The sequence below is a fragment of the Vipera berus genome (genome assembly GCF_964194415.1).
Source record: "Vipera berus genome assembly, chromosome: 4".
Taxonomy (NCBI): Eukaryota; Metazoa; Chordata; class Lepidosauria; order Squamata; family Viperidae; genus Vipera; species Vipera berus.
Genome location: NC_138206.1, coordinates 23,803,141 through 24,058,996, shown reverse-complemented (window position 1 = coordinate 24,058,996; position 255,856 = coordinate 23,803,141). Strand labels below are relative to the sequence as shown.

Genomic DNA, 255,856 nt, shown 5'->3' with positions numbered 1-255,856 from the left:
GCGCAGACAAGCTGCTGCCGGGCTCCTCCTGGGTTTCCATAGGTCCCGGTTTCTGGCTGCCGCAGGGCTGTGGCGTGGGTAGAGGCAACTCCTGTTGGGTGCTGATTGCGCCAGTGCCACCACTTGCTGAAGGACGCCTCGAGGCTCATAGCGCCGGCGCGGCCGCTTGCTGCAGGATGCCGTGAGGCTCGGCCCGGAATCGGCATGATGAGCCTTGTGGCCTCCTGCGAGGGGTGGAACTGGCACAATCGATGGAACAATCCTCACAGTGTGACAGGTGAGCATGTGGCAGGCATGCACACAGACTCCACTCTTTTCGGTAGTCCTTACCGCTGGGGCTGCCACTTGCCTTCCTCCTTCGCCAACTTCTCACGTACGGGGAATCTGCAGCACCCACCTCCCCCCCCCATGTCTTTGCTAAATCGATCATCTGGTTAGAATTGAGGGGTAGCAGGCTGAGCACGCAGGGAGAGGCATGGGGGGAAGTGGGCAGTGCAGATTCCTGCTAGTGACCACGCCGGCTTCTTGGTAGGCTGCTGCTGTGGCACTTGCGGCTCAGCTTCTTGCTGACTGGCAGAGGCGCCCCGGCTCTAAGCCCTCTGCGTCAAGCAATATGCAGGCAAGCTACTGCCGGGCTCCTCCTGGGTTTCCATAGGTCCCGGATTCTGGCTGCCGCAGGGATGTGGCATGGGTGGAGGCGCCTCCTGTTGGGTGTGTCGCATCAGTGCCATCGCTTGTTGCAGGTTGCCTTGAGGCTTATTGCACCGGTGGCACTGCTTGCTGCAGGAGGACGCATGGCTCAGCATGTGATCGGCGCAATGAGCCTCGCAGCCTCTTGCGAGTGGTACAACCAGAACGATTGACGCGACAATCTTTGCAGCATGACGGGTGAGTGTGTAGCAGGCAGGCACACAGATTCCGCTGTTTTCAGCGGTGCTTCTGGGCCTGGCCGGACACCTCAGATCAGCTGTAGTGCGCCATGGAGAGCATGGTGGACGCGGGGCAAGTGCAAAGCAGATGCGCACATGGACGCCTCTTTTTTCAAGTGCCATTTTAGCAACCGGTTCGCCGAACTGAAGATACATTAGGTATCGGTTCTGCCGAACCAGTGCGAACCGGCTGAATCCCACCATGGAGTTATAATATTCTAAATAGCTACTGAAGTTTGCTGTGGTCTATTTGGATTCCCACCCACCCCCCGGCAAATATTCTAATGTGTCTGCTGTCCTGGTTCAAGCATATATTTTTTTAATTGAAAAGTTTTACAATACATTTTATCTTTAACAATCCCTCCCTTCCCCCCTCCCCCCACCCAACCCTTCCTAACCCTCCCTAACCCTCCCCCCTTCCCCCCTCCCCCCTCCCCGACTTCCCAGAGCTAAATACAAGGTATAAAAGTAGAAACAATCATAAACAACCATATGTTAACAACAATAAACTATTAAATCTATCGCACTCTAGCTCATATGAAATGACTACAAGCAATACTAATATCACATAAAAAAAACTTATACAAATGCTAAATGAAACTTTTTGGTCCCATATTTGTTCTGGATATAATCAATCCACTTTTTCCACTCCATAGTATAACGTTGTTGCGAATGGTCTTTCAAATAAGCCGAAATCTTTGCCATTTCCGCCAGGTCAGAAACTTTTAGAGTCCATTCTTCTATAGTCGGCAGTTCCTCCTTCTTACAATATTGACCTACTAAACGTCTTGCTGCCATAATTAAGTTCAGCATCAACTTGGTGTCCACAACAGTAGTATCTGTAATTATGCCCAATAAGAACAGTTGCGGACAAAACTTTATCCTTTGCTTAAATATCTTCTGCATATTCCACCAAATTTTAATCCAAAAAGCTTTGACCTTTTTACAGGTCCACCATATATGAAAATACGTTGCGTCTTCGCCACCACATCTCCAACATTTAGGTTGATAGTTTGGATACATACTTGCAAGCTTTTTAGGATCTAAATGCCACCTATAAAACATTTTGTAAAAGTTCTCTCTTAAGTTTTGAGCTTGTGTAAATTTTACGTTCCTCACCCAAATCTTTTCCCAAGTGTCCATTGTAATAACTTCTTGAATATTCTGAGCCCACTTTATCATACAATCTTTAACAAGTTCTGTTTCTGAGTCAATTTCTATCAATGCAAGATATATCCGTTTGATATGTGCTGGACCCTGATTTCTAATTTGCTTTACCAAATTTTCATCAATCATTGAGAAACCAATTTTCTGGTCTTCTTTCCACCTGGCCCGTAGTTGACCATATTGAAACCAAGTTTGAACAATCTTCTCATCTCGTAAAAAATTATACGGCTTCAAACACCATACGTTCCTCTCCAAACTTAAGATCTCCTTGTATGTAGTCACATCATGTTTGAAGCCAACATTTATGTTTTCTATTGCATGTTTCGGAATTGCCCATAAAGGTATCTTGTAGTTTAGCTTATGTCTATACTTTTTCCAAACTCTCAGCAATGCCTGTCTTAAGATATGCACTTTAAACACATTATCTACCTTCTTATCATACAATAAATATGCATGCCAGCCAAATAACAAGTCGTGGCCCTCCAGATTTAATAATCTCCCTTGTGTTAAATTAATCCAATCACTTATCGCTGACAACGCAGCAGCTTCATAATATAATTTAAAGTTGGGCATTTTAAGACCACCTCTTTCACGCGTATCCTGCATAATCTTAAATTTAACTCGTGGCCTTTTCCCTGCCCATACAAATTTATTGATACCCTTTTGCCATTCCTCCAAATTTGTCTTTTTTAAAAATAGGTATCATTTGAAATAAAAATAGAAATTTAGGTAAAACATTCATTTTCACTGCTGCAATTCTTCCCAGTAGAGACAACTGCAATTTTTCCCAGCTCTCCAATTCTTTTTGAATTTTTCCCCATAACTTTTCATAATTATTTTTATATAACTTTGCATTTGAGGGTGACAAATACACCCCCAAATATTTAACCCTTTTAACAATCTCAAATCCAGTTAACCCTTCTAGAAGGGCTTTTTGCGATACTGTCATATTTTTGGCTAATATTTTAGTTTTTTTGTATATTAACCTTAAATCCAGAAACCTTCCCATATTGCATTATTATCTCCATCAGGTCCACAACAGAATTTTTTGGCTGGGTCACCGTAACAACCAGATCGTCTGCAAATGCCCTCAGTCTATAATCCTGATCTCTAATTTGAATTCCCTTAATTTTTTCCGAGTTTCGTATTTTAATCAATAATATCTCCAATGTTAAAATAAATAATAAAGGTGACAACGGACACCCTTGTCTTGTGCCCTTTTCAATATTACATACTTTAGTCAAACTATTATTTACTATTATTCGGGCTGTTTGTTTTTGATATAATGCCCTAATTGGTTGTAAGAATTTATCCCCAAAATTCATTTTATCTAAAACTTTCATCAAAAATTGCCAATCCAATTGATCAAAAGCTTTTTCGGCGTCTAAAAAGATCAGCGCCGCAGGGATCTGGTTGTTCCTTTCCAAAAAATCCAACAAGTCTACTATATGCCTCACATTATTTTTCATTTGTCTACCATTGATAAACCCAGTTTGGTCCCCATGAATTATCTGTTGCAGAACCCTCATCAATCTGTTAGCTAAAACCTTAGCAAATATCTTGTAGTCCGTATTCAAAAGTGATATTGGTCTATAATTTCTTACTTGAGTGACGTCCTGATCTTCCTTCGGAATCAAAGAAATAAAGGCAGTTCTCCAAGACGGAGGCACCCTTCCTCCCCTTTGAATTGTCTGAAACAGTTCCCTTAGTGGCTTTATCATCTCCAATTGTAGGTTTTTGTAGTACACCGCAGTCAGTCCATCCGTGCCTGGCGCTTTATCCATCTTCAATTGTTTAATTGCTAAAAGGATTTCTTCTTCTGTTATCAGTTGATTAAGGTTCAAGCATATTAAAGTGTCTGAAATGCTGATTAGAACCACCTTTTGTCTTAATCTAAAAATGGTACAATTTACTTCAAAGATAAGAGAGATTGTGTCTTTTTGGTGCTGAAGAGAAATCTAGGCTTTTTGCATTGCAATTCATGGCAATTTTATGGCGTGTTTCTTTTCAATTAACTTAGCATGTCCTATCTCCTTTTCCCCCAGTTGGTTTATGTATGTTACTCGGCACGAAGAGAACTACATGCAAGTCATAAATGAAGAGGACTGTCCTGGCCAGAATGACCACAGCTCAATAGAGAATATACCTAGCAGTTAACTGCTCTCAAGTTCTATAATGACTGGACCTGTGGATGGAGTTGCCAGAGTTTCAGTGCTTTCAATGGTTCCATTTTGAGAGTTCCACAATAATTGATTGGGTCAAGTTTGCTTTTATCTTGGATTGCTGTAGGGTACCGGGCAAGGGATGCAAAGTAAATTTAAATGTGCTCTATATCCTTGGAATGTTGACTGTGAGACTGACTTTCCTGTCTTAGATTTTTTTTTTACTGCTGCCCTGTCCCAAATTGCCCTTTGATCCAAACTAGGTCAAGACACAGGTCAACTAAAAAAACTTTGTATTTGCTTTATCAGATCACAGATGATAAAATTATTAAGATGAATAAGCAAGCTTATGCTTAAAATATTAATTGGGTTATGTGTCCTGAATTCAAAATTCTCAAATTTATTTATTCAGGTCGGTAGGTTAATCCTTCACCGTCATCCTATCAAGTAAGTATCTCTTCTTCTGTTTCTCTGTCAGAATTTTCTAACCCTTATATTCATTACTTCCCCTTTTAACAAATGCATAGCTTAGACCAGGGGTAGGCAACCTCGGCTCTTTTATGACTCATGGACTTCAACTCCCAGAATTCCTGAGTCAGCTATGCTGACTCAGGAATTCTGGGAGTTGAAGTCCATGAGTCATAAAAGAGCCGAGGTTGTCTACCCCTGGCTTAGATACTATGATATAGTTAGTAAAGAGATTGGGCTGGAACTGAGGAGAACTAAGATAAAGTCTGCTCTCAGCCATAGAGCAGCTGGATTTAGGACAAAAATCAGCCAAAAGTATCTCACTGGTTGTTTTGGGGAAGAGAATGGAATGTAATAAGGGTAACGTTCACTGATGCATATTCCCTATAGAAATTGAAAAGCACAGAGAAGGGAGTGGTGAACCACCCTCAAAATCATAACCATTCTCCTAACATCTTTAGATTTGTAAAGGGTATTATGTAGAAAATACAGCAAAAATCGTAAATTTGCACTGTAGGTTGAAAAAAAAAGGGCAGCCAACAGGCGAATATAGCTTTCCAGTAGGATCCAAGAACCTGTAAACTAGAAATTTCCTTCAGAAAATAGGAAGTATATCTTAATGAGAAAGAGCAGTTACAGGTTCTGGCAGAAAAACTGTTAAGGATTTTAAGAATGAATGAATGAATGAATGAATGAATGAATGAATGAATGAATGAATGACCAACAGGCATGCCCTGATCCACCAGCCTTCTCTCATGCAGTTGAGAAGCTCTTGCTTGGATATTTGCCTCTACCTCAGATTTTTCTTAGCAATCATAATGAGCAGAAAATTGTAGCAATACTGTAACACAAAACCCCTCCCCCGCTTTGCACTGAAATCAAGTAAAAACTTGGAATTCAAAGGGCCTCGTTAGTAGTTTGTATCCTCTGTAGGGAATGAGGGGAGTTTTCCAGGCGTGTAGAATATCAACAAATTTATGTATTGTGATTCAATAAAGTGGCATCATTCTCTTTAATATGTGGAAGAGTAAACCCACCAAAAACCTCTCTTCTTATTCTATACCAGGGGTGTCAAACTCAATTTCATTGAGGGCCGCATCAGCTTTGCAGTTGCCCTCAGGGGGCCAGGTGGGTATGGCCTGGGTGGGTGTGGCCTACTGGGTGGGCGTGGCTAGAGTGCGTATGGCCTACTGGGTGGGCATGGCTAGCTCTACATAGTTCGCATCAAGGGTGCCTATGGGGGCCTGGGCAGGAGTGGGACAGATCTGAGGGTCTGTGGCAAAAGGAGGGTCTCTGGGCCAGGGCCAAGGCAGTGCGGATCTGGCCCCCGGACCTTGTGTTTGACATGTCTGCTATACGGTCTTTGAAAAGGTCTGCCTCTTGATTTTATAAATCAAAATAAATTCTTCTCAATAGAGCCAGTTTGGTCTCACGCCTAAGGCACCAATCTATAAACCAGGAGATTATGAGTCCTAGTCCCACACTAGGCATGAAAGCCAACTGGGTGACTGGGTCAGTCACTCTCTTTCAGCCCAGCCCACCTCACAGGGTTGTTGCTGTGGGGAAAATAAAGGAGGAATGGTAGGTATGTTCACCTTGTGCTATTTCTAAAAATAATTTTAAAGATATGTAAATAATATTAGAATATTAACAGAAAAATATGTTGCAACTATCTGATGTTTGCCACCTTCTGTGAAATCCTTTAATGCAGCCACTGCACTTCGTCACATGACCTACCAAATCACATGTGTCAAAAAGGCAACTAATCTGCAATATTTATGTGTTGTTTCTTTTGAAGTGCACTATATATTGACATAAGAATAAGGGGTTTTAAATGGTATTCTTATTTTGCTTGGGAGCTGGCAAGTAGCAGGGCCCTGCATCAGTGATCATTTTAGGAAAATTTTACTATAAATCAAAATGACATATACAGGGCTGCAGTGCTTGCACTGCAATACGTAACTGCCTGCAGAGCAGGTATTTATTGCCTTCAGCTGCCGTTGAAGACTATGCTTAAACCGAGGAGAAATGAGCAAGAAGGGGTAGCTTAAAGGCATTAGTAGCAGAGTGCACTTGGTAATGGCTCGATGGAACACTGTGTGGTTTCTGGGTAATTCCATATAGGATAGTACTTTATAATGAACTTTAGTGGTGTGGCTTTTGTATTTTTGTAAGTACACACCATTTTATTGTTGTTAATAAAAACTGTGATTGGAGAAGCAGTCTTGTGTTCTATTGCGTACCATTGCAGTTATGCATATTTTGTAATCTTTCGCGTTTTAATATAATTCTTATATACATTTTCCATCTGGTTCAGAAACCTTTTGCATTTTTATGCTTCTGTGATTAAACCAAAGATGTCTATCTAATTTGGTCTACAGTTACTGTTTTAAATTGCCATATAACTATAAAATTACGCTTCTCTTCCAAGATGTTGCAAGTGCAAAAGTCGTACTTGCTCGGCGCTACTGTGAGAAATGATCCTATTTCTATACTTATGCGTGAGTAATCTAATCTAAAAGGGCTAACTCGTCCAGATGCCATAGAGCATTCAAAGCATTGAGATAAAAGGAATTTCTAGCACTTTGGTCTGCAGTTCAAGGAATCCCATTCAGTGCCTATATGAAAAATATTGCTGATGGCTTAGTGAATTTCTTGTAATTTTAACTTCCTATTATTTTGTTGTCTCACATAACTTTGCAGTGTTCTGCTGCCACATCTTGGAATAGTTTGTCACATGATTAGCACCAAGATTTAAACTGCAGATGCCAGATACACGATCCATCTACAGATGGATTTTATGCATGGAACCAGAAGTGAGGATAACCTTTTCACTTCCTGCCTTCTGCTCAGAACATGGAGGCTCTTTTATTCCAAACATAGAACTAAATGCTGGGGGAGCAATCCAGCCTGGCAAACTGAATTCATCTTTTTGGTTTCTAGTAGATTCCTGAAGCTACCACTGAATTTCCAGTGTGTTCCTGCTTGTAACTGACTGCACTTCATGTAGCTGTTGGTGGCTTTAGGGAATGGGCAGCAAGTTCTGCATATCTCCCCATCATTTAAAATGATCTCACTATCCTTCCTTCCTAAGTAGCCCCAAAATACTTGTTAACCTGTTTGTTGAGAATCAGTGTGCTCCATGCCAGGCATGGAGATGCTCAAGCTGAAATCCAGCCTTAGTTATGGCAACTCACTGAATGATTTTAGACCAGTCTCTCTCTAACGTACAACTTGAAAGTATCAATCAAAAAGGGATTATAGGTTATAAGTAGATAGTGGAAAACAAGTGACAGGTAACTGCTGCCGGGAACGAATTCCCATCGCCCAGTACGCTCACACAGAGAAGGCCTCCTCAGGGTACCGTCGGCTAGACAATGTCAGCTGGCGACCCCCAGGGGGAGAGCCTTTTCTGTGGGAGCGGCAGCCCTATGGAACCAGCTCCCCCGAGCTTCGGATGGCCCCAGATCTTCAGTCCTTTCGCCGCGGCCTCAAAACTCTCCTTTTCCACCTGGCTGACCTGGACTGACAGGGATTTTAATTATGTTTTTAATTTTTTAACTCTTAATTTTTTAATTTATTTTAATTTTAATTTTAATTTATTGTACAGGGGCCTTTAATTTTAATTTTATCTTAACTTCTGTATTTATTGTATGTTATTGTTGTTAGCCGCCCTGAGTCCTTCGGGAGATAGGGCGGCATATAAGTCCCAATAATAAATAAATAAATAAATAAATAAATAATTATTCAAAGGAGGTGAAACTACACTGGGAAGTGGTTTTGAAATCCTGGCTTACTAACTAGCTCTTAACCTACTCCCTTATCAGGTCATGTATGTATGCATATATGTATAATTGAAATATATGCAGAAATAGTGGGGGGGGGGGGGAGTGGCAGTCTCACCTTGCATTGAACTTGGGAAAAGCTGTTGCTCCAAAATCTTGAATGGGACTGAGGCAAGTTTGATAAGTGGCGTCTTCCACCCACTTTCTTGCAATCTCAGAGCTCCAAGATTATGCCAGTGAACTTTAGTGATACAGTGGTAATTTTTAATATGCGATTAACTCTATTGAAGCTAAAAGTTTAAATGTTTTAAGACTCAACGTGAAGGTAAATGTAACGCTAATTTGGGAACAACAGGAAAAAAAGCGCCAATAGATATTATCCCTGGTGTCATAACCATGAATTGAAACAAGGAGAAAGATGTAGTTGTTGAAAATCATGATGCTGAACAGGCCATGAAGAGTTAAAAATCCTATTTAGGTTTTATCTACCCCCCCCCCCCCCCATGTAGCAAGTGCTGAGAAGTCTTGTCAGTAGCTCATTTTAACTGCCTAGCTAATTCAGTTATCAGATGGGAACCTGTATTCCCCATACCCCGGTGAAGAAGGGACATATGTCTAGCCCCGAGTCTTTGAAGTGGGTGAAGGCTGCCAAATAATTGAAGATTAATAACTGGCTAAGAGCCATTATGGCTACCAAACATCACAAGTGTCCTGACAACGAACCAACCTTGACTCCAAATTATCAAAAAGAGGTTATTCTGAAAGCAAGAGTGCCTGCCAAGAGAATGAGGGTCAATAGAGAGGTATTATTTCAGGCAGACAAAAGAATGTGTTAGAGGCTAGAACCTGCTCTTATGATTGCTATTACCAGACTCAGCTTCTGTCTTAAAATGGCATTAGTGACAAACAGGCTACCATTACATGTAACTCAATTGCCTCTTAACAAAAACAAGTCCTGTTCAGGGTGAACAATTTTGAAGATGCTATTAAACACTCAGAAAAAGTCCCAATGCTTATTGAAAATGTTATTTATTGTTTAAAAGACATCAACTATCAGGAGCAAAGAAAAATTAACCACGAATCTCTTGCTTTAAAATTGCAAAAAGTTCTTCTGCAAAGCTTTTCCAATCCTAACAGTTTCATAGTTTCCTATATCTGAAAATATTTTGATGTGTGGCCTTTTCTAACTATAAATATGAGCTACTATAATGCTGGATATAGTCCTATATCCTTTTTTTAAAAAACCAACTCATAAGACATTTGGCAGTAAACACAGAACAAGATGCTTATAACATTGTGCTTTTTTCACTGAGTTGGTGAGAAACTGGGTATCAAAACAAGCCTTGTTTCATTTTCATTTAATATAGTTTATTTCAACCCTCACGGACACAAGTAAGAATCTTATAATGAACAGAAAAAGCTATAATGTGTAAGTATTATAATAAACCAAGTTTATGTTCAACCATCAAATGAGGCTCTGCCATTAGTTCATTTTGTGCAGGATCTGGAAAAGAGATTTAGTACAATGTTAATTTAAGACAATTGAAGGCAAGTTTGGCAGAAAACATGTTACTTATGCAATATACTTCGTGTCTTAATCTATATTGAGCAAATTTAATTTATTCAGGTTAAGAGTGGCCTGAACAAAATCTAGTATTTGTTTTTTTATATAAGAGGTAATTTCTTAACAATGTTTACTCAGTTCTGGACATCCCACACATAAATATGTCTTCTCTTCCCTGCAGTTTCTACAAAATGTCTAAACGGACTGTTTCATATATGAAAAGTAATTCCACTGGACTGGACTGAAGACCTAATCCAGCATTTCCTCATAGTAAAAAACTACAGGTAGTTCTTGACTTACAACAGTTCATTTAGTGACCATTCAAAGTTACAGCAGCGCTGAAAAAAAGTGACTTATGACTGTTCTTCAGAGTTACAACCATTGCAGGATCCCCATGATCATGTGATCAAAATTCAGATGCTTGGCAATTGGTTCATATTTATGACCGTGCATATAAATATGGTTCATATTTACGTGACCCAGGGTCATGTGATCAACTTTTGCAACCTTCTGATAAGTAAAATCAATGGGGAAGCCAGATTTACTTAACAACCAGGTTACTAACTTACCAACTGCAGTGATTCACTTAACAACTGTGGCAAGAAAGGTCATAAAATGTAGCAAAACTGACATAACAAATGTCTCACTTAACAACAGGAATTTTGGGCTCAATTGTGGTCGTAAGTCAAGGACTTTCTGTAGATACTTATTAAAATTTTTAAGAAACACAAGGGCAGGGAATAATAAATATGTCCATAGGTTGCTTCTATTACTAGTCCTCAGGAATGTACGGCCATGCATATAACTGTGCCAACATGGTAATATGACCAAGTTCAGTCTTCTCTCCCTGTAACTTGTTCAAACTTCAGAAAGATCCTTACCGCCAAGAATATCTTCAAATCCAATGCAGTCGTCGTTGCCTTTTAAGATATCCAGGGCCAGATTAGAGCTGTGAAGGAAAGGCAGGCTCTGGATCTACAAAAGATTTTACAAGTTAGCCATCCATATTTATTAATACTGATATATATTAAAGGAAGAAGCAAAACAATATCAAGTTGCTCCCTCAGGCTGCACTTTTTATATTCCACCCATTTAATGTTTGAAGGATGTAAATGTAGCATGCAATGTACTGAAAAGATACATTTTAAAAATATGAACTTTACCATTACTTTTGCCACCACATAGAAATACTGCAGTTAAACAATATCTCACCTCTTCTTCTGAGATGTCAGCAAGAAGAAATAATTGTTCTTCAAAATAATCATAGTCTCAGTTTCATTTTTGTCTACATATTTAATATGACCCTTCCATTTGAAAAATAATTGGGGGGGAACAACTCTTGAGACAATAGATATATCAGTGTATTTTAATATCATAAAAATTCAAACGGCAAGTTCTGTGAAGGGATAGTTCCCCAACACATAATGCCTAGTAGGGCTCTCTGAAGAATTTGAAATAATGGCTTTGCAAAGAAGCTCACACAATTCTATGTGTACTTATTGAAAAGTAAGTCTCAGTGCAGACAGTGAGATTTATTCCAAATAAATCCAGAGCGCTAATTTATATTCAGTTAATAATCCTGACAAAACACATAAACGGCTACCCATTTCCTTTTGGATAAAGCAGTTAGGCAAAACTCAGAAAAGGACTAAGAAATAATAAATTAAAAAAATGTAGGAATGAGAAATGAAGTCCAACTAAATCTAATTTATGCTATGGATGCTCAAGTATAGAGTCCTACAATTATAAATTATCATCCTGGGCCATGCCAAACTTATAGGTCCTCGATGTACATAATAGAGCCAGAATTTCCATAGTAAATCACGATGGCACCCACATTACTGGGCCCGATTTGATTTCTTTTGTAGTGGTCGTTTAGAGAACAAAACAATCATTAAGCTAATCTATGTATTCCAATGGGTGTTTTTTTGCTAGAAATTGGCCGAAGAGGCACAAAAATAGCAAAAACCATTGTAAATTGCAGTCATGTAACTGTGGAACATTGCAATCAGCCACAAAATGAGTTGATTGCCAAGTACCCTAACTGGGGTCATATGGCTGTGGGGGAGGGTGTGCAGCTACCAAAACCCAGGTCATAAGTAATTTTCGGGGGAGGGTCTGTCATAACTTTGAATTGGTCACTAAGTGAATAATTGTTAAGTTGAGGACCACCTGTACCATGGAAGCCCTAAACTAGTGTTCTGAGGTTCCAGATAGAACAAAACAAGCTCAAATAAAATCCTACCAAAATAAACTTTTTTGCCCATGAACATTTGAACATTTTCGAACATGAACATTTTTGCCCATTATCTGGGGAATCCAAGAGTACCAGTTTGCGAGTTACTCTAGTTAAGTATAAGATGCCCTGTTAATAGCTACCTCAGGCATTACTGATTATATTGTTTTTTTTTTGCTTTATGCCTTTGCCCTACACTTTTAATTTTGTGTCATGCTGTTAACTGTCCAAGATTTTTTAAAACTGCAAATTTTAACTTTGGTTTTAGCTTCTTAAAAATAAACTAAAATCTGGAGAAAATTGTTGTTGAAAATAAGCATACCTGTTTCACTGCTTTGAATTCCATTTGCAACTTTAGTGGCGCATGTAGCCCTTGGATATTTCTCAGAGTTGAAAAATTCAATTTATCTTGAGTTAAGGAAAACTACCAAAAGAAATGTTAAGAACATTATTTTACAGTCCAGGCAATCAGATGTGAATTAACTTAGTAAAAACTATGCACACAGAGAATGCTATTATTCATTTTTTTCCTCACTGAACAGAAAATCTCCTGTCCAGAATAAGAATGCTCAAACATTCCTTTACATTAACATAGAGCTTTGCTATTTTACACGACCTGAATTCACGTGACCCCACGTAATGAACAGATGAATGATGCAAACTTCTCAGACTTAAATGTAAAAATTTTCTTGAAGGTCATACTCCAAAGGGTAAATTAGAAATCCAATAAATGTTTCTAAAAGTATTTAATATTTTTTTGCTAATGATAGCTTTCCTTAAAAGTATTGAATGTTTTAAGATACTATATAAAGTTATGTGTACTACTGAAATTAAAAAATCTTCTTAAATTAAAATTACATTAAAACTTACATTTTTCTAGGTTTAGTCTATATACATAATTAACCTACGTTTAAATTAGAGCAAACATTATATTAAATCACATATTAAATGCCAGCTTGCATATTAAATATGCTGCTCTTCTCCATTTCTATCTTCCAATCCTCGAATAGTAGCTGTAATCTTGCTGATTAACAATTACTCTATCTAGAGTTCCCACCTACGTGCATGTACAAATGAAAGGGGATTTCGGTTTTCATCGAATGCCTGCAGCCTCTCCCCTAGTGAGATTATTATATGCACAAAAATGAAAACATTTGGAAATGCCTACAAAGGAGGAATGGTGAAGATGACTGTTTGCAGAAATGGCAAAAGTGACTTATTTGATCAGTGAAAAGATAACAAGTACATTTACTAGTGAAGGAAACCCTTTGTGACTATTTGCTGAAAATGGAAAAAATTGAACTGGATTTGATGATTAGAAAGGGTAAAATATCAGAAGACGGTAACCATGATATAACTTTAAAGAGGGAGAAAAGATGATAAATTTGTAACTGCTGCAAAGAAGATTGAAAGCAGCACCTTTATTTTTCTTTTCGTTTATTTATTGATCGCTTTTCTTTATTCTTTACTCTTATTTGTATCATTTTTTACTATCAGACAGAATTCTTAAATAAGAAATAATAAAAAAAACCTTGTCTCGCAATATAACTGAATTAATTTTCTTTTCGAGAATTGAAAATTGAAGCAGTAAATCAATCCAAGAGATGAGCTATACAAAGCCAAGTTCTTCATATTTTCCTCCAGCCTACTTTATTTTCTTCCTTCCTCAATCAATCATGGGTCTCACTGGGCAAATATTTGCTCTTCTTCTTTCAATTTCTCTTCAAAATCCATCAACATAACCACTTCTGTGTCTTCCACGTGTTATCTCTTTAGTCTTCTCCAACGAGATATGATTGACAATAGGAATTCTATGTTCCAATGGAATTTTCCACCTTCCTGTTTCCTCATAAATAATCCCAAGGTATTCTGTACTGTGCTATCATTTTTGCAGCTTATATTAATTATTCAAAAGTGTCTATTCTGTAACTTATTGGTTGTTCGTAATCTCTCTGTTAATTCTGATTTCAGGTCAGGGATCTGAAAATATAAATTTTACTATGGACAGGTTTTTTTATATCTATATCTACATCTATCTGTAATATTCCTTTCTACTTACATTCTTCTCTGAAAGTTCCAAAGGATGAACAGGAAAAAGTTCACTCTTCACATGTGGAAAGCTACAAACACAAGTAAACAGATATCACATAAAACCTGACATTAAAATCTTGTCAATGAAGGCAAATATACGTGTCAAAGTCTAGTTCCAAATACAGACTTCGAATTCTAAAAGCCCGAAATTCTGACAGAAAGCACTTAAATATTTTTTCTTCATTTTTACCACTGTAATGTTCACTATATTACAGCCCTTAGCACATTTATATACTACTGAAAATGTTTTTTTTAAATTGTTTTTAATTGTATTCCAGAATTTACCAGTGCCCTTGATGTGAATCAACTGCAAGGTAAATAGTTGTATACAGATAATCCTTGACTTAAAACCATTTGTTTAGCGACTGTTCACAAGTTACAGCAGCACTGAAAAAAGTGACTTATGAGCAGTTCTCACACTTACAACCATCGCAGTATCCCTATGGCAGGGGTAGGCAACCTCGGCTCTTTTATGATTCATGGACAGCATAGCTGACTCAGGAATTCTGGGAGTTGAAGTCCATGAGTCATAAAAGAGCCGAGGTTGCCTACCCCTGCCCTATGGTCACATGAGCAAAATACAGGTGCTTGGCAACTGGCATCTATTTATGATGGTTGCAAAATGCCAGGGTCATGTAATTGCCATTTATAACCTTCTTAGCCAGATTTGGACAAAGTCAATGAAGGAGAGTGGACTTGCTTAACAACCATATCATTCAATTAACAACTTCAATGACTTGCTTAACAAGTGTGGCAAAAAAGAATGTAAAATCAGGCACAAGTCGCTTAACATCATTTAACAACAACAATGCTTAGCAACAGAAATTTTGGTCCCAATTGTAGTCATATGTCAAGCACTACTTGACATATTTTTCCCTTAACCAGCTAGTTTGGCGTTAAGGCATTAGGCTAGAAACCAGGAGACTGTCCTGTCTTAGGCAGAGACACATTTGGGTGATTTTGGGCTACTCACTTTGTCTCAGTCCTAGGAAGCCAGTTTCTGAAAACCTTGCCAAAAAATTGCTGGGAGATGATTGATGGGAAGGGAAAAAAAATCTCCCATGATTAATACCATTTAATATTTCAGCCTTGTTTTGCTTACTCTCAAGTGGCCCTCTATCTATCAGATACCAGGCTATTCTCAGTTAGCACTATACTTATGAGAGAAAAATGAGTCACAAGTATTTCCACAGTAAACAATTTGCCTGAAAACTAGGCTGATCAGTGTTCTCTGTAACACACAGCTGCAATACTATATGAATGCAGCCAATGTTATTTTATAACAAAATATATCTTAGCATGCTGTGTGACTCCAAATATTCAGTCGCCTAGTCATTTCACTTATTTTACTACTAAGTTGCTGTCAACCCTTTGCAACCACATATTTTCCAGTGATTTGTTTACTCATAGGTAAAAGAATTCCAAAGAGACAGTGTTACAGAACTAGTAAGACAAAATGAGCTCTATATTTGTAGAGTCATACAAAGATTTTTTTGTTACCAATCTGGTAACAAAAGGAGTCAGCTTCAAAATCTTCTTTCACAGGAGAAGTCTCACAAATTTCCAGCATATAGAACTATACACACTTGCACAGACCCTTTATTCCAGATGTCAAGCTGATGGGAAATGGTAGCTATCTGCTACTAATAGAAGGAACTTTATACCTAATTCAAGAGGATGAATTGGTTCCTTTATCTGAACAGGTCAGAAGCATTCTGGAACTTGGAAATAAACTATTTCCACACTACTTTTCACAAAAGTACACAAGGTCAGACAGAAGTGCTTTTATCATGACTTGATCTTCCAATTATACAGGAAATTCACCTTGATATTTCTATAAACCCCTGGTACTTACCCGCTGTGTATCACATCATGACTTTCAAATGTTCCACTAGCTGAAAAATCAGGAACTGAAATGCAGTCCTTCATCTGAGATCCAAGCCCTCTGGTATTCTTGAACAGAAGAAACATAATACTCCTTACAACAATACAATTTAAACCTTTGTTCCTGTAAGCTGAGTAAGCATACTTCTATCAAACTTTAAAAAACAAAGAGGGTTCACCAACAACTTGCCACTAACAAACAAAGGTAAAATGGCAACAATTCTTTCTAAGTTTAAAGTCTCTAAAAATTCTGACTTCCAGGAATGTAAAAGGAGCATAGGAACCATAAATTTCAATTAGCTACTAAAAAGTTTGAGAACTTGCTTCTGGCAGCTAAGTACTTTATATACCTGAAACAAACACACAAACACACTTGAAAACTCAGGGACATAGAAAATGTTTTATTTACGACCATTATCCATTATAAAACAAGCAAAGTACGTATATAAAGAGGAGAAACACCTACCATAAATTGCAGAAATAGGGTCAGTGAGTAAGATAAAGAACAAGATTCCCCACCGCTTTATCTAGTTAGTTACAGGGTTCCCCCCCCCCACCCCTAAAACATATTAAATAGTCCCATAATGTTGTACATAATTCTAAGCAGTTGTTCACTGAAAGCAGCAAAACAGTGAAATAAAATTACGGTAAGACTATATCACAGAGCCAGGGAACACAGAACAGACTAATTTATGAGCTGAGACGCAAAGTGATATAATACTGACTATGAAGCCAAGATTCCCACAAGCATTTGTAACACTTGTTTCCTTTCCCACCATCAGCTTTTCTTGTTTATTTTAACTGCACCTTATTTGCGTCTCTTACAACCAGTCTGCATGGGTTGTTGCACCACAGAACAGAATCCTGACATCAATCTCCAGGCACTTCCTTTGCCCAAACACACACCTCTATTTTACAAATATTTAGAATGTATCAATTTAAAATGAGCTGACTTATTAAAGCACAAGACCTGAAACTGGGTAGATTAAGTAAATAAATAGCTGAACTGCAGGAAATCCTTCCAACAATGACACTGAAACTAATGTGCTATTGCTTCCCCATTGGAAGTGAAATATTTGCAAAGTAAATCCTGCAAAAAAATTTCAACTCTGAGAAATATCCAAGGGCTACATGCGCCACTAAAGTTGCAAATGGAATTCAAAGCAGTGAAACAGGTATGCTTATTTTCAACAACAATTTTCTCCAGATTTTAGTTTATTTTTAAGAAGCTAAAACCAAAGTTAAAATTTGCAGTTTTAAAAAAAAAATCTTGGACAGTTAACAGCATGACACAAAATTAAAAGTGTAGGGCAAAGGCATAAAGCAAAAAAAACAATATAATCAGTAATGCCTGAGGTAGCTATTAACAGGGCATCTTATACTTAACTAGAGTAACTCGCAAACTGGTACTCTTGGTAGTTTTCCTTAACTCAAGATAAATTGAATTTTGCCAGCAAACAACAATCCAGCAAAAATAACCAAGACAGGTCTGGTCCCAAGGCAAAGTGAATGGTTATCATTGTTCAAAAACTGCATCTCCATGTAATATCAAAAGTGATGCTACTATATTCAAAAAAGTAAAGTGCCTTTTTACACACAACTGTTTGGAAATCAATCCTCAGCAATTTCTAGTCAATGCTATTTATGTGCTGGATCTTGTTACCATCGTGCTATTTCTTAATAGTGGTGTAATCATTTATTTGCAAATATGCGTTTTAGCAAAATTCATGTAAAATTCCAAATATCCGCATCAGTTCAATACATCCTGTCTAATTTTAACAATACTATTCATCAATATGTGATTTTGAATCTTCCTTATAAGCATTGCAAGTAATGGAACTTGCTTTGTTATATGTTCATCTATCAACAGAAAAAATGTATTTTTCTTCTAGAGTCTAGCCTGATTCAACTGGATTAACAAAGGTAGAAGAACCGATATTTGCATACAGATGTTATTTCCTAATTTATATCCAGCCTTTTCTCCAGTACCAAAGGTAGTATATATAACATTCCCTCTTCTAATTTTACCCCATAGCCATAATTCTGTGAGGTAAGATGGGCTGAAAGAGAGTGGCTGGCCTAAAGTCACCACATGAACTTCCAAAGCAGAGCGTCTGCTTGAAATTGGGCTTTCCCAATCTTAGTTTAATATCTTTAGTGATCAATTTTTCCTCACTGCTTTTTCAAGCCTGTATGCAATCATATTTCTGGGCTACAGGATGCATTTGAAACGGAAAGCAGTGTTAGATATAAATCTTGCAATCAAATCTACTGTCTTAATTCATAATAATTAGTATGGTGAAGTCCATGTAAACTTTTGTCAAACCCACGTTGACAAAAAAAACAGCCTTCCTTAAGTAGTATAGAAGAAAAGCAAACTGACAAGTAACACACTTTTTTTTTAAAGGAAGCATTCTGCTGCAGCTGAACAAGTATAGCAGCAAATAAGAAAATGAAACTGCCCTTATAAAACCTTTTAAACGTTAAGATGTAGTAATATCTTTGCAAGCCGCGCCTACGCCTGTATAAACTGCCGCAATAAATAAAAATATCAAATCACGATCCCTTACCCACTGATATCCTGCAGAACTCTGTAACTTCAGCTCCCGTTTTTGCCCAAGGAAACGTTTGCATTAGTTAAGAAAGTAGATGGCAGAAAGTGAAGAGGAACTGAAGAGTCTCTTGTTGCGAGTGAAGAAGGAGAGTGCAAAAGTTGGGTTGAAACTAAACATTAAGAAAACCAAGATCATGGCATCTGGCCCTCTCAATTCCTGGCAAATAGATGGGGAAGAAATGGAGGTAGTGACAGATTTTATTTTCCTGGGCTCCAAGATCACTGCAGATGGGGACTGTAGCCAAGAAATTAAAAGACGCTTGCTCCTCGGGAGGAAAGCCATGGCAAATCTAGACAGCACACTAAAAAGCAGAGACATCACCCTGTCAACAAAAGTGTGTATAGTCAAGGCTATGGTCTTCCCAGTTGCAATGTATGGCAGTGAAAGTTGGACCATAAGAAAGGCTGAGCGCCAAAGAATTGAGGCCTTTGAACTATGGTGCTGGAGAAGACTCCTGCGAGTCCCTTGGACTGCAAGGCGATCAAACCGGTCAGTCCTAGAGGAGATCAATCCTGACTGCTCTTGGGAACTCCCTTGAGAAGTTTATAAGCCATGCTGGGAAAGGAGAAAGGAAAGAGAAGAAGAAGATGATCAGCAGCAAGGTGGATGACTCAATTACAATGCTGATTGGTACAGTATTGGAAGACCTGAAGGGGCAGATGGGGAGAGATAATCCTGGAGAAGATTCATGTACTGTAGGTTAAGAGTCAGTACCAACTTGATGACAGATCATCCATCCATCCATCCATCCATCCATCCATCCCACGATAGCAGGTTTTATTAAGCTTCCTATATCTTCTTCTTGGGTCATAATTCATAGTTCAAAGCCTTTGAACTATGGTGCTGGAGAAGACTCCTGCGAGTCCCTTGGACTGCAAGGCGATCAAACCGGTCAGTCCTAGAGGAGATCAACCCTGACTGCTCTTTAGAAGGCCAGATCCTGAAGCTAAAACTCAAATACTTTGGCCATCTAATGAGAAGGAAGGACTCACTGGAGAAGAGCCTAATGCTGGGAAAGATTGAGGGCAAGAGAAGAAGGGGACGACAGAGAATGAGGGGGCTGGATGGAGTCACTGAAGCAGGAGGCGTGAGCTTAAATGGACTCCAGAAGATGGTAGAGGACAGGAAAGCCTGGAGGAACGTTGTCCTTAGGGTCGCGATGGGTCGGATACGACTTCGCAACTAACAACAACAACAAGAAAGTAGAGATGGAGAATTCCAGATTGGGGAAGACTCCGCGTGACAATGTAGCCGCCCATCTGGACCAGGGGTCTTCAAACTTGGCCTTTTTATGACTTGTGGACTTCAACTCCTAGAATTCCTCAGCCAGCTGAGGAATTCTAGGAGTTGAAGTCCACAAGTCATAAAAGGGCCAAGTTTGAAGACCCCTGATCTGGACCTTTGGAACAAAGATATGACCAGGCCTACTTCTGACAACGCAGAACCTCATCGGGGAAGCCAGGGATGGGCCAGCATTGAACATAAGGTACCTCTCCCACCCAGCCACCCACGCACACACACACACACACACACACACACTCGCCAAGACCCGGTTCTGTCTGGCCATCGCTCAACAGCACGCGAGTGCAAACGCTCCTCGGCTCGCCACGACGGATCTTCCCACACCTCCCCTTCTCGCGCCTCGTGTTCCGTCCTTCCGTTCTTTTGGCCACCCCGCGCGCGTTTTTTGCCTCCCTTCAATCCCGCAGCAACCCACTTACCATCTTTGCACCGTCACTAGCGGCTACTTCCTTCCCCGGGCTCTAAGTGACGAGAAAACGCAGTGACGTCAAATACACGCGCACTGACGTGTACGACATTCTCGCGCGACGGGAGAGAAAGTAGGGTTGAAGAACGAGCTCAGGGCGCGGGAGGGGGCGGGGCTTAGAATGCTCCACTATCCGCCAATAGGAGGCGGGCGCTTGCAGGCGGAAAATTGTTTCGACTGTACTGGGCTGCGTTTATTCTCCCTTTGTTTACGTGGTGGGACTTTAAGCGTTTCGACTTTAACAAATTTTTGCAGTTATTATTAGCTGGTTTCTATTTGTGATGCTCCTGCTGGGATATTTTCTCACAGTTGCTGCTTCTGGGAAGTCAAAATAAAACGGGAGGGGAAAAAATAGATTAAGGAATTGAACTATTTTTGTTGTTGTTGTTGTTAAGGCGTACAAAATATAGGCGACACAAGCACAATCAGTCAAGGTTTCTTGAACTCTTCTAAGGCAGGTATTAAGAGCTTGGTTTTATAATACCGGAAATTGTGAGAACTACTGGCCATCTATGATTTGTAGTCACCATCTGTTCCATTACTACAAAGTTCTTATTTCTGTGAAATGTTTCCTAACATCAAACCAAAATCATCTTCCTTATACCTTAAATCCACTGTTTCTTAATGTATCTTTTGTACAACTCTATAACCAACCTGTTTCATGTTCAACATTATGGTCCTTTGGATATTTGAAGACAACTATCACGTTTGCCTACAGTTTTCTGTTTCCCAGGCTAAACAACCAATATCTAACTGTTCCTCATATCTTTCTTCTTCCAGGCCCATCTTTTCCCGTATTGGTTGTTCTTTGAACATTCTCCAGACTTGTCACTGTCTTTCCAGCATCATTTCTTTTCTGAACTATGAAATATTTACATCCAATATACAAAATTAGCATGTGGATGGATGGTTTTATTGCTATTTAATATGGTGGCTCAGTGGGTTAGGACGCTGAGCTTGTCGATCGGAAGGTCGGCAGTTTGGCGGGTCGAATCCCGAGTGCCGCGTAACAGAGTGAGCGCCTGTTACTCGTCCCAGCTTCTGCCAACCTAGCAGTTCGAAAGCACGTCAAAATGCAAGTAGAAAAATAGGGACCACTACGGTGGGAAGGTAACAGCGTTCCGTGCGCCTTTGGCGTCTAGTCATGCCGGCCACATGACCACGGAGACATCCTCGGACAAGCGCTGGCTCTTCGGCTTTGAAACGGAGATGAGCACCGGCCCCTAGAGTCGGAAACGACTAGCACACATGTGCGGGGGAACCTTTACCTTTACCTTTACCTAATTGATATATAACATATATTATTGCTATCCTTCATGTGAGATATACTGATGAAGTCATCTTCAAAAAGGTATAAAAAATGAAATCTCATTACCTTGAGGTTTCGTTATCTAACTTAATCCAAAATGAGAAGTAGCAGAGGTAGAAGAGCATAGAAGGAGCTTGAAACCAATCTTGACTTCACTCATCCATGCTTTTTTTGAAGGGGGGGGGTAAAAATTATGAAAGAAAATACAATGGCCCGTTTATTATGGGGATATATTGCTAGAGCATAATAAAATAATGAGTGAATAATTTCTTGCCTTGACTTACAACCATTAGTTTAGTGGTAGTCCACAACTTACAACCATTTGTGTAGTGACCATTCAAAGTTGCAGTGGCACTAGAAAAAGTGACTTATGAGTGTTTTTCACACTTAACAACCGTTGCAGTAGCCCCATGGTCATATGATCAAAATTCGAATGCTTGGCAATTGATTCAAATTTATGATAATTCCAGAATCTTGGGGTCATGTGATCATTTTTGTTACCTGCTGACAAACAAAGTCAATGGGAAAGCCAGAATCACTTTAAAACTTTGTTACTAACTTAACAACTGCAGTGATTCACTTAACAATTGTGGCAAGAAAGGTTGTAAAAAGGGCAAAAACTAACTTAACAATTGTCATGCTTAGCAACAGAAATTATGGGCTCAATTGTGGTCATAAGTTGAGGACTACATGTAGATACATACTAACCAAATGACAAGGGTTTTTTGTTAGTAGAAATATTTATTTTTATTTATTTTTTTTATTTTAATTCCATTTATATCCCGCCCTTCTCCGAAGACTCAGGGCGGCTTACAAGCTTAGCAGTAGCCTTCATTCTATGTATATGCCTGCTTATTAGGGCTTTCACACACACCCCAAGCGGCATTATTACAAAGTCAGCTTAATTGCCCCCAACAATCTGGGTCCTCATTTTACCTACCTCGGAAGGATGGAAGGCTGAGTCAACCTTGAGCCTGGTGGGATGCGAACCTGCACTAATTGCAGGCAGCTGGTGTTACTTAAGGAGGCATTAGCCCACTGCTCCACCAAGGCAACAATATGAGACATTAACTTTTAACAATATATATTTTTAATGCATAATTTTTTCCTTGCTCAAATACAGCTTCTAATAACACAATTTGTTCTGTTGTTTTGCTTAGCATGATCTGCATGCCATCATACCTTAAAATGCTTAGTCATGTTATAATAAAGGTTGATCTTTGCCAAACACTATAGTGGAGCAACTTAATACCTGGTCTTGAATGTATTTTTTTCTGCATATATTTTTCAAAACAAATATTAGCTTAATATAAGGGATTTCTGATCAAAAAGTATGGAATGCTCTTAAGTTTCTGCTTAGCTAATTTCCTAGAAAAAAAGTAAATCTTTCGTGTTTCTCTCTCATATTTCTGTTTGTTGACCAGGATGTGAAACATTTACATTGCAAAGTTGTCCTTGTAGATGTAGGATATAGACACGACACTCTCATTACACGTACATAATTGACATATGTTTAGGCTATATAACAAAAGAATGTATTGTTCCAGTAATAATTTGGTTTCCCTTAAAAGCAGACTTCCATAAAAGGGTAACATGCTAAATATAAATAATGAGAAAGTTTAGCCAACAGGTTTGTTCCCCTCCCCCCGCCCCCGGGTTTGCCTTTCTTATCATTAATCTTTGAAGTTTATAAGGTAGGCGATAATCTTGTGCAAGTTAACAGAGTAAATCTAACTGAGCTCAAAGTTCTTCAGAATATGTTTATTTGTTTGTTTATTTGTTTATTCATTCATTCATTAGCTTTACCTCCTGCACTTCTTCCAGAAGCTAGTTTAACTAGTATATATAACCCTTCCATTAAAAAAACACAGAATGACATTAACCTTTACAGCTTTAACACAGAAAACTTAAAATAGTTTGGACCACCTACTTTTAGCAAACAAGTCTGAATGAATTTACATTAGTTCTGTAAACTTGTACTGAATCAGACCTGGTCCACTCCAACAGGTAGTTGTTTCGATTCGTTCTGTTTAAAAAACAAAACTCCTATTATATTCGATACATTGTGTTGGGAATGACTTGAATCATATACTAGTCTTCTGTAGCTGACATTTATCTATTCAATTTGTATGGCCACCCATCTAATCAAATTTGGGGAAGGGGAGCACATCTGCTTTACCCCTTGGCATCCCTGCAGGAAGCAGGCACCATTTTTGGAGTGGCCACAATTGTGTTGGTTCCAAAAATGGCACCCACTTCCAGAACAGAGCCATGTGGCCTTCAGGGATACCAAGGGGTGAAGTGGCCTTCGTTGAAGGAGAGCAGAAAGCTCCACCCTTTGGCATCCATAGGCTGAGGGGTTCCATCCAGGAAGCAGCACTATTTTTGGAGAGGTTGCAGTGAATTGTGGCCACTTCAAAAATGGTACCTACTTCTGGAATGGCCTGTAAGCGTGCCAAGGTTTGGAGTGACCTGCTCGCCTTCCCCAACATGAGTTTCAGAGCTTCAGAGATCTACAGAAGGTAAGTGTGTAATTGATGATAGGAGGTGGGGAGGAAGGTGAAGGACTCAGTGGAGTGGGAAGCAGATCCAAGACCTAAGCGACCCCAGGGGGAAGGGAGTGGAATGTGGAGTGCCTCGGGTACGGGGTTGCCTGCCCCAGATCTCCCACTTAATGACCACATTGGGAAAAACGGGTAAGGATTCTTAAATGAGGCAATCATGGGTGCCTAACTTAACGACCATCACAACTTGCAATTGTAATGGACAAGTTTGTAAGTCGAGGACTACTCATATGGATAAAGTCTGTATATTTTTGAAATTTTTATAATAGTTACCTGGTAGAAACTGGACAACAGATACACTCTGTGTCTTTTAACTTTTATTTACGTAAATACATATAGAATTGTAATCCCAAAGGTACTTTTTCACAAAGCAACTGGACTTTCCTTTTTCTCTTTGAAGACCTTTTGCTTCTCATCCAGATATATAGAGTTGTAACTCATAGTTGTTATAATAACAGAATAACAGTATAGCTGGAGGGACAAGCAGGAGCCTTTATACCATTCCACTGGCGATTTCTGAAAGCAAGCTGTTCCACTGGTTAATTGTTCTCACTGTTAGGAAATTTCTCCTTAGTTCTAAGTTGCTTTTCTTCTTGATTAGTTTCCATCCATTGTTTTTTTGTCCTGCCCTCTGGCGTTATGAAAAATAGGTTGACCTCCCCCCCCCCCGCCCATCTTTGTAGCAGCCCATAATGTATAAATATGTATAATATAATAGTATAACATATTTTATTTTATTTCTTTTTTATTTCTGTTGTTTTTATGCATTGTTTGGTCTAAGAATGTATGTATTTGCATCTTTATGTTTTATATCTTTATGTTTTGTTCTTTTTAAAAAAATAAGTGAAAGTCTTTATTAGCATTGATAAAAATAAAATAAACACTTGTTCTTTGATCCCTAACCAACTCTTTCTTGTTAATCTGTGCTAGACTTTTATGTTTCAGGGCTGATTGTACATGTAGTTATTTGAAAAGTGATTTTGTTTTAAATTATTTAGCTTTTTCTGCATATTAGATAAACACAGGCATGTTTTGCTAAAGATTAAAAATAATTTTCACACAACACTGCAAAACGTAGCAAAGATAATAATGTGTAGGCGTCAGTGTGTTCCAAAACAAAACTCCCTGGGGGCCTCTTTTAACACACAGCTACGTTAAAATCGTGTTCTGAATGCCTCAGGAAACCCCTACTTGAACCCACCCTTTCCTGAAACTGGTGAAAGTATTTTTAAAAATATTGCAATGAAAAAAGTTGCTGCTAACTTTGCCAGACCAGATTGCTTTGTTCAGTTGTTGTTACCAGTTATTTCAGTTCGTGTCCAGCATATTGATAATGCTACTGTTTTTTTTTTTAAAATAACTTTCAACGTAAAATAAAGCAATCTAGTGGGCGAGGAAGGCAGAAACTCTTGTTAAGACAACCCAGATGTTAAAGTAAAATAAAACTCTAAACTTTTCTAAGACTTTCCTAAGACAAGATGTTTAAAAAAGAAAGGAGGAAACCTGGCCATTATGGAATCAGTCCCCCAATTCAACTAACTTTAATTATTTACCGTTTGGTACCTCAGTTGTTAGATTACTAGAAACCTGATAATAAAGTAAAAAGTTTACATCTCTTGTATAATAGTCAAAAATTAAAAAAACACAACTATTTGCTTGCTTATCTCCGAATCCTACTATTTTTGCCTTTTTGAAGTACGGTGATATTGTGTATTTTACCTACTTCCATCTTGTTTTTGTTTGAGCAGAATATCCTTTCAATTCAATTATAGTGAAAAATTGTCAATATAATACAAGTAGAATTTTGTACGTAACACAAATTCACATAAATAGATCCCAGCACATCACAGAGAAGCAGAAATATATACAAAGTAATCAACCTATTCCAGGGGTGTCAAACTCAATTTCACTGAGGGCCGCATCAGCATTACGGTTGCCCTCAGGGGGCCGGGTGGGTATGGCCTGGGTGGGCGTGGCCTACTGGGTGGGCGTGGCTAGAGTACGTATGGCCTACTGGATGGGCGTGGCCAGCTCTACATCGTTCGCATCAAGGGTGCCTATGGGGGCCTGGGCAGGAGTGGGACAGATCTGAGGGTCTCTGGCAGAAGGAGGGTCTCTGGGCCAGGGCCAAGGCAGTGGGGGCAGTTCCCTCACTGTTTCCAGGATGGCTTCGTGGGCCACATGAAACCACTTTGCGGGCCAGATCCGGCCCCCGGGCCTTGTGTTTGACATGGCTGACCTATTCTATTGCAGTGAAAGCAAAACAATTGGGGTGTCATATTTGCAAACTATCACTAGAGGTTGCTCCATAGCTAAATACTCTAGTCTAAACCTTTGATTGTAAATGTCTGCCTGATAATATTAGCTGCTACCTCAGCATCATATACATAGAAGGTGTCCTGTTTCAGGTGCATTTGCCAGATGATAATAGCAATTTACTAAGCTGAGAAGATGAAAGACAGAAGAGGAATGGAATGCATATCAAAACAGTCTCTGGAATAAAAGCTGGGCGGTTTGTTTCCAACAGGAATGTACAGAAGCAAAGACAAAATCCAATCCAAAATTCAGCGAGCCAAGGTTCATTAGCCAATCCAAAGGTTGGAAGTTCAGGATTTTCCTGTATGAGCAGAATACACAGGAACAACACACCAGAACAGGCAGTCAGATTGCTGTTTCTAACAGAAACATGGATCAGGATGGCCACTTAAATCAGACTGCAGCCAGCTCTCTTTAATTAAGAGAGTTATTTCCTTGCTTGGCAAGGAGCCTCACTGAGGATCTTTGCCCTATTCTCTGCTCGGCTTGCTGACTCTTGAGGGCTTGGAAGCTGTATGTCATCAGCTGACTGTTCCAGTTATTTTCAGGGTACCTTTGTCAGGATTCCTGTCTTGGTGTCCCCCTGTGGCTCATGTTCCAATGGTTCAACCGCAGCAATTTCTTCCGAGTCAGTATCAGACTCTTGAGTCCTGGGCCATTAGAGAAGGTAGATATAAAGGATTTTGGTTTGTTTGGTTTTCTTTTATAAATGTTATTAATTTTCATTGTAAGATAAAAGTGCAGGGGGAAAAAAACCAAAAGTTATAAACTAAGAGAAAGAAAAACTGCAAAAGAGTAAAAGACTTTTTTCTGTTTTCAGTGCAGAAAACACAGAAACAAACCTTTTGCTTTACATTTCACAAAGTTATAAGCCATTTCTATAATAACAAAATCATTCCAATGATCAATACCTAAAATAAAGTTTAATTTTTTTTCCGTTTCAAGCAAAAAGTCCAGAAGCGGTTTCCAAGTAGAAACAAACTAGATATTCTCCAAATAGAAACAACTAGATATTCTCTTCAATTAAAACAGCAGTTTTGCTATTTCCACTAAGTCTGTCACATTTACCATCTACTTTTCCATTTTGAAAATCACTGTATCTTTCCATTTTGCTGTGTATAAGATTCTTGCTGCTGTCAACAAATGTAATAGCAAAGTTCCATTTTTTCTTTCATTTTTTTCTCCATCAAACCCAAAAGGAAAACTACTTTTAATGTTATAATTATTTTAACAGTCTTATGAATTAGATTAAAAATCAGTGCTCCGGGTGGGATCTGACTACAAAAAATAAATAAATAAAATGGAGCAATTATTTCCTGTGATTTAGAATTAAATTTCCATTTAATGTACCCTAAAATAACATTTGCCTTTTTTGCAACTGTATCAAAATACTTGCTCTTTGGTATGTAAATTATTATTCAGAGATCTTTTGCAAGTATTATTATCATGCCATGTATTTCTTATTTTATATTTGCACAACTAATATTTTATTCCTAAATGCATATATTTATCAAATTTCATTCTGTTACTTGCATCCCATTATTTGTTCTATCAAGATAGTTTTTATTTCCATCCAACAGAGTATTAGTCAATCCACCCAATCGTATATCATCTGTAAATTTTATAAGCATTCTATCTTTTCTTTCAAATCATTAACAAAAATACTAAAAAAGGTTTAGGACTGATCCTTGTAGCATTCTATACAAGATTTCAATTTAATTAGATGCACACTATGGAGCTTGTCTTTAAGAGCAGTAGGAACATAGATAAGTATTATTTTCAAGCCAAATGAAGTCAACACTCTATTAAGGAAGTTACATGATCAGAAAATTAGATAATCAAATCTTTTTTACGATCATAAACCACCATAAAAATGTGTTAAGATTAGCCTGACAAGTTTTGTTATTGGCAAATTCATGTTGACTTCCAATCATTACTGCAGTGTTTTCAGGAGTGATTTATAATCTCTTCTAGAATCTTCTATACAGGGCTTTTTTTGTCATAGAACTCTCAGAAGGGAGTTCCGGCACCTTTTTTTAGATGGAACCTTGTAGGGTAGGCAAGGCGGGTTGTATGACATGTGTGAGTTCTGGCACCTTTTTCTTTTACAAAAAAAGCACTGTTTCTATATATCATCAACATCATACTTTACTGGAACTACCTATTAATGATGATAACTTTATTGTCACTTTGAATGTACACCAATTGGCATACATCAAAATGAAATTTCGTTGCATACAGCTCTCAAAGGGTCACCACCTCCGACATATACTTCTTGTTCGTGGCCCGCTCAAATTTCACATTGTCCATTTTAGTCTCTAGGGAGTGAACGATGGCACACAGGACAGATGGAAATGGGGCTCCATGTGGATTAGCCCTCAAATTCGCTTGTATTCTGACAACCTCGCCTTCTTTCCTTTTTCTGATCCTGACTCTTCCACCTTTTCCTTTAAGAGGCCTTGCTTCTTTTCGCCCCTGGAGCACGCTGCTGTCGCTGCCACCAACTCCTCCAAAAGCCTCTCTCTCTTCCTCTGGGCCTGCCGACAGCCTCATCCAGTTCCTTCGCTCCATAAGCTCCAGGTCCTCTCCTCCTCTGCCTCCTCTGGAAACAGCCCTGATTTGCAATAGAATCCATCACTGGGCCAGCAGTCAGATCTTGCTGCTGGCAGAACAAATTCAAACAGCGCCAACGACTTTTAACGTTCTCACCAACAGTTCCAAAACAACCAGAAACTCGCCAGGCCAGCAAAGATTGTCGGTCGTATGTCGTATGTTACCTTAGTTCCACCATGTTGCTCAAACACATTAAAATCTTCCTGATCATTTGGCCTATAGCCCTTACTATCCCTCCCAAAACTATTCGCCTTCAAGAGCCAATGCAGCCGCAGCCATTCCAGGCGCCGCCATCTTCAAAAATAGAATAACATTTGCTTTCTACTATTCATATGTCATGTTACCATTTTTCTATGGTTTCTCAAAAATACCAGATAATTCCATCAGACCATCAGCTAGTTTCCTTAATAACCTAAGTGCCATTCATCTGATTCTCTAGATTTAGACTCATTCAAAGTAAAGATCCTCTGATCGTGTTTCTCTTGATCTCAAGTTTCAGTCCTTTCCATTCTCCTATCGGTCATCCTGGTGGAAAGTGAACCAAAACATCAGGAAAGGTGCTCAGTTTTCAACTGCCATTTTGTTTTCTTCATTAAGCAGCTGGTATACTGTTTCTTTACTCTTTTTTGCTCCTCTCCTCTCCTCTCCTCTCCTGATATTTCTGTTTTCTGTAGAACAGTGTACATTCCCATGCTATCTAGACCCTTTCATTTAACTTTTATTTGCTTTATATGAGGCTTTGGGAATATATTGCACAAGTGAATATATTTGGCAATATAGAAATAAAGTCTCTGACTTTAATTTTCTTATTCAAAAGGACTTGATTTTGACATCTGCTTAATATTGCTAAATTGTTTATACACCCAGGTTAATTGTTAGAAGTATTATCTGTTATAACAGCAGCCTCTTACCTGCTACTGGGGTTTTATTTTCAGGGATAATTTAATCTTTTAATTCTCTTTTAACTTTGTATTTTATATTGATGTGATTTTAAAATGCCCTGTAAACCGCCCTGAGTCCTTCGGGAAAGGGCGGTATATAAATCTAATAAAATCTAAATCTAAATCTAAATTATGATCTGACCCTTTCATTTTCTATAGAATTGTCTTTTGTTTCCAAATCTTTACTAAATAGTTCTATTTTCTTGTCCTCCTTTTTTCTCCTCACCTAGTTGTGGTTGTCCTTTTATTACCTCCTTCTATAAGAATTCCCACTCTTCTTCCACTCCAACTCATTAGCTTCTCCTGCCATGGCTTTCTGCTTATAGTTGCTTTGAGTTTGTTTAGACTTACTTTTATGAAATCTTGAATATAGGTTTTACTACACTTACTTTTATTTTTCCTTAAATTTACAAGCTTAGCTAGCATTACGTGGTAATTTTTCTTTACTGTTCTGCTCCTTGCACTTCCCTTTTGATTCATTACAGTTCACTTCGTCTTATTTGCTTTCTCCTAACAGAGATTTTGTGGTGCTGATTAGGATTATGTCCTTTCGGCAGAGAAGAGAAGAAATAGTTTTGCTTCCCCATTGCTAGTACTGCATCCTTATCCAACTAATCTTCCCTGCTTTCTTAAGTCTCTTTTCAGCAAAAACCAAGAAGTATCACATCTTGTTTTAACCTACAGAAGTAAGCATAAGACTGTAAACAATATCCGGAAGTGTATGTAAAGCAGTGAATAAAATATTAAATATGATGAAATAGCATTAAGAAGAAAATCTATGAGTTACAGCAATGTTTCTCAAATTTAGGAACTTTAAGATGTCTGCATTTCAATTCCCAGAATTACCCAGTCAAATAAAATTGCCAAGATTGAGAAACACTGAATTAGAACAATATTCCAAATAAGATTCATCAATATATTTTACCAGTGCTCCAAGATTTGTGTGTGATTTGTTTTTCTACAATGGAAATAAATTAGGTGTTCTTTCTGACAAGGATAGAATAGAATAGAATAGAATAGAATAGAATAGAATAGAATAGAATAGAATAGAATAGAATAGAATAGAATAGAATAGAATAGAATAGAATAGAATAGAGCTGGAAGGGACCTTGGAGGTCTTCTAGTCCAGCCCCCTGCTCAAGCAGGAGAACCTATACCATCTCAGACAGGTGACTGTCCAGTCTCCTTTTGAAAATCTCCAGTGATGGAGCGCCCATGATCTCTGGAGGCCAGCTGTTCTACTGGTTGATTGTCCTCACTGTCAGGAAGTTTCTCCTTAATTCCAGGTTGCTTCTCTCTTTCGTCAGTTTCCAGCCATTGTTTCTTTTCCTTCCTTCTGGTGCTTTGGTGAACAACCTGGCCACCTCTACCTTGTGGCAGCCCCTCAGATACTGGAACACTTCTATCATGTCTCCTCTTTTTCTTCTTTTCTTTAGACTAGCCCACGGGTTGGCAACCTTCTGCAGCCTTCTGCAGCTCCCAGTCGTCCTCCGCCATTTGCAGAGAGAGAGAGTGAGAGAGAGAGAGAGAGAGAGAGTGTGTGTGTGTGTGTGTGTGTGTGTGTGTAAAAAAGAGAGTGGTGTCATGCTGTTCTCTGACAAACTGACAAGCTTATTGGGTGGAGCTCCTGCCTTTGCTGCATCTCCGCAGGAAGCAGAAAGCAGCAGAAAGCAGAAGTTCTCTCTCTCTCTCTCTCTCTCTCTCTCTCTCTCTCTCTCTCTCTCTCTCTCTCTCTCTCTCTCTCTCTCTCTCTGTGTGTGTGTGTGTGTCTGTGTGTGTATCTCTTTCTCTCTCACACACACACTCACACTCACACTAAGTGGGAGAAGAGGATTGGCAGACCAAGGGTAGGAGAGCCAGCCCAATAAGAATGTGTGCCAGCTTGTCGGAGAACAGCGTGAAGCCAGCTTGCCAGGTGAGGAGAAGATCGGAAAGAGGTGGGGGGAGAGAGAGAGGGAGGGAGAGGGAGAAAGAGAGAGAGAGAATTCATGCACAGCAGCCTCTATTTCTTTTTAATTAAACTCTTCAATCAAACTCCCACCCACCCCTTGCATGCACATGCACACTCATGTTTTGCGGCTCCCAGTGTTTTCTTTTCTCTGGGAAACGGGTCCAAGTGGCTCTTTGTGTGTTTAAGGTTGCCGACCCCTGGACTAGCCAAACCCAACTCCCGTAGCTGTTCTTTGTATGGTTTAGTCTCCAGGCCTTTGATCATCTTAGTTGCTCTTCTCTGAATTTTTTCCAAACTTTCAACATCTTTTTTGTGATATGGTGACCAAAATTGGCTGCAGTATTCCAGGTGTGGTCTTACTAGGGTTTATAAAGTGGTACTAATACTATGCATGATCTTGATTCTATACCTCTGTCTATACAATCCAGGATTATATTAGCTTTAAGCTAAGAAATGTTTCCTTGCAGCTTACTTCCTCAGAAAAGGCTGTGCGTCCTGTTAGCATCGATTAAAAAGTCCCCACTTTGTACGTACACACTTCACATGACAGGTTTGGCTTCTAACCTCTAAAAGTGATGAGCACCATCAAGTCAATCACAACATGATAAACGTCTCAAAAAAAACACGACCTGCCCTCTCAGTGTCTCTACGCTTACAAAAAATGCAGGTCTGCCATTTTTCGAAAATACCCCGCGTCTTCAAAAGTAGCAAAATACAAAAAAAATGACAGATCGACTCCTTCCAGTATAAAAAAATAGGGTTGGGGTTTTTTTTGAAAATATGTGGCTCAGTACAAAATATCGGGGGAGGGGGGAATTGTGTAAAGAGGACATGCTTGCAAAAAGGCAGGGGAAGGTTTAGAAAAATACAAAATCGGTTTGCATAATTATTGTACTTTAGTGCAAATAATGGGGTATATATCTTAAAAGCCAGGTCCTCTCAAATGTTTGTGGAGGTGCGTAAAATCTGGAACCTCTTCAGGGTCATACGGATGGATCCCAATCTCGATTAATTCTTTCCAGGTGATCCTCCAGTGCTTCCTGATTCAGCCGGCCTAGTTTTTTTGGTTGCTGCTGCACATTGCTGGCTCATAGTCAAGCGATTGTCCACTAGGACTCCAAGGTCCCTCTCACAGTTACTGTTTTTAAGCCAGGTCTCACCCAGTCTGTATTTGCACCTTTGGTTTTTCCTGCCTAAATGTAAAACTTTGCTATTCTCCACATTGAAACTCATTTTGTTGGATAGGGCCCATTGTTCAAGTTTGTCAAGATCTTTTTGGATCCTGAGTTTCTCAGCTTGGTGTCATCTGCAAATTTGATGAATTCCCCTTCAATTCCCTCATCTAAGTCATTTATGAAGATATTGAAGAGTACTGGGTCTACGACGGAACCTTGTGGTACCCCACTGCTTACTTCTCTCCATGTGAATGTAGTGCCATTGAGGACTACTTGTTGAGTACGGTTTGTTAGCCAGCTACAGATCTAAAGATAAAAAGATAAAAAAGGAATATCTAGCAGAAATTAATTAACACTAATTTGGCTTCTGCTGCATCAGTTCTGTCTGATATCCATATAGTTTTCAGAAAATATAATTCATGGAAGCTGAATACACTGTGTATCTGGCAGTATTGTTCAAAATTTTACCACAGTGCTCTGAGATATAATGTATAAATTCTAAACATCTGATACTGTTCTAAATAGAATAAACGAAATACATTCTTACTGTGAATCTTTTCCATTTAACTTTGCCAGTGCTCCATAACCCAAATGCATTGCCAATATGGGCTGTCTTTGCTGGATCACCTTCAAAGCATGCTGACAGCTACATAATGGTTGTGTGATAGACCTCCATTGTTCATTGCAGACAAGTTATTCTTCATTAGTTGGAGACCACTATGTTATTTTTTTCTTCTTAATCTAAGCCAAAATCATTCTGTGCAAAATATAAAAGAGGAATACAGAATTTCTTATTGTCTTTACCTTTTCTTATATTTTATCTGGATATATTTGTTATTTAGTAAGATTATATATTTATTTTGTCTGTTTAATTTCACATTTTCAGTTTTTATTTATGTTATTTGCATATTAAAAATATAATTATGTTATGAAATTCCACTGTTTATTTTTCTTTTCAAATTTGTGCCTATCACAGTCAAACAACTAATATTTTTCTGAGTTTTCATCCAAGATGTCCAAAATTATCTTGGATAAGGAATTCACTATTTTACACTAAAATCGCTTTTAACCATGGTTTGCCAAATACACCAGAGTTGATTTTGCAGATGAATTGAATAAACATAGTTTGTATTGACAATTCCTGCTTTGTTTTCTACTAGTGCCTGGAAGCATTCAAAAAAGATCTGTCTTGCCTATTTTTTATGGGAATGTATCTTTTGTTTATTGTGTGGGGGTATGCTTTCCTGTATTTGTTGTTTCTTCATCCAGAATGCTTATTCCAGGTGTATATTTTAATAGGATGTGTGTTTTACAGGATCTGGGAAATGGAGTGTTTTCCTTGTTTTTGTTTTAGCAAGACATACAGTATAACATTGGGTTTATGTCTGTGTTTTTGCCTCCTTGCTCATAAATATCTTTGTTTGAGGGTGCTTGAAAGCATTGGTATTTTGATGTGATATTGCATGCCTGCATATGTATTTGCACGTAACTTTTATTTGAGTATGTTTATCATACATGAAAGATGATTGGGATTTTTGTTATACTTTTCTGATCAGCCTGTTTTCTTGTTACCAAAATGCATTTGGCTTGCACTGTGAAATAAATATATGGCTAGTGTTTGGATAGGGGCATCTACAGCATGTGATCAGAAGAGTCAAGATGGCAGCCACAATACTGCAAACAAAGTTCTTTTTTATGTATAATATGGTACAGTTGATTGTATTGTCGTGGCAGCCATCTTGACTTTTTTTAAACCATAACACTGTGGCCACCCCTGCTTTTGGAGGCTGGATCTTATTTCTGCCATACTCGAGACAGGGAAAAATTTTGATTTCGATCAGTGGCAAGTTCTCCTCTCATCCATCTCTTTTTTCCTTTTATTTTTTATTGAGGTCATGTTCCACCTTCATCTTCTAATGGACAAAATTGTAAAACCAGAGATTTGATTGGACAGCCATCTGTCTGAAATGGTATAGGATTTCCTGCTTCATCAGGGTTTGACTAGAAGACCTTCAATGGCCCTTCCAACTCTGTTATTCTGTTAAGAATAACATCTACTCTATGATTCTGGAGTAAAATATGTCAAAGCTATTTAGTGTAGATCAGGGTTCCGAGCTTTATAGACATTTCTAAAATTCGCGTTGTCATTATGGGGTACTGAGTGTAGATTAATGAAAAAAAAAAGAATTTCAACATTAGAACCAGGCTGCAGCATAACAAAATTGAGAAAAATGAAGGGGGTGGGTCTGAATACTTTCTGAATGCACAGTGGTGACACAAAAATTCACTCGCTTAGCCAAAAGGGAATTCATATACTTTATAAATATGCCACTGTTATTTAAATTTAGTAGCAGTGGGGCAGTGGAGTGAGCCAGAACACACAGTTGTGGTTAATTGGTTGTAGATTGCTGGCTTCTGGGTGATGCAATCTTTGCTGTGATTGGTTGCTGTGGGTATGGAGGAGTTTTCCTTCCCCCCCCCACCTTTTTTCCTGTGAGTCCTCTGTAATTTACCTCCTGATGTTCCTGCTGTGTTGATTTACCTGGTGATACTCCTGTTTGCCTGACTATCTTGTTTGATGTAAATATATTTATTCAGTGCTTTTTTTGTAAAAAAAAAAAAGTGCTGGAACTCACACACGTCATACAACCCGCCTTGCCTACCATACAAGGTTCCATCCAAAAACGGTGCCGGAACTCTGTTCTGGGCGTTCTATGACAAAAAAAGCCCTGTATTTATTTATATAAAGCTACAAGTTCAAGTCAGCATCTATGACTTCATTTGGACACCAGCTGTGCAATTCTATGACACTGGCAATGCTTTTAAAGAACACTGTTTGATCTTTAAGAGTAGTGCCATTTGTATCAGTATTTAAATACTTCAAAGTAGTGAAAGTAGTGCCCCATTTATTTTACAAAAGAAATTTGTTATCTTCCTCTCTAATACTATGCATACAGTATAAATTTTCAATGAAAGAATTGAATCCATTGCAACCCATCTGATATTTTACAATTATTTCCACTTTTTCTATTTTCTACGTAAAAGTGTACTGCTATATCTGTTCCATGTATAAGAAGAGCTATGGTGGACAACTCTTCATTGTTGTAGGTCCAACATGGTACCTGGTGGTGCCAGTCTGTTCTTCTAATACTTTCTTTGGTGTTGCCAGACAGGTGTCATTTAATGGGCAGCTGCTGCAACAAATTATCCAGACAAAGAAGAATAGTACAGAATGCTGATCTAAAAGGATTAGGAGGGGGCATGTTGCTAAATTAATGCAACTGCTAGTTTCATCATGGCAGCCATTTTGTAAGAGTATAGCACTACCGTGTTTCCCTGAAAATAAGAATCAGTCTTATATATGTATATGTATGTATGTATATGTGTGTGTGTATGTATGTATATACATATACATTCACACATACACACACACACACACACACACACACACACACACACACATATATATATATATATATATATATATATATGCGAGCACATGGGGTCAACAGTGTCCGGTAGCAGCTGCAGCCCGCTGGCCCCTTGGCACAGTGCAGGTAAGTCTGAGCAAAGTCACGGGGGAGGCAGGCAATCCTGACGTGCCACCCACTCCATTCCACCATCTCTCAGCTTGCCTGTGGCTGCATCAGAGCAGGTAATCCCAATGTGCTACATGGCCGCCTGCCCTGGCATGGCTGCGAGCAAGCTGAGAAATGGTAGGATGGAGTGGGTGGTGCATAAGGATAACCTGCCTCCCCCTGTGCCTCTGCTTTTGCTTGCTGCCAGGGCTGCCGCGCGAGCCTCCTGCGAGCCACCCGTGAGCAAGGCGACTGAACAGTGCATCCAGATTGCCTGCCTCCCCCCCACCTCTTCCTCCACACTCGTACTTACCTGAGCTTCATGGGCTGCGGCTGCTGGTGGACACCGTTGGCCCCCATGTGCTTGCTGCCTCCTGTGCTGGCCACACTCAGCTTATTTTTGGGGTAGGGCTTATATTAGGCACACCCTAAAAAAATCAGGCTACAGATTATTTCCTGGGTGAATCTTATTTTTGTAGAAACATGGTAGATGTGTCCTCCTGTCCCCCTGTATCTGGCATGATTCCATGTCAAGTAAATGCAGAACAATTTTCAATGTTTTGAACAAATGACACACAGACTGCAAATTGCCTAATATTATTTTATACCTTATTAAGGTAATAAAATCGGTAAACTGAATCTAATGAACAGAGATTGCTTGCTCTAGAATATAATTGGCTATAACAGTAAAAATTGCAAACTACAAAAGCTGGCTTAGAAAGAGACTATTTGCTAAGTCACCAAAAGAGAATTTTTCATTACAATCTTAGTGATTCACACCTAGCGCTTCTCTGCTTCTACAGAAGCTTATGTGGAATGCTCCATAGTCTAGAGTTGTTCCCAGAAGTTGGAGAAGATTGCTTTTATAATATCCATTTGCTTTGTTTTGATGGCCTCAATAATCCATCTCATATCTTTGCTTCATCTACCAAGACTGATCATTTGGAGTTCCTTAGTTTTTAAGCTCTTCTATCTTCTTTCAGGAAATACCAGGATGGGATCCCAAATTCCAATAGCCATTCCTTGTGGTTCATCTATGTGGGCAACATATGTGAGCACATCCTGGCTATAAGAATGTAAAGGTCAGAGCACAAATAATGGATATAGACTGCCTAGAAAGAGACATCCCATCTACCAACTGTAAAAAAACAGTTGAGAAACTGGAGCTCTATGTTGTGATACCACCTTTATAAGAGGGCTAGATACAGCCATCTTCTGCATCCTTTGGAAGAAGCAATGGCAAGCAAGAACTGGGATTCCACAACCTTAGAAACAGTCATCCTGGTACTGCAACTATATCCAGCCTGAAATGATACAAGTGACTTTTAGGCTGAAGAGTAAGGTATAAATGCTAAATTAAAAAAACAGTAATGGGATATGGATGTTATTTATATTCTCCATCTTTTTTAGAAGTCTCAGTATGCTAAATGGAAGGCTTGCAGAACCTTGATGTCTACCAATTACCCAAGCAGTACTTCAAGTGTCTGGGTTTTTTGAATATTTTTAGGTTATTCATCAATGTGATAATTGTTCAAAAATCCTCTAAGGGTGTTTTGAGTAATGGAATAATAACAGCTTGACACAGCTCTGCAATATTTGCATATATTTTGATTGAAGAACATGGATTCAAACAAGCAGAGTTCCAAGAAATTGGTAAGAAAGAGAAGAAGCTTTAGAAAGCTCAAACCAATAATTTGAATTGTTTAAAATAAATACATATTGAAATATGGGAGAGGGGTAAAAGAGGGACAGGAGCTAGTGCATGCTTATCTAATGGTGTCTTTTTTCAGTAATGGGAGGTCAAATACTAAAAGGCAAACTATTACCATTACATTTTTCTTACTATGCTGTTACTTTGTTTGCTTCCTCTAGTTTAAAGAATATGCACGCACATACATACACACATACACACAAATGAGTGAAACAATATTTCTCATCAACCATCTTTGTACTATCCTGTTTTAAACCTTACCAAATGAATGGACCAAGTTTTAAATGCAACTTTCAGAGCATGCAATAATTTCATGGTTGTTGTTGTTAGCTGCGAAGTCGTGTCCGACCCATCGCGACCCTATGGACAATGTTCCTCCAGGCCTTCCTGTCTTCTACCATCTTCTGGAGTCCATCTAAGCTCACGCCTACTGCTTCAGTGACTCCATCCAGCCACCTCATTCTCTGTCGTCCCCTTCTTCTCTTGCCCTCGATCTTTCCCAGCATTAGGCTCTTCTCCAGTGAGTCCTTCCTTCTCCAGTGAGTCCTTCCTTCTATAAGCTTGTAAGAATGTCATCTGCTTCATCTACTAATAGGAAGTGACATCTGCTTCAGGAAGAATAGCTTCATGGATCTGTCTATCACCTTACTCCTCTGTACAAGTAACATGCAGCTTCCTATTAAGTAAATTCCTATATTTATGAATGTCTCTTCTAACATGGAAAAAAGAAAACCTATTATTTTGCCCTGAGGATGGCTGTTCATCCCCCCAAAATTATCTGAAATAGTTCTACATTGAATTGCATCTTTTGAAGTACACTAATATTTTAGACGGGTTTACTCAATAGACATGACTTCTTTTAGTTCTTAATTTTGGTTTACATCTTTAAGTTTTCAGTGTTTTATTCTACTTTTCTAAAGTAGAGTTGGAGGCGTCTACCAGTTACCTTAGTTTCCGGCGTATAAGACTATTGGAGAAGAAGCTGCAGTCTGTGATTTTTTACAGGCTGGGGTCTGGGCGTCTTTTCTTCTAAAGTTGAAGAGCAGCTGTAGTATATCCCAACTTGAAAGGCAGGTGGGGAAGGCAGCAGCCAGAGCAGCGGCTTAGCTCTAAGGACACATTTGACTCAGGAACTGGGCGGGCTGGCTGGAAAACCTGGAGCGGATCTCCCATTTGGTCTTTTTTTTTTTAAATCCCATTTATATCCTGCCCTTCTCCGAAGACTCAGGGTGGCTTACAATTTAAAGCACAAATCAATGTGCTTAGCAATAGCCTTCATTCTGTGTATATGCCTGTTTATTAGGGCTTTCACCCCCCCCCCCAGCAGCATTATTACAAAGTCAGCTTATTGCCCCCAACAATCTGGGTCCTCATTTTACCTGCCTTGGAAGGATGGAAAGCTGAGTCAACCTTGAGCCTGGTGGGATGCGAACCTGCACTAATTGCAGGCAGCTGGTGTTACTTAAGGCTCTGCGCAGGGAAAGCTTTAGAGTGAATTAGGAAAAGTGAAAAAGTGAATTAGGAAAATAGGGAATGGTTGCTGGAATCAGGGGCTGCCACAAAGAAGAGGGAGTCAAGCTATTCTCCAAAGCACCTGAAAGCAGGACAAGAAGTAATGGATGGAAACTAATCAAGGAGAGAAGCAACCTAGAACTAAGGAGAAACTTCCTGACAGTTAGAACAATTAACCAGTGGAACAACCTGCCTCCAGAAGTGGTGAATGCTCCAACACTGAAAGTTTTTAAGAAGAGACTGGACAGCCATTTGTCTGAAATGGTATTGGGTTTCCTGCCTTAGCAGGGGGTTGGACTAGATGACCTCCAAGGTCCCCTCCAACATCATCATCATCTTCTTCTTCTTCTTCTTCTTCTTCTTCTTCTTCTTCTTCTTCTTCTTCTTATTATTATTATTATTATTATTATTATTATTATTATTATTATTATTATTATTAGTTTAATCCACTTGCACTGTTTTATGTTTACATGTTTGATGACAAACAGCCTTATGTTTATAAGTGACAGTTTTCCTACTAAGCATCTGCATGTCATAAGCATTTGAATTAAAATTACCATATTAAAATCAAATCTGATGTTTTTTAATTTTTATTTGGTGTGCGTTGGAAGAGGGGTAGTTTATACGGCGAGTATAGCCCAAACCCTATAATTTAACAGGAAATGTAGGGGGTCGTCTTATACGGTACTCTTTACATTTGAGTCAGATGGCTATAATGAATCTAGACATAAATTATCTCCAATTCACAGAACTTGAGTTCAGTGGTTTGAGCAAGAAACTGGGTGAGAGAGAACTGCAGCAAGCTGAAATTATTTCATGTCATATACATAGACAGACCAGATTCCCCTAATGGTGAGCCTAGGTGAGATGCTTTTTTACTGAAGTTACTCTAAATCTCAAACTCCAGAAATAGAAGAAATCTGGAATACAGAAAAAACCCCGATGAAACTTAGATATTTCCATATCTCTACTTCATAGTTAGTAAATTTTTGTAATTTTCACACATCATATTATTTATGAGTAACAAAATTTTTAGTTTAAAAAAGTTCTTAAATTTTGCCGCTCCTAATATACTTCTTTTTAAATTTAAATTTGCATTACTTATTGTTTGTTCATTTATGAGATAATGCACTTCCTTAAATATACAAGAATTTCTATTGACTTCCTAGAATTTGTAATTCTGCATCGATCTATAAAAGACCAGATAAAAAGAATTGTTTTCACTGCATATGTGAAAGCAAAGAGGATAAACTTATAAAATTATACCAAGAGATGGGAATGTGCCTTTAAGTACTTCTTGACATCTGTGATTTTCTTGGCAACACTTTTGGTAACATTTTTCTATTGTTTCTTCCTAAGGCTGAGGGTGAATGACTGGCACCACATTACCCATGATTCCTTCCATTCCTAAGAGGGGACTAAAATTCCTAGTCCAGTTAATGAACCATTACACAAAACTAGCTCTCTAGTTAATAAAACAGCAGTAATAAAAAAGGGTTGATTTGATTATATGCCATCAAGCTTGTGTTGACTCTTAGTGACTGCATAGATATATCTTATCCAGGATGAACTGTTTCCGCTCAGAGCCCTCAAGTTTTCCAATAGTTTCTTACATATTAATTTTTGTCTTGATATGTTACCTATTCAGTATTATTATTTCCCTTCTAATTATATACCTGGGTCTTTAAAAAGATCCTATTTTTACCTACAGTAATTTAATATTTATTAGTACCAGAGAACGTGCATTCTAGGAAAATCTTCACTTAAATGAAATAACAGTACATGCTAATATGTGCTATACATTTTTTTATTCCTTTTGTAATTAATTGTGACATCATAAGTCTAGCTGAATATTAGAATCAACATGGTAAGTTTAGAGTATGTGCTATCTGGATCTACCATGGAAAGACCAATTATCTCTATGGGTACTATATGTCCTGCACTTACATACTCATATTTTCCTATATTATCTGTGCAGTTTAAAAGAATGAGTGGAATTCCAGTGCATCTGTGAAGAAATATGGCCTGGATTGGTGATCACACCACAGGATGCATAACACTCTAACAGACACAAGCATTAGACATTTCTTAACAGGAAAAGATAAGTAACATCTGAAGAAGAGCCGTGGTGTTTCAAAAAGCAGTTTAGGAGACATTCTTTCTTCTCATGAATTCACCCTCTTCAATTTCTTTTCTCTTCTTAAATACTTCTCAGAGTCCTGAGTCTGAACCATAGTCCCTTCTTTTGAAGATGTAGTAAACCAACAAAGAAATACTTTTATGCAGAATTGACTGCTTGGGGGGCAGTTATGGTCCAATAATATAGGGTTTTTTAATATATTATTTATGTTATTATTTAAGGTTTCAGCTTTTATATGACCTGGGTTCACTCAGTGAAATAACTGCCTGAGTCAATTCTTTAAATAATATGATTAAAGCATTAGACAATCTGTTTAGGTATCTTTTGTGGATCTGCAAAAGATAATGTAGAATTTAATATACAATTGTAAAAGGTAGGACCATTTTGAAGTTTTTCCTTTCTATTTCCTGTTATCACAATAGATAAAGCAAACCTAGAGGAATAAACAAAATAGATAAAAGGTGGTGTGTCACCAATTAATTCATCAACTAAGAATCCAAAAAAGCCAAATGGGGATTTTAGGCGTCAAATAACTAGGACATGTTTTTCTACCTCTAACTTCGCAGAAACTCTCCAGAGCACAATATGTAATTTTATTTGAAATCTTTATTCTAATTTATATATTTATCCCAAGTCAACATTATATTGCAATGAGAGCATCTTGGAAGAATCTTGAAGAATATTTAAAGAACAAAAAATATTTTTATGCAGGTTTTTTTTTGAGACATACACTTAAAATTGTGTATATGGCAGAAGCAGGAAATCTGTTTAAATTCTGTTCATTTAACCAAGAAAATGATGTCAGCAGTGACTGTATGAGAAATCTTGGATTTTCTTATCTTTTATCTGTTCTTTTCTTTTACTGGAATATCAGATGAAATATGGGAAAATATTCCAAAATGTGAAATCAGGTGAAATTAGAAAGCATTTACCTGGAAGTGAACCCAATGAACGTAATAGTTTATTTCTGAATATTGTAGCTACATCACAGAGTTACGGTACATTGTTGATCATTCTTGTAATGCATTGAGCAAATAGTCACTGTTAGTCACTACTTGTTCTACAAATTGGATGGGTGTATCCTCCAGTTTTGTCTCCCAATGTGCATGCACTTTTATTCTCAAGATCAAAAGTTCCCTGTTGCAGTGGTCTATTTTCACAGGCATCCTTTCTTACCATGTCTTTGTTAAAAAAGACAATAGATCCTTGTGTCAGTCTTATTGGCACCAGTTTTGTATAATACAGGAAACACCATTTCCTTTTAGTACTGGAAAATTAACTTGGATCATGCTTTCCCCTTTTTATTGCTAATCAGGACACACCCCGGGGAAACCTGGCTTTGTGGTTCTGGAAAAAGGAAGGCAAGCAGCATCTGAATCCATTCTGAATTCTTGTCCCTGAAACTCTACCTTTTTTATCAGTGATGGAAGGTTACTTGGAAAAAAAAACTAAACCCAACACACTGGCCATATAGATATAGAGCAGGGGTCGGCAACCTCGGCTCTTTTATGACTCGTGGACTTCAACTCCCAGAATTCCTGAGCCAGCTATGCTGGCTCAGGAATTCTGGGAGTTGAAGTCCACGAGTCATAAAAGAGCCGAGGTTGCCGACCCCTGATATAGAGCATCTTTTCTCATTTATCATGGTTTTAGACACAAGGCATCTTTGTTTTAACATAGGCCAACATTGTAGAATTCGCCTATTCAAAGAAGGAATGACACAGAAGGATAAAATGGAAAGCTGCACCGTTCCTTCTTTTCCCCACTGAACTCTTTTTGATTGATTATGTGCCATCAGGTGATTTTTCATTCCTAACAACCACATAGATCAAGAAGAAGAAGAAAAAAAAGGTCTTATATTCTATAAGCCTAGAAAAAAATCACAAATATAATGACCCAGTGTAGATTCTGTACTGTGACAACGTTTTGTGACCTACTGAGACAGACAAGCAATCTTGTAAGACGATGGAATGTATTGGTGCTTCTGAGTAGGAGTAATTAGTAAATGTTCTAATTCCCTGGAACTGCAAAATAGATGTGTTAAACTGTCATCATCTTTGTTTTCCAGTCTGTTTTATAGAAACTTCAGATTGTGAAGAGCTCCTGGCATGTAATCTTAAAACAAAAAGTACACTCTGGAATTTGCAGTTGGCTCCATTGTGCTTTTTGGGGTCACCAATTAAGCCACACAGAAACACACAAATGGGGGAAATGGGATATTAAGCATAACACATATTCTGCAAGCCTTGCCGATTATAAGAACAGACAACTGATGTCCGTATTCTATCTGCAGGCACTTCATGCACATTCCAAACCCCGAAAATATCCAAAGCTGAAATTCTGGCCATGATGACTTTTGTTTAAGCAAGATGTACAATATATCCTGAAACCAACAGAAGTTGCACACACTCATCTTGAAGTATAATCTTTTGCTTAAGTTTGTTTCTTCATTATCAAAGTTGTGTGTGTGTGTGTGTTAATTATGTGTGTGTGTGTGCACACACACACACACCCATTATTTGGTGGATGACTTCTATTATACCAATGTGATGTAGTTTAGAGGAAGGATCTTAGAGCTGAAAAAAATGATCCTTGAGGCAGGGTGGGTGTGATCTTCTTGCTCATAACTTTGCTTATAATTATTAAAATCATCCTATTGCATTAAGAAAAACAAGATAGGAACTCCAACTTCAGCAACATCAGCCCAAAGAAGCAGTTGCAACATTTTCTTTTTTTCAATACTGTTTTAAGATTATGGATCTCTGCTTCTCTTCAACAGCCCACTGGGTGAGCAAAGTCAGTTTATAGGCACAATATTAAAATAAGTTTATAAATATATTCAGAGAGGAGGTGACAGATATTCTCTTCAACTATAAAAACATCTTGTAGAACAAAGGGTAAACAGGTTAGAACTGTAATCTGCCTCTTTCTGCCTTGACCCTTATTTCTTTGGGCTGTAGTTTTCTTAGGTTGAAACTTACAAAGGAACTTTCTGACTCAGTGGGAGGAAGTAACTTGATTGCATCAGTAGAGTAAAATTCCGTTTCCCACTTTGAATCAAGTTAACTTTTCCTGTCATCGTAATTTTCTGCTCTTATTTTTTTTTAATCAAAGGAAGTGAAATGTTAGGAAAGGAAAAGCAAGATTAGAATAATTACTTTAGTTTTAAATATAAAATCAAGTTAATGAATTACTTGGCTCTTTAACATAAAAGCATCCTTAAAGACAATATTTAGCAAACATCTTAAATGAGCCAGAGCTGCGATGAGTTTCTGTGTCTTTTTAAACCTACTTATTTAAATAGTTTACATAGCTGCCCATTGCACTGCTGGGATTCTGGGCAGCAAACAAAAAAAAACAACAAAAAACAATTCAATTAATGAAAAACAAAAATTACAACTACAATCAATCCATGACTCATGTCTGAAAGGGCATAGACCAGTCCATCTTACAATCAGTAAAAAAACACCCACAAATAACCAACAGGGCTCACTTCCAAATGCCTGGAAGAACTGGTTGAAAAATTGAAACCTTTCTTCAACATATACTTTTATTCAAGCAAGCATTGCAATGACATACAACCCAGTTCCTCTACGTACACCTATTAAAATCAAACTTTGAATTAGCTGGTATGTCTTTGTCCAGGGAGTCTTCTAGTCTACTTACTTACGGCTAATGTGAATTGTCATGAAGCATACATAATATAATCCATCCATCTGGGTTTGAATTGGTTTCTCATTTTCTCAGCATTAAGTTTGCTACAGTTAGTCACCACAGTTGATTTTGATTTTTAGAGGCACTTTCTTAATAAAGTGGGTGGAAAGTTTGTATCTCCCAAATAATGATTTTTTTTATCATGTTCTTGTAATTGTCTGCTGCTGAGGAGCATTGCTAGGGAGATTTAACATAGCGAAGAGGCTATCCTTTCAGGATAGTGTGTCCAGATGTGCGGACTCCCAGTAATGGCCATGACATTTGTGACTTTCTGGAAATTGAAGTCCTCACATCTAAAAGTTGCCAAAGTTGGGAACAGAGTTTAGGGAAATGAAATCATTTCCTACAGAATAAGAAAATGATTTTATATTATGTGATTGGAGTCAGTGAGTTTTCTAAGGCTAAAGAGGATGTGATTTAAAAAAAAATGTAATTTTCCCCATAAAACCTAGTTGTAAAATAATATGGTCCATTGCTCAGTCTTGTTCTATGAGAGCTGCTGCTTTTTAGCACACACACACACACACACACACAGGGCTTTTTTTGTAAAAGAAAAAGGTGCCAGAACTCCATTCTGAGTGTTCTATGACAAAAAAAGCCCTGTGTCTATGCGTGCATGCGTGTGTGTGTGTGTGTGTGTGTGTGTGTGTGTGTGTCCTGGCTCACATACAAGTTGGTTTTTGGACTCAAGAAATCTAGGTTGTGTTCTTGGCTCCTTCACTAGATTTTGGACTGATTGCTTAGTTTCTATTTCCATTTCCTTTTCTTCAAATTAAGGATCTTGATCTTTGCTTATCTACCAAATATAATGAATGGGAATTTACATTAATGAGCTTTTATTCATATGTTAATTAAGAGAATGTTAATTGCATTAAAATATTTTTAAAATATGCTTTTATGGATAAGCATTAGGCTAAGTATATTGTAATTAATAAATAAATAAATAATTCAAGACTTACAACCTTACAAGGGTATATCAAAAGGGTGGGGACTTTTTTGGAACACTTCAGTATTTGGACAATTACACAAAGTGGATGTTAGACATTTAGAGCAAAGTTATGTTTCCCTTCTTTCCATTGTTAGGGTGGTGCTGGAGACAATTCTTCAATTGGTATTCTTCATGGTATTCACCCTTTTGTAGAACTTTTATGTTTTTTTCACCATAAAAAAGGTAAAGGTAAAGGTTCCCCTGCACATGCGTGCTAGTCGTTTCCAACTCTAGGGGCCGGTGCTCATCTCCGTTTCAAAGCCGAAGAGCCAGCGCTTGTCCGAGGACGTCTCCGTGGTCATGTGGCCGGCATGACTAGACGCCAAAGGCGCACGGAACGCTGTTACCTTCCCACCGTAGTGGTCCCTATTTTTCTACTTGCATTTTTACGTGCTTTCGAACTGCTAGGCCTTGCACAAAATCATGCTATTGGTTTTTCTGGACAAAAGAGTTCCAGAGCCTTCTGTGGCTTGGCTTATTCAAACACCTCTGTATGGCGTAATTCCTGTAAGGCATGGGTGAAACATTAGATTTTCAAATTAGTGCCAGTTCGGCATCAACACTCAGTGAGGATGTGGATATTACGTGCCTCCCCAAAACACAGCCACATCACGGACACATCTTTCCACTATTTTGAAGATGGAAAATATTTGATATGCCTGAACGTCATTTCAATATTTGGTGTTGTAGGATGAATAGGTAGATAGTTTTGCCCATATGGACAGAAACTCCGGCCCTGGAATAAATATGGGTGTATCCTATCAGCAGAATTTTTGAAACTAATTAGTGATTATTATCCATGTCAATAGATTCTTCAGGCAAAGTTATAAACCTGACATTCTTGAAATGTCTTTAAAAGAATATGAGTTATTATATTTGTAGTTGAGTGCGTTTTTTAAAAATGATTTTTTGTTTTAATGTGCTGCTGATTTATTGACCTCATGCAGCCTCCAAAAGTGGAGAATCATTCATTTGTAGCTTTCTTTGATTTTTCTTGTATGATGGAATTGACTTATGAGCTCCTGTTGATGTGTAGTCCTCCTCAAGGAATGCAGAAGAATTTATAAAAGATTAGTTTTGTTTGTTTGTTTTACTGCATGGCAAACATTCAGTTGAACTAGAACATGCAGCACAGCAGAAAATCTCATGTGGAACACCATTTGAAATGAATGGGAGCTGTACAAAACCTTATGGAATATAATTCAAAATGAAATCTCTCTGGGTTTTTTTGTTTATTATTATATTTATAGCCTTCCTTTCTGCTTAGATTTTACCGTGATGGTGAAGATCATTTATACCAGGGGTCCACAACCCCCAGTCCATGGACTGGCACCGGTCCACAGTATGCCAGCAAGTGAGCCACACAAACAAGCAAAGCTCCATCCTTGGGATGCAGGCAGGATTCAAAATCACACTCCCTCCAGTCCTCAGAAAAATCTTTCTCCATGGCATTGGTCCCTGGTGCCCAAAAGGTTGGGGACCTCTGATTTATACTGTTGCATATCAAGGGCAAGTAAAAAAATTGATTCATCTAATTCCAAAGGCAACTTCATATGTTTCTGGCAATACTGCACTATTATTTCTGTTATAAATTATATTATGCAGTTTTTATGTCTAGCCTTGCAAATATATTTAGTTATTCCCCACCTCAGAAGTGCATTTCATTTAATTATACCTACCTGTGCAACATCAGTTAGAAATGTTCATGGATTTCTTCAGTAAAATAAAGTTCTAGGCATAGATGGAACTTTAATGAAGCTTCCAAAGCTGCAGTTAAATAATAAGCAAAGGATGGAACAAAAATAAGATTATTTTTAACCATGTCACTAATACAGTTTTGCCCTTTACCTTTACCTTTACCTATTGATGATGGATAGGACTGCACCAAATCATGTTTCCTGCAATTTGTTTCATTTTCAAGGTTCCTAAGAATGTGGTTTATTTTTATTATTATTATTTCTAGGTGCTGATTTTGAGCTTCCTGTATTGTTGCAAAGATCAATGTGTACACAATCGCGGTGGCTTTCCATTATTTCAAAATGTCTAGGGCAGCCACCATATCTCACCCTGAAAAAGCCCCAGAGGGAGAAATTGCTGTCTTCCCTTCAACTGAACCAAGTGTGAGAAGCCAGGGACTTCCACAAAAGAATGGCCTTCAAGTGAATGGAGGTAAATAGATGTATCCCAGGATAATGCTGCAGAATCCAATGTGAGTCGGTCACTGGGACCAAATGTTTATTCTTCCAAGCTTTTGGGCTCGTGCTGGAGCCCACCATCAGGGAACTTCTCTCCAGAATATGTGCACTGAGCTGTTCTATGAGTTATATTCAGGGCTTTTTTTTTTGTCATAGAACACTCAGAACGGAGTTCCGGCACCTTTTTTGGATAGAACCTTGTAGGGTAGGCAAGGCAGATTGTATGACATGTGTGAGTTCCGGCACCTTTTTCTTTTACAAAAAAAGCATTGACAATTTGCCCCTCTGGTATCTAAATAAGTATACCAGGAACAGATTTTAAACATTTCCGTTCAGCAAAGTACCAGAGAATTGATAGGGGCAGCAAGACAGGGCCTGACCTGGCTGGAAGAGTAATTTGCTAGTGCTTATGATTTACTACTCTTAATTGAGGGTAGTAAAACATCGGGGGGAATTTAGTATCACCTTCTCCGATTAGCAAATTGGATTAAAAGACACACGACATTTTCTGGCCTTTTAATAAAATGTGTTAATCGGAAATGGGGCTGCCAGATTCCTCTTGATTTTTTGGTTCCGGAATCAGCCACAGATCCGGCCGTTGGGCTCCGTTGGTGGACCCCCACGCCGAAGTCAGGGCAGATCTGGAGATTGCGCTATCAGCAGGGGGGGACGGGAGAAGAAAGAGAGTCGTGAGTTTCCATCTCAGAAGCGAGAAGGCTGAAAGTCCCGCCTCGAGAAAGAGCGAGCGAAAGCTCCGGGCTGGAGTAATATCCGCGGAGGGGAAATTTCCTCCGAGGGGGTGGGAGGAACATTCGGAGATAACCAGCGGGTGGTGCAATGTGAGCGTGTCACGGCGAGGTTTAGCTCTTGATAGATAGAAAGCGCCGGAGCTCCTGAGATAGGACCCTTCCCGCTTCCTTTCCTAAAATGTGTCACGCGTTTGGTGTCATGCTTGGCGAGGAGGTCTCAGCTCGCAAAGACAAGGCTCTACTCAGCCGGCATAGGCTATCCTTCTGCATTCCAGTCCCCGTCGATCTAGCAAACGTACTTTCCGGGAGTGTAACGTGTGGAACTTCCACGTTCAGCATCAATGTATCAGGAGTCAACCCTGCGTGAAGGCAGGGTCGCTTGGTTGCGAATGCACGTTGTGGCAAACAAGTGCAGGGCCTAAGAGAGGTCTTTGGTCTGAGGGAAAGGGACTTGGCCAGTGTCCCCCCCCCCGATCTGGTGGATAGAGGAGGGGAAGCCAGGGAGTCACTTGCCCACAGCCCCATACCTGGATTACATGAATCAGTCCTTTCTAATCAGGGGGTTAGAATGATCAAAGTTCCATCCCAAGGGCTATTTCGAAAATAACTTTAATGGATAAAAAGTTGCGAGAGGGCAGGCTATATATATAAGATGCAGGGAGAAAAAAAGAAGCTGCGAGGAAAGGGGCTGAAATGTTGGCCATTTCCCAAAAGTCCAGGGAAACCTTAAAATCCCCAAACTGGAAAAGCCTAATTTGAAGTCGTGGTCGTCAGCAAAACCAATTCCTTCGTCTGGGCAAGGCAAGTTACTAAACTAGCACATCAACTTCTGAGCATCTCGGTTGAGAAGGCTTGGAGTGGCCGTTTCCTCCCGTCATCCGGCAGGGAGAAGTTGGGACGTTTGCGTCAAAGGCAAAGGAAAACATTTTGTGCCCGAGACTGAACATCCCCAAGGTGCAAACTGCCCACATGTATTGATCTATGCATTTCACAGGAGCCACCTTCCATTGGCAAAGAGGCTTCCTAACGGCCAAGGCGGGCGGGGTGAGGTGGGGTGAGGGAGCAGCTCACCTACTTGGGAGCGAATGTCCTTAATAGCAAGCCTGGCAGTGCGGCGCTCCCACCCCCACCCCCACCCCCCCACCCCCAAACGAAGATCGCTTCGCTTCCCCCTCCCCAGCCTGATCCAAGACGGTCCAGAGCGTGCCAGAGAGGAAGAATCGTGCTCCCGGTTCCCAGATGGAAACGTGCCCGAAAGAGCATTCGCTTTCCTTGCCCCGCCAGGAAGCATCGCTGGAAATGGGGGGGAGGGGGAGGGGAGAAGTGGGGGGGGGGGAGAAACAGACCAAGTGACGTGTGGGGGGGGGGCGTGATGGAAAGGAGGATACGGGCTGGGAAGTTATAAAGGAGCTGAGCCCGGTGAGTTCAGCACCCTTCGGATACTACCGCGAGGTGTGGATCCCCAGCTGCCTGCGGAGCCCGGCACGAGTGAGGATCTCGCCGGCTAGAAGCCTTCCTGCGGCGCCGGGCGAGAGGACGCTTGGGCTCGCTAGCGAAGCAGGTCTCGGGCAGAGACGGGCGTTCTCTCTCTTCCCGGCGGCGCTCCGTGGGGCTCTGAGGGCGGCATGTTGAGCTGGGGGCTCCCTGGGACCGTGCTGGGCGGGCTGCTCGGATCCTGCCTTCTTCTAGCAGGTAAGCTCCAGCGCCGCGTCAGTCCTCGCTCTCCGCTTCCCCTGGACCCGATCCCGACGCTCTCCGACTCGGATCGGGACCAGAACGACTCCAGGGCGGGACGGGGAGGGGGTTTCGGCCGAGGGCACCGTCACCTCCGAGCCTCGTGCCGTCCGCGGCGCTGCTGTGTCTTGAGCTCGGACTGGCCCGGAAAGCGAGGGCGAGTCTTGTCTTGGTCCCAGCCGGAGGACCGAAACGTTCCGGCGGCGATGCGAGCACAGCTTTGGCTGACCGCTCGTGCACGGGCTGGCTCCAGAGTGTGGCGGGATGCGCGGGAGAATCTAATCCCGAAGGCTCCTCCCGGATCTTGCCCGCCCTCTGGCTTTTCCGCGAAGGCACCTGTGGACGAAGAAGGGCCACGAGATGGAGCGCGCCTTAGATTGAACGCTGCCCACAGCTGGAATTGCTGGCTCCGCAGCATAGCGCGGATGCAGACGGGCTGGTCCTTCCCTTTGCTATTTCGCTGAGCCGATCCTTGCTTTTCTCCCAGCTTAAAATGGGCGAAGGAGAAACCCCCGGGACAGGTTGGGCTCTGAATGAGCTCATGCCTCCGACGACCTGGACCGTCAGTTTTAGGAACGGGGACTTGGGATGCCCGGAATTTTCAAATGCGTAAACTTGGGACATGCGTATCGTTATTTCAGGATGCCCCTGGCGCTTTCGCTCTGACGGGTAAATGACAACAGGTCTATGAGAATTGTCTAAAAGAGAGCAGAACTGGCCGGGGGATTGGAAAATAGGATCCTAGGGAAAGTGTCCTGGTTTTCCTTATCTACCGCGACGGGTGATGAACGACGGACACCTTAGTTTGGTACAATAGAAAATCAGATAACTTTGTACGCCTGGCTTGGCAGGGTTCGTCTAACTTGAGCATAAAGCTTTGCTTGTCATGGTTTAAGTGTGATGCAAATGATGTGTGTGATGTGGCTTATTCAACAAACCAAGATGGGGTGGCCGGCTAACTCTAATCCTTGCGACTCCTCCTCCGTAAATCTGGCTCTGGGCTACGAAGCCAAACATCTCTGCAAAAAAAAGAAAGAAAGAAAGAAAAAAGAAATAAAAGTCTAGGGAAGAATCTGAGGCTTCATTTTCCTTTGGAAAGAAGGAGGACGCTGTGAGTTACCGGCTTTTTCTCCCGGCCTGGCCGCGCAAAAGAGACAGTCAGCCGCCGCCCTCCGGGAAAGGGTGTTGCTAAATGCTCCGGTCAAGCTGGATTTATTTTCATCCACACGGCAACCCGCTGCAGTGTTTTTCTTGGTGAGCTTCAAATACCTTGCAAGGGAGGGGCCGTGCGTGGGTGCCCCGGGGGACAAACGTTCAAGTCACCAGTGCGCTGAACTGCGGAGGAAGAAGGGACCAGCGCTGGAAAGATCAGAGGACTGAAGTTCACTAGCAGTTCTCCGGGCGAGGAGAAGACCGGGAGAGAGGAGACAGGAGACACCTGCTGGGACAACGCGCGAGGTGGGAGTGGGGGTGGAGGAGGAGAGAGACCTTCGGCCGTGACCGACCTGCAGTTGGGTTGGCTGCGCTCCTCGTATTGGACAAATGTGTTCCCTTGAGAGCCTTGGGGTGGGGTGGGGCGACATCAGCAGTGGGTCTGCCTTAGAACCCTCATTTACCCGTCCTGCAAGAGAAGTGAGCAGTGTGGATGAGAGATGATCCCCACAGTTGGTTTATTGGTTTATTAAATTTATATGCCGCCCTTCTCCCTGAGGACTCAGGGCGGCTCACAACAATAAAAAGTTAAAAGATATAAATACAAAAATTAAAAGAGGATTAAACAATATAAGAAATAGGAACAATTTAAACCAATAAAAAACCAAATTTAAAAACTAGAATCAGTCCAGGCCCGCTTGTTGGAATAACCAGTTCTTTAGGTCAAGGTGGAAGGACCGAAGGTCAGGGGCTGTCCGCAGCTCCGGGGGCAGTTCGTTCCAGAGGGTCGGTGCACCCACAGAGAAGGCTCTCCCCCTGGGGGTCGCCAGCCGGCATTGCCTGGCCGATGGAACCCTGAGGAGGCCAACTCTGTGGGAGCGAACTGGGCAATGGGAGGTTGACATTGGCAGCAGGTGGTCTCGCAAGTACCCGGGGCCTAAGCCATGCAGGGCTTTAAAGGTGATTATCAGCACCTTGAATTGCACCCGGAGGGCAACCGGAAGCCAATGCAGCTCGCGCAGGTGTGGTGTAACATGGGAATATCGAGATACTCCCATAAGCACCCGCGTGGCCACAGTGTCAAAATAAATCAAATACTGAGAGATTTAGAAGTGATTAGAGGAAGCACATCTTTATGTTTGTCAGGTTTAAGCTGTGAGTGCCAGCTTAAGAGAGATGCTTTGGAAAGGGGTGAAAGTGGCTAAGGACTTAAGCAATAGGGGTTTTCAGGCCTTAGGCGGCATATTAGTGCTTATGACCAGAGTAATTTCCCCCCCCCCAGTCCTCTGATCCATTCAGCTGAATTGTTCCTAGTTGTTCTATTGCATAAAATACCTTCAGTCCTGCCTTCTTGGCTGAAAAAAAATGCACTAGTAGTCAATGTACTAGTTCTTTGGGAACTAATTCACATCTCATGTTAGACATGGTTTGCTTAATTATCCAATCATTAATTGAATAAGCCACCAGCAGATGGGTTCACCTGACACACTAAACCAGAGGTGTCAAACTGCCAGCCCGCGGGCCGGTTGCATCATACAGAGGCCACGCCCACCCCAGCTCCGGCAATGCAAAAAAAGTTGCGATATGTCGCGACATGTCACTTGACGTGGCGAGTTTGACACTCGTGAATCAAAACCAAATTTTGCCTTAGTGCAATATGTGAATGGAACTATAGCGGTTTACTTCTGAAGAAATATCCCAAGATTGCACTAAGCATAATTCACTTTTAAAATTTCATAGTGTTTGTACAGTAAAAATAGGTTGGTAGAGAAACATTCTTTGACAGTGTTGTTTAAAGACATTCAAGTTATTTGTCTATTGGATAACACCTATTTTGGTCAGAATGGGATCTGAATGTAAAAATGTTCATTTCCAATTAGTACTGCGCATAAAAAAAATATACATCACTTCTCAGGGATATGTAATCCTTTAAAAAGTGTTACTGTTGGAGACACACAGGCTGAAGAAGCTCTACGGTCAGCCTACTGTTTTATATTTTAACACAAGACATTGGGAATGCTAGCAGCCCTTCAAGTTTCCTTTTAGAGAAATAACCAAATAAATAAAACTAATTTTGGGTCAGCTTTCTGCTAAGTGATTCCCCCCCCCCTAAAAGAAGTAGATCATAGTAATTTACTGTATACTTCACACACAAAGAAATGGCAGATTAGTGAAAATTGATAAAATCCATGGTAAAGTACAGAGTCATTAATTTAAGTTCATAAAAGCCAAACCGAAAATATATAATTGACACCAAACTGAGAACTCAGCTATTAAGTATAGCTATTAGATGGAAAGTGGGACGTGGTGGCTCAGTGGGTTAGGACGCAGAGCTTGTCGATCAGAAGGTCGCCAGTTTGGCAGGTCGAATCCCAAGTGCCGCGTAACAGAGTGAGCGCCTGTTACTCATCCCAGCTTCTGCCAACCTAGCAGTTCAAAAGCATGTAAAAATGCAAGTAGAAAAATAGGGACCACTACGGTGGGAAGGTAACAGCGTTCCGTGCGCCTTTGGCATCCAGTCATGCCGGCCACATGACCACGGAGACGTCCTCAGACAAGCGCTGGCTCTTCGGCTTTGAAACGGAGATGAGCACCGGCCCCTAGAGTCGGAAACGACTAGCACGCATGTGCAGGGGGGATCCTTTACCTTTACCTTTTATTAGATGGAAAAACAATATCTCTAGGGTTTTTCTTTTCTTTCTTCTTTTTTGAGATAAATAACATTTACTGCAGTTGGGGACATAGCCTATAGGGCCTAGGCAAACATACATATTTTAACATGGAGTGAAATGGGCAAGTTAGGCTTTACATGTTTACTTCCAAAATAATAAGATATAGTAGTAGCTGTCATTTTTATGGCAATTCCTGTGGCAAAGTCATAAAGAATGAACATGTCTGGGGAGCCTTAGTTATCCTATGCTTTTTCATACTAATATTCCTAAAGTTTATTTGCCATTCAGAGTTGTCACTGAAAGTTATCCTTAGAGAGTAATCTCATTGAGAGAAGTCTCATCAAATACATTGTTATTTACTTTTGAGTAAATCTGTATTACAGCTATTGTCCTGTTTTACTGATGAACTACTGTACATTCTGTGTTTTGTGGGCTGACTTCTAGATATTCTCTGAATGCAACAAATAGGTATAGCATATCCAACCTTCCAAATCAGAAGCTTTTCAGAAAGCGAGGCAGGTTATGATAGTTAAAGTCAAAACATAACATTTTAGCACCTTAAATGTTCAGGTAGGGCACCTGCTGCCCTTTAAGACATCTTTGTGCAAAATGTTTTTTTTACCACCTCTTCGCATTAATTTTATTTGCTAATTTTTTAAACTGGGCAAAAGGACAACGGTTAAGACTAGATGAGAAGTTTGGAATAAGCATGACTACCTTTAATACATAATATCTATCAATTAAAGTAACATCAGAAATGCAGTATTACAAAGAATAAATTATTTTACAAAATACAAGTAGTCTTCACTTGCTGGCCACAATTGGGAGCAACAACTCCATTGCTAAGCAGCATAGTTCTAAAGTGAAATGTCACATAAGTGTGACTGATTTACAACATCAGTTGGTTAGTTCCAGTTGTGTTCATTAAGCGAATCACCATGAATTGTTAAGTGCAATGTCACATGACCACAATTTGCGACTCCTGCTAGCTTCCCCACTGATTTGTCAGAAGCCAGATGTGAAGTTGCAAATGACCATCATGTGTGACCACAGGATGCTGCAACCATTATATAAGCACTCCAGTTGCCAGTTACCTGAAACATAGTCATGTGACTGTGATGGCTGCAACTTCAAGGCCTGGCCTACGTGTTGCAACTTTCAATGGTCAGTGAACAAATGGTCAATAAGGAAAGACTGTGTTTTATTCAAATAGTGAGCAATAGTAAATATATGATATACATCTATATAATTTCAAATTATAGAGAGCTATATTTGGTAAGTAATCCATTAAATACTGCAACATGATGCAGACCAGAAGATGTTGATGGTACTGATAGTTTTAGTTTGTGTGATACATAGTGTTTCAGAAGAAGTAAAATCTGACATAAGTGAGCACACACAGTTGGTGTTTGGAATGGAGAATTGATTTTTAAAACTTAATTTGCTCCTCCCACCGCCCCCCAATGATGCCTTTGTGTAGCCCACAACTTGCATAGCTGCTTGGGACAGGCCTGCGTTCAGAAAACTCTTGAATACTTTGTCATTGCTTTCTTGTATTCAGACTGCACAGAGATGTCTGAGCAGACTCCAAAGGGTTGCTTAACATTTGAGAACAATTGAATGAAATTATTATTGAGCATAGATATGTATGAAACTGTACGTATTTTCCAGTGATACAGAGAATCTGAAACCAATTCTAATAGATAACCTGGACTGAAATAGTTAGGTCTAAATGAAGTTTAAATTTTCTTTTTTGTCCATTAAAATACCGCACAGTATCATTGAATCTTTGCAGAAATCAAGACTTATTTAAGGATCTATATATGTTATCTTTTTTTTCCACTGCAAGACTCAAATGTCTGAGCATTTGTTTTAAGCAACAACCTAATCTTAGTGCATCACCACCAACTATGTGTTTCTGAAGCAAAAGAAACTGGGTAGAAATGAACCATAAGTATTTGCTTCCCAACAGATGGGAAAAATTGAATGTATCTCTCCACTAATACAAGAATGAACTGCTGGGGATCTCCTTAATGTATCTGAAATTATTTTTGTTTACATATTTGATTTATGTTGAGGATTTTAGAGAGGATCAACCAGAGAGATTCTGGTGGAATGTTAAAAAGAATGTCCTAGTGATCAAAGCTACTTGACAGTGAAACTAATTACTAAGCTTTCCTTTGCTAGAAATTTCCCCACAGAAAATGGATTGACAGTTTTCAAGATTGCTTTAATCTGGATTCTTGCTCATGAGAAGAAGATTGGACTCAATGCTGTCAAGAGCTCCTGCCAACTCTCTACTTCTAAATAGTGTCTCTGTCACAGATACTTTCAACTGAACACAGTGAAGATTAGGAGAATAAAGAGACACAGAGAAAAGATAACATCCATTTCGGTTACATTAAATTATCATGTAAATTCTATACAAGCTCACTCAATGGTAATTTCTGAATTTGAATACAGAGGCCCTTGTTTCAATATAAGTTGGAACAGAATTGCATTCTTGCACTGATTTTAACTCAATGCAAGGAATAAAGAGTTGTGCTAAAGGCAATGTAGAACAGGAGCATTGTATGGACAAGGAAGATGTTTATTTCATTTTCTATTCTGAAAAAAAGAGTTCCATGCATAATGGATTTTGAGGAAGCCATTCAAGGCCAAACGAAGTGCAAAAGTAGATATGGGGAAATAAAGGGGATAACCAAAGTTGTTTTCCAATACAAGAGCAACATCCTTTGGCAATTTTTGAAAATAAGCTATGTATACATGTGGTGTAGCATCAACTGATAATTTACATGGTACAGTAATAATTTGAGATTTATTTATTTAGAGACCATCCATCTCACTAGGAGGAGTAGGGTGTTGTTTCTGCTTTTCTTGCTATATACTGTATCATCAGACACTGTGGATAGTATCTATTAAATGGGCATTGTGATACTAATTAAGAGGATCAGGCTTCAGAACTCTTCTGGGCTTCTTCAGGCTTGTTGTCTTACCTTTTCTTCCACATTCCAGAATGAGGGAAAAATGATTTTGTGTCTCTAACATCATGGGATGGGGTGATTGCAAGAAACAAAAATAAGGAAACTGGCAAATAAGCATCAAAAGTACCCTGTCACATCCTTAATTACTTTCTGGACTTACAGTAGCAACAAAAAGGTAGAGCTGAAATGCATATGTACAAAATATGGTAAAGTGGGAATAGTGCAAGAAACACCACCAACTCTTTCCTAAATAGAATTGTAGAGGTCTTTCTCTTCTTTACCTTGTTGGAAGTCTTGAGAGAAGTTGGAGTCAACACACGAGAGCTTGTAAAGCTAATGAGTACAGCTATAAAGCTACCATAGCAGGAGAGAAATGTCTGTGTTAAAGTTTCCTGGGGACCACAGAGGAGGTGCATTCCAATCATGATAAAACATCCAAAATACCTTTCAGGCACATACATCATTTAACAACTGACATCACATCTAAGACAAAGCTTATACACATTGAGCCTATCCTGTTTTTATTACTGCATTGTGTTTACTAATAAAAAATAATTGTACAGCTTGAGTTCTCCAAACTTGAAGAAGTCCAACAAAATAATACATCAACATATTTGGTACTATGTCAATTTAAGGTTGTATCTTTCATGGACTTAAATGGAAGAGATGAAGGCAATCTTATAAAGCTAAGGAGAAACTGCCATTATCAGGATGTGATTGTTGCATAATAGTATACAATAGACCCAAGGAAATAAAAACCAATTCGTACTTGGGAAAAATGATTTTCATGTATCTTCTGTATCAAATTTTCTTTATGGTTTTATGGGCATTCCTTGAATTGATGAACATCTTTCCACAGAGACTGAGAGAGCAAAGGAAGCAAGTAAGATTGAAGCATTTATCCCTGGGGTGTAATGCATGGTTTGTTGTCCTTAAAATATAAAAAGGAAAGGAAATGGGAGTGATACAAGACAATGGAACTTTTGTCATTGTGGCTAAAATGCTTGGCATAGAGGCTAGAGAGCATGAGGAGTGTATGAGTGAGAAGATTTTTTTTACCCTTCTTTCCCTTGAAATAATCATTATAATTTGTTTTTAAAGCTTTATGGGACAAAGCTCACTGACTTAAAAATGTGTTTATAGTAATTCTTGTTTGGCCCTCATACCTGTTGCAGTTTGAAATGAAAGAAACTCTGGAATTGAAGGGGAATGAAGACAGGTTTGGAATTGTAGGTCACATCTTCACTTGCTCTTAACCATGAAAGACAACAGCAAGTTTCATGTTGGTTCCTACAGGAGCTGCATTGATCTTGTTCATGAGAAAAACAGCATTACGTTGTTGCTAGTTGAAAGCAGTGAGGTTTTTTTCTCTCCCAAGGACAGTCTCAGACCTATGAAGTCTATTAGGTTGGAAGGAAGTCAGATCATTAATTGGGTATTGAGGCCGTTGAGGCAGAATAGGGATAGGTGATTTTATGCTGGTTTTGTTTTCTGTTACCAATGGGTGGATCACAACTTAAGAGAAAGTGATGGATTTCCCTTCATAATAAATATTCAGCAAACCTTTCTTTGGAAAAGGAGAGGCTGGGAGGAATGTGAATTTCATTAAGCAAGACATGTTTGACTTTCTCTTGAGGAAACAAAGCACATAAATTATATGGGTATCAGTATGATAGGATCATAATCTTAATAGGTATGAGAATGTTTCCTCATGTGTTTCTCATTGAAACGGTGTGATTTTGTGTCCCTTGGTAATCTTTACACTCATTTCTCCCTAGGCTAATGTTCAGATACCTCCCAGCCTCTCCTTTTCCAAAGGAAGGTTTGTTGAACATCTGTAATGAAGGGAAGTCCACCGCTTTTCATGGTTACAGCTTCTACTTTGAATTGTTTTTGTTATGAAGGTTTTTTGTTTACTGGTGTTCCTTTGAAAGCTGCCTATATATAGTTGAAATTAATTAGTTTGCATTGGCATTCTGGAGCAAGAGAGAAAAATGATTAACTATTTCAAGATCTTTTGCAACAAATAGTATCATTAATGCAGGTATCCTTCCTTCTATTTCTGATGTTTTTTTCTTTCTGTCATATGATCCACTTGGTTTTGCAGCAGGTGCAAGTTGGGTAAGCATCCTTTCTGTCCATCAAAGTCATTAATAACAGTTTGGGATACTGTAGTAGTGAAAGATCAAAAGCCCCACTCAGTATTACCTTTCTGTTTTCTTAATAAGCACAACCACAGGGGTGGTGAATGGGAGGAATAGCATGTGCATTATGGATACCATGATCAAATGATGTAATTATGCAATATAAACTTAATTGGTCAATATTCAATACAAAACTCACTTGTGTGATGTGATACAAACATGTGACTAATATGCTTGGACTAGAAGAAAACTTAAGATATTCCATTTCTTATGTGCTAATTCCATACTGTATGTGCTAATCCATAGGAATTATATTCATAGGAAAAATAAAGCTTTATTTAAGTTTATGGACAGGAGCTTATAAAAAGATGTGGATATTTATGACAATAATGTAATGGAATATTCATTATATATCGAGGAAAGCTGATAAATAGGCTGGAGAGCTTAAATTGATGGGAACTCATATCAATAAACTATAATATGATTTGTTTGATTTTATTTAGGATGAGAGATGAATCAGCAAGCATGGTATGTTCCACATATAGGGGCATAGTGCAAACATAAAAACAGTCATTGTCATTGTGAAATTGCTTTATTTCTTGTCCTAGCTTAGGGGGCATACAAATCTTTTGGGCAGGTAGCTAAGAGGGCTGTAAAGATTTTCAAGATGGAATTCTCTTTGATTAAAGGTCAAGTGAAGCACTCCCTCAAAAGTGATCATAACATTTTGCCTGTTTTGTGCCGACTGCCTTAATCTTCATGCATTCATTTATAAGTTGACATACAATATCTTGCCTGAAAAAATCCAGGCAACCACTACAGTAGATGCAATGATAGATCCTTCTGGCTGGCTGCCATCTAGTAATTATCTAGATTTTTGCACTCTGGGTATGTATGATATGCAATGCTTTTTTTGTAAAAGAAAAAGGTGCTGGAACTCACACATGTCATACAACCCGCCTTGCCTACCCTACAAGGTTCCATCCAAAAAAGGTGCCGGAACTCCGTTCTGAGCGTTCTATGAGAAAAAAAGCCCTGATGATATGTAGTTCCTCTTTAGTTGTAGTTTGTAGTTCCTTGAGAAGTAGATATCTTGCATAGTACCTGTCAAGATAAATAAAATCTGCCCTGCCCAAGTTTAGTGGGCACATTTGAAAGTTGAAGAACATGTTATGGGTTAGAGATGAGATTCAGATTGACACCTTCTTGATTCCCTGGGATGCAAAAGAGAGGGGAAGGAACATGGTTAGGTTTGCAAGATTGCCTTACAGTAGTCTAAAGAACAAATAAGATTTGGTTCTAGCCATTTGTATAGTCAGTTTCCTAATCTGATAATCTTCAAAGGGCTGGTATCAGTCTTGTTAGTCTGACTATGCATTCTCTTCACTCCCACTAATACCCCAAGGAGGGGCCAGACTTCCTAATGGTTTCCCTGTTTCCTGGGCTCAACACTTGTTTTGCACATGTTGTAACCATCTCTGCATAGTCTCTTTAAAGGTCATCTCTGTAGCTTCCTACAGTATCTCACTTTTCATTTATGTTGTGATTCAGGGTCAGCCTGTGGGTTTGGCAGTTGGGTCGGATGATTCAGAGGAGGAGCAGGAGGAGGGGTTTGGAGAGCCTGCAGAGGACAGTTCTGAGGCATCGCAGAGCTCTCAGCCAGGCCCCTCCCATCTGGTTACTACTCAGACCCAGCTGTGTGAGCCTGACAGCTTGGAGGAAGATGACCCACAGCTGGCCTTGTTCAAGGACGCCCGAAGCAGGAGGCAGTCAAGTAGGAGTAAACAGAGGAAGGCAATGGGGCACCTTGGAAGGAGGCAAAGAGAAGCCATGCCTTGAAACTGTTTAAAAGGGGAATGTGTGGGAGGACTGGTTGCTGAAGGCAACCGTTTGAATAGCTTCTGTTTTAGTGGTTCGTATTTTGTTTTGCTCAGTTTGCTCTGTTTTGGATCTGTTTTGTGTAAATAAATTTGGCGGGCTTACTTCCAGCCTTTTGCCTTTTGTAAAGGGGTTGTCCCTGCCTTTTCTGCAGGGCCGGTAGTAGGCTAGATCAGAACAATTTAGGACTCAAGATGGCATACATAGGGCTTGCTTAATATAAGACTGCAGAAACTCAGAAGAGAATTACTTTAAAATATGTCTATTTTTGAGACCTTATTTTGTTTACGCAAAGACTTACCATTTAATAAAATGTACATGGCACATGTTATACAGCATTTTCTTGGCTACTTAATATGGTCTGCTGCTGGAATTTTAGCAAGGCATCAGAAATGGCCATATTAAAACTGACATCCTATCCATTAAAGGGCAGCAGGACATATAGTGACTAATACTTATAGCCTTTGTTTTCAGGAATCAGTTGGCTTTTCTAGTAGCTTTTTTCTAGTGGCTTTTCTTGTATACTTTAACATAAAAGTATACAAAAGTGAATTTGCCATCCAAGTAGAGACTTTCATTATATTACAGATAACCAGGATGCCAGAAAGTAGTTATAATGTCTCCCCCTACAAAAATTTTCAATGCTGAGAAAATGTTTTATTCGTTTATTCATTAAATTTATATGCTGCCCATCTCACTAAAGATGACTCAATGAGAATTACAATCAATCAATAAAAATGCCAATATAAAGCATTAAAAGAATAAATAGTAATATTATATCTGAATTAAAATTGACGAAGTTGGGGAGGAAGGGAGCAAGATTCATCCAGGGAGAAAGTGGGGTCTTATCTTAATCCAGTAATCACCTTCAACATGACTTATTCTTATGGGACATCCAGGCTTATCACAAGAAAAGAGCTCTCTTGTGGAAATATTGCTTCTGATACAGGGAAATTTGAATGTCGGCCCACTAACATTTATTTCTCAACCTTAGCAACTCTAAGATGAGTAGAGGTCAGCTTCCAGAATTTCCAAGCCAGCATAGTTTGAGGTTAAAAAAAAGAAGTAACATTTATTATACCATGAAGTTACTTTCACATTGACATAACATTCAGTTTTGAATATTAAATTACAGTTTAATTCTGTTCTGAGTGATGAAATTCTTTTGTTCTGATTTCCTTTCTAGTAAACTTGGTTGTAGTGCTAGAAGAAAGCGGGAAAAAAATTGCTCTGTTTTCCCTTGCTTGACCACAAGATTCTCTGTGCAGGGTGAATCAGAAATATTTCAGAATAATAATAATTACTGCAAACAGCATTATGACTGAGTTGCCAGAATTAATCATTGGAAACTTTGCTAGGGATTTGGATGCGAATATAGTAAAAGCTACTGGGATCATCAAGTTGAGAAGGTTTTGGAAAATGAGTGGCTTAAGACTTCATGGAACTTTAAGATCCAAACAGATAGGCATCTTGCTCATAATATGTATTATATAACATTTATTGAAAAGAAGAATGTCTGGTTCATTAATGTTGCTATTCTGGATGATGCTAGGACTGAGGAAAAACAATTGGAAAAAGTAACAAAATATTGTGACTCGGAGACTGAAGTTGTATGCTTATGGACAAAAAAACCCCATTGTTGTATGAATTGGGATTGGGACCTTTGGAGTGATACCTAAAGGACTTCCTTGATAGCTGGAAATATTGAATTTATCAGCCCTGAACATCCCAATATTTTTTTTAAAATACCTCCACTCTACTTGGAACTGCCTATAGTCTTAGATGCTAACTTACTAATTCTTAGGTGCTTGGTAAGGACTTGAATTATTAAGTTTCCACTAGTCTTAGATTGTGAATTTAATCTATACATAATAATAAATTTACTTAGAATAGCTTATATTTCAAGTAATACCTTTAACACTATCAACAAATAATATCTGTGTATCCCAGGCCTTTGGGAAAGACTCAATAGGTGGATAAAAATGCTAAATCCTGTCTGAACATCTGGCTGACTGCAACCAACCATAATAATTGCTGCTATAAGGAAAACTGTTTAGTATATTTTTTATAGTCTGCATCATCGGAAACAAAACTAATTACGGTTTTACATTAGATATTGGCAATGTTCCATTGTTAAAGAATAACTGGAGTCACACATCAGGTTAATGACAGAGTGTGTTGTGAGACTATTGTCATGTGTGAACTCTCACTGAAAATTAGGATCACAGTTGATGGTCTAACAAGATAAGTGAACCTTACCATTGAATTTAGTTCAGTACAACATATTTAAAGAAATCAATGTGTGAAAACCCATCCTAAAGCCAATCTAGATTATAATTTACAAGAACTATCATTTGTTCATCTCTATGATGATTTTATAATTTCTGTTTTTTTCTTACATTTTAAATAAAGTATCATCAAGTTACATTTAACAAAACTTTTTTCATTCAGAGGATAATTTTAATTCCTTGAGGGTTTTTTACTTGGAAATTCTAGTTCTTCTTAATTGCATTTGTGAAACAATACAAAGATAATTAGATTTTAATAATTCTTTTGTTTTGTTTCTAGGATCTATTTCAGGGTTCAAATGGAAAGGCCCCAAGTTAAACATAACCGGAGCGCACCATGTCATACAAGAAGGAGATACTTTAAACATCTTGTGCAGGTAATTAGCTTGGCTGAACTGACCTTTGCATTTGTCCTTTGGGTACTATAGTTTCAATCAGTGCTTTTTTTGTAAAAGAAAAAGGTGCCGGAACTCACACATGTCATACAACCCGCCTTGCCTATCCTACAAGGTTCCATCCAAAAAAGGTGCCGGAACTCTGTTCTGAGTGTTCTATGACAAAAAAAAGCCTTGGTTTCAATTTTGCATGCAGAGTAGCTTTAGGCTAAGCCTAAGTAGACACTGGCCTGGGGCACCAAAGTTTAGGGGTGCTAACACTGCCCCTTCTTTCAAATCATTCTGAAAATTAAAATCTTGGCATCAGAGTGAAGTGATGTCCTCATTCAGTGTAGCATAGAGTCATCATATACCCATGATTTGGCACAGCTTGGGTGGGAAATAGACCCTTCATTGAAAGGATAAAAAGGGCAACTTCTTAATCTTTTGTGTTGTTTTTGCTTTTGTGGAATATAACAGCTAAACAGCTAATTGCAACAAAAAGGAAAGCTAGAATGTTAATTCTAATTTTCATCTTTTTCTTAATCTGGATTTGCAGCGGAAATGTGCCCCATTCTTGGTTTCTGCCTGAAACTCTAAGTAGGGACGACAACCGATTGAATATAATGACTTACGCTTGTGGAAGGCACAACAAGCAGTTCTGCAGCAGCCTGACTTTGAACATTGCTCAAGCAACTGACACAGGATATTACAGCTGCAAATATCCAGCCTCAAGTGAAGTAAAAAAGAAGACCGTATCTAAAATATATGTATTTATTAATGGTAAGATCCGATTATTTTTATAATGATTTTTACAGATTGCTGCATTTCCACAATAGCTAAGGGGAAAAGACATACAGTGGTACCTCAGACTTGACTGCTTCAAAAGTCATCAAATTTGGTACTCAACCTATTTTGACACAAAAATGTTGTCCGGGTACTTGTTGTTTCTTTGGTACTTGATGTACTGAGATAGGAAAAGGGAGATGGCTGCGGATTGGAAGTAGGCCAGGCTGGGAAGGTCACTGCAAAAAGTTTGTTAAAGCAGGGGATGGCTGCAGAGGACAGACAGGAGGTTGGTCATGCTTGGAAAGTAACTGACATTGGAAGTCTTTCCTGGCCAAAAAAAAGGATCATGTGGTAAGTCATGTGGTTTGTTTGACACTTGTCATTTTTAGTACTTGTCACACTTCTTGGAACCAATTAACAACAAATACTGAGGTACCGCTGTATTTTATACATGAATTGCAACCCATTTGCTATAACATCAGAAAAACTAGCTGAAGATTTTGTTCACTCACTCTCTGCTTGGACACTTAGGGCCAAAACTAAAGTGGTGTAGAACAGGGCTTTTCAACCTTTTCACACTTTGTACCACTTTTAGGATATGGCAACATCCGAGTACCACCAGTCACCTAGCAAGGTGTCAAAAACTTGATGACCAAAAAAAAAAAGGAAAAAAGTGATGAAGTACAGGTAGTCCTTGACTTACAACTGTTCGCTTAGTGACTGTTCAAAGTTACAATGGCACTGAAAAAAGTGCCCCCCAAGCCACAGCCGAGCAAGACACCTGCCTGCCCGCCTGGCGGCGCTCTTCCTCTTGTCCGAGGTTTTCATTATTGTGAGCATTTCTGTTGAGGATTGGCAGCGGGGGTGGGGTGTGTTTGTTTTTTATTCCCCCCATCTGCTGGGTGGTTGCAGCAAGTTTTGGTCACTTCACATGACCCTGGGACACTGTGACCGTCATAAATATGAATCAGTTGCCAAGCATCTGAATGTAAATCACAAGACCCTGGAAATGCTGCAACATTCCAGCTGATCAGCGCTTCTTCTGGGCTCAGCAGAAGCGCCAGGATCAGCGCCGAGCTCCAGCTGGAGCCTGGAGCTGATCCTGGTGCTTCCGCTGAGCCCTGACAGCCCTGCAGCTCCAGCCATCTCTTGCTCAGGCTTGTGCGGTGCTACCACCGGTTCAGCTCATTCCCCTCCCCCGCTACTTTTAAAATATTATGTAAGCCATGTCCACAGTATTAAATACACAGCTGGTAATGTCCTTGCTAGGATAATGCTGTACATGTACATATCTCAACCAAAAGGTGTGAAATATCAAATCGTTGCCAACAGAAAAAAACACCAGAATGTCATGAAGCAATATAATGGATGTATAGGAAATTAATGTTTTATTATTTACTTTGTTGATACTTGACTCACATCCATTAATCAACTCTACTCTAGAATACAATCTTGATAATCTTGACCATGTGGTTTTTCCATTGTCATCAAAGCAAAGTAAAATATACAATCTTTTTTCTTTGCCTATTTTCCCCCACAACAACTCTGTGATAGGACAGGCTGAAGGAGTAAGTGAGAACAAATTACCTAAGTCAGTGTTTCTTATCCTCATCAACTTTAAGACATGTATGACTGAATGGGGAATTCGGACAGTTGAAGTCTACCAACGTCAAGTTGATGAGGCTGAGAAACACTGATCCAGAGAGTTTCCATAGATCAAATGCACTAGGATTTGGTTGTCCCCAGTGCCTTAACCACTGTACCATCTGTCCCTCCTTGCATTGCTTAGTAAAGTGCTCTAAAGGAACAATTTACTCTATTGCAATGAAGCACTCTTTAAAGATCTGTGCACCTTTAAATTTCAACTCTATGATTGATTAATGCTATTTTGCAACTTCTTAAAATGTCAGGTTTCTACCTTATTATCAGGATGCTGAGATTTTAAATTTTCTCTTGAGGACATTTTGCAATTTCATGGTGGAGACAAGGATGCTTTTCTGTTACACTCTTTCTGTCACTCTAAAGCCTTCCTGCTCATTGAAAAAGGTCAGTTCCCTCATGATAGCTTCCACTGAGATTTAAAGCGTGGGAAGGCTGAAGATTTCTAGAGAAATGACTGTACAGTGAAAACTGAATATTCACAGACATTTATGATTACCTCATAATTGTTGGGAAATTGCTGTAATTTCCAGTTCAGTTTTTGTCTAGTAGTTCACTCCAAGGCAATCTCTACCTCTAGATCGGTCTAAGCACACATATTCCAGGCTACAAGGAATTAATGAAGGATGCAAAAGAATTTTTAATAATCACGTTATACTGTTATTGCATTATAATATGTATATTTAATATGCAATATTAAGATATTTATTGTGGCTTTAGTCATTCCCAAATTCCTTTTTTCAAGATACCAAATCTACAAATCTTGGTTCTATCAATGTTAATATTTTGCCAAAACCTGTCATCAATTTTCCACCAAATCTTTTGGAGTCTAGTTTCATAAGGCAAAATACTAGAAAATATTGGAAAAATCATGTGGGTGATAGTCCCTATATTCAGATTAGAGCACATATAGATGACAGTCAGTTCAGCTGGCAAAAAATACAGCTTGTTATTTACTTTTTCTGCAGGGCAGTCCCAGCTAAGCTTTATGGGAGTTGTAATTCAAAATATTGAAAGTCAATATATATATATATATATATATATATATATATATATATATATATATATATATATATATATATATATATATATATATATATATATATATATATATATATATATATATATATAAACTTCTCTTAGACAGTAGGTGCATCTGAAAACTCATAGAATACCTAACTCAAAAGCACAATTGTTTCAAATTCTCCAAAACTAAATTTCTGATACAGCCCATGTGACAGAATTCTTTGTAAGTAAGTAACATGTTTTAAACTGACATGTAAATGAGGAACAAATGGTTAATTATAAGAACAGTAGGATACAAAAGCAAGCCATTTGACCACGAGAAATGAGAGAGATGTGGCCTTGCGACTCTAGAAGCAGCAATTGTATCTGAAAACTGAAATTCTCCATGACTGGTGAGTGATAGTTACAGTAAGTCCAGTTTTGAGGCCCCAGGTCATTTCAGTCCTGAGTAATGTATATTTATATAACAGGAACTTGATGCAGAAAGAATCCCAGCAAAGTCTATGGATTTATTTTAGAAAGAATGGCTCAAAATACTCTGAAATGGAATATGTACTAAATGATGCTCTCTCTCTCTCTTTTTTTTTTTTGCCTTGGTAGAAAGTTTGCTTCAGATGGAAACGGGATGGGTAAAAGTTCTCAGGTCCTGGGATTTACTTTCTTAGACTTGAGCTTGTAACATGTACATTTTTATATGGTTATTTTTCTGAAAAAAAACAATGTTGATTAAGAGGTTTTCTATGCCAAATATTCACTTGCTTGATATTGATTGTAGCATAAATAAGAATAGATTTTTATATTCAGAAAAGTATATAAACCTTTTATTGGTAGAAAAAGTTTCAATACCACCATAGGAAGTTCTTTTCTTTATCTATGTCAGGGGTGTCAAACTCAATTTCATTGAGGGCCGCATCAGCATTGCGGTTGCCCTCAGGGGGCCGGGTGGGTATGGCCAGGGTGGGTGTGGCCTACTGGGTGCGCGTGGCTAGAGTGCGTATGGCCTACTGGGTGAGCATGGCCAGCTCTACATCATTCGCATCAAGAGTGCCTATGGGGGCCTGAGCAGGAGTGGGACAGATCTGAGGGTCTCTGGCAGAAGGAGGGTCTCTGGGCCAGGGCCAAGGCAGTGGGGGCTGTTCCCTCACTGTTTCCAGGATGGCTTCGCGGGCCACATGAAACCACTTCGCGGGCCAGATCCGTCCCCCGGGCCTTGTGTTTGACATGTCTGATCTATGTGATAGAGAAATGGATACAATTTTCCCCAAATGATCAACTTCATATTTTATTATCATTTTCAGCCTGTACCGGAGTAAAGTAAATTATGCCAGGGTTTGTTTGCAGTATCAGCTGTCATATGACTAAATCAGCCCATAGTAATGTAGGAAAAATATGGCATAGTTGCTCGTAGAGTGAAAAAAAATATAGAAATAGATAAAAGAGCCATGAAGAACACTGAAATTATTATTTCCTGGCAGACCACGTATTTAAAAGTAAGATTGTGACTATCCTTGGATTGTTTCCTATGGTGACAATTTGTGTCACTCAGAAGTACCTTTTCCAGCATTTTGGCAGTATTTAGAAATGCAGAACAACTGTTTCCAAATGCAGAACTACTGTAGGATCTGGCAGGAGAGAAAGAATGATCTCCTTGGCTTAAACACTTAACACTTCCTGTAGTTTGATCAATAGAGACAATGAACCAAATAAGAACAGAAAAGGACAATCTATTTCAAAAGAAATAGTGAATAAATGTACTCCTGAATGTTTTCAACTTATAACTGTAGCAGTAGCCAAATATATGCATCACGGTAAGCTGGAATGTGGTTTTTGTCTCAACATGTTTTTGTGAAGTGAGCCATTGCAATTTGTAAATTGTAGTTAATGATTTAGTACTGTGTCCAGACCAAATACCAGCTCCGAGGCCTCTGGAACTACCTGTAGTTGCACCACCAAATTTCAGCAGAAAAGCTGCCAAACATGGATGGGAAATATGCAGCAACTTTATTGAAAATTCTAAAATTGGGTTTATATTTTTTTTTCAGAGAAAGGCCCCTAACACCCAGAGATAAATGGAAAAATCTCATTAGGTCCACTCATTTTGCCTCGTTTTTTTAAAAAAAAAAACACATATATGCCACTTAACGTCCAACAACTCTGGGCAGTTACAGCTAAAAATGTTAAAAACCAGGGGGAAAATGTAGCAGTGGTAGATGAGAAAGGTGATAAAAACTGGAAAAATTCACTGCCCCACATCAGTTTAATGATGTAGTTAGTCTGGTGTGGCTTATTGTCATGTGTGAGAATTAGAAACATCACTGATGGTTTAACAAGGTTAAGGTTGCTTCAGTAAAATATGTTTTTAAAGAAATCACCAGTGTTGGCTGCTTCAATTATAGATTATAGATCACACAGTGCTAGTACTTCTGGGGGTGTGCTTCTTGTCTGGACTACCTCACAAGACTGACATCAACCTCCCAAGCCTGAAAGTACATCATTCCCTACTCCCTTTATAATTGAAAAAACTAGGGAGGATCCCTTCTAAGACATTTGCCACACTCTCATTTCTTGTGTGGGCTCAGCTGCCTCTTACTTGACCATTGTCTAGTTTGCCGCTTTCCTCCTGTCTTCCAAGATCATTCTCAAATACATTTACACCAGAGGTGGGGAGCAATGGCTCCTTTATAATCGTAATCATAATAGTAAAGTTGGAAGGTACCTTGGAGGTCATCTAGTCCAACCCCCTGCTCAGGCAGGAAACCCTACACCATTTCAGACAAATGGCTGTCCAGTCTCTTCTTAAAAACTTCCAGTGTTGGAGCATTCACCACTTCTGGAGGCAGGTTGTTCCACTGGTTAATTGTTCTAACAGTCAGTTTTAGGTTGCTTCTCCCCTTGATTAGTTTCCATCCATTGCTTCTTGTTCTGCCTTCGGGAGCTTTGGAGAATAGCTTGACTTCCTCTTCCTTGTGGCAGCCCCTGAGATATTGGAACACTTCTATCATGTCCCCTCTTGTCCTTCTCTTCATTAAACATTATGATTGGTGGACTTCACAAATCATAAAGAGGCCATCGTTCTCCACCCCTGCATTATACCAATATTGTGAAAACTAATCAGGATGCAGAGAGGTCTCCCTTAGAAATGGCTTCATAGCTCCCCTTTAAGCCAACCAGGACTCCCTCGTCTTGCAATTGTTCAAAAACAACTGTTATGTCTTTGTAGTGCAGCGTTTTCAGGGAAGATTCTTACCTTGGACTGCAAATATAAAAGAACCTTCCTGTATATTGTAATGTTTAAAATGATTGGGTGGGTTAATATATTCCTTTCAACCTTTGAAAACAATTCAGTTAAAATCTAAGATTTTTACTTTTCCTCAGTTCCCATTTACTTGACCATTAATTTTATTGGGAAAGAAATATGATAAACTAATTAATATAAGGGGTCCTGAAAGATCTTTGCCTAGAGAAGTTGGCAGTTCTTAAATAAATACTTTGCTTCTGGCCTTTTAAATTAACACTGAAAATATAGTTTTTAGCTAGAACAAGAATAGCTTCCTAGCATCCCAGATCCCGCCACTACAATTTGGGGGCAAAATATTTGAATTTGAATGGTTCTTTTCTTTTTCTACAAAAGAAAAATTTCAAAAAAAATCTCCAAAAATTAATAGTAGGATATTGGCTAAAGTGAGCTATTTTGGACAGGAACGGCTAAATATGGGAATAGAAGTGGGAGATTTCTGGAAACTAAATTATCTCTAGCTTTAACCCACCGAACAGTCTAAAATAAGATCCCCAATGACAACTTTGGATGGTTTGGGAAGGGCTTTGGAGAAGGCTGGGAAAGATAATTGACCAAGGTCCCTGTCCCATACTCTCCTTTTTAACCCCCAACAAGAATGAAAAGAAAATTGGACAAAAACTTTGGCCACTGATATGCTTCCATCTCCCAAAAGTGTTTTGAAACCCCCTGAGAAAATCTAAAATGAATTGTATCCCTGAAATCCCTGAAGATTTGTTAGTATTCTTCTAAAAAAGGAAAGACTGTTTTGTAATCTATGACTGTCACCTTTGGTTGCAACTAGACCATGGATGTAACTCTTAGACTGAAAATGTTTTTTTTTTTGTATCCTGGATCTCTTTCCTGTCATTTCTTCAGAAGATGACAGTGACCCACACTAGCACACTATGGGCAGCAACAACTGGTGACATAAAGTCTAGAGACTTAAGGCAGCTCTTCCTTGTATTTAAAATGGCCTGCAGGTTATACATACAGGAAGCTGCTTTGCAACATTTGCTGCTTTTGGAAAATAGCTTTTAATTTCGTGACAAGGATGAATGAGCCTTAAGGGAGCAGTAACAAGCAACATTTCACTGGAGGTACAAAATCTTGGTTGACCCGCTTTTATAACTGTAGCTCCTGCAAAACAAAGCAGAAGTTATTTTTGTTTAAGAAAAAATCTGCTTTTTCCTTGGATGATATTAAAAAAAGGAAACCTTAGGTTGTTTTGATACTTAGGGTCTCTCCCCCCCCCACCTTTCTCTCCTCCTCATTTTAACCAGTGTGCAATATTTTTCAATTCAAATGTATTTTTGAAATACTGTTTCACTTTATTATATCTGTCTTGCTTGAAGTCTTTCCACAATTTTTTTGATGAATAAATTCAAGATGAATACATCAATAAGCCAGGAAAGGGTTTGCATTCCTGATAAACACCTTTCTCCATTACTTTGGTGATTATTGCGTATAACTGAGATAAATCACCATGTGGCCTAATTAAATGGGGAAGGTAATTCATCGGGTAATGGCTTTGGTTGCATTTGTTTCTTATGTCATTTACTGTGATTTTCTTCTCCTCTTCCTTGCAGACACACAAAACCCATTTATCAAGCTACACACAAATGTACCAGAAATGATACGCACAACTGTTGGAAAGGAGTTGATTATCCCCTGCAGAGTTACAGCACCTGATATCCATGTTAAATTAAGAATGGTATACTTTTTTATTATTAATTTATTTATTATTAATTTAATTTGTATACCGCCCTTCTCCCGAAGGACTGCTTGCTGTATGCATTGCTCATTATTTATTTAATTAAAATTGTTTGATTCAGTTAAATGAGAGTTAATGCATCAACCATTGTTGGATGCGTTAGTATTAAAGTTAGACGAAGTCATTGGCATGTTTCAGCTTTCTCATACGTTGCTCAGAGTGGATGGGAAATTTTCTAAAAGGCAGTATGAAGGCATTATAATGACAAAAGCATCTGTAGTCAAGTGACTAATTTTATATTTATTGCTGTAGAGAAGAAGTAACACCTGGGACAGAACTATGGGACACTTGCTCAATTTATATTACATTTTATCCATAAACACATTCAGCAGTGTCTGCAGACTATTGCTGGTTTCATAAATGACACAGTAGCATCACAGCTGTGTGTCACAAGTTCTGGTTCTCTTGGGTGTGCATGCACAATCACAAGGCATGTACAAAAGGGGCGAGACTTGCATAATACTGTAACTTGGTTTGCATAACTCAAACACACACAAACCCTGTGTTAACTGGTTCAACTAAAAATCACATGTTCTGATTTGTCTGTTGATGATATTTTATATTTCTTCCTAATTGCCACTGGAGTGCCTTCCAACTCACTTTATTTGTTATCTTGCATGACATTTGGTGAAAAATTGCATTGCTGAATGTTCATTGACTTGCTACTGGGACCTTGGGGTGCCCACAAAATGGATTCAGAGCCTAGATACAGTCTGCAAGCTGCATCATCTCTTCCTTTTCCTTGTAGTTCATAGCCAATCAGTGTAGGAAAAGCAGGCTGTCACTGTTTTATTAACCTAGAGAATATTTACAAAGACACTGCTGATGGTGAAGGATGAGGGGGTGGCAGTATGCTGTTGGATTTTTTTTATTATTTGTGCAAAAGATGACTAGGACTGAAGAAAGACAATTACTGTAGTCTTACAGGACAGATAAAACATTCAGAGGAATCTGGTATCACTTTTTCCAACTGACATATTTTATTAAAAAGCATAAACTTTCACAAACAACCAGTTTGGCGTAGTGGTGTAGCGACCTAGGACTATGAATTCTAGTCCTGTCTTAGAAACAAAGGCCAGCTGAGAGACTTTGGGCCAGTCACTCTGTCTCAGTCCTAGGAAGAAGGGAAGGGCAAATGACCTCTGAAAAACAATGCCAAGAAAACTGAAAGGACTAATCCAGGTAATTCCCAGGAGGCAAAAATTGATTGGAAGACACACACAGCACATCCACAAAAGCTTTCTTGATCTGGAGCTCACTTTGTGAGCTGCTTAAAGTGACTAGATGGAGGTAGGATATAAATTAGGTTGAACTGGAAAGGGAAGAAGGGGTGGAAGGACATACCAACCTGTCTTTCCCTCTCTTCCCCCCCACTTCATGCATCTGACGAAGTCAGCTGTAGCTTGCAGAAGAGTATGCTCTTTAATATTGTTAGTTTGAAAAGCTGCTACCAGAAAACTCCTCCTGATTTTTTTTTCACTACCAAAACCCAACATAGTTCTATAGTCAAAGTTGCCAGCAAAGGCATTACAAAATAAAGACTTACTCCTTTATTCCTTTGCTTTTTGTAAGTTACTCATAAACTTAGTTTATGGCTGACAGGATCTCCTGAACCAATGGGCATACTGCTTATTGTGAGCATCTATATATGCAATGATAAATCAGTTCAGAAAACAAAAGAGACTTGCTTCTATTTGGCAGCAGGAACCACAATATAATCTCTAGCATTCAAGGCGCTCCAGAATCTCAGCCAGCAGGTTATAAAATAACAGGCAGTGTGTATTGTAAGGCACACTCCTCCCATTATTTCAATAGTTATTATGGCTTCCTAGCAGATTCTGCAAAGATAAAGGAGTATATGCTACTGTGATATGAGCGGTGACTGCTGTTCGTTCTGTTAAAACATCTCATTGTCTGAGCAGAGAGTGAAGGGAGGGCCCTTCCTGTGCAGTTCAGTCCATGTAATCTATGATAATAGAATCCAGGCAGAATGGAGGCTGATACTTTGAAGCATTGGTCAGTCTGTGAAGGAGATGTGAGGAAAGCTGGACTGAGAGAAAGGGACTGGCCCAACGTCTCCCAGCTGGCTTTCATGCCTTAGGTGGATTCACCGTCTCCTGGCTTCTAGAACAGCACCTTAATCACTAGATCAAAGTTAATGCTAAAGACCAAAAGTTTCATTCTAAAGGACAGTGATACTTCAACTAATGTGACCAACTGCTAACCATGTAAAAAACACACACAAGAGTTAGTCCTTAATGTAATTCTGTATCTCAAAGTCATATAAAAAAGTGATCATTTAAATGTATGCTGTATCTCCATAAGGTATTGGATGGATTCATAGCCCAAAAAGTGTGATGTTGCATGCTAATACAGTACATGATGCCAGAATCCTTAGGTCAGCTTTGTGTATTGCTGAAAAAGTGTTCCTCTCTCACACAAACTATATTTTATCCAGCTCAGACCTTTATGTAGAATTGAAAATAACTGATATTACAGTTATGTTGTGATGTTGTACTAATGTTTTAAACCAGGGTTGTCAAGCTGGTGGCCTGTGGGCCAGATGTGTCACGTGCAGGCCATGCCCACCCTGGCTCTGCAAAGGCAAAAAAGGTCACGATACATCACAATATGTCACGTAATGCGATCGAGTTTGACACCAGTGTTTTAAACAATGCTGGGCAAAGGGATATTTCTGATTTTTCCCCTGTCAGTTCTCATTTAGTTTAACGGAAGAGAATTTACTTTCAAAGTATCTTTCAAAGGCAAACAGAATTGTGAAGAAACTAATGAGATGTCTATGGAGATTCTCAGCCATCCAGATCATGGTTGTCGCAAAGATGTTTTTTCAAAAGGCAGCTGGACTTTCTTTGTTTCTCCTCATCCAAGAAGCTTCTTCAGTTCTGACTGAATGGTGGAGAATGGAAGGATTTATATTCCTTGTGCTCATCTGATTGTTAGCACTCTTTCTGAGAGTCATTGAGGCCACTTGGAGGTTTATCTGTGATGGTTCCAAACCCATTTGCACTATTCAGGTGACCCTGGGGGCACAGATAAACTTCCAAGTGGCCTCAATGATTCTCAGAAAGAGTGCTAATGACCAGATGACTGCAAGGAATATAAATCTTTCCTCCACCATTCAGTCAGAAATGGAGAAGCTTCTTGGATGAGAAGCAAAACATCATCAAGGAAAAATAAGAAAGTGCAGTTGCCTTTTGAAAAAGCCCCTTTGGGAAAACTAATGGGATGGAGTACTGCTCTTGTATTTATTTAATAATAAGTCAGTCAGGAAGTAGGCATTTGAAAGCACAGAACCAAAGAGAAAGAAGATTGTGTAAAGGACAAGGATTAGAAACCCCTTCTAGAAAGCATGCATCTTAGGGTCAGAAAAACAAAATAGTTTGTGTACATACACTGTTAGTGAAGGGTGGATTCATGTGTTTATTACACAATCTGTTCAGGAGTCTGCAGAGTCCCTAGCTTCCTACACAGATTTCCCAGGCAAGATGAAATACCCCTCATTTCCAGTAGCTATGCTACTATAGCAACTAACGGAGAGCCTTGCTTTTGACAAATTGTTGGCGATAATTCTTCTCACAATTGCTTTGAACACGTATTTGGTGGGGAAGGTGGACCTGCCATAATCTTAAACATCAATAATTAAAAGGGTGGACTGACAGTTTCTATTACTGAATTCTCTAAGTAGATGGGCTCAATTTAAAATGTATCTAAAATGTATCTGCGCTCATAGAATATGAAAAATTGTGGTTTGGATGTAGAACATTATGTATGGCACATATATGTATACCATAGGGTTTAGCCATCATGAATGTGGTCGTATGATGAAAGGTTCACAATTCTGATTTTGTTTTGTTTTGTAGCTTTGGAATATTGTGGCAAATGTTAGAATTTATTTCCACAAGTACAGTTAAAAAACAGCCAGATCAAAGAACAGATGACACATTAATCCAGTTGATTCTCTGTTGTTTCAGCATTTTTTCATGCAATTGACAATGATGATTCTTCTGTCATAACAGAAAAGATAGAGAATGGATGAATAGAATTATGATTTTCTGTTCCACACTGTTTTAGAGGATATTAGATTTACTGGATTCTTAGCTGATGCATAAGCCATGTGTTTTCTCTGAAATTACCTGATTAATAGTTTATTTCTATATATAAGAAGCCTGAAAAGACTTTGCATCTGATTCCAAAAGGTGATTTGGAATATGAGGGTGAATGAAGGTAGATGCTCACATTAATTCTTTAAACAGCTGAACTTTGAAATGGCTGTGCAGCTGCCCTCACTTCTATATGAAGTGGATGAGAATAATTGCATGATACAAAAAAAAAGAGATTTAAGAGTTTAGGCTTCATGCTTTCTTAAGAACTTCCTGCAATTGCTTTGAGGGATTCCTAAGGAATGCAGAATTTTTGTTCCCAATAGCATGTGAACTTCTTACAGAAGCCTCAGGTCCTTTTCCATCGACGCTTATTTTTAGTGGTGTGATTCCTCAAGTCAACTCTTAGTGACTATATAGATTTTTTTTAAAATAGTATAATGTAGATACCAACAGAAAAAAGCTAGGAAAAAGTAACAAGAATGTGTGGCTTCTGGAATTCTTTCCAGCCCCTTTAAACTTTCTTGTGTGATAGAATAAAGTGTTGCATATATCCCTGTTCCCTGCTTTCCTCTTATGTTGCAAGGACAGGGCAACATGAATATTATCTGCTCTGGGTCAACAGATTATGAGAAGAGGGTTTAGAACAATGTTTCTCAACCTTCTCAACTCTAAGATGTGTGGACTTCAATTCCCAGAATTCTCCAGCCAACAAATTGGCCGAGGAATTCTGGGAGTTAGTCCATACATCTTTAAAGTTGCCAAGGTTGAGAAACATTGGTTTAGAACAGGGGTATCAAACTGCCAGCCTGCGGGCTGGTTTAATCATACAGAGGCTGCACCCACTCCAGCACCAGCAATGAATGCAAAAAAAGTCACGATATGTCACGCCACGTCACATGACGTGGCGAATTTGACACCCATGTTTTAGAATGAAACAACCTGCAGTACTGCAAGCTGCTGTCCAGCTACCTCTCCCAGAGCATTGCACTGGGGGTCTAGAAGGATCTTTTTCTCCACAACTTCCAGCCTGATCTAGCCTCTTTTGGACTTGATCTTTCTTTTGCCAGCTTGTCTCCAGTGCTGTATGTGATTCTGTTTTGTTCAGTTTTCAAAGATTATTCATGTTGATGGGCTAATACACAGATGGCAGAAACCTGACCCCTTTTACATAAGTTTTTTCTTCTGTTTGTTTGGAAGGAATAAAAAACAAAATCATAGACATATTTGTGGTGTTGTCCCATCACACTGTCTGGTTGCCTCTCCCTTCCCACAGGGCCATTAAGTGCAGCCCTTGAGCACTAAAGTATGTACTGCTGCTATATTTTATTTTATTTATTGCCAAATGTCTAATTGTAGTCATCATGGGGTTTTTCCAGTGTGGCTCTAATCTATGGTATGTATCCCACTTAGAAAATTGCCTTTCAAATGAAAAACATTTTTGATCCAAACACCCATTTGTTTCTTTTGTCTTTCTTGGAAGGGTCTGCCATTGCATTAGGAAATACCTCAACACCTCACTCAGAAGCAAATTTGCCATTATGTACAGTATGTGATGTGTTTGCTAGTAAAAAGAAAACCACTTCTTATTAAATAACACAATCCATATTTGTCAATAGGAAATTAAGAGCAGGGCAATTTTGCTTGGAAAGTCCCATGGACTTTTGCACTATGACAAATAACAAAATTTGGTGTGGTGGAACATGAAATAGTCAATTTTTAAACCAAGATTTTCCGGTACTAAGAGACCAAAAGGTTTTCAGATATCTTCTGTATTATAATTAGATGATTTACTAACCATTGCAATATCACAGTCCATGCCAACTGCAAGTCATTCTAATATATTTGCAAATCAACAATTGCAAATCATTCCCAGCTGCAGCCCCCAAGTCATTCTTGTCATCCATAGCCCCCAAATGGGTTGACCATGGCTTTGTAACTGACCACCTGTTGTCAATCATTGCTTTATCTATGCCAAGGGTAGGCAACCTCAGCTCTTTTATGACTCATGGACTTCAACTCCCAGAATTCCTGAGTCAGCTATGCTATGCTGACTCAAGAATTCTGGGAGTTGAAGTCCATGAGTCATAAAAGAGCCGAGGTTGCCTACCCCTGGCTATGCTAGTCAAAAGCTATACTACAAGCCAATCAGTGCACTCACTCTCTCTGCTTCAAATCAGTCACTAAATTTACATCTGCCCCTACCCAAAGCTTTCATTTCATTTCATTTTATTATTGGTGAAACAAATAGAAAAGATCCTCAGTTTATCTGGCATGGTCTATCAAGCTCTATTTATTGCATTATCCCAACTAATTCAGAGTCTGGCAAATCAGCAAACTTGTGTTTTGGATTTCTCTCTAACCTGGGGCGAATGAAATGGAGCTGTACGAAGAAAATACAAATACCAGATGTCCTCATTCAAGTGCAGTTTTCATAAGCTGCAGAAATGCAGTTGTGTGCAATAGATAAGGCATGTTCTATAACTCCCTGAGGTTCTTTGTCATAAAATGTTATTAAATTGATCATTCATTACTTCTAGGATTAATAAATACTAAAGAAAATTGTGGGGGAAATAATGCATTAATTTCATTTTAGATACCAGGAGAAACCATCATTCCTGATGGGAAGACAGTCATCTGGGATAACACAAAAGGCTTCATAATTCCAAAAGCAACATATAAATTCATAGGGCTTCTTAGCTGTGAAACTATTATTGATGGTCATGAGTATAGCACCAAATACCTGACATATAGGCTAAGTAAGTACTTTTTCTATTCATCTCAGTTTTTCTTTCTTTCTGTTTAACTAATCATCCATCCAGTTCAATTTTGCTTTTTTTATATTACATAGACAATGAAATCATTAGTGTCCAGGTAAATGACTCAAAACCAGTGAAGCTATTCAAAGGACAAAGTCTTGTTCTCAACTGTAGTATCACTACAGCCTGGAACACCAGAGTACAAATCACATGGACTTATCCTGGCGAGGTGTGTACTCTTTCCTTTTCTTTTTAAAACACTAATGAACAGCCTAATAAAATATTAACTAAATAAGTGTACTAATTTGTTTTTCCTGCTGAATTTTCTTATATGATTCATTTTATTTTCCATGTGGGTTGGAAAATATACTTTTCATATTGCATCACTGTATGAGGAAGACTACATAATATAGTTGCATAAATGCAGTGTGCATATTTCATAATAAATTTATTTTTAAAAGTTTCAAACTTGGAAATTTCTTAGGTGTCGTGATTAGTAATACTTATTACACAACGTCAAAGGGTTTTATTTTATAATAGACTTCCTCAAAGTAGGCTTCCAACTTAGTTTCAGAAAGATACTAGTTGATTTGTTCAAAATTTCAGTTGGTCTCTGAGCAAAGCACTTCATCAATGAGAAAATATGGTTACACAACTTTTGTTCACCACATTTTTGCATATTCAGCCATGTACAAATATCTGCCAGATTTCCAAGAAAAGCTTGTCAATTTGCCAATGGTTTTTAATAAGGTTAATGTATGGGGAAATTCAAACCTAGTTGAGGTTTGGTCTAGTCAACCAATACTTAAGAGTATATTGCATAAGGTCCACTAATCATTTCCCTTCTCTGATAGAACTTCCACTTTTCATCTGCTTACATAAAGAAGGGTAATGGATACAGTATTACTAGCAGATCTCCTCCCATTTTTCTTGGTTCTACACATTTTTGAGTGTACCATATAAATCTGAATGCAGAATTCAGTCCAAAATAATTTGCCTGATTACATGCTGAAGGATTGTTAATAACTTTTAACAGAGACATTTGTATCATATAATTCATAGTGGTATATATTAAACATAATTATATAATATAATGTCTATATAAGCATTTCTATATTCATAGAAAAATCTGGTTTATGATCCCTATAAAATAATTCTAAAACAGCAGTTTCTAGATGATATTCAGTTCTTTCCAATACAGTGTTTTTATGACCATATATCTAGGAATTGCATAACAAAACAGAATGAGAATAAAGTTAAAGCTTATCCAAAGCCATGCATATCTTAATATTAGGGAGAAATTAAAAGTTGGGGGCAGCCAGTGTGAAGTAGTGGATCTTTTAAATAACTATAACAGTGATTCTCAATCTTAGCAACTGTAAGATGTGTGTACTTTGACTCCCTAACCAACTCTCAGAATTCTCCACAATTTCTCAACGTGGCTGGCTGGGGAATTCTGGGAATTGAAGTCCGCACATCTTAAAGTTTATGAGGCTGAGAAACACTGCTCTAAAGGGATAAACCCAATTAAATAGGTGCAGTGTATTTGAATAAAGTCTCATTTAAATTATGTTCATATTCCGTTAACTCACTTGATCTTTATTAGAATTAGATGCTAATTCTCCTTCAGATAAATATGGACAATTTTCATCCAACAGGATATGTACTTTATCTAATATCACCATTTTGCTCCAACAAGACCCAAACAATTAATTAATCCTTTTATATCTTGAGGGGCAGTGGCTGTGAAAAAGGTCGATATTGTATGTTTGTCATTTTTCAAGGAATATTTTCCAAAAGGAGAAGAGTATTAACCATTTCACAAAGACTGGGAATGGTTATTACGTGAATACAATAGGAAAGTAAGTCTCAACATAGATCACAAGTGACATTTTTGCCTGTATAGATTTGTGTGTTTGTTTGAAAAATTATCTTTCAAGATAAATTAGTGGAAAGTTTCCATATCTAATTAAGGATAGTAAATCTAATCTGGAGTTGCATGTTAAATTGTGACCACTGTCTAAATTCCAAATAACAAGCATTGATAGTAATAAGTCCTGTGTTACTTTTTTCTTCTATCTAGGCAAGCAAAAGAGGCACCATTAGTAGAAGCATTCAACAAGGAAAAGATGGGCCCAACCTATTCTATAGCATCCTTGTTGTTGATAAAGTCCACGATATAGATAAAGGCCAATACGTTTGCAATGTTAAGAGTGGACCATCACTCAAATCAGATAGCGTAACAGTTTTTATTTATGGTAAGTCATAATTTGTGTACATTAAATGTCAGTTATCCATATTCCACTGGCAAGGATTGCGATTTAGAGGTTAGATGAGAACATTATGATTTTGTGCTTTTTAGAATGGTTTTTCCATGTGCCACTCAGTTGTGCTGTATTTCACACTGTCACAATTGTGAAATAGGTAGTTGTACAAATTGACTAAATAAGGGCATAGCCAATTCCAAAATATTTTTTCCATGTAGCTTAAAAGCAGCTGCTTAAGGTATTACAGGTAGTCCTTGACTTACAAGCAGTTCATTTAGTGACCATTCAAACTTCTAACAGCACTGAAAAAAGTGACTTATGACCAGTGCTTTTTTTGTAAAAGAAAAAGGGGCCAGAACTCACACATGTCATGCAACCCACCTTGCCTACCCTACAAGGTTCCATCCAAAAAAGGTGCCGGAACTCCGTTCTGAGCGTTCTATGACAAAAAAAGCCCTGCCTATGACCATTTTTCATACTTACTATGGTAGCAGCATCCTCAGTACTTTAAATGTAGCTTTAATTTCAAGTCCACAAGGGGATGACTTTCATAAGTTCTCATTAGAAGTAGTATATTCAGGCTACTTATTAGTGTGTTTTATGGTTTGCATTGTTTTTACGTTGAAAGTGATATTGGAACTCAGGAGAGCTCTGATTTTATTGGATGATTAGTGAGGGCATCTTTGAGGGCTTCTTACATTGTTCTTTACATGCAAAAGTATTCCTACCAGTATTGACAATTCCTCATATAGTCTTTTGTGTACAAATTAAATTGCCTATATTATGTTTGAGTTATTAATCAATATCTTTAGAACATAATTTTTCCCTCTTTCTTTTTTTCTTCTCTTTAAAGATAAAGCATTTATCACCTTGCAACATCGACAAAAAAACATGCTGGATGTTATGTCTGGCAAGAAGTCCTATCGACTTTCTATGAAAGTGAAAGCATTTCCTACACCAGAGGTTGTATGGTAGGATTACAGTTACTTCTACCTAGAGAAAGAAGCCATTTATATTTGACAAGATAACCTATTTGCCCAGGATTAAATATTTCACCTCTAAGTAAAAAAAAAAATTAAATAAAGATGTCCTGAAATGGACTTGAAATATCTCCTTTAATTTTCACTATTTAAGAATCTGTCAGATGACTGTGTTCATTTTATTGGGATTAATGTCTTGCAGTAAATGAAATTCAGCATATTTGATCAGAAAGAATACTTCAGCATTCTGTCACATATTTAATATTCAAGGAGGAAATATTACAAATTTTATAGATCCATTTTCAAACTGAGTCAATAGTTTTATCTTGTATTTAAACTCTTCGTGAAAATAAAATGTTGTTGGAAGAATTCGAAGAAGAAAAATACTGCACAATTTTTATTGGGTCAAGAACTACACTAATGTTTGAATAGTACATTGGAAGTCACATTGCATACAAGTTTGGAACTATGTAAAATATTTTTAAAATATGTCTGTAGTGGGACAGAATACAGAGAAAGAATGAAAAATAAATGTTAATATTTTTTTAAGTACTAATAGTTAAAATGAAGAACTAAAGAGCCTCTTGTTGCGGGTGAAGAAGGAGAGTGCAAAACTTGGGTTGAAACTTAACATTAAGAAAACCAAGATCATGGCATCTGGCCCTCTCAATTCTTGGCAAATAGATGGGGAAGAAATGGAGGTAGTGACAGATTTTGTTTTCCTGGGCTCCAAGATCACTGCAGATGGGGACTGTAGCCAAGAAATTAAAAGACGCTTGCTCCTGGGGAGGAAAGCCATGGCAAATCTAGACAGCACACTAAAAAGCAGAGACATCACCCTGTCAACAAAAGTGCGTATAGTCAAGGCTATGGTCTTCCCAGTTGCAATGTATGGCAGTGAAAGTTGGACCATAAGAAAGGCTGAGCGCCAAAGAATTGAGGCCTTTGAACTATGGTGCTGGAGAAGACTCCTGCGAGTCCCTTGGACTGCAAGGCGATCAAACCGGTCAGTCCTAGAGGAGATCAACCCTGACTGCTCTTTAGAAGGCCAGATCCTGAAGCTAAAACTCAAATACTTTGGCCACCTAATGAGAAGGAAGGACTCACTGGAGAAGAGCCTAATGCTGGGAAAGATCGAGGGCAATAGAAGAAGGGGACGACAGAGAATGAGGTGGCTGGATGGAGTCACTGAAGCAGTAGGTGTGAGCTTAAATGGACTCCAGAAGATGGTAGAAGACAGGAAGGCCTGGAGGAAGGTTGTCCATAGGGTCGCGATGGGTCGGACACGACTTCGCAGCTAACAACAACAACAAATAGTTAAAATGTTTAATTATTTCCTACACATACAATATTCACAAAGAAAGACTTTTATATAGAAGAAATGGGATAGCTGTGGTGTGTGGGTTTGCTGTTGATATACAACAGACTGAGGAAACGTGAAAGGAACATGCTTGATTCCTTCATGGGTTACACTGCAAGGCCAAAGTCACAGGTTGTGTATTTATTGATTCAAATAAGAATTCCATATTCTTGAACAATATATAACTTTCAGGACATATGCATTTAATAACTCTTATGAGGTTAAATTGGGAAGATTCAAAGTATGGAGCTTTATTAAAGAAGAAACCAAATCAAAGCAAACACTTAAGACGTTCTACTTCCAGTTTCTACTACTGGTCATCAAATAACTCTACAAAGACCATGCAGAGGGTGTAAGGACAGTCACTTGACTGTTACTGTTCTCAAGCAACTGACAATAAATACAGTAGTTCTGCAACTGGTCAGAGCCAGCTTTACCATTATATGAAGTAAACCACCTAGCACAGGTTGCAAGGTGGGAATATAATAGAAGTGTAGCAAACCATTTTTTGTTTTTAAGACCAGAGATCAGAAGAAGCTTTTCTTTTATTTGTATGAAAGCAACTTGGCTTTGGATAGTATACAAACTGTCTTGGCTGAGCGGGAGGTATAGTTTCTGCTCTGCCTCAAATAGGAAAACAACTTGTACCTTATTATGTTTTATCATAAGACCCAGAAGTCCTTTAACTTTATCCTCCATGGATCAGTCAACTCTTTTAATAAGATTTCTTATTTTCCTCCCTCACAATTTAGCAGACATATGAAACTTCATAAATGTAATATAGAAATGAGTTCTAAGTTTTGTCACTGGCATTTTCATTTTGACACTTACTTTCTTCATAATAAAATGTGAACATTTTAAAGGGTATGTGCTGTCCTGCGAGAAAGGAAGTTATTTTAATTGGTGCCTAATTCTGAGATGCTTAAGTTATATAAATCATACTTGCAGTAGCTAAGTGACAAATGCTTATGGTCTTTGGTTCAGATCCATTCGTTAGCAAGATAAAAAGGGTGTTACTCTCTTGTGATACAATAGAAACTTCCTCTCTTTTCCCTGTCAGTGAGAAAATTAGCCCACGTGTCTCTCTGTGTGTAGTGAGTTCCCCATAATACATATTTTAAGCTTTATTCTATTACTACATTTTTAAAGTTTATGTTTAGAAGTGCCCATATTTTCCAAGTGGATATAATATAGTCATTTATCAACCTGCAGTTTTAACTAGTGATAAAAGGATAACAGTAGTCATACCAAATTAAAGTTGGGAAGATTCCAGTAACAGCTCTCCGAATGTCTGTTTGTTGTTTTTTTTTTCCCCTCCTGGCGAGGGTGTGCCAATGAAGGCAATTGTCTTGGCAAGCACAAAGTACTGAACGTGACACAACATAGTAATTCATTCAGAGCAATAAAAATATTCAATTAAAATACAACCATAGCATTTATAACAATGTTTCTTCTCTGACTTCTGGAAAGAAATATTACATTGACATATAGATGGCATGAGAAAAAGTATAAATACAATCTCAGGTGAATATTCTGCCCATGGACGTTTACAGTCTTAAAAAGGTTCTGAATCAGGCTTCCATGTTTTGTCTTTCTTTGTTTCTTGTTGAGGTCACAAACTTTCTGATTTTATTGCACTGTATGACTCCACCTGCCTACGCTTTTATTTGCTTCCTGCTCAGTTGATCAGCAGTTGCTCTGAATCATTGTGTTAAAATAATCAGTTACTGTACTTAAAGAGCCCTTAATCGTAAGGCATTGAGGAATGAATATTTCAGTGCACAGCGGGAGACAGGAAGGCAAATATGCCTATATTGTTGTTCAGTCTCTAAGTCATGTCTGACTCTTCATGACCCCATGGACCATAGCAATGCCTGCTCCTCCTGTCCTCCACTGTCTCCCGGAGTTTGCCCAAATTCATGTTCATTACGTCAATGAAACTACCTGAAGTCAAAATATGAAACACTTGTGCACTCGCTCACACAGACCTGTAAAATACCAAGTTCTTATACTAGATTTTTTTAAAAATATATAAAATCATATTTTTCTTTTTGTGTCTTGTACCCGAGATCTCTCAATATATGGCTTCTTTTGCTAATGACAACTTTAAAATTATGTGCCAATAACTTAAAGCCATAGTATTTGCATGCAAAGGAATTTCCCCAATTTATTAATCTATATATTATTTCAGCAAAGAATAGCTTTGCATTTTTTTCTCTCTATTAGAGCCATGAAATGATCTTAACACTTCATGATAAAATACTAGGCCTATAGGATTTGGAAGTTGCAAAACATCCTGGAAATAGAAAAAAGCCAATATTTAATATGTTCTTACTATTAGAACAACTTGTTGCAGTCCTTGAGGGTACCAGAAATTATGTTTGTCTCAAACATTTTAGAAACTTTAATTTAGTGGAGTACTGGTATATAATTTAATAGAAGGTGCATTTCATAAATCTTAGAAGTACACACAAATATGCATATAGACAGGAGATTCATGAGGTAAAGAAAATATTTCTCTGAAACAAGTTTGTTTAGAGTGTCAAGGCACTTCAGTCATGTTATTGGCCTTACTGTTGAAGTATTATTAGAGGTAAACATCTTGAGCAGATGTGCTCTTAAAAAGTGATACAGAGAGGAAGGATTGCCCCCTCCCCCGCCACTCCTACTCCATCACAGTAAGATGCCTTATAATTTGGCCCAAACAGGGAAATGCGTGTTTTCTGAAAACCCATTGTTTTTCTACACATTTCATACAACTTCTATAGTTCTAATTGACCTGAGATTTTCTTTGGTCATGAACATACTATTTAAGGAGTGGTTTTGTGTTATTTGCCTGTGAAACAATGGTATCAATTTTGATCTCATTTTTGCCTTTGTTTTCATTCAAATCATTCTAAATGGCAGTAGCTATTCCTGAATTCATTAGTGTTTCACAAAAGCAGTCCTACAAGACTGATTAGGAGAACAGTTCCCTACATGCATGTGTGGCATTAGTTCACCATACTTGCAGCCAAATTTAATGTGTGCTCTAAAGCTTGGATTTCCACCTTTGAAACAATCACATTTCTAAATAAAAAACAGAAGCTGGAAAAGAGTTGGATGCAGGCCCACAGCCTGGGAATGCTATTTGCCATTGGATTTAAAGGAGGCAGCTGTTAGGAAGAGTACATTTGCTTAATCACAGCTAGTGGTTTGCTATGCCTTTTCCTGGCCTAATTCAATCTGGCAATTGCCTGTTATTTTGACCACTACAATTTTTAATTCCTAGATCCAGTCTGGGGGGAAAAATGTTGAAAGTAGCCACTAGGCTGCTAACTGGTGTATTGTAAGATGTGCAATGATTCCTTGACTGAAGAACCAGCATTAATTGCCAATTGTTCATCAGATTCAATTTAACATATTAAATGACTTCAGTTTTGAATAAGACTATTTCACTGTCATTAGCCTGTTATTATGTTTTAAAATTGCCAGGAAAAGTTCTGTGTTTCTAGCACTTGGAAAAGACCCACCCCTGCCTTTAGAAGACACATTTCACTCCAGATACACCTCTGAGAGCAACCAAGCCTCCAGTCTTTGACCATAGCTTCATGGTCAAATCTATAGACATGGTCAATTGCAATGGTCAATTCTCAATTTTTGTGTACTATTATTTTTGTTTCCTCACCTCTCTTTTTATGTCGGTTTTATTAGCTAATTGAATAGATTGAACAGAAATGCAGGAAATACCACAAATAATCTATAAAATAATGTTTATTAAAGTAAAATAATGAGCAGACATTAGCACTGCTATATTAAACATTTTAATTAATTTTTTATAAGATCTAAAATTAAATCATATATTTTAAAAAAAATATTGTTGGAAATGTAAGCAAATCAGCAATTATTAGCATTTTAATTGTGTGCTTCCTTGTGCATACACTTGAGATGTGGCATCAGATCCCCAAATATCACACTTGGTTATATCCACCTCATCTTCTATGACTGGTTTGCATGGGGCTAAGGGTGCAACTTTCTTCTTCTTCTTCTGAACAATATCAGAAGAGAAGGAAACTCTCTTTTTCAGAGTGAACTGTCAAGGAGTTTAACCATTTAGACCAGACATGTCAAACTCGTATCTGAGCTTTCCCCCCATTGCTGGCAATGGGGTGGGAGCGGTTTCCTCATGACATGTCTAGCCCATGGACCGGCAGTTTGACACCCCTGATTTAGACTGACTTTCAAAAGAACTAGTTGTTGATTCTGGGTGATCATTTAGTCCAAGGGTGTCAAACTCACCGTGTCACCGTAGCGCAATGTATCACAACTTTTTTTCCCTTGCCGGAGCTGGGGTGGGCATGTAACACATCCAGCCTGTGGACTGGCAGTTTGACACCCTTGATTTAGTCCAAAAAACTACATCCAATATAATAAAGCTCCATCATCATTGAGAAGAGTAGAGACGTAATACAGAATCATTTAAATGTCATGCTGATTTTAAGAATGACATTTCAAACACTTGGGAGTTATTTTCAGTTTCAAATTATTGCCAGTAAAATTATTAGCTTTGTAGATTTAAGATAGTATTAAAATAGGAGAAGTTTTTCTGGGTTATATGTTCAAATATTCTGATGTTCCCTAGAAATTTTAAGTTTGGAATGTCTTTTAATAAAGAACTAAAACAGGAGGAATTCCACACACTCCAGGAGACTGTGGTTGTAGTTAACTCCTGTCACTTTTCTGTATCCATGTATTCCCTAATAATATTTAATAAAAGTAATGTCCAACATTTCATTTCATGAATACTTCAAAGACTTCACATTCCTTTTAACAACTAGTATTTGAGTAGGCGTATAGTGAGTAAATGAATAAAAATGAAGATTATTTGCAGCTACCCATTAATATGGATTTTGAATAAATACACTAAATTTACCATTAATTAGCTTTTAAACATTTATAAAGTCTTGTAATATAATTTGTTCCTCAAACCCTCAATGTCTTACATCAGAGCTGCACAGCAGGGCTGAGTCTGGTCCACAGAAGACTTAGATATGTGTCTCCTAGACATTATTCAAAGCCTGTCTTTAAAGATTATCATTTTTCCATGGATGTAAGTGGAAAATTAGTAAATACACAATCGAAGAGTAATCATATTAACCACATTAATGTAATTCCAGTGAATTACAAAAAAATTTCAGTTTTTATACCTGCTGTTCCTATTTCTTCCTACTGGCCTTAACTATAAAGTATGCCTCTAGCGTGCTACTAAAAGAATAAGTATGGTTCTTGATCCATAAAAATGTGCTCTGCTTATTTCCTATAAATGTTTACATATCACATAGGTAACATATGTAGCAACATCACAAGCAATTATGGATTTGATTGTCTTTTCACAGGTTGAAGGATGGGTTACCTGCTGCTGAAATGTGTGCCAGATATAAAATTAAAGGTTTCTCACTCATTATAAAACATGTTTCTGAAGAAGATGCAGGAAACTACACTATAATGTTGACCACCCGGCAATGGAACCTACAAAAAAATTTAACAATAACACTCAGAATAAACGGTGAGTCCACATTACTATCAGTGACAGTAAGCTGCAATCCTATAGAAAATTAAGTTATCTTGAATTCTGACTAAACATAAATATTCTAAAAATGTTTTCATTATCAGAGATCACCTTGTTATGCTAAAATCATTCTGACAAAGGTATTAGTGTCTTTTAAAAAATGGCATTTCCATGCTCAGCTTTTCTGTCACCAGCTGATTAGCTTATGTGCTGCACTACCATGCAAGGGTCCGTGCAAATGGGTTGTTTGAGCCTGCAGCCAATGCCCTCTCTTCATCTTCCCTCTTCATCTCAAAAAGAAGGGGAAAAAATAGGCTAGTCACTGTCAAATGAGGAGTGTAATTGTTTGTCCACTGGAGAAAGATAGGGCAGAAGGAGCCCACCAGTTGGATTCTGGAGAGAAGGAGGGAATTCTAGAGAAACTAGTTAGGAAAGGTTGGAAGTTCCTAGAACTGTAGCTTCAAAACAAGCATTGCAAAACTGCTATTGCAGCACTTCTGAAGCAGAGGACAAACTGTTTCTGATTTTCCAAGGTTGTAGGAAGTTGCATGGTAGAGACACATATAGGCAGAAATGGTGTCAGATCAACAAACACTGTATGTGGAAGGGGCCAAAATCTTAGTTTTTCTTCAGAAACAGTAATTCTTTCCATTTTATTTTAGAATAAAATTTCAGTTTACTCCTGTTCTTGTTTGTTAACAGTGAAACCTCAGATTTATGAAAAAGTGTCATCAATTCCTGGTCCTAATCTCTATCAACTAGGAACTAAGCAAATTTTAACATGCATTGTTTATGGTATTCCTCAACCTGTGATAAAATGGACCTGGCAGCCATGTCAACAGAACCATTCCAGAACAAGGTAGATCATTTTTTTATCCTTGCTTCCAATACTCTATCATTGCCCTTCTATGTTGTCATTAAACATCTTCTTCATGCAATGTGCAACTCAGCTTAAGCTATTTACGCTTAATATTTAAAATGTTTTAAATTAATTATGTTGGTATTACGAGTCACAGAGGAGGAGGTGGGATGCCTTGATGATGCAAAAGCTGGTTTTACTGTGGGGTTCTTGGTGCTCTCTGAGCTTTGTTGTTTGCTTGTTGATGTTTTGTTACCCATTAAGTAACTCCATCAGTGTCACTGGTTTTGTTCCCCAGGCAGGTTATCTAAAGACATTGTTGGGATGAAAAGAAATTAAACAAGCACTGATTTTTACCTGAAATTGCAGCATGGCCTATACAATGCTTAGAAATATGCTGCTTGATTATGAGTTTGAATATCTTGCCTTACATACATGCCAGACTGATGGAACTGTAATCTGAAAAACCTTTGAAGTTCATCACTATCTGAAGTTCAGTAGGCAAGCTTTAGTTCCTCTTCCTTCAGAGAGCATATATTCAAGTATAGCATGATCACTTTCCCTCAAGATGCCGTCTTTAATTCTTCATCTGATTCTTGCCTGTTGGTGGGGATTAAGCATAGGATAGGAGACCCCGCTTCTTTCACCTTTTGAGAAATGGAGTTGTCAGGAAGAGAGGATCAGAATGTTTTGGATCTCTGAGCCTTGGCAGCGTTAGATTCCCAGAAGATGTCAGGATAATTTAAATCCTCTGTTGCACGTCATTTGAAAAGACTGGTTTATCCGTCTGTCTTTCTGTCATCTACCTACTTACCTTTTTCCTTGGATTTGTTATTCACAAATAAATTCTAGCCTTTTAGTGTTATGGATCAGCCATGAGTATCACTGTGAATCAGGCCATTCTCCCTTACATTGATTGGCAGTTAAGAGCTAAGTTCTTAACCATACCCAAAGATTGAACCCGGGATCTTTTAAAGAAAAGAGCGTGCTCATAGAGCTATGGTTTTTCTCCTCTTCCTTTCTATTGATAGAATTAGAGGGGAAAAGAATTAGCTTGGAAATGTGCCACAAACTTCCACTTACCCACTGTGACTAAAATATACTGCTGTACTTCCCAATAAGAAAAGTATGGTGCCATTCATTTCTATAAGCAACAGAGATCAAAAAAGGCCAGGCCAGAGGTAGAAGTAACGAGTGCCAAGGAGATGGACCAGATGTCAACAGAAAAAACATTAATGAAGGAGAATTGAGCAATGACAGATATATGGGTGGAAACATGTGGTTGCATTGTGGAAGTGAAGAAAGTTGGTTATGCAAGAGACTGAAAGAAGTCCAACCCAACTAATTCTTTGAAATTTGCTCTACTGTTGAAGAATTCATAAGACAGTGTACAGTCTCTGAGACAATGAGATCTCTATATTCACACACTCATACTCTTCTGAGTGGGAGAAGACATCCTTTGACTGGGTCTTATTTTTAAGGTAGCAATGCGTTAAACAGTTTCATTTAATACATGAACTCATTCATTTAATACATGGACTCACATTTGTTTCACTCTTGAATGAGAACTCAAAACACTTCCTTACACCTGAGTAGAAGTGCTATCCAAGTAAATATATTGGTATAAACCTTGCTATCTTCTCTGGAAAAGCCTATCCTGCAAAGGTACCATGGTAGTAAATGCTACTGTCTTTATGTCTACCACATATAAGGCATTAAGAACAGGGATTGGCAGAATCCTCTCACTTTGTTTTTCTGCCTTCTCATCAAACATTACTTTTCAGAGGATAAATATGCACTGAACATATATTCATTAATGTAGCTAGGACATAAAGTAAATGGATTTGAGTTCAGTTATCTGGCACTATTAACTTCAAAAGAAAGAGATTGAAGAACAATTTATATCAGCTGTTTATTTATTTAACATTTTTGTATGTGGCTGCAGTCCAGTTGTCACTCAGCAGCTTACACCAAAAGAATGCTATTCCAAAAGAACATTAAATCTGTCTTCAAAAGCAGCCTAAATAGTAGCTGACCAAAGGAAGGAAAGTTCTTTCCACAGTATCAGTAGCAGAGAAAGAGATAACTCTCCCATTTCTTCACCATGTAAGCTTTATCCGCAATTTCTCCTCACCATTGGACAGCTGTTATTCAGGCTGATCCAGGTTCCTCAGCCAAGGATTGGGTCTGAGAACTAGCAGGTAAAGATGAGAGCTTGGTTTGAAAGATACTGTCCAAAGCAAAAGATGTTGGCCAGAGACTGAAGAAAAAAGACAGGCCTGCATCAGCTAAAGTGAGCAATTGATGTTAAGCTGGCTGTACTGCTAACAGAATGGTCAGTAAAATGCCTTAGATAATATCTACAGCAAAACTATGTTGCATTAAGGTGAATCATGACTTTAACACTGACATAGATAAGGATGACTTCATGCTGACTTATGGGCTTGAGATCAGACAAAGACATTGTTCTGAAAGATTGCTGTGGTATGCTTGTGCTCTAGATAGACACAGATGAACAAAGACCGAAAGACAAAACTACTAGGACAGTTTCAAGTCAAAGAGAAGAAAGTTTTTTTCCTCAAAATAACTTTTTTTGCCCAACAAAATTATTATGGAGTTAGGAACAGTTATTTCTGTAAAGCACTGTTTCAGAACCAGATGTCTTCAACATGTATTGGCTCTTGACTCTCTGAATGCCACAGTCACCATGTGTCTGTAATCAGATGAGTTGTAATCCCATTATGGAGAAGACTGTTCAAATTGGCCACTTCAGCTGTCAGAGAGTGTAGTTAGTTGGAACTATCCTTAGACCTGATTCCCTTAGGCTGGGAAAGATTGACTGTTCCTTCATGACATTTTATACGTGACCTCTCATACTGCTAAGTTAGCAATTCTATAAATTACTCTTCCTGTGTTCATTCTCAGGAAATCTTATGTTTCCAAAATTCAAACTAGCCATTTTTAAATATTTAATAGTATTATTACTAGGTTAACAATCAAGTTATTACCTAGAATATCCATCATTATTGTGGTATCCTGACGTACATTTTCACATAGCCCTTCCTGGGTAATTCTGATATTGATGTGAAAGAAGACTGTGTGGAAGAATCAATTGTACAGCGAATCCTCATGGAAATTATGTTAGAATATGAAAATCCTTATTCTATTGTAAGACAACAAACCCAATTTGACCCAACAAACTTAATTTGATGTTTGATGGGATAAAAATGGCTGCATCTCTATTTGTGATGTGCAAAAGTGATTGCTAAAATGAAACATGTAAGAATATTGTGAGCTGCACAGTCAGCTCAAAATATGACATGGGCAGCGTATTATTGAATTAAATAAATAGATAAATAAATAAAGTGCATGCAGAATGACACTCCCCGCAAAATATCTTAATAAAGAAATTAAAAATGCTCAGTGAAAGAGGTTATTAGTTGATTGTTCAGATGTAAGGAGAAAAATTGGAGGAAAAAAGAATAATATGGATTAACACGGATACTCACACTTCCGTGTCAAAAGTTCCATCTTTTTGTTTTATTTTTCCTTTTGTTTTAACCAATGCTTCCAAAATTTGACCAGATGAAATGGCTACCTAATTCATATATCCAAAACTGTTTTAAGAACAATACATATTTGGAATTTTAAAATAATAAAGTTAAAGGTCAGGTGAAATTACTAATCAGTCCCCAGTGACTTGAAATGTTTCTCCACTGTAGACCATCTTCTAAAAATTTGAGAAAGAGTTATTGCCCATTGCTCATAATTGCTCATTAGCCAAGAGTATTCTGCCTTTTGGCATTCATCCAACTGGAGAATATACTGTATTTCCCAGCATTAAATCGTTCTGAAACAATTCAAAACATCCAATCTATTTTGGTGAGTCAGCTCTGGATCTGTGCTCATCTAAATATGCTTGGAACAGGGACTAAACTAAAAATAACTTGCTGATTTCAGTATATGCACATCATGCACAATAGATAGATTGGATCTAAGTGCTTGTGGTTGAATTATTCCTTTTGTTTTCTTTTTTAAAAATTCATTCTCCAGAATGAATTACTGAATTGCTTTCTATCTCTATCTCTATCTACAAAGCAAATTCATCTATTGTTAATTCTGTATTCTGTCTTTAATTCAGGAGTTCAAATTCTCTGTAGCTGACATTCTCATGCTTACTTGAGGGGCCAGGTTGGTCTCCATCTTGCCATAATGTTCTTTATGGGACATAGAGGACACAGTCTTTGACCTCATCAGCAGATGATTTTGGGGTCTTTAATAAGCCATGTTCAAATATTTATTTATCACTGTTGTTGTTGTTGTTAGCTGCGAAGTCGTGTCCGACCCATCGCGACCCTATGGACAACATTCCTCCAGGCCTTCCTGTCCTCTACCATCTTCTGGAGTCCATTTAAGCTCACGCCTACTGCTTCAGTGACTCCATCCAGCCACCTCATTCTCTGACGTCCCCTTCTTCTATTGCCCTCGATCTTTCCCAGCATTAGGCTCTTCTCCAGTGAGTCCTTCCTTCTCATTAGGTGGCCAAAGTACTTGAGTTTTAGCTTCAGGATCTGGCCTTCTAAAGAGCAGTCAGGATTGATCTCCTCTAGGACTGACCGGTTTGATCGCCTTGCAGTCCAAGGGACTCGCAGGAGTCTTCTCCAGCACCACAGTTCAAAGGCCTCAATTCTTTGGCGCTCAGCCTTTCTTATGGTCCAACTTTCACTGCCATACATTGCAACTGGGAAGACCATAGCCTTGACTATACGCACTTTTGTTGACAGGGTGATGTCTCTGCTTTTTAGTGTGCTGTCTAGATTTGCCATGGCTTTCCTCCCCAGGAGCAAGCGTCTTTTAATTTCTTGGCTACAGTCCCCATCTGCAGTGATCTTATCTGCAGTGATCTTATTTATCACTACATGTTACTAATCAATGCATTTTGTACCAGATAGATTTTATTCAGGAGATGTAAAAACCAGAGATAATTGGTTTCACAAGGTAATCCAGTGGGTGAACTGGCATTAAATCTTAGGCCTCTATAACTCCAACCAGTTTATAGTTTATTGTACAATTTTTCTAGTTATTGTATTATTTGCCTATCCGTATTCTCCAGAATTCAATCTGATAAGCATACATATTTATAATAATTATTACTCTGTTCAAAATATTGTGAACTCACAGTTGCCAGGTCATTAGCTAGTGTTGGCCTTCATACACATCAACCTTCCCAAGAACCTAGGATGTTGTAATATATTGACATAGTATATATGTGGATAACCATGGCCACTTTATGCCATGATCTTTGAGTTTTGATTTTCAGATATTGATACTTTGTGATCTTCTCCAATTCTTTGTTTCCTATTTTACTATCTTGGTATTGGCACATCAATTATCCACACATTCTTCTTTTCAATCACAGTTATATCTGTTATATATGTTGTTAGCCATGACTTTATCAATCTGTATTTAGAAATCCCACAATATTTTAATCTGCTCATATTTGGCTACATTTTCAACTCTTTGTTCCTACCAATTTTTCATTACTGTTACTTGATAATTTTTCAAGATGTTCCAGGGAATCATTATGGCCACTATATTATGCTATTGTTTATAATCAATTTGTGGAATCCTCTTGCACGAGCTGAGAATGGGATCTACTGGGGTTTTTTGTTTTTGTTTTTTGTTTTGCTTCTTTGCATAATCTGCTCTTTGAATCATTTGTTAACTTTTCAATTCTGGCCTTGATTGCATTAGTTCAAATAGTTTGCTCTTGCACAGACAAAATCAAGGGTTTAGTTTCTTTTTCAAATTTTCCTCTTGTATGCCATTGCCAGAATTTATCTTTATCTGCTTCCTCCTCAATGTTTTATAGACATTGACCATGTGATGCTTTTCCTTGCCAGCATTCTGTTTGTATTCTTATTACATTATTTCGATATTCACTTTTTGTTTCCTATACTTTTAGTAAGTTCCAGTTTTTAACTTTCATCAGTTCTTGCTGGTTTTTAAAATAATCAGCCAATCTATGCTTTTTTATTTTGACAGTTTGTTTAACAGAAGTAAACCTCTGCTTCCATTTCTGTCGGGCATATGTAATTTATCAAAATCATTATGGGGATGTAATGCATAGTGAATAGTCACCTGTCTTCTTGCTTTTCTGTCCAGTTCAGCTTGGGTCCAGTTAATAATTCCAGCAATATATTGTATCACGGGTATAGCCTAGGAATTGATGGCTTGGATGGTGTCTTTAGCAATTTTCTCATCTTTGGACATACTCTTTAATAATCACATTTTTAAGTTGTCCATACTTGATGTTATCTAACTATGAAATGGCCAGATACTTGCAGGCCTCATCATGATAGCCCTGGATGGTTGGTCATTTGGTATTTTAATTCCATTAATTGTTCGTGATTTTATGCTTCTATGTTGCTACTGAAGAACATTTCCTCAGTTGAATTCCATTGCTATAGCTGTGCTAAAAATTCTGTCAATGACTGTCAATTTGGCAATGACTGGATTTTGATTTCTGATTTTTCAGAAAGCTTCAGATCTTCCATAGAAAACAAAGTTGGGATTTTATTAACATGTTTTGCTGTTTGACAGCCAAGATTTATTTTCTTGCAAATCACTGAAGGTGGTATCATGACAATGACAAATAATAAAAAAGATAATGTCATCCTGGAAGATTCCTCCCCGAAGGTTAAGCTCATATTTTTCATTTCCAACCACCAGTTATGTCTTCTACCACTTTGTTAGTTTTTCTATTAACACTCTAACATTCTGATACCTGTGTTTTCAAACATCTGATGATCCAGCTATATGGTAATGAATCAAATACCTTTTTATAACAATTTAGACCATATTCAAAATGGTTTTTCTCCAGAACCATTTTATCAGTCAAAAGTTGATATTTGGTGCCTATGTTTTTCCTTTCCCCCCCCCTTTCTGTTCAATGGGGAGGATATTATTTTCTTCTAACTAATCTTGGATGTTGTCTGCTACTATGCCTGTGAGTAATTTAAACAAGCAAGTATTTAAGCATACAAGCAAGTACGTTATAGGGCCTACATTTTCTGGGTCTTTTTGAATCAGATATATTTTGCCAGCTATTTGCTGATGTCCCCTTTATGCATTACTTCATTAAGATGTTTAGCTATAATTGGATGTAACTTAGGCAGATATTTGAACCAAAAGCCATGCACTTGATCACTTTGAGGAGATGTCCTGTTTTTAATTCTTTTTGTTCAATTTTTAACCATTTCTATTGTTATTATTAGTTATTATTGTGTTTTATTGTTATTATTAGTCCAGCAAGGCTGTATACTGTTACCCTGCCTGTTTAACTTATATGCAGAGGACATCATGAGAAAGGCAGGGCTAGATGAATCAAAAGTTGGAATTAAGATTGCCGGGAGAAATATCAACAACCTAAGATATGCAGATGATACCACTCTAATGGCAGAAAGTGAAGAGGAACTAAAGAGCCTCTTGTTGCGAGTGAAGAAGGAGAGTGCAAAAGTTGGGTTGAAACTGAACATTAAGAAAACTAAGATCATGGCATCCGGCCCTCTCAATTCCTGGCAAATAGATGGGGAAGAAATGGAGGTAGTGACAGATTTTATTTTCCTGGGCTCCAAGATCACCGCAGACGGGGACTGCAGCCAAGAAATTAAAAGATGCTTGCTCCTGAGGAGAAAAGCCATGGCAAACCTAGACAGCACACTAAAAAGCAGAGACATTACCCTGCCAACAAAAGTGCCTATAGTCAAGGCTATGGTCTTCCCAGTTGCAATGTATGGCTGTAAAATTTGGACCATAAGAAAGGCTGAGCGCCAAAGAATTGAAGCCTTTGAACTATGGCGCTGGAGAAGACTCCTGCGAGTCCCTTGGCCTGCAAGGTGATCAAACCGGTCAGTCCTAAAGGAGATCAACCCTGACTGCTCTTTAGAAGGCCAGATCCTGAAGTTGAAACTCAAATACTTTGGCCACCTTATGAGAAGGAAGGACTCACTGGAGAAGAGCCTAATGCTGGGAAAGGTTGAGGGCAAGAGAAGAAGGGGACGACAGAGAATGAGTTAGCTGGATGGAGTCACAGTAGGCATGAGCCTAAATGGACTCCAGAAGATGGTAGAGGACAGGAAGGCCTGGAGGAACATTGTCCATGGGGTCACAATGGGTCGGACACGACTTTGCAACTAACAACAACATTGTTATTATTAAAGTTTTTCCATTTGATTTTTATTAAATTCATCTTCAGATTCTTTCTATTCATCCAGAATTTTCTTTTCCTTTCTCATGTCTTCTTGGTTTCCCATAGAGTTTTTCAAAGCTGGATTGTTTCCTTTTTCTTTGGTTTTCCATTTTCAAAATTCCTATTGCCATTTATAGTTTGGTAGAATTACCTGTGGTCTGATTGAAAAATTGGGTAATTTATGTCTCGTAGCATTCAGTTTTCCCAGCTATTCTGATATTTGTTGCTTTGTTTAAAGCTTCTTCATTTTTTTCTAGTGTTAAACCATTTTTTATTAGGCTTGTCCTTATCCTTACCTCTTCAATTTTTGCTCTTTCCTGTTTTTTAAATTATTTGTGAATAAAGGCTAACACAGCTAAAGAACTGGAACTAAAGATGGTATCATTACTAATGAGTAACTTTGATGGCACAACAATGTAATTCAAGGACTGTTTAGTTTTATACAGTGTGCCAATCTGAGTGTGAGGCTGCTTGTTAAAAGTAGATTGATCACATTAAAGGAATTTATTACAAACTATAGCCTAGGTCAAGGTTCTGTGGTCTTAATAGCACAGAAACAGTAATAGTATGAAGATGGTTAGTCAATGCATGTGATACAGATGGACCCTTTCCAGCCAAACAGCTGCAAATAACTGTGAAAAACTTAACTTTACATGTTCATAAATAGATATAGAGAGAGTCCTTGTTTAGTAACTTCCTCAGATCCCCTTTCTTTCCTAATATATTTCTTTTCTGTTAGACCCATTGTTGCTTTTAGCTATCTTCACAGTGTGCTGATCTGTGCAGCAAACGCATGCATTCCTATTCATAGAATACACACATGTAGAGACTATAAAACTGCTTGGAAACTATAAAAGACAATATTTATCTGCCTGGTGTAACACAACTCATTGGAGATAGGAAGTTGAGTAATCCCTAGAACATGCCATCGTATTGCATTCAGAAACATTAGGTCACTGATTCATTCAGGAAGCAAAGGCATATAACACCCATAATGAGCCTAGAAAAGTTGTGGGTTTAATAAGGAAGATTCCTTCCTTGGAATACTGCCAGGATTGTTCTATTTCACTCTCTGTCATGTTAGAATTGGTTCAGATGACAAGTAGGTATTAATAAATGTCTAGTTAACTCCCTGTAATAAATGTCAAAACAGGCAACCTAGTGACCTTTTGTGGATGTCTCTTATGTTACATTGTTCATGTGAACTTGGGCCTTTAATTATATATGGACTTATTGTCTGATTCCTATTAGTCTTAATCCAGCACAAATAATGAAGGAAATAAATGGAAAAGAAACAGACGACACCAATGTATAGTTGTCATTGGTTAGATTCTAGTTGTTCCTTCTGTATGAACCATGTAGACATCAGTTTGTGTTTTGGAATCTGTATTGTACAGCTTTCATTGAGTAATTCTGGCATTTTGCTGGTACATTTGTGAACAAGATTCCCCACCTCTCAACCTGTTTAGTTATGTTTCTGAGATCATAGTTTTACTTCCCTGTGGATTCTGGACATCAAAGGCAGAAAAGTAGTGAATAATTTTTCAGGGAATGGAAGATGTAATCAATGATATTGCTGGAAATAGCATGGCTATTTTTTTCCAGACACTTGGTAGAATTTTTTCAAGGGAAGGGGAAGGGAAAGCAAATGGCTTCACAATGGTAACACTTGAAGAAAGGTGATATAATTTTGGAATAAATTCAGCTACAACATGGAATGTGAATGACTAGGTGTGGTCGAAAGAAGCTGTTGTACCTTTTATTTTTATTTTTTTTAAAAGATGACATCATTTTTATGTCTTTCATACACTGAAAGTCATTAATACTTCTCTTTGTATTTAAGGGTCTGTATTTTCCCCCAAAATGACACTGGAATGTCCTTTTGAAAATCATCCATAATTTCAGGATGTGTCATAAACAAGCAACATTTGCCTAAATACTTCTTATAATGAATCAGAAAGGATTTGCAAAGTTGCATATGATTGTTTTTAATAGTAACTTGTGACACATTTTACAGTTCCTTTTATTGGATTCTATATGCACTAAAATGTGTGCTGTGTACGTTTCAAAACATTGCTATAAATTCTTTTTAAAAGACAAAATCCATATCTTATCTTGCTGTGAATTCTGGTATTTTTTTTCCCTAGCAGGTTTTTAAAAAGTCTTAAGACTGTAATCTTTTTACAGGCAACAGTTATATTCAAAACCTATTATTCAGTAATATTCTATGGATCAGAGCATTCTTTATCTGAAATGTTAAACTGGTAAAATACAAGTTTGTATTTTACAGACTTGTAAATTACAATGCAAATAATGTATTCAGATGATCACAGTAACAGTTGTGCTTTTATGAGTGAACTGAGCACTCATAATGCAGCCCTGTTACTTGATTTTATATCAGCAGTCCTTGTAATCAATAAACTGGTTTATATTTTAAATACATGGACAAATATCAAGGTGACATGCGGTCAGCTTTCAGCCTGGAAAGCTTCCCTATCCAGAGTTATAAATATTTCATTCTATTGTACTTGGCAAGCTGCAAGCAATTGGAGGTAGGATCTCATTAAGACAGCAAACTGTGGAATAGGGAGAGGATAGTGTGAAGCTAAGGGTGATAACAGTGGCCTTGTCTAGAATAGGCCATGGGAGTTTTCTTATCTTACTTAGGCAGGAGGTGCTGGAAGCTTCCTGTGCGAAATTAGGAGCATATGCTGCTTTCCTCTTGTTGTTTGGCTTCCTCCTGCATATAAGACGGTTCCCAGCACAGTGATTATCTTTGCATCTTCAAACATGGCACAATTTACTTCCTTAAGAGTTTGATGTATCCTTAAGAGTCATGTCTTTTTTTTTCCCCATCTCCCCCTCTGTCCTAGATTCCTTCTCAAGAGCTTGCTGGTTGATGTCCTAGGTATATGTGCCTTTTAAAACTTAGCAATATATGATCTGTAAAGGCCAAAGCATACAAAATGTGCCTCCTGAGGATTGGATACTGTAATGTATTGGGCTTTGTTTTGTTAAGGGAACACCATGTGGGTTAATTGCTGGAAGGTTGCTTAAGCAGGGAAGCTGGCTAACGGCTCCCAGCTCCTCAGACAACCCGTCTCCAGCACCGCCATTGGCTCCCTCTAGAGCGGCAATAGGTTGCTTTAAACCTATTGGCCGCCGCCTAGAGGCCAGGGTATAAATTGCTGCATTCGCAGCCCTGTTTCTCAGTTCAGATCCTGCAAGCAATAAACAATGATCATTGCTGAGCTCACTTGCCTCGTCTCATCACTGAAGCAAAGAACCCAGCACATAACAGATACTGTTTGGGAAAGTGCACTTTTTTTTTACAGAGCTGGTGTTCTTGAATGTAGGATTATTAGATTTACAGCTTTGACTGCTTCTTCCTCTTTCCTCATTTCTGTGGAAATTGAAACTAAAATTGATGACTTCTGGTTTCCAAAGCTGAATGATGCTTTCCCAAACACAAATTAACTGGATCTTTAAACACGGATATGTGATAGATAGGTATGAAATATTTACTGGTAAAATGACATTTTCATCACTGATTGAACCATGTGCTCCTGAGTTGGAGGTATAATAAAGCTATAGCTTTATTTCCAAGTTGCATAAGGAAAACATTAGTGTCCCCAGGAACACTCACTCTTGACTGCATCTGCCTATCCAATAAGATCAGGAAGAGAGGACTTCCCTTTCTTCAGAAACGCCATCAGTAATGTCCATGAAGGAATGACTTTCCAATTCTGCCTAAAACAGCATTCCTCCATAATTAGACTTAACCATGTTGGTTTTTAGGAAGGCTTTTAGTACTTTGGGAATAGATACATTATGAGGCTATAACTTCTTCAGTTGGAATGTCTTTCTTGTGGATGGATTGATATTGCCCATGGCTAATCAGAAAGATCATTTTCTGGGTAGATAAAATAGGTTTTATGGGTTTTTCCTTCTTTTATTTCTATCGTTGTTTTAATCTCATTTGCCTAGCAGGCTATGCAAGCTGTTCAAGTTCATTAATGACTGGAGTGGCATATATAGTAAGCCCCCTATTTATCAGTGACAGATATCTGAGAATTTGGGAGGGGGGGCAGAAATCAAGGCTTCTGAATATTTACTATCTAAAATAAACATTAAGCTCTGTATACATTCCAAATATTAGCTATCTTCATGATTACAATTACAATTCTGAACAGAATAGCTCATTTGCACTACATGGAGAATGAGTCACTGGAGACATTGCTGAGTGGGTTATATCCCACTGAGTTTGCATTATTGAAACTACTAGATGATTCACAGTGAAACTGGAATACAGTCAAGTCTACAATGGATTTTGCATCTTTTTTGATGTTGGTCTTTTTCATATGACAGGATTTCACCTTATGAAAAATAGATTCCTATTGCTATTTATATTATGGATAAATCCCAACACAATTTTTAAAGAAAGTAACAAGATGAAATTTGAACAAATAACATTGATAAACAACTAAGCTGTGAACAAGAAAATTCTGGGTTCATATCTTTTATTTGTTTATGTCCTGCCTTTATTAGTTTTACAAATAATTGAAGGCAGCGAACACATGCAATACATCTTTCTCCTCCTGTTTTCCCTGCACCTTCCTCCTTCTTCTATTTTCCCCACAACAACAACCCTGTGAGGTGAGTTGGGCTGAGAAAGACTGGCCCAAGTTCACCCAGCTGGCTTTCATGGCCTGGTGTCTTAATCACCAGACCAAACTGATTAACTTATCAAACTTATCAACTTGCAAGAAATTCAGCATGGTAAACCTAATTTAATTTGCCACAACCCTATGCTACTTAGGTTGGATCTCTCTCTCTCTCTCTCTCTCTCTCTCTCTCTCTCTCTCTCTCTCTCTCTCTCTCTCTCTCTCTCTCTGCCTCAATTTCTTCTCAGTTCTTTCTTTTCTCCTTCTGATCCTGTTTTGCTGGAGCCTGATTATAGGCATTGAAGGAATCTATGGAATGACCAACATATTCAGACTTTCTGGAAGACAAGCATATCTTGATTACAACCATTACAGCCAAATCATTGTGCTTCTGGTTTTCTTGCTTTCCTCCTAAACTAGCTTCCATTTTAGCTCAATTGCTAAAGTAAATAAAACCTTGTTACTCTAAGTTGCACTGGTATCCTATATATTTGCTGGTATCCCATATCTGGAACATGCGAGTGGTGATTTTGTTCATAGTTTTAGGTTTGCAGTGAAGTGCCAACACTGCATTCCCAACAAAAGACATAACAATAATTCACCTATCATACCTATCATAAAGAATAGTAAAAGGAATCTTAGGTTTTAATAGGTAACCATACAGTTGGGGTTAGACCAGCATTTCTAAACCTCAGTAATATAAAGATGTGTAGACATCAACTCCTAGAATTCTCCAGAAAGCTATTTTGCTTTCTCCTGTGTTCTTAACATCAAATTCTTCCAATTCTTTTCTTCAATTTATGAAGGAATAAAGAAAGTATGCAAAACAAAATTCACTCCTTATGTAGTATCTAAATGCACAGAGTCCAGTTTGTAGTTTGTAGTTTTGTAGTTTTTAGGGTGAGGAGGACAGTAAGAAGATTGGACAATGGGAAGAATCTACACATGTAGAGCTCTGTGCCATGGCAGTTTGTCAAGAAACTCTCACTGATGGTGCCATTCCATTTTAGCACTCAAAAATTTTGGTAGCTTGTTGAGATTGTAGTTGACGTTTTGCATTATTACTATAAGTATTATATAAGATTCAGCATTGCACAGGTTTTTAAAAAAATCAGCTGCTTTAAACTGATTGGAAACTGACACCATAAGTAATATTTTTAAAAGCAGAGAAAGAAGAACATCGAATTATTGTCCTAGATAGGACAGTAAATAAACAACCAACCAGACTGTTTGAAATCTTCTTCCTTACCTCTTTTTGAAAAAGAATCAATTCAAACAATGGCAAAGAAATATGCTAGCAATCAACTGCCGCAGTGTAAAGTTATTTCTCTAAGCCTATATAATAATTATCTTAGGTATTCCAGGAACATATTTGCTATATGGCAGTGTTTCTCAGCCTTGAAACTTTTAACATGTGTGGACTTCAGTTCTCAGAATACAGCATGCTGGCTGGGGGATTCTGGGAGTTGACGTCCACACATGTTAAGGTTGACAGCATTGAGAAACACTGCTATAGGGTGTTACAGATGAGGAACTGGTCAGATCAGCAAACCAATTGAGCATCACAGACATAGATTGATAAATAGGGATTTAAGTCTTAATGGGTTACTGATTGATGTTTTTGTTTGGGAGTGGAGTTGTTTTGCTTTATTTTATGTATGCCAGTTTATTTCTTTTTATTTTGTTAGCAATATCTGCCTAGCAGGACTTTGGACATTCTAATATGCTGGTTTTCCATTTTTATAGAAACTGAAGGGAGATTTAGAAATAGTTTGCACAGTTGTTGCTCAAATAAATGAAAGGAAAGCAATAACAACCGTTCCAGAAGTGCCTAATCTCCTGGCAATTTCAAATAATTTTTAGAGTACTGTTTGCTGTATACTTTGAAATAGCAGGCTAGCTTTCTTTAACCTGATTCATGACCCCACCAACATTATAGATAAGGAAAGCATACAATTATTATTATTTTTTTAAAAAGTGGACAATTCTCAGTATCTGGACCTAGTGTTGAATCATCTCTAGGTCAAGATGCTAAACACCACCCACACAATTTTTGTGCAACATCCTGCTTGTCTTGTTGTGGATAGAATGTATAATACAGTATATAAAAGCTGAATGGATACAGTACTGTTCAGTGAACATATATCTTTATATGACATTCCCAGGAGCTTTTCATAATTTATCAAGTTTTCTTTGATTTCAGCATAACATAACATGTCCCGTTGCCTGGAGGCGGTTCGGGTCTGGATGGGGAGGAACAGACTTCAACTCAACCCCGACAAGACCGAGTGGCTTTGCATACCTTCATCCCGGGTTTATTCGGACATTCCACCTCTCGCTATGGGGGGCGAATTATTACCCCCCGTAGATAGGGCTCGCAACTTGGGAGTCCTCCTAGATTCACGGCTCACCCTGGAAGACCACATAGGAGCTGTGACTAGGGGGGCTTTCGCCCAGGTTCGCCTGGTGCGCCAGTTGCGGCCCTATCTAAGCCGGGATGATCTATGCACGGTCACTCATGTGCTCGTGACCTCTCGACTAGACTACTGCAACGCTCTGTACATGGGGCTGCCCTTGAGGACCACCCGGAAGCTCCAACTGGTACAGAATGCAGCCGCAAGAATTGTGTTGGGAGTCTCCCGATACTCCCACGTTACACCTCTGCTCCGCGAGCTGCATTGGTTACCGGTTGCCTTCCGGGTGAGATTCAAGGTACTAGTAATGGTATTCAAAGCCCTACATGGCAGGGGTCCGGAGTACCTGAGGGAACACCTGCTGCCGGCATCGACTTCCCTCCGCCCTGTGCGTTCCCACAGAGAGGGCCTCCTCAGGGTGCCACCGGTCAGAGAATGTCGACTGGTGGCCCCCAGGGGGAGAGCCTTCTCTGTGGGCGCCCCGGAGCTATGGAATCAGCTACCGGTTGAGCTCCGGACGGCGCCCAACCTTCGCTCCTTTCGCTGCGAGCTAAAAACATACTTTTTTGAACAAGCTGGCCTGGCCTGATGAAGGGATTGGGGGGGGGTTGTTATGGTTATTTTATTGAGTTTTAAAGATGTATTTTAGTATGTGGGCATTTATTTAATCTAGTTTTAACTTTTGTAATCTGTATTTTTATTCTTGCCCTGTTCACCGCCCTGAGTCCTTCGGGAGAAGGGCGGTATAGAAATAGTATTAAATAAAATTATTAAATAAATAAATAAATGCTAAGGATGCTTTGTATGGAATATTGGCTTATTTATATATATTAAGATGCCTTTTCATTGAGTCTGATCATTCAGAGTTTGGAGAAGATCCAGTCTTATGCTAAACAACACTGTTCACTCACAGTAAATTATATGCCAAATTGCAATTGATTTTCTGTGCTTTTATGAATATGGCATTCATATGGCATCATTTGAAATTTATCATTTTAAGTATGCAGTATTTTGTGACTCCACACAGGTTTTTAAGCATTTTCACATTATTTCTAAAGCTATAGTACTATCAGCTTTGAACTATCAAGTTATAATATTATAACATAACACAATATTATTTTTTAAAAAAAATCCTTTCCAGTCATTTCAATTTTGACAATAATTTGGGAAGATACTTTATTTGAGGGTGAAGGTTCACTCTGTGAGCTTGTGGACTGGTTTCCAAATGTTTCATTACCAGGCTAGGTACAATAACATCTTCAGCATAGTTTAGGGGGATGTCAATGTTCTTCTGCTTATAAGGGCTTCAGGTGTGGGTGTGTTGAGTGAGGGCCTTGTGATGGGTCTTGTGATAGGTCAGGTGTGAGTCTTCAGTGAGTCTTTTGATGGATCTTGTGATGGGAAGGTTATATCAGGTCACAAGACCCATCACACAAGACCCTCATGCAACACACCCACACCTGAAGCCCTTCTAAACAGAAGAACACCGATACTGTCATCCCCTAAATTCTGCTGAAGATGTTACCTAGCCTGGTAACTAAACATTTGGAAACCAACCCACAAGCTCGGAGAAAGAAGCTTCACCCTCATACTACATCCAAGTTACAAATATTCACCACTATTGCAAAGATACTTTATTTATTATGAAAAGTAAGATTGTTGATCAATCTGTCAGTCCATCCATTTGTCAGTCTTTTTACTGATCCTGGAAACAGTTAACCACACTAAAGCTTCTGGGCAATGCTGTTAACAGTCATGTGCAGTGAAATAGTATTGTGAAGTATAAGTAGGAAAAAAACCCCCACACAATTCAGCTCTACACATTACTGCAATCAATTCACACATTTTTCTTAGCTGTATTTCCCACTGATATCGCCCAAGTTTAATCCAGAAGGTTCAGGCCTTCTGGAATAAACCTGGTGGAATCAGGTTTATTGTGTTTTCCATAATGTTTATATTTCCAATAATGCATAACAATGAGAAGTTGTTGTTTTTTTCAATGACATAAGCCAGTGTTTTTCAAGCTTGGCAACTTTGTGTGGACTTCAAATCCCAGAATTCCCCAGCCAGCATGAAAAACACTAATATAAACGATTGAGAATATTATGGGACATTTTGATGCTTTCTGATCACAGATCACTGTCAATGAAAATAACAAACATTTAATTTAAAATTTCACTTTGCTAAAGACAATAATTTACAAAGGAAAATGATGTTTGCTTTAAAGAGAATGTTGATAAATATTAACAAACTAGTCATGAAAAATAAAAAAGTTTGACAAGAGCTCAAACTCTATGAGGGACTAAATGTAGAAATGTGGAATAGACACAAGAATACTTTCCAAAAGAAATATGAAGCAATATGTATGAGATAATGAATATTTCTCCAAATTTATTTCCATAAGTGTAAGATTAGGTTTGGAAAATTATTTCCATCAAAGCTACACTTGAATGTTTTGATTACAAGTTAATTAATTATAAAATAAAAGAACTTCAAGAATTTCACCTGATACAACATTATAACATTTGCATTTTCTGTGATACCTGCAATATTAAAGAAAAAGAATGTTTCATTTTAATTTCCATATTTTTATTATTTGGGAGATTTTTTCCTAAATTTTGTAAACTACATGGAATACATTATCAAGCTATTAATTGACTTTCAATTGATTGATTATGTACCTTCAAGTACCAAATTAAAGAACAAATTATATTTTGATGGTTAAATATATTTTCTATATTAAGAAAAATTTCTGCAAAGTGTGTGTAATGGGATACAACATAGAATAGATGTTTCAAAATTTACTTTTTATAAATGAAACTTAGTTCTTAATATTGAAAGATTCCATCTGAAAAGCTAAAACCTTCCTAAAACCTGAAGCTTGAAACCTAGATTTTGAAGTTTGAAATAATTTTAAAAAATAAAATATTATAAAAATGTCTGAGAAATAGTATTTGCACTAAGTGGATAAAAATTACTTTTGTAATAAGTTTTGTTCGGATCAGTTTAAAAATTTAGGAATTACTTGATTATAAACTATAGTTTTTATATTTTTGTCTATATGATTTCCACAGGGCATTTTGTCCTTTACCTTCACATGTTTTTTTATAAAATGTTTTACTTTAATTTACTACCTATAATTAATGTAAAACCATGAATTTACTTTGAAATAACTGTAACTGTATTCAAGTTTCCATTTCAAGACAGAGGGTACAGACTTACTGTCGGAAACTTAGTAATGAAAGTTTGATTTAAATTTGAAACAGCGTTTTGTTAATGGGAATGCCTTACTATTTTTGGTGCTGTTTTATTAAACTGTTGCTTCATTTTTATTTATCCTGTCATAGGTATGACTTTTGCTCCAGTTCAGAAAATCCGCTAGTTTTGACATCTGAAAGCACTACAGGAAACAGAATCCAAAGCATTACACAAAGAACAGCTTTAATAGAGGGGAAGAACAAGGTAAGGCACTTTGGAGGGGGAAATTAAACTTTGGGCATCTTTTTTATGAGTTTATTTATTTATTTATTTATTTAGATTTATATACCGCCCTTTCCCGAAGGACTCAGGGCGGTTAAGTTCCTGCTAAGGTTGAATGGTTGTTTATTAGACTATAATGGTGAAAGCCACTGCCAAATTCTAACCTTTATAATCATAATATAATTACTTTTATGAAATAAATCTGACTGATAACACTGTCATGCTGCCATAGCATCCAGCTCAGTACAGAACATGAATCACACTTGTTCAAAATCAGGCCCTCAGTATCTCTGTGTGTATTGTGATAACAATACATAACTGATGCAACATCCTTTGTTGGGTAAACAGGTAGTCCTTGACTTATGACCGGTTGCTTACTTTAAAGTTATGACAGCCTGCCCCCCCCGCGGCAAGGTATTTTATAACCTGATTCTAAAGTTCTGATAGATTTCCCTCCCCACTGTGGTTCTGTTTCAGGTGCTCTGCAACCAACCTCACTTATAGTTGTTTGCAGCATCTTGTGATCACATGACCACAATCTACAAGGTTTTCTGATAACCGGCTCTACAACCATCAGGACTTTTGACTGTAATGGGCAGGCTCCATTACAGTTGTAAATTGGGGATTACATGTATGGCAATAAACCTACTCCAGTCACAACTAAACTTTTGCTTGTATTACGTGACTGTTCACAATGAAGAGGAGAGCTTTGGGAATGTTTAAATTCTCATTTTTATATACTTTTAATATTAAGCCAGACAGAATGTTATGTAGTAAATAGAATAAATGATCAAAAATCCATTTACCACTGTAATCTTTTCTAATAAATGTAAATTCCAAGCCACAACCTCTGAAGCCAATGTATAATTCCCTTGTTTACTGAATAAAGTATTAAGGAATATGATATTTTTAGTGGCCTTCACCCAATGTCTGGTTCTGGTAGCTAAGGAAAATGTTTGCAAGACATTTAACAAAAGAAAAGGCGTGGAAAATGATGTAAATAAAACATGAAATCTTTTCCAGGGTGAAGCAATAGTGAAAAAATATATATTTCATGATTTTACACAGAAGTACAGTGAGGATTAACAAGCAAGTAGATGAGAAATGAGTGTGTGTTTATGACTTGCTGATGGAAGCTGGGAAGCTGGAAGAAAGACAGACAGATATTTTGCCCTTGTAGAGCTTGTACAGAGAACAATATAAATCAACATGAGTTCTTCTTCCCTGTCCATTTTAAATGAGTTTATACAAGCAACCAGGCAAGTTAATTAGAAAAAAGTGATGCTCTTAATGATAGTGATTTCCTAGATAACTAGGGACTGGATTTCAAGATTTGAGAGATATGTCTGATCTGGAGAGAGTGAACTTCCGTTTAAGAATCGCTTTCACAGCATGGGAATCCTTTTTGATGGAGCAAGAAAATGATAATGTATTGCCCTCTCCTTTGGACAGAAGTCTGACATTGGTGAAGCGTAATCCTCAGTGCTGGATTACTGAAATGTTCTTTTTGTGGGGGAGATCTTGAAAATGGTTTGGAAAGTACAAAGAACTGAAAATGTAGCAGTACTGAGATGGTGAATAGTGTTTTCTAAGAAGTGACGTATTGAACAGCTCCTTTGGTTACTAACTGCTTTCTGGACCCAGCTCAAGATATTCACCATGATACAAACGCTTACCTGTCTTGACCTAAAGTATTTGTAGGATTGCCTACCTCCATACACTCCTCTTTCCTAAAAAAGTGCTAGTCAGTAAATCACAGATCTTCTGACACTGGACACCTCGCTTAATTTGTGGGACAGAAAAAGATGAACAGAAAATAGGTCAGCCTGACTAGAAACCTTACTGTAAACCAAAAAGGAGCCAGTTGATTGCTGATTGTCAGTGAAAAGAAATATTGTAAATGTCTCAACCCTTCTGCTCTTCAGAAAGTCATTGAACATTTGCTTATTTGGTTATTTCAACAAGCCTCAGGCTATTTTTGGCTATCCCTCTGGATAAGTAAACATGCTCATGCACATAATTAATAATACTGTTCTGGATTTTAATTTTGGACTATTAGGGGTTAAATATTTGATTTAACTCAAACTGTAAGTATGGAAACTTGCCACTCCAATACTAGGTTGATTGGAATGACCTGGTAAGGAAATGAATAAATAGAAACCTTTCTGGTGTAAGATTAAGAGTCCATTTGCTCATCTTTCTAAATTAAAGGATATTGAGATTACATTGTCTGACCTGAAGATTGTTGTTCCTTCCCCCAGTGTGCACCCTCCGATTTCCAGATATAAGCAATAAAGATTTTTTTTATTGATTTGCACCAAATTTATTAGCAATTTAACCGACTCTCAACAACCTGGGACAAATGGCTAGTGGAGTGAGGTTGTCAGCTAGTGGTCCTCAGTGGAGACTCCTTGCCTCCCTCTGGCAGTGACCCTCTTATTATTGGTTTCTCTATGCATTTAAAATTTGACTTGTTTCTGAGATCCAGAGGAAAGTGCCTGATCCTGTCATTTTTGTTGTTATGCTGTTGTTTGCTGTTTCATTATTTTTTTAGTATTTGTAAGCCTTAATTTTGTACATTGTTTTTTTGTAACGCATAAGTTAATTTATGGCTATCATCATTAACCACCGGGAGGTTTTTGATTGCAGCCAGTATGAGTTCAAATCATCATCAACATGATTATCTGTGCACACTCCCATCCTGTCAAAACTAGGTTCATCTTGCCACATTGAGAACAAGGGGAAATGATTTGTCACAGGCTGAAATAAATAAGCCGCTAGGAGATAACTTGAGTTTAGCTTATCATTCTATAAGACAACAGTTTATTTTATTTATTCAATTTCTATAGCCACTCGACTCAGTGAAGTGACTTTGGGTAAGCTTACAATTCTAAAATTATAAAACAGTTTAAACAATTTAAAAACATTAAAATAATAAAAACATCCACAAAATAAATTTCTGTTGAAAGAACATGTTAAGGAAGGAGTCATAGAGAAAATATATCAATGTGGTTGCTGAGAACTAACAATGTGATGGTACATAATTAATTGAAGAAAGTATTTTAATGTTTTTGTTTGAACAGAGCTACTTTTCAGTTTATATTGCTGCAGTATTAGGACAGGATTTTTCTCATTATAATGGCAAAAGATGGGAAGATTTTGCCCTAATACTTCAGCATCTCATAGATAAGACTACATAGAATTTTCCATTATATTTTTATACTCTTCAGCTGTTTATAGTTGGCCAGGTTAATAATTTTATCAGTGCAATTTTATTCTATGTAGTTACATCTGAACATGAGAGAAACTTATCAAGATAGGAATGCTTAACCATTCCTTATTAATTTGACTGGTTCCATGAAAATATTTTTGTTTTCTTAATTTTGAAACTTTCTGAGATCCTTTAGTAGGGAAAAGTTAGAAAATCAGGATTAAAAAAGTTTCCTTGTTCAAAGCTTAAAATAGAGGCAACACTAATTTAAACATTTTCATGCAAGTTGCAGAAAATTATTTCTGTGACTCTTAGTCCCTGTCTGAAGGTTATTTATGTGGGATATAAAATATATAAAATGTATCCCTTCCTATCGCTGCTGATTAGATAGGAGAGTTACAGGCTGATCTGTAAAGACTATTTCAATCCTTGCATGTTAAAACATCATATTTAATGTGAGTTACAAGATATGTTATAAAAATGACATTAATCTTGGGAAGAAATATCTATGACACCCAGTGCTTTTTTTGTAAAAGAAAAAGGTGCCGGAACTCACACATGTCATACAACCCGCCTTGCCTAACCTACAAGGTTCCATCCAAAAAAGGTGCCGGAACTTCGTTCTGAGCATTCTATGACAAAAAAGCCCTGATGATACCTCAGTTCAGTTCAAGAAGAAATATCTGACCTTGACGAGTATAAATCACTAGGACCTGACAGATTACATCCCAGAGTTCTGAAGGATCTGGCAGATGTTATCTCAGAACCATTACACCATTATCTTTCATAACACATTACACATTATCTTTCATAAATCCTGCAGCACCAGGGAAGTAGCCAAGGATTGGAAAAGTGCTGATATGGTTCCCATCCTCAAGAAAGGGGGGAAAAACGGAACCAGAAAACTACAGACCAATCAGTTTAACATCAATACCTGGGAAGATCCTAGGAAAGATAATCAAAAAACAGATCTGCAAACAACTAGAAGCAAATAAATTTGTAACTAGTAGCCAGTACGGGTTCATTAAAAAGAGATCATGCCAAACCAATCTTATTTCATTCTTCGATAAAGTGACTAAACTAGTAGACCAGCGAAATGCTGTGGACATAGTATACTTAGATTTCAGTAAGGCATTTGATAAAGTAGACCACAACTTACTCCTTGGTAAGCTAGAAAAAGGTGGAATAGACAACATCACCACCAGATGGATCTATAGCTGGCTGGCAAACCAAACTAAACAAGTAGTCCTCAATGACACCACATCCACATGGAGAGAAGAAAGCAGTGGGGTACCACAAGGTTCCATCTTATCTTCATAAATGACTTAGATGAGGGAATTGAAGGGGAACTCATCAAATTTGCATATGACACCAAACTGAGTAGCCAACACCCAGAAGACAAACTCAGGATTCCAAAAAGATCTCAACAAACTTGAACAATCCAACAAAATGAGTTTCAATGTGGAGAAAAGCAAAGTTTTACATTTAGGCAGGGAAAATCAAAGGTATAAGTATAGATTAGGTGAGACCTGGCTTAAAAACAGTAACTGTGAGAGGAAGCAACCTAGAATTAAGGAGAAACATCCTGATAGTGGGGACAATTAACCAGTGGAACACCTTGCCTCCTGAAATCGGGGGGGGGGGAGGGCGCTCCATCACTGGAGGTTTTTAAGAAGAGAGTAGACAGTCACTTATCTGAGATGGAATAGGTTCTCCTGCTTGAGCAGGGGGCTGGACTAGAAGATCTCCAAGGTCCCTTCCAGTTCCTATTCTATTCTATTCTATTCTATTCTATTCTATTCTATTCTATTCTATTCTATTCTATTCTATTCTATTCTATTCTATTCTATTCTATTCTATTCTATTCTATTCATTATTTGTTTGTTTATTATAAAAATCTTCCCACATTGTTATTACACTTGTGTAGGCAAGAATCAGTGTTATTTATATATGTGTTACTTGGATGGCTGTGAATACTTTGTCTTCTTGGGGCAAAGAATACTATGCATATGAATACTATGCAGTTGAAACCTGTTTTGTTTAATTATCAGCTTTTCTTTATACAAAAGGTGTTATTAAAAAAAATCAGAGGAAAGAGAGTGGTTACATAGAGATTATCTATTATCTTTGGCATCCAAACACCAGTTGGAAAATATTGGTGACTAATGAAATATTTTTTTAGGATGTATTGTAAAATGTCGGCAGGCTGCTGTTGATGATGGTAGGGAAGAAGGCTAAAGCATCAGACAAAAGTGTGGTTTGTTTATGAATGTGATGTTTGGGTAAAACAATGACAGCTTCCATTGTTGGCTGTTTCCCTCTTATTAATCACAGCAAAGTTAAAATTTGCTTTGTAAGCAGATCTTCAGAGCAAAAGTGAGACAACTCATTAAGGGAATATCTAGATCATCAGTATGAAGTGTATTTCGTGCACTTTAGTGCATTTTAGTCTTTGCAAATTATCAAAATCACACCATGATTTATTTTCCCAGAACCGTTTACCCTCAGTGGCTTCATTTTTCAGACATGTGTTTCTTCTCCAGAATCTTCTTTATCTCTGAACATGCACTAATTGTAAGCATTGGACATAATTTTCAACATGGATATGTGTGCCAAAAATAGATTCTATTTTGCTTAATCTCAATGCCAAACTTCTTATTGTTATTTTTTAACTTGTCACAGGCAAAGTAATTGCCTTGCAACTGTATTTAGTATTTAAGTTTTTATGTAAGTAAGAAAGGCAAGAAACTCTTCTTTATCTTAGCTGCTTCTTCATTCTCCAAATGGAAGCCAGATTTTCCTGGAAATTTCCTGGTCAATTTTTCTCTCTGACTCAGGGCCTTCGTTGTACCAGACCTCATTTGCTGCAGCCTCTTAAGCATGAGATAAAACAAACATCCTAATTTAAAATATTCAAAATGCAATTACTATGATAAAATAAAACTCTCTTGGGAAAACTGCTTTCCTCTTAATTGTCCAATTACTACCATAGGCTTTTTCTGCAATGAAATTTGCATTTGATTGAATGTGTTGTAATTGAACCAAGTGCTGAAATTGTTTACACTCTTCTGAAGAGAGGGGAGAAAATCACGTTTTATATATCTTATTTTTTGTTTACTTTTTATCATTGTGCACTATTCCATTACTTTTATCTTTGTACACTATTTGTAAGCTTTAATAACATTATTTAAAAAAAATTGAATTACATTAGAGATATTGTTTAGCTGGATCTGTGAAAAACAGTTCAAATGTATAAGTATAAAATTATTGTTCTTTCACAGACTGCTAGCATCTTGGTTGTGGCTGAATCCAGAACATCTGGAATCTACAGCTGCATAGCATCCAATAAAGCGGGAAAGGACAAAAGAGACATCAGTTATTTTATAACAGGTGAAGTACATTTCATGCTCCAATAATTCGTATGACATTTAGTATATTGGGTTGTTTTTTTGCCATTTTGTGATTAATGAATTGCTATGACAGATGTGACAACTAAATTTAATATTATTTAAGTGCTAATGTTTTGGCTTGTAAATCTAATCAACAGCTAATATAATCAGGCATCCCTCTTAAATGCAATTATCAAAGAAGTTGCTTTGAATGGAGGAAAAGTAAGCCATGGGACCCTCTGGTCCTGCCAAGAAAGGAAAGCTTTTTAAATCAGTTTCAGACTCAAGTAGGTCTTGCTATGGGCTTAAAAAAAGTATGGTATGAGAAAAGCATCTGTGTGAAATTGTTCAAGCTTAAGCTAGTGCAATTAGCTAGCATTTTCTCCTCCCAATCAGCTGAAGAAGAAAAAAACAACTAAATGTTCAGATTTACTAGGGAACAAGAAGAACAACAACAAAAAAATATCTTTAAACTAATGCCAATTCAAAATGCTGATGGCTGTGAACAAAAGGCCAGGATGCTAAAAAGGATTTCCTCTCAGTGTATTCAAAATAGATATTTTGGGGCTAGACTGATTGCTAGAGGTCTGTTAGCTTTTCAACAACTTTTAAGTTTGTTTTCATTTTATGTCTGGTAAAACCAGAGAGAATGCTAAGGTGGGGACAGGAACATAGGGGGGAGCAGTTAAAAAGGCCATTCTCTTTTGAGACTTTGCTACCGTGTACTGTCAATTAATTAGATTGAAATCTAATTGAACTCAAAGATAGGGCACAATTGGCCTTTCCCAATTTTGCACCACATTTGTGAGGAGAAATGCTGGGTGAATATTTTCTATCCATATTCTATATTTTCTATTGTCCCTTAATTTTTTTAAAAGATGGAGTTCTTCTTGGTTGATAGCAGTTGTTTTGCTATAATAAAACACAGAGGGGCCCCTAGGATTTAATGGAAAGCAAAAATCCAAGATTTCCATTTGCTGGAGAAATATTGTGCAATGTATGAAAGACAAGATATTGAGCCAATCGTTTGGCCGCTTTGTAATTAAGTAGAGGCAAAGACACTATGTGCTGTTCATAAGAAGTTCTCCAAATTCCTTTCTTCTTTCAGGGTATATCGAAAGCAAATCCTCTTTCAGCAGAATGAACAAGAAATTATAGTTGTAGAAAAAAATGTGGAGAGGTTTGTTTTTTTTGCTAGCTATTAGTCAAAATGCAGGGTATCTAACCAAGATGATAGGCTCCACCTGATGAGGGTTGATTAGAGATCAGTGTGGATCCCTGAATTACTCTTTTAACTAGTTTGATTATGAATTTGATGTAGAAAAATCTTCTTTATTAATTCCATTAATTATCTCCTCTAGAAAGAAACAGAACTATTCAAAGGAGCAGACAAAATAGAAAAAGACATCAATTGACCACAACTTAGTGCTGTTTTAATATTTTTTCTGTGATTAGGGGGTCCCCACCCCACCCCCGGTTGTCTGCTCAAATTAGCCTTCATGAATCTGAAGCCTTTGTTTTAAGCAGATTTCACTTTAGGGACTTCATAATAATCAAAATCACCATGGCTTTCTTAGCTATCTCTGAATGTCGAATGGCTCATTCTCTATCTTCCACAGACTCCACCCGATCACTCTGATCCTTCCCCTATTTGTTGGGCTGTTTTGCTGGCACGCAGCAGGGCCCTGGGTGGGTTTGCAATTACTGAGGGTGAGACAGGAACAGTGTAGCCTTATCTCCCGGCAGACCAGTGTCACTAAATGCATTTTGAGATTCCTGATGGTGCTTGGCAAAGATAAACAAAATCTTCCATCAGGAAACCTGGGAGCAATTTCCACAGGAAGTTTCAAATCACTAAAGTAAATATAACTTTTTTACATTATTCCAGCCACTCACTATTCAACTAGTCTCAGATTTTATTACTGTGAGGTGCTAAAAAAAAGTATTTTTTTAGTAAATGCATATTAAAATGCATTTTTCTCTCCTTTCTTTCTCACAAAATTAAATTGTTTATTATGCCTATTTCGTATTCAGCATTTTAAATGATGTAATATATCATTTCAAAAAATTACATTATCAAATGCATAATGTGCAAATGAATACTCACCAAATATCACTCTGTGTTTCATCCAGTTTATTTCTGTGAAAATATTCCATGCATCATAAAAAAAATTTCCAATTATGTCCTCCATTCACTCAATAATCACACCCACCACCATTTAATTTCAGCTCCAGGAAGGATACTTGGACTATGTCCTAGAAATTGTATCTTTTTTCAGATTTCCTATGAACTAAAAGAGTGCTTTGGTTTTTGACAGATATACCAAATGGATTCTCTGTTAACTTGAAGAAAGCACCTGTTGAAGGACAAACGCTGGTGTTGTCATGTCTAGCCAACAAATACCTATACAAAGACCTCACATGGCTTTTACCAAGGACAGCTAACAACCAAACAAGAATTAAAAAAGCCATTGTGAAGGAATATTCCATGGAGCTCCCTCTCATCATCAAGAACATTTCGCTTGAACATTCAGGCACCTACGTCTGCCGAGCAAGAAACCTATATACTGGCAAAGATGTGCTTCAAGAGAAAAACGTTACCATCAGAGGTGAGCGCTGTAACAAAAAGGCTGTTTTCTCACGGATCCGCAAATTTAAGAGCGCAAGGAATGATTGTACAACACAACACAATGTAAGCCAATAAAGGACTAACTAAAAAGTGACACTTCACTGATATAATCTTGATTGACCACTACTGTACACTTCCAAATATGGAGGAGGAGTAACAATGCCAAAAAAAAGAAAGAAAAGAGAAAGGCCTCCACCCCAAAGTAAACAAAAATAAAAACCTGTCCCTAAGCCTGGGCTTCCAATTTGGCTCAGAAAGTCCTATTCTACTTTGACAAAGATGTGGAAGTTGGAATTTGGGAGAGTTCCCCACCCCCTGCATTGCATTTTGTGTGTTATGTTGTATTGTTCTTTGCAGTCTCCCACCAAGTGCTAATGAAAAACTTTGGAACCAGCCTGTCTTCGGCTTTGATATTCAACCTCCTCCCAAGTGTCAAAGCTGCATAAACTGAAAACTTTTTTTTTTTAAAAATAGAAAGACTGCTGCCTTTGGTCAACATTGGACGCTTTATAAGTTAACTTTGGTGCAGAATAAGCACAGCTCAGTTTGAGAGATTGACTGGACTATGGTATTATTTACTTTAATCTGCTCTTTGTGGATTTATAAATATTGCCTGCTGAGCAAGTTCTTATGCTTATTTATTTGAATTCATTTTTCTACCTTAAATACACTCATTTTTTAAAAAACTTTTCTCAGGGAAAGCTCTGAGGAGGATCTAAAATGAAAAATAACATGTTGAAATTAGGCATGGTTTGCATCAATTAAACTATTTAAATCCATCAAAATTGGACCCATTTTCTTTGAGTAAATAGATTGTGGGAGATTTCCATTGGGTCTCCCTTTGCTTTCCTTTCAAATAAATCACAATACTATGTTAAACATGTGTTGACATGAATGGGAAAAATCTTCATTGACATTAAATGAAGAAATATGTAACTGTTAAAACTAACTTAATAAAGAGAACTACCACATTTACCCTTACTAATAAGGTTTCAATCATCACAGCAAATATTTAATGTATTTAAAGTTAAGGCTACTAGTATATGTATGTATCTGTGTATGTACAGTATGTATGTGTATGAAACACACACACGTACGTATTGACACAGACACACAGACACACAGACACACATCATTTCTTTTTCATTTTCAAATGGTAATAAGATTTCTAAAATGACTAAACTACTGATAGAGAATTAAAAACAATCTATCGTTACTTTTAAATGTTTCTTGTCAGTCTCTTTTGTGATTTTATTTCAAGATTTCCTTTGTAATATAAAATCTGTATAAGAAAGAATCTACTATTTTGAATAGATCTGATAATTTTATTTTTTTACAATGTGTACCTATTATGTTTTGGATGGGTGTTCGTTTATGATTAATTATTATATAGAAATTTTAGCCAAACATGTGGGAATGACAATAGCAAGAGCAAAAATGGAAACAAACCTGCTTTTGCAATGAAAATGGAGGGAGGGGGGCTGTCAACATGATGGTTTCTTATGCCTGAGAACTCACCCACCCATTTCCTTCTTTAAGGTAGCAGGACCGTGTCTCACAGCCAAGCTGGCCGTTCACGTGGGAATTGCTTTTGTCAAGTGGTTGGGGTAAACAATAGCATTTCCCCATCATACCAGTTTTGTAAAGTCCAAAACGGGATGAAAACAATTAGCTACCTGGAAGTTGTCAGAGTGAAGGAAAGAATAGTGGTTCCTCTTTTGAAATTTTGCCTATATCCTACCTTTTATAAAGCCATTTTTTCAGCATTATCCAGAAACTATTTATGTTCCTGTAAAAGAGGACTTGGTATCTATTTTTACTATGATGAAAGCCAATCTTATTCCTGGTAACTGCATGACAGCTTATTTTACTGCATTCTAGAGGAGGAAAAACGAAAAAAAGAAAGAGCAGCTCTAACAAGATTGTGAATTTTTTTAGATGGGGGTCCTCAAAGACAAATTTGCAGAAACCTGAAAATTAGAGTTTAGGGGATTGCATAAAGAACATCTTTAGCTCTAGCAGAGCTAAAGAATAGAGTAGAGAATAAGTGCAGAGAGTAAGATTCAATCCACCCAAAAAACTGATTTTAGACCAGTTAACAAGATGAATTGAAAAGCAGGCACATAAGCTTATTTTATAAGGTTAGAGCTTAATACTTAATACCGACTTAAGCTATGATTTCAAAAATGCTCCATAGAACATCATAGACATAGGAAGGGATACTGTTTCTGTTTTTTGGAGATGGGAAATTTATAAAAATAGCTATGAATTACAATGGTAGCTACATATTTTTCCTGCATTGTTGTTTATGTTGAAGTTTATGATACAGTACAATCTCTGTATTCCACAGTGATGCCACCGAAGGCAAAGGGTTTAGACAAGCCTCTTTTAAATTCCCCCCACTCCCCATGATCAGTACTAAATCATGCACGTGTACTGGAACATACAAATTTTGTCTTCTCTGAATGATTTAGCATTGCATATATGATTGGGCAAACTCTGCATGTTAAACTTCAAATGTGTTTTTTACTTATTTAAAATGGAGCTGATCATATGTCACTTCATAATGCAATATTAAAAAATAATTTTAAAAAATACAAAAAAGATGGGAGGGCAGAAATTTTTAACATAAAATAGCATTTTATTTGTTGACCATGTTTACGGGGAGAGAATTTCTTTTTTGTGTCAGGGTTAATTATTTTTTCTCTGTCTGGCTACTGAAGTCATGGGATCAACCGTACTATTGTAACAGAGGACTTTGTACCATGCCTGAGTTCCCTTCATGTTTCTGGGATCAAAGAAGCTATAGTTTACTAGTAATTTCTTTAGTGAAGAAGAAGTTCATTTTTGACTGTGTATAGAATAGCCAGATTGGTTGCAATTGAAATCAAAGAAAGATTGGTGCTAAAGTCAAGGGAAAATAGCTAGGCTATTCTAAAGATCTTTTGGAAAATTCCTAAACTTAAAATCAGAAAATGTACATGTAACAATCAGGAAAACACCAAATTCTTGCTTTAACCAATTATTTAAAAACTAGCTAGTTATGGAAACAGCCTTACTAAAAGTATATATGAAGAGTGATGCAACCTAATTTAAAGTAAAGAATTGTTTCTTGATATGTGTATGGCTACAAACAAATTAAACTTAATCAAAAAAGTATCTAGATTGTGTGACTCTTTTTTCTAACTCATGCTACTTGCCTCTATTGCACTGTTCTGTATAGTAATCCTATGGAATACAAAATTCATATATGTGGCAAAATTCATATCCTTTTGTAATGGACATATTTTCCAAACATGATTTTATATACAGTTAATGGAATAAATAAAAAAAATATAATAATTGAAAATATTTCCAGGTGCATCACTGGTAATTAGGAGACAATAGATAAAATGCAAACTCCTTTATTTTTTCATATTTAACTAGTATAACAAAATAATTCAATAGCTTGTACACCAATCACCTTTCATAGAAATAAAAATAGAAGATACCATTCAGTATTTTTACTATACTGTTCAGAAGGTCTTCAGCATTTAAAGATATGCTATGCAAACAAACTATTGTATGTTTAAAGAAACTGCTGGCTGGTTACATAGCAACAATCAGTTCATAGTTTAATGGATCCTCTGTAGAGAAATAGAGATCTTGTTCAAGTAACAGAGGTCATTTTAAGAAGCCACATTTTTAATATATGTTTTCAATGTTTTTTGTGAATAAGTAGTAAATAAAACTTTTAAGAGAGTATACAGATATGATTCTCATAAATACTTGGTTTGCTGTAATTAGTGACAGAATAACCTATCGGCTCTTGGTAGGAGTCTGAATCTCCTACAAAAAGAGGAAGTATCCATTGTAAGAACAGCTCAGATACTGACCTTGATCCCATCACATTGGAACATAACATTGTCAACATTGTCAACAGTCTGAGAAACATTTTAGTCTACCAACAAGCATTCCTCATTGTTACACTAAAAACTCTATTTGAAAGTTTTGTAACAGGAGCATTTGTAGAGGTAGCCAAAATGACACTTCAGAGCATTTCTTATTTTTTTATTTTTCTGTTGCATTTTTCAGAAATGATCTACTTGTATGCAAAGAGTATGCAGGATCATACAAAGATGAAGAATAGGAATAGGGTTTCCGAGTTTTATGGTTTTGTGTCAGAACAAGAATATCCAAAGCTGCCTGAAACTACATGATAATTGAAATGTTGAATCATTTAGTGCAGGCATGTCAAACTGCCGGCCTGCAAGCCGGATGCGTCACCCCATTGCTGACAATGGGGAAAAAGTCATGATATATCACACGATGTCATGTGATGTCATGCGTTTAACATGCCTGATTTAGTGTGGCTGCTGGTTAAAACATCCTATATGGTGATCAATGACAATTCATTCAAAGAAGCAAATTTAACTCTATAGAGATTATATTAGCATTGGACAGCCATCTGTTTGAAATGGTTTTCCTGCTTGAGCAGGGGGTTGGACTAGAAGACCTCCATGGTCCTTCCAATTCTGTTATTGTTATTCTGCATACATCAGGTATTATATTTGATATATGTATATATATATATATATATACATATATATATATATATATATATATATATATATATATATATATATATATATATATATATATATATGTATGTATGTATATATATATGTATGTATATATATATGTATGTATATATATATGTAGATATATATATATATACAGTATATATATATATATATATATATATATATATATATATATATATATATATATATATATATATATATATATATATATATATAAACTTGAATTATATGCCACATGCACACATAGAAACCACATGCCACATGCATGCATAGAAACATATGATAGGTTTTTTTATCCACCTATCAAGTCTTTCCCAAGATAGGCAGATATTGTTTGATGCTGTTAAAGGTATCATCCCAGGGTGTTAGCTATTCCATGTAAAGCTGATTTTAGTATTATTATTGGATCAGTTGTACAATCCACAACTTATAAAAATCATTCACAACCCTTTATAAGATCATCACACTTCACCTGGCATACAAATGTGTTACACAGTAATTAGCAATATGATTGCACTGACAGTATTAATAGTATAGTGTTGCATTTCCGATTATTATGCATTTCTTTCACTTCCATTATTAATCTTCTATTTTTTTCTGGAGAATTTACTGTTAAATTGGTGTAAAACACTTGCCAAATCTTACAGCTATGCTCATTTGTCTAGTGCTTTTTATTCCTATTAATAAATGATTACAAGTGAAAGAAAATGCATTTAGGCATCCTATCCTATCCTATCCTATCCTATCCTATCCTATCCTATCCTATCCTATCCTATCCTATCCTATCCTATCCTATCCTATCCTATCCTATCCTAATCTATCCTAAAAATACAGTCCTAACCTATGCATGAATATTTAGAGATAATATCGTATCTTTCAGTGGAATATATTATGTGGTCATGGAAAAATATTGAATCTAGCATGAGCATGCAGTTTGATTACACTTGCATTCTCCGTTCTATACTTCTCATTTTCTTCTACTAATATGGGAATGGTGCTTTTCTACAAAAAATCTGAGATACTTGTATAAGCATGTAGAAGGCAAACTGGAAAACAGCCACAATGTAGAACAGGCAATTGGAATAAAAAGAACATGATGCCATGGCACTAGGAATGTACTAATTGATTTGTTAATATGTTTTGTAGCTCAGGAAGCCCCATATCTCCTTCGGAATGTCACTGATCAGGTGGTCAACACCAGCCACTCTCTTAAACTGCAGTGTTCTGTACATGGTGTGCCAGAGCCCCAGGTATCATGGTATAAAAACAACAAACAGATACATCAAGAATCAGGTGAGTGCAGCACCCATTGATTTCTGTTTCTACATAAGACTCCTTGCATTTTTTTTGCCTCACATGAAATAGTATAACTAACATTTCCTGCAATATTGAGCTATAGATTACAAGTGGAACTGCTTCTAAATCAATTCAGAAACCTCTTCTTCATTAGCCTATCCTTGACTCAAAGTTTAGCTTAGTCTTTTTTTCAGATTCTAGTTTTCCTGGATGTGTGTATGTGAGAGAGGGAGAGGGAGATGGAAATGGAGGGAGATAATATGCCAACATAATATATATTTCAAGTATTTACTAACTTGAACCCTTCTTAAATTGTACCCTTGTGCTGGAATATTCACATAAATATTCATGGCTTTGCTCCAATATAATGTAAAGTTCTTAGAACATAGCCCAAGAAAGAAAAGAGTGCAAAACCTTTGTCACTTCAATCATGTTTGTTAAACATGTTTTTGCATAGAAACATACCTAGAGGAGAAAAAAATCAATCATAAACTCTAAATAAATGCTTGGAATCCACTTCCAAATAATTTTGTTGGCTAAAGTCTTTCCCCAATGCCATTTTTCATAACTTTCAATCAGGTGCCCAAAATCTACTTAATAGCCACCTGTCATCAAAAGTCATCAACTACTTTCATTATTGTTCATGGAATACACATATTTCATTATTAATTATACCAAAGAACACGATTCGCATTAATATTTGCATGCATATTTAACATAATGATCAATCTGGTTTTATACTTCACTGTGTAAAGACCCACACTTGGACATGCACCGGAGATAAGGGATAATAACTAATTCAACCTGATTAGAACTCAGTACAAGGGATACAGTACCATTATTACCTTAAGGACAAGCCTATGTCAAACCTATAATATTTACATTTCAAGCATCCAAGAACATTTATCAGGAGACATCTGCTTCTCATCCTGGGAAATTTATTTGTGCTGATTTCTCTAAAATTATATTTAATGGATAGAAATAATTGTTGGCAGGGATGATGTCAAAGTCCTCACACATAAATGGACTGATGGTTGTTTTCTAGTTCAGAAATACCCTCCATGGAAGATCATCTTTTAGTTTCAGAGCTTCACACTTGTCAGCCATGTATTTCCTTTGTAGAAAAAAGGGAAGGAATCCCATCGCTTTTTGTTTTGAAAAGAGGGGCCCACATTAATCTTAATTGTCCTTTCCAGCTCACATAATTGCTTGTGATAACATCAATTACTTCCATATCACAAGAAAACATTACAATGTCTTTGTTTTGCAGGGCATATCACAACTTCGGGACTGGTTTATAACTCCAACATCCATGATAATAGGATTTTTTTTTATGTTTATGATCTACTCATTTTGAATTTTTCCAATTTGCAGGTATAATATTAGGGCCAGGAAATCAGAGTCTGTTGATTGAAAGAGTGCAAGAAAGTGATGCTGGATCTTATCAATGTATAGCCACTAATCTGAAAGGAATGGTGAAAAGTTCGGTCTATGTTACAATACAAGGTAACAAAGCCTTAAACCATGATTTCTATTGCTTGATTTTTGCTGTTTGATTTCCCTGAAATTCCAAACTGATTTCCATACAGGAGATCTCGTTCTTCATAGAAAAGCAGGTAAGGAGCATCTTATCTAGGACATGCTGCTTTTATTTCTGTTGAATAAAGCTTTAGCAAAGGAAATGCACTAGGTCAACAGGACAGCTAACGGAAACACTTAATCAGAATGTGTTTATATTGACCTGAAAATAAGTTTTGTTGCATTCCAACAAACAAGAGTCAGAATAGAAGGGGTATGTATATTTAGCCTCATTGCTTGCTTCACTTCCTGTTCCAGAGTATAAACTGAGTGACCTATTTGATTCATCCTAGAGTTATTTTCTGTTTTCTTCTTTCTTTCATTCATTAAAACTAGTAATCTGTATGCTTTTGTTTGAGAATTGTGGCTTCCGAGTAGTCTGACAGGTCCAATACATGGTGCTGTTTACCACCCCACATGGTACAGGACCAGACTATTTGTGGGATTGTCTGTCCACCCTTATTTTTATCTACCACACTGGGTCTATCAGGAAGGCCATGCTCCAAATCCCATCCAGCAAATCATGCCAACTTCTTGGACTCCAAAATCATATCTTGTGGATCCCAGTGATGGGGAACACCTGACTCTGTTAGCCTTTTTTAAAGGTTGGTTTCCCCAGGCGTCTGGGCTAGGAAATTAGGTATTATTGCTTATTGTTTTAGGGGTTACTGTTTAACCAGATAGCTTATTCTACAGTTTTAACATTTGCACGCTGTCCAGAATCACTGTTGGAAGATGGGTGGTTCTAGACATCATAAAAATAAATAAATGTCCGTCCCATCTTATCAGAAAATTAAAAAAAAAATTAGGCGGGAACGTTTGAATGGTTGATTGTGCTAGGATATGTCAACAACTTTATAATTATTTTATCCTGTCCATTTGAGATAGTTAGACAGCAGGAACTATGCTCCCGCTTTTTAACAGTTTGGAAGAAAACTGTTTTCTGGATTTGTTTTATTATTAGTTGAATAGTTTCCCAAATGTTGGAATATTTTATATATCTCTATCTCTATCTACAAACACACAAACGCACCTCTCAATGGAAGATAACAGCATTCCATGTGCCTTTGGCCACATGACACTGGAAAATGTCTTCAGACCATGCTGGCTTCCTTGGTCAAGAAATAGATAAGCACCATGCCCTAGAGTCAGACCCGACTGGAAGGGGAAACCTTTACCATTTCTCTCTCTCTCTCTCTCTCTCCCTCATCTATCTATCTAATCTATGAGTATTTCCTTTCTAACTTGGTGTTGCTACTCTTGAAGTTATTCGTCGCTCCAGTAACTTAAGTATAGTGCAGTCCTGTGTTTTGAGTCTAATCAGGTCATATAAACAAGCATATTATAAGCTAATGAATTATCTATGTGACTGCCAAGCCAGTACATATATTTTATAGGGAGGAATAAGACCAGGAACTTCAATGAGATCGTATCAATGAATTGTCCCCATGTTTGACAGATTTATAAAAAAAACAACCCAACAGTTTGTGATTCAGAGAGGAAGGAAACCGTCTGTTCTTTTTATTTCCTTAAAAAAATAGTACTGACTACTATTTTTGTATCAAAAAAAGGATGATGACTGAGCAGGATTCAGCAAGTGCTTTCAACGATTAAGTGCCCTAATCTTGGAATATTTCTAGAGGATAGGATTGGAACACATGGAAGTGATGCTCCACCTATTAATTATTTATAAACTTGTTAGCCTCTTTCAGGTTAGGGACCATTAAGAAAGGGGTCAAAAATAAAACTGTCAATATTAAAAATCTTTTGCAAAAAAAATGTGTTGCAGCCATGCTTGGATTATTGAATGGGATCCAAGTGGGAAAGAGAAGAAAAAAGGAAAGAAAGAAAGAAAGAAAGAAAGAAAGAAAGAAAGAAAGAAAGAAAGAAAGAAAGAAAGAAAGAAAGAAATGGAAGGGAGGGAGGGAGGGAGGGAAGGAAGGAGGCAGGGAGGGAGGGAGAAAAAATATTGAAAAAGAACAAAATCAGGAGCCTGGAACATAACAAAGATTATTTATGAATAAATGATGGTTAGAGTAAAGATCGATACATAAGGATTCTATCATATTCTACTGCCAGATTGTAAAAAAAAATTCCTATCTTCTACTAAGTATTTCTTTTTAAATTTATAATAATTGTATTAAAGTTTACAGATTGCCTACATCGTAGCCAAATTCTGTGCAGCATGTAAAATCCAATATGAGATCTTGAGTCCAGAGTTCTGCTTACACATCTATCCAATAAATAAATAAATAAATAAATAAATAAATAAATAAATAAATAAATAATAAATAAATAAATAAATAAATAAATAAATAAATAAATAAATAAATAAATAATAAAATGATAGTCCATCCACATTTGAGATATTCCCATAAAAATGTGAAATTGACTATGTTCATCTCAATCTAGCTTTGGTATCAGTATTATCTTCTTTTTCTTTGTCTTAGACTGTTGATTTTTAACCAGAATAAGAGTTTAAATAATTCTTTCTAGGAACTTCCTAAATATAACTTTGGGCAAATCTGTGTCTCTCAGTGTACTGAGTGTACTCAGTGTACTAGCATCAAAAGACCAAACTTTACTATCCTAATTTCTACAAAGAAAAGCTGTGATATAAAACTTGAAAAATAAATATGTGAAAGAATGACTGTGTTCCCACTATATGTATTTTTTAAGTTGTGAGTGTTTTCAGTGTGGTAGAGAGAAAAGGATTGTTAGGGGCTATATATCTACAGGAACGCACATTTTCTCCATGAAAACATTTACATTTTGCATGTTCTATTTAAAAACTAAGAGAATAACCTATGCCAGTTGTAAAACTACTAAGGAAAAGGATGTGAATCAGAAATACATCCTTAAAACAGTAGTCACAATGGCAAAGATATCTTAAAATAAAATTAAAGACTTTGGGTTAAAGATGGGCACATAATACAATGAAAGATCAAACAATTTAAACCAAAAAAAGACATCAGGTTCTTGTCCAAGTAAGCCTTACAATTGGGGTGGCAATTCAGACATACCGGGTCATAGTTGAAAAACGTTCCTACCTATATTCACAAACCACTTCAGGAATCAGAAAGACTTGGATGGAGAGTCTGAAAAGTTTTCTCAGTCTGACCTACATAAGGACCTGAACTTTTCATACACCTACAGCAATAAAAGCTTCTGGCCTTTTCTTGTTCTGCCTTTTAAGAGATCCCAGATCTGATGGTCTCAGACTCTGAAGAGTTGCTATAGTCCAACTGTTATATTATTGGGTTAATTGGAACAGAAGCTTGGCCCAGATTAAGATTTAATTTTCAAGTGACTCTGAATTACTGTAGGCTAGTGTTAGGTGTAATAAACATTTATTCAAGTTTCTACTTTTTTCACACACTCTGAAAAGAACTCTAGTATACCAGAAATGATTATAAGTAGGAATCTGATTAATACTATGAAGATGTTGCTTTAGAAACAAAACAGTTGAAGGAAACCAAGAATGTGACTGCCCCTTCAAAAATTAACTTAAAATAGATCTCTGGGCTAGTCAAGAACCCCACAAGGAAGACATTAATCATCCCTCTTTCTTTTGCCAAGAATGACAGTGGATTGGAAGACTGAACAGCAAGACACATTCCTGGAAAATCATATTCCAGATCTGCCTGTTTCAGTGCTTGGTCAGCATATGTTCTATCCTAAACGAAGAGGACATTTGAAAAGAACGTCAGAGTTGCAGGACATTTTACAGAAATTGCATATATTATTGGGATACAACCAGAAGAAGTACAATAAATATTTTACTGGGGATATATGAAGAGAATTATGCTATAATTATTTTTTCCTTCAGTTAAAATTCCACTTTTTCTTTCTTTCCCCTTTTCTCTCCCAGCTCTTCAATCATTCATGGTGATTTGTATGTGTTCTTGTGGCACTTGATCCTGCAGAATCTGATCAGGCCATGATCACGCAGAACATCTTATTTAAGGATTATAGCTTTTGAAATATGTAGCTGGGATCAGAACCAGTCTGGTGTAGAGATTGAGGTGCTGGCCTAGGAACCAGGAGACTGTGAGTTTTAGCCCTACGAGTTGAGTGGCTTTCTGCCAGTCACTCTTTCTCAGCCCAACTCACCTCACAGGGTTGTTGTTGTGTGGAAAATAGGAAGAGAAGGAAGAAGTATTAGATATGTTTACTACTTTGAGTTACTTATAAAGGTGGGATAAAAACCATCTTTTTAAAATTAAATAAATAAATCTATTACTGATGGAGAATGCTAACATATATATAGCAATAAGTGAGCAAGTAACCACTGAGTAGCAAAATACACATGATGTTGCCCTGACTTGACAATTCAGAACAGTTCATTGTACTCCTACTATACTGGGAAATTTTTGAACATGCAAAAGTTACAAGCAGACTGGAAATTTTGTATATCCTAAATGTACAGGATACTAATTTGAGGAAATAGAATGTAAGATAATTTCTGGTAGATCATTCTGTAAATTGAGCAAGGTTTGTTGAAGACTGTATGTGACCAGATATAAAAAGAAAAAATCCAGAGTGTCCATACTAAGACTTTTTTCATTTATATGGTCTTTCTCTTTTCCACTTTATCCAGCATTAAGACCATTAAGACTATTTAATTTGTTGAAATTTCTGAAAATTGAAGATGGTGCTAAGAACCACCTAAAACATATGGGAGGATGGACAGAAATGGACCCATCTAAGAATGTAGGAAAAGCAATACTGGGATACAATCCTCAAAATGACAGAATGATCTCAGTTCGAATCCAAGGCAAACCATTCAATATCACAGTAGTCCAAGTCTATGCCCCAACCACCGGTGCTGAAGAGGATGAAATTGACCGGTTCTATGAAGCCCTACAGCACCTTATAGAACTAACACCAAAAAATGATGTCCTTATCATCATGGGGGATTGGAATGCTAAAGTAGGAAGCCAAAAGATAACTGGAATAACAGGGAAGTTTGGCCTTGGAGTACAAAATGAAGCAGGGCACAGGCTGATAGAATTTTGTCAAGAGAATACGATGATCATAGCAAACACACTTTTCCAACAACCCAAGAGACGGCTCTACACATGGACATCACCAGACGGTCAACACAGAAATCAGATTGACTATATGCTCTGCAGCCAAAGATGGAGAAGCTCTATACAGTCAGTAAAAACAAGACCAGGAGCTGACTGTGGCTCAGACCATGAGCTTCTCATTGCAAAGTTTAGGCTTAAACTGAAGAAAGTAGGGAAAAGCACTAGGCCAGTCAGGTATGAATTAAATCATATCCCTGTTGAATATACAGTAGAGGTGACAAATAGATTTAAGGAATTAGATATGATAGACAGGGTGCCTGAAGAACTATGGACAGAGGTTCGCAACATTGTACAACAGGTAGCAACCAAAACCATCCCAAAGAAAAAGAAATGCAAGAAAGAAAAATGGCTGTCTGAGGAAGCTTTGCAAATAGCTGAGGAAAGGAGGGAAGCGAAAGGCAAGGGAGAAAAAGAAAGATATGCCCAATTGAATGCAGAATTCCAGAGAATAGCTAGAAGAGATAAGAATGCCTTCTTAAATGAACAGTGCAAAGAAATAGAAGAAAACAATAGAATAGGGAGGACCAGAGATCTTTTCAAGAAAATTGGAGAGATGAAGGAAACGTTTCATGCAAAAATGGGCATGATAAAGGACCAAAACGGCAGGGACCTAACAGAGGCAGAAGAGATTAAGAAGAGGTGGCAAAATTACACAGAAGAAATATACAAGAATGAGCTTAACGTCCCTGATAATCACAATGAGGTGGTCACTGACCTTGAGCCAGACATCCTAGAATGTGAAATGAAGTGGGCCTTAGAAAAGCTGAGCAACAACAAAGCTAGTGGAGGTGACAGTATTCCAGCTGAACTATTCAAAATCTTAAAAGACGATGCAGTAAAAGTGCTACACTCAATTTGCCAGCAAATTTGGAAAACTCAACAGTGGCCACAGGATTGGAAAAGATCAGTTTACATTCCAATTCCAAAGAAAGGCAATGCCAAAGAATGTTCAAACTATCGCACTATTGCACTCATTTCTCATGCTAGTAAAGTTATGCTTAAAATCCTACAAGCTAGACTCCAGCAGTATGTGGATCGAGAACTACCAGAAGTACAGGCAGGATTTTGAAGAGGCAGAGGAACCAGAGATCAAATTGCCAACATACGCTGGATCATGGAGAAAGCTAGAGAGTTCCAGAAAAACATCTACTTCTGCTTCATTGACTATGCTAAAGCCTTTGATTGTGTGGATCATAACAAACTGTGGCAAGTCCTTAAAGAGATGGGTGTACCAGACCATCTTATTTGTCTGTTGAGAAACCTATATGCGGGCCAAGAAGCAAGAGTGAGAACTGGACACGGAACCACTGATTGGTTCAAAATTGGGAAAGGAGTCTGGCAAGGCTGTATACTGTTGCCTTGCCTATTTAACTTATATGCAGAGCATATCATGAGAAAGGCAGGGCTAGATGAATCAAAAGTTGGAATTAAGATTGCTGGAAGAAATATCAACAACCTAAGATATGCAGATGATACCACTCTAATGGCAGAAAGTGAAGAGGAACTGAAGAGCCTCTTGTTGCAAGTGAAGAAGGAGAGTGCAAAACTTGGGTTGAAACTAAACATTAAGAAAACCAAGATCATGGCATCCGGCCCTCTCAATTCCTGGCAAATAGATGGGGAAGAAATGGAAGTAGTGACAGATTTTATTTTCCTGGGCTCCAAGATCACTGCAGATGGGGACTGCAGATGACTGACCCATTGCGACCCTATGGACAACGTTCCTCCAGGCCTTCCTGTCCTCTACCATCTTCTGGAGTCCATTTAAGCTCACGCCTACTGCTTCAGTGACTCCATCCAGCCACCTCATTCTCTGTGGTCCCCTTCTTCTACAGTAGTGCCCTCAATCTTTCCCAGCATTAGGCTCTTCTCCAGTGAGTCCTTCCTTCTCATTAGGTGGCCAAAGTATTTGAGTTTTAGCTTCAGGATCTGGCCTTCTAAAGAGCAGTCAGGGTTGATCTCCTCTAGGACTGACCGGTTTGATCGCCTTGCAGTCCAAGGGACTCGCAGGAGTCTTCTCCAGCACCATAGTTCAAAGGCTTCAATTCTTTGGCGCTCAGCCTTTCTTATGGTCCAGCTTTCACTGCCATACATTGCAACTGGGAAGACCATAGCCTTGACTATACGCACTTTTGTTGACAGGGTGATGTCTCTGCTTTTTAGTGTGCTGTCTAGATTTGCCATGGCTTTCCTCCCAAGGAGCAAGCGTCTTTTAATTTCTTGGCTTACCAAATGACTATGGTAAATCAAATTCAAAACTATTTATAACAATCAATTTTCTTGCACTTTTTCTTCTACCTATGCTAGAAGCAAATCTCTGTGGAGTAGGCAAACTGTTCATCTGTTTCTTGACTGAGAACTTTCACAGGAATTAAAATGAGATGGCCTTGTGAATTGGCTTTTTAAGAGGTTAAGTACACTCATTTTTTATAAGTTGTGATGCACATAAAAAAATAGATGAAGCTTTGGTTCATATCATCACAGCTACCATCTTGACTTTTTGACCCTATACCATGGATACTGCTGCTCCAGTTGGTCACCTTACTTATCCATCTCTGAAAAGGAGGCAGGACGCCAAACGAGGAGCTTTTAGTACAGCGATTCCAGTGAAGCAGACAGCACAGCACTTAAGTTAAACCAAACACATATTTTCTTGGGATTGCGCTGTGGAAGGCAGCCAATAGTCTAACTCATTTGGAGCTCTTAAAATTAAGATGAACATTTTAATTTGAGAATATCCTTAAAGAAGATCTTGAAACTACAATTGGTTCAGAATGGTTATAAGAACTTGGCATTATTATACTTAAATTGCACCTAAAATAATACGGTATGCAGTATAGCACAGTAATATACTACAGTTCTAGAGTAATATAGTAATACTATGATATAGTATAGTATAGCAGTATGGTATATATAGTAACCTGGTAGCCAGTAGTTCAGAGAACTGTGCTGCAGTCAATGATTATATATGTTGCCATTGGTACCGGTTCAATTGATGGCACTTAAAAAGGAAATAGCTATGTACTACAAGTATCTTTCAATATATATTAAACTCAGGATTTATTTTTATAGAAGCTAATGGTATCTACAATAAACTTGTTGGTTTGCTTGCTTGCTTTTTAGGAACATCTGAACACTCAAATCTGGAGCTAATAACATTGACCTGCACCTGTTTGACAGCCACACTCTTCTGGCTCCTGTTAACACTCTTCATACGAAAGCTAAAAAGGGTAAATTCAAAGCTGTCAAAATCTTCTGTCTTAGAGGTTACTTTAATGCATGGTTGTCCAGCCTTTTGGCTTGTCTGGGCTGCCTTGAGTGAAGAGAAATTGTTGCATATAAAATATATAATATAGTTAATGTAAATACGTAAGTAAGCTTCCTTTATTTTTTTAAATATATTTACAATCTTGTGGGGCTGCATTACTAGCTGCCCAGGGCTGTATGTGGCTCGCAGGACGGACATGCCTCCTTTAGTGTATCTTTTAGCCAGAAGTGTATATTTCAGGGCTATGCATGACAGAGACTCCCAGATTTATATACGACTATGCTCCATTGGCCAGTATACACTAAAAACTGGGTGTACTTGTAAGTAAAGTTAGGTTTAATCAACCTATCATAATTGATTTTTACAACTTTCTATTTATCTGAAGCACAAATTCATTTCTTCTTATCTTATTTTACAAAACTTTTGAGATGCCTACATTCTCTCAGACTTGGAACCCATGCATAGGTATTTTTGGTATTTTCCAGTGCCCTCCCCCTTTTCTTAGCATAAATTCGGGGGGGGGCATGCGGGCATGTGTACCTGTCTCGGCGGGTGCTTTTTTATTGGCTTAAAGCACAAAATTCTCCCGTTTCTTCCTCAAATGAATTCACCACTGTGATTACCATAAGTCATCCGTGCAGATCTCTTTTCTTTTACGGTTCCAGAGTGGAGTCTAGATATTCCACACACACACACCCCGTGGTGCAGGGTTGCTCATATTCTTTTTTTAAAAAAATAATTTTATTAAAATTACAATTTAAAAAGTAAAAACTAATGCAAATTACAAAAAAAAGAGAAAAAAAGAAAAATAGGAAAAAATAGAAAAGGGGAAAGAGGGGAAAAATAAAGAAGTAAATTCCTCTATCACAAGACCAAACAATTCTGATAACTTATCTCCATCCCTTAAAATATATCTCACAGTCTTTTCTTTCCATATCTCATCTCTTAACCAGCTTAAATTTTCTCAAGTAGGTTCCCATATCATATACATGATTTAGGACTCACTAGTCATCACATCTTCTAATTAGAGTATAAAGATACCCACCACCCCTTTTTAGAGAACACATCCTCCTGAGATATCCTTTATCTCAGCCCCAGGTTTCCTAAGGAGGCAGCTTACATTCATCTTTGGCTGTTTTAAAATAGAGCTTTTTTCCCCCGTTCTCCCAACACAAGACTTGCTGCAGAAATATTCTACTGTACGATGTCTCATTGACGAAGTTAAACATGACATAATCTGGGCTTGAGATCTGCCCAGATCCTTTTGGTTACTTCTGATTGCTGCAGATATAACACTAGTCCTGGAGCTTACAAAATGCTGTTCGGGCATTAAGCAGGCCCCCATCTGTGCATGCATATTTTGAAACATGGTTAGACTCATAATGGTACAGAAGGTTGATTTAACCTGAGGGAGACAGCCAGGTTACATGGAATCAAAAGATGTGATTTTCATTAAACATCCAACACTTGAAATAGTAATCCCAGAGAGAATGAAGAAGAGCTTCACGCTGAATACCTAGGTTGATCTTTGGGATCTCAATCATACCAAGATGTGAGAGGTCAGTGGCACTTGACCTCAGCTTGCTTGCTGAATCACAGATGGAATCCACAGGACTCATCAGATTTCCCATCTGATAGCAGAAAAATGGTATCTTCATATCTTTTAAACTGAGTGAAGACAAGCATGACTGCAAAAGTACCCATTTTATAAACATTTTCTGTTCATATCACCCTTTATCTCAAATAGTTTTATATTTTAAAAATATGCTAATTAATGTCCTAAAATTGAATTTAGAAAGCAATTATTGGATAAATGAATATGAATATTTCATTTAAGTATCTTGCAAATTGAGTGTGCCATCAAGAGCACAGGCTGGAATTTCTCCATTTTTCTCTGAGTCAAGGATAATTAGCTTGATCATCTATATAGATACATACTCATGCCTAAATCTCTCCAAAATCAGTGAGGCTTCTTCAGAAATAAGTATGTATAGGATTACAGTTTTAATCCTTCCTAGAGGCTAGTGATTCTAAATTATTTTTAGCAATGATTATGGGAAACAAGATTGTCTAGAGGGAAATGCAAATTCTTGAACATTTGAAAAATGCATGCACAAAATGTTACTGATTAATGTTTTGCAGATTGCATCTAAGCATTGCACAACTTTTAAACCACATTTGGTCCCTCTCTCTCTCTTTCTCTTTTTTAAAACAAACATTGACAGCTGAACTTATCTGTTGCATATGCCAGAATTTTGTTTTGTGAATGGCTGTCAGCCAAATCTATTTTTAGGGGTCAAGGTTAATCATTTTCTCAAAATATCCTTGCTTGAAAATACAGGCTCAAATCTCTATCGCATGGCTATTATCTGAGGATGTTTTCATATGGATTTAATATTAACAATAAAAAGAAGCACAAATCAAGCATCCAATACATAAGTGAGAGAAAGTGGTACAAAGTGTGGCCATAATGAAAATCTACATCACAAAATTAAAGTGGAAAATCTCGAGAATATTATATACAGATGTGCAGAAAATGTACATCTGTAATGTGAGTTGCTTCTGTAATCATATCTAATTAATCTACCATTTTTCTGAGCAGAATCCAAACAACTTTGTCAGAATTGCTTTACATCCTATAGTGACAATGGAATTTAAACATTCTTTTCTAGCCTTCTTCTTCTGAAATAAAGACAGACTATTTGTCAATCATAATGGATCCTGAAGAAGTCCCTTTGGACGAACAATGTGAACGGCTTCCTTACGAGGCCAGCAAATGGGAGTTTGCCCGGGAAAGGCTTAAGCTGGGTAAATATATCTATATTATTGTGAATGAGTAGGATGAGAATTTTAAAATGCTGGTCATCTTCTATGACCATCTGATTTATTGACTAAAACTCGGATAGGAATTTTTTATTTATCAAAGGAAGTATTAATTGGGATGATTCATTCCCTTCTGTATAGCTAGAGGTAGGCATATGCAATCCATAAGCAAATACACTGGAGAAGAGGCAGCTACATTAAACCCAACTTATAATAATTCTAGTGGCTCCTGCATTTCCCTTCTTCTTTTGAAAATATATGTAGAATTTGAATTAGGACATATATATTCTAAAAAACAAGATTTTTGTCTTAAATGTGCACACAGTAAAATTATATTTACCATAGTTTAAAAAAACCTCAGTAAAAATATTTCATTCTCAAAAACTGAGATTTTCTACAGGAACGACATCCCCAGGGCTCTGCAGGGATTTGTTTAAAGGGTTCCAGACAGTGTTCAAGTTGTGCAGCCATACAAATTCTCTATATAGATATTTGCTTTAAGGTAGCATTTTTCTGTGTGCTGCAACTGGATGCCTTTCACAAAGTAGTGCTCTGAGGTTCTCTTCTGGTACTGTGTATAGGCACAATGCAATTGCTGATTAGGCAGATTAGAAAGTGTAGGTAGAATTGTGGCCTGAGTCCACTGCATGCCATTCTCTGCTGTTCAAAGTGCTGCTTCGTTTTACCTAATGATACATGCATTTTACCATCAAAACCCTGCTCATTAGAGACACAATGTTTTTCTTTCATTCCCCCATGCCTGTTTCTAGAATGGGGAATCCTGGAATGAAAAAAAAAATAGCTGCTCTATGAAATCTTGATTCCTTTGGCATTATGAGAGTGACCCATTTGTTGAAGGAAGTGCACTGATAGATTTCAAGTGCATTAACTCAACAATATAACGCATGAATGAAACAAATATGTGTCTTCCAGAATGTGAACAAGTATCACCAAAGCACTAGGAAGCCACAATGGTTCATATGTTTACCATTTATTTGTGTTGGTCAAGGTTGAGTTAATTCAGTTCCTTAAGTTCAAGCTTGTAGTTAGGAGTTAAGGTACAGATCAGAACTAAGATCAGTGTAAGTGATGTGTGTTTGTACATAAGAAAGGGGAAGGGGAATAGCATAAACAAGGAAAGAATGTTGTGATCATGAATGAAAACCAGATTTTGAAAAATTGGCTGAGTTCAACATGTTCCTAAATCATCTTTTGCCCAACTCTCAGCTACAGGGGAGTCAGTCCAAGCGCACACTGCCCTTGGCAGCACAGAGAGCTATTATCTACCAAACATGACATGTTCTTGCGGAGTTTCTCATTCTTAGTCTCACACATAATTTCCTTCTTCAACAGGAAAAAAGCTAATGATTCATTAATATAAAGCAACTGTATGAATCTTAGTGTTTTTCAGTAATTTTTTGTGGAAATTGGGATTACACTGGTAGTCTTGAAAGTTGCCAAGGTTGGACACTCCTGGCCTGCATGATATGTCCAGGTCCAGAGAGATGATTTTTTTGCTTTTATTCCTACTAGTCTCTATAAGCGAAAGAAGAGGGCTCTCCAAAGAGGAGAGATGCTGGTTAGTCTCACACATCATAATGAGCCAAAAATGTAGCTTGTTCGATATTGGCTTGGTATATTACATGAACCCCACAACTGTGGTTTGGAAACCATGGTTATATTTATATGAAGCTAACCAGGTGGCTTATTCTGTAAACTGGTTAAATAAAATGTGGCTTAGCATAATGTATAAGAAAGACTAATGTTTTTCTATAAGGTAAAGGTTCCCCCGCACATGCGTGCTAGTCGTTTTCGACTCTAGGGACCGGTGCTCATCTCCATTTCAAAGCCGAAGAGCCAGCGCTTGTCCGAGGACGTCTCCGTAGTCATGTGGCCGGCATGACTAGATGCCAAAGGTGCACGGAATGCTGTTACCTTCCCACCGTAGTGGTCACTATTTTTCTACTTGCATTTTTACATGCTTTCGAACTGCTAGGTTGGCAGAAGCTGGGACGAGTAACAGGCACTCACTCTGTTACGCGGCACTCAGGATTCGGCCCGCCAAACTGCCGACCTTCTGATCGACAAGCTCAGTGTCCTAACCCACTGAGCCACCACATCCCTTTTGTTTTTCTATACCCATACTAAATTCATTGAGGTCTAAGAAGCTATGATGTACATATTATGGCTATGCTGGCATATCCAATCACCAAACAATCCATCTATTTATCAAAAGGCAAAATGATTCAGTTGCTCTCCATCAGCTTCAAGCTCTCCAGAATCTCAATCACAAGCAATTTATCTTTGTCTTTTTTTTCTGTGCAGGGGCCAATGCCAAACAAAGAACTGAGTTACAGTTACTCATTATTCCTATTCTTTAGAACTGCTCGAGCAAACTATGTCAGGCCTAGAGACAGTCTTGGAAATAAAAATAATCCTTAAGACAACCAATTTGCTTTATACTGTGTTAACGTTTCCCTTACCTCACCATTGATGAACAAAACAAATTTGTAGCAAATGCAAAAAATGGGTATAAATCAAAATAGATGAAAGGGTGGACGTTTATACTGAATGAATTACTCAGCAAGAGCTCAGAAGTCAAGCAAAGAACTAAAGGAATATTGATCTATAAACTCCTCTGCATAAAATAAAAACAAAACTGGAAGTTTTTCTGTTGGGAAAGCCTAGGAACATGCCTTTATAACAAAACAATCATTTAAATCCAGTATAGTGAAAACTACAAGACAAGATTGGTAGCCAGAAATAGCTGCAAACATATATTTAAAACTATAGTGATACAATAGTTCATCACTAAAGGGTACAAAGCAAAGAAAATCTTTATGTGGTCAAAAAAGGTACTTTGTACATCATCATCAAGAAAGGAATTCTTGCTTGGGTTGCATATTTCCAATTGAAGAGGCATGTGTGCAAATTCTATAAAATATCTGCAACTTATCAGCATTATATTAAAAAAGTAGCCAAATATCAAATGGTACAGTAATTGCTCAGTCAGAATTAGATAAAACCATGCTTCTGTCCATCCACTAGCTCCAAGGTCTAAGATCTGCATTTATTTATCTTATTTACGTATTATATTTATTAACCAAATTTGTAGACTGCCAAACTTCCAACAATTTTGGTGAATTTAGTCAAGAAAGTGATTTTTTATGATTTTTTTTCCTCCAATTTTAAAGCGCAAGGGCTCTCATACTTGATGTCTTTGTAAAATAAATGGATCATTTTTATATCTAATAGATAGAACATTCCACATAAAAAAGCTATTCTCTCTCTTTGTTAGTCTTCCCCTATACTATTCTACTGAAACAATCTTCGTGGGAAAAGTTTTGAGTTTGTAAATTCTTAGTTCCAATCCTGTTTAAATCTATACCATGTAAAGAGCCTTGGTGGAGCATGGGCTAATGCCTCCTTAAGTAACACCAGCTGCCTGCAATTAGTGCAGGTTCGCATCCCACCAGGCTCAAGGTTGACTCAGCCTTCCATCCTTCCGAGGTAGGTAAAATGAGGACCCAGATTGTTGGGGGCAATAAGCTGACTTTGTAATAATGCCGCTTGGGGTGTGTGTGAAAGCCCTAATAAGCAGGGATATACATAGAATGAAGGCTACTGCTAAGCACATTGATTTGTGCTTTAAATTGTAAGCCGCCCTGAGTCTTCGGAGAAGGGCGGGATATAAATGGGATTAAAATTAAAAAAATTAAATTAAAATTAAAGTATGTTCAGGATGTAAACACCAGATTCAGTCAGTATATTCAGACATTTTGCTAAGAATGCTGAAGTTAGGCCATGACATAAAGAAAAGTCCTGAGAATAAGGCATGTTAATAAAGGCTAATTGTTTATTCCTATCTTGCTTTTGGCCTAATATCATAAAAGACCCCAACTAAAGACACAGCATAATTTTTCAGAGGATAAATATGAAGAAAGGAGAATTTACTGCAGAGGTACCAGGGACTTGCATCTCAAAACTAATTATTACCAAATCTTTTTTTTTTAAACCCCATTTATATCCCGCCCTTCTCCGAAGACTCAGGGCGGCTTACAATCTAAGCACAATGTACTTAGCAATAGCCTTCATTCTATGTATATGCCTGCTTATTAGGGCTTTTGCCCTCCCCCAAGCGGCATTATTACAAAGTCAGCTTATTGTCCCCAACAATCTGGATCCTCATTTTATCTACCTGAGAAGGATGGAAGGCTGAGTCAACCTTGAGTCTGGGTGGGATGCGAACCTGCAATAATTGCAGGCAGCTGGTGTTACTTAAGGAGGCATTAGCCCACTGCTCCACCAAATCTTGAATATATCCTGTTAATCAAAATAGCCAAAACTGGGCTACATGATCCAGAAATCTGACCTGATATGAGGCAGCTTCCTTACTGAAAATAGAGTCTTTGGACATTTCTCAATAATGTGCAACCCTTCCTAAATCTATTCACAAATGAAACTACAAATAAGACATTATAAACGATCTAGGATGTTTAATCACAGAAAATCATAATCATTTCCCAAGGCCATATTGGCTCTTCCCATTGAAGATGATGACAGCAATGCCACTGGTAGTGCACTTTGCATTACATTGCCATCAGCTGCTTAATGAAAAGCCATGGTCGCCTTCTGGCCCTATACAACTTAACCGTGCATTCTAGTTAGGAAAAAAAACAAACTTCAGAGAGTATTCTGCCATTGCTTCAAATGAGATGTAGCTCACTTTTCATTTAGTAATAAAATTGCTTTCTGTGTAATTAACTTCCTATGCCCTTGGGAGGAGTTTATTCAGTTTATAAAACAAGGAAAATTTCATCAAGGTCTTAAAGTTTTCAAGTATGTTCAACAAATCCTTAAGAGCCTGCATTTGGCAGTAAAATGTAATGTGACTAAAACCAGAGTACAACAACAACAAAAAAAAAAACAAGAATGGGGGTAGGAGTAAGGGAATTTTATTAGATTTTTCCGTGAAACGGAGATTCTTCAAACCGAAGACATATATAGAAAATTATGTCAATGTTTAGCTACAGCAATATCCCTGTGGTATTTAAGGATACAGAATGAGGTTTATGAGTTGTTTATTTCAGTGTGTAAATAAAATATTAATGGACTTTTTAAAAAATGCAAAATTATCAGTCTATAAATATGAACAAATGAACAGTAATATAGAATCCTAGTATCATAGTGTAGGTGAGGCTATTTAGGAGTCCAGTCTCTTAGTGCAAGAGTTCAATAGAAAATATTTTCAGCTAACGTTTTCCTACTTGTCCATACTCAACAAAGAAGGGCTATTTAATTTCACTGATCCCACAGCATTTTTTTTTACTATCTCTTCTGTCTTATCTTTTCAAAGCTATTTCAGGTAAGAGCTGAAACGTTTACAGTGTAGGTCCTAGGTCAATTCTACAGAAAAGGTGTTCCATAGTATGGGTGCCATTGTTGACAAAGACTTATATTAAACCTCTGCCAGGAAGACCAGAAAAAGGGTCTTAGCAGAAAATCTCAAAAATAGTTGGGAAAAGGTGTGATCTGATGCATTTGGTCTTAAATAAGCATGGTTGTAAAATATGTTGACTAGTTTCCAGGAGAAAATAAGAAAATCAATGAATTTATTTAAAAACTTTTAAAATATGAATATGAACTTGACTGTACTAGCCAAATTATGACAATAGTGAGTTGGCCCAAGATATTGGTTGAGATAATATGTTTTTTTTGTTTTGTAGTGCAAATTCCTTGGAACTTCAAGTCAATTTGTCATTTCTTAATATAACCCAGAAACATGTTACCAAAAAACACTATAGCTGAGGCTAAAATATACAGGATCACAAGTAGTAATTCCCCCCTCCCCTTACTGACCATATTGAGTTCACGGTCTCTATTCCTATTTTTTTCTTACAGTGTTTTAAACAGCTTAAAATCCTGCACTTTAAAATAATTTCACATAGGTCAGTAAAATGCCAGTTCATTTTATCGCAAATTCTGAATATTCATGATTTTTTGGTAGAATACTGACATGTTCATACCAATAGAGCTTTAAAATATTGGAGAGTGTAATATTGTAATTTCACCCAAAGCTGTCTCACTTTTAAAAAATAATGTCACAAACAACTGATTTCTTTTTGATGCAGGAAAGACACTTGGAAGAGGTGCTTTTGGGAAAGTAGTGCAAGCCGTTGCATTTGGAATTAAGAAATCACCCACATACAAAGTAGTTGCTGTGAAAATGCTGAAAGGTATGTATAAGCTTGACTCAAGGAAATCCTTATAATTATGGGGCATACATTTGATTCATAGTTGATGGTAATCAAAATGAATGCATTCTCATTTTCAAATGTTCAAAAATTTTAACCATTGCAATTTATTACATAATATATTGTATTTTTGTGACAATATAGTGACAGACAACAGCTTTTGAAAATGGCTGAGCTATAATCATTGTAGCTTTCTCATTCTCTATACCAGTATAATCATTCTCTCTCTCTCTCTCTCTCTCTCTCTCTCTCTCTCTCTCTCTCTCTCTCTCTCTCATGCAAAACATTAAACATTAAATTATAAAAGCTGAAATGATCAACCTCCTGGTGAAAGATTTATAGACAAAATTCAACCCTTAGTCAGTTCCATGGGTGTCCTGGAACATCATCCAAATCTCCAGACCCAGATTTGACATCAACAAATTCCACCTACGTAAACAGAGTGAATTGAAGAGGAAGAAAGGCAGGTCTCCAATATAAAAATGAATTATGTCCAACTTGAGAGAACAACCAGTAGCACAACAGAGCCAAGTTTAAGTTCCTAGAACAGCAGACATAATTGCAGTCTGGATTTCCAACTAGTAAAAGAACCCCAGCAATAAAGTGATCTGAAGTTCAGCAAGAAGCATTGGTTAGGACAGGGGTAGGCAACCTTGCTTTTTTATGACTCATGGACTTCAATTCCCAGAATTCCTGAGCCAGCCACAAGTCATAAAAGAGCCAAGGTTGCCTACCCCCGGGCTAGCAGTTAAACCACCTGGCATTTCTAGACCAGAGAAACCTAGCCGTGGAGCTGGCATTCAATCCTTCCCTCTAATTTATCTTATCCTTGTAGAAGGAGCAACAGCAAGTGAACATAAAGCACTGATGACTGAATTGAAGATTTTGACACATATAGGCCATCATCTTAACGTGGTGAATCTGCTGGGAGCTTGCACAAAGGGCAGAGGTAAAAAACAAAAACAAAAGAAATCTCAAGCTCTTATTTATTAGTTTTATTGTTGTGGGGCTAAAAGTAACCTGTTTTGCTTTTGTGTTATGATAGAATGTAGGACAGTTAATAGGGACGCGGTGGCTCAGTGGGTTAGGACACTGACCTTGTCGATCAGAAGGTTGGCAGTCTGGCAGGTCGAATCCCGAGTACCGCATAACAGAGTGAGCGCCTGTTACTCGTCCCAGCTTCTGCCAACCTAGCAGTTCGAAAGCACGTAAAAATGCAAGTAGAAAAATAGGGACCACTACGGTGGGAAGGTAACAGCGTTCCGTGCGCCTTTGGCGTCTAGTCATGCCGGCCACATGACCACGGAGACGTCCTCGGACAAGCGCTGGCTCTTCGGCTTTGAAACGGAGATGAGCACCGGCCCCTAGAGTCGGAAACGACTAGCACGCATGTGTGGGGGAACCTTTACCATTACCTTTAGGACAGTTAATGCTAAGTTCACATCATGTTTTTTTATTGTTTTACCTTTAAGAGAGCTTTTACCTTAAGTCTGTGCTGGTACCATTAGAAGAAGTGCATTTTCTACATTCACCTTGCCATTCACCTTGTTGTTCACAGGACCGTTGATGGTGATTGTTGAATATTGCAAATATGGAAATTTGTCAGGATATTTGAAGAGCAAAAGGGATTTATTTTCTACCCACAAGGTAATGCCTCAAGTGCTTCATTATAGTTTTTCAGTTCATCACAAACCTACTAAATGCATTTTACCTCACTGTATCAAAACAAAGTGATCTCAAAAGAATTCAGAAATAAGACACTGGTGGCTTTGGAGATTTTCCCCCTATAGCTTCACTTTGATTTTTGATTCATCAAGTTACAGGATATCAATTCCACATCAAAACGATCATGTAAATTTATTCCTACAGATATGGCTCGAATAAATAGGGATCTCTGAAGAAGTTTTATATTAGAGGTCAAGGTAATGTGTTAGTATGAAAGTGGGAGTCTGATTAGTGACACAGATTTTATTAATATAACTTAAAGGCAATTTATTTACAGGAAACAAAGGGAGTCAAAGCCTAGCACCTAACTGCATCCTACTAGGAGATGAGTCAAAGAATGTGTGTTCTTTTCATGAGAAGAAAAGCAGTAGGAAATTACCTCAGATTAGCAATCTCAGAGCAATAAACAGAGAAGTTTATCATTATATATACACCACCAGTGGTATTATTGAAGAATTAATACCATTGGATTCACATCTCCAGCAGATACCTTTTAAGATGGTAAGGCAGGGATAGTCAACTGACAGTTCCTTAGCCAAATGTATCCTACAAAATCATAATTATATTTATAATAGCCACATTAAGTGAATACAGTTCCGTTCCTAATTTTATGTATATCTCTGTGTGCATGTGAGGAAAAAACATAAATTTTACAAATCCTCAGTTCAATACTCTTTGGATTATATACGTGATGCCCTGGTCAGTTTTTTCATAATTATCTATCATTAGAATCTTAGTACTACTTATATGTTATAAGATACCTCTGTATCTTCTCTGGCTAATTGTTTTGCTGAGTTGGAAACAGAAACTGTCATCTAACTGAAGTTTTGAAGAAACCACTACTATACTCTAAATCTTAGCATTGTATACAGGTTAACATGAAGGGCAATTCTACATTTTTTTTCAAAATTGGAACTGAAAGGCAGAGAACTGTGTATACTTCTTAAAGCTAATCATGAAGTATAGTCTCTCTTCTAAGCATTCAATATTTTTTATTTTTTCATATCATGTTAATATGGTCCCAAATCTTTGAAAAACATAACTTTGGGTGATACACAAGACTGAATTAAAAAGAAACACCTTTAAATATATAAAGTCATCTTAAAACCTGAAAAAAAAATAACAACACACAAGCAGAGAGGATGACTTTAGCCTTTGTAAGGCTAAAGGATCCCCCTGGTCCCCTGGAATTCCCAAGGCTGATGGCTTGAAAGATTTGTGGAACATTTTCTCTGGTGGGAAAAGATTCCATAATGTGGGTGCCATAGTCATAGACCCTGTCCTGGTACCTGCCAAGTTTAATTCCCTAGTAAGAAAGGACCCACAGTATGCCTTCTCTGCCAGATCTGGTGGGACAAGCAGATATAGTTGAGGAGAGGCAGTCTGACAGATACCCTGGCCCAATGCCATGAAAGGCTTTAAAGGTTAAAAACAATACCTTGAATTGGATCTGGAAGCACACTGGTAACCAATGCCACTCATGGAACATAGGTATAAAGTGTGCTGTTGTAGGACCAGACCTAACTACCAATACCATTGCATTTTGCACCAGGTGAAGCTTCTGGATACCCTTCAAGGGCAGCTCCATGTAGAACGCATTCCAGAAATCCAAATAAGAGGTGACTAGGACATGTTTGACATTGACCAGAACCTCCAGAGATCCAGATATGGAAGCAAATGACTCACAACAGAAAGCTGAACAAAGCTGTGCAAAATCTCCTAGCACAACTGCCACCTGATATTTGAGCAGGGATTGTGAGTCCAGGAGGATCACCAGGTTGAGCACTAGGTCTGTCTAGGATAGTACAACCCCATCTAGCACCAAAGGTGGAATAGTTCTAGAGCTGGAAGATCCTAAAAGGCATTCAGTCTTGCATTCAGACCCTCACAGCCTCCAAGCATTGAGATAAGATGTCCACAGCGTCACTTAGTTCAGCAGGGGTAGAGATGTATAACTAAGTATCATCAGCATACTGATGACACCTTACATCGTGACAGCAGTTGACTCCACCCAGCAGCCGTATAAACAGTAGATATTAAGTAGGAGAGGAGAGAGAGTACTAAACTCTGTAGTACCCTGCATAGTAGGGGCCAAAGGCAGAAAGTCTCTTCTCAACTACCTCCAGCTAGAATCAGCCCTGGAATATGGTATTGCCAAGCTTTGCAAATTTCTTTTCAGTTCAAAGAGATGTACACCTTAAAAGTTGTTGTTTATATATTTAATATCATGCCTTTTCCCTCTTAAGAGTATGTAGCATATATACAAACATTGTGGTTGGTTATCATTGTGTAGGAAGGATTTTATGAGTTCCATGCTTCTTTAAACTGTCAATACTTTTTAAAATCTCTGTAGGACATTATGTTTATCCTCTCTGCTTTTGCTCCAGGCCATCTTAAATTGATCAAGCTAGAGTTAAGAACATTGACCGGGTAGATGTTAAGTGCACTAAAGTAAGGAAATATGTTTTCCCCTGACAAATTAACTAGTAAACTGAAGATGGAGAGAAGGCTTTCTCTAACAATAGTGGTTTTACTCACTTGCATGAATCATTTCCAAGAGACTTAATTCTCATCACTGAAGAACATTAAGTTATGGAAGGAATTCACTGGCACATTTCAAACTTCTTTGAATGGAAAGACACAAATAACCTACGGCTCGGCCTAAGTAATGTTAAGCACTTCAAAATCACATTGGGTTGGATCCAAAGTTAGTCATACTTAGAACTGACTCCAAATAATGAGATTTAAAACCCTCTGGTTTAAATGGCTCCTTGTTAAATATGAATATCTCTGACTTTATTCCTTTAATTGGCATAGAAGAAATTACAGTCTATGTTTAATTATCATATTGAAGTAGGTGGGACTCAAAAATGTTTTATTATAAGTGGACCATGGAAAATTGAAATTCAACATTGCTTTGCCAATAATTTCTCCTTGTTTAAACAAACAAGTATGGATCCATTCAAAGAAACCCTTTGACAGAGAAGAAGGATGTTGAGCCCATCAGCAGTGGAAAAAAAAGACTGGAGAATGTCCCAAGTCGAGAAAGTTTAGCAAGCTCTGGATTTCAGGAAGATAAAAGTTTCAGCGATGTGGAAGAGGAAGAGGAGGGTAGGTATTAATTCCTTCCTTTTTCTATACAGCCTCAGTAGTTTTACAGTCATGCTCTGCATCTTTGACATTTTCTTGCTCCATTTATCACCCTCATAAACATCCGTGGGAGACACTCAGATCCAAGAAAAGATGGTTTAAAATAAGCTTATTTACAGAATTCCTCAGTCAGACAGGAAGAAGTTGTTACTGTTTCTGTGGTCTCTTCCTTATCCAAGGGGAAGTGTTTAGTATAGCATAAGTTGTTTTTTTTCATCTCCCCCCCCCTCTCTCCCTCCCTCATTAGTGAACTAATTTTGAAATGCTCTAAGGCAAGGGTGTCAAACTGGCCGGATGTGTCACACGCAGGCCATGCCCACCCCGGCTCCGCAAAGGCAAAAAATGTCACGATACATCACAAGATGTATGTATGTTCTAAGATGGCGGCGCCTGGAATGGCTGCGGCTGCATAGGCTCTTGAAGGCGAATAGTTTTGGGAGGGATAGTAAGGGCTATAGGCCACATGATCAGGAAGATTTTAATGTGTTTGAGCAACATGGTGGAACTAAGGTAACATACGACATACGACTGACAATCTTTGCTGGCCTGGCGAGTTTCTAGTTGTTTTGGAACTGTTGGTGAGACCGTTAAAAGTCGTTGGCGCTGTTTGAATTTGTTCTACCAGCAGCAAGATCTGACTGCTGGCCCAGTGATGGATTCTATTGCAAATCAGGGCTGTTTCCAGAGGAGGCAGAGGAGGAGAGGACCTGGAGCTTATGGAGTGAAGGAACTGGATGAGGCTGTCGGCAGGCCCAGAGGAAGAGAGAGAGGCTTTTGGAGAAGTTGGTGGCGGCGGCAGCAGCGTGCTCCAGGGGTGAAAAGAAGCAAGGCCTCTTTAAGGAAAGGGCGGAAGAGTCAGGATCAGAAAAAGGAAAGAAGGCGAGGTTGTCAGAATACAAGCGAATTTGAGGGCTAATCCACATGGAGCCCCATTTCCATCTGTCCTGTTTGCCATCGTTCACTCCCTAGAGACTAAAATGGACAATTTGAAATTTGAGCGGGCCACGAACAAGGAGTATATATCGGAGGTGGTGACCCTTTGAGAGCTGTATGCAACGAAATTTCATTTTGATGTATGCCGATTGGTGTACATTCAAAGTGACAATAAAGTTATCATCATCAATACATCACATGATACAATTGAGTTTGAGACCCATGCTCTGAAGACAGCGAACTAATTCCTGTCAGGATGAGGTCATATTAACTCCTTACATGCTGCTTTGATTTCAGATGTTGGTGATTTCTACAAGTGGCCCCTCACCATGGAAGATCTTATTTCTTACAGCTTCCAGGTAGCCAGAGGCATGGAATTCTTGTCATCTCAGAAGGTTAGTTTTCCTTCTTTGCCTTTGCCTCCAGAATAGTAACAACAACAATAAAAAGAATTGCTAACTAATATGCCCATAGTTCCTAGCTAGTGAGTTATAAGGCTGAGTACTTTTTAAGCTATTTATTAGATTTCCAAACTACCCTACACCACCAATTCCAGGTGGTGTACAGAATGAAGCATAGTATAAAGTACAGTACAATTAATAAAGAAATACCTGGGTAAATAATAAGATATAATCCTGGGGCGGCTACATAATCAATGTAGACTGGAACAGGTACATGTCACTGATGCTCCCATTTTGCTAAGAGCTTGCTTGAGCTCAGCTTTGGGTGCATGAGCATTAATAGTATTGAATGACACCGACACTAAGGCTAAACGTAATCAACATAGCCTTCTGGAAAAGCCAGATTTTTAACTACTCTCTGGGAAGCTATAAAAATAGGAGACATTCTTGCTTGGGATAAGCTGTTCCAAAGGAGGATAAAAGCCAAGGATATGGGATTGCACAATAGTCTTCCGGCTCTAGAAGAGGCTGGCTTGCATAGAAGGAAGAGGACATGTCTGCATTACAAAGGGCATTGGTTGCCCTTCTTGCATATTGATGCCAGTGTCCCTAAGGATTAGTCCTTACCGACAGCAGAAAATGTTGCACTTGACATAGGTACAACTAATCTACTTTAGACTTTCTCTGTACTGTATTACTGTAGTAAAAATGTTATGTGAAAGAGCTTTAACTGACCAAAGTCATGATGAGCAGCAAAGGACAATATGTATGGGTCCATCTGGTGTTTATTTATTATGCTTTTTGTACTCTCTATTTAACGCTGCTTTCTCCAGAAAGGAATATTGTGATGGGTATGTACATATGTATGCATGCATATAACATTCCTCACATTTTTCGCAATTTTCAGATGTAGGAGATTCACGTCGCTTCTTTTTTTGCTGTTGAAAAGTAGACATTCTGTGCTCTTAATGTTGTGTAACAGATTGTGTTTGTGTGTGTGTTATCAACAAGGATATATTTTTGTAGACAAAACTGAAGTTTTAAAATTGTTTATCTCACTAACATTAAATGGTAATAGCCAAAACATGTATGTAGATCAATTCAGGGATTTAGAAAACAGCTGTTTTCCTTCACACTTTTTTCACTCCCACAAACACACACCTTTATTCAAAAACCCATATGTGCTTTCCACCCTGACTATCACTGGAAGAAAGAAAGATAGGAGAAAATGATTGGGTAGTTGGCAGAATAGGATGAAAAATTCCAGAATCCCTTGTGAGAAGATATAATGTACCATGTTTGTCAGAGGTGGTGTTAACTGACTTTAATATATATACAATTTGACAGGGAAATTGTACACCACTCTTAATTTCTCCAAAGCAGCTGAAGGCAGGGCAATCAAAGAAAAGAACCAATCTAGAACTAAGGAGGAATTTCCTGACAGAACAATTAATCAATGGAATGACTTGCCTCCAGAGGTTGTGGGTACTCCAACACTGGAGATTTTCAAAAAGAGATAGGACAACCATTTGTCTGAAATGATATAGGTTTTCCTGCCTGAACAGGGGGTTGGACTAGAAGACCACCAAGATCCCTTCCAACTATTATTGTTATTCTATTATTCTTATAATTTCTTGATTCCAGGCAGAATTTATAAACAAAAATGGTGCCTCTATAAGAATTCATGTTCTATGTGTTATGATATATCATCTGCCTTTGTTTCATGTCATTTGCTTTAATGTTTTCAGTTAACCGTTCATTGTTATCCAATTTAAGCAGATAGATGTGCTAAAAATATACTTTTTAAAAGTATAAATAGAAATTACTTTGAGCAGCCAGCTTTTCCCAGCAAGTGTCATTAAGATGTCTCGACTGATGACTCACATCTCTGTAAACCAAACTATTTAGTTCAATAAGTTTAGAATGAATTAGAGAAGAAAGGTCACTTTTAATAAAGGTCTCCACAGAGCAACTGTATCCATGAGAAAAGAAATTACTATTAAGCCAGCGTAAGTTTGCCATGTTTGGAAATTTAAAGTATATTGTAGAGAGATCCGTAGGAAATGTGAAGTTCCATTTCCTCTGCTGTGTTAGAGAAAATAGAACGTCACATTTCCTTCAGATTTTCTTCAGTATACTTTAAATTGAACTAATTCTAGATTTCCCTTTATATGTATTAAGAATAAGTGTAATAAAATGAAAGGTTACATACTTCAATAAAGGCTGTAATCCTTTGAGGGCAGATTTAAAGGCTGCTTAAAAGCTTAACATCTGACACCATAATTTTTGAGCTAAGGCTCAAAATGAACTAAGGCTTGCGACCAAAGTTAAAAATAACAAAAAAAGCTTCTTTCAACATATAAAAAACAAGAAAAAAGTTAAGGAAATGATTGGTCCATTAGTGGAGGAAAGTGGCAAGAAGGTGACAAGCAATAGGGAGAAAGCAGAACTATTTAATTCGTTTTTTGCATCTGTCTTTACACAAAGGAAAAAAACAGTCCAACCTACCCAAACCAGTGCCATAAAAACAGAATAGAAACGCAAGTTAAGATAGGCAAGAAAATGGTAAGTGAGCACCTGTCCAGCCTAGACGAGTTCAAATCACCAGGACCAGATGGATTACACCCCAAGGTTCTCAAGGAACTGGCAGACGTGATCTCAGAACCACTGAACTATATTTTTCAAAGATCCTGGAGCACTGGGGAACTACCAGAGGACTGGAAGAGAGCTGATGTAGTTCTCATCTTCAAAAAAGGGAAAAAATAGATCCAGGAAACTACAGACCTATCAGCCTGACCTCAATACCTGGGAAGATTCTGGAAAAGATAATCAAACAACAAATCAGCGAACACCTTGATGCAAACAAAGTCATCACTAAAAGTCAACATGGGTTTGTCAAAAACAGATCATGCCAGACAAATCTTATTACATTCTTTGACCAAGTGACAAAATTAGTGGACCAGAGGAACGCTGTAGATATAATTTACTTGGACTTCAGTAAGGCATTTGATAAAGTAGATCACAACCTACTACTTGATAAGATAGAAAAATGTGGGTTAGATAGCATTACCACCAGATGGATTCGTAGCTGGGTGACAGGCCATACGCAGCGTGTGGTCCTCAATGGAACCGCATCTACATGGAAAGAAGTGTGTAGTGGGGTGCCCCAGGGCTCTGTTCTGGGCCCAGTGCTCTTCAATATCTTCATTAATGATTTGGATGAGGGGATAGATGGGGAACTCATCAAATTTGCAGACGACACCAAGCTGGCAGGAATAGCCAATACTCCAGAAGATAGGCTTAAGATACAGAAGGATCTGGACAGACTCGAACACTGGGCACTATCTAACAAAATGAAATTCAATGGTGAAAAAAGTAAGGTTCTACATTTAGGCAGGAAAAATCAAATGCATAGGTATAGTATAGGTGGTACCTTGCTCAATAGTAGTAACTGTGAGAGGGATCTCGGAGTCTTAGTAGACAATCACTTCAATATGAGCCAGCAGTGTGCTGCAGCTGTCAAAAAAGACAACACAGTGCTAGGCTGCATTAACAGAGGGATAGAATCAAGATCAAGTGAAGTACTAATACCACTTTACAATGCTTTGGTAAGGCCACACCTGGAATACTGCATCCAGTTTTGGTCACCACGATGTAAAAAAGATGCCGAGACTCTAGAAAGGGTACAGAGAAGAGCAACCAAGATGATTAGGGGGCTGGAGGCTAAAACATATAGGGAACGGTTGCTGGAATTGGGTATGTGTAGTTTAATGAAGAGAAGGGTGAGGGGTGACATGATAGCAGTGTTCCAGTATCACAGGGGCTACCACAAAGAAGAGGGAGTCAAGCTATTCTCCAAAGCACCTGAAAGCAGGACAAGAAGCAACGGATGGAAACTAGTCAAGGAGAGAAGCAACCTAGAACTAAGGAGAAACTTCCTGACAGTTAGAACAATTAACCAGTGGAACAACCTGCCTCCAGAGGTGGTGAATGATCCAACACTGGAGGTTTTTAAGAAGAGACTGGACAGCCATTTGTCTGAAATGGTATAGGGTTTCCTGCCTGAGCAGGGGGTTGGACTAGATGACCTCCAAGGTCCCTTCCAACTTTATATTATTATTATTATTATTATTATTATTATTATTATTATTATTATTATTATTATTATTATTATTATTATTATTATTATTATTATTATTATTATTATTAAATATATGCAGATGTGACCATCTGTATAATTCTTTGTATTTTCATAAATCTGCAACTGCAACATCACAGAAATGTATTTAGATGGCTGTTGGTGGACTTAACATTGTTTTCAAGGAATATAGGTTATCATATTTCCATATTTAAAAGCCAATGTAATGCTTTTAAATGGCTATTGTATAATTGCTTATACTACCAGATCTAGGCTGCAAAATATGGGTGATTATGAGGTGGTAATAGAAATACAGAAAGCCTGATCTTCTGGATGCCATTTTGTGGTGGTTCAGAGTTTGGCAGCCCCAATCAGAGTACCTTGTTATTGCTGCATGTCTAAATTAACACCTAACATGAACATTTTGGCTTGTGGTCAATTAGCTTGCCTATCAGAACATTTCTTTCAGAATTTCCATGGCTCCCTTTAGAACTACTAAATCAAAATCCAGACATTGCATGCAGTTACAGAGAAAGACAAACCTGTCATCATGCTGGAGAAACATTGCTTTTATAATTTTAACAAAAACCCTGGATCCTTGTGTACCTCTACCATTCTTCATTTCTATCCTTTTCAAAAATCCCTGCTGGCAAATAACTTTTGATAACTAAGTGTATCTTCATGTAATTAAAAATTAATATTCATTCTTACTCTTACAGCAAGAATATCAGGTACAGACGTATTTCGCTTTATGCTTTATTTGAAGCACACATTTCATCTATAAATTAATAATAACAGATAAAATAAATGATAGAAAATTAAATATTAAAAACAAATTAACATATGCTAAGCAATTACCTTAAATAGATCCATTTAGATTCAAAATAATATATATTTAACTATGTTATGAATCCATGCAGTTGGACATAACTGATTACATAAATAGATTGTAAAAACTTATGCTAGTTCCAATTAATTTCATTCCAAGTTTCTATATTACAAATGAAATTTGAAACTCTGAGAAATAATCCTTGATACAGACACATCTGATACACTTGTGCTCAAAAATTGGCTGCCGATCTATACATGTTCATTGGAAAATGAGACCCATTGAACTCAATGGGAGTTTGTGTGTAGAATCTAAAAATAAACAACTGAAAGTTTAGTGGCAAGGAGGCTTACATAACAATAGTTTCACTTTCTGCAAACCATAGAAAATTTTCATAGAAATATGACTAAACTATTTTAAAAGAATCTCTTTAAAAAGTCAAAGAAAAGACTCAGAATATTTTGTGTTTATGATTCATAACAGAAAGTGTGGCGAGACCAAAGTGATTAGGAGTCAGGTGACCTATAAATTTAATAAATTATTTTTATGCAACTATTTTCTTATAGTGCATCCATCGTGATTTAGCAGCCAGAAACATCCTTTTATCTGACAACAACGTTGTGAAGATCTGCGATTTTGGCCTTGCAAGAGATACTTATAAAAATCCTGATTATGTGAGAAAAGGCGATGTAAGTCAGCTACTGTACTTGGTATTTGCTCTTTTGTTTATCATTCTGAACAGCTCATGAAAAAGCACTTTCAGTATTTCCATTCTCTGCAGTTGAAAGGCCTCTCAAAGCATTGCGGTTCTTTCCTTTAGCACCAAAATGAGCAATCCAGATGAGTTGTATACATTGTGCTTGTTTGCATCCTCCACAACAATGCTCGGAAATGCTCATCAGTTCTTTTATTTTTTAAAATAGTATATATGTTGATATTTATTTCTGGACTAAACTTGCCAGATGATTTTATAACAAATCCTGAGGCCTATTGGTCAGCCCTGTTGGTTGGGATTGCACTTTGGAATGTATAAATGACATATAACTGCTTAGGAAGCATGCTATCCAGATACAATTTAAAAGGTGGCATAAGGAGAACACATTTTGATTTACATCTTGCTAAGATAGCAGAAAGCAAAGATCTGTGCCTAGATCCAGAATTATGTTTTCTGTTTGTAAAGTGTAGAAAAGAGAATGCAACGTAAGATTAAAAACAACCCTCAGAGTCTGAAAAAAGGAGTAGGAAATTGCTAGAACATACTGATTAAATTTGGTATCTCTCCATGCATAGAGGTGGAGAAAAGTTTGCCCTAATCCTATTATATCTCCCAAGATGCAGTGGGGCATCAGTAAAGACAATTTGGCCACCTTTATGTTGTTCTGAGTTCTCGAGAAGGGTAATTTTGGTAATAGTCCATCAGTGCAGTGTCAGGGTTCCCAAACATGAACCAAGTAATTTTAGAAGTCATGCTCCAGTGGCTTCCTTGTAGCACTGAGCACAGAGTTATCCCATTTAAATCTTACTGAAATTCTTGTAGGTTTGGATTCATACAACATGATAGGGCTAAAATAGAGTGAGTTTCTTTGGGGTTCAGTGGATTGTGGGAAATCAGACATTGCCTTGCATATTGAAGGTGATCCAAACCATAACATCAGACATAATATAGTTTCCTTCAGACACAGCATCCTAAAAAGGTTTAATCTACAGTCCAAAAAAACTTTAAATCTACTTCTGTAAAACACTTATAGAATACATGATTAACTTTTATTGCAGGCACGTCTTCCTCTCAAATGGATGGCACCAGAATCTATATTTGATAAAGTCTATAGTACTAAAAGTGATGTTTGGTCATATGGAGTATTACTCTGGGAAATATTTTCTTTAGGTAAGAAAATTTAAAAATTAAGATACTCCATTCTTAAGATTTGGGGAATAAAATAAGTAAAATCAAATACCTAATCTGCAATCTTATACTGCATGTTGAACTTCATCCAGTTTGGTAAGTAAGTAAGTAAGTAAGTAAGTAAGTAAGTAAGTAAGTAAGAAAAAATAGATAGATAGATAGATAGATAGATAGATAGATAGATAGATAGATAGATAGATAGATAGATAGATAGATAGATAGATAGACAGGCAAGCAAGCAAGCAAGCAAGCAAGCTCAATTAAGTTTTTACAGTACAGGATTGCAGTCTATCGAAGAAGTCTTAATTCAGCCTTAATTATTTATATATATAAATTACTAATAACTTTTAAAGCCATTAACAAAATAAATACACAAATAATTACTGGTGATTTTATAATAGATTATTATGCAAATAGATCATTTGCAAGAATATTTGCAACCAGTGGCAAATCAACATTTTAAATCTCCCTTCTTTTTCCTGGCACTTGTAGATGAGTTAGGATTCAAAATCTCCAAATTCTCAGATGAGTTTTATCCTGTCAATAAGAGAGCCCAAAGTTGGTAAAAGGAATCTTCTACGATTAAATTATATCACTTCACAATCATTTAAGAGTTCTAATCAAGTGAAAACAATCAAACTCCTGACCCAAATTCCCTAATTTGCTCTCTGTGCTATTCCACTTTTTGAAGATTGGTATATGTAAGAAGTCTGTTAGAGAGCATTGCAGTGTTGACAGCAGCAAAAAAAAAAAGTATCAGCAAAAAACCAAAACCAGTGGTACTCCCAAGAGTTACCAACCTATGGGAAATGGCAGCCTTTGAAATTCTATGCTTTACGCAGAGCTTTTGATAGTGGTGCTTTGGGATAATTCTTGCCAACCTGAAGTCTTTCAAATATGCTGGGCTAAAGTTCACATCCTCCCCAGTTGGCAACCCATGCTGAATAAAACATAATAGAAGTTGTAAATTAGTAGTTTTTATTTTATTTTACTTTGAATAGGATTTTTATTTTTTTAAAAAAAGAGGGGCTGTGTTACATTTTAGCGACTTGAAAGACAAGACATAAGAAACAAAACAAAATAACTATAACTGTCTTTAATTGCTGCTGCTAAACCACGTCCCAACCATTTTTTTCAAAGGTATTGATATCAAAATTGTGGTGTCAAATAACAGATCCTTCTAGACATAGAGATGCGGTTGGGGAGAGAAGATGGTAGGTCATAACAACCAACCAGAGTTACTAGCCCATTGGGTCCAGTGGCGTAGCGTGGGTTGTCAGCACCCGGGGCAATTTGCGCCCCCTAACCCGGTGACGTCATGGCACTGCCGAAAAGACGCGCCCCGCAGCGGCGTAGACTTTCCAAGAAGAGTCGCGCGCATGCGGGATGCTTCCGGGTCCCTCTCGAGGGCGGCTGGGCGGGGCTCCGACCTGCAAGAGCCGCTGCATTCAAGCTCGCACGTGAGCCCCGCTAAATAAAGCCACGCATGCGCACGAAGCTAGGCCAGCCGGCCGGCGGGTCCGTCTTCGCTCGGCCAAGCCTGCCGGGGTGCCTGCGGGGCGCTTGCGGTTGGCCTGAGCCTGGGCGGAGAGTTGGGCGCTTCTATTTATTTTATTCAGTTTATGTGGCCGCCCATCTCACCTGCCGGACTCGTTTCGCTTTGCAAGAAAGAGCAGCTCGAGAGCGGAGCCAAGCCGACTCTGTGCAGCCCTTGGGGCTCCCTGAGCAGCTCAGTGCGAGCGCGCCCCCCCCAGATGTTGCGCCCGGTGCGGCCGGCCCCCCCCTGCACCCCCCACGCTACGCCACTGATTGGGTCACACAATACTGGGCCACTGGCACACACAGCTGCTTCCTTTCTGTACTGATCAATGGGACTCACAGGCAGACAAGCACCAAAATATCTCAGACTGAGGTAGTAATAAGGCATTCAAAATGAGAATGCTGAGGCATTGCATTCTTAAAAAAAAAAGGGAAAATGCAGGATACAAAATCCATCCTGCAAAGGAAGCAACAATTTCATTCATCAAAGAAGAATGGCAGATGAGACAGACACAACAGCAAAGGAAACCAGTCAATGCTAGCAGTTCCTTAGATAAACAATCTTCTGGTCATCTAGTACATGTTTCTAGGGCAGCTTTTACCTCTGAGTTAACTCTTTGCATTCTGAGAAAAAAAATAGTCAGCTGAAAGTATGAGTTTGGGAATTAATTACTTAATTCTAAAGATTCCATTTTTAATTCTTTAATTTTTAGGTGCATCCCCATATCCTGGCATTCAAATAGACGAAGTCTTCTTCAGAAAGTTAAAAGAAGGCATTTGCATGACAGCTCCGGATTTTGCAACCCCAGAAATGTATGTGTGTTTTTATGCTTTGGGATATGCACCCTGGTTCTAAGATGCACATAAAAATGTCCAAACACTCTGGTGTTTTAGAAGGGGCCACCATAGAGCAGAGCTATGTCCAGGAACAATGCTTATAAATTACTTTGTGTCCAATGTCTACGTTCTAAGATAGGATAATCCATCAGTTAGCTCAAACAGTAATAATTGTATTAAGATAAAAGAGGAAACACTATTTATAAACCAAGCTGAGAATGAGACAAAGTGAATATGCTCTTAACCTTAATGATGAATCTTCCAATTAGGGTTTTTATTTTTATTTTATTTATCAAATTTCTACACCACCCATCTCACTTAAGTGATTTTCAGCAATTTACAAACAACATCAAAAAAAATGTTAAAATGTGACTAAAAAGCAGAGTTAAAAACAGTGTTAAAAAAAATAAGGTTAAAATTAAGAAGTTAAAAGTAAAAAGTCAAACTTAAAAAAATTAACAAGGGCTAAAAGGGATTAACAAGTCCGAGAAACCGTCCTCAAGCCAATCAGCCATCTTCAGGATTGCATAACATACTTAGACCTCCATGCTAACTGGCAGAGCCAAGTCTTAACAATCTTCTGAAAGGCCATGTACCAAAGGGTGGAGGCAATGGCAGAGAAGGTTTAATTCAAACATTTCCTTTCTGTTTTAAAAGTAAAATAGAAGAAGGGATGATAATCTCCTTTTGACTCTTCTGCAAACGAGAGAGAAGAAAATGGGAAAGTCTTTTAACATGTTGCAAAAGGAAGAGAGAACGGATAGGAACAATCAGGGCTTTTTTTCTCATAGAACTCTCAGAACGGTGTTCCGGCACTTTTTTTTTGCAACAACAACAACAAAAGCTCCCTCTATTGGCTTTAGGAGTAGGCAATCTTGGCTCTTTTTTATGACTCGTGGACTTCAACTCCAAGAAATCCTGAGCCAGCCACGCTGAGGGGAAAGAGAGAAGTTTCCAAGCTGAGCCATGTTGGCTCAGGAATTCTGGGAGTTGATGTCCTTGAGTCATAAAAGAGCCAAGGTTGCCTACCCTGCACTAGAGGAGGACATTAAAATTATTTACAAGGTTACTTCTTTAGGAACTCAACTTTTAGAATCTAAAACAGGTAATTCAAAAAAGCCAACAGGAAAGAACCTCACATTTTTCATCTGCTTCTGTCTTTTGGAAGGTAAAATTAGATAACAAAATAATCTATTTCCTACGTTAACATCTCTGCAATGAAATCAATAAAGGTAACAGGAAAGAAATGAGAAACATTTTTCTCAATGTAATATGTCTAATTTAGCTGATGCTAGAAAAAAAAATAGTATCTTTTGTACACTCTTGAAAACTATTTGAATCTATAACCATCTATTACAACTAAACCACTTTAAACAATTCTTAAGAATGAAATATTCTTAATTTGTACTTTACTTTTACTGTTTGGACTATTGTGTGTTTTGAAAAAATAGATTATTTAGAATCTAGTTATGTTGCACTTCAGTCTTTAAATAATTAACCTAGTATATACATAACAATCTATGATGTTTTCCATGGTGAGCTTAACATCAATAACAACATTTATTAAAAAGGCTAAAATAATTTCTGGTGGTATTATCTGTTCATTAAAATTTTGTTTAGTCACAATCTTTCACATTTCCCTTTCTGGACAAGCAGCGGTCATCTATCCTAGCAAAAGATGTTACATATGGGCATAAGCGTAGTCAGTAGCATATGCCTTTTTAAAAATATCAAACATGCAAAGAAAGAAAAATAAGTCCAAAATGTCTGTATTACATCCAGAAATGCCAACTTTGCAACCAATATTTCTCATCCATAACTATGGCACCCTAAGGATACCTGCTTACATGCAAATGCTTCTCTGGGATCAGTAACGCAGCAGGGATTGCTTTTTCCTTCCAGTAACAGATTGCTGGGAAATACCAAACATGGCCTTGAGAATTCCAATGTTTGTTACAAATTTTTCTGGATGTGGTTGGAAAGAGGCTGTTTGGCGCCGGAGACCACTGCCACGAGGAACGCAGCTCTGGGTCAGGGTTCGAGCAGCTCCGGGTGGGGGCTTAGCACGGGCCGCGACATGGCAACTGCGGGGAGGGGAATCCCCACGGCGGCTGTCATGATAACAAACAACAAATCCAATTGAATCTACTTCTGAAACAATCACTATTTTCCATATAACTTCCCCAAAGAACTATGGGAATCCCATTAGGCTTTGGCCATATACTTTGAATAGGATTTTTATAGCCCTCATGGAGTCTGCTGTAAGGGAGAGATGAGATTCTCAATAGATATCCAACAATGCACATGTGCAGCAGAATAATACACTCTGCCAACATCTTGTTCCTTTATGTTCTAACTTCCAAGGGTGTTCAGCCAATGCAAATACATGATAAAATTTATGGATAGCTGTCTAATGGCAAAACTATGGAGTTCGTTTTTTTCTGCCTGGCTCTGGTGAATGGGTGTGTGTATGCTAAAATAATAACAGAAATTCAAGGAAGAGATTAGAAATTATCAGAGACTGAGATACAGTATCTGAAGTAGCTGCTGATGTTTGGCTTGAAAATCAGTACAGAGAGTTGATAAATTTGGAGCATATGAAAGTCTGATAGAAATAAAAGTGTAGCCAGTACTTGGAAGGCTTTTACTAAGTTAGAAAAGCTTTTAGATAATTATAGTATTGAAATATGATGCAGTAGGCAAAATTCAAATTCCCATTAAAGTCCTCCCTTGCTTGAAATTTATACTGGCAACAGAACGTCCCATCAACTCCAATGTTCTTAACAATACCATGCCCTTATTTTGTTTCCATTCTATTTTAAACAGCTTTATGGAATCATTACAACAAAAAAATAATGTTTTTCTCCTGAAACCATTACAGAGCCAAAGTATATAAGCATTTTTCACTTCATATCTCTTTTGGGAACATCTTTGGTAGATACCTGAGGTGGTTATATATTATTGGCTGCTCATTGATATAACCTAAATATTATGTTTTGTAGCCAGCTAGGATAACAACAAGATTCAGGATATTATATTTGTATCCTATCAAGACCGGATATTTTGTTATAGCAAAAGCTGAGTGGTGTTATACATCCTTTCAGATGTCAATATTTCTGCATAGACATCTGTCTCAGCCTAACCAAATCCACACACATATTGTGAAGATAAAAAGGGAAATTTGGAAGGAAAACTTTGCTATCAAAACAAATACCTCAGACAAGTAGACAATTATGCCACAGAGCCTTATTATGAGTTTATATTCAGATGCCTTGGTTTTTAGATGTAGCAAGGAAGCTAACTGAAAGAAAGTCTGTTTAATCTTTCACTCCTTATTAACATGAATTCCTGTTACATTTCTTTGCAGAATTTAAATCTCAAAAAAATAATAATAATTAAATAGGCAGCAGTTTCTTAGCTCTTATCAGAACACAACCTGGAGCTGGAGCCCTACTGGATGAAAATCAACAGGGGAAGAAATAGGACCATTTCCTGTTCATTGTGATTTTGTTCTGATTTGTTTTAGTATTCTACTGCAATTAATGGTCTTTTGGGGAGGAGGAACTTGAGAATGTGGCAAAGGGACCTAGGAGGTTGGAAGATTCAAGGTTATATTTTCCTTTTCTTTTTAGTAGAAATCGCAAAGGCAAATTTATTTACATGGTCCCTAATAGATAACACCAAGTAGATGGCACATAATCAATTGCCCCTTTGCAACTGAATGGTTGTTGTTGTTGTTAGTTGCGAAGTCGTGTCCGACCCATTGTGACCCCATGGACATTCCTCCAGGCCTTCCTGTCCTCTACTATCTTCTAAGTTTACGCCTACTGCTTCAGTGACTCCATCCAGCCAACTTATTCTCTGTCGTCCCCTTCTTCTCTTGCCTTCAATCTTTCCCAGCATTAGGCTCTTCTCCAGTGAGTCCTTCCTTCTCATTAGGTGGCCAAAGTATTTGAGTTTTAGCTTCAGGATCTGGCCTTCTAAAGAGCAGTCAGGGTTGATCTCCTCTAGGACTGACCGGTTTGATCGCCTTGCAGTCCAAGGGACTCGCAGGAGTCTTCTCCAGCACCAGAGTTCAAAGGCCTCAATTCCTTGGTGCTCAGCCTTTCTTATGCTCCAACTTTCACAGCCACACATTGCAACTGGGAAGACCATAGCCTTGACTATACGCACTTTTGTTGGCAGGGTGATGTCTCTGCATTTTAGTATGCTGTCTAGCTTTGCCATGGCTTTCCTCCCGAGGAGCAAGCGTTTTTTAATTTCTTGGCTGCAGTCCCCATTTTGCTTTCTTGCATTTCTTTTTCTTTGGGATGGTTTTAGTTGCTACCTCTTGTACAATGTTGTGAACCTCCATCCATAGTTCTTCAGGCACTCTGTCTATCAGATCTAATTCCTTAAATCTATTTGTCACCTCTACTGTATATTTGTCAGGGATTTGAATTAGTTGATACCTGATTGGTCTAGTGCTTTTCCCTACTTTCTTCAGTTTAAGCCTAAATTTTGCAACGAGAAGCTCATGGTCTGAGCCACAGTCAGCTCCTGGTCTTGTTTTTACTGACTGTATAGAGCTTCTCCATCTTTGGCTGCAGAGCATATAGTCAATCTGATTTCTGTGTTGACCGTCTGGTGATGTCCATGTGTAGAGCCGTCTCTTGGGTTGTTGGAAAAGAGTGTTTGCTATGACCATCGTATTCTCTTGACAAAATTCTATCAACCTGTGCCCTGCTTCATTTTGTACTCCAAGGCCAAACTTGCCTGTTATTCCGGTTATCTTTTGGCTTCCTACTTTAGCATTCCAATCCCCCATGATGATAAGGACATCATTTTTTGGTGTTAGTTTTATAAGGTGCTATAGGGCTTCATAGAATTGGTCAATTTCATCCTCTTCAGGCACCGGTGGTTGGGGCATAGATTTGGACTACTGTGATATTGATTGGATTGGATTCGAACTGAGATCATTCTGTCATTTTGGGGATTGTATCCCAATATTGCTTTTCCTACTCTTTTATTGACTATGAAGGCTACTCCAATTCTTCTGAGGGATTCTTGCCCACAGTAGTAATATACCTGATGGTCATCTGAATTAAATTCACCCATTCATGTCCATTTTAGTTCGCTGATTCCTAAGATGTTGATGTTCAGTCTTGTCATCTCTTGTTTGACCACGTCCAGCTTGCCTTGATTCATGGATCTTACATTCCAGGTTCCTATGGAGAGAAAATCTTTACAGCATCGGACTTTCCTTTCACCACCAGACACTTCCACAGCTGAGCGTCCTTTCGGCTTTGGCCCAGTCGCTTCATTCTTTCTGGCGCTACTAGTACTAGCCCTCTGCTCTTCCCCAGTAGCATATTGGACGCCTTCCAACCTGAGGGGCTCATCTTCCAGCGTCATATCTTGTTGCCTTTTGGTACTGTCCATGGGGTTTTCATGGCAAAGATACTGGAGTGTGTTGCCATTTCCAGTGGATCACATTTTGTCAGAACTCTCTGCTATGACCTGTCCGTCTTGGGTGGCCCTGCACGGCATAGCTCATAGCTTCATTGAATTACGCAAGTCCCTTTGCCACAACAAGGTAGTGATCCATGACGGGGACTGAATGGTTATAGAGGGAGAAATCCAACTAATTGAATTGAATGGGATATTTTGAAGATAGACACAGTACTGATGCCTTTGAACTTTGATGTTACAGAAAATTTGCAAGAATATCATGTATAATAAAAAATAAACAAATGGCCCTTCAAACAAATCAAATTAGAATTCTTACTCAAGGTACAAATAACCAGACTCAAATTATCATTCTTTTGCATGTTATGCAAAGACCTAGCTCTCTGGAGAAAATGCTGATGCTGAGAAAAGTAGAAGGAAAGATAAGAAAAGGATGACCAAAGCAAGGTGGACTCAACTACAGCAACAATTATTTTAATTAAAATTGTTAAAAAGAAAAGGGAAAGATGGTCATATATCTTAACAATTAAAAATGGGGCTCATATGGAAGGATGGGGGTTAAAAGTGGTCCACAAAATGAAACTGATTATACGTGAGATAAGCCACTACAGAAGTGAAGCTTGTGATCCCATTTTTATTTCTTCTGTTTTTTTTGGCAGATACCACATTATGCTTAGCTGTTGGCAAGCAGATCCAAATGAAAGACCATGGTTCTCAGAGCTGGTGGAAATATTAGGGGACTTACTTCAGGCTAATGCACAACAGGTAAGTAGAAAACTGTGATGTGTCTTGTATAGCTTTTTCTTTAAACAAGATATAGTTTAGTGGAAGATATATCGACTTTCCTCATACTTTTCCTCTCTTAGAAGTAGGATTCAATGCTACTATAGTAGCATGCAAACAATCTGCATGGCTGAAGTTGCATAGATTCAAGCATCAATGAGGTTGGTCCCATGATTTTTTTCCAGAGATAAGCTACTTGCTTTGTCCATAAGATTCAATTGCATGTTTAATCAATTCATTCACCTTTGAGTTTTTCATTCAATTTCTCAGATGATAAGTAGCAGATAAGTAGCAGATGGCATACTTAAAGATTTTTTCCCCCATACATTTTAACCCTGTGTTTAGAAAAGTAATATGTTATGGGAAGTTTTATTCAGTGAAACATTTTTAGAAGGCATATCATCCAAAAATTATTTCAGGATGCATCAATCCCCATGCTGATTGTGCCATACGATTATTCTGAACGTAAGGGAGTTAAACTAGCTTATAGTGTAATATTTCAGCTTAATTGTGAGATGAATCAAACTGTTTTAAGATATGTAGAGAAATTTTAAAACCTATTACATATTTGTAATATAGGTGTGTTTTATGTGGCTTATATAACAATTAAGTTTCACCAGATTCTCCTTCTGTCTTCATAGGATGGCAAAGATTACATACCTTTGAATACTCTATTACCAGAGGATACTGGGTCTGACCACTGCTCTCCAAGTTCCTCTAATCTTCATGAGACAAAAAACAATTCAGTACCAACCTTGACTAATGCAAATGCTGAAACTTGGGGGTAAGATGAAATGTCAGGATATTTTATATTAAAAAAATATAAAACAGTGTGGTTTGGAGCAAGTCTGTAATCTGAGAAAACATCTCGGCAAACTCCTCCCTAACTCTAGAGTAAGACAAGGAGGAGAGGGAGGAAGCTCCTTCTGATTTGCAAGATTCAGTTACTATAACTTTGCAATAAAACTAGTACTGACCTACATGACATAGGATTCCTAATCTGATTTACTTTGGAGTGCTGACAATAATACACTCTCTCTACCATGGTTCTTGGCAACCAACACTGAGTAAGCTTGGGAATTTATTAGATCATCATGCTTTGTGCCAGAGGTCCCTTCCACACTACCACCAGTTTCATTCCTCAAATCCTCAGAAAAAAAATAAAATTGAGCCATGATGACTTCACAGTTGCTGAAAATTGTGTTAATCCCCATGAGCTAACCAACAGTAGCTTCTAGGTATCTAAAGGAGAACATAAATAATTATTGTTTTAAGGTAACTATCTTCTGCATTTGGGCAAAATTAGGGTTTAATTTGTTTTCAATATCTGTATTTGTGCATTCTGTTATTTATGTCACTGTTCACCGCCCTGAGTCCTTAGGGAGAAGGGCGGTATACAAATCAAATCAAATCAAATCAAATAAATAAATAAATAAATAAATAAATAAATAAATAAATAAATAAATGCTATCTAGCCAGCATTCCATATTGTATTTTTAATGATTTGTAAAATTCATTGCAATCACAAAAGCTGGCATGGTATCGTTCCTGCTTACCATCTAAAAATTGTGAAACTGTAGTTCAGCATTGATGATGTTGTGGCTGAACCTCTGCAGAAAGCAGGCAGAGTCTAGGAGCTGAGAAATTCTACAATGGTAAAACAGCCCCTCCCTTAACTCTGTGCAGCTCTAGAATTAGGCTTGTGTTGCTTTTAGGTGGTTTTTATTTTTATATTTATGAAATTTATACAGCCACCCATATCACCAAAAGAGACTCTGGGTGGCACACAAAAATATGATAAAACAGAAAACATAAAAACAGCAAGTATTACAGGTGAGCAGGAAAGAAATGCCATATAAAAATAGTAACTATGCAAAAAAAAAAAACTTGACAATCTTTGTTAAATATAATTTGTCTTTTATAATTAATAAAATACATTAGGCATATACTTACGCTGTCATTCACGATCAAATATTCACATGTAGCTACTACAGTATATAGTAATATTTTGCTTTGGTATTATCTCAAGAAGCCTTTTCCCCTGTTTATTTTCGAAGAAAATATGTTCATGCTTTCAAGATGAAACCATTTCAGAGAGTCTTTGAAGAAAGTTCACCTAAGCACAAATTTCAGCCTGATGTAAGTAAGTCCTAAAATATTTCTTTTGGATTCAGTCCTAGACTGATGAACTGAAGAAAAAGGAATGTTGAGAGATACTTAATTTCCCCAAGAACAGTCAGTTGGCTCATCATAACTTGAGTTGGATTGGGAATGGGAAATAGTTGAACCCACCTGGATCTCCCAAACATATAACTGCTAGCTTTCAAACCTCTAATCCTTCTCTATTCCTCTTTAAGTAAGAGACTGCTTAAGCAGTGGTAAGAAAAGGAGGATTTGTGGAAACCATGGCTTGTTGTAACTTTGGAAAAACTGTCCCTCAAAATGGTGTCCCAGATGGGTTCCAGCACACCAGAAAAAGAAGACAGTTTTCATCTCTCTTTCTCTCTCCTTCCTCTCTCCACCCTTCATTGGGGCTGGACCAAAGCCATTGTTATCACCATTCTCATTACAAATTCCCCTTTAAAAATCATTTTTAAAAGAGTTTCTGGAAAAGATACTTATTGTGATGCAATGACTTTTTTCTTTTTCTTTCCTCTGGCTCAAGATTTTAACAGCAGCCTGGAAAGAGTTCAGGAAATCATAAAGCTCTTATTGAAATCTAAGCCCAAAGAATTTAGCTTATATATTTCTTGAGCCATGTATTATGCATAAAAATTGAAGGTCCATCAGATTAGAGCTATCAATAAGAGGAATGAACACAAGTTCAACCAAGCAAAACGCATTCATTGACTATTGATCATTTTCCTCACAAATCACAAAAAACAAAATTATTTGTTTCTGGCCAATGGAAAAGGTGTCCTCATTTTGGCAGTTTAAGGCTTGATCTGGACACAAAATATAATTTTCCTTACCACAATGCTCCTGTGAATCTTGCCAATAAACCCATCTTTTCTCTGTTTTACAAAACAAAGTTTAATATTTTGAAATTCTATACATCAAGATGGGTTATAAAGAAAGTCCAAAGCTTCATAATCAGAATTGTTTTCTCTTTCAGAATTATCAAGCTGAGGGGAGAATGGTGCTGCCTTTGAAACAGTTAAAACGTTTTACATGGACTGGCATGAGACCAAAGCAAAGTTTTGGGAGGTATTTCTTTCTTTCATTTATTGAAAATATTTTCAACTTACCGGTTGCCCTAGGACAGGGGTAGGCAACCTTGGCTCTTTTATGACTCGTGGACTTCAACTCCCAGAATTCCTGAGCCAGGAATTCTGGGAGTTGAAGTCCACGAGTCATAAAAGAGCCAAGGTTGCCTACCCCTGCCCTAGGAGGATAAACTATTTAATGAAAATATATCACAATATGATGGAAAAGCAAAAAGCAAAACATATCATAATAAAAAAAAAGAATGAAAACAGCAAAGTTAGCTATACAAACATAATATTCAGCCCTGGGAAGAGGATAGTATGAAAAAGAAATTCAAATTAATCTTGCCATTATGTTTGATTTAAGATGGGGCAGAGAAAAACTGATAGGTTTTCAAGACCTTGCTATTCTAAAACAGCATTTCTGGAGTGTCTGTTTCTTGATATTGCCTATTGAAAGGCTGACACTTAAACTTTTGTTCAAAATGATGCTACTGAATAAATTGCAGGAGGAACTGTTTATTGCCACTGCTGTCTCACTTAAAGCTCCATATTTTAGAGCAAGGATTTTCAAACTTGGCCCTTTTATGACTTGTGGACTTCAACTCCCAAAATTCCTCAGCCAGCATCCCTGGCTGAGGAATTCTGGGAGTTGAAGTCCACAAGTCATAAAAGGGCCAAGTTTGAAGACCCCTGTTTTAGAGACTAAGAGATCCTGCAAGTCTGATTGTGCTGTGTCCATTCCTCCACATTATACTTCACTGACTCAGGGAGGTGTCTGCCTGAGCCACTTCTAAAAGTTATCCAGAACTTCTGAACTTAAAACACTTCGGTCACTTTGATTGAAACACTACCTCTTCAAAGTATTTTTATTTCACATTAGTTACACAATTATGTTTTAAAGAGCAAATAGCAAAATACAGTAATAGTAAACAACTTGTCGTATACTCTTACCCCCCCCCAGCTAAAAAGTTACTGTTTTTACTTACAGTTTCTACACTGGAAAAAGAAGCAAGGGACCTGTCTTTTGGGACACAGCTGAGCCAAATGACTACACTTGTTTTGGTCATACTGGTGATATGATGCAGCCACTTACCTGTAGTAAAATAATGTGGGAAGAGAAACTAGTGCAGGATCTTTCTCTTTCCAGTCATAATTCAATGGTGCGGCATTCTACTTGTTGAAGTCAAAATACTGACCTTTGAGCTGCAGGTCACCACTTCAGTGCTGCAAATATTATTTTGCTGCTCATCACCTGGGTCAATTTTCCAAAATTATTTTTATACTGCAACTCCCCACATCAGCATGCATTACTCCTATCCAATAGTTGAAAGTAGCATAAATAGGAGGAGAAAGTGGTGTTATGTATGTCTGTTGCCTTATTTATAACAATAATAAATGTGGGAGAAAAATACAGTACAGAAGGAGAACTGTTGGCTGGAGGCAATGAAAGTCTTGTGCATTGATCTCCCCAGTTCTTAACATCAGATTAATGCACTGTAGTATACATTGGGCTAAATTGCTTTTTTAAAAAAGTTATTTTGAAGATTATAGAACTTAGCTTTCCCTTAGTGCCCTAACATAGTAACAGACATTTCTATATGTATTTCTTATATTATATTCAGATTTTATATTCCAATAGCAAATGACAACATGGAAGATGAATTATTTTAAACTAGCTTATTGAGGATAAAACTAGAATCCTATTGTAGCTAATACATATGGAATGGGAAGGCTAAGAAATTTCTTTCTGAAGTACTGCTGAACTGGAAGTTGCTGGCACTATTTCAGCTATAACATTTATGTAATGCTAAAACTGTCCTGCAAGCTTCATTCTTACTGAAGATTTAAGTAGCATTGTAGTGAACCATTGTTTTGGTTCATTAATGAATTACTGGATGTTAATCTGTCAAAGCCATTCATGTTAGTCATGCTTACATTCCACTGACGGTAATGAAGCTTAGAATATGCCTAAATTTGCTTCACTGGGGTGAAGCAACAGTTCTTGGCTTATTATTTTGAATGAAGTTTCATTGAACTCCAATGGAGTTTACTTCTGAGGAAACCTGCATAGTTTTACATTGTTAAGTGTGTTTGGATTTGGGAGCATTTTATAAAATCAATATGCTTATGGTCTCTGTGTTATCTGTCAAATATAAAAGGATGTCCTAATATTAAAGTATGTTTTATTTAAGAAATGAGAAAACTAAAAAATGGAATTTAATCTTTGGGCTATTGGTTACAAAAAGAGTATTTGTTTTGAAGAACAGTTCTAATTCTTCCAACAACACTAAAGAAACTGGATGTAAATAGCATGTACCTGTAGCTTAAGCTTTTAAAGATATTTTAATGTACATTTTTTGAATTTTCAAAATAAAAGTCATTGCAAGCTTTAAAAGAATGTGTGTGGTGGGGGGAGAGGGAGGGAGGAGGAGGGAGAGAGAGGTCATAAGAAATCAGTCATCTGAATTCAGAACTGTTTTATTGTTAATCAAGCTTTGGAGTAAAAGAATTTAAGCATTTTGATGAGGAAACCAAAATCTGTTAGAACTTTTCAGAACACATAGGTCTTTTCTCAAAAACTAAACGTTCACATTACATAGCTAGAAAATTGTCAAGAAGTGCTTATCCTAATCCTAACTTCCTTGGACAGTCACAATGGAGTTACACATCCATGCTGTTTGGCCATAGTCCCTGTGAAGACAAATACATGAGATTCCAATAGAAGAGAATATATCTACAGAAGCTCAGGGTAGAACTGTTGAATCCTTGATGCTCTCTGAACTTGCAGACCTTCCGTTATCAAACTAGGTAGCATCTCCAGGGAAGCAAATAACTAAGCTCAGAGTGCAACAAGGACTCCGCAAATGAGATTCTGTCCTTGGGGAGAGCATCTAGCTTTTCTTTAGTATCTCCACACATCCATACCTTCTGAAGAGTTCACAAAGGGTTGTGGCAAGGAGATACCCAGAAATTCTAAATCTCAACACCCTCCTCCTTATAAGATATTATGTATATTGAGGGGGATCCAAGGCAGTTCAAAATTTCCTCACAACAACCTTCAACAGTGCGCAAAGGACTTTTAGAAAGCTAGTCACTCCTAGGAATTGTGAGGGTAGGCATCTATCACTATGCTGTTCTTTTTTCTATATACACTCCTGATGCCTTGCAGAGGGTTTATAAAGATTTATTTTTTTATTAACTTATAGTTTATGAGTTTTGGTAGCAGGTGATATATTTTTAAATCTTACACAAATCCCTAAAGACAAATACTTCGTGTGTTCCTATTGTGTTTCAATCCAGTTTTTTAAGTGCATCAATAATTAGAATTCTTAAAGCATGTTTCCTCCATACCCGAAATCCAATTATATTTTTCTTATCTTCCCCATAATTTTTCTACATTCCTATGGAAGGCCTTTAATACTGCTTTCTGCTTGAGGAAAAGACAGTTGCGCTCTGTCAAACATGTATTGAAACCAAGTGCATTAGAGAGTCCTTATCTTGACTCACATGGTATTTGGTGCATCAAAGTTGGTGCTTGATATCTGAACATTTAGAAATCTGTTAACTGATAAAGCAATGCTGTAATTTAAGGGATTGCTTCTATAATCTCTGACTAATCCTACTTTGACTCTTATCTCCTTTTGTACTGATTGTAGTAACATACAAGTCCTTCACTTCAAAGGTTATAACTAGCCTCTAGTAATCTGTGGTTGGTAATCTTTTCTTTCAATGGAATCGTCTTTCAACAGTTAATGATTCAGTCTATGAAATAGCACAGATAGATGTAAAGCTCCATTTCTGAGATGATTTCTGAATCTGTCTTTAATTCCCCCCTTGCACCGAGTTATGCAGGACAAGGTATGAAGCTCCATCCATAGATTCAGCTTTCACTATTTCACTAAGGTAAAAATAATTAGAAACCTCAATGCATGCAACAAAGATTGTAAAAATCAGCAAAGATCCTAACCCACAGCAAGGGTGTTTTCTCCATATCAGGCAGATAGCACATCAGGATTCAGATCTTTGGAGGAACAGCATATTCAACTCTCACTACTCAAATTGCACACAGTATTCATAACAGAATTTTCAGTACAACAAATATATAAACAACACATTTTATTGTGAAACATTTGTAGAAGCCGTTACTTAGGCATCATGCTCAGGTACAATATAGGTGATCTCAGGGTTCAGTGAATTCAGTGACTATTCAAACTTGTGATGGCACTGAACAAGGGAGACTTATGACTAGTCTTGTCAACAAGACTAGTTCTGCCTATTGCAGTGTTACTGTGGTCATGTGGTTATGAACTGGGTGTTTAGCATCTGGCTCACAATCATGATAATGAAGTGACCAGTGGTCACTTTATTATGATGTTCGACATTCCCTGCTGGCATTTTATAAGCAAAATCAATGGTGAAGCCAGCAGGAAATCAGAAGCTATTGTCACTTGAAATCCTCACTTAATGAGCTGCCCGGTCCTCGCTTAACTATGGCAACCAATACTGCCAGAATTATCATCCCTAAGCAATGTGGTCATGTGACATCACAATTTATGACTTTGTTTAGGAATGGCAATTACATTCCAATTACCATTGCATCCTGAGACCCACCTGTAAACCATAAACCTCTCAAGCTTTCACTAATGGACTGTACAACTTCCTGATTTGAAGAAATCTTTTTACCCAGGCATGATTGCATATACAGTATATCTATTAACTGATATTTTAAAGGTGTTCTTGAATTCAGACCTGAGCTTCAATAGTCCTATGAAAATGGTGGATAAGGAAATATGGTTGGAAGAGATATGCCTTAATTTAAAATCACTTTAATGTTCCCCAGTTCCATCTATTTCTGTATCAATTTTCAATCTATACCAGGTTTGAATAATCAGCTTCCTCCAATTGCTTATTAACCAACTTCTAGCAACCTTCATTAAAAGGGAATAAACAGATAAATTATCTATTATTGTTGGGTCCAAGTCTCCTTCAAAGCCAAAGGAACTACTATTTCTCTCTAAAAGCCAACACCAATGCATGGATCTGATGTTTTGCTATCCTTATTGCCATAATCAATAAAGATAAGCTCAAATATGGACTCTTACCCATCTTTGATTAGATATAATTTTCATCTACTTCAAATTCTGGGCATCACCTAATGGAGATTTAGAGTGGCTACACTTCATTTCACAGTTGTTGGAATCACCATGAATCATTAGCAAAAGGCATTAAGGCACAACTCACAACACACATGTCCCCCTAGAGCAGGGATCAGCAACCTGAAACAGTGAAAGGGCCACTCAGAACCGGTTCCCTCACAAAAGGAAAAACTGGGAGCCGCAAAAAATGTGTGCACATGCGCATACATGCGCGCATGCGCAGAACAGGGTTTGACTGAAGAGTGGAGCCAAGGCAAGATATGCACCTACCCTGCATATTTGAATTGATTGGTTGAACTTTTTTAGTCCCACTTTTTTTTTGTTTTTTGGACTGCACATGGCAGAGGACTGGGAGCCGCAGGAGACGGCTGAAAGAGCCGCATGCGGCTCCGGAGCCGCGGGTTGCAGACCTGTGCCCTAGAGCATACCTTCGAGAAGTGAGACCATTTGGGAAGCCTTTTTCAGTGTTTTCATTGGGACCCTGTTTGTCATGGGAGCTATATTTTGAACAAAAAGTTGGCTTTCAGCTACAAGAAATGTAAATCAGTGGATCTAACTCTTCTTATATGTCAATAAATTCAACAGCTTATCCAGATTTAACTGTCATGATAATTGTTTGTCCATGAGAGCAGAAGATAATAAAACTGACAAACTGGGCAACTGTTATTGTACAGTTTTACAACATTAACATTATATCCGTCAGTTCACCATCTTTGTTACTATATTCAGATAAGAAAAACAGGCAATTTGTTGAAGATTACTTCCCCAACACAAAGTTCTTGTGACTGCAATGACTATCAATATTTTTTATTAATCAGAATATTTCCTGCCACAGAATATCCTGGTTTGATGGAGTCTTAAGTATCAAACAAAGGAAAAAAGTACCATCTACCAGCTGCCTCTGTTCAACTTTAAAATACTGAACTGCAACAAAAATCTTCTTTTCTCTTCCTTACCTTCAAAAATCTCAGAGATCATCTGTCATATACTTACAATGCATGAACAAATAAAAGAAACTAACCTAAGACATTTATCATTTAACATGAAAGTACACTTCTACATTATTACATTTACATTAGGCAGGAACTGACTCTAAGTCAGGATTTTCAATTTTTTTTAAGGCCACAGAACCTATGAGGTTTTTTCAACCTATGAGTTGAAAAAATCACTTTCAACTCTCTACCACAAGGCAAAACTCTAGTGATATAAAACTGGCTGTCTCTGGGTTAATAACAACAACAATTTGCTCTTAGTCTCTCCTGGAACTTAAGTTTTAGCAGAATTGCAGTGTTTTAGACAGCTTGAAAAACCCTGCTCTAAGTCTTATTTTACGTCCCTGAACATAAAAAGAATCTCATTGTTCTATTATTTATTTAATTTATATCCAAACTATATTTTGTACAACTCACAAGCAGTGTACAAATTCTACTCCGTCTACAAAAACAGCAGCCAATCTCTCCATGCTTTTATCTTTTCCCATACTAAATGGATTTAAATAGGGAAATTACACATGCATTCAGGGTAATTATGTGATAGATCAGTGTATATTATTAAAAATAACTTATTAATTTTTCCTGCCTTTTATGTCTGAGAAAGACCACCAAGCAAACTTCCTGCAACTGTTATTTTAATCTGTTAAATAAATTTTCTAAGGCAAGATCTGCATTAAGGAATCAAAAATCCAGATAAATTCATATAACAAAACATTGACATTTTGTATAGTTTTTGTACTTTAGATAAACGTTAGAGGGACTGTGCAGGTACAGAGTCCTTCACCATCTTTATTTTTGCAAAGAACACTTCAAGTAATAGAAAATTTCATAAAATTCAATTATAATGTTTTGAATAAGTATCAACATTTTGTTAAAGGTGACAAGAGAATTTAAACAATAGGAATTTGAAATAATTTTTCAGAGAGCTTTGATTACTCTGAAGTTTGCACTCAGTTGATATAAGCAGTATATTCTACTACTTGAACATGGGCAAACATTTTATGTTTTTATTTTCAAAAAAGAGCTTCTGTACTTCCAATAGGCAATGTGTCTTTTCAAATAACGTGATGTGTAGCCAATCTCCACAGTGGTGTATGCAATACTGAAAGAAAATTACCATTAATATAAGAAGTAGAGCACAATATCCATAACTTTGCTTGCTCAAAGAAGCCATATTATTTCTGGAATTCTTTATTAAAAATACTGCTGTACATGTGAAAAGAATGAAAAACAGGATTAAAAGGTAACACATAGTGGGATCATGACATCAGAATGTAACATACCGGTGCTTTTTAGGGGAAGATGCTCACATCTAGAATTTTACTGGGACAAGGGCAAAATAAAAAAACAAAATGAAATCACATTATATACCCCCCCAAATATTTACAGTGTAGCAGAAACAAAAGTCCAAATAAGCAAGCTAAAACAGAACAATTTAAATTTAAACTAGTATTACATGATTTCAAAGGTTGTCCACTCTGTGCTTTATACTATAAAAACAGGAAGGTCAGAATTGCTTCCCTGTGTGGAAAAAATAGGCATTGCTTTTCAAAAATTCTTATTCAGCTTTAGAGATGACATAAATGACTCTTCCTATGAATGGAACATGCTGGACAGCCTTCTCACTGGAATTGTACTGGAGTGGAAGAATTCTCCCCCCAAAAAACACCAAGTAGAAAATTCAAAAACATGGACCACATAAGAACAAAACAAAGCAAAACGAAATTCCATGTTGTTCTATGCATCACCCAACAGCAATTATTTCTAGGTAACAGTTACATATGGAAATTTATTGGCTCTCTGCACTTTTCATTTTGTAAAATTTACTTTAAAAGAAGTCCTGAGATTACTGGGGCCAAGGAATGGATACCATGTGCTGACAAAGATTTGCAAAATGCAACTTGTCTTGATGAGGTGGGCCTTGATTACAGAGCGAGGATAAACCGGAAGCCCTGCTTTACCCCTGCCTTTGCATTTCCTGAATTATTGGTCCACAAAATAATCTGTCAAAATTTTTCCAATTGCTGCAACGGAAGAGATGATCCCCTTTCATTAAAAAAAGACCAAAACAAAAACAATAATGGGAAAAAGAAGCCTCAGCCCGCTTATAAATAAAGCATTCAATATTTCTCCTAGAATACAATTACTACTTCTTTTTGTACAAAAAGAATTACAATATGATTTTCAAAAAACATATAAAAAGACAGCTGCTCTTCATCAAATACATGAGCTATTGATAAAAGACTGGTTTCCCATATTCGTATCTTAAAGCCCCTGTTCCTAATGATATTAAAAATAATGTTATGGCAACTGTTATCTTCTAAATAATAAACATTATGGTTTAATTTTCTGCCAGATTAAAATAATTGGCTTTTATTTATTTCAGCTCATTTATTGATACTATTAATTTCAGGCTCCATTATGTTTAAGTAAAGGTGTTAAAAGTGGCCTTTGTTTTTCCAAAGTCTTCATTATGAAGAGCACTGTTTTCTTGTGATAAATCTAAAGTAGGAGTGTCATCATTAAAGCTTATAAAACTGGAGAGAATTATTAAAAATTTATCTGAAATTACAAATATCAAGAATAAAATGGATGCCAGTAACATCAGTTGCAAGAGCTTTGAATCAGTTCTGACACCTTTTGGAGAAAGTTTCCACATTTTCTTCATGGTAAGCACCCAGTGCTATTAAATATTCAGTGCTGGGTAAAGGATGCCGATATACAGTCTTCACTACCGCTTTGAGAAAGGAAAAATAAATAGTCCTATATATTTGGCAGTCATCCGTATCAAAGTGTAGATGTTCTACTATAAATCCCCTTGAATACCCCAGCTTGCAGACAACAGTGGGTCCAGTATTGGAAAGCTAATTAAGGGGGGGAAATCCAGACTTCAAGACTGAATATTCATGTGTTGAGTATTATCAAAGATATTACTTTGGGCTAAGCAGTGACTGCAAAGGCACAGCAGACCATCGTTCCTCCAGAATCAGACTATAACACTTCAAAAGCTTTCGATGCCAGATATCTGCTGTGTGTACTTAATCTTCTGAACAGTGTCTCTGTATCTGTATCCAGTGTAAAGTACCATAATAAAGCTGTGGTTCAAAGAACAAAACTTTATACAAAAGAAGGGTACTATAGTTAACTTAAAGGAATACATTCCTGAACTCACAGGACTGCAACAATTATTTTTTTTAAAAAGTCTATTAAAAATTGCATAAATGTAAATGTATCTGATTAGCAGGAAAATATAGAAACAGGTATTTTATTTAAAAGGCGCTGGTTGTGTTTAGAACAAATTGGGTTTACCCCAGAAAGTACACAACTCAAAATGGTGCTGTTTTGCTTTGACAAAGCTTCAGCCAAATAAAAGGGATTTTATATATGATGTTTCTGAGATATTTTACTTGATTTTTTTTGTCTTTAAATATTCATCTTCTTGTTTGATCAATTAATCAAACAGTGGATGGCATATTATACAGTTTTACAGAGGTTACAAGCTACACTGTAATTTACAGAACACAATTTCTATGAAATTATTTACCTGGTCCTTTATAGTATTTGGGGTGCAAATAATATCAAAACCAATAGATCGCAGTATATTCAGTGGCAAAAAAAATAAAAAAAAAATCCCAGAAATGTCTTTGCAAAGAGATTCCCTTAGTAAGATCCAATGTGGCAAAACATCAGGGATCAGAAAGTCTTTAAAAATTAAAATTAGTGCATATACAAGTGGAAAAAATAAAAGCAGGAACATCATGCTCTTGATGTGTTCCTTTAAAATAAATTCTTCACAGATAAAGCCTCCAATGGGCAGCCAGAGCTCCAGGGTAAGCAAAAACATTCTTCCCTTCAAGTAACAGTGTACCTGACCGAAGTGCAACATCTCATGGTGTTTCGTTTCCCAAAATATGAAATGAGATGATGACAAAATCTGTTGTAGTGCAATTTGCGCTTGGTTCTGTTCCTCAGCAATGTCCTGCATGCTTTCTGCAAATACTACAACTGGCCGTTCGTGGCTGCAATCAGTTCCTGAAAAGTATTTTCAAAGCAGCGTTTTAGGTCGCTATATGCCACTACAAGGACACTCTTCTCATCTCTGGAAATGAGGCTTATTTTTTCTGGCACACCAGCATCCAACTGAAATCAAATTGGAGAGAAAGTCAGGCCTATTTGTTAATAGAAGTTAATAATCATCAACACTTTTGGCATGCAAAAGAACCAATTTTTCTTCATTTATCCTAGCATTTCTGTTGAGACAAAAGTACCTTTTGATTTTATGACAGCATCCAGTCTTTTGTGGTAGGAATTTTAAAATGATCGGAAGTCAAATTTTTTGGTTGTTGGTATTGTATAAAATGTGAAGACTGTTTAAGCCATACATTTACAGTACATCTTGCTCAGCTGTAGCTTCATTTTTATTTCAAATTATCATTTTGTCATTATGTAATATTATAAATATTATAAAGACCAGAATGTAATATTCAATTATATTCCCAAAATGCTGGAAAAATTTAACAACCCAGCAAAGATCATTTTATAATAAATAAATAAAATAAATAAACCTTTATTGTCAAAGTACAACATGTGTACATTGAGATTAGCTGAGCCTCCCCCTGTGCTCTCTCCCCCCAACACACAGTGACAACAAACCCTCCATCCCACCACACTATGTGAACCAACTACACCACACACCAGCCTCCCAAGTCAATTCTGCATAAGATTATGTCCCATTTAAAAGCCTAACAGCCCACGGATAAAAGCTATTTTTCAGCCTGTTGGTACGGCTGGCTATATTCCTGTATCTCCTACCGTTTATAATTTATATAAATTATATATAATTTATATAACAGTTTATATAAATGGAAGGAAACTTATTCATCTTATTTTCAAGGATGGGGTTTAGGATATAGTCTGTTATCTATTATTTAAAATTCTTTATGCTTTATGAATCAAAAGATGGAGCAATATATTCTCACATCTACGTCTAGACTTAGTGATAAGCTTAAATGGAATTAGTTTTATACTGATATATGTCTCTTTTCTTCTTTTTCCCTATTAGCCTTTTTCCTATTTTTGTCATACTGTCATATTATTTTAATCAGCATAATATATATATATATATATATATATATATATATATATATATATATATATATATATATATATATATATATATATATATATATATATATATATATATATATATATATATATATATATATATATATATATATATATATATATATATATATATATATATATATATATATATATATGTGATTTTTATTTCTCATAGTATAACTATTGTTTTTGTTCTCCCTGTTGGTGTTATACCGAATTATTTTTTAAAAAATGAAAAAACTGTTGTCTCAAATCACAGTTCCATCTGTGCTTGTTTTATTAGTTTAAATTAATTCTAAGTATGTAAGATGAAATAAACCATGGTTGTTTTAAAATTAAAATTACTGCTCCCAGCCATGTTACAGGAATAAAGAAAAGTGTGTGATATTGAGGTTTATCTTCCTGAAATTCCTTATTGCTGAACTATTCTTTAGTGTTTTTTCTGAAGCAGGTCTGTGACATGCAGCACCCAACTGAGGAAGTATTCATAAAAAGGTAAAGGTAAAGGTTCCCCTGCACATGCGTGCTAGTCATTTCCAACTCTAGGGGCCGGTGCTCATCTCCGTTTCAAAGCCAAAGAGCCAGCGCTTGTCCGAGGACGTCTCCGTGGTCATGTGGCCGGCATGACTAGACGCCAAAGGCGCACGGAACGCTGTTACCTTCCCACCGTAGTGGTCCCTATTTTTCTACTTGCATTTTTACGTGCTTTCAAACTGATAGGTTGGCAGAAGCTGGGACGAGTAACAGGCACTCACTCTGTTACACGGCACTCGGGATTCAACCCGCCAAACTGCCGACCTTATGATCGACAAGCTCAGCGTCCTAACCCACTGAGCCACCGCGTCCCTACGAAGTATTCATACGACAACTTAAAGTACAACCATAGAGTCATGTGACTGCCAAAGGCAATGACAAGTGTGCATTTTGAGAGAAATTTGCTTGCATGCCAAAGGGAGGGGGGAAAGCGAGCAGAAAAAGACAATTCAGTGAATTTGCAGTGAACAAAAAATACAGAGGTTCTAGCTCACCTTGTTAAGACAAGAGATAATGTGACTGAGATCAATCCAAGGAGTACCCGCTTCTGTCACCTGATGGAATAGATGATCCCTAAAAAGCTTCAGGAGATACCTGTCTCCAGTTTCCGACCATGTTGGATCCTTCTGGAACCTATCATAAAAAAAAGTGTTTATGTTTCTCATTAAAAGGACACATAGCTCAGCCTACATATATTTGTTTATGTATGTTATATTTAGTTTTAAGAAAAAGAAGTCTTTAGAATTCGAGAGAGCCAAAGCTCATTACATCTATGGCATCATATATAAATTTATTATTACGGGATTTACTGATTTCCTCAGTTTGATCAGATTCCCAAAACGTGCTGATTTTAAATAAATTTTAAATTAGTCAAGCTCCATATTTTTTCTCTCAATGAAATAATCTGGATATTTTGAAAGATATATCATACATACAGGCTCTTATATAATAATTCTGTAATTTCCAGCATTCAACATGAAATATTCCATTACACAATTTCACGTTCGGTATCATTCATTACTATGGTCAGACTTACAGTGTCCAGGAGAATGCACTCTCTATAAATATCAATTTTTGTTCCCAATCTCCAGAATTGGCACTGTACCACTGTATGCACTTGGAGGCTGTTTGCTGCTGTTGGGAGAAAAAACTGAAATACCTTCCCAAAAAGAAACTAACAGTTTGGAGTTTAAAACAGTTACAAGTCTCATGAAAATGCAGGAAATTGTTAAATTCTGTGAAGTATTGCCTTGCACTAATTGTTTTTAGCTTTCAGACAAACCTCAAATCAAGATGTGATTGTCCCTCCAGACCAGGAGTAATAACTGTGTAGGTGCGTGCATGTGTACATATGTATATAAAAATCACATACAATTTGGGTGGGAATATTTATGAAAATAACCTAGTTAACCTTTTCAGAGCCTGATATACTTTAAAACCTCGCCCTACATAATTATTTGAGCTCTCCAGTGGTGCCATTTTTAAAATAATGTAATGATTAAAAATTCTGAATTCCTTACTCTGGTCTTTCATTGATTGTTCCCAATTTTGCAAGAAGACGAAATAATCTTCCATTCTGAACTTCCTGTAAAACAAGATATGAGAGACAACCTGGCCTGAGAAAAAATAGCAATAGCAACAACAAACAACAACAAACATCAAGAATAGTACAAATTAAAAGAAATCCCAATATATAACTATTTCAGCCCAGTGACAAAGTGTCAGGAAAAAATGTTAGGTACCTATTAAAATTTACCAAGAAAGCAAAGCCCTTTCTTCCCTGTGCTGTTAAATCATTTAGCTTGCAATTTGTAACCCCCTCAAATGCTTATACTAGCTACAATGATAAAATGGTAGCACAGATTATAACTGAATCACACATACCTATAGGAGATAGGATATGGTGATGAACTTGATGCAGTGATTTCCTGAATCCTACAAAAAATATTCACTAAAAGTCAAGTGACTTAGGATAATATATAGGCAAGACTTTCAGAACCATGACACTTACATCGTATTGTAAAGATTATAATTCCCTCACCATCACAGAACATGAAGGGCACAATTCCAATGAAGGAAGATGTGATCCCTTTGAGGAGATATTCCTAATGAGGAATAGGACTAATGCTCATTAGAAAACAAAATTAAAAGGGATACAAACACCCTAAGAGCTTTCAAACAATTTAATGAGTAACCTTACTTGAGTAATATGCAGAGGTAAAGGTAAAGGTTCTCCCGTACATGCGTGCTAGTCGTTTCCAACTCTAGGGGCCGGTGCTCATCTCCGTTTCAAAGCCGAAGAGCCAGCGCTTGTCTGAGGACATCTCCGTGGTCATGTGGCCGGCATGACTAGACGCCAAAGGCGCACGGAACGCTGTTACCTTCCCACCGGAGTGGTCCCTATTTTTCTACTTGCGTTTTTACGTGCTTTCGAACTGCTAGGTTGGCAGAAGCTGGGACGAGTAACAGGCGCTCACTCTGCTACACGGCACTCGGGATTCGACCCGCCAAACTGCCGACCTTCTGATCGACAAGCTCAGCGTCCTAACCCACTGAGCCACCGTGTCCCTTGTAATATGCAGAATATGAGTACTAAATTTATAATTCTGTCCCTAAGAAAAAGCTACAACCATTAGTGACTCTTTAGATCAGAAAAAAAAGAGAGAAATGACTGAACCAGTTAGCAGTATACATGAAGCAGATAGCAAGGAAAAGGACATCTGGCAAAATTAGCCATATAAAGGTGAGTACTATTTCACACGTATACTAAAACTACTGAGTTGTCATCTCAAAGGGCATTTATAGCCATATCGTGGATGGTTTTTGTATGACACAAATTCATCAAGGATAAAGCAATTCATGACTACTTTGCTAAATTTGCTAAAAAAAACAACTGAAATATTTGTAATGATGGCTCTATATCAGGGGTGTCAAACTGCTGGCCCATGGGCCGGACATGTCATCCAGAAGCCGTGCCCACCCCATTGCCGACAATGGCGAAAAGGCTCCGATACGTTGCGCAACATCACATGACGTTGCGAGTTTGACATGTCTGCTTTATATACTAGCTAAGACTACCAACTTCTGAATGTATTGTTTCCAAACCTAAAATAATAGTATACTAATATCCTGCTTATAGTTTCGTATCCATCTAAGAGGCCACAGGATGCTGTGTCAGAAAGCCCACTGATCTAATCTGGCATAGTTGCTTATATGAACAGAGATTGGAAACCCAATGATCACCTTGCAAAATATTGTATTTTGCTAGGTGGTTTGTAGCTAATAGATATGATATCCTGAAAATGCCTTGAAACAAGCTAAATCCATTTGCACATAGCCAGTGTAGGAGAAAAAATGTCTGTAGAGTACAGTGGAAGGTACAGTAAGATATTTTACCTTTGCAAGATCTTCTTCTATAACATCGTTCCTCATTTGGGCAGCATCCAACTGAGTATAGAATCTTGCACCAATCATAGGCATGATATCATTTACACTTCGAAGCCTGTTTTGGTCAGTCAGCAAATATCTATCAAAGGAAATGCCTAAAAATTATTAAAACTGGATTTCTAAGGAAAATTTTTGACAATGAAAGTATTTGTTGCTCTATAAATTATACATAAGGAGTCAAACACAACCGAAATATGGCAAATAAAAGATTTCATGTGAACTCCTTTCACTGAAATTCAGTGAATAAACAGCTGGTTTTCAACAATAGGACATTCACTAATTCAACTGTCCAAAACAAGGAAACTGATTATTAAATTATTACAACTCAAAATATAGCTATTTCTGCATTCTATTCCTTTTCTTCAGACAACAAGCCAAAATATTTTGGTCTCACTTACTCAGTGATGTTAGCAGTGATGTTATCTGATGATCAGGTTTAGCAGAACAATAAACAATACAGTCACCAGGATGAAAAATGTTGTCCTTCTATAGATTGATAAACTAAACTTAACAGCCAAGTTCAATCATAATTTTATAACTGTCTACAACTAGCAGTAAACACAGGTCTGTTATCTATTATATTTACAACATGCTTGTTTTTAAGTAGTAAATTTAAATATGATCAAAATTTCCTACCACATTTAACTTCCAAATTAATTGACTTTCAAACAATATTTTATCACGTATCAATTTCAGTTTATCATTCTGCACTGCTACCAATATGTGGATGATATGCAAACAGATCATAAAATGGATCAACCCTTGACTTACCGCCAGTTGCTTAAAGACCATTCAAAGTTATGATAAGGGTAAAGGTAAAGGTTTGCACGCACATGTGTGCTAGTCGTTTCCAACTCTAGGGGCCGGTGCTCATCTCCGTTTCAAAGCTGAAGAGCCAGCGTTTGTCCGAGGACGTCTCCGTGGTCATGTGGCCGGCATGACTAGATGCCAAAGGCGCACGGAACGCTGTTACCTTCCCACCGTAGTGGTCCCTATTTTTCTACTTGCATTTTTACGTGCTTTCAAACTGCTAGGTTGGCAGAAGCTGGGACAAGTAACAGGCGCTCACTCTGTTACGTGGCACGCGGGATTCGACCTGCCAAATTGCCGACCATCTGATCGACAAGCTCAGCGTCCTAACCCACTGAACCACCGCGTCCCTTAAAGTTATGATAAACCCTACAAAAATTACTTACACTAATGGTCACATGATCATACTTGACAACTGGCTCCCCTTTATTGCTGTTTGCCACATCCCATAATCACACTGCAACTGAATCATTTTTGCTAATAGCCGGCATAAAACACCCATTGTGAAAATTGATTTGGTTAATGACCACCACAAAAATTGTCCAAAAAAATCAGGCCCAGTCATGTGATGCCTCAACATATGACTGCATCAATTTATGACAATAATTTCAGGCTCAATTCTCAGCTAGGTGGTAGTACCACAGCAACACTTCACTGAGTTTCATATTAGAAAATATTTACAATGAATATTTTACAATGAAAAATTGTCAGTAAATGATGCAGTTGCTTTCTACCAAGTTTCTGTAATGTGTCAGGATCGTTCAGAGCTGAGATTATAATGCTATTAGAAATATCTTTGCAATATTATTTTCATCTTATTCTACTGTCACTTTCCAAGGATCTTAGGCAACATATGTGTTGGAGAACTAAGGAGAAATTTTCTGACAATGGGAAGAATTCACCAGCAGAACATCTAGGATCCAGAGGTTATGGGTGCTCCAACACTGGAGGTTTTTAAGAAGAGATTGGACAACCATTTGTCTGAAATGTTATAAAGTTTCCTGCTTGATAGAACTCAAAGGACCCTTCCAACTCTGTTATCCTGTTATTCTGGGGTTCTTTCATTACTACAAGATTTGCAAGGAATTTTAGATTGAGGGTAAATAACTGACTGCCAAAAACCACCCAGTGAATTTCATGATAAAACTGGAATTTTAACTTAAATTTTGCATTAATCATCATGGCACACTATACTATATATACAGGTGCAGCAGCAAACATAAGTGACTATAGACTGCCAACATTTGGAATGAAAGAAAAAGTGTATTCATGTGCAGTGCACTGCTAATTTATGTTACTTAAAATTGGACTTTATTTTCCCTTATTGGTGGGTGAGCGAGCTTTCCTCCTACAACTCCTCAAAGGGAGTTTTCTGGGTCTCTAGCATCATGAAGAATTCTTATCATAGTTATACTTTTCTGATGTCAAAATAACTATAATAGAGCAGAGTGTACACACATATTTTCCACAATGTACTAAAATTCTACAATCAAGTTTTCTTACAAAATAAGATTCTTCAAATCAGACGAATAGTTGATTGTCACCAGTTCCATTGCTTTCTGCAAATTCTCTCTCTGAATTCCTGCCAAAGAATTGCAAGCCAAAGCCAGCACAACCTTCCCAAGAGAGATCAAATCTGCTTGCTACAACATAAACAAAAACAAAAACACACACATTCATTCATTCACCAGGGTCTGAAATGCACTGCATGTTTTCTCAACACTTTAAGATAAGTATGCTAGGTACAAATTATATTATATACAAATGATAAATTTAGAATGATCAAAATGGACAAAATTGCATAATATACCATTCACCTTATTTCCTAGGTGATTTTAATAAATACTATTGGTATTTATTAATTAATGGATTCTGCTCTCTCACTTCCCTTAAGCCAATTTCCATCTCTGTGGGAAGAGCTTTCTTCTTACCAGATATTCTTCATTAACCTTGGCAAGTTTTGTTCATTGGTTAGAAATTTGTGGTTCAAAGATGTTTATGATCTCCATTTTGTAAGTAACTAAGCATGGTAACTATCAGTTTTTTCTGGCTAGCCATACAGTAACTAAGTAAGCCCTGCTACACCCAATAATTAGCAACACCTGTACAGTAGTTTGAAAACTGATCATTATTTAGCACTAGAACAATTAAACACATTTTTCTCCATTAAACTACATAGATATTACTATATAGGCATTACCATGGTTGCTTTAACAATGTAAGCGGAGGTGCTCTATAAGCACTTTCATTAACTGCAAACCATCTTTTTCCAAGGCTTTCCATATCCTTCAAAAACATCACAGATACACAAAATGTTGAATGAATATTTAGGATTATGATTAACCCATTGATAGTTTATTACTTTTTGGTGGTTTGTACACTAACAGTGATTATCAAATATTAACACGAGTGTCAATTAATCATGTATTCTAATAACATTACCCTTTTAAATAAAGACAAACTCTCAAAAGTAACAGTGTGATTTATTCTTGATATAATGGCTGGGTTCGCACATCACGATAAAAAGGATTTGGTTTTGCTCTGACTTAATCTGATGCGTAAATTCAGCCATTCTAACTTATAAACCATCCTTTATCCTATATCAGGCCACAGAAACTATGACTAACAAACTAACTAACCAATTGCTCAGTGTTGCTTCATGCAACGAGATGAGCAGCATATAAATTTGATTGATAAACAAATAAACATACTGTGGCTTAGCACAATGTGTGACTGCAATCACTGTGTTGAACTATCTAAAATACTTGCTACAAAAGAGGAAAGAATAATCACCAGAATTCCAAATTTTCCAAATGCACTTGAATGTTCAAACAATTTTCTGTTCCAGTTTTCTATGTATCCTATATGAAATTCAGTGCTTCTACTTATATCCTTTGCAGTTCATGTGATGTTTTATTCATTTTCATTAAATGCAAAATGATGTAATCATAATCACTGAACATTTCCTTAAGTGCCCATATATTTCCTGATGCTTCATTAAAAATGGTCTTTGTGCAATTTTAAGTAGTTATCAAATGCAGAAATGTAGAAATACAACATGCTCCCATTCAATTAATGCTGTCATCCATTTTGATGTTTATGTCTATGATGATGCAAAATATGCTCCAGTTTTCCTTCACACTGCTTGTTTCTTACCTCCGCATATTTTTTCCTTTTTGTTGCATTCTTTTATTTTTCCCCTCAATTATGTTTCTTCCTTTCAATACTTGTTTTTTCCTCTGATTCTATGATTCTATTTATGTCCATACTGTACAACAGTCTTTACTCATGTGGCTGAAACAGACTATGAAAAATAGACTGCAAGAAACAATGCATGTTTTTCTTATGGCCTTTCTAATTCATCTGTAGCTTCTATCCTTCCCGAAATAAATGTGTAAGATAATATAGTGTAAAGGAATTGCTCTGGACAAGTAAAACTCTTTCAAAGATCTATGTGTTATGAAATCTTTAATTCTGATTAAATAAGCAACACCAATTTCAAAAGACAAGTATTACTGAATATTACTGATAGTAGCAATAAATACATATTAGTTACTCAATAACTTCAGAATTAAGCTTCATTTTTAGCTTTCTCTTCTCTCATTAAAAAAATGATCTGAAAATAAGATAATAAGATAATTCCACAAGCATTTATTATACATGATGATGAATTCAGGAAACTTAGCATAAATTGCCTTCAAATTTCTAATAGACTTCTTTAGCTGACATTTACATAGCTACTTGTAACTTGATTGGGTTCTGGAAACTAGCTGTTAAGTGGACAGTTAGAAATTTAAACACCAAGTTCAATAGGCACAAAAAAGAATTCAAACATCATTAGAAAAAATGTATTTCTTAAGTTTACATATGTTATTTTTGGCCTGGAGGAAAACTGAAACAATTAAATAGAAACTAAGATATTGAGCAACATATAGTCCAAATTCCATTATCAAGGCAATACCTTTATATGGCCAAGTGAACTCCAAATACAGTAGTCCTCATTTAATAACAGTAATTGGGGCCAGACTTTCTATCATTAATAATGTGGTCACAAATCATTTCACATGAACGTATTGCTTAGCAACAATAGTTCTAGCAGTTCCTGGTTATTGTCATTAAGCAAGGATTGTGTAGGTCATTAAGTAAGGATCTCACATGACTGTGATTTCCAACATCCTACCAGCTTTCCCCCCCCCCCCACCAACTTGGCAGGGAAGGTTACAAATCATGATCACAAAACCTCAGGGGCTCTGTGACAGCTAATTATTCAACAGTTGGATGTAAGTACCATTAACTCAGCACCATTGAAAGTTTGAACGGCCAACAAACAAGTGATTCTTAACCAAATATCTCCTGTAATATGTAAAGTCCCTTGAATTCTCCAGAAATGATAAGTTTCAACTTAAATCCATTCTTAATTTTAAAAACAAAATCATGCTCAGATTTGTTTCCATTTTACTGTATGACATAGCTTAATTAATTAGGAAAAATCATTATGTAGTATGCAGCAGAAATATTCCAGGTGATGAAAAAAAGACTTTCAGAAGTGGACTCAGTTACTGAATTATGCCGCAACAAATCTTCGAGGGAGGTTAAAGAAAAGCCACCTGCAATCAAAGAGCTTCAGCCAATTTTTAACAGTAGTTTAATAAATATTTTGTGAACATTGGGCAAATGGTCACAGCTTTCCTCTGCGGCCTGGCACGTACAATTTTCTGGAGATGGCTCAGCTGGCCATTTATTTCACTGCCCTCCCAGCAATGCTTTCACATTTTGAATTGAGGCTTGTCACCAACTCTGAACCTTGACATTTCAATCAATTATCTCTTTCTTAAGATAGTTAAGAGATTATGTTCCTTTTTTTCTTCAACATCTGAAGCCATATCTGACTTCCAAAGTGAGAGACTACTATAGTACACTTGCTCTGTACACCGCCCTGAGTCCTCCGGGAGAAGGGCGGTATATAAAACAAATAAAATAAAATAAATAAATAAATAAATAAATATGAATAGTGAAAATGGACTCTAGAAAACAGAGTTTAATTTTTACCTGAGTTATGTGTACTATAAAAACCAAAGAGCAGGAAAAGAAAGTCTACTTCTCTCATATTTGAAAAAAAAAATAATATATTTATTCTGTTTAAGTGTAAAGGTATAAAATAGTTGCTGGAATAAGTGCAAGGTAGTTTCACTTATTCCTTTTTTTTTTACTTAGCACATTATATATTGCTCCTTTAACTGAAAACAGTGGAATATAGAATTCATCAAGAAAAATTCAGTGTGATCATGAAAACTAAGAGAGGTATGATGAAGTTGATTTTCCTGTTCCATCCTTGCCCCCTCTCAACCATGAAAGGCCTCCCAAGTACCTGTGACAGAGGTACTTTCCACTGGATTAATACAGAGGTTTGCAGCTTGATTTTCTGTGTTATCCCTCCATATCAACAGATCCACACCCTGTGAGAGGCTTCTGAGTGGACTGGGAATGTGAAGAAAGCATAGGAAATAATTTCTTGCCTACACTTTTCCATAGGCTTTTGTTTTCGCCAAAACAGTCTTCAAGGTTCAATATGATTTTTCACCTTTGCCATTGTCAGGTCATTTATTTTTTGCAGCTTCACAGAATATAAACTCTTTAAAAAATTTATATGCCCATATTAATTTTAACACCATCTATTAGAACTTATTCCTTGTCATGCTTGTCCCAATCTGGTTTGCAGCATCTGCTTTAGAATTATATGTTCCTTAGAGGTAGAACCTGTTTGCTTTTTGCTTTTGAAAGTCTGATTATAGTGAGAATCGTGCCGAAAATCACACTGACAATCAATACAAATCTTAAATTACCATCATGTAAATTAAGATAGTTCATGAGTTAATATTGCCAAAGATTTACTAGCAGCAAGCATCAAAGCAGCTATACATAGGACATAAAGAAATTTCGTACATTAAAAAAAAACCATGAAAGCTACTCCAAGATAATCACCAACAAATATTCAGGGAGCAAATAATATAGAATTAGGGATACAATACTGGGATCTTACCTGATATTGGGCCATTAGAGCCAAAGGATTATTTTGGCTGTTATCAAATGTTAATACATCAAAGACTCCAACACAATTCACTCTCAACCTTCAGGATAAAAACGTTATAGAAAAAGAAAATTTTATAAACTCCTCTTTTTATCTCTTCTACAATCTCTTCAACAATTCCATAGAAATGTTTGGTTAAGCAACTACCGTTAGTAAATTAATATTATCATATTAATAGGATAATATCATATTCGCAAAGGGGATGGTTTGTGATTCATGTGAGCTGGCAGGATATATGTATAAACAGGTAGGTCAGGAACACACAAAAGTTTTTTTTTACACTTTCTTTCTCTTGATATTCAAGAAGAAATCATGTCATGCTGCTTATTGCCCTAGACCAGGGGTCGGCAACCTTGGCTCTTTTATGACTTGTAGACATCAACTCCCAGAATTACTGAGTCAGCATGGCTGGTTCAGGAATTCTGGGTATTTAAGTCCACAAGTCATAAAAGAGCCAAGGTTGCCTACCCCTGCCCTAGACAACCAACATTAGAAAGATACATTGTCAATTTATGTCTATTCTTCTCCACCTTATGCTTTGCATGTTTATGAAGATGTCATCCTAAGTATTACAGCTTCAAAAATTATTGGATCTTTTAAACCAAAACCCTTCAAATGTTATATCACTTGATACTTAAGATTATTAGATTAAGATGGCAGTTGTAGGGAGGAACTTATATCCATAGGCTTGGAATTCCACAATTCCAGTAGCTACTAGAATTAGATATACAGGTCCTCAATTTACGACCAATTTATGGCAATTGACCCCAACATTTCTGTTGCTATGTGACATATTTGTTAAGTGAGTTTTGATTTTACAACCTTTCTTGCCACAGTTGTTAAGTGAATCACTGCAGTTGTTAAGTTAGTAACGTGGTTGTTAAGTGAATCTGGCTTCTGCATTGACTTTTGGTTGTCAAAAGGTCGCAAAAGGTGATCACATGACCCCGGAACACAGCGGCTGTCGTAAATATGAGTCAGTTGCCAAGCATCTGAATTATGATCACATGACTATGGGGATGCTACAACGGCAACATAGTTGTGAAAAATGGTCATAAGTTACTTTTTCCAGTGCCATTGTAACTTTGAACGGTCGCTAAATGAACCGTTGCAAGTCAAGCACTACACGTACTAAATTCTGTTATAATTAGATACAAATTATGTTAGCCTCATGCCATCTTCTAGGCTGAACCATTAATTAGGATGAATATGAAGGATTGTGTGATTGTTATCTTAGAAGAAGGTGTGAAAGGCAACCTTTTAGGTAGCAAAGTAGGTGGTGGAGACAAAAAATAATTCTGAAAGGATATTATAAATTCTTTTAATATATTAGAAATATGTCTTACCTTGTTTTGCCTGTCACCAGAATCTTTGTGGGATCCATTACTCGACAGGCCAATCCTGCTGTATGAATAGTCCGCAATGCCGAGGTAAGCTGCACAATATAGGCCCAAATCAGGGACTCAGGCAGCAACCCTGCATGTTGTCGGGGCAGAGGTCCATCATGCTGACCTATTGGCAGAATTAGGAATACTAATGAACTCTATATTTGCAGATTTGTACCGCGCGTGGCATTTTTTAACTGACAGCAAAACTAAAACTTTTAGGCAAGGCCCAAATTTTGCCTCCTAGAAGGGCTTAGGAAGGCATTTTCAGGGTTGAAAGCTGTGTCTTTAAGCTTGCTGAAGTGTAAGGCACTCATTGCCCCATTAAAGCAAAAGAAATGAAAGGATCCCCCAAACTAAAATCAGGTCCAGTTTGGAGGCTGTACTCCCTACCTTTGTCCTGTAGTCCTGACATGCCACATAAAATTTGGTGTGACCCTCAAGTAGAAAAGCACTGATGTTCCTTAAAAGTTGAATGAACTATTATAGTGTGAAATAGTCCTTTCAGATGTGTTGCTGCAGCTTTTCACAATCTAGAATCTTCTAGAAATGTTGGGATAGAGTTCTGGAAAACATATCTGGAAGCTCCCAGGCTGGGAAAAGCTGTGTGGCTTGTTTTAGCAACTATGTTTAATGATGTTGCTAAATAAACTTACTTGTTTTCAGACACAGTATGCAGGAAAATATCAATTGCTGAAAAAGTTACTATTTGAGAGAATTATTACCATTATACCTTGTTTATATATCTATGAAAAACTACTGTTGTCTGTTTTAATGAAAGAAGCTCATGAATTACAAGGATCTTTTATCATTTACTTAAGTGTAACTCTTTAAGTTGAAGAAAGCAGCAAAGACATGTATACCGGTGAAACAAAACATGCCACATATACAAATGAAACACTATGGCAGATGACATTATTGGGACAAGCTATGTTTTTGTTCTGCTTTTCCATAAAAAATAAATAAATTCCAAATTAATCAACACTAATTACATGGCATGTATAAGAAAAAAAATACATTCCAAAATTTCCAAATCCATTAAATATATGACTTGAATGCATTTGGAATGTTGCATATTTTTCTTCTCAGAATATTTGTCTGGTGGTTTAAGTTAATTTATTGCAACTATTATTATTTTTTTCTTTTGCCCTCTTTGTCTTATGGAAATAAGAGTTGGGGAGAAACTAAAATGATGAATAAGTAGGAATGGGACACTTATAAACCATGTGTAGCAAATAGGACCAAGTATCAAGGAGTGCTGCATAAGTAATAAGTATAAAAGTCATTCACCAAGGTTGATTCATATAAACAGAATAAATTATTGGCTGATTGACAAAACAAAGAAGAATGAAATATTTAAAAGGAATGGGAAGACTGAGAAAGTCATATTTGAATGGAATTCATGATATTCCAAAAAGAGATTTAGTAAGATCAAAAGGTAACGTATGGCATCGTGCATGAACGAGCAAAAATATTTTGTAATAATCAAAAAGTATAAACAGGTACACTGAATGGCACTATTGTAAACTCAATTTAGCCATATTTTCCTTTATCTAATGCCTTTATTTTACTTTATTTTCCTTTTTGTAGTTTGCATAATGCTACTTATCCTGAAACAGTTGATACAATCGTGCTATTTTAAGTATTTTCACAATTTTTCAAAGTTTTTGAGACACACTACAATATGACTATTGAAGAAAAGACTGATGGTAAGATCCTTTGCACCATGAAATCTCAGATTTCAAAATGATATCACAAATATCCAAAACTCAAAATGATATGTGTTGCAATTCAGACACTTAGTTGTCACACTTGTTCTCAAAATAATTTCTAACATTATTCTATTAAAAGATAAGTTTTTATAATTAATTCTTCCTGGCATTTCATCTCCCACTTTTCAAAATCATTTATATTTGGTGTAAAAGCTGCGTATGCTGCAAACTATCTCTTCCTACAACTTTCTTCATTCAGCACTCTTTAGCAAACCTCAAAAGTATATTAGAGTGTTCAAGTACATGTCTGAGGTAGGTTCAGAAGCATTTCCTGAATAAGAGATGTTTATTTTATGTCAAAAAATAAAATACTAGCAATTTTAAAAAACTTTATACATTTTTTGTACAAATGAGGGAATGCTTGCTTCCCTTACTCTGCAATTTACTCAGGCAAAGCTAAATGTAATTAGTATTGTGAAATAAAAGTACATGGTATAAATATAATCAAGCAACAAATCAGAGAACACCTAGAGGCAAACAAAGTCATTACCAAAAATCAACATGGGTTTGTCAAAAACAATCATGCCAGACAAATCTTATTGCATTCTTTGTCACCAGGTGACATTAGTGGACCAGAGGAATCCTGTGGATATAATTTACTTGGACCTCAGTAAGGCATTTGATAAAGTAGACCACAATCTACTACTTGATAAGATAGAAAAATGTGGGTTGGATAGCATCACCACCAGATGGATTCGTAGCTGGCTAACCGGCCATTCTCAGCATGTGGTCCTCAATGGAACTGCATCTACACAGAGGGAAGTGTGTAGTGGGGTGCCCCAGGGCTCTGTTCTGGGCCCAGTGCTCTTCAACACCTTCATCAATGATTTGGATGAGGGGATAGATGCGGAACTCATCATATTTGCAGATGACACCAAGCTGGCAGGAATAGCCAGCATTCCAGAAAATAGGCTTAAGATACAGGAGGATCTGGACAGACTTGAACACTGGGTGCTATCCAACAAAACGAAATTCAATGCACAGGTATAGTATAGGTGGTACCTTGCTCAATAGTAGTAACTGAAAAGGATTTTGGAATCCTAGTGGACAATCACTTAAATATGAGCCAGCAGTGTGCTGCAGCTGCCAAAAAAGCCAACACAATGCTAGGCTGCATTAATAGAGGGATAGAATCAAGATCAAGTGAAGTACTAATACCACTTTACAATGCCTTGGTAAAGCCACACTTGGAATACTGCATCCAGTTTCAGTCACCACAATGTAAAAAAAATGTTGAGACTCTAGAAAGAGTGCAGAGAATAGCAGCAAAGATGATTAGTGGACTGGAGGTTAAAACATAAAAAGAACGGTTGCTGGAATTGGGTATGTCTAGTTTAATGAAGAGAAGGACGAGGGGTGACATGATAGCAGTGTTCCAATATCTCAGGGGTTACCAGAAAGAAGAGGAAGGCAGGACAAGAAGCAACAGATGGAAACTAATCAAAGTAAAAAGCAACCTAGAACTAAGGAGAAATTTCCTGACAGTTAGAACAATTAATCAGTGGAACAACCTAACTCCAGAAGCTGTGAATGCTCCAACTTTGGAAGTTTTTAAGAAGAGACTGGACAGCCATTTGTCTGAAGTGGTATAGGGTTTCCTGCCTGAGCAGGGGGTTGGACTAGATGACCTCCAAGATCCCTTTCAACTTTTCTTATTATTATTATTATTATTATTATTATTATTATTATTATTATTATTATTATTATTATTATTATTATTATTATTATTATTATTATTATTATTATTATTATTATTATTATTATTATTATTATATTATTCATAAAATGTTTTGCTTTTTCAGAAACATAATAAATGTTTTATTTGTCTGCTTCTTTCTCTTCCTCTTCCCCACTCCACCCAGAGATAGGGACCTGCACTAAGCAATAAGGACTGACATGTTCAAGGGAAGTTCATTGTATGTGAATGCTGATTATGTTGCTAAGGAAAGATAGTGCATTAGCAGTCTTAACTTTGTGTTTGGTTTTATTTTCATGATTTTGCATGAAAATACATGCATGTTGTACAGATAGTCCTCGACTTACGACCACAATGGAGCCCAAAATTTCTGTTCTTAAGTGAGACATTTGTTAAGTGAGTTTTGTCCCATTTTAAGACCTTTCTTGCCACAGTTATTAAGTGAATCATTGCAGTTGATAAGTTAGTAACCCGGTTGTTAAATCAATCTGGTTTCTCCATTGACTTTGCTGGCCAGAAGGTCGCAAAAGGTAATCATGACCCTGGGACATAGCAACGGTCATAAATATGAACCAATCGCCAAGCGTCTAAATTTTGATCACATGATCATGAGGATGCTGCAAAGGTTATAACTGTGAAAAACGGTCATAAGTCACATTTTTCAGTGCCATTCTAACTTTCAACAGTCACTAAACAAACTGTTGTAAGTCGAGGACTACCTGTACTTTTATTTTATGTTGTTGTTATATTATGTTTTAAAACACAAGCAGGATAAATTTGGGGGGGGGGGGAAAGAATCAAGCTTTTACATTTTGATAAATGATTTTAATTTAAAACATTTCTCCACCCTAACTTCAATAGTAAATAATATCAGATAATGAAACAAATTATTTATTTGGAGGTGAGACAGAATACCTTCAGAGCTGTAGGCTACAGCAGGGGTCCCCAACCCTTGGGCCGCGGCCCACTACCAGACTGTGGCCCACTTGGAATTGGGCCACCTGAGTAGCTGGCTGCAGTGTGCATGCAACTCAACTTCCACGAACAGCTGTGTGTGCGTGTGTGCCAGCCCGCCACTTGCGCCACTCATGAAAGGGCTGTGTGAGTGTGCGCTCCAGGCTGGACCGCCATTTGTGCAAGGATTGCATACATGCACGCACTGGCCCAGTTCCCTTCTCCCTGCCCAGCCGAGCCACCAAGCTGCAAAAGTTGGGGATCACTGGGCTAGAGAGAAAAGTCAGGTGGAAAAAAAAGCCAAGAAAAAGTTATTGGCAAATCATATTTATATTGTATCAAGAAAACCGCATGCATGTGTTCAGCTATAATCAGTTGAAAAAGTACTTTCCTTTTTAATGCTTCAATGCCACTTAAATAGTCAAGCCTTTTAATGCAAACAAGCCAAATTGCCTTTTGTTAAAAAGACCACTAAAATTTTTAATTAAGTTCAACCCAAGCACAGTCTTCAGGTAGAATGGGATAAATTGGAACTTGTTTAGTGATCAGCTAGAAAGTAATCGAATAGCTCACAGGTGTTCGGTTCAGAAATAAATTCAATGTGACATGTCTTGAGTATCCGTCAAAAGAAAACTCTATACCACATCCTCAACCATAAAATTCTGAAATGTGTTACCAAGTGACATGGCAAAGTAAAAAAAAAAAAAGACTAACCACAGTGTGACAGCAGAATTTGATACATGAAAACAGCTATGTAACCACAGTTCTGTTCTTTCAACTGCCAAAGCAAATTAACAAAAAAATGTCTTGAATTATTAGTTCACTGAGCAGACTCCTCTTGAAATTATAAATACAGCCTAAAACTGCAAAATATAAAATGAAGCACTTAAACAAATGATTTTTCTTCCCATATTTTCAAGTAATAACCTTCTCCCTTAGTTCCACAAGTATTCCTGTATCTTTTAAAAATTTGTATTCTACTATTATAAGTTCTATCAAATTGCCACCAAGAACACAGCTATTCTAAACATTTTTCTGCCTCTCCAACGTTCTACCTCATATACACTAAAATAAATTGTGCCACCATATAGCATGAAATATACCAATTTATTTCTAGTTAATTTATATGGAAATTTTGTTTGAAAAAAAGTGTTATAACTAAATAAAAATTTAATCTTATTGCACTGTAGAATTTAGATAAATAGAAAAAAACACAGAAGGACCAAGATTATGCATGCTAAAGGAATAAGAGGAATTCAAAAGATTTTAGATACAACAATATAATAATTTGTTCTTAGTCCTTAATAAAAATAATGTCCATTCCATTACAAAGCAAGCATTTCTGGAAGATCAGTTTGGACTAACTGTTCCTTAGTTTAGTCCAAACTGGTCTTCCAGAAATGCTTGCTTTGTAATGGATTAAATTTGATTTAGTTATAACACTTTTAAAGTGGTGCCTTTGGAGCATCTCAAGGATCTAATTGTCTTAAAACTCCATATGTATTAAGAACATATTCTTTGGTATTTGTAAGGTCTCTTGGAGCACCTGATTTTTTTAAATTTTTAATTAAAAAATAAAATGAGGCTGTGGCAGGTTGTAAAGTGACGCATTCATTTCTTGCATAATATTTATTTCCAAGAAGTATTGTGGGCCTCCCACGTACATTAGAAAAAAATCATGGGAAATAACTATGGTGCAATTCTCTGTTCAGAAAATAATCTGAGAGGCTAAAGAGCATCCTGGAATCTTTAGAAAGTATCTAGCTCTTTTTTTCTTCCAATTATTCCAATGTTTGTTTGTTTATAAATTTTATTTACTTATAAAATTTATTGGCTGCCCACCACAGAAGACATTTTGTGATGGAACAAAATGAAACCATTTTGTAAAAGAACTGACAATATGCCCTCAAAACAACAAATGGATCAATACCAAAAGTTCTGTATTCCTGATTTTTTAAAATATGTACAATGAAATGCTTTACTAAAACTCCAATAACAATTTTATAATATTTTTGTGCTACAACATATGTATATATATATATATATATATATATATTTATATATTTGCCTTACCCCACTTCCGTTTTGTGAAGTAGGCATCAGCACTAGGATCATTGAAATGCCTGCTCATCATAGTCTCTCCTCCAGCATGGAAATCATATGCAAACACAAGAGCTTTGCAAAGAGAGACCAAGGGGAGAGTTAGGTAGGCATCTGATGCATCATGCTCTTTGATATAACTGGCCAACATATTAAAATGAGAAACTTACAATGCTCTCCAAATGCTTTAGTGGTGAATACTTCTCGCAATGTTATAATATTTGAATGCTGGATTTTTTTCCACATGTCAACTAATACCATGCATTTTGTATTAACAAGACGAAAACCTGAGGAAAGAAATAAAACCCTTTTCACATACCAAGCATTAACTTCCAATGGACCGTTCACATCTGTTCCAAAATCTGAGCTGCCACCAACAGACACACCAAAACAAAACATATTTATTTCTTCATATCCTATTCTATGGATTGTCATTAGGGCCAAATTCCTATTCCTTATTTAAAGGAATTTTAAAGGAATGATTCAATTTGATATCCAATTTGTGATTTATACATAGAAATGCACAAACGTTTTAGGTTTAATTATCCGTACCATTGAAATTTTAAAAGATGACAACTTAGGATTTCCCTCACCATGTATCCTCCGAAGGCAATATGGCAGATCATCTTTGCTATTTACAGCTTTGTAGCATGATGTTATGTACCCAAAGTTGCTTGTTTTCTGTATCCGATTAGGTGGTGGCAGTGGTTCTAAAGGGAAAAGGCTGTGGTAGCTGTCAACTTCTGTTGGGACAGCTAAACCAGTTTACAGAAATACATTAGACACTACTTAAAGTTATTAAGAAAACAGTTATTACAGGCACAGAGAAGATCAATTAGATACACACACTTTTTTAGAGGACTGTAGCAAAGTTAGAAGTTTAAAATGACAGTTTGATGCAAATCATATACACTCGGTTTATAATAAAGACATCCTACTGCAAATACTATGATCATGATTAGCTATTTTAAACAGAGGCAAAAAAGATATATGTGATCATTGTTAACCATAATCTAAAAGGGAAAGAAAAATAGCCAAAAAATCATCAGGGTTGTATAAAATAAAATTTTAGGACAGAATATTTGTGAAAACTTAAAATAAGCTTAAATTACCTTGCTTAACAGCAATAGCAATAGCGCTTAGATTTATATACCACTTCACAGTGCTTTAGAGCCCTCTCTAAGCAATTTACAGAGTTAGCATATTGCCCCCAAAAATCTGGGTCCTCATTTTCCGATCTCGGAATGATGGGAGATCAAGTCAACCTTGAGCTAGTCAGATTAATGACTTGCAGAACACTAATGTATTTAACCAGAACAGAAACCTCACTCTTATAAGTGCTATGTGCTTAGAGCTCAAAGCATTGTTAGAGACCCCCACACACCCACTCTATGGTTTGTTTCTGTTGCTCCCCTCTGGAAGGATGTTTCAAAGTATTTCTAGCAGGAAATAATAATGACAAATATAATAGCTTTGTGCCCTATGCCATCCGTCTGGTAAACTCGCAAGATTCGTTTTTCTTGTAATGTGCATGTATACATAACCCGAACTAGATTGTTGTTTCTCTGTGTCATATATTATTATATGGGTATATGCATAATTCTGTATTTATTTATTTATTTATTTATTTAATTTTTGTCATATTTATGTAGTGTATCTCGGAGGTGGTGACCCTTTGAGAGCTGAATGCAATGAAATTTCATTTTAATGTATGTAATGTCACATTCAAAGTGACAATAAAGTTATTATTCTATTCTATTCTATTCTATTCTATTCTATTCTATTCTATTCTATTCTATTCTATTCTATTCTATTCTATTCTATTCCATTCCATTCCATTCCATTCCATTCCATTCCATTCCATTCCATTCCATTCCATTCCATTCTTTCTACAGTTTCCTGCCTTACTCCATCCCCTGTCCCTTTCTAGATAATGGCAACGGTGCTGTCCTGTTCTTTAAATTCAAAAAGACCCAGCAGCGGCCACATAACTATACAGTCCCTGTATCTGCATGATTTGAAGCATTTTCTGCACTCCACAAGGGTTCAAGTCAGGCAGTTAACACACTGCATGCAAAAATGGAACTTTTTAGCACAGCAATGGGCAACCTGTGGCTTTTGGTGCCAATTCTGTCAATGATATCATTTTTTTGTGTTTTTAAGGTGAAAAACAGACAAGCTATAGTGCACACTCTTAAAAATGCATATCCCAGAATCATGAAGTCCCCTCAACACCTACTCCAGCTCACATATAGTGTATCTACATCATTGCAGCTCTGCTCCTAAAGTGTTAAATGTCATAAAAAAAGAGACTGTCATCCCTGCTTTATTGCTAGAGTACACTGTACTCTAATGTAGTATTATATAATATATAGTATGTGTATGTGTACGTGTGTGTGTGTGTGTGTGTGTGTATAATTTAGTAGAGTTATGAAGCTGAAAGCAAGCATAAATGCACTTCACCAATACAAGTAAAAATTCAGGATCTTTAATTACTTACCAGGCATGTCCGCTTGATCTATCTGAGCCATTGTAATTAAGTGTCTGTTGATCAGCTCCTATAAGCAAAACATTTTATACTCTTACAGATAAAGTGTAACATTTATGTTGTTTTTTAAATGGAGTTGGGTTAAACTATAAAACTTAAACTGATGCATTTTTTTGTTTTATTTGGTCTGGCTGCTTTACCAAAATCGAAAGCTTACCTAAAGTAAACTTCTTTGAGAACTATGAATTTTTGAATATGATTGTTGGATATATCCAATAGCCAAGTAATTCTTCTGGTTTAAGAACTGAGTCTACTTAGTCCTACCAAGAAACTTCTAGATTGCTTTTCAGCAAGTATGTCTTACAATTAAGGCAAGTAATTCTTACAATTAAAATGGTCTTCCATCCCAGATTTTTCACACTGCGCTTTAATAGTAGCATTTTGCCCTAGCATTTTTTAGCTATCTCTCACTATTCTCAAGCAATCGTTTTAGTCTTCTCAATGCTGAAGATTCACATTTAAACATAGCATGGGCATTAGACCAGTCCTCTATTTAATTCAGTCCAGATCATCACAAGGATATGTTTGCATCTATGTAAGGAAATAGATTATGGAGAAGAGGCTACTGCTTCATTTTTATAAGTAAAAAAACATTCTAGTAATTTTTCCAGATATATTTACAAACCTGCACTTGACCTCAAATAACCATGACATAGCTTCTGACTCAAAAACGAAAAAGTGCTTCAAATCATGTGAGGGTGATCATGTAACATCTGCCTGCAACTATTTAAGCCAAATGACACTTTTCCTCACAACTATAGAGGGCATCATGAAATTCCAGAAACACATGCAGTTGCACAGCCTTACAAATAAATACTTTTTTACAATTTCTTTCTAGCAAAAAATCATTTATCAACCTCTACACATTACATGTATTAAACATGATATTCAAAAGAAGTATCTTATATCTTATCTTCCTATCAACTCGCTTGCTCAAACTTTCTAGTACAGTTATGGTTTGCTTTCCTACAATTACACCACAACTTTGAGGCACGATCAGCTTCTTTTCTACAGTATTATATTGTTACATAAACGTTGGCCTATGAACTAAATGCAGACCTCAAGATTCTTTATACAACCTTCAAGGAATATAAAGGTAAAGGTAAAGGTAAAGTTTCCCCCGCACATGCGTGCTAGTCGTTTCCGACTCTAGGGGCCGGTGCTCATCTCCGTTTCAAAGCCGAAGAGCCAGCGCTTGTCCGAGGACATCTCCGTGGTCATGTGGCCGGCATGACTAGACGCCAAAGACGCACGGAACGCTGTTACCTTCCCACCATAGTAGTCCCTATTTTTCTACTTGCATTTTTACGTGCTTTCGAACTGCTAAGTTGGCAGAAGCTGGGACGAGTAACAGGCGCTCACTCTGTTATGCGGCACTCGGGATTCGACCCGCCAAACTGCCGACCTTCCGATCGACAAGCTCAGCGTCCTAACCCACTGAGCCACCGCGTCCCTTCAAGGAATATACGTTAGCTAAATTAGGTTTGTTTTCTAATAATCAACTATCTCAAGATAAAGGTGGCATATCATAGCAGAAGACAGGCAATGGAAGGGAGATGCACTGCTTAATTTGACAGTGGTTATAGCTGATACTACAATGAGATATGTACAGTTACTTTGTCAGATATATTGGTAGCCATACAAAGGTACTGGAGACTAAAACCTTGACAAGTATAGGTAGTCCTTGACTTAACAACAGTTCATTTAGTGACCGTTCAAAGTTACAATGGCACTGGAAACAGTGACTTATGACCACTTTTCACACTTATAACCACTGCAGCATCCCCATAGTCACCTGATCAAAATTTGGGTGTTTGGCAAGTGGTTCATATTTATGAAGGTGGCAGTGTCCCGGGGTCATGTAAACACCTTTTGTGACCTTCTGACAAGCTAAGTTAATGGGAAAACCAGATTCAACTAACAACCATGTTACTAACTTAACAACTGCAGTGATTCACTTAACAACTGTGGCAAAAAAGATAGTAAAACGGGGCAAAACCCACTTAACAATTGTCCCATTAAGCCAGAGATCCCCAACCTTTTATTTATTTATTTTATTTATTTATTTGATTTGTATACCGCCCTTCTCCCAAAGGACTCAGGGTGGTGAACAGGGACATAAATATCAAAATACCCAAAATACAGAAATTAAAACAAATTAAACCCTAGTGCCCAAATGCAGAAAATAAATTACATTAAAACAATAATTAAAACAAAACCCATCAGACCAGGCCGGCTTGTACAAACAAATAGGTTTTTAGGTCGCGTCGGAAGGAGCGAAGGTCGGGAGCCATCCGGAGCTCAACCGGTAAACGGTTCCACAGGTCAGGCGGACCCACAGAGAACACCCTCCCCCTGGGGGTCACCAGACGGCATTCTCCGAACGGCGGCACCCTGAGGAGGCCCTCTCTGTGGGAGCGCACTGGGCGGAGGGAAGTTGATGCTGGTCGCAGGTGCTCCCTAAGGTACCAGCAGGAGCTGGTTTCGTGGAGAGGTTTTTCTGTGGACCGGAGGGGGCGTGGTTTCATGTACAGCCTGCATCCTGCAGACCGGTTTCTAGCATGCCACTGCCTAGTGTCGGTCCACGGACCAGGGGCTGGGGACCCCTGCACTAAGCAACTTAAATTTTGGGCCCAACTATGGTTGATAAGTAGAGGACTGCCTGTATTTTATAAAATTTTTGTACCACTCATTTCACCTAAGTGACTCTTACTGAATACTCACTTGTTTGAGAATTAATGACCAACACTACAATCCTATATATGTTTACATTATTCTGTATAACTTGCTTGTATTTTATTTATGCTGTCATTTCATGGGAGTAACTAAATCCTGTCTGGGAATTTAGAATTAGATCCTCCTATAGTTTTCTGTACACTGGGTAACAAGTTCCTGCAACAATTTTAGTCAGTTTTAATGGTTTCTGTTTCTTCGCATGTGGGTCCAGTGTTTATCAAGTTTTCTTTAAATATTTTTTTAGCCAATTTTAATGGATCTGTCTCGCTTCTTCTTTCCTCCAGGTGGTATCCAACAAATGGCAGTCCTTGGGTAACAGGTATCCAGCAGATACAAAATGTCCACCAAAATATAACTTGCAATCCCTCACAATGTCTTGTTATATGAAAGAGACTTTTCCTAAAATCTCATTATTAGAAGGAAGATTTTGGTAACTGACAACGAAGATTTTTCATGAGCAATACAGGTAGAGCTTTTTTGCTATCACATGCATGATTTTTCCAAGTTTTGCTTGCATATATTGCTACTAAGACATTATTTAGACCAAACTGGATGCAGAGTTTGCAACATTGGCTATGTTTTTCTTTGTGATTAATGTTGCTTCTCAGTGTCTCCGTCATTTCACAGTGCAACTTCCCTGATAGGCGAATTTCTGTAATTCCTGAATGGGTTTCTGTCCAACAACCAACTACATGCTCCCTTGGAGATTTCCAAATTGCATGACTTTCACACAGTTCTTATTTATCCCCAGGGTGATTTTACCAACCTCTATTTTCAAATTGGCAATCATGTCCTATGAACATTTCTACGTTTCTGCCAGAAGTGCAATTTCACCTGCAAAATCCAAATCTTTAAGTCTTGAGTAATATTTTCACAGGATGCTTACATTTGTCATACTCATAGCCTTTCTCATTATGAAGTTTTCCATCAAAAGGACTCAAAATATGAATATGAAACCTTGCCAAAGCCCAGTATTAAGATTAAATAAATATGCAAGCCGCTATTAGTTCTCATACAGCACCTCCAGTTCAAATAGTGTACTTGTGAGTGTACTACACTTCCCACAATGCAGTACTTAGTTTTATAATTGCTGAATACAGCTTTTTACAAAATTTTAAAGGAAAAATTGTGCAGACATTTAGGAATAAAATCTATTACTTATTTTTATATTTTAAAAAGAATTTACCTGTCTGAGTTCATCAGCCATGAAGAAGGAAGGTGCATTAGCTTTTGGTTGCATATAAGCAACATGAGGTGCGGTTGGAGGGTAAATATGATAATTTGGGAATACCTATTGAAAGTCAATTAGGAAACAGACAACTTTCAGAAGTTGAAAAATTAATAGACCTTAAAAACCTTCTTAATACATTCAAGGAAGCACCTTAAACCCATGAGCTAAGAACACCGCTGAAGATGTTACCAAGCCTAGTAATGAAATGTTCGGAAACCAACCCACAAGCTTGGAGAATGAACCTTCATCCTTCCACACGTGCTTCTTAGATACCATACAGTCTTTTATAGGCTTGAACTTAGACTGAATAGCTAATTCTAGCAACATCCATTCCACAAAGGGTTCTAACATACCATTCATTCACTATAGTTTGTCTAAATTAACTTGATTATTTCAGACTCCAAATCTCTTTTTTCTTATTAACATATCTCAGATTTGCTTAGTTTTTTGCTCTATTATTTGGAAAAAATAGTAATTTTTTTTAAAAAAAATTAAAACTCATACCTTTTGCAACATAATTTTAATTAAAATGTTGATTCCACTTGTATTTTATACTGTAAAGTGAATCTCTTGCTAGAGAGGTATATATATATATATATATATATATATATATATATATATATATATATATATATATGTATATATATATATATATATATATATATATATATATATATATATATATATATATATGATAAAGGGATTAATTAATTAACTAAAGGTTCTCTATTTCCAGTTCAGGCAAGCGTCAAATTTTCTCATAGAAGGATCTTTATTAATCACTTAACACTTCATAACATTTTGTTGTTAGCAGCTTTTCCAATTCTATTTTGGACAAATCCTCTCATTCCAGACAACAAATCAAGTTTTTTAAGAAGCCAGCTATGCTTAACATATAAACGTCTTCTAGGCAAACCTGAGGCATCAGGTGGCCCTGTATTTAAAAAAAATAAACAGCTTACTTCCCTGTTAAAATTTCACTTAAGAGGATTTCTAATGAAAATACAGAAATACTTTCCATTCACTTTGATGACATCTAGCTACTAACATCTGTTCCAATTGGCAACAGCTCTTAAAATTTTCACTAAGATACCTTATCCCTTGACACCAGAGCTTTGCCACTGAGCTATAGCTTCTTCCCATCTGTTCTTGGGGGAAAGAACTGTACAAAAATTATAGCCTATGCAAAAAGATAAAAGGCTATTTTTGGAAGAAGCTATAACTGTTTACTATGATAACAATGGCTTACCGTGCCAAGAATTAATTCAAAGCAAACAGAGTTTATCATATCCAAGTACATGTAATACCTCCTTTATAAACTATGAAGAAGAGAAGAGATAATTTAAATATGAAGAAGGGACGTTTATTAGCAAATAAATACTGAAAAAACAGTAAACAATTTTTTGCTGACAAGTATCCTCACAACTGAAGCTAAACCTTACCATTCCAGTTAGAGGTGCTGGAGTTGTGTCAGTATAGAAATAGGTTGTTCCACCCACAGTTTCTTTCTGAATCACATGGCCAGTTGTGGGGGGCTGTGAGACAGCATTAGTAACTGGTGTAGAGGCACTAGTGGGCACCATATAATTTGCTGGGTTTGGTGTATGACTTCTTCGTCTAGGAGCAGGAGATGTATGAGGAGTGATTTTAGGAGAATGAAGGGGTGAAGATCCTGCTGACAGTGACATTCCTTGTGCAAATAAAAAGGGAAAAAAGACTTGCTGGTAAACCAGGAACATGTTCCAACATGAACTCTAAAACTTGAAAAATTATGAATTCTCTTACAGATCAGAAAAAAAGAACTTTGGAACAAGATAAATGAAAATGTCTCAAATCTCAACCTATATTCAGTATTCAAATAAAATTGTTAACATATATCATGTATGCTGATGGACATACCTTCAAGGTTGCATATTGAAATCAATGCCTCAGCCTTACAATAAATCTAGCGATGTGCAAAACTCGCCAATTTAGGAACATTCCATTGCAGACAACTCCTTCCTCCAGATCATATTAAATTTCCTCCAAAATGAAAATAACCAGATTTGATATAGTCTGGAGGAAGAACAGAACATTCCAGCATTGTCTGAAGTGGATCATTCTGTCATGAGTAAGTTTTCTCATTCGCCATAGCACCCATAAGAAAATGAAATATCTTTATTATAGGATATATGAAAAAGTGGGAAATATAACAAAGTTAAACAAATAAAAACTACCATAAGTTTACTGACCTCTGATGTTTTGTATTCAATATTATAAGGCATTGTCTTTAAGGGAAAACAACTTGGCAGAACAATCATTTTTATGAATGAAATTCAGTTTCTATCTATAGTATCTACGACATTAAAAAAATCTCTGATCCTGCAGAAGAATTAGTGAAGAATGCTAAAGACAGGGACTGGCCATTTGTAAGCTTCCATAGCTTAGTATTGCCTTAACCTGGATCTCTCTAACATTGTAACTAATCCCTTTAAATGATATTGTTTTAAAATAAACTCCTTTCCAAATACCAACATTTAGTTATTCATCTGACTCCTAGATTTTTTTATCCTGTTTTTATTATTTTATAGTAACTCAAGGCAATGATCATACATAACTGTTATTTATTAAACACCTTTATATGACCACCCAACTTATAGTGACTCCAGACAACGTATAACAAATTCCACAACATAAAAATCCATAAAAACCAACTAACCAACCAACCAACCAACCAATTATCTATCTATCCTTTCTGTTCCTATTTTCCCTACAACAACAATCCTTGTTCTGAGGTGTTGGCCTGAAAAAGAATGGCTGGCTCAAAGTCACTGCTGGGTGCTGAAACCAATTTTCAAAAAATTGTTTATGTTTATCTACAACTATAGATATCTACCTAGAACAACTACACAGGAACAGGGGTCTTAGCCCAGTAGGTCTCATGTGATTTCAAGTCCAATCTTATAAAAAGACAGCTAATTAGAAGCATAAATGGCCTGACCAAAGGAAAGAAAGTCTCTCTCTCCTTTGACGGCAATATAGGATGAAGGAACTAATCACAAGATTTGTTTCAAACCTCAGTTCAGTAATTTATTTTGGAATTATTTGAAATCTTCATACAACTTAGATCAGACATGTCACACTCGCGTTGTCACGTGAACGTATCGGAGCTTTTTCCCCATTGCCGGCAATGGGGTGGACGCTGTTTCCTCGTGATGTGTCCGGCCCGTGGGCCGGCAGTTTGACACCCCGACTTAGATTTTGAATCAGAATCTTGATTCAAACATTTGAAGCTTCCAAACACCTATATTCTTAGTAATAAAATCTACAAAATTTTGGAAGGACAGTTGATAGAAATTTTGGTTGAGTAAAAAAATTTTTCAAGCTATTCTAACTTTAATATAAAAGTCAGGAACAGTGATGAGCATTTACTGTCAGAAACAAAACAATATGAACATCAATGATTTTATAATCAAATATCCCAGAATCCTGACTTTTCATTGTTTTGCTCATGTATTATTTTGTAACCATATCTATACTTTTGTTCACGTTTGTATCCCTGGCCACTCTTTAGTAGCCTTCACTACTTTAGGAAAATTTAATAACGTCTTTTTAGTGCCCAGAAAAAATAAATAATAGTCTATGCATAACTTACTAAAGCCAAATAATTACAAGAAACCTTTAAAAATTACTCTTATAACAAAGCAACTTGTATAAGGTGGCAAAGTGCTTAGAACTACATGAAGTTACAATATGCATAGCCAAACTTATTGTATCAATGAGTTCCTAAGGCACAACAAGATAAATTAGTTACTACTACTTAGCAACTTACATGCTATATTATAATAAAAAGTATATTAATTACTCTACACTTACCTGGAGCTAATCCAGGATTTGCAGGATTTCCCATGGAAGGATGAGAGAACAAGGCTTGAGAGAAGGCAGAGATATTGGACTGTGACATATTACCAAGTCGGGAGTTTGATCCTCCTTTAGGAATAAACTCACTTGCAGTGGGATTTGGCGTCTGTTTAAAAATCAGGATATATTATATGTTAAATGTGAAGACATACTTGTCTACTAAATAATTCAGTGGAATTAAAACTACAAAATCTAATATTTCAAATTTCAGTAGACATTAATGCCAGGGTCCAAAGACTAAAATTATTCCATTGAAGTTAATGTGGACTTTATATATTATTCCCCTTTTACTATAATTGTTCTCTAGCCATAACTTTTCAAAACTGTGCTTGGTTTGTAATATTACATGACAAAGAAGAGAAGGAAAAAGAAGAAAACATTCAAATAAGGTAGGCATTTTTGTCCTAACTGAATCTCTTTTACCATAAGAAGTCTGTTGAAATACAGATCTCCATATAACTCTCTTTATAATTTAAGATCTGCAAATCTGCAATACACATGGGTCAATTATATTTGAGCAATTGTCAGCTTTACTATTATGTGGATGGTAGCCTGTTTATATAAACAGATGATATTTTAGAGAACTAGACTGTAGAATTATTTCAAAAAGCTTATTTTAGTTAGTTATTATAATATGATTTATGGTCAAAGATCAGTTACATTACATTTTATAGATGATCTATAAAGAGAGGTAGTAAAACTTAAAGCAACATAAACTATAAAAGAGGTAGTAAAACTTAAAGCAACATAAACTATAAAAACCTTAACATAATAGAACAGCAATCAAGAGTATAAATTAAATAACAAGCAATTATATTCCCCCTGCAACATCAATCACTGTAAAGCCGTTTGAATCTTGATGTGGTTATATAATTCAGTACCAAATGCTGGACGAATCAGAATAGCTCAACAAACATTCTTTGTATAGCTATAGCATGTTCAGCATGCAGTTATGAGTTTCTTGGCTAAAATACTATATTTAATAATACAACTATTAACATATTTAAAAAGGTAGAATGAATTATAATCATGTTAAAGTGTAATAACATATAGCAGAATACTAAATATTTATCTTTCTCATTTGCCTTCTTTTATCCAGGTTCAATACATGAGATTTCCCCCTGCCTTTTTTCATAAAAAAATAATTGTGCATTTCAGGCTATTATCAAATTATACTAAAATATCAATATTCTGACCCTTCACTCAGCAGGCTTCAGATACAATGGACAAAATTTATTTTGGACTTTACCTTCAAACAAAGTATAATGTCTACTATTTTTGAAGCAGTGTGGACAAATTGTTGTTTTTTAAATTTTGCTAATCTATATCATTTGCATGATAATACAATTTTGCAAATGAAATAAATTTGCACAAATTATGTAAATATGAAATTATGAAAATGATATAAATATTATGCAAAAAAATCAAGTGCAAGTGACAGAAATTACATAAAGAATGTAAATTTGGATTTGATGTTCTTTCTTCCTCAAATGGACCATTAAGTTTAGATTCTCCTGAAAAGATTTCTTAAGACATTTTAATTTATTATATGCTACTAAAACACTCCTGTTTGTCTATTTGTAACATTCAGCTTGGCAAAATTGTGCATCACAGGACAACAATTTTTCAATCAATGTACCTCAAAAATGAGCCAACTTAAAGATTATGTGTCAAAAATCTGGAACCCATGACTCCCATAGGACTGGCAATGTTGTTTCACTGCTGCCATGGTCAGTGATCATCATTTTCACTGCACTTTGCCAGCTTTCCCCCAGGAAAGTCAATGGGGAAGCCAGCAGGAAGCCAGAAGTCACACCTGCTCTCATGGCATTTTTGCCCATCCTTGCTCATTCTACTTCTCAGTTTAGGTAAAGAAATAGGTCTGAAAAGATGAGCCAACAGGTCGTGGGTGGTCTAGTTGTTATTACTATTAAAATCGGTATATGTATATTTAAGGAAACTTAAATAACAAATTAACCAGAAAGTCACCACATGGCTGAGAAGTAACATAATTTAATAAAGTGCAGAAAAAGTCACAATAATGGAGGCCTTTGAGAGGAGGAGTCTGTATCACTGGGATATTCTTAAATTTTGTGATACCGCAATTGCATACATGAATTTTTGTGGGGCTTTGTGAATAAAGCTAATGATTTCACTGAAGATAGGTGTGGGCAAGAAATAAATATGATACCTGTCAAAAGATATGTAGCTTTTGTCCTAATTGCCTTAGGGTTATTTTTTTTATCAGGACCATCCTTAAATTAAGTGTCTTTAGCTATTCTCTTACTAACCAATAAAGCCATCCTCAATTTGAAAACCTATACATTTAAAATAATGGATAAAAATACTGAACCTCTTTAATTAACATGTACACCTCATTCTTAAGATCATAGATATACTTGCTGGAAGTCACTAACCAAAAAGAAACTATCTGCCACCCAAAGTATCACAAGTTTACTTATCTCTCAAAACTCATCCTAGCCTTTGCTCCCTTTTTTCTACAGCCTACCTCAAAAGGCAATGTGTTTTGACAGTACTATGACTTAAGAGCTGATCAAATAAAAACAAACAAAACAAAACAAAAAAATCACTGCCCCCAGAGTTCCTGGTATGACCTTAGTTTTTAAAAAAACAATAATTTTGCTGTTCCTTCTATTAAATACAAATTAATACCTGTTTACTTTTCTTCATGTTTAAAAAAATCTTGTCACATCAGAAATGTTATAGCACTTATTGTGCCATAATTTACAAGTTGCAACAGTTATTACAACCACTTCTTGAGCATTAGAGAGTTGCTTTATCAGCATCTCACTGATAAATGAATAATTAAAGTATATAATATAAATATAATAATTAATACAAGTTTTACAAGACTAATAGTCTACTCTATATCTTTACATGCATCATCTACCTTTGTAGGTGTATTGTCTTTGTATCTATTCCTCAAAAAACACAGCATTTTTATAGAAATCTGATCCAAATCCAATATTTTCCATTCCTGACACTTTGACATAACAAGATGGCACAATACATGTTTCCCTATCAAGAAATTGGAAACTGGGAACCATCATATTTAGTTTTAATGAAGTATCATGACACAAGCAACTGTTATTTTCAAATACAACAAATTTTGGAAACAATTGCTAATTGTCTACACATATGTACAAAGTAAAAGGGATAAAAATCCATCATTTAAAATGAAAACAGATCAAATATGAAACATGGAAAATATTATAAAATACTGTATGATAGAAACACACAAACCGCTGAATCAAGACCCAACTTACATCACATTTATAAAATTTTCCTGGTTTTATGAAATAATAACAATAACAACAACAATAATAATAATATAGTCCTCATCAGAATATAAAAGAAGATGGTTGATAAAAGTTATTCACATAGTGATTTCACTGTAATTTTTACATCTCATTTTCCAGAATTGGGATTGGACTAGATGACTTACGAAGTCCCTTCTGTTATTCTATTCTATTCTATTCTATTCTGTTCTGTTCTGTTCTGTTCTGTTCTGTTCTGTTCTATTCTTAGGGCACAGCAGTATTAAGGCAACAAAAGAAGAACTTTTTCATCTTTTGCTTCTCTTATGACTCTCAAAACTCTTCTTTTGTTTCATTACATATTAAATTAGGTTGTTTACTTGCCACCCTTTTCAACCATATAAAGAAATCAAAAGAATGATAAAAAAATGAATGGCACACTTTCATAAAAAATGGGATAAAGAGAGACAGGCTTGTCTTCCAATGCCATAAACTTTCAATCTGCGTAATATGCACTGTACACCTTAGTCTTTGATAAGCTTACACTGCAGACCAACTACAGACTAGATGCTCTGACACCCATAGTTATGAAAACCTTTGAAAGCTTAGTGCTGGCCCACCTGAAAATCATCACAGACCTGCTACTAGATTCATTGCAGTTTGCCTATCATGCAAATAGATTGGCAGATGATACTGTTAGCATGACATTGCACTACATCTTACAACATCTTGAATCCCCAGATCTATGCAAAGGTCCTATTTGTAGACTTCAGCTTGGCATTCAGTACCATCATTCCAGAAATTCTCACTCTAAACTGGCTTAGCTAGCTGTGCCAGGCCACACTTATAGGTGGATTATAAGCTTTCTGACATATAAAAAGCAGCAAGCGAAGCTAGGAAAAGTCAGATTGAATTAGCCCAGATGCCTCCCAGGGCTGAATGCTAATAATAATAATAAAATTGGAAGGGATTTGGAGGTCATCTAGTCCAACCCACTGCTCAGGCAGGAAATCCTATACCATTTCAGAAAAACGGCTGTCCAGTCTCTTCTTGAAAACCTCCAGCGTTGGGCACTTCTGGTGGCAAGCTGTTCCACTGGATAATTGTTCTAACTGCCAGGAAGTTTCTCCTTAGTTCTGGGTTGATTCTCTCCTTGATTAGTTTCCATCTGTTGCTTCTTGTCCTGCTCTCAGGTGCTTTGGAAAATTGCTTCACTCCCTCTTCTTTGTGGCAGCCCCTGAGATATTGGAACACTATTACCATGTCCCCCCTCGTCCTTTCTCTTCATTAAACTAGACCAGGGGTGTCCAAACTTTTTTCAAAGAGAGCCAGATTGGATGAAGTGAACATGCTAGAGGGCCGAACATTTTTCCGAACATTATAACAACCTCAAAATTCAGAGCTGTTTTCAAACAGGTACAAAATTCTTGCATGAAAATACCCTTGGGCATATATGTGTGTGTGGGGGTCACTCCCAGGAGGCCCCCTAAGCACGGCCGTCTGGAGGTGCGTCCTCCCTCCCCTCCAAAGCACGCAGCAACCCCCCCGCCCTTCCCCGGATGTCGCCTTCGCCCAGGGGAGCCAGAGGGCTTCAGAGCCGGGGCAGCTCCGGCGGCGAAGGCGCGCCCTGACTCTCCCAGGCCAGGCCTGCCCCACCGCTGCCTCACTTTCCTCCCTGCCGAGGAGAGAACCAGCGCCGCACGCCCCAACCCGCTAGCCGCACCCCGGTAGCCTCCGCCGCCCGCACCGGGCTCAGCGCCTCGCTGGGAAGGAGGGGCGCTCCTGCCCTGCCCAGCAGAGCTGCGGCTTACCTGGGCCGCGACTGGAAGGCATTCTGCACGTGCCCAGAGGCCCCACGCCCCTCCGCCAATGCGGGCGGCCCCTCTCTTGAAACCAAAAAGCAGCTCTCCCCAATTTCTGTAAGCCCCCCTCCCCCCGCCGCCTTTCCCCTAAAGAACGCCACAGCCAGCTTTCCGTGCAGGAGCCTTGCGCCCCCCGCGCGCCGGCTCCCTCGCCCGGTCAGCCCCTCCAGTCTTTCGCAGAAGAAATGGGCTGATAGATGTTGGTGGTAAGGACCCCCCACCCCTTGCCTCGCCTTGAGGCTGCTGAAGAACCTCCAGCAATGACCCGACCTACTTCGCTCGCTTGCCTTCTCCAACTCCAAACTCGCGTGTCCTACGCTCGTCTTCCAAGTTTGGGCGGTGACGTCAGGATCGGGCTTCCGATGCGGCCCTCTCACCGCCTTCCCTCTTGTGGCAGACAGTCTTCTGCTTGCTGCCCTTAATCAGAAGGGAGGGCTGTGGGAGGGCCGCATTTACACAGAGCAGGGAGGGCTGTTAGAGGGCCGTATTAAACCGTTCCCCGGGCCGCAAATGGCCCGCGGGCCGGACTTTGGACATGCCTGAACTAGACATACCCAATTCCAGCAACCGTGCCTTATATGTTTTAGCCTCCAGTCCCCTAATCAACTTTGCTGCTCTTGTCTGCACTCTTTCTAGAATCTCAACATCTTTTTTACATCGTGGTAACCAAAACTGGATGCAGTATTCCAAGTGTGGTCTTACCAAGGCATTGTAAAGTGGTATTAACACTTCACATGATCTTGATTCTATCCCTCTGTTAATGCAGCCTAGCACTGTGTTGGCTTTTTTTGGCAGCTGCAGCACACTGCTGACTCATGTTTAAGTGATTGTCCACTAGAACTCCAAGATCCCTCTCACAGTTACTACTACTGAGCAAGGTACCACCTATACTATACCTGTACATTTGGTTTTTCTTGCCTAAATGTACAACCTTACTTTTTCACCATTGAATTTTATTTTGTTAGATAGCACCCAGTGTTCAAGTCTGTCCAGATCCTCCTGTATCTTAAGCCTATTGCTCTCTCCAATACTCTTTTCTCTATATACCAGTGACTGCATCTCTAAGGTCCCTTTGTTAAAGTACTGAAGTTTGCCTTATCTGAGACAATGATGAGTCTGCATCATTCAAGATGTAAGGTTGAACTACAAATGGCCCTGTGATGCAGTTGGAACAACCTGGAGCTGAACACACGTAAAACTGTAGAGATGAAAGTGGATTTTAGGAGGAGCCCTCCTATTCTACCATTTCTTACTATATTAGGCAACACAGTACCAGTAGCAGAGACTTTTAAGTTTCTGGGTTCTATAAGCATCCAGGATTTGAAATGGACACCTAACATTAGAACCATCATTAAAAAGGCACAACAAAGAATGTTCTTCCTATGTCAATTCAGAAAGTTCAGACTGCCCAAGGAGCTGTTGATACAATTGTACAGAGGAATTATTGAGTCTGTCATTTGTACTTCTATAACTGACTGATTTGGTACAGCAAACAGGACACGTACAGACTTCAATGGATAGTTGGGCCTGCAGAAAAAGCAATTGCAACCAGCCTGCTTTCTATTGAGGACCTGTATACTACATGAGCCAGAAAGAGGGCTGAGAAAACATCTATAGGTCAATCACATCCTGGACATAAACTGTTTCCACTCCTCCCCTCAGATTGCTACTCTAGGGCATTGCATGCCAAAACAACTATACAGAGACAGTTTTTTTCCTGTGCCATCACTCTGCTAAACACCTAGTATTGTCTTATGTCTACGAATATTTATCCATGTAGTATGGTTGAATTACTGTTATCCTCTCATCTTTTCTACTATCTTCTCCTATTGGTATCTTATGATTATATTACTTTGTTGTTTTTATGTACACTGAAGCTTATACACTGGAGACAATCTCCTTATGTGTATAATCTCACTTGGCCAATAAAATATTCTTAAGTATTTAAACTTGCCGATGAGAAGATTATATATGTCCTGTCACTAACATCCTTCCTTAAATTTTCTGCAGGTGTCTTAAATTAAAATGTGTTTGTGTGATATTAAAATTCATCTGGCTAACTGAAAACACATTATTTTTTTTCCATATAAATCAACCCCCCTACCTGTGCTAGCATGATTGTCTCCTCCTCCTATCCATTGTTATCCCCATCTGCAATACTACTACACTGAAAGACTTCAATTGACTAATACTACTACACTGAAAGACTTCAATTGATCAATAAGCTAATTTTTAATCATGAATACTAAAATAATTTCATTGGTTATCAAATGATTAATTCCTTTAAACACTGTTACTCTCTTTCAACTGTATTGACAGAAAGAGAGAATAACAATGTTTAAAAGAAAAAGACAGTATGACTGCAAAGGTGAGAAACAGAAATGTTAATCTTTAATTTCTCTAAAACAAATATATCACAATTTGGGTATTGTATCTTTTCACATTCTATTAAGCAATGAATGAAAGAGTGTTATTATACTGAAATACTGAACTGCAAGCCTGCATCTATGTATAAAAAAGACAACTTGGACTGCTTGACAGGAAAATAAGCATAACCTTCAATAGGCTAAATGTCTATGGAGATTCTTGATCATCCTAGTCATGGTCATCCTCAAAGTTACTTTTTCCAAAAGGCAACTGAACTTTCTTGGGTTTTTTTCTTTGAAAATGTTTTGCTCCTCACCCAAGAAGCTTCTTCAGTTCTTTGGAGGAGAAGTGAAACATTTTTAAAGAAAAAACCAAGGAAGTCCAGTTGCCTTTTGGAAAAAACACCTTTGGGCTGATGTTTTTTTCTGTAAAATCATTTGAAGTCTTATAGCAATTAGTCCTTGCACGTGCAGAACAGATTCTCTGGACTGAGAGGTGTATCTTCAGAAAAGTAAGAAATGTGGTAAGACAAATAGAAAGCCATTCTTGCTTACTGAATAACAAAGTTCTAGTCCTATTAACATTTACAAACCAAAACTGTACAGCATTATCTACTGAACACAGGGTTAACTTCTTGAACTGAAAGGAGAGACTGTATGTAGGTCAAGTCATTAAGGAACAACAAAAAAATTACCACAACCTCATTAAGCAACAATCTATATTAAAGTTTACCCCTGTGCTATAAAAAAAAGCTGTAAGATCTATCCAAAACCAAAGTACTATTTTGCCTTCCTCCAAGTGATAAACAAGTGAATGGTGATATTGTTGTGTGTTATAACAATAGAACGTACACGTGTGTGTGTGTGTGTGTGTGTGTGTGTGTGTGTGCTATTATTATATGATTGTTGTTATATGTTGTTATATGATGGCTGTTTCCAGAGGAGGCAGAGGAGGAGAGGACCTGGAGCTTATGGAGCGAAGGAACTGGATGAGGCTGTTGGCAGGCCCAGAGGAAGAGAGAAAGGCTTTTGGAGGAGTTGGTGGCGGCGGCAGCGTGCTCCAGGGGCAAAAAGAAGCAAGGCCTCTTTAAGGAAAAGGTGGAAGAGTCAGGATCAGAAAAAGGAATAAGGCAAGGTTGTCAGAATACAAGCGAATTTGAGGGCTAATCCACATGGAGCCCCATTTCCATCTGTCCTGTTTGCCATCGTTCACTCCCTAGAGACTAAAATGGACAATGTGAAATTTGAGCGGGCCACGAACAAGGAGTATATATCGGAGGTGGTGACCCTTTGAGAGCTGTATTTATTTATTTATTTATTTGTTTGTTTGTTTTTATAAACCGCCCTTCTCCCGAGGGACTCGGGGCGGTGTACAGAGTAAGGTAGGTATACAGATTGAACAATAGTGAAAAACAATAGTAAAAACAAACTGGGACCCCAATTAGAGCTATCAGGCCAGGCCGGACTGCTGGAACAGGTAAGTTTTTAAGTCGCGCCGGAAGGTGCGGAGGTCGGGGGCCATCCGGATTTCGGTTGGCAAGCAGTTCCAGAGTGCTGGCGCACCCACTGAGAATGCCCTCCCCCTGGGGGCCACCAGCCGACATTCCTTGAGCGGTGGCACCCTGAGGAGGCCCTCTCTGTGGGAGCGCACAGGACGGTGGGGTGCAGACATTGGCAGAAGGTGCTCCCGTAGGTAGTCCGGACCCATGCCATGTAGGGCTTTGTATGTCATTGTTAGCACCTTGAACTTCACACGGAAGGCAACCGGAAGCCAGTGCAGTGCACGGAGGAGAGGTGTGATATGGGAGTATCGGGAGGCTCCCAAGAGTGTCCGTGCCGCTGCACTTTGCACCAGTTGAAGCTTCCGAGTGGATCTCAAGGGCAGCCCCATGTAGAGAGCGTTACAGTAGTCTAGGCGAGAGGTCACAAGGGCATGGGTGACTGTACGTAAGGCATCCAGGTCCAGATAAGGCCGTAGTTGGCGAACTAGTCGAACCCGGGAGAAGGCCCCCTTGGTCACCGCTCCTATGTGATCTTCCAGGGAGAGCTGCGAGTCTAGGAGGACACCCAGGTTGCGGGCCCTATCAACAGGGGGTAGTAACTTGTCCCCAATGTTAAGGGATGGGATGTTCTGAGTATCCTGGCTTGCCGGTACATACAGCCATTCAGTCTTGTCTGGGTTCAGTTGAAGCCTGTTCCTCCCCATCCATTCCCGGACCGCTTTCAGGCAGCGGGACATCACGTCGAGGGCATCACTGATGTTGTTTGGAGTTGAGATGAAAAGCTGGGTGTCATCAGCATACTGATGGTACCCTACTCCAAAGCTGCGAATGATCTCACCCAGCGGTTTCATGTAGATGTTGAACAGGAGAGGCGAGAGGACCGACCCCTGGGGGACTCCGCAAGTGAGAGGCCTCGGGGTCGACCTCTGTCCCCCTGCCAGCACCGACTGCGAGCGACCCTGGAGAAAGGAGGAGAACCACCGCAGAACCGTGCCTCCCACTCCCAGTCCCCTGAGGCGTCGCAGCAAGATACCATGGTCGATGGTATCGAAAGCCGCCGAGAGGTCTAATAAGACTAGGACAGAGGAATGGCCCCTGTCCCGGGCTCTCCAGAGATCATTCATCAGAGCGACCAATGCCGTCTCCGTGCTGTAGCCCGGCCTGAAGCCCGATTGGTACGGGTCTAGATAAACCGCTTCATCCAGGATCTGAGGAAGTTGGTGCGCCACCACGCTCTCAACAACCTTCGCAAGGAAGCGAAGATTGGAGACTGGACGAAAGTTATTCAAAGAGGATGGGTCCAAGGTGGGCTTCGAAATGCAACGAAATTTCATTTTGATGTATGCCAATTGGTGTACATTCAAAGTGACAATAAAGTTATCATTATATTGTTATATTATAAAATATATGATAAATATTTTGTGTCTTGCAAAGCTAAGACTGAAATGTTCTAGATTCAAGAGGACAAACCTGCCTACTCATTATTACAGTGAAAATAATTCAGAGTTTTAGTCACTAAGTTCTCCTTTTCTGATATTCTGCTATTCCACTCTTCTGGTTGAAGAAAATATTGAAATATTAAATTAAAACTAAGATTCTTAAGGCCCTCCCAAGTCCCTCAAAAATCTCTCTTTTTTAAATGCAAAATAATATAACTGCTTTTGTGAAACATTAACTTGTTACTTAGTAGTTCTCCAGGCACAAAATGCATCCTTTTGTGACTGGAATTGCTACATACAATATTGCCAAAATAATGCAGACTACTACCATTGAACTTCTTATTTACATGCTAATTTTGTACAATATTATATTCATAGTTTCTGATTTTACATGAGAGAGAAATTCATACCTTTTTTGTTCTGCTACAATAGCAATGGCACTTAGATTTATATACCGCTTCACAGTGCTTTACAAACCCTCTATAAGAGGTTTTACAGCCTATTGCCCCCAACAATCTGGGTCCTCAATTTACTGACCTCGGCAGGACGGAAGACTGAGTCAACTTTGAGCCGTTCAGAATCGAACTCCTGAAGTGAGCAGTGAGTTAGCCTGCAGTACTGCATTTCCACCATTGCGCCACCATGACTCTTCTGCTTCTGCAGCAGCAGAATACCAATCTAGCCCCTCATGCATTAACTTTCAAGTATGATATTATTATACTTTTTGTTGTTGTTACCTTGGGAAAACAATGGTCTGGAAAGGCTGATAAGAGAAGAACATCTCAGAGGTTTTTTTTCCTTTTATTAGCACTATCGTTAGTGCAATAAAAGTTACTGAAAGCAAAGCAGACATGAAAAACCGACCAATCCAGAAACAAAACTTTTAGAGAAATCATAACAGTCCTGAATAGGTGAGTTTTGCACATCCCTATAAATCTATTAGGGACACGGTGGCTCAGTGGGTTAGGACGCTAAGCTTGTCGATCAGAAGGTCGGCAGTTTGGCGGGTCGAATCCCGAGTGCCGCGTAACAGAGTGAGCGCCTGTTACTCGTCCCAGCTTCTGCCAACCTAGCAGTTCGAAAGCATGTAAAAATGCAAGTAAAAAAAATAGGGACCACTACAGTGGGAAGGTAACAGCGTTCCGTGCGCCTTTGGCGTCTAGTCATGCCGGCCACATGACCACGGAGACGTCCTCGGACAAACGCTGGCTCTTCGGCTTTGAAACGGAGATGAGCACCGGCCCCTAGAGTCAGAAACGACTAGCACTCATGTGCGGGGGAACCTTTACCTTTACCTTTATAAATCTATTATACTGAGACAAAACTGAAACAGGATATTAAATTTGAAGAGTATTTGTTTCTCCATCCTTGCGATTGTGATGAAAAATACTTTGGCATTTTTCATGATTTCTCTTTTCTAAAGTCTTGATATTTTTTTTAAAAAGGTTTTAGACTATTATAACTTACTAACCATTGTATTAGTAGATATGAAGTATGTAATCTGTATAATTTATTGAGTTCTATTATAGTTTAGCTACTAATGATTGGAGACAGCAAAGAAACAAAGGGTGGACCTATACCATGTTGCACCTACCAGGATTCTGGCTTCTCCTCACAATAAGCCAGACAAGGACATCTAAAATAAACAGTATATTAACATTGTTTTATTAACATTCTTCCTAAATGAACATTAATTTTCACTAGAATATCATTTAATTTTAAAAAATGGCATCTAAGGGTTTTAAAATTATATTATTCTTACAATTCAAACTAAAGAGATACTAGTTCTTATTTGGTTTTGATCAAATTTCAATCCCACTGCATGTACCTGACCTCAGCATCTTCAAAAAATAAAGAGTACCCCAAATTAATTAAAGTGACTAGGAAAAAGTAATTTTACCTGTAAATTGTTTTCTGTGACTCTGTTCCACCAAACCATATTGACGGGTACTCCTGTTTTACACCTGTCAGCCAAGCAGCCAATAGTGTTCTTTGATTTCCGTGCCTTTGATCCCACCGGAACTATCGTCTCTTCCAGCATCCCCAGTCGATACTTTCTTGGCTATGGAAAAGAAGGAAAAAAACCAGGGCACTCCCAGTATCCCTTAGATATATATCTTTGGTTTGATTGGTGGAATAGGAAACAATTTGCAAGTAAAATTTCTAAGACGATTTGCTTCCATATTAACTGCTATGACTTATAAAGTTCACAGGGCAAGTATAAGCAAAAACTGAACAACCTGTAACATAATCCAAAATATATCTACTCAAAGTAAGACTTATTGAATTCCAAGAAAATATATTCAGGATGGCAACAATATTTTCATTCCACATATATCATCTGCAAGGCCTAATTCAAAGAAATGGAGGTTCCTTTTCATAATATTCTTACAAAATAAAATATGAACCCTACATGCTTTGCTTTTCACATACTTTTAGACAGGATAATGGATTAAAAAAAATCTGAAATCCTAATAACCAAAAAAAGAGTGTACAAAAAAGGATTAAATTTAGCATTGAATATATGTTTTTGTTTTGTTTCATTTTGTTTTACTGTTTTGTATTTTATTTTCTATGAAAAAACAATAAATGTAAATTAAAAAAATGAAATCAAGAGCCTTTACAGAATTGAAAACAGGCATTCAAATAAAACATCTTTACATTCTATAATGATTTAAAAACATTTGAAATTTGAAAGCCCATGGATAAACGTTTTTAAAAAGTACAAATTTGTCCATTTTGCAAACCTGCTTTAGCAACAACGTAGCTTTCAATCAATTCTAAAAATTCACGATATCTTATTACATTGATTTCTGCTAGCAGATAACAGTCTGGTAAGCAAACATTTGTAAATTTGGAATCGTACTTTTAAATATGCCTATGTAATAATGTTTTGGTTTAAAATTATAATTTGCTGGACAAAAATAATAAAATATAAAAACTAATCTAAAAGTACAGTGTTAGATCATAAAATTATCATACTTTTCAAAAAAAAAATTAGCCAGGATTACTAAAGCTTGAATTTCCAATATGTGACATTCAGTCAGCCAATTATGATCCTAAGCCATATAAACATTTTTTTACAAAAATAGGAAAAATCCAACAAAAAATAAAAGAGTAAAGAAATATATATATTATATATATAGTATACCTTTCTTTAGAACCAAATCTAGATGTTTGTGAAATATAATGCAGGTCTTCTGTCGAGTAATGCTAAGGCTTAAACAGCATATCATAACATAAAAGTAACTGAAGATTAAATCATGGAGAGCCAATTTTAAATGAAAAGAAATAGCAAAATTACCTAATACAAAAAGCTGGATGTAATTTCATGGTACCTCCTTAATCTTAATTCTGCCTCTCTTTAATGTAATAGCATAAACTGCTAAAATATATAGCTAGAAGAAATCATAAAACTAAAATCAATCGTATGTAAAAATGCTAGAGAGAAGGACAAATTCCACTGCTACTAACATAATAAAAAATAATGGTTCATTAGTTTATTGTATTAGTTTGAGAACAGATTCAGGTGTACTCCCTTCTTAACAGACAAGAGTGAGTTCTCCAATAATTCTATTGCAGAAATAGACTCGATTAATAATGAAGTTACTCAGAAGCTAGATCCTTAGTACCAGGAAAAATAAACTTGAGTTTTAAAAATATCAAATTGTGAACCTCAAATTGTCTATATTACCCAACCATATAATACCCACAAACATTTGACACCAGAGAAATTCTGTATTCATCTAAACAAGGACCCAGATGCTTTTTGATCATTCGTCACTTATTGATGTAACTTCAGAGTGACTATTCATATTCGAAATAGAGACAAGCCCTAAATAAATGATACTTCTTTCTCTTTAAGATTCTTCTGGATAACAAAAAGACTGGGAGCAATTTCAGTTTATCCACTTCTTTGTCGGCTTTATTCAGTAAAGATGCATACATCTATCCTAGTTATTTAGAAAAAATATTTTGCTGTTCAAATTTATTCACACAGAGAGAAAAGGGGATTAAAGCCCAAAGTTTTTCCTCTAAAAAACCTTTCCCCATTATTATGTATCTGTCCATGTATATGCACACAGACTCACATACACAATAGGCCTCTAAACATATTAATTCAATATATAAAATCCTGTATTTATTAATTTATTAATTTTCTGCTATAACTTTGCAGTCAGTACTGTAGTCTGATTATAACAAGAGGGATACCATGGCTTTCATGAATCAAAATGTACAATTTTTATCAGGTAATAACTTGAAAATAGGCCAGGAATGCATGAATAATTTATTATAAAGAATAAAAGTGGACAATTCTCATCTTTCTATTTTGGACCCCATAACAGTGCACGTTCTATGATTTAAGTAATGATAATTATTTACTTACATCACCTCCATACATTATATATGGCAAAATTTAATCTTATATTAAAAATTACAATTATATTAAAGAGTACTTAGCAATACCATACTAACCTTATTACAGAAATTAAGCATGTAGTGTCATTCTAGGCACACAAGTTAATATAATTCTTAAATCACAAACTTCATTTTAGAGTATTAGGAAGAATTTCAGAAATTATATCACCATATTATTTATTGATATTGACTTCCTACTCAATATATGACACTGGGCAGTGAGCAGCAAGGTTTTTTAAAAAAAAGTCCAACAAAAAATAAAACACCTTATGTTAGAGCAGCAGTCATATTCGTATTATCATTAGCTTATATTTAAGACTTGTCAAGTAAATATATAATAATTTCAATTAAAAGAAAATTATTTAAATCTGGCTGCTCATTAAAATGACGTAAGTTGCTCCTAACTTAAATAAAGTTAAATAAAAAAATTACCATATTATACAGTATGATATAAAATTTTGTTTTGTTTTATTAATTTGTGAGCATGTGAATAAGGTTCAAATGTATATAGTGGATTAAGTGCAAAATTCAATTTAACCAACAATTTATATCACAATGCATTAAAGCATATCAACGACAGCATCTGATTTAAAGGATATGCATTTTAAGTTAAGTGGCATGTTTGCTTTCCTATATGCAGAAGTTGAAAACTGTATTCATATTAAATTTATAGATTCAATCTTACTTTTGGAATTATCTGCCTATGCTAAAGGAAACAAAAAAATCTTCAAGATTAGTTTTACTTAAAATATATTTTCAATCAGGCAATCCTTAATGAAATTTCATTTTACATCATAAAGACAAGGATAGACTATCCCGTGCTGTGTTTTTTCTAAAGCTACAAATGGAGGTGGGATATGAAAATACAACCTTCCCATTTGTTTGTGCTTCCAAAATTACATTTTCAGCCAGTCAAAAAAACAAGGTGTACCTTGAACAAACAATTTCGTATAGGAAAAAGAACATAACTGAATGACATTCATAACTGTTCTTCACTTTTTCAAATCTGCAGTGTTTTTATTTAAAAAAGAATACAATTTGTCAGAGCAAGCTAACGTGAAAGCGTAATTGTCTAGGCTGCTTATTATTAAGGTTTGAGAAAATTCTATTAGTAACTGTTGAATTAGGTTTGTCTCTTCACAGCACAATCATTTGCCTAAATTGTAACTGAAGATTCAAACTGAACTACAAATTCAATTTCTGTTAGAATTCAGTAACTCAACTGATGTCCAGATTTATCCATATTTTAATCATTTGCCGAACAGATTACAGATATGTTAAACTTGCAAATGGACAAGTTACACTGGTATTATATTTAAATATAATAAACACTGGACAATTTTACAGTACAATTTTCAAAATAGACTTTGTCGAATAGCAGAATGCTTATTGTTAACCATGCTTTTTGAAAGATCGTCTGAAAATTCACATATATGGATTCAATGCTAGTACAGACATTGTATCTATTACAATTAACTTTTATAATAGCAGTATTTCCTTCCCTTATAATATATGTGCTAAAAGATACAGTGCTTATTTTTGCTGGATCTTAAAAAATGATATCAAAATTATGGAAGGAGAGTAATAAAACAAGAGATAGGCGGGAAAGCCAAGGCAACGCTCTATCAAATAATAAATGAAACTCTGGATGATCTGAATAGGAAATCCTCATTTTGCTGAGTTTTGGGATTTATGAAAGTGACTGGATAAGAAGATGAATTATGATTAGCCATGTCAGCAGAATGTTAGGAAGACGCAATAGCACTGTTCTGATTTTGGCCATTATTGTGTTAATTAATGAAACTGGAAAAATGCAGTGTGGATCCTGTCCAAAGAACCCCACACATTCTGAAATCAGGATATAGACAAGATTTGTTGGGTCTGTGGGTAGAAAAGACTAATATTGAGGATTTGAACCTTGTCTAGAATATCATTATCATTGTGAAGAAGTGGAAATACTCTTACAAAGTCCCTTAATATAGCATCCTAACACTGAAGATCATTTATAATCATGCACTGCCCTGAAGTGCTGTCATGACCCTTGGAAAGCTGATTTTTTTTTGTTTAGCCACTCATTATTTTCATTTGTTGTAAACAAGATAGAAGTACCATTTATTCTCCTGAATCTTCAATTCTCAACTTATTACAAGGTTTGAGGACTGTTTGTTGCAAGAGGCACGAATATTCTTTAGAATGGTCAAAAGCACTATTATTATTATTATTATTATTATTATTATTATTATTATTATTATTATTATTATTATTATTATTATTATTATTTCAGAAAAAGCAGTACCAATTGTGTTAAAACAGAAGATCCTACATCTGTTGACCTGATTACTTGACTTCCAAACCCAACGATACATCTGCTCTAGATAAAAACATTATTCCCTGATGTCTAGCCCCATCCCTCTTAACTGTTTATAAGGTGCTAAAATCTATTTTATTTTGGTAGGCATTTAACCCATAGAAAGGATATAAAAGTAGCTATTTAATTTATGACTATGTAAACATTTTAATGGTACATTATGTTCTTGTATACCAAGAAGAGTTTTTATAGATTGGAATAGTACATAAATGCTTTTAAAAAAATATAGCCGAAAATGCAAAAGATCTGCAAGCCCTAGTACTAAAAGTCAAAAACCCCCAAAATGGGTCTAAAATTAAACACAAATTAATGATAAAGTATACAACCAGCCTTAGAATTGACAATGAAGAAATTGAAGCAGTGGATAGCTTCAGTCTTTTAGGATAAACTATAAATAGCAAAATAACAAGACAAGAAATATGACACAGAGTAGCACTCGGTAGAGCAGCCATAAAAACCTTAGAAAAAATATTCAAGTGCCATTATTATGTCTATATCTACAAAGATCAGAATTGTACAAGCCATGCTATTAACTGTGGCACTCTATGGAAGCAAAAACTGGGTTTTAAAGAAGCAAGATAGGAAGAGTATTGATGCCTTTGAACTTTGGTATTGAAGGGAAAAAAAGTACTAGGGATTACATGATAGCAGTCTTGCAATATTTAAGGGGCTGCCACAAAGAAGAGGGGGTCGACCTATTTTCCAAAGCACCTGAAGGCAGGATAAGAGGTAACAGATGGAAATTTATCAAGGAGATATCCAATCTAGAACTAAGGAGAGATTTCCTGATAGTGAGAATAATTAGTCAGCTAAACGCTTGCCTCCAGAGGTCGTGGGTGCTCCAACACTGGAGGTTTTTAAAAAGAGATTAGACAGGCATTTGTCTGGAACGGCTTGAGCAGGTAGTTGGACTAGAAAACCTCCAAGGTCCCTTCCAAATCTGTTATTCTGAACACCATAGATAATGAAGAAAACAAAACGATGGAAATAAAGCAACCCAGAATTCTCACTTGAAGCACAAATAACCAGGCTCAAATTATCCCATTTTGACACATTTTGCTAAGACCCAGCTCTCTGGAAAAAAGCCATAATACTGGGAAAGGTAGAAGGATAGAGAAGAGGATAAACTCAGTTCAATGAATGCACTGTTGGGATACCTGAAAGAACAGGATAGGAATGGATTGTCATGGTGAGCCAGTTAAGGTACCCAAGCTAGAAACCAGAAGAGAGCGAGTTCTAGTGTCACCTTACGCATGAAAAACCAAGTGGGTGATTTTGAGCCAGTTATTCTCTCTCAGCACAACTTACTTCCCAAAGTTGTGGGGAAAATAGAGATGAGTATAAAGTATATTTGTCGCCTTGAGTTATTTATAAAAATAATAAAGGTGGGATAAAAAAAATCAATGGAGTCTCTGGGAGTGGAAAACTATTTGATGGCACATAATTGATTTTTTTTAAAAAAGTAAATAATGATAGTAATCACTCCAGGGAAACAAGTTAAGAGAGATTCTGTCCCAAGTAATGTTCCAAAATTCAATAATCCTTAGGTAGCTGGAAGACCATTCAGGGATATTTATGTTCCTAATAGTTGTGATAAAGATAATGAAAGAGATAACCTAGTGGGGTGCCAAACCAAGAGTCCTTAAGACAATAGCTGTAGCTCTTTGCTACTCAGCAGGCAAATATGCTTGCCTAATCTGATATAAATCAGCACACACTAGGAAAATAGATGTTGCTCTGAATGAAGCTAGCAGAATTATTACTGGATGCCTTAAACCTATGCCTCTAGATAAGATCTACCACCTAGTCGTCATTGCCGGCTATTTGCAGAGAAGCAGCAGCATACTGAGAAAGGCTTAAATCATCTATGTGTAGACAACGCGCTCTCTATGGCCTACAAGCACCTCATCAGAGATTAACATCCAGGAAAAGCTTCCTTAGGTCGACAGAAGACTTTGAACAGTTTGAAAGCAGAGTGGACCTATGGAAAGTTACAAAGAACCAACACTGGGTGGAACCAACATAGCAGTGGCACCTGGTCTGGTGAAAGCTGGGTAGTGTGGAAATTGCTGACTAGACTGTGCATGGCTACAAGATCCAGAGAAACTGAATAAATGGGGCTATCCGGCAGCTTCTGCCCTTTGCAGTTATGGTGACATGCTGACAACACCACATATGTATACCTGCCCTTTGTATATTTGAGGACCTCATGGCAGCACAACAGAACAAAATTATTGTTGCTAGTTTCTGGGCAAGATTTGTTTAACTTGTACTTTACATTTTGATTTTTATGTCATCTAGTATGATAGTGATACTTCTGACACAAATAAACAAAACCTAGTGGTGTTGTGACAGTAGGTCCAATATTAGTAAAGGACTTAGTTTCCCAAATACCATGATGCAGGAGAAACAACTGTAAATCATGGGTAGATGCCAATCGTGGACTGTATATTCAAGAGGCCTGCGTGAAGGAGATTTCTCCTTAATCTCTCCCTTTTATATCTAAATCCAAATTTAGAAAAGGTTATTTTAATTGTTTGCTAAAAATTCCTAAGCCATAATTGATCGTAACATTCAAACTTAGTTTGCATAAAAATCTTATTTAACATAAGATTTGCATATGTATGATTGCGTATGCTTTTATTTTTACTGCACTAGCTGAATTCGTGCCACTTTTTCATTTGTATATGTTTAGCAGTTTCTGAAAGTATTATAGAAAAGTCATTATTTTTCATTTGTATATAATGTCTAGCTGCACATAGTTTCTGAAAGTATTATAGAAAAGTCATTTCTCTATATACTGAGACACAAATGCAAGTAATTAAACAAATTAAAACTCTTAGCTTTTTATTACATATGTGTTATATAACTGTGTACTGAATTTTATTCCAAGAACGTATTTCATATTTTTCACTTAAAATTCAAGGTATAATTGGTACTATACAAAATAATAGAAGAAACAGTCTATTTAAGGAAAGTTTATCATCTTTGGTCAAATGCAGCATGGGGATTCTTTTCCTTTGCATCTAATGGGAATTAGGTTAAGATTTCTATGATTATGCAAGATTGTTAGGGGATTTATAATCTTGTCAGAACCAGCATCTCAACCTGTCAGACATTTCTAGAACGATTTGATCACTAGTGTATTTTCAGAACTGTGCAACAACACATGAAAATACTTTTCTTTGGAAAGTAATTATTACATGCCTCAGCACATTCCTGGATAGAACAAAATGTAGACAAGGATCCTGAATGCAACTAGAAGTTTTCAGACTTCAAACTACAATAAATTATCATTGTCTGAAAGCATGCATTAGCATTTTTATCAACCCCAGGTTTGCAAAAATTAGACTAATTTTTGCAATACTTCAAATCCCCATTCAAATTCAAATAAATAAGGAAATAGAGCTGGGAAATAAAAGTGCATTCATTCATGGGCAAATGCAAATGTAAAAGTCTTCACTGTCTTAGATTTGTAAAACTTGTGTTAGATGTCCTTCCATATCAGACCAACAATTTCTGTATTAAAGGATTGCTTCTTTTGAACGTAATAAAAACACCAATCAACAAATTAAATTACAGCTCTTGGTGTATATTTTGCCAAGGTTTGCTTTAGATAAAAAGTAATAATTTCTTAACTGAATGTTTATGAGAGATGGAGCATAAAGTTAAGCAAATATGTTTTGGGTCATTATTAAATAACTGAATACTTGCAATACAATATAAAGTTCACAAATGTGCTTAATATGCTACTATTAATAATAAATATTAAAATATTAATAATAAAAAGTTATTCATATACATAATTTTTATTATTTTGATACAGAAATTATAATGTTTGGTGATACTTACTTTTCTCCTTTGAGATAAGCTGAGAGCAGCAAAATCATTAAACAAGGATGAACTAGGTGAACTAAGAGGATCTGCAAAACAGATTTTATAAAAAAAAAAGAGAGATTTTATTTATTTATAAAGGTAAAGGTTCCCCCGCACATGCGTGCTAGTCGTTTCCAACTCTAAGGGCTGGTGCTCATCTCCGTTTCAAAGCCGAAAAGCCAGCGCTTGTCCGAGGACGTCTCCGTGGTCATGTGGCCAGCATGACTAGACACCAAAGGCGCACGGAATGCTGTTACCTTCCCACCGTAGTGGTCCCTATTTTTCTACTTGCATTTTTACGTGCTTTCGAACTGCTAGGTTGGCAGAAGCTGGGACGAGTAACAGGCGCTCACTCTGTTACGCGGCACTTGGGATTCGACCCGCCAAACTGCCGACCTTCTTATCAACAAGCTCAGCGTCCTAACCCACTGAGCCACCGCGTCCCTTAATTTATATTCTACCTTTATTTATTTTATGAATAAATCAAGGCAACAAACATAGCCAACACATCTTTTTCCTCCTATTTACCCCACAACAACCACCCTGTGAGGTGAGCTGGGTTGTGAGACAGTATCTGCCCTAAAGTCACCCAGCTCGCTTTCCTGACTTATTCTAGCCTGGTGCCTTAACCACTAGACCACTGGCTCTTATCTTTCATGAGATATACAAAATGAATTTATTTCAATATTAAAATTTCGCAAAAGAAACCAAATAAACTTCAAAAAGCAAGCTTATTCATACCTAAAAAGCAAGTTTATTCATACTTTCCTCCAGGGCTTTTAGAATGCCCAGAACAGAGTTCCGGCACCTTTTTTGGATGGAATCTTGTAGGGTAGGCAAGGTGGGTTGTATGACATGTGTGAGTTCCGGCACCTTTTTCTTTTACAAAAAAAGCACTACTTTCCTCTTTATTGTTTAGCCCTATACAACATTTTTATGTCTTCACACTCTTTTTATGACCCCGTAATCCCATAATTCACAATAGCTTCTGATAAAACATTTGTAAAATCATTATCATGTGCTGGGTGTATATGAAACACTAAAATGGATGCTTTATTAAGTAAGGTAAATTTCGCTATAGTCACCAGAGCTGTCTAACTCACAAATCAAGAACAGACAACTGGAAATTAGGACTGCATGTATTGTATACAATCGGAGGGGGTTTGTTTCATCTCTGAAACTCCTTCTCACAATTGTGAATATGAATAATTTCCTTATATTTTGAGCTAAAAAAAGTTTTATATTTAAAAAATCATATCAGGTGGCCCCATCCATTCTGAATTATCTCACTGTGGTTCTTGCTGTTCCAAATAATGAATACTTCACAATATAAACACAGTAATATGGCATACTCTTGCCATAAATTATGGTGATTACCGAATTATAGAATTTAACGTCTTGACACAACAAACTATATAAGCTCAAACAAACTACGTGTTACTGTTTTCTGAAGTATTTTAAAAGCTAGGAAATTGGCTACTATTGAGAAATTATTTTTTTAATACCTTCCTTTCTTCTTTCTCACTGTATCATTCAATGTACATATATATTGCAGGAAAAAAAGAAAGGCTTAGTGGTTTTTTGTTTATTTTTAAGTACAGCAGAACTAAGTGATAATGAAAACGAACCTAGAAATAAAACAAGAAAAATCAGACAGGCTTCTAATTAAATATGTGATGATTGATAGAAAAATCAATTATTGCTAAACTAAAGATATAAGTTTCAACTCTCCCAAATAGGGCTATTTCCCTAATTCTTTCTTAATTTATCTGAGCCTTTTGATACAATAAAATCATAACTACTTCACTTATTTTACAAAAGAGATTACTTCTATATTATGTAACCTCCCATCAAGCAGAAAAGGATCAAAAGCTTGTGGGGGATGGTTTGATGAGTCCACATGAATTTTTTTGTTGTGTCAAATTCCTTTTAATCGATGTCAGCAAATTACCAAACATTGTGTGTAAAATATATAACACCTTCTTAGATTATAGCCAAGGAGTTATAAATAAAATGGGAAATTGGTGAAAATGTTCAATTACTCTTCTAAAAATTTGTTTTTACAAAGATCAGAAATATTGCTCATTTTGGTAGTGTATTTGTCTGATAGCTTTCAGCATAGTTTCTGAAGAATTAGTGCAGCTTTAGAATTTAATCCAACTCCTGTTATTAGCTATGTTTATCATAGATGAATTATGCCCACAATATATCTCTTTATAATATATGGAAGATAAGGAATATTCATGACATTACGCTTCCCTTCTAAATTATTTAAATCACCAAAATACTAGGAAGGGTTGGTGGTAATAAAAAATATTAAAGAAAGATGCTAGAAAATACATTTAATTATATATCCTTTAAATATAGTACACATTACTGTCTGTTTTAGCATCACTTTAAGAATGTAGATATAGCAATTTCCCTAACCAAACCCATACTCTCAGGTGCAATAAAAATGGCAATGAATCTCAGATCAGGTTTTCATTCTAAAACATTTAATTTTTCATCCCAAAATCTTAAAATGCTTAATCTGCTGATTTAAATTGCAGAGCAACAAGGTTAAAAAAACCCCCCACAAAACACCAGTTCAAATTAATTCTAAAACCATTTGCAATAAAGTAATATGAAATGTATGTATTATTTAAATAATGAGGTTCTAAACCATATGTATTTTTCTATAAAACAGCTTTCATATAATTTTAAAGCTTTCTTACCATGGCCTGCATATGGCTTGGCACTGTCATTAAGAAGGCTAGGTGAACTGCTACTATTTGTCATCCTCTGCAGAAAATGAAAAATAGAATTGTATAGTGAATTAAGCTATTAATACCATTTGCCTCCAGATGTCTATAATTCAAAATGGATTAACGCTCACAGAATCACAGAAGGGATCTTAGAAGTCATCTAGTCCAAAACCTGCTCAATGCAGGATTCTTTGCAGTATTTCTGACAGTTAATCACCCAGCCTCTAATCGAAAAACTTCACGCAGTAGCTCTTCTCGTTTCTGACAGCTCATACAGTCAGAAAGTATCTCCTGTCTAACTTTGTTGTGGCTTAATCCCAGGAGAAACATCATTAATTCACTTTACATCTTCAGAGTTTAACATCTTTCCTGAGCATCAACTGGGAAAAAGTTCTTGCAGGTAAACTATTCCAAAGAGGAAAGCCATAACAGAGAGGCCTTGCCTGGCTGATTATCCACCTTTTCTGCTAAAATCTCTGCTGGGCAAATTTTAGCTATATGATCTTGATGATATACAAGCCCTAAGAATTCAAATGTACCCAGGAGCAAACTGACAATCAATGTACACCCCACAACAGAAGCCTTGATCTGTCTTACCTCCGATCATTTTGCATCAACTGAACTCCTGAATCATGTTCAGGAGCATCTCAAGAGAAAATGAATTAAACTAGTTGAACTGTGAATTCCAAAAGACATGAGTGATTTCTGCTGGTGCCTCCCATTACCAAAGAATTCTTTAACAATACACCAAATAAGTGATTACATTATAAAAAAAATAAATAAAACAAAAAAGTTCAACATAGCTTCTTAAAACTGTGGACCACAAACCTTGGGGGTGAGGGTGGGGGGAGAACTGTAAATTTCTGGATGGACTGAAAGCCAGGAGCATAAAGAATAGTTATTTGCACAGCTCTAAGGAGAAGCTTGCTGCTTGCATGAAGCAGTGTGAAAAGGGAGGAGAGGGGTGCACCCAGGTGGGGATAACTTCACAGAGGTGGAAAGAACATGCAGTACCAAGCTGGCCACTTTGGGTAGCTGTTGGAGAAAACAAAAACAACTTCCCTCAGCCACTTTCACTGTCATTACTACAGCTATTCATGGGGAATCATGAATAGCAAGCATGGGAATCATGAATATCGGGGAATCATTGAATCCCAAAGATTGAGAGCCCCTAGAACTGAAGAAGCATAATTTCTAACATTCAACCTAGAGTATTCAGAGACTTTAGCCAGCTAAAAAGATTATATATGCACTTGAATTTCAGTAACATTATTATAAAAAACTAAAGGTTCTTCACTCAAAAAACTATGGTAATTATACATATTGGAACATATTCACTTTTAGGACAGTATTACAAACATAATTTAGATGTAAAGCTTCTTTCAAATCTCGTTTCACTTATGATGACTCCACAGACATGTCCACATTTACATGGAAGTAGAACAGAAATACTTTGCCATCAACCTCTTTCAGAGTTTGTTTGTTTTTACTTCTCAATCTAGCCAATAGTCGTGATACTTTCTGGAAGTTTCCCACTCAGGTAGTAACAATGTCCCAAGCCCACAGAGCATTTGACTCTATCAGGAGGTAGCTTTGTGTCGTCTAATCTTTTAATGCAGTCCAAATTGCTAGTCAACACTTTGTTAGCAAATTCTGCACTTTAAATCATCTATAATTCTACTTTTTTAACTAGAATCTATGAATAGTGGGAATCCATGTCCACTTTCTTCATACTGAGCACAGGTATATGAAACTGTTTCATAGTTCCCTAACTTACGGTAACTTCTTCTCCTAATTAAAGGTTCCAAATATTATAATTTCTTATCACAAGGGAATGACAAGTTCAGCTCATCGATTTAAGTGATAAGAATTAAATGATAATGTGGATATTCTTTCGTGGTGCCTGGAGTCTGGATGGGAATAACTTGGTTCCCATTTTACTGAACTCGGTATCCATGGTGTTTTGATATATATTTTTCCTTTTTATCTGCAAACCACCCAGAGTCACTCTGAGAGTGAGGGGAGCAGTATCTAAATTTAATGAATAAATAAAAATATTATTCATTAAGAGAAAGAGAAATCCACACATCAGAAACAATATGAATAATAAATATATGTGTTCAATAAATATATGAGCAGTACAATTTTGCTATGGCTTCTTACAGGGCATAATTGAATATTTCAATTTCTCACATACTCACACCCTTTTTTTCTGAGCATCCCTCAATCACACATACCCCTGCAAGCTCTTTTCCATGGTCTTCCTGTACACGCCCTGTGCCCTCTTTTTTTGGTGTCCAAGTAAAACCAAGAGAATGCCCTAGAAAATATTCTCCTATTGAATCTACAAAAAGGGCTTTGATAAAGCCTTGAAGAAATCTGTGCAAATGGATAAAGAAGAATTTAAGAGAAATCAAATTCTACACCAATATTTGAGTGAATTAAAGAGTAAGACTGGTAAAAGTAAGAGGAAGGAACACAAAGTTGGTTTATTAGATCATGGTTAAAATACTTTTTTTCCCCAATATTCTGGCAACCATTTATGGACTTTTGCTGATACCAGGATTGAAAAGTTGAGGTTTTGTGGATTTGCTCAGATATAAGGCATGGGTTATCTGTTTAATCTCATAGGAGGTAAAGAGTTATAAAATTTGTTTATACTTGTTCTAATGAAAGTTGGAAGTAAATATATATTTTAATTACTTTCTTTTTTCTTCTTTTTTCCTTGCCCTTTTGATTCTTTTTAATTTCTTCCTTTTCTCTAATTTTAGTTTGTACTAGTTTTCACCACTGTAATTAAAATTCTTGATAAAAGGTCTATTTTGAAAAAAACCATCAGTCTGGATGAATTATTACATGTCTTCCTATAGGGGTATATCCAGCACTTAATACAATATGATCAAATGGGTAATAAAAACAAAGAAGGGTTTCCTGCCTGAGCAGGGGGTTGGACTAGAAGACCTCCAAAGTCTATTCTATTCTATTCTATTCTATTCTATTCTATTCTATTCTATTCTATTCTATTCTATTCTATTCTATTCTATTCTATTCTATTCTATTCTATTCTATTCTATTCTATTCTATTCTATTCTATTCCATTCCATTCCATTCTATACAGAACCAACAATAGAAAATGCTAAAACTAGAAGCAATGCAAATATTTTAAAATGGCTTAGCCTAAGAACATGTTCCAGGCTCAGTTTTATCACTACAGGAATACTTTTCTTGGCAATGCATACAATTTACTATAATTACTTTGTTCTTCTAGTCTGTTATACCTTTTAAGGTTTTTGTATATTTTAGTTCCTAGTTGTGACTGCCTAGACAAAGTTATGTGGGAGTGAGAGATTCTATTAAATAAGTAACTTTTATATAATAGTACTCAGAAAAGGACATTTCCAAAAATGTCAATGGACATCTTAATAGACAGGCAGGTTGCTAAACAAAAAGATTTTCTTCCAGGAGTATCACCAACTTATGCTAATGAAAATTCTTACAACCAAATTTTATGCCAAAAAAGCACACTGCCAAGAGGATTACAACAGTTATAGTATTCTTATGATCATTACAGATATACCAACTAAATTCAAATAAGTATCATCTTTCCCACATTGTCCTAAAAGTGGTAGTAAAATATATTTTTTGCTTCAGACAAGTTCTATTTGTATCATTGAAGTGGGGTTTTCCATCTATGTTAAAATTCATTTACTGCTTCCATAGAAAAAAATCTTACAAAAATAATTTCAATCAGCAACAGACCACAGTAGACACTCTATCAAATGATTCATTACCTGCATCATAGGATATTTTGATTCTGCAGGACTTCCAAACCCATTGACTCCAACAAAACTGGTGCTGAAATAGGAGTCTGTAAGACTAGCTTCAGCCAGGGCACTCCCATCTATCCCCGGAACTAGAGGTAAAAGGAGAAAAAGGTATTTTAAAGGCTAACAATTTTGCAGATCTTTTCCTCCAACAGCATACAAATTTACATTTCAATATCTATCTAAATATAGAACTCTGCAACCAAGTGAGAAATTAAAAAGATCATATACCAGCAAATTATGTTTTTTCATCACAGTATCAGGGCTCTGATTTATAGATAGTGGAGATAACCAGAAAATGGAAATGAAATATAACTGGTAGTATCAGTAAACAAAGTATAAACAACAAAGTTTAAACAGAAATGTAGTTAGCTGAACATTAGCATCTCTCTCTAACACTTCCTCTCTAATATTAAAAAATCTTTTAACAAGCAAAAGCAATTTGGTACAACATCCAAATTAGAAGCCTTTGTTTAATTATCAGTTGAGTTTAAGTAGATGAGGTCTGCTTAATTCAAGAGGCAGCACAAAGAACAGTATAAAATTACCAGTCAAAAGAAGTGAAAAGAAGCTGCTCAATGTTATATCAGATTAAATACTCTTAAATGCTTTCAAGATTGCCAGTTGAAATGCACATTTCATACTCTATTGAAAACAAGTATTTCTTCCTATTACCAAGTACTCCTTAATTCACAACAATTGAGCTCAAAATTTCTGTTGTTAAGCGAGACAGCTGTTAACTGAGTTTTGCTCTATTTTATGACTATTTTATTTTATTTTATGAGTTGTTAAGTGAGTAACTTGCAATTGTCAAGTTAGTAACACGGTTAAGTGAATGTGGCCTCTCCATTGATTTTGCTTGTCAGGAGGTCACAACCCTCATAAATATGAATCAGTTTTCAAGCATCTGAATTTTGATCATGGGACCAAAAGGATGCTGCAATCATCATAAGTGTGAAAAATGGTCATATGCCAATTTTTTCAGTGTCAACTTTGAACAGTCACTAAACAAAGTGTTGTAGGTCAAGAATTACCTTATTATCATTATAAGAGATAGCAAGTAAAAGGCAGCAAGTATTCCTTGAAAACTCATGCTTTGAAAACCCTGGCTGGTTAAAAAAGGTAGTGCTTCTCTGAAGAATGGAGAGTAATAAAAGAAATAAAACCTACTGCATATTGTAGTGCATGCAGTAACCTGCAGAGCCCGCCTCTATGTCCACAGATGAACTGCACACTGCATGTCTTGTTCAAAGTTTAAGAACTATTATACTGTAGGCTGTGGATTAGATGCTGACTCAGTTATGTACAGGTCTGAAGGCTACTACTGTCTACTAATGACAGCAAGAGAATGGGATTCAGACTAGGAGGTGCAGATAGACATTTCTTTTTCACATCTCTGTTATTAGATATGTGTCCCAGCAATAATGAGAATTTTAAGAGTAGAGTTCCTGATCAGACCTCTGATTCAACCCTTCTGATTAAAAAAAAAGCTGAAAATAGAGTAAAATTGGCATTGGAAGAGTCAGGATGTTTTATTTCTACTTGGTGCTTCTTTGCTCAGTTGCAATAAAATCTCCTTCAAATCAAACTCAACTCCTGTTAACTATGTAGACATAACTCCTTGGCAACAATTCCAATTAGATTAGGTTAGGTAACTGTTTCTTCCAGGATTTCTTTTTTAACTTTGCAGCCCTGTGATTTCCTACTGGTTTCTCATTCGAGTTTTAAGCAGTTCTGGCCCTATAAAGCTGTTTCAGGACCAGACAAGATTAACTAGATGCTGCCATCTACACTGATTATATTCAAGCAGAAATGGAAACTTCAAATCCAGATGATAATGGTAAAGGTTCCCATGTCCAGTCGTGTCCGACTCTAGGGCACATGTCCAACAATGAAATGATAACATAAACCCCAAATCACTTCACTTTCATATGTAGAGTGAAGAATAATTATCACCAACTAGAGGAAAGCATTGCAGGCAATAAAGAAGGCCCATTAGTGGTATATTTTCCAAACTACATGGATTTCATTAATAGCTTTGAATGTTTAGCTAATTGTACATACCGTATTCTTTAAACTTGTTTCAATTAAAGGGCAAAATTATTCCATTTGATGAAAGTATATTGGATTTTTAGCATTTTAGAGGCTCAAGTTACATTGATTCAAAGCCACTTCTCCTTTCAAGCAGGATTTTAAAAAAATAATAAAGGAAAATACATATTTTAAGTTTTAAAAGCAAAATTATACAACTTACATATACTGTGTTTCCCTGAAAGTAAGACCTACCCCCAAAATAAGCCCTAGTTTTAGGGCGAGCGCATGCCTAAAAATCAATCTAGGGTTGGGGTGTGGAGCTGCTCCACATGCCCCGCACCCTCTTTCCATCGTAGCCAGGCCTCCCTGAATCAACACCAGCCTTGCCTCATGGGCCCACTTCTTCTGCGGCTGAAGGAAATGCCTCTGCAGTGGAGAACTGAGCTACAGATTCAATCCATAGCCCGGTTCTCAGCTGTAGAGGCCTGAAATGCAGGTCGGAGCTCCATTCTCAGCTGCAGAGGCATTTCCTTTGGCCGCAGAAGAAGTGGGCCGGGTGGGCAGAGCTGTCATCGCGAGATGAGATGGTGGAAAAAGACACTCCCTGAAAATAAGACCTGGTGCCTCTTTGGAGGCAAAAAAAAAGACCTGGTTTTATTTTCAGGGAAACACAGTATCTATATAAATTATGGTTACACCTTAGATTACAATCTTTGACACCCTTAGCAGAAAAGTCTCAGAAACTGCGATTGCAGATTGCTGGATGGGGATTAGTATAAAAACTAATTCTGGTTTAATCTGCATTTAATAGAACTAAACTTAGCTAATATGAGTTCTTTGCAGTTATACTTTCAATATTCTCCCTGCCTAAAAATCTCAATTCAGCAGAAACCCTTATTACAGAGTATGCTCTTGAATGTAACAAGGCTTCTGAAAGAATATTGAATAATTAAGCAGCAGAGTATCCAATGTGGGACAAAAAAGTAAATATTCATAGTTTGAGTATGAGCTCAGCCCAGGATCAATCAATGCAGGAGACATTCACTGTATTTCAATAAAAATAGATGTGTATGCCTCACTTCTGTTTAAACTACTGTCCATCTTGAAGAAAGCAGAAGAGAGGGACAGACTGGGAACTTCGTCTTTTAAACACAGATTGTTTTAATTAACAGACCAGCTGAGAGATAGTAGGTGCAATTCAAAGTACTGGTTATCAGCTTTAAAACCTTGCCTGGCACAGTGCCAGGTGTCTTACAGGACTGCCTATCTCTGAGGGTATCTGCTGTGCAACAGGGTGGATGTACTCCAGTCCCCTGTATTGAACAATCTCACACTGCAGAATCAAGGAGGGATCCTTCCTCTGTTAGTACATCTGCCGTAAGGAAGGCTGCCATCCTCCCCCAAGACTGAGACTGCCCTGACCTTCCTGTCCTTTCAGAAGACCGTGGAGACCTGGCTTTTCTTCCAGCTGCTGTGTTGGGATTTTATATAAGGCCAGTCAATGTAGGTGTGGTTTGGGTGGTTAGGTCTGTTACACAATGTCTTGACCATAGCATTAAAATTACTTTAATTCCGGTTTCTGCTTGATTTATAGAGGTTTTTATTACATTGGTTTTGCTGTTCCCCACCCAGAATTCATATGCAAGATGAACAGCCATATTAATTTTCTAAAACAAATAAGACCATAAATCATCCACAGACAGAGCCATTGGATAGCAATGTCATTTATTGCTGAATTAATCTGTCTTTCCTGTGATAACTGAATTCCTTGCAATTTTTACTGTGTTCAGTCATTATTGTGGAGTCAATAAATTCCAGTTATTTAGAAATTTGTAAATCCGCATGGCTTTGCAACCAGCTTCACTAACTGAAATTTGCATGGCCCTGATGGAAGAAAGCACTGCAGCAGCTTGTCTTCTGTCAATGCAATTGATTTTTTTCACCACCCCAGGGCTACTGCTTGCTGTCGGTTTTATCTTACGTCAGTGGGGCCCTTGATGTCACTTTATGTTGGCGAAGTGAATTTTCTGCAAAGAATTCACACTGTAAAAGTTTCTGGTCTAGTTATTGACATATGCTAACCACTTTGCCAAGTTGTTCAGTAAGTAAATTTACCTCAGTCTTAGGCATTCTAAAATGCCCTATAATCATGTTTCTGGTTTAAGCAGATTACATCTTTCTTCATTTTTTTCAATTTGTGCTTCAAGATAATAAGACATGTTGCTAATATCCTTCACTTCAACTCCCTTTTTAGGTGCTTCACAGTCCCCTTATAATGTTGTCAGTCTGCACAATAAATTATTAAATCATTCAACATATGGCAAGATAAAGTCCATTTATTTTTAAATCTTGAGGGTCAGCTTTGCACTACTTAATTCCCTTTTAAGCAACACTTGATTTTATTTCTCTCTGAAAGTCTTTGCAGTCAGTTTTAATCCATAAAGATTTTTCTGTAATTTGTACACAAGCTTCTACTTGCAAGCTTGAATGAACCCTAAGGCCTATTCTATATAAATTTCTTCTAATTCTACAAATACAAAAAACAGCCTTTACATCCAGATGGTCAATTTATATGCCTCTGGCACTATGCCTAAGAAAGTCCTAATTAAAGTATTTTCATAATCTCCTGGTAGTCCTCTCCATATTTCTGAGACTATCCCTTGACTACTATTCTAAAGAACAGAACTTCCCCATCTGCACTGCATTTGGTCTTAAAGATACATCTGCACTCAGTTAATTTTCTTATGGTAGATAGTTCCACAAACTTAAGTGTTATTGTCAAATTCCTTAACTGCAGAGTAGAACTGATAAAGCAAGATTCACAAGGTCTTTAATAAGTTTTAATGCTGAGAATTAGAGGTTAGAATACAGAATACAAAACTCAAGATGGGAACACTCTAAACCTACTTTCTTCATTAAGATATACTTTTAATGAAACTCTTGAATGTTTTTCTCAGCCTGTTTGCATTACTGGCTAAGAATCAATTTCTTTGATAAGCCTATAGCTATACCTCCTAAATGGTGATTATTTGAATTTAAAGCTATAGCTGCTCTCTGAGTCTCAGTGCGATGTCTCAAAGTAATTTTTGTAAACAGATTCTAAATCTTCCCTTGCTTGCTTCTTTCAAATTTCTTGGATTCATAAACTGGCAGCTTTTAAATATCTCCCCGTGTCTGAGAACCCAACCCCAGTTTTGTTAGGTTTTTATGTTCAGCTGCTATTATAACTGCATTTCCCTTTCTGCAGTCAGCACATCAGCTAAGTTCCCTTCTGAAAATATGATGCTGGTTTGAAACTAGAAACTGGAAATAAATGTTAAGGTATTGTCTGCTGATAGCTGTTGAGTTCAGAGCCTGACATTTTACTCTCAGGTGGCCTTACTTGCTCATCAAGACAGCAATACTATTGTAATCGTACAGTTGTCATATCCAGAATCCTGTACCCTTTTGTGCTAGATACTAATCAACCATGATATACAGTACTACAATACAGCTTTTTTATTTTTGGAAACACAGTTTAGTTTAAGTCTACAGTTTAAGATCCAAATTTACATGTAAATTGATTTTCTGTGGAAAATAGTTCATAAGGTGTGTCTTTCATAGCTTTATTAGGTAGCCCCTGTTGATCACTGTTAGCTGTTGAAATCATTATATTATCTATATTCAAGTCAACTAGCATAGTTTTGCACACATCCAACAAAAAAATGTTTATTATTTCTGTAAATCCAGTTCTGATGTAAAGGGAACAGTTGTCCCAGTATAATCCCATTTTCCTTTATATAATCAGACATCTGTCCATTCATAAATTCTGTGCCATTAACAGAATAGAAAACCTGGCACTGTCTTTCCAATTTATTTTCTACATAAGCCACAAAGAATCTGCATTTGCAGGTCACTTTATGCCTTATCGCAGGGGTCTTCAAACTTGGCCCTTTTATGACTTGTGGACTTCAACTCCCAGAATTCATCAGACAGCGTGCCTGGCTGAGGAATTCTGGGAGTTGAAGTCCACAAGTCATAAAAGGGCCAAGTTTGAAGACCCCTGCCTTATCGGATACAAACAAAAATAAGATGCTTCATCAAAGGACATTACAAAATGCCTGCTTCTGTCTTTTGATCCAATAGAACAGACATGTCAAACTCGCAACGTCACGTGATGTCGCGCAACATATCGGGACTGTTTTGCCATTGCCGGCAATGGGGTTGGGCGTGGCTTTCACGTGATGCGTCCGGCCCGTGGGCCGGCGGTTTGACACCCCTGCAATAGGAAGAACAGAAGCCAGTAAGGATTTCCATAGCCATTGAAAATTGCTGTTGCACTGCATTTTCAGAATTACTTTTGTACTATGTGATTCATCAAACATGCCGAGTTATGTTGATTGCATATTTGTAGTCTGCGTTGTGAGATTTACGGTCAGTTGTTCCTTTGCATCTACTGTACCTGATTTGCTGAATATACCTACATAGGCAATCTAGTTGTCTATTCAAAGATTCAATACAATCTTTCCCTTTACACTGCTCTGCTAAGTCTGGAAGCTGGGATGGTTTTTCATTAGCATAGAATTTACAACTCCCTGGGGAATCTACTCTGAAAAGTCCAGTTTCCAATAATTTTCTTTCCAACAGCAGATCTCCATTCTTACTTGTTAACAATCCCCATCAACACTTTCAACTCTATGTTTCTCTCTGACTGTGTAACACGTAATACAGTGGAGCCTAAATCTAGAAAACTTCAGTGCATCTTTAACATGCCCATCAATTGGTTCTTCATCACTAGTCTTCATTTTATTACAAACTTCCAAATTCCTTTCAGATCTTTTTTTAATTTGCTACTATAATCTGCTCTTTGATCTTACATCAATACCAACAAAGAAATCTTTATTTCAGAACACTAGAATAGTTGCTCCACCGGCCACAGTTCAAATCACCACCCCTTTTAGTAGCTCTGACAGTAAGACCTCTTTGAGACATCTTTTTCCCATAATGCATATTTCTCTCACACACAGTCCTTTGGGAAGGAAGGAAGGAAGGAAGGAAGGAAGGAAGGAAGGAAGGAAGGAAGGAAGGAAGGAAGGAAGGAAGGAAGGAAGGCTTCTCTAGCCTTCCATCTTCAATAGTTCTCCCTTCATTTACACTTCTAAAGTCCTGGCCAAGACTTTCATCTCTTTGGGGTAAAATGGCCTCTTGAGTGATTTGCTTTTGCAGATAAAACAAAAAATATTTAGCTCTGAAAGTGCATTTTTCTATCCCATTAGTGGTTCATACTCATGTATTTTGGATAAAATGTGACCCAAAGTCAGGTTTTATTGAAGCACAGCTTGTGGCAGAGAAAGCAGAAGGAAAGCAACTTAACTTCTTACAATTCCACTATTTCTAAACAGTTTCCCAATATCAAGTATTTGACATATGTGGACTGAGATGTTTGCACCACCCTGTATTCTTAAAATGCACATTTCTCCCATTAGATACAGATTATAATTCATAGCCTCTGGATAGTACATTGTGTTAACTTGTTCCTGACATTGCTCAGATATTTCAATTCCCTAGCATGGACAAGGACATAGCTATCTACCAATGCTCTTTGCTCCTCATCTTCAGAAAGTCTTTGCATTTCCAAAATTTGCCATAACTGACAGATTTCTAAGGATAGCTTCATATGATAGACCGCCCTCTCCCTATTTTTATTTGAAAATAAAAGGTGCCTAGAACAGACGACATCTTTCACACATTCTTGTGTAGGCCATATCACTGTTGAGGGGTCTCCTTAATGTTCTCTGAGCTTGATTGTTTTCTTGTAGACGTTTCATTACCCAAACTAGGTAACATCATCAGTGCTACGGAGAGAGCATCAAGGACCCCTGATTTCAGCCCTGAGCTGCAAATATTCTCCTTTATTGGTACCATATCACTATTGTCAGAAGTGAAAAAGTAAAATAATACACAAAAAATAATCCATTAACCATCAAAAACAAATCCTACTTAGGGATCTTGTCTCTCCATGTGAACTCTTCTAATCCTGTGACCTCTAGACATTTTTATAATCCTTTACTTCTGATTCACCAAGAATTCACAACTTGGAAGCCACATCAGCCAAAATAAATCTATTGAATACTTGAGCCCTAGTTAAGAGAATGTGCTACATTGCTTATGCTACACAAGAACCCAGAGTAATTAAGCAGAATCTCATGGGGGGGGGGAGAAGTGAAACACTCAGTAATATAATGTTCTTGGATTGAAAACATGAGTTTAGCCCAACTACTACCAGTGAAGTAAAAGCATGAAAATTAAATGCTTCGCTTCTACAATATCTACATTATTCTTGAAGTGAGAAGCTGGGGGGAGAGGGGAGACAGTGAAATAAGAAGTTCTCTTTTGTTTTTTAAACATAAATTCATTTAAATAATCACAGCCTGAATAAGAAATGAGCAAAGGGAGAGTATGCAAGAACCCTTGTCCCTATCCACCTCCCAGCATTTGTTCTTGTGGTCAAAACACCTCATAGAAGCAAAGAGATGGTGCACTCTTTTGTGTAATGTTTGTGGATGAAGTAAACATCTATTGGGGAAATAGTTTTCATGTGCAATCCTATAGCCTTAGGCTGCGCAATTCTATTGTATAATGCAACCTACATACAGTAGTGGGCTTTATGTCTCACTATATACAGGATTATTGTGTTTCTATCTCTAGAAATCTTCCAAATAGTTTTTACCAGTTAAGTGCAATCCAGATGTGATAAATTACTACTTCTGTCATCCCCAGACAACAGAGACGTAATGTGTCTGGAGGTCACCACATTATGAGGAAACTCATTTCAAAAATATCCCACAAAATATCTGTATCTCTCATACAAAGTATGTCTATTTTTTATTTCTGAAAATAACTTTGGAGATATAAATTAACTGTTTGAGGGCTGCAAAATATGGACCTTACTGTGCCATTTGACTAGTTGGCACATGGTACATATTTTTATTTATTCTTCCATTCAAGTAATTATCTTTTCTAGAGCTTATTCCAGTCATTTTTAAAGTTAGGAATTACAAGTGAATTAAAAGAAATACTCTTCCCCAAAATGTACAAAACCATAAGATGTTAGAAGACATTTATATAGAAAAAACCCTACAAACGATGGGCCTATTACCTCATTACCAATGATAGGAGAAACATAAGCTACAGTGACCCAAATGCTTGTCCATGCAGAATGATGTATTACTTTACTTCCTTCAGTGCTTTTTCCAGTCAGTGACATATTAGTTTACCAGATGCCCTGCTATCTTTTCTATTGGGATTCAAGTCTCCCTGCAATCTGGCCTAAAACACATGCTTTAGGTTGTCCTAACTCCATTTAAGTCCAGATGTGTTACTAAGACTTTTCTATTACCTTCTTCAACTAGATATCTTAATCAGATTTTCTGCATAAATCAGAAAATTAGTCTTCGTACAAACAAAATAAAACTGTAAATGTGGTCCATTGGAATGGTCTAAGTCAGGGGTAGGCAACCTTGGCTCTTTTATGACTCGTGGACTTCAACTCCCAGAATTCGAGCCAGCTGGTTCAAGAATTCTGGGAGTTGAAGTCCACGAGTCATAAAAGAGCCAAGGTTGCCTACCCCTGGTTAAGTTGTCAATATTCAGACAGGTCAAAAAATTTGAGAAAATAAAATAAAATGCTTTGAGTACCTTTTCTATAAGAAACTTGTTATTAGACATGGTTCCTTATTTTCACCAAAGGGTTCCAAGATTAGATAGAGTAGCAATCCCTGCTGACCAGTACAAGCCAGTCAATTTGCAGAAGAACTGACTAAAGGGATTTTAAAGACATATTTGAAAGCTTTCCAAAATATTATATTTAATAGAACGAATCAAATCTGACCACTCCAGAGATTTCAAAAGGAAAAAAAATACAACTTTAGGTAGTTAAATAAATAATTTGTTGAGCTCAGGAGCAAAGAAAGGAAATTATCTACATTTCTTTCATTATCACTTATTTTAACAAATTAAAAGCACTTAACACTTTAACACAGCAGGCTCAGAAGAAAAGTCCAGCTAACCAGTATGTATTACACTCTTCACTAGGGAATATATTTATGTTTTTAAAAATGTTAAAATCTTTCAGCAACACAACCAAATGTGAAACTTATGCTTGGATCATAACATATAATATACACAGCACAATGGTAAATATTAAGTTGTTCTACAACCTGCAAGAAAACTGTATTCTGAAAAATCCATAACAGAAACAATCATGTACAACTATACAGATCATGGCCCCAGTAGAACAAGAACAAAACTCACCAAAACTTCCCCCCAAAATTTTAAATGTACTTTAGGTATACATCAAAGGTCAAAGAGAACAATTTATACAATCTTTATACAACCTCAAAAGCTTTAGCACACTTTTGTGAAACATAGTGCATACACACACATCTGTACTTTGTTAGCAAAATACAGCACAACACACATGCAACACACATGCCTTCCTACATAAACTCTAGCCACAAAATCAACCACCATATGAATTCTAACTTCCCCATAGCAAAGATAAATTGAAAATAAGTGATAATTTAGCAGGCAAACTGCCTGGCATGAATCTGCAACCATCTTTATATTCTATCTAGCCAAGTACTTAACTGCTTTCTTCTCAACACTCGACTGCCACATCATCCCATTTAATTTAAGCCAACAGCATCAGGAATATAACTATTCCCTGCTGCTATATGTTAGCTAAGTTGGCACAAAAGCAATCCAACCGTGAGCCACAAACAAATCAACTGTCACACTTAGAATAGGCAAAACACTCAAAACAATACCACTTGGAACAAACTGTATGATTTGTTCTGACCATGAAACAAAACTCATTCTGAGTTTGGAATATAGTCTGCTGTACTTTGCTACTTCTGACCACTGCTTTTATGGGGAGTCAAAAAAGTTGCCATAGCTTGTTGGAAAGTTTGGCTCTTCCTACAAAGGATTTACATATGACAGCCTTGGTTCTGTCAACACTATAGCTTAAGTACTCTCTTTAGCAGAAGCAGCAATAGATAGGCCACAGGGAAAAGGGCTAATAGGAAAAAATAGCATTCATAACTTTGCTTCCCAAATACCAATGTCTTAAATTTGCTTCACTGAGTAGTTGAAAAAAGCTAAAATGTAGAATTAAATGTAATAATTTTATTCCAGTCTTGGTTTTACTTAAATTAATCAGCATTTAATGATTAATTTTTCTAAATGTCAGTTTTTTTCAGTCTTTTCCTTCCTATTTATTTTATTGAACTAATTGTAATTATGGTCATAAATAAATCCTTTTCCCCTCTCCTTCCACATACTTGTTTAAAATACACATACAATTGATATATGATAGTTGCATCTCAAAAAAACAGCATTCTTCCAGTTTGCTGAATATAAATACAGAACGGTCCCATATGCTTTGGCATCTACAAAATGAGACTGGTGGAGTATGACTATCATGACTAGACATCTTTTTTGAAGAACAAGACAAACCAGTGCTAGACTTGAAGAAACACAACATTGTGCTACAAAGTACTGTATGAGACTAGTTTGTTAGTCAATCCAAAAATGAAAAACTACCCTGCTATCTAAACCAGAGATCATCATGGGAAGAACTTTTATCTACAGCACCTTTTCAACCTGTTGCCAGATGGAATCAATGAGACTTTTACACTAACTTGCCTTCCATTCCTCCAAGTCAGGAAACGTTGCTCTACAAAAAGCAAGAGACTGAGGGATTTGTCTCATTGCTAATTATACTTTTAGCCAGCCTGTTGCATACTTGAATGTTGGAAAAATCTACTTAACAGGCTGCAAGCAGTCATGTTTTTAGAATCATACATATTAAGACATTTTGGTATCTTCAGAACTTTCAATTTTGTCTCACAAACTTGAAGGTATAGCCTAATGTGTTAATACTTTTTCTGATAAAAACTTTTATAAATTTCTTGAAAAAATTACAAACCATGTGCTATTTAAGATTAACATTCCTTTTGAATCTGCAAGTATATTGTCATCAAAGCATTGAATGATTATTTGTAATACCCAATTTCCCCTAGCAAACACACAGCTGAATCCACAAGGGAGCAACAGAATAGATAATTGTGTGATTCATACTATTTTTCATACTATTTTTCATACATCTAAGCAACAATTAATATATTGTACATGTTAAAAGCACAGAATTAAATGGCCCAAATTCATATCCAGCAAACTCAAACCAGTTTTGCAATCCTTTCGAGTCCAAATTTATTCATCTATCAGGCAATCATTATCACTCATATTAGAGAAGCAGTTAAGACACAATGATTCACTTAAGATCATGTAATGGCTTTATTGCAGGAACAACATTTAAAGAATGTCCTAATCTAAAGTTCATTCTATTAACTAATTACAATACTTCTATTATTTAACAGGTCTTTTAAACTGAAGAATCAATAGAAGAGAATATATGTAGGTCTGGGTTGAACTATGGCATCCTTTATGCTCTCTTGATTGCTTGCTTGCAGTCATTTCATTACCCAACTAAGTAACATCAATAGTATTAGGGAGTGTGGGGTTTTCTCCTTGGTAGTTCCTTTATTAAAAGTAAAGATTTCCCCTGTCTAGTTGTTTCATCTCCATTTCTTAGCTGAGGGAGCCAGGGTTGTCCCAAAACATTTCATGTGGCCAATATGAATGTATGCCAAGGCACATAGAATGCTGCTACCTTCCCACCAAAATGGTACTTATTTATCTACTCACATTTGTGTGCTTTCAAACTGCTAGGTGGAAAGGAGCTGAGACAAGAATGGGAGTTCACCCTGTTGCATGGCAGTCAGGTCTCAAACCCCAGCTGTCAGCTTTGCAGTTGACAAGTTCAGTGTCTTTAACTGCAGAGCCATCGTGGGCCTGTCCCTTTATTACTGTTTTTGCTAGCGAATGATCAAACAGAAAAGCAAACAAACAATACTCTAATCAAGAAACTACCAAAGAGAAAGCCACTCCAACCGATACTGGCAGAACAAGCTACTGAATATAAGCAGGGAGGAAACTAGGCCTGCTGATGTTACCTAGTCAAGTAATGAAATGTCTGCAAACAACCAAGCTCAGAGAACTTCAAAGACTCCACAAATTGAGATATCCCAGAAATTGTAATTTTATTAGATTAACAAATCCACTCTTTTCTGATTATTTGATAACTACAATTGTTTTCACATATTGTCTCTTGTAAGATATTTTAAGAAAAAAATGATACCAGTATTTTCTTCTGTGTACAATAAACATAGGGGAAATATATATTAAAGGTCTCTTCTTTTTACAACCATCCTATCTGGAAGTTTGAAAAGCAGCTTTGTAGTAAACATATAATAAAATCCTTTTTTCCCTTTTTACTGTGGGAAGCTGCTCTAGATCAAAGCATTTAACTAACATAACTTGATTGGAAGCTGTGAGGAGTAAAGAAAAATAATCTACAGGAAAGTCCCAACAAGCTACACTTCAAAAGATTTCCAACAAATGCTGACAATTTAACTCTGTTTTCTGAACACAATATTTTTCATCTGAAATAATCAGAAGATTCTACAATAGTGGTTTTCTATTGGGTGGGGGGGGAGACGAGCAAATCAATTTAGGCTTCCTTCAAGCAATGTTTTAACACTGCTAAATAAACACTTGAAGGGGTAAAAATGACAAAACCTAATGGATGGAGTTAGTAAAAGATAAGGGGCTACAGATTATACAGGGCTCTGGGCTGTACTTTTAAATCTCCATTCATACCACACAGCATGGACACCCTTAGCCCCCATATCACTTTTCTAGCTACCTAAATAAAGCAATACATAATATATACCTACATGCACACAACCTCCACCACACCCCTTTTCACTAGTTCTTGACAGGCTGGCGCACGTTCATCTCCCAATCAGAATTTCCCACAGGGAGGGAGGAGCAGGGGGCCAATGTTAGCAGCCTTTCCCTTACTCCGTTCAAACGTTCGTTTTACTCTTAAGTTCCGCGGGTTTCAATCGCCTTCAGAGCCCAAGGAAACAGCCTCATCAAACCACCCCCCACCCCACCCTCTTCCGGAGCCTCTCGCCATCTCCGAGAGACGCTTCTAACATCTCCGCTTCCTCTGGAAGGAAGCCGCGGAGCCCACAGGCCTTGAGACCGGAGGCCCATCCCAAGGCCGTTTCTCTTCCTGCTGCCCCCACTCGCCCACCGGCGGCTTTCCCTCGACCCACACTCACTGGCCAGCCGGGGTCCGTCCAGCCCCCCGCCGCCGCCGCCGCCGCCTGCTCCTCCGCCGCCTCCCAGCAGTTCGGGGGGCTTCTTAGGCCCCGCTCCCGGCGCCGCCACCCCGTGTGCCGGATAGCCACCGCTACCGCCGTGCCCCGGCGAGGCGGCCACAGCGACAGGAGGAGGAGCGGAGCCAGGAGGGAGCCCAAGCGGAAGCCCACCGAGGGCGACCGGTGGCGGAGGGCCGGGACAGGCGGCGGAAGCTCCGCCGGGCTCCTCGTGCAGGAACTGGCATTCCTCGCCGTAAAAGCACGTCTTGTCCTTGGCGTAGTAGCGGCAGAACTTGAGCTTCAGCACGCCGGGGGCCGCCGCCGCCGCCGCCGGAACTCCCGGCCCGGGGGGCGGCCCTATTACCGCCGCGGCAGGAGCCACCGGAGAGGAGCAGGGGAGGCCGCCACTGTTCATGGCGGCGACGGCTGCTACAGCAGCGGCACCAGCAGCGAGGCCGCCTCAGAAGGCACGGCCGCTGCCGGCCACCGCCGCACCATGGGAGGCAGGCGGGGAGCGGGCGCAGCAGCCGTCCCACGGCCGCCGCTGTCACTGCCGGAGTTCCGGGAACGAGGGAGGACAAGGGAGGGCGCTTGTGCTTCTCTTAAAGGGGTCAAGCAAGCCCGACGGGGGGGAGAAGAGGCTAAAGGAGAGCGGGAGAAAAATCGGGGCCTTCCGTCAGGCGCTGAAGGATCCCGGAGGCAGCGGCAACGGCGGGATTGTTTATTCCATTTTCCTCTTCCTGAGCTGTCTCCTCAATGCGCCTGCGCCACAGTGAGGCCCTCTGGGTAATCCAAGCCCGGAGGAAGCGAAGGGGCTGATGGAGGCCTGGCCCGGCTCCGCCGGGTGGGGCGGCGGGCAGCCGGGGAACGGGCGTTTGGTTGCGGCCGTTTACTTTTGTCTTTCGCGTGCGGAAAGGAAGCGAAGCACCTTTCCTAAACCTCTTCCTACGTGTATAACCCCCCCGCACCCTAATGTATACATAAATACTGTATGCATGCGTGTGTGTTTGTATCATGGATATACATATACATTCATTTAAACCGTGCCCCTCGTGTTACAGTGCAATCGTCTTCGGTTTTATGTGAAAATAAATCTGATGGAGAACAGTGAGGCTTAATTGCACAAAAACACCTCGCAACGTCACCCTGCACAACCTGCTCAAAATTAAATTGAGTACTAAGTACTAAAAGTACTAAAAAAAAACCCAACTGCTCCTACAGTCATTCTGAACATCGCTTTTGCTTGAGAACCTTTTTTTCCCTCCACAAATACGGATTTTCAAACCACAGTTCTTAACAGCAGGGATCACTTAATATACTATAAAAAGTTGGTGTGTATATTTTAGAAATATGGGAGGTGTAAATATAATTTTGGAAACCTGGGTAAAAAAGATTAATGGGGAAATAATCCTTTGAAATAAGGAAATAACAAGAAAAAGCTGACTGTCCTTCCCCACCCCACCCCCACACCCATCCCCATCATTCTTTCTTGGGATACCGTTTTTTTCAGGCTGGTGCATTTAAAGCATGTGGATTTAATTATAAATATTTGCTCAAGATAGGCTGATAGCTCCTGAGTGGATTCTCAAAAAGATAATACATCTGGCCCTCTTTTTGAAAAATGTACTGGGTGCGTTTGCACATGTATACAATGTACAATATAAAGTTAGCACACATATAAAATACTGCCTTTCTAAATGTTATATGTCAATATAAATACATTCATGAGATAATATATTAATAACAGTTCAGATAGATTCATTTAAGTATAATTAAGGAAAACCAACAAATCAATTACACACATAATAATTACAATAATAATAATAATAATAATAATAATAATAATAATAATAATAAGAAGAAGAAGAAGAAGAAGAAGAAGAAGAAGAAGAAGAAGAAGAAGAAGAAGAAGAAGAAGAAGTTGGAAAGGACCTTGGAGGTCATCTAGTCCAACCCCCTGCTCAGGCAGGAAACCTTATACTATTTCAGGCAAATGGCTGTCCAGTCTCTTCTTAAAAACCTGTTGGAGCATTCACCACCTCTGGAGGCAGGTTTTTCCACTGGTTAGTCAATTATTTTGCTCAATTCAGAAACAAACCCTTTGGAAAGAAGAATATAAAATCAATAATGATGAAACCAATTCAAAAATAAAGTATCTCCCAATAAACCAAGAAGTAACCAAATATGCAGGAAAGTTCTTTATTTACATTAATGTTTGTCATCCTTATGTTCTTGGATATTCCAAAATACTGAATAAAAAAAAAGGAAAGTTACTGAAATACAATCATTAATATTCCAACTGTCAATTTTCATTGCTCTGTTGCTGTTACAAATGTTACAGCTATGAAATCAACAGAAAACCAATATTGTCCAGGAAGAAACATCTTTTTCTATTTATTGTGCGCAACTTGGTTGAACCTTGTATGAATACAACTTTGTATGAATACTAGATTGGGTAGGCTTAGAAAATCAGTTTAAGCTTGAACAAAACAATAAAATTATTTGTTTATGAAAATTTATGTGGATATCCACTCATTCTTAGTAACCTTGAGTGGCTTACAAAAATTAAAACCCAGTAAAACCCAGTAAAACAATAACCCACCTAACCTCTGGCAACAACAATCAGTCAGATAAGTCATTTGATGAATTCCATCCTACTGGGTTCCTCAGACCCGTTGGCAAAAGCAGGTTTTGAGGGCATTTTGAAAGAGTGTCAATGTAAGGGCCAATCTAATCTCTACAGGGATGATGTTCCAAAAGGAAGGAGCCACCATGGAGAAGGCCTTTCTTCTGGGTCCCACCAAATATATGTCCTTGGGAGAGGGGTCAGGTGGATGTAACTGGGAGAAGACAGTCCTTCAGATAACCTGGTCCCAAGCCATATATAATATGATACTAAAATGCATCATATTATCCCTCCAAGTTGGCACAAGTATACAATAAATCAAAATCAGATGAGTACAAGTTTTTAAAATACTATGATTATTTCCCATGTTTCAATCAATCAAAAAGGCTGCTGACTGAAAAAGGTCTTGAAGTTGAAATGTTTATAAAATAGATGCCAGGTGAGATTCCTTGGCAAAGCTATTCCACATTTAAGACTCACAAGGTATAGCCAACTGGCTTTCTTTGTTTGAAGGGACACTCAGAGCTTCTGTAGATTTTGAAGCTGATGAAGATTAGATGATAGATGATAGATAGATGATAGATAGATGATGATAGATAGATAGATAGATAGATAGATAGATAGATAGATAGATAGATAGATGATAGATAGATAGATGATAGATAGATGATAGATAGATAGATATAGAGATATAATAGATATCACATTGAGATATCATCATCCATCTCCTTCATAGATAAACAAATAGACAAAAAATAAAAGCTAAATAATAATAGTATTAGTAATACTACTACTAAAGAATAAAATAATTTAAAATTCAGAATTAAAAAAGGCAAGGGAGGGCCTTGAGAGCATTAATCAGCCCCATAGTTACATGTTTCTATGGGTCCCAAGCAAACCAGATCTTCAAGCATTCCTGAAAGGCCAGGAAAGTGAGGACCTGCTTCACCTCTGAGGGAAAAATGTTCCAAATCATTAAAAAGGCTCTTTTCCTGAGCCCCATCAGTCACAATTCTCTAACTTATGGCATCAGCAGTATACCTTCCCTTCCTGACTGGTGGGATGGGCTGATGTAATGAAGTAAAGACAGATCCACAGATAATCAGGCCCCATGCCATGTAGATCTTTAAAGGTAATAAGCAATAACTTGAAGTGGGCCGGAAGCAAACTGGCACCCA

The 255,856-nt window shown here is 37.3% G+C and overlaps 4 protein-coding genes across 15 annotated transcripts in view; 2 read left to right on the top strand and 2 right to left on the bottom strand.

Annotated features, from left to right (window-relative positions):
* SLC46A3 (solute carrier family 46 member 3) overlaps nucleotides 1–4,819 on the top strand; it is a 15,694-nt gene extending 10,875 nt beyond the window's left edge. For both annotated transcript variants that reach the window (XM_081326774.1, XM_081326775.1), the window contains one exon: nucleotides 4,142–4,819. In XM_081326774.1, the coding sequence (XP_081182900.1) occupies nucleotides 4,142–4,253 (112 nt within the window). In that variant the 3' untranslated portion in view covers nucleotides 4,254–4,819. The remainder of the gene's footprint in view (nucleotides 1–4,141) is intronic.
* Nucleotides 4,820–9,854: 5,035 nt separating this feature from the next.
* Nucleotides 9,855–20,726, bottom strand: POMP (proteasome maturation protein). Its single transcript, XM_081326223.1, has 6 exons — nucleotides 20,623–20,726; nucleotides 16,258–16,355; nucleotides 14,371–14,431; nucleotides 12,634–12,735; nucleotides 10,957–11,050; nucleotides 9,855–10,015 (listed from the first exon to the last, which is right to left on the bottom strand). Exons 1-6 carry the CDS (start codon nucleotides 20,623–20,625, stop codon nucleotides 9,948–9,950), a joined length of 426 nt encoding a protein of 141 aa, XP_081182349.1. The 5' UTR covers nucleotides 20,626–20,726; the 3' UTR covers nucleotides 9,855–9,947.
* Nucleotides 20,727–51,585: 30,859 nt separating this feature from the next.
* FLT1 (fms related receptor tyrosine kinase 1) lies at nucleotides 51,586–170,776 on the top strand (the record flags this gene model as incomplete). The annotated part of the gene is made up of 30 exons (XM_081326777.1): nucleotides 51,586–51,817; nucleotides 65,258–65,354; nucleotides 65,911–66,134; nucleotides 73,689–73,813; nucleotides 80,591–80,753; nucleotides 80,846–80,982; nucleotides 82,837–83,011; nucleotides 83,874–83,991; nucleotides 90,736–90,905; nucleotides 91,611–91,767; nucleotides 110,444–110,558; nucleotides 117,069–117,177; nucleotides 119,495–119,785; nucleotides 125,535–125,681; nucleotides 127,059–127,190; nucleotides 135,479–135,585; nucleotides 138,296–138,431; nucleotides 144,578–144,682; nucleotides 145,536–145,649; nucleotides 146,259–146,347; nucleotides 149,377–149,536; nucleotides 150,806–150,903; nucleotides 156,443–156,565; nucleotides 157,650–157,761; nucleotides 160,032–160,131; nucleotides 166,263–166,368; nucleotides 167,028–167,170; nucleotides 168,444–168,525; nucleotides 169,502–169,593; nucleotides 170,584–170,776. Exons 1-30 carry the CDS (start codon nucleotides 51,751–51,753, stop codon nucleotides 170,774–170,776), a joined length of 3,987 nt encoding a protein of 1,328 aa, XP_081182903.1. The 5' UTR covers nucleotides 51,586–51,750.
* PAN3 (poly(A) specific ribonuclease subunit PAN3) lies at nucleotides 160,313–253,024 on the bottom strand. Of its 11 annotated transcripts, none has more exons than XR_014026310.1 (20): nucleotides 252,014–253,008; nucleotides 237,714–237,835; nucleotides 233,893–233,959; nucleotides 231,155–231,225; nucleotides 222,416–222,577; nucleotides 210,024–210,174; nucleotides 207,611–207,858; nucleotides 206,124–206,228; nucleotides 202,154–202,211; nucleotides 200,247–200,408; nucleotides 199,824–199,940; nucleotides 199,627–199,728; nucleotides 193,093–193,258; nucleotides 191,699–191,786; nucleotides 187,162–187,301; nucleotides 184,798–184,927; nucleotides 182,922–182,986; nucleotides 181,896–182,034; nucleotides 179,288–179,883; nucleotides 160,313–160,851 (listed from the first exon to the last, which is right to left on the bottom strand). XR_014026310.1 is itself a non-coding variant. In XM_081326780.1 (19 exons), the coding sequence occupies exons 1-19, from the start codon at nucleotides 252,465–252,467 to the stop codon at nucleotides 179,743–179,745; spliced, it is 2,688 nt and encodes an 895-aa protein (XP_081182906.1). In that variant the 5' UTR covers nucleotides 252,468–253,008; the 3' UTR covers nucleotides 176,892–179,742. The 11 variants fall into 11 exon arrangements, 4 of the variants coding, with proteins under 4 accessions (XP_081182906.1, XP_081182907.1, XP_081182908.1 ...); XR_014026311.1 differs by lacking the exon at nucleotides 160,313–160,851 and adding an exon at nucleotides 176,346–176,845; XM_081326780.1 differs by lacking the exon at nucleotides 160,313–160,851 and having other exon boundaries at nucleotides 176,892–179,883.
* Nucleotides 253,025–255,856: the final 2,832 nt, after the last annotated feature.

Bases quoted from the DNA above. Each gene is read 5' to 3' on its own strand.
- POMP (XM_081326223.1), bottom strand. The intron at 12,736-14,370 runs GTAAGTAGAAAG...TTCTTTTGGTAG, and splicing joins TGGAACTTTCAGAGAAGAAT to TTTTCCTTAACTCAAGATAA. The intron at 10,016-10,956 runs GTAAGGATCTTT...TCTCTTTTCCAG, and splicing joins ATTTGAAGATATTCTTGGCG to ATCCTGCACAAAATGAACTA.
- PAN3 (XM_081326780.1), bottom strand. From the start codon at position 252,467: ATGAACAGTGGCGGCCTCCCCTGCTCCTCTCCGGTGGCTCCTGCCGCG. The intron at 222,578-231,154 runs GTAAGTATCACC...TCTTTTCCATAG, and splicing joins GCTTATCTCAAAGGAGAAAA to CCAAGAAAGTATCGACTGGG. The intron at 206,229-207,610 runs GTAAGGTTTAGC...GACTTTCAATAG, and splicing joins CAGCACCTCTAACTGGAATG to GTATTCCCAAATTATCATAT.